This window comes from Aphis gossypii, chromosome 2, assembly GCF_020184175.1.
Source record: "Aphis gossypii isolate Hap1 chromosome 2, ASM2018417v2, whole genome shotgun sequence".
Lineage (NCBI taxonomy): Eukaryota > Metazoa > Arthropoda > Insecta > Hemiptera > Aphididae > Aphis > Aphis gossypii.
Genome location: NC_065531.1, coordinates 52155820 through 52426608, shown reverse-complemented (window position 1 = coordinate 52426608; position 270789 = coordinate 52155820). Strand labels below are relative to the sequence as shown.

The 270789-nt window shown below is 24.8% G+C and overlaps 14 protein-coding genes and 1 long non-coding RNA gene across 24 annotated transcripts; 7 read left to right on the top strand and 8 right to left on the bottom strand.

Annotated features, from left to right (window-relative positions):
• Positions 1 to 6379: 6379 nt before the first annotated feature.
• Positions 6380 to 55309, bottom strand: LOC114121801 (bromodomain-containing protein DDB_G0280777-like). The gene is made up of 6 exons (XM_027984273.2): positions 54953 to 55309; positions 30513 to 30647; positions 28035 to 28177; positions 21384 to 22091; positions 11825 to 12388; positions 6380 to 7433 (listed from the first exon to the last, which is right to left on the bottom strand). Exons 1-6 carry the CDS (start codon positions 54987 to 54989, stop codon positions 7032 to 7034), a joined length of 1989 nt encoding a protein of 662 aa, XP_027840074.2. The 5' UTR covers positions 54990 to 55309; the 3' UTR covers positions 6380 to 7031.
• Positions 55310 to 89678: 34369 nt separating this feature from the next.
• Positions 89679 to 191361, top strand: LOC114121782 (cyclic nucleotide-gated cation channel alpha-3). 3 transcript variants are annotated; one of them, XM_027984240.2, is made up of 13 exons: positions 89679 to 90087; positions 136791 to 137595; positions 174809 to 174993; positions 178413 to 178941; positions 180133 to 180780; positions 186547 to 186561; positions 188218 to 188358; positions 188693 to 188845; positions 188925 to 189062; positions 189123 to 189302; positions 189404 to 189575; positions 189668 to 189789; positions 189874 to 191361. In XM_027984240.2, the coding sequence occupies exons 2-13, from the start codon at positions 137394 to 137396 to the stop codon at positions 190101 to 190103; spliced, it is 2715 nt and encodes a 904-aa protein (XP_027840041.1). In that variant the 5' UTR covers positions 89679 to 90087; positions 136791 to 137393; the 3' UTR covers positions 190104 to 191361. The 3 variants fall into 3 exon arrangements, with proteins under 3 accessions (XP_027840041.1, XP_027840040.1, XP_027840042.1); XM_027984239.2 differs by having other exon boundaries at positions 89680 to 90087; positions 189868 to 191361; XM_027984241.2 differs by lacking the exon at positions 186547 to 186561 and having other exon boundaries at positions 89682 to 90087; positions 189868 to 191361.
• Positions 133185 to 134557, top strand: LOC114121783 (uncharacterized). 2 transcript variants are annotated; one of them, XM_027984242.2, is made up of 6 exons: positions 133185 to 133418; positions 133483 to 133540; positions 133784 to 133860; positions 133921 to 134018; positions 134090 to 134334; positions 134428 to 134557. In XM_027984242.2, the coding sequence occupies exons 1-6, from the start codon at positions 133344 to 133346 to the stop codon at positions 134505 to 134507; spliced, it is 633 nt and encodes a 210-aa protein (XP_027840043.1). In that variant the 5' UTR covers positions 133185 to 133343; the 3' UTR covers positions 134508 to 134557. The 2 variants fall into 2 exon arrangements, with proteins under 2 accessions (XP_027840043.1, XP_050055168.1); XM_050199211.1 differs by having other exon boundaries at positions 133191 to 133418; positions 134090 to 134270; positions 134428 to 134512.
• A 3744-nt stretch (positions 191362 to 195105) lies between the features above and the next one.
• On the bottom strand, positions 195106 to 209723 carry LOC114121824 (uncharacterized). Its single transcript, XM_027984304.2, has 12 exons — positions 208946 to 209723; positions 206402 to 207166; positions 206115 to 206205; positions 205811 to 205910; positions 204809 to 204928; positions 204537 to 204695; positions 203482 to 203523; positions 197579 to 198326; positions 197109 to 197175; positions 196773 to 196872; positions 196487 to 196606; positions 195106 to 195676 (listed from the first exon to the last, which is right to left on the bottom strand). The coding sequence occupies exons 2-12, from the start codon at positions 207132 to 207134 to the stop codon at positions 195455 to 195457; spliced, it is 2502 nt and encodes an 833-aa protein (XP_027840105.2). The 5' UTR covers positions 207135 to 207166; positions 208946 to 209723; the 3' UTR covers positions 195106 to 195454.
• A 3650-nt stretch (positions 209724 to 213373) lies between these two features.
• On the bottom strand, positions 213374 to 218044 carry LOC114121815 (neuroligin-like protein glit-1). The gene is made up of 13 exons (XM_027984291.2): positions 217495 to 218044; positions 217110 to 217382; positions 216886 to 217032; positions 216651 to 216804; positions 216381 to 216592; positions 215785 to 215949; positions 215516 to 215717; positions 215265 to 215440; positions 214991 to 215177; positions 214821 to 214926; positions 214342 to 214537; positions 213939 to 214054; positions 213374 to 213861 (listed from the first exon to the last, which is right to left on the bottom strand). The coding sequence occupies exons 1-13, from the start codon at positions 217783 to 217785 to the stop codon at positions 213609 to 213611; spliced, it is 2478 nt and encodes an 825-aa protein (XP_027840092.2). The 5' UTR covers positions 217786 to 218044; the 3' UTR covers positions 213374 to 213608.
• Positions 218045 to 220171: 2127 nt separating this feature from the next.
• On the bottom strand, positions 220172 to 222909 carry LOC114121832 (AP-3 complex subunit sigma-1). Its single transcript, XM_027984313.2, has 5 exons — positions 222361 to 222909; positions 222187 to 222278; positions 221919 to 222102; positions 220764 to 220871; positions 220172 to 220676 (listed from the first exon to the last, which is right to left on the bottom strand). The coding sequence occupies exons 1-5, from the start codon at positions 222427 to 222429 to the stop codon at positions 220554 to 220556; spliced, it is 576 nt and encodes a 191-aa protein (XP_027840114.1). The 5' UTR covers positions 222430 to 222909; the 3' UTR covers positions 220172 to 220553.
• A 1591-nt stretch (positions 222910 to 224500) lies between these two features.
• Positions 224501 to 226162, top strand: LOC126550041 (uncharacterized). 2 transcript variants are annotated; one of them, XM_050200826.1, is made up of 3 exons: positions 224501 to 225113; positions 225945 to 225962; positions 226041 to 226162. In XM_050200826.1, exons 1-3 carry the CDS (start codon positions 224705 to 224707, stop codon positions 226160 to 226162), a joined length of 549 nt encoding a protein of 182 aa, XP_050056783.1. In that variant the 5' UTR covers positions 224501 to 224704. The 2 variants fall into 2 exon arrangements, with proteins under 2 accessions (XP_050056783.1, XP_050056782.1); XM_050200825.1 differs by having other exon boundaries at positions 225945 to 226162.
• Positions 226163 to 226212: 50 nt separating this feature from the next.
• LOC126550042 (uncharacterized) lies at positions 226213 to 227052 on the top strand. Its single transcript, XM_050200827.1, has one exon. The coding sequence runs from the start codon at positions 226213 to 226215 to the stop codon at positions 226660 to 226662; it is 450 nt and encodes a 149-aa protein (XP_050056784.1). The 3' UTR covers positions 226663 to 227052.
• A 2874-nt stretch (positions 227053 to 229926) lies between these two features.
• Positions 229927 to 233501, top strand: LOC126549990 (uncharacterized). Its single transcript, XR_007604015.1, has 2 exons — positions 229927 to 230154; positions 232853 to 233501. It is a non-coding gene; the product is annotated as an uncharacterized LOC126549990 (long non-coding RNA).
• Positions 233502 to 233577: 76 nt separating this feature from the next.
• LOC114121807 (kynurenine formamidase) lies at positions 233578 to 238172 on the bottom strand. 2 transcript variants are annotated; one of them, XR_007604014.1, is made up of 8 exons: positions 237926 to 238172; positions 237750 to 237846; positions 237427 to 237666; positions 236440 to 236509; positions 236079 to 236246; positions 235584 to 235731; positions 234324 to 234995; positions 233578 to 234286 (listed from the first exon to the last, which is right to left on the bottom strand). XR_007604014.1 is itself a non-coding variant. In XM_027984281.2 (7 exons), exons 1-7 carry the CDS (start codon positions 237935 to 237937, stop codon positions 234864 to 234866), a joined length of 867 nt encoding a protein of 288 aa, XP_027840082.1. In that variant the 5' UTR covers positions 237938 to 238172; the 3' UTR covers positions 233578 to 234863. The 2 variants fall into 2 exon arrangements, 1 of the variants encoding a protein (XP_027840082.1); XM_027984281.2 differs by having other exon boundaries at positions 233578 to 234995.
• Positions 238173 to 238473: 301 nt separating this feature from the next.
• On the bottom strand, positions 238474 to 240118 carry LOC114121817 (vacuolar protein-sorting-associated protein 36). Its single transcript, XM_027984293.2, has one exon. It carries the CDS (start codon positions 239878 to 239880, stop codon positions 238762 to 238764), a length of 1119 nt encoding a protein of 372 aa, XP_027840094.1. The 5' UTR covers positions 239881 to 240118; the 3' UTR covers positions 238474 to 238761.
• On the top strand, positions 239130 to 243002 carry LOC114121818 (ADP-ribosylation factor-like protein 2). Of its 2 annotated transcripts, none has more exons than XM_027984296.2 (6): positions 239130 to 239265; positions 240508 to 240583; positions 241292 to 241402; positions 241577 to 241739; positions 242313 to 242393; positions 242503 to 243002. In XM_027984296.2, the coding sequence occupies exons 2-6, from the start codon at positions 240519 to 240521 to the stop codon at positions 242635 to 242637; spliced, it is 555 nt and encodes a 184-aa protein (XP_027840097.1). In that variant the 5' UTR covers positions 239130 to 239265; positions 240508 to 240518; the 3' UTR covers positions 242638 to 243002. The 2 variants fall into 2 exon arrangements, with proteins under 2 accessions (XP_027840097.1, XP_027840096.1); XM_027984295.2 differs by lacking the exon at positions 239130 to 239265 and adding an exon at positions 240264 to 240426.
• A 2716-nt stretch (positions 243003 to 245718) lies between these two features.
• LOC114121823 (ras-related C3 botulinum toxin substrate 1) lies at positions 245719 to 247461 on the top strand. Its single transcript, XM_027984303.2, has 4 exons — positions 245719 to 246103; positions 246180 to 246294; positions 246357 to 246635; positions 246721 to 247461. Exons 1-4 carry the CDS (start codon positions 245988 to 245990, stop codon positions 246796 to 246798), a joined length of 588 nt encoding a protein of 195 aa, XP_027840104.1. The 5' UTR covers positions 245719 to 245987; the 3' UTR covers positions 246799 to 247461.
• Positions 247462 to 248575: 1114 nt separating this feature from the next.
• LOC114121806 (glycine dehydrogenase (decarboxylating), mitochondrial) lies at positions 248576 to 260216 on the bottom strand. The gene is made up of 17 exons (XM_027984280.2): positions 260004 to 260216; positions 257641 to 257725; positions 255814 to 255949; positions 254962 to 255349; positions 253246 to 253442; positions 251535 to 251880; positions 251369 to 251455; positions 251092 to 251268; positions 250847 to 251031; positions 250568 to 250769; positions 250291 to 250407; positions 250075 to 250220; positions 249871 to 250003; positions 249603 to 249813; positions 249434 to 249541; positions 249215 to 249360; positions 248576 to 249148 (listed from the first exon to the last, which is right to left on the bottom strand). The coding sequence occupies exons 1-17, from the start codon at positions 260154 to 260156 to the stop codon at positions 249056 to 249058; spliced, it is 2910 nt and encodes a 969-aa protein (XP_027840081.2). The 5' UTR covers positions 260157 to 260216; the 3' UTR covers positions 248576 to 249055.
• Positions 260217 to 264388: 4172 nt separating this feature from the next.
• Positions 264389 to 269802, bottom strand: LOC114121826 (gastrula zinc finger protein xFG20-1-like). 4 transcript variants are annotated; one of them, XM_027984307.2, is made up of 5 exons: positions 269359 to 269802; positions 268947 to 269089; positions 267304 to 267978; positions 266910 to 267226; positions 264389 to 265738 (listed from the first exon to the last, which is right to left on the bottom strand). In XM_027984307.2, exons 2-5 carry the CDS (start codon positions 269079 to 269081, stop codon positions 265381 to 265383), a joined length of 1485 nt encoding a protein of 494 aa, XP_027840108.1. In that variant the 5' UTR covers positions 269082 to 269089; positions 269359 to 269802; the 3' UTR covers positions 264389 to 265380. The 4 variants fall into 4 exon arrangements, with proteins under 4 accessions (XP_027840108.1, XP_027840107.1, XP_050055715.1 ...); XM_027984306.2 differs by having other exon boundaries at positions 269296 to 269799; XM_050199758.1 differs by lacking the exon at positions 269359 to 269802 and adding an exon at positions 269150 to 269246.
• Positions 269803 to 270789: the final 987 nt, after the last annotated feature.

Sequence of the window (270789 nt, the reverse complement as noted above, 5' to 3'; positions counted from 1 at the left end):
AAAAATATATGATCACAATATGTGCCTTATTCACTTAATTCACATATATTACGCACTTTTCCAGTGCTATTCATTATAGTTATAAATTTATTATTATTAATATTACTCTTCCCAGTCTTAATTTATTTGTATAGACGTATTTTCCTTGTTGATAAGTGTTGATATATATGTATCACTATTAAACAGATGAGATACTTTCTTTTGTGTTGTACCAAAGACAGATTAAACTATTTTATGACTACAGGCGTTAAAAATTTACCACCCCTGTTTATACTTAAACAAGCTATATAGGTGCCCCCTTCAAAGTATTTTAAATATTACATTGATAGTTTCTAAATCCATTTAAATGTTCAGATTAGTTTTTTCTTGTTTTTAGTTATTTAGGCTACTTTGAATTTTCACCAAATTTTAATGAAAACCTACAATAATAATTTTTATGAAACATGATGCATTATTAATAAAACAAAATCAAACTATTGTTTGGAAAATGAAGAATTACATTACAATATTTTTTTATAATAATAGGAATATAAACCATATTATTACAATAAATATTTTTACTCAACAATTCTTAACTTAACCGTTTAAATTTTATAAATTGAAATCTTGATTTTTGATAAGTGAATGATTTATAATAATATCTTCATTCATATTCATTATCATTTATAAAACAAGTATATTTAATTCAATCTTTAGAATTGCCTTGCTTCGAACAAGTTAGTTCACGATAACGGTAATACAACCGGTATTATCGATTTAAATTTAAACACGAATTTATTCTCATATATTATACCCAACCACTGAACTAAATAAATAAATAGTATTTAGTTTAGTGTATCCAACACGGCTGACATTCAGAAGGTATCTTGGTTTAGTGGCTCAAAATATATTCTATTTTTATATTTATTTGTTATTGAAATAAATAGCCACTGATTATATTGAGAAAAATCACAATATACACTGCAGACTGTATGGTTTTGTATCTCAGATCATTAGGATTTGGAAATTGTACTTATTTCATGAGATAATGTTATATTTATTATGATACTAGAGATGTGACTACTGTGTCAGTTCTACACTGGAGTTTAATTTATTGTAGACCTTTTATCTTATACCACTAAATACCGATTTAGTTCAGTGCAATAAGCTAGTGTATTATACACATTTATTTTTATTTCTGGGTTCTCGGTCATTGAGACCATACTGCCAATTTCTCTCCATCTTTTTCTCTTATTCATCGTCCCTTTTTTCTTTATCCACGGTAAATCTGACTAAATCCTTTCTACGTCGGGTTTTATACTATATTCCCATTGACCTCTTATCGGCAGTGTTCTCTGAACATAATTAACTATTAAAACTATTTTGCGTCGCCTCCTATTTTTTTTTTTTTAAATTTCTCTTACAATATGTATTTTTTGAAAATATTTTAACGATTTATTGGTCTTTAATTTTGTAACAATTGATCAATATATTCGATAATACGAACAAAAAAACTAATTATAAATATACTACATGTTTATATTTATAGGCATTATACTTTAAATGGTTAGCACGTACACCTGCTTAATACAAAGCGGGCAGTGACTATTTATACAGCAGAACCTTTATTTAACGAATTTCAAGGTACTTTGAAAAAAAAAAATGTTAAATAGACATTTTTTTAAAAAGAAATAATATTTTTTTCACTTAAAAACTCATTTTAAGAAACTAAGTGTACGAAATGATGATAACCTAGCAAAAACTGATTTTTTATTAATAAATTGTAAAATATTGGTAGGTAACAATAACCTAAGGTACTAATCTAATCTATGATGCAAATTTATTGAACAAGTTATAATTTCGCTCGATCATGCATAATATATTCTCATATTATGTTTGAACGAAAAGTGTGTGCTTTATAACTATGTACCTACATAACAATACATTATAGTTTTTAAATGTTTTGTAAAAAAATTGTATACAATTAATTTGTTAAATTGAAACGTTTTAAAATGAAAATTGTATGGTTTCATAAAATATTTCACTATAAAGAGAGTTTACACTTTACATGATACTAAAACAATATTTAAACATAATCGAGACAAAATATAAATATACTATATTAATATTAGTATCAACATTTGTATTAATAAAACATAGATAATAATATTATATTATATTTTATATTTTATTTATTTTTATTATTTCGTATGTTGTTTTGTTTGTTTTTTCACTTGGAGGTTTTTCGATATACATGGCAAAACATATGGATAAAAAATAATGCATTTTAGTTTATAATAATATGCTACTTAACAGTTTCGACAAGATTTGAAGATTATTTATATAATAAAAATATATTTATATTACCTAATAGTTTAACTAGCGCTCATTAAAATCATTGGTTATTTGACAAATTACAAAACTATAGTGAATCTACTACATCAGTTACACCATATTAAAATTATTATTAAATCCTATAAGGTATATTTCATCAGAGTAGGTAATTTTTTATACACGGTGATTTTTACAGTTGTCATAAAATGAATATAATATTAGAAATGAAAATACTATAGCGCTATAATTTTGGGGAATCCTAATTTTTTTATTATTATCACTGAGTTAATATTTAATTTTACCTGTGCCTTTAAATTATGTTAATGATACCTAAGGCGTAGGTACCTATAAAAATGCATATTAAGCAGATTTTCAATTTGGTAATTTGTGACAGGTACTTATTATATCTAAAATTCTAGATAATATCCTAAACAAAAAATATGTATTAGTACTGTTAATATATAATATACTAGCCGTAACTAGGTACCTACGTTATTATTTTGTTTTAATTATTATAATGGAAAAGTAGTCCCAAGTTTTAATGGTTGTTTTAAAGTTTATCTCACGCACAGATAACTTTTTATGTGTAATATACATAAATACAAGGAGATTTTATAATTATTTTCAATATTATTTGGTTCTGAAAATTAAGATAAAAATATGGTATGAATAATATAATTTATTGTAGTATCATTAAACTTTATAAGCTTACTATTATTTAAGATGGTTAATGTTTATGATTATTTACATTTAGTATTGATTTTAAGACATCTATATATATAATATATATATTTATAATTCTTATAACTTGGCTTAACTTCTATTAAATATTTATTTTATTTTTGAGTATTATCTTATATTATCGTTGCTATTAAAAATGCAATATAGTTACAATGACCAATAATGTAGTATAAGATTTAAAATGCAATATAAATTTTAATAATACAGTTTAACAAAATATTTTTAAATATTATTGATATTACGAAATCTTTTGATATTGGTTAATATATTTTATAACTTATTCTCTATAAAATATATTACGTAACGCTCTTTGTATATTTTTAGTAATTTTTAGGTAGTATAATAGATAATATGGAGATGTTTAATTCTTATAACTTTTCAAAAATAACTTGAAATTGACAATATTTTACATAGTAAATTATACTTAACTATATAACTTCATTGAAATTTCAGTATCTTAATTGGTAAAAAGTCGAATCTAATATAATGAAATATCATTATATTTTGCTCGTAGTATTAACGAAGCAAAGTAAAATAAAAATTGTAACTAAACTAAGCTTTTTTTTAATGCCGTTTTAAACAATTATGATAGACTAGAATACAACAAACTTTAAAGGATAGATCGAATGTCATAAAAGCCGAACTTATCATAAATTTATTTATAACTCGGTATGACTTGTTTTCTTAGAAAAGTATATGATAATGATGGGTTTAAATAATACCCACAAAAATATACTGTTAAATTTAACATACATCAAGTTAACATACAAATTCTTTGATGTATGCAGTTTAACACGAGTATATTATTTTTCCGAAGAAAGTCTGTAAAGACGTTTTGTGGTAATAACCGAAGGCAATTTTATTTATTTAATGCTATGAGATTAAATATAGTTGTATTTGACGTGAACTAGAATATTATTATTGAAAGAAACTGTAATAGAATTAAATAAATATTTAACAAACTCTCAGAAAAAAGCGTATGAAAACTTTAAATGATTTTGTATTATATAAGTTCACGTAAAAATATATATTTTTATAACTAATCTAGGTCAAACTGTATTAATATAATAAACTTAAGTTAATACTATATATATATATATATATATATATACAATATACATGTTTAAAATAAGGATTGAATTAACACGATATGAAAATTTGTGTACAATTTAATCATTGATAATAAAATTGAATACTGTGATAACTAATTCAATAATATAATATAATTAATGATAATTAACGATATTTTTAATTGGTTACTGTGCAATAACTATACTCGAATAAAATGTTAAATAATAATTATAGCGAAATATATTGCATACAATTTTTAATTTAGTAAATACAAATAAATATTAAAGAAGGGGTATATAGTAGATAACCATGTAAGTAGACACTACATTTTATCGAAAACAGTATAATATATTTCAAAATCATGGTTGATTTTTAGTATTCTGGCCTTTATATTTTGTTCATTTCTATAAGCAAGTAATTGCTGTCAAATTTGGTAGTGATTCCTCAACCCTTTACGTGCCACACAGAGGTTGAAGAATTCCAAAATAGCGTCGATGTGTCAATTTTTATGTTTTATAAAATACATTTTATACTTATCAATAAATAGAATAAAAATAAATTATAGATATTTATATTATCAATAAAAATTACATTTACACAATTTCTCGATAATTTTTTTTTAAAGAAAATTTATAAAATACTAAATATATAATTTATTTTACAAAATTGGTGTTTATACTGTTCATTATATTATCGACAATCATCCTAATTTTACTTAATTATATTGATATTAATTGTTAGAGTAAGTTATTTTAATATTATTAATAACAAAATTAAAATTTTAAATAGGTAATAAATAACATGAAATTTATCTGTATTCATTAAAATTCATATTTTGTAAAATTTCAATTATATACGTTATAACAATTTAAAATTCATACGAAAAATATTTTTGAAAACAAAATGATCAATATTATTATTCTTCATTTATTTAAATTCGTTTGAAACACAGAATTATCTTTAATTGAATTTTTCGTTTCGAAGTCACGTAAATAGTAATGCTAATTGAACTTTTTGGTAATTTTAACAAAAATCGGAAAATTCTTAAACGTATTATTACATATAATATTATTATAAAGTACATTTTGTCAAACATTGTTTATCCATATTCTAACATAATCCTTCTAAATATAATCCAGTGATGTAACATCCCTTAAAAAACATATTATAATATAACTATAAATAGTACAAACACGTGAATCAGTAATCTAAATAACTACTATCGATTTAAACATAATTCTTCAGCATTATACTTATTGGACATATTAAATAATCAGCAGATTGAGGTTGCCCAAGCTATATTTTAACGTTTACAAAATAATCAAATGAGCTTTAAACTCAACTATTTGGAGTAGAATTTTCAATAAATGACAAAAATAGTTTTTTTTTTAAGTAGATTGATTGATACAACGCTTATTCAGTATTATTAATATAATGTATGGTTTTAAAATTTCATGAATTTTATTTTCTTGAATTATTTCATGAAATATTTCATTTCAATGAAAAAAAAGAGGTGTTCAAGTGAATAACACTCTGCTGTACAGTAGGTATCGAGTGGACCTCGGACAAAGAGTAGGTCATTGTAATGGATGTGTTAAATTTGAATGCAATAATAGGTGTCATTGTATACAAAAAACGATTCTGAACGGAGATGATTTGTCAGCCTAGGATATATTTTTCACTAAGTAGTGAAAGAGGGGGCTTATGTTTTATTGATCTGAATACCCTAAAACTAAATCATGTACAGATAATGCCAATTTTAACAACTGGTGTATGTTTCAAGTCTCTACGACTAGTAATTTTAAGTATAACAAAAATCTAAAATTATTTGATAGTAAATCGTTATTTTTTGCTTAAATTTTTGATTTTATAAATATATAGATTATTGATATCAAGCTTAACAGCCATAATAATGATTCACTTGATACCTAATGCACACCAGAGCGGTACACACTTTCTTACCTTTTTCTTGGTTAGTTTTAAAATTATTAGGAATATTAAATATTGATCTCTCAGACATAAAAAAAAGATCAGATTTTCTATTAGACATCACCCTAATATATGCTGTAAATTGGTACATAAAAAAATAAAAAACACTTAACTTTAAAATCAACATTCATATTCATCATTTTGCACAAAATATTATAATGAAATATATATCAATTTCACTCTATGTAGGCATGTTATATGAATTAACTTACAATGTGGAATTATGAAAAACATAAAAATAGATTTTATAAATTAAGTGCGAATATAATATAGTGTAATATATTATTTATTGTTTTATATCTCACATAATAGACAATAATTGTCCAATGCTGTATAAGTACAATATTGTTTTCTACATCATACTATTTGATTAAGCTTATTATTTTAATATGGGCATAAATACATTTAATCAATTATTATAGCTTTAAATGATGAGAAAGTTTATAATATGTAGTAAAATTATTTAATACTGTTTAGTAAAAAAAATATGCATGTATATATATAAATGTATAAAAGTTTTGTTACTACATAATAACATACAATTATAAAACATATTTTATATTAATATCTATAAAAAATGAGCAAATTGAAAACTATTTGACTATTTGAAGCGTCTAAAAAAACATTATGTGTATTATATAGGTAATATTACCATGTATATATCACCTATATATAATGTTCATATTTAATAATATTATTATATCACAAAAATAGTAAATATCTAAAATAACTAAAACCTATTTGTTACAACCGTATGAACGTTATACATAAATTAAATAATAAATAAAACAAAATAAAGTTATTAAATATTTGCGAAACGTCGTATACATAACAAACGTGTGCGCTTAAAAAAAAATAAAATAAAAAATTGGCCTTCTGTTTTTTGTTTATGGGTGTGATTAGGACAAAGTATCCATTCATCTTCGGAACGACACGTTATCGAGGACTTCGGTGGAGGTGGTAGTGGTGGTGGTTGAAATTGACGAACTTGCCACGGGCTCAAATTGCGATGAATTGGTGGTGAGATCGGACTTGTTCGACTCGTCTGATGTATCTCGTGAAACAGCAGCGGTGGCGGCGGCTACAGAAGCATCCATGGTTGGACCGGCTGAGTACGATGAGAAGAATGTTAGTGCTTTCATCAGCTGATAGCTTTTCGATATTGGAATGTTGCTATCATACAACTTCCTAGATGACTTGCAGTCAACATAAAACCACCAGTTGCACTTGAGTATGGTCTGGTCAAATAGTGTTGACTCGGGGCACAGGAAACTCTTTTGCGTTAGACCGTCATCGGTAAACGCGCACACGTGGAACACCTACAACCCAAAACATAATTCTAAATTATAATATCATTTCGTTTATATCATTTGCGTGCAGTAATGCTATTAAATTATAGACTCAAAATGTAACGATACTATCATAAACAATAATTCACTATTTATTTTATAATATAATTTACAGAATATACATGCACGATACGTATTAATTAGTTAAATGCAAATAATATAATATTATTATTTATGTTATGTAAAAACAATACTTAGAATTGAAAATTTGAAAATATTCAACTATAGAATTTTCACTTTACTCGAAAATCACAATTTTAATTTTGATTTACCAAAACAATATTATATGAACTTTAATAAGTGTGTCTACTAGATAATACTAATACTTAATATACAATAGATATAAATTTGAAAAAATATTATGTTTAAACGATCAACGTGGTATTTTAATGTAATTATTTCACTAAAAATAAAATAAAGGTGAATATTATGCACATTTATATCGTTATATATGTATGTTTAATATTATAGTACATTATATTAGGTTCATCATAAATAAGCCTTGTAACTGCATTAACGAAGTAACATAACCTATTATATCTATGCATGCTGTATAAAATATTAATATATTGATTTAATAATATGTATCGGTATCGAACGCAAAAAATAATAATATTATAATTTACAGGTTATTTTTACATAGAAAAATCTAACATAATACATTATCTATGTACATTTTAAATTATATTAAATCAAATTGTTTTGAATAATCCTATTAAAATATTATGCATTTTCAAAAAACATTATTGGGATCAAAATAAATCCAACTATTTATATTAGCAGGTCATAATAAATAAAATATTTTTACGTGTTTCCCATGATATTTAACTGTTGGGTGGGTGCTATAAAAAAACTTTATTTATGACCTTGTGAAAAAGCATATACCCGTATAGTCATCGTAAATACCGTTATCTCTTACTATACTTTGTTTGTAAGAAAATAATGAAAAACAAATCCGTGTTATGGTTTTCATATATTTGTTTTATTTGTTTAACCTTTCAAAATTCCTTTTAGATTTTCGTTTGAACTATTTTATGTTTAAAATAATACAAATATGTGTATAATATATATACATTGGTGTGAGCATTGGGTAAACACATATCTTGTTAAATACAATCGTATCGATAAAGGTCAAATAAAATCAATAAATAGTGCATAATATTTACCATACTCCTTAGAAATGTACACACAACTAAATTAATTAATTAGAATCTCGTAGGATCATACAATGGATGTAAGATAATATAAAAAATAATAATTTTAAATTAAAAAACATCCAGTCCTTATAACAAATCCGGAGTTATACATAGGCAATTCTAATACTTCTACGTCCACGACATGATAATAGTCTTTACTATTTGGATTTTAGCTGGTTCTGACAATTGAATTTGGAGAACATCGTAACCGCATGTGTTCTATGTTCTATCCGTTTTAATAATGCGTAACAAAGACAATTTTAAATCAAGAAAAATATTGTATTACTTTAATATTATTTTTTTTTTATAATACATCAATAATATTGACCTATCAAATAATTTATATGTACGAATAGTCTCTAGGGATCCATGTAAAACTTTTAAGATATTTTGAAAGAAGTTATCAGAATTTTAAAATTGCATTAGAATAATATTTATATAGTAAAATAGATTCTTCTGAGAGTTAATTAATATTCATTTAACGGAGGCAATTTATACGAGTAACGATATTCTTTTAACAACAATACCTACTAATTACCTATCCAAAATAAAAACAACCAATCACTATGAAATTAAAATGGATTAACTCAATCACAATATTAAATATCAATGTTCATTTTTAATGCATTTTGAATCAGTATAGTGACATAATATACTTTACTTTTACAGTTTTACTTATGTACAATTACTTAATGTATTTTTAGTTTTTATACTTAAATAAAATAACATATTAAGCTCTATGAGACTGCGCATTGTAAGAATAAAATAAACAATTGATACACAAGTTAATAGGATTAATCACATAATAGGATAACCTAATGTGTAAGTATTGGAATACTTTATAAAAGATAGGGAACGTGCATAAAATTAATAAATTAAATAATAACGATAAACTATTTTCTACATTTTAGAATTTCGATTATAGATATTCAATAAATACTATTTATATTATATTTATGTAAAGTTTTTATACATAAATAGCAGATGATAAAATGAAAAAAAAAAACAAGTTATGCTCGTAACAAAATAATAATATAATCTTTGGAACGAAACGATGGTAGCCGTTTTGTACTATTGTTATTATTATATAAAGCGAAGTGACGTTATGTACCAGTGTAGCCGTTCATAAGGCATGTGTGTGTGGATTTTCGTTATCTGTGCAAAACACACCGCTACCAAGAGTTTGGTGTGAATATTTCGTTGCAACAACGACCCTTGTCTAATTTTCCAGTACTGTTATCTAAAATTTCAGGTCGTATTCGTGTAGCTAGGTTTATTTAGTTGAATTTTCGTAAGTCTAACGAGAGTAGGTATAGGTACGAAAGATTTGAACGTCCAATCTTAATGACCAAGAAATGTCACTATTTTCCTGAAAATTATTTTATTTATCGATGTGTTTTTTTCTTTTCCAACAATAATTTCATAAAATTATGTATATGTTATAATTTGTTTTTAATAGAATGGGCATAATTTATTTGAATTTAAATTTTAGCAACTTAATAATAAGCTATTGTGATAAAAATTGGAAACGATATTCTACGTATTTAACCTTTTAATAGTTTTGGTTTAAACTTAGATTTTTTTTCGAAAAATATTATTTCTATGTTACACGTAAAACTGAAATTTATATTAAATATTTACACAACATAAATTATTTATAATATCATTTTAAAATTTAACTATTAAAAAATGAATTAGTTTAAAGATAATTAAAAGTAAAATACAATAATTCAAACATTTTTAAAAATCATTTTAGTATTGTTTTAATTATAAATACCAATTTCTTTGCTTATTTTAAACAATATTAGTTTTATTAGTATACTATAAATTTTTAATGTATTATAGATATAAAAATTAGATAATTTTTCATTTCTAAAAATTGTATGCTCATAATTATTTTCATGTTATACATTTTACGTAAATTTAAATTCAGGAGAAGGTTTAATATTTTACTCAATCCTAAAAGCATTACGTATTAAGCAGTTGAGAATTTAAATGTTATTTTTTTAAATTTTGGTACCATACCAAGTAGTACACAAAAAAAATGCAAATACATTATGTATTCAATTAATTAATTAAATTTTTTTGGTATTTAAATAAATTACAGTTACTTATAATTTATAAATTATAATACACCTTCAATATGTATAATATTTTAAAATCATAAAACTTATTTAAATTTTGAATGAATGTTAATCAAAAGGTGTAGTTGATAAAAACGTCTTCATAAAAGTGAATCTATTTCACCAAAATAAAATCGAATCAATCAATTTGTTAGTGAACGAGCACAAAACATGATTAGTTTTAGGAATGTTCAACTCAGTTACATTCTGTCATCAATTTTCATTATATACTATTGAATACTACTGAATAGATGCTCTATCTTTATGAACAGAATACATTCGTACATGTATTCATTTATTATTTTATTATAATGCACACAACAATACGTTATCGGTAGTGACAAATAAATGTCCATACATGATCTATTAATAGATTGTAGTATAAGAGTCTTTTAACAAATGAACTATCAAATGAGGAATAATGACTTGATATAATAATTTATTGTTACAATTTTGTCAATTAATATATAGGCACTGTTCGGATTTTTTATTTTCATACGATTTAAAAGCGAAAAATGATATCATAATATACTTAATATAAATAGTGAATACAACTCATTAATTTATATTCATTTTACACAATACTATGTATATATTAAACGATAAAAAATGTGTGGTGCTATAGATTTAAGCATAATAAATTTATTTATTTTTTTTTTATGCATTTATAAATTAAATCATAAATTGTAAAATATTATGAATAATAAATATAAAGGATTTACTATTTTTGAATTTTGAATTTTGTCTGAATTAGGCTATTTTGGAAAACAATTAAAAAAATATTTAGTCTTTCTTCAATCGTAAATTTGAAAATAATATGACAAACTACATAATATGGAGATCGTTAAAATTGTTATCAGATATACAATGTTACATATTATATATTTTTAAATTGTTTATCAAAGTTAATTTGAAAAATTCAATAACGTATACTAACAATTTATTAATGATACCTATATGAATTTATTTTTATGAAATACATATGCAATGCACCTGATATAAAATAGATTATTTAACTTATTATTACAAATCTATTACTCACCATGCAGCCCAAATCCTCGTCTCCATACAATCCGGGGAAATGTTTCTGCTCGCCGCAACTGAAGGTCGTGTCGGGAAGATCTACTTTGGATACAAAGTTGTCATCGAAATTCTTATCGTATCCTACAGGATAGTATTCTTTGGGTGCGTTCATAACCTTGTGGTTGCTCATGTATTTTGACTTGTACGGTTTAATAGGTATTTTCTTGGCGACCGTCTGTTGGTCATCCGGAACGTATGCTGAGGTAGGTGGTGGTGAAGTGGTAGTCGTGGTAGGCAACGTGGTAACAATCGTGGTCGTCGTAGGTGTGGTTACGTCGTCGATGGCCTTCGGGTAAAACGTTTGCTGCTGTCGATGTCGGAGAGCCATGGCTAGCTGTTCAACGCTCACGTTGTTGGCAGCTGCTACATTGAATAACGACATCATTGACGCCGGGTCTACTTCGTTTGATAGAGGTGAATTACTGTCAGTTTGCTTCTTTTGATTATTATCAGTCACCGGCAATGTTGGCATCACGATTATCGGTCGTACGTCAACTGAGTTTTGTGGACTTTGACCGAACGCCTATCAAAAAATGTGAAACATAAAATGTATAAGTATACGAGTAGATACAGTATTTATTAACATAATAATATTGTCACTCTCATTATAATATCATGTTAATACGTGTAAAATGTTAAAGTTTTGTCAGTTGCTTAAATTCAGGTGGGATCTGGCTGGAAAATGTAAAATTAAGAAATAACTGCATCTGAATTTGAGTTGGTAGGAACCTACATTGATAGCCATAACATAGTAATGCGCAAGTGGTTAGAAGGGGTAAAATGCAAGTATACAATTTACAGAGTTTTAACATAAAACGGGCGATATGTTACGGTTTTGGAACGACAATAAATTAAAGTACACGTGATACGGCCGATTAGAAACGACTTTATGGTTTATACATAAACCTAGATAAATTACTGTTATATAGTGATGCACTAATGGAGAATCACTGGCTAGATTATAACAAAATAATATAATATGCATAAAATATTATTGTAATATGGACTATGGTTTGTTGGTATGAGAAGAGGCACGGTAATACGAGTAGTAGAGAAAGGTTAGGGTCAACTTTATTAAGCATAGGTGTATATATTTTTTGGAGTAGGGTTACATCGTCACAAAGCTCATGTTAAAATAGATGACGCGTTATAATATGATCCCAGGCATGGAAGTTTTCAACCTCCTATTTTCATATAGGATTGTTAACTGTTGTACGCACTTCTGTTACGGTTATTACTTTTTAAACACTACACCTGATATCTGTATATATTGTACAGAATTTAATATTGTAGTTATAGTATTTTATCATACAATTATTATCTATAGTCTATAATATGTAGTTTGACTAGTTATATGTCAATAGAAATTATAATACAAATATATAGTTTTTATAAAAGATAGGTAGACTCTTAAATAAAAATCGTAAATAATATGTTTATGTCAATATTTATCTTATCATTTAAAATAGCCATTTTTCATATAACTTTATTTTTAGATTATAGGCAAAAAGGAAAATATTATATAAATAAATCTTGTATTTACAGATATTCAAAAATCAAATAAATATCTTAAGTAGTATTTGGTAATACAATGTATAAAAAAACACATAATTATATTGTAAATAATAATTGTGAGTAGGTATTAGATATTGGGAAATTGTAATGTACTAAATCATATTATGAATAATAATTATAATATGTTATTCACTTCACAAGTAAATAATACGATAATAATAAACTAAATCTCGTAGGTTGCTAACCGCAGATTGTGAAACGCTGATCTTTACTATTTTGAAATGCATTTCTATCAAAATTATATTATAATCATATGTATTTACTCAGGTAACGATGTAATATTCTAACGCTTCGGCCACATGACGGTTATAAGTATGAACAGTTTGATGTCCTATATACTCTATACATTAATCATAAATAGGTTTCTAAATTTTGAAAATTACCTATTATAAAATAAAATATGCAATCGTACTCATGTTATTTTACCATAAAATATGTTTATATTAAAAAAAATTTTAATATATTAAGCAACGTAATTATTTACTATAATTTACTAAAATCAAAAAATAATTTTATTTTATTATTTAAATAGAAACCCATTTTTGTTTTTACTATTCATTTTTTTCCATTTAACTTTTGTAGAATTATTGGCTAGGTACGTGGTACATATTATTTCTATTGGTGCATTTTCAGTAATTGACAAAATCGTTCGTTATTTTCCTGACGATTTAAATTATTGGTAATTATATTTATTATTTATTGTTATTTATTTATTTTAGACCATGATATACATACACAAAAAGAAAATAAGAATAATGGTAGTATTTAATTTTAATTGCTATTATAAAATATGCAAAATATTATACATATAACTTATTATTAAGCATCATAGACACTATATTATCAAATACCTATTAATTTATTTAAATCGTGTCAAAAATACTTGTATATTTCGTGTTATTTTAATATACTTCGTGGTACATATTGACTTATTTGGAAACACACTGGTTGGAAATATTATTTTGTACAAAAATTAATATCTATTCATTTAATTTGATCATTCTTAAATTGTTTTATAGTATTCCAAAATATATTGCAAGATTTATTTCTACATATTATTTTACGATTGTTAATATTTTAATTTAGATAATATTCAGGAAAAATAAAGTAAATACCTAATAACCATTATTGCTGAAGATCAAATAATAATAACAAACAGTTATTATAAATAAAAATATATTATATATTTTAAATTAAAAACATTTATTTAGCATTGTAAAATAAAAATATTTTTAAGTGATTTTGTGTAGTTGGTTTTAGATGCAAGTTTAATTAATTGGTTCAAATAATAAGAAAATAGCTATAACTATTACAGATCTAAAATTATAAGTATTATCCCATTAATATTTTTCAACACCGTATTATACTTAATATAATTACTATTCATTATAATAAATATAGTCATTTCGCGATGACTTATATAAATTATTGTAGTTAGTATCCGTTATAATATAATAATAATAATTACACAAACGATTTTATAACCTAAAATATTAAAATAATTATAACTCATCGCATAACTCTCTTTAAGACTTAAATTACTGTAAATTATTTCAACTTAATCGGGTCACAAAATTACATTAGATCTACCTACCATTCATATTATAAGTAATCATTAAAAATAATTCCACAATAATTTCATAAATATTAAATCACTCTTACAGTCTTATATTTAAACATTTAAATAAGTGGGTTAATATTCCCAAAACATAATTATTCAAAACCAATACTCAAGAAACATAATTAATACCTATTTTATTTAGTATTAATGTAATTATATTACATATATATTTATAATAATATACATTATATAATTCATATCTTCATAACGTCTTGTAATATTACGCCATATACATTGAGTGTTTTTTTGAATTTATTTTCAATCAAAATACATAAAAAATATTCGTTATAACCATGTACATTTTTACCATCTTATTAAATAAAAATAGTAAGTTATTATTATTTTTAAACATTTTGCGAATAACTAAAAATTTTGGCGATTTAAAAAAGTAAATATTTTGTTAAATTATAGTTTAGTAAAAACAATTTTTTAAGTATGATTCATCAGTAACACGTGTATCTATTTACATTTTTGTTTGGTTTCTTTTAATATTACAACTTATGCGTATCTTAAAACGGATTTTCAATAATTTGGAAGAATTTCGATGTCACATCATCAAAAATACAGCTTAAAAAAAGGCAATTAATCAAATTATCATTAAATTTATAGTATACTTCTAAACAGGATAAATAAGTAATTAATTAACAACTATTAGGTAGCTGGATAAATCTAATTTATATATGTATATATTATGATAAAATATGATGGTGGTTAGTTAAGTTACCATATACAACAATGCTGTGATTGTGTTAAAATGATTTCATTTAAAACAACTAAGCTAAAACAAAACTAGTATTACCATTGTGCTCAGTGACCTACTTGTTAATGTGTAGATTATATGTTTATTGTACATGACGTTTTATTATAAAATTATGCCCAACTACAAATTATTATAAATTTGAAATTTGAATACTTATAGGCTGTAATACAATGATTCATGACATAGCAATTTTAACAGTACAACTACTTACTTAATTACCTTCAAATGCTGTGGTCGTCTAAATCATATCTCGTAATATTATACAAAAATAATGAGGTGCAACTTCCTCTGTCTAACAATGTACATAAATTTAAATTTGAATTTTCACAGTCTATCACATATTATGCACATAATAAGTATATTAAGAGAAAAATGATTGATTTTATATTTATTTGATGTGTGAATATTGATAAAAAATCCTATATTTTGTACTACTATTAGTTCAAAAGTATTAACTTTGTTAATACAAGTATGTATTATATTCAGTATACAATATAATATTTAATTAAACATCAATAAATAAAAATATTAGTTTGAAATGTGTTTTTTAATATGAAATATTATTAATTATTATTATTATTATTATACTTAATTTTATATTTTTAAGTTATTACTAGATATTCAGAATAGCCTTTAATACATTTTTGTAAATGTTGATATTAATATAAAAATTCATTAATATGATACTTGGTTATATTTTATTCGGTCAATTCTTATAATGAGTGATAAAAGTTATTTAATTTCCTTCCAATGGGGATTTTCAATATTTTACATTTTATTTACATAATAAAATATATTCAAATAATATACCACGCAGCATTATTACGAATTGATTTATGACTAGCTCAAACTGAAAAATGATTGTATTTAAATAATGTAAATTTAATGATTTGCCAGAGGGGATTATATTTCAATAGAAAGCCACTGGCACACATGTCATTAGACATATAGGTATCCGTTGTATAATAAAGTATTTTTTTATTCACAATATACCGATATTATAAACTGTCAGTAATCACATATTCACATTTGTATCAATGTATACAATCGATGCTGTTAGATACGTTCACGCTGAGTATTAATACAAATAATAAGTATAATCATTACTAAAATAAAGTTGTTAGTCAAATGATAATGCGAATTAGTGTTTAAAATAGTGGAAAACATACAAGAATGGATGTATAAAAATCACTTAAATGGATAACGCCTTGATTCGACCTAATAGAACTTTAAATACAAGCAGTCATGCATAAATAAATATCAACATAAAGTGTTACTTTTGACTTAAACACTCAACAATTCATATTTTATCATTTTATGGTATATAACAATCATGCAAATTGTGTATTTTAATTATAGATATTAGGTACTAATCGTGTATACGGCATCCTGAAAATATTAATTAGACTTCATCTTACGAAAAATATTCATTCTACGAATCGGGGTCATATAATTTTTACTTTCTCGACGAAATTGCAATAATGAACTTACAAATAAATTATTACAATTTTTAGCAATCTTATAATTAATTTAAAAGTGACTGTCTGTATTTAAAAAAAAAACGAATTATACATAGGTATATTTGTTATTTCATACGAAAAAAATAATATAAAAGTATCATTAAATACACTAAATCTTAAAACCGTTTATATTTTTAAAGAATTATTTATATATTTATGTTTTTAATTTTACATAGACATCGTATACGATATTTTTGAGTTAATGTGTATATAAAATAATAACATTCATTTTTGAAACAATGACCTTTTTTTGATTTTATATCCTCTTAATGAATAATAACAAAAATAAAAGTTCTTTGGTTTTTTCAATTACTATATCAATTTTCAATAAACTTTTAATTATTTTTTTGAATTGTTTAACAATTAATGGGTGTATTAAAAAAAAAAAAAAAAAAAAAAAAAAAAAAAAATTGTGAAATTAATTATTATAAATGATAGGTAATACAGTCAGACAATATATTAAAAATATAATAGAAGCCCAACTTAAAAATTAAGTAATTTTTAGGATGTTTGTGATGTCATTGATATAATTTCAAGATAATTGTGAAATTGAATAAGTACCTAAGAACAATTATAATTTAAACTTTAATTGGTAAGTATGTATAATAATTTCAGTTAATCAAGCTCTTATCATAATTATAATGAGTTCAATACCTACATCTATATAAAATAAATTTTTTAACAAATTTATTTAAAAAGAGAAAAGAGAAAAAACATGAATCATTCATAAACATAAAGTTTTATACTTGTATATAGGTGATTAGTAAGCAACTATAATTTTTATATGAACAAAAAAATGTAAGGAATATTATTTCCATTTTCTCCAACTTACAATAAAATAATTCTGATTAAATTGCGAAGATATGTAACGATATAAAATATAATCGTTGTTATATAATATTATAATGGTGTATAAAAAAAATAATATTTTGAGAAGACGTCGTTTTTTAATATAAAGGTAGTATTGTAATATTGTAACTATTATGACTATATAATCTATAAAATTATATGTTTTAACAAATCTACTAATTTATTGATAACAGTTGTATTCAGAATTTTTATTATCAAGAATAATATTATATAAACCTATAAATTATATTCATACACTAAACATAAATGTAGAACTACAATACATTCTAAATAATGGTTGTAGAGACATACGAGAAATCTGTGAATAATGTACATAGATGACTAATCATGCACGTCTTACCTCGACTTTTAATCCTCAGGAAATGTGCGACGTGTTTCATCAGACTGGAAATGATGTGGCTCACAAATATAATATCATATTAATCATAAAATAGTGAATACTATATCATATATAAATATGATAATACGTACAGAATTTGTTCCACTAGAATTAATCGCACTACACACTGCTATTAATAATACGTGTTTGTGGAAGACTATATGAAAACGGTTTGATCGAGAATTGAAGGAAGAAGCACACTGACGATTGCGTTTTCCAAGTTAACACATTTTAGAATGGTAAAGTTAAATTGGTTCAAATAAAAATTATAAAGAATCAAACTAACGCGAAATAATTCAATGTTACCAGCTCGCTATTATTGGATTATTATGTATATTAAACGGTGTTCGTAGTATAAAGTTTGACAACTCAACCATGGTTTTAATTCAGTAACCCCATTTATCATTATTCTAATCTTCGAAACTTAAAGGTAATTTTTAAGTTAAAAAAAAAAAAAATTAATGAATAATAAAATATAAACAAAATTATTCAGAGTACATACTTTACAAGATTAAGTCATAATATGCCTCACAGATTCATTAAAAATATAAACAATTATTATTAATACGCTCTAAAACCGTCATATTAGTGTTAATTTTAATTTATTATGTTACACGATAATACAATAGGGTGATATACAAAGATAAATGAGGAAATTAAAAGTTGAATCATAGTTACATTAATTGTGTATGAGGATTTTTAAAATAATATTTAATTATTTTATATTATTGAGGTTCAATATAGATTTATTTAATATATTTATATATTATAGTATAAATTTAATAGGTTTGTAAAAATAGTGTTAAACCTCGCTCAAATTGTTTGCAACGTTATGTATTTTTAGTAAATATATCACACTGAATAGCATTTTATAAATGCATATTGTACAATTTAGAATATAAAAAGTATAAGTGTGCTTTAATAATAACCTCCTATTTATATAATAAAAAGTTAAAACTATTAGAACCTTGCAGATAGAGTACAAAAAAATGTATTTACTATCTATAATAGTAATCGAAAAAGTAGTATATATTTATATCATGAAAATTTATTTGGTACATTAAATTATATAATTGATTAATTAAGATAAGTTTAATGTAGGCAAATAAAATTTTGATATACAGATAATTGAAATAAACATTAGTAACATACCTTGAATTGCATATACTTAAATGAAATTATACACCGGTTTAACCTAGGCCTACATTATTAATAAATGAATAAATATTTATAAAAATATTTACAACGAATGACATAAAACCAATGTCTATACAATGTTAGGTAATATGAATTTAAATTTAATATTAACTGATTAAATGGTTTTATCATTTAAAAAAATTCCTATAGGATTATTCAGTGAGTACTTATTAAAAGGTTCATTATAAATAGTAATTAAACATTTTAAAATGCATTTAAGACTTATAATATAGTTTAGACTAAAAAAAAATCATGATATAGCTTACATTATGTAATATACTTTTAATATTAAATCCATAATGCAGATTAATTTATTATTATATGATAGGTACACTATATTGTATAAAATAACGGAACTTTATTTCGTGGTAACAAATTTTTAAGGGGCGTTTTATTAAAATACTTTTTTTTATTAATTTTACTTTAGTGATATATGTTTTATAGTTGATACCTAAGTACTCAATTTTTAATGCATTATGCTAGTATATACAAGACGTTTATAACGGAAAGTTAATGTCAAATGTAATATATCTTGGTAATTTTGGTAATGTAAACACATTACAAAGGAAGAAACGAAAACAATTGTAGAAAATGTACAAAATACAAGTAGGTACCTATAATAATATTATTTAATTATACGAATACATATATATGTATATATATATTTATATATTAATACATGTTATGCATGCGCCGTGCATCTATATAATTATCTTATTAAGTAGGTATTGTTTGGTAGAAAATAATTATTATAATAATAATTCACACATATTTTATTATGCTGTATGCGATTTTTGTTTCGTTTTTATAATACTGCAGTATAACAGATAGCGTAATCTTTATTCGATCGATTTGTGTACGTACGTAAAAGCTTGAAAAGCTTAAAAGTGACATTTTATTCATACCAATTGTCGAAAAATAAATGATATACGTATATATTTACGTTTTGAAATAAAAGTATTGTAAAAGGTTTAAAAAATAATAAAAAAAACTCAGTCGATCAAGTGTATGATATTGCAGCCGTCATTTTAACACGTCGTGTGACGTGCGTTCTTTGCATAAAATCGTGAAAACAAAATTATTTGTTCAATCAAGTGTTTAAACACACACATTCAACAGAGTCCAAGTCCCACCGAAGCCAACTGTTCAATAATTGTCTAACAAAAATTGGGATAAATACACACCTAATCTTATATTTTTATATTATATTGTTAGTTCGTTTACGTTGGTTTATAAGTTACCAAATAATAAATATTTGACGATGTATAAATACAATGTCAATCTACAAATAATTCGTCCATTTGCATCACAAGTAAAATAAACACCGACACAAGTCGATCTTAAATAACGCGATTTATAAGTCAATATATATAACCGCGTTCTAGTTTATGAACACTTCTAACAGTCATTGTCGATAATCGTATGTACCAACTACTGAAGTGGTAATAACGGTTAAAAATTGTAAATGATTATAGGACGTTTTTGAATAACTGTCTCGTCATTGCAAATCGTATCATATCTGAATGGTAAACGTACGTTTTGTCGTTTTGTCAATGACACGTGAAAATATTATTATTCTATAGGCCTCATACTCACATTGAAACGTCTGTTGGCCGCTTGCTGCATGGCGTTATGGTAGTACACCGGCGAAAGTTGCTGTTGCTGCGGTACGATAACCGACGGCTGTTGCTGCGGCGCGATCACTTTCGTCTGTTGCTGAGGCACGATCACCGTCTGCTGCTGTTGTTGCGGTTGTTGCGACAAGATCATCGCCGGCTGCTGTTGAGGTTGTTGAATAAACATCGGTGATAAGAGCTGCTGTTGCTGTTGCGGTGGAGATATGAATACCGTCGATGGTATCGTCTGACGTTGAGCTTGCACCAAAGCGACGGGCGCGACCGCGGGTTGCATCGTCTGCGGCCCTGTTAGTCGGCCGACGGTCGGCGTCGCCACCGGAGACATCGGCGATTGCCTTTGACCACCGACGAACGGCGAAGGTTTCGGTGGTTCCACTGCGACTTTGGCTATGGACTCGGGAAGGGCGGCGAACGCTGGCACGGGCAGTGGCTTCAATAACTGTTGTTGTTGTTGTTGCTGCTGCTGGTGCTGTTGTTGTTGTAGTTGTTGTAGTTGTTGTTGTTGTTGCTGCTGTTGGGCAGCCAATCTGACATTGCGTACCATGTTGTTGGCCGCAGCCATCAGTGGCCGGAAAGGCGGTACCGTGACCACGCCAACAGAATTCCTGCCGTTCATTTTGGCGTAAGCCGATCTGTCTTGATTGTCAATGTTGGCTATAGCGTTCGACTAAGAAAAAAAAAAAAGAGAAAAGTTTTTTGTGTTACAATTTGATGATAATAATATATTCTTATATAATATTATAATGAAGCTAAAAAGTAATTATCACGTACCCGCATGGGTCAGGTTATAAAATAGAGAAGGACTTTTTTTTTTTTTTTACGACCTAGGAAAATGTTTTAATTATACAATTATACACGCAAAGGCGCTACAGACATTTTTAACGACATTATTTTTTCACTGTGTTAATCACCGACAGTGTCGTCACCTGTTACCAAACGGGATTTTGTGAAAATTTAAATTTAAATTTAAAAAACGAAAATTATTCTGGACGTGCTTAGAATAAACAATCAGTGTTTGAAAATTTAATTTTTATTTTTTTTGTGCCGAATATCTGTGGCCATTATGAAATTGTAACCTCGGAGGTAATTCGACAGTGATATGACGTTCATAATTAAATTAGGTAGAAAATTGACAATATTCGTCCACGCATTGTCCATTTGTGCATATTTATTGTTTGGTTCGCACTATAGTAAAATCTAAAAAAATATAATTTTTTTAATATTAATGTAGGTATATCATATTATCAAGTCATAAAACTTTATTATGCTCTATTGAATAAAATAATATGTACCATCATATTAAACATTATTTTATGCTAGGTGTAAGTTAGTATTATATATCATAGTTTTAATTAAAAAAAAAACTACTCATACATATATCTATAATATGTAGTTGGATTTAATGAAAATATGGCATTAATCAATATTCTATAATATACGAAATTAATTTGTTGAAATATTATGATTTTCATTCATTTAAAATTATTTTTAGCAGTATAATATTTTCTTTACGTATTAGTTTTTTATTTATCTTACGTTTTACTATATTATATTATGAAGAATGAAATATCAAATTTTCTATAAGACGGATGAATCTGAAGTAAGTTTATACTTGGAAATGGTGAAATTATAATTCAATGTAAAATCATTTTCTGATCTCAGTTGAGTTTACACTGTATTCGATCATACATTTATACTTATTCCTGGTATTGTCATAATATAATATGTACTGTATACCGTATACGTCATAGTAGTAGCATAAGATCCGGGTTGCACAACAATCTTGAAAGTCCAACAGAATGAAATAAAAAGTAAAAACACGCACAGACAAGATTAAGATGATATTTTTTTATATAAGCGGTGGTTTACATGGAATGGAATCATCAATATTGCTAATACATTTGGGAATTTTCTATTATTTTCTTCTAGCGCAATAAACAATCGCAAATAGATACATGGATACGACACAAGAGATTCGATTAGGATCGATTTGAAATTCTCAGAAAATATTGTGCTGCACATCTCGATTATCCGTTTTTCAAGTTTAATTTATACCACAAAATTATTACACCTAGTCCTATATGAACCTGTATATTCGTTACGACTTAAAATGTACGAACCACGTTCGCTTCGAACATGGTTTCCCTTCCTATGTACCGTTACACAAATACTGTGTAATCGTGTATTTATAAATAAATGGTTTCAAATAGCTTTTATTCATTTACATATTATAAAACTAATATGATAATAGCTTAAAGTACAGTATAGGAACATATTTATTAACTTCTTTGGATGGTAATCAGATATGTCAAAAATTGAGTATATTATTTTATTTATTTAAAACGTGATACTTTTATACAAGGGAATCCATTTACATTTTACATGTATACTGCAGCTTACTGACTACATAAATAATTTCTGAACAATTTGAATTTATTTAAAATACATTTTTCCTCACAACTTGATATTATTACAAAACAACATTTTTGAAAATAAAAATTATAATTTTACTAATTTTATCGTTAAAATTTTATCAAGTTTATACATTTTAATTTGATATTTTTCGCATTAATGTTTACAAACCTAATTTTAAATAAGTACTTAGTTAATTATATTATAGAAGTATTTAAAGTTTATATGAGTGGTATAATGACACGTAGGTATCTCATATTGGTTCAATACTTAGTTCAATTAAATTTAAAACACCTGTAACTAACAAACTATTTGTTCTAAGTTCAATTTGTATGTATTGAGATACCTACACTGTAAAAACTAATCATTTAAGAATTAAATAAAAACAATATTTATGTTTTTATTAAAAAAAATTAAAAATATAAAACACAATAACAATATTATATTATAATTTTATTACACAGACATAAATATTTTTTCTTAAATTGTATTTCCCTATGACATCACATTTTGTAAGAATAATACTTTAAAAATGAAAAGCTTTGAAATTATGAGTGTTAGACACTTGTATAGATAATCTTGTCTTGACCACAAATCACTTATTATTAAATATTTCACCATAATAATATACCGTATTGTAAAATAGAAAGCATTTATGTTTCATGATTCATTTCGAGATTGTATTTCTTTCGATTTAAGTAAACTGATTTTGTTAGTCATAATTGAAGAAGCTATCATATTATATCATAATACAATCGCAATGGTATTCCCATCAGTGTCACATTATATAATATTATTTTTGTCTTACTCACATTTTTTATAATTAATGCAAGAATAGCTATAGTGGAAACTAGTATACTTGCATCACTTTAATTTAAATGGCTTTTAAAATGTACGAATTACATTAACTTAAAAAATAAACTCAAAACAATACGATATATTAATTGAAATTATCAGAAATGAACAAAAATATAATTATCTTAAAGACATACTCGGTTGTATTAATGAGATGTTCATAATAATTATAAAACTATTATATACTGTATTATGAATCGCTTTGTGACTAATTTTAGTGACTCTAAGAAAGCGATTCACAACTTGTGGGTAATACCTAACTCATTATACTAGCGGGATTTTCTTTAGAGTTAAATTAAGATAATTTTTTCTATTATTAACTTATAGATTGTAAAAAAAAAGTGTTTTAAATTAATACACTCAATAATTTTATTTTAGTAAATTAAAATTCTTATTTATTTATTATTTATTTTTTTTTTTTTTAACTCAACTTTTTTGGGGATATTTATTATAATTCTTACCCAATTTATGGGTAATAGTCTCAAAAAAAAAAAAAAAAAAACGAGGATCCACCGCTCTAAATATTATTTTATCAGTAGTTGGCAACCTTTTTAAGCTTTTGGGCTGCATTCAAGAGTTAAAAAATGTTTCATGAACCGTGTAGGACGAAAATATAAAATATTTAATTTAATTGTCATATTTTTGTAACGGATCGTATGGAATAGTCGTGAGGACCTAATACGGCCACAGGAGACCCGATTGCTGACCACTGATTTAGATTATTCTTTAGATAATATATATTTTTAAATTCTACAAACATTGTTGTATAAAATATATATTTTTTTATTTAGTCTTTTAAAAACATATGGGCCCCACTAAATAGTTTCTTACGTAGAGCCCATCATGGTATCTTACATCTAACCTTTTACATTAATTATTGTTCTATCTATACAATTTTTTTATTCATATAGCTACTTTATAATTAATTTATTAATTTATCATTGTATTATTTTTTATAAGTGGATAATTTAGGATATAATTAATATCTATTATTTAATAAATTAATTATTAGTAATTTATCATTGCATATGAGTAAACTAAATTTAAATTTCAATAGGATATTTAGGAGCTAAATTTTTGCTTCACTTTCATAACTTGTTAATTTCAATTTCTGAAATACATATATTTTAATGAAAATTGACTTTTATATACTATTTACGTTAAAAAAAAATTATATTTTATAAGTGTCTTAAAAATAATAAAGATAGCTTATAATGTTATTATGTATTCGTGTTAAACATACATATTTGTGATTTAAATATTATACAATAAGCACTATAATAATATATTACAACTTATAATCATACATTTTTTTACATTTTTTTGAATAATTAATCAAAAATAATAAAATACAGTTCTAGCCATTTGCATATCGTTGTATACATTAAATTGAATTCAGGTGGTAGAAGTTTCTCACGGATATTAGCTGATTACAATATTAAACGTACAAGTTATGTAAATCATGATTTCCATTTAATTTTTCTACTTGTGTCACAAATACTTTAATTAAATCATTATATTTAAATTCTAGGTATAAGATATGTATCAGGAATCAGTAAAATGATTTAATTATCAAAGAAAAATGAATGAAGCAGTAAAAAAAATATTTAAAAAACAAGATTTTTTTTAAAAAAAGGCAGGTCAGTGTGTACCACTCTGTTGTACTTTAAGTAACCAAAAGGTCAATATTATAGATCTATTAAATTTAAATTCAATAATAATACATCTATACACTCGTAAGTGTTTATGAAAAAAATTTCGGAGCGGAAACAGTCTATCAGCCTTTATTACCAAATGTTATCTTTTTTTTTTGTATATCGATGTAAGTCATTAATTTACTTTTATTATTATCATAAATTGATATAATTATTTTCCCGAAAATGATGCATTAATTATTACATTATTAATATTTAATTAAAAATACAAAAAAAAAAAAATTAAACATTTTTAATTAAAAAATAGTTTGAATTCTTTTGCGATTTTGACAAATGTTATTAAAATTCTAACTCCAAATGAATATAAAAAAAAAAAAAAATATGGAAATAAAAAAATTTCTTATGCCTATAAATATTTGAAAAACTATTCAAATTATTTTGAATATTTTTGTAAAACGATAATATAAACATTTGGTGAAAAATTTAAGTATTTATGGTTTTACGTAAGTTATATCAAAAAAACAAAATCGATTTTGTAAAAATTGGATTTACGTAAAAATTTCCGTTTTTCTTAATTTTCTGTTTGTTGTTCTCAATTCTAAGAATATGAAATGGAAATTTAAGTTTGACCTCTTTGAAATAAAAACTCGATTTAATTTTATATCCAAAACTAACCTAATTTCTGGAAATCGAATCACAAAAAAAAATAAAACAACAAGATAAAATCAATACATTCATCGCTCTGCTCAGAATCTAAAAAATATTCAATAGGTAGGTACCTACTTTAGGTTGAGAAGTTAATAAATATTTTTCTAAAATACTTGATGTTTCATTAAAATGTAATAATTCAAGTTCTTAAGTCATTTTGCAGTAAATTATATGAGTATTATTATCTGCCAGAAAATTACCCTTCTTTATATTTAAGATTGAAGCTATTGCTATACCTAAATTTAAAATGGGGGACTAAAAAAAAAAAATAATGATAATAATACCAAAATAGATTATTACACTCACTAATGTAAATTTTTATGTAGTATTAATCAAGTCTAAAACTTATGTTTTCACAATACCTACATTGTTAAATATATTATAACATGACATGTTTTATAAGATGATTAAAATATGTTTAAAAACAGAATTTTACAATTAGATGATATCAGTATTCAATATGATCAGTTGTTTTTTTATGGCATAAAATATAATATCACAATGAAAAGTATAATACCACTAAATTAAAGTGAAAATATTGCAAAACGTGTCAAATAATGTATTATGTTAAACATCGATTGGAGACGGTGTTTCCGTATTTCCGCGTACGGCGACAGTATAGCCAGTGATGGTAAAATATAGAACATGCACTAGTCGTATTTTTTTCATAGCTTGTGCCAACTGAATAATTTAAAACGTCCCGGAACTTCATAGCACCGTGACTGGAATATCGGATGAGACTATATTATATAAAGTATTAGAGAACTATAATAAAAAATGATAAAGAATTTGGCGAACGATCGCGAGGCGTAAACAACATGTGTATTATTATCATATGCGTAAATCTGTGTTTACATTTTCCTACCACAATAACCGTTAGGTAAAATAATATCCGACTTATAATGTACGAAGCAATATGATAATATTGCATACTTATGAGACAGAATTGTACGTATTGTTTTGTACATTTTAATACTTACTGCATGATTGTTTTTTTGCGATACGGCTTGTAGGGGTTCGAATGATCCCGGTACTGGAAACCCATTGACTGAACGACGCTTACTATTTTGTTCCAAAGACGACAGCGATTCCTTAAATCCGAGTTCGTCGGCCAATTGTATTCCTGTAAAACATACAACTTGAGTTTGATATTTTTGATAGGTAGGTATATGTGTCAAAATTCCAATACGGACGATCGAAGTTTTGATATTATTATAATATTTCAAAAACCATTTCCTACTTTAAGAGACACGGCAGCTTTAAGGCAATTGCTAAATTAATATAAAACATATTTCAAAGAATAATCTATATATATTATAGTATAATGAATGGTATGCGTTTAAATGACTTAATTAGCTATCTAGAATATTTCCTATACCAGTTTGATCCCATATAATATGATAATATTGGAAATGTCGGGAAAACTAACACTAAGTTAAAGAAAATTAAATTTAAAAAATTAAACCTTTCTCTTGAAGATGAATAATCATGGATATTTAAAAGAATAAACCAGACTTTATATCATTGTTTTCTATTTACGATAATATTTTCAAAATAATTCGACTAATTTTGAGCTATTTTTAGGCATAACATTTTTTTTTTTAAGTAGCAAAATTATTTGCTAGATTGAAATTCTTGAAAACGTAGTACAAAGATGCTTGTAATTTTTTTATTTCTCCAATTCAAAAATGCATCAAAAATCTATAGTCACGATATTTTTTAATGAGCGGTTAAATTCAAAATTTTAACAAAATTCACAAAAATCGTAAAAATTAGGTACCTAGTAAATTGTTTTATCGTTAAAAATTTTTAAACGTATTTGTTTTTATACATAAAATTTGAAAGCTTAATATGTCACGATTCTTTATTAGTTTTTCAAATTAATATATGGAAAAAAAACCTGAAAGCAAAATTAATTTTTTTAAACATTTCAATTTCAAATGTTTATAAGATTCGATATTCACCCATAAAATAATTATTTTTTGTTAGTAATATTATATTTTTAAGTAAAAATACTTTTTAACTTTTGATCTACTAAAGTACTAACAATAGATTCTCTCTCCTATGAGAAAAAATGTTTTGACAAAATGAATCTAAGAATTTTAACTGATTAAAAAAAAAAAAAAAAAAAAAAAAAAAACAACAACAACAAAACAAACACGTCATACTATTGTAAAATCAATACATTCATTGCTCTGCTCATAATCTAAAATACCTACTTTTAAATATTAAATTAAACATAATCATTATGAACATTCCCGTATAAGCTATATTTGATTTGAAATGCTGTCCATTAAATTACTTGGTAAATTTACCGGTATTTGAATTTCAGATCTACCTATACAGTTATTTTTAAATCTAAAATACACGTTAAATATTTTTCATTTAAATTGATGACCCAGTTATAATGGTTATTTATTTATTTATAAAACGTACTTATGTTTATTAAAATAATTAAAATATTAAATAAATATTACTTCATTCTAAGATATTATTATACACATTTATATTTTAAACTCAATATAATATGATAGAAATATTTTTATCCACTTTTAAATATTTTTGAAACTAATGTTTTAGAAATATTTAATAAGTAGCATATAATTTCAAGCTACAATTACTTTTATAATTGTGTATTGGTTATTCGAATATATGTATGTTTTTTATTCTGTATTGTGTTTTTGAGTAGTAAAAATATCGTATCCTTCAATTGTGGTGTGTTTTATGGTATATAGTTGGATCCATTTCATATGTTAGGGGTCAAAAAAAAAAATAAAGTACGTAATAACAATATCCAATAAAAACGATTTTATTATTTTCTGGAACTTAAAAATGAATAAAATACAAGATAATATATGCCTAAGTGGCTAAGTATTTGTATAACGATTTTCTAAACGTTCACATTATATACTATTAAAAATATTTAAGAACTTTTTGAGCAATTTATGTATATTTTCAATTTTCAATTTTTTTTTCCAAGTTTCTTTTGCTGAAATTAAGATAAACTCTCTACTATAAATTCAAATGAATGGGTTTTTATAAAATAAATGATAAAAAAAATTAAAATTTTTCTAAAATTGTTTTTATACTTCAATATTCATAACTCTAATTATTCTTAATAGATAAATACATTATGAAAACTTAAAAAAGATTGAATAATTAAATGTATCATATTAATTCAATTATTCAGATTAAAATAACTGTTGATTAATTTACCCGGGTTTTCGATATATTTTATTTCAATAAATTTTGTATCAGCGATCTCTATGGATATTATTTGCGATAAGTTTTTCATTATTTATTCGATGTCAATGAATTATTGGAAATGGATTAAACATTATACATTTATACATTTTTTTAGTTGCCCTCCCCTTTTAAATATAAACCTGTTATTTCTAAGAAAAAATTTATTTAAAAATTACTTAAAATATATTAATTATATAGAAATATACTCTTACCAAGTCCAACGTATCCTTTAAGGCCCCCGAGATTTCTCACGCGAAATAATCCAGATTTTTTTAGACCACAATTGATTGACAGCCCAAAATCTGTTTCGAAAACACATGTCGATTGTACACATCTCCATGTCATTCCTGCAAACAAATGATCATCAAATACAATATTAATATTGGATTCTATAGTGCTTACAACTATTGTAATAGTAACAAGATGGTATTCATAATTATGTTAATACTAAAAATGTTTGAAATTGACATTTCAAACATGATTAAACATTTACGTATCCAATTAATTTTAATTACACCGATAATGTAAATATGAAAGGATATAATATATTATATAGTTATTATGTTTTATGTGAGTGAAAGCTGCCATACTATAAGCCCATGACCAGTATGAATCGACAATTTATTATTTGATTTTCATACTGTGATCAATATATGTATATTATTATTACCTATATAGTTGTACAGTTTCGTAGAATTGTAATTAATGTGTTTTTACAATACTGTCAAAATACCATGCCACGCACAATGGATACACAATTATTATTATGACCTATACAAATTGTATTTGAGCATCTAACTTTCCACGCAAAACTTGTGATTATAATATACATGTATAAAAATACGATAATTTAAAATAAGTGAGTACCAATATTACCTGTCGTAATTACTATAATGTTTAGAAACTATCAAATAGTGTTTAATTGTATAGACTCATATAACTACAATAGAAACTATTATAATAACACATAGGATATGAACTGTTTACTTTGATAATAAAGTATAAACAGATGTTTCAATATCATTAATTAAATGTGTGCAAATAATGTAATTAATAAAATATTGATAAATAATGAAGTATATTTCACAGTTATGTTTTTGTATTCCAATACAATTTTTCATTTAAAATATCTATCATTAGTTTAAAATTAATTAAAAACCAATAAACAAAAAAAAAAAAATAAATAACGCTACAAAACATCAAAAATAACGACTAATATCGTACTATAATATTCTACTCTATCGTGATTCATTATTGGATGATATATGTATACTCTTGTATAATATAGGTTTTGAATCCAATATCATTTTGAATGAAATAATTTTTGTTAGCTTACATTATATTATATCCTTAAAAAAACAAAATAAATCGTCAAAGCAATACTACTAGGATAACCTATGCAAACACTACAAAAATAAAACGCCTTAATGTAATTCTTCAATAATTTATCACTTTTATCTAAACCTAGCATCCTGCAAATATACCTATACGTATAGGTAATTTAAAAATTGAGGCTAGTGTAAGATACATCATTACACAAAACAACTGTTTAAATTTATCATTCGTAGTAGCATCTATAGATATGAACATTATGTACCTCACTAGTGCCATATTCAATTCAAAAAGGAATGTATTAATTAATAAGTAATCATATCTAAAAACCCAATTAAGGTACACGTTTCGTGTAGATCCCGAAGCATAGTCCCACATTAAATAACGCAATGAGGAAGCTGACAAAGCAGTTTGAAGAGTGATAAACAACAACAATACATCTAATAATCTTTTTAATCATACAACGTTTATATACTCAGAAGTACAGTTTAAAAAAAATTTATATTAATCTTTAAAAAAACAAATGATATACAATGTTATAGAAAACAAATTTAACAATCTGGTTAAATCCAATAAATTCCAACCGTATGAAAGAAATTACACCAAATAGTCTCTGAATTTGTCACACTAAGATCTCATTTGTGGTATGTACATTAAATAAAGCAAAGATTAAACCATTATATGCATGCTGTTTATAAAATACAGCTAAACTTGTAGTTTTTCACTGTCTTAATTTCAAAAAGACCACAAAAAATTATATATATTCCAAAAAAGTGTATATAAAACGATCGAACCATTTTCAGATGTAAAAAATAACTTATTATAATTTAATGTAAACCAATTAACTTCTAGTTGATGCTCAAAGAATAATAATAATACTTTTAGGACTCAAAAATTAAAAAATAATAATAATAATAATAATAATATAATGTAGTTACAAACTTACAAATAATTAGGAGTGTTAATATCTAATAAAATCTATAATCCATCGCATTTAAGTTACATTTTTCAATTTAAAATAACCATTTGAAAAACTTGATAATTATTTAGTATGTGTAGAAATATATGATATTACTATATTCGAGATTAACGTCATTAATAAAAAGGCATACATTTAATGTTCTCACTTGCCTAGTCATCATTACAGTAAACATCAAAGTAGTTGATAATTATTATTAACCATACAATTACACATGCTGAAATGTGGATATATAAAAAATAATATAAAATAAAGTTCAAGTCTGATGCAAGTTGAAACTATTACATTATATTATGAGTGTTAATTTTTGGACGATTATTATAGTTGGTTTAGACGTATCATATGTGTTTGGCATAAAACATATTCAAAGTTTTATTATTATTCACTTTTTATATTGCTTGATATTAAATGATGACTCACGCACAAAACTTCTTCAATTAATTTTATTTTTTTAAATCTATATAGTATACAAGTCAAATAATCCCGCTAATATAATGTATAATATTTTAGTGCTTTACAACTGCTTTTAAAAAGCCATTTACACATTTATTTAAGAACCATTATACACGCTTGTTCGAATTTGTACACGACCTGACCCCAAGTATACATGTGAACCGTAAATGTGCAGTTTGACTTGTTCACACGCCTCGGGACAGGACACGTTCGTTGGTTGACTCGCGCACACATCAAACAAACATACATACAGTGTCATACACATTATATTATTGTAGTCGGATTTTAAAAAGTACAACGTGTAAAAGGTCATTCAATCTGAAACGATCGTATCTACGTATCTACATTATTTTGGTTCGGCCGTGTATTGAAACCTCGCGGTTAACGTCTATATAGGTGGTGTGTGGAAATTGTTCATAAAGAAACGTAAAATTATACGAATACATAAATAATATAATATATATTAGTTCACTATCCTGCATTGAATCTATTATTTAATATTACTATATTATGGTTATTAACCTTTGGAAATCGTTGATGTTTGAAAGTAGTTCGGTTAAAATTGTATTACGTTTCTTAATAATACCTACGTAGGTAATAGGTATATGTAGGTGAAGATTTTACTTTATATTATTTATAAACTATTATGTAGGTATGCGTGTTAGATATTCATACCTGTATGACGGTATTTAGAAATTGCAGTTTTTTTTTCTTTCATTAAGTATATAATTTTTTAAGTGTTTTAAGTGTTATTATGGTACGTGTTATTATTGTTTTAGGCATGCTAGATATGTTGTTTATTATATTTTTACGGTAAAGCCTCCGGTCACATCATAATCGAATGGGTACATTTTAGCGCATAAAACCATGGATCATTAAATAATAATAATAAACAATTTATTAAATTATTAAGATTTTATTAATAGCTAAGTGACTGTTTGAAAAAAATTTAGTACTAATAAACATGATGTAGGTTTACTACTTAGAAAGTACAAAAATATTATAATAATTCAGCTTAGCTGACAATGCTGTTAAATTACCTTGAATAAGTATTTCAATATGTTTTATCATAATAGGTACAATACACGTTAAAATATTTTTAAGATTATTAAACGATATGGAAATACAATATTAAGCTTTTTTGATGTACAAGTGCTAATCGAAAGTAATAATGTTGGTAAATATATACAAATATGACGAAACGTTTAAAATTATTTCGTTATATGTATTTTTATATAAAGAATAGAGTCGGGACAATCAACCAATATATAATAAAGTGTAAGTGCATTTAAGTCCTTATAATACAAATAGGTCGAATGAATATTACATAACTTAAACCGTTTATTATATTAGTTCATTATTGTGATTTAAGTTTAGGGTGTTTAATATAAAGTTAAGCCACAATTACATATTAAATTTATACATGGTATTACATTTTACAATGCAATAAAATGGAATTGCTTTTCGAGACAATGCTTATGCAATTAATGTAATATTTAAATAATACAATAATACATTTAATAAAACGTTTAGAAACTTACTTTTCTTGTTCGAGTTGAAACGAACCGGAGGACTATTCCGGTAATTGGCGTATGGAATACGTGGGCCAAGAAATTACAAAAACAAGATCGAATAATTATTCACAAATAAACACGATCAGTAGTAATGTGAACATGTTCTAACACTTAAAAATAACAATAGATATTTTTGAATTTAAATCTATATGTTTAACTAAAATATAGTTTAAAGCACTTCTGCGCTAAATTTTAATAAACTAATGTTACAAAGTTGAATTTGTCAAATAATAGCTACTGTCACACTAAGTCATACAGCAATAATTGTGCCAGATGTATTTATTAATATATAAAATTACAGCACTATAAGCTGATGAAAAGCTACGATACTCATGCCAAATGTCCCATCTACAATGGTAATTATTCATTATAGATGTATGATTGTTAAAGACTTACAATAACAATCTTAATAATAATAAAAAAAAATGTTGTACAAACAATATACCTACCGTACCAATAATATTAACAACGAAATTTTTCCAATATCTCAAATTTATATATTATTTTCGTATGAACTTATTATCAAGCTATCAAATCGAACACCAGGCACTCAAAAATAAAAATCAAGGTCAAAACTTAACTGTTTAATTAACATACTATTGATTTATATTAATAATTGTGAACACAATTAATATGCTATACGCATTGTAATTTCAACTATTATTTGGAAAACTAAAAATATATAATGTTTAAGACGACTCTTCTTATAAAAGATATACACATGATAGTTTTCACAAATAGTTTTTCTTTTATCCTGATAAGAATTCTAACCGCATGACATGGCATATAATTTCGCTCGTTTTAGTGGACGTCTCTCGCATGTACGTATTATCCAACTATGGTCACCACAATTGGTTTGTCGAAAGTCTTTTACCACACTTTAAAACTACATTTATAAAACGTGTCTTCGTATGTGTGCGTATGAGAGTGAGTTAAACACACGTGTAGTATGTAGAGAAAGTATGTATCAATGTTTATATAGTGGTTAAAATGCGGGTTTTAGTGAATTTTTTTTTCGACCCCTTTTATCCGACAACACTAAGTGTGAGGAAGACAAATTGAAGTCTGAAATTTGGTTCACTGGGATTAGTTAGCGGGTTGGGCGTGTTCGTGTACTGTATACTAGGGATCACGGTTCGTGCCTCGTAAGTTATAAGTACGGTGAACGTGAGTCATAAAGGAAAGTAAATGAAATGGGGCGAAGAAAAAACTACCTATAAAAATAACTTGGTATTAGTTAAAAGTATATTGAATTATATTGATTTAAATTGTATATATATTAATATATTATATAATATAATATTTTGAACACAATATACGCATAGGTACTGTATACACACTATACATTTGGTATAATCGCTCAGCCTATGTAGATATACCATGTAGGGCGTGACACAAAGACGGAATTACGGGCTTGATGGGTTCATATTATATGTTGTATTATTTTATATTTTTACTTTCCATAAAATTGTATCCTGATGCAAAGATGACGTTCACGGGAAACTCGTAAACTTCAAACCGATTTAATATAACTAGTTTACGTAAATTACGTTGAATGTTCAAACGTGGGTGATATATCAAGTCATTATTGTATTATAATCATACTGTAGCGACTAGATATTTAGAAAAGATCATATTTTAAGCTTATTTACCGTACTTAAAATGTTTCACCGACAAATCAACTGTATATTATTTTTAACTTTCCTTATTTAAACCTTGCATTAAGCTCCGTATAATTTAGGTAATGTAGATTTACTTTCTATTGCGAAGGTCTTAATATAAAATTGAACACTTTAAATTAATTTAAAAATTAAATATTAAACACACACATTGTTTGTATCTATAAGTTATGGACACTACAGTTTATTTTTCTTATGTAATTAGTCAAAAACCATTTAATATTGTAACGATTAAAAATAGAATTTTGTATACTTTTAGTGAATGTATCATTATTAGGTAAAGCTAAATTCTTAAATCATGTGTATAAGTAATTATAGCTATTAACCTAATAATTTAATTAGCTGTCCAAAATTGAAGGTCTAAAAACTGCTTTCACAAATTACGAATACTATTCAAAATAAGACAGTTAAAAAAAAACAACTGTCTCTACCAGGAAAATTGAATATTTGTATAATCGGCACTCCGCAGCGATAAAAAAATATCAGTTTTTATTATCAAATTAAAAACGTGACTGGATCAGTAATAGAAAGCTCTGAAACAATACCACAGTTTCAAATTATATATGTAACTACAATATATTATTATAATTTTTCATTCTACAAATACGTCAAAACATATCCCTTTAAATGCTGTTGACCTTAAAAATTTTATTTTGTAAATCTATATCATGAGAAAATATTATACATAAACATTCAGTTCTATTTTTGTAATATTACAAGTATATTTATTCATCAAATATATTAACATAATCAATATTAATTAAATCAATTATTATTGATCTTCAATAGAAAATAAGAAAATCATAATTTTTTCAAAATATAATAATATTTTATTATAAAATAACAAAATAATGTTTATGATTACTTATATAAACTTTTCTGATGTATTGTGATTTTTATTTATATTTAGATAAAACCATTAATTAATTTATATATATTTTACGAAAAATATTTAAATAAGTTTACATAGGTAATAATATTAACTGTTTTAGTTGTACTCTCACAAGGCAAACCAGTTTAAATCAATTCTTTGCAATGTATATGCGTAAGCCGCATTCCGGTTATAACGGTACACGTTCAATAACCCGAGTTCCAAATACCAATATTTAATAACACAGTATCTGACAATCGATATATTTCTTATATTCTAATATCATTATAAAATTAAATTAAAGTTATCTAATTTTATTTATAATATAAACTTTAGAATTATGATTTATAAAATATATGGTTTTTTGTTTTTTTAGAAATGCTATTTTGTACCATAATTTATTTCAAATAGAAGATGAATAGTATAAAAATATGATAGGCATTATAAACACGATTTAATAATTTGTTTAAATTATAATTTATAGTAACTTAATCAATTTGTCTTCTATGTGTCATACGTATTGTATTTAAATTGAATATGAATATGAAACTGGTTTTGAAGTGACTACAAAATTAAAATCAAAAATGTGATTATAATGTTATTTTATTTTTTCGAAACGCTATCTTTACCTATGCATTATTTCCATATACCTATTACAGTTGGTTTTGAACACTTAATTATTGCAAAGCCATGACTAGGTTACTATTTTGTAAGATGCATCTCAAGAAACTGTTAACCAAGTTATTGGAGTAGGACGGTGTACATCGAATTGTTTACAGACTTCAGTACTGCTTAGCATTCAAATAATACACTAGCACAGTAACACAGTTACACGTATATAATATATTCTATTATTTACGAATTACAAATAGCTAGTATACATTAGGTTTTTTAGCAGATAATATATACTTTCTAGATTATCAATTTATTAGAGATACTAAAAATCATAATGCTCGTAACTAAAGTTATCGAATAATATAAATCAATGTAAGTCAATAATTATTAAGATTATTATAAATTTTTATTTTTCAATATTTAAAGTAGAATACATAATATAATATACAGCATATCCAAGTCTTACATTACAAATATATAAAAATAATTAATTTAGTAACTTATAGTTTATAGTTACAAACAATTAAATAATATCATATAACATATAAAAATGTGTAAAATTTAAAGCAATGGTATTATCCTTATATTTTATTAATAGTTGTATAGAAAATTGTTCTATACAAAAAATAAAAATTATTTTTAATAATATATTGTATTGTATTTCATTATGTTTACAATATTGCAGTCTTAAATCAGAAATGCTATCGAGAAACTACAGTATAGAATTATATTACTCATAAATTGTGATAAGATGTTCAATGTATAGTTTTTTTCTAAAAGCGTATTAAAAACGACATGTATTCAATATTTATTTTCAGATTCATCGTATAAAATTCACTACCGGTATTCAAAATGTATTCTTACAGACGTTTTTATAGTACTCTGCTGTTTTAGTAATTTAAAAAAATATCTATATACTATATATTATATTACTAAAATCGTTTGATATCGTTGATTTAAAAATACATCATTATTTCTATCTATAAGAACAGTACAGTTTATTATTCTTATGTAACTAATCAAAAAGCATTTAAGAAGTACGACAAGGATTAAAAACAGATTGTGTATACTTTTAGTAAAATATATTATTATGAGATAAAGCTAAATTATTAAATTAATTAATAACTAACGCAATTATTTTATCATCAATATTGTAATTATTATTATATCTTTAATAAAATTAAGTAGGTAGGTATTATGTATTAATTGATTTTATAAAGTGTCTATATTAATTATCTATTTAACCAGGAAAATTTCTTATGCATTTAACTTAATATAAAACAGATACATTAGATATTAACAATAATAATTTGCACAAACACTTTATTCGTAGTCGAACTTTTTGAGATAAAATTCTATTAATATTTCCAAATGTCAAATTTATTATAAATGTGTTTCTTAATACTTGTGTAATATTGGAAGGCACTAAGCATATCAGTTATTATACGAGAGAAATACCAACACGATTATTAAATTAACAAGATTATATTATTAACATTGATTATTGACATTGGCAATAGTTGTTTGGCGAATTGGAAGTTTGGATAATCAAAATACCGGTAAAATGACCGTGATTATAATAATATATATTTTAATGCACCGAATAGATTGATAATAAAATTAATAGGTATACCTACCACGTGCGGATAACATCATATATTACGATACTTTCTCTTAGACTCCTACTAACTCTTGTAGAGACGCACACGCACATGGTAGGATGTGTTATATAGCTTATATAGTTATATATAACAATATACGTAGGTATATAGTTATAACACAACACGTGTGTGTGCGCTGTACGTGTTCACGAACGAGCGAAATGGATCCTTGGGATTTGCACCGATTTACTTCAAGGTTAGCGTTATGTCTATGTTTTTGTTTCGAAATTATAATAATAAATAACGACGACGACGAAGACGTACGTCATAATGGTGTATGTCCATTGACCGGACGTGCGATATGGGTCATATTTTGACAATCAATATCGTGTTGGACACACCACATTCATGTAAATATGGTTTGTAAATTGTAAATATGGTTAAGGAACGATATTGATTTCAAGTGACTTTAGCCAATTTTTCTACGAAATATTAGTATTCTGCCACGATTCGACTCGTATTTTATGTTTTATTATATAATTTACATTATTTAATACAAATGAGGAGAAACATTCTATACACGTGAAACACAATAGTACAATTATTATACACGTCATACTATATAATATCATTATGATATCGTATTATATTAGTATACACGTGTGTTTAGGAATTTAAAACGCTATTCAGTTTTTTGATCTAAATGTTGAAATTTAATATTTAACAGAAAGTACATGAATTAAGTTCGAATTTATATTTTTCTTTCGATCGTTTTTATCCTCCAAGAGAAAATTCACAATTTATTCGTAAATATAGATAATTATTAAATTTATAAGTTATTTTATAGGTATACAGTATGTAAATTGACGCGTAAGTCCGAAATCTTAGCACTATTTGCCTCATACGGTGAGCTAGTATATTGCCTAAGTATTTCTGACCCATCGGGAAATGACAAGAAATTATTTCGGTAAAATTGACTCGATTAATGTAGTCATGTTCAATCATTGATAGAAATGTGGAAATAATTGTGTCATTTTTCTTTCTTTCTTTTTTTTTTTTTTTTTTGGTGAATTTGTTATAAAGGTTTTTTTCTGTCATTATTGTCCCCGAATTGCTAAGACCAACATTTCATATATAGCTACGATCAATATGTGTGAAAAGTGATTCGGGTAGAACGTACAAATATGCACAATATTTTACTCTACATTTTCACTTGTCCATACGTGTAATGGAATACAAGTCATCCATATTATTATATCAGTATTATCTTAGTAATATAAGTGTTACTATAGCAGCAGCTTATTCATGAAAAAAAATATATAATAAAATATCTGGTCGGATAATGTTTAGTGTTTATCACACAGTTTAATTATTAATTATTATGTATGTCAAGTTTGTGTAGTATATGTATTTACTAAATTGATTGATTAAAAAAAAATACTAGTATCAACAGTTTTAAAAAATATAAAATTAAAATTATAATAGGACAATATTGTGTAAAACAAAAATAAATTCTGCAAACAACAGTTTTTTGGCTGTAATATAATTAATAGTTATTAATAGTTTTTTTTCATAAGTAAAACGTATATTATAAAAATGTATATTTACTTTTTGGGTATTTATGCTAATAAATGAATAAAAAATAAAATAGGTACTTATGTCTGGTTGCATAAACATTCACTTAACAATTAATGAGTCAATATCCAACCAATGGTCACTTAAATATGATTTAGTAGAAGCTTATGATTGGTCTGTTACATTTTGGTGAACCATTAAATTAATACATTTTTAATGCGGCACGGTATGAGTTTTGTAAACCAATTAAAATTATACATCCACCAAAATAATGAAGGTAATAATGGATTTGAATCTATATAAGGATTGGAGACTAAATATTTTCACTGATATTCTCATTATTTATTAATATTCAAAATTATTTTATTCTTTTTAATTACATTGAATTCATAAAATGACTAGTGTAATCAAACATGCACGAAGAAAGTATCTAGGAAAATTATTCTTTGGTAATTATATAAAAAATAAAAATCATTATCATAAATTATAACTCATATTATGTACTTTTAAGTCTAAACTAATGATTATATTATAATATTTTTAATTTAAAAATATTGTGGTGGTTTGATTTTTAACTAAGAATAAGTATTAAGTATGTAAATAATATATTACAGTTTTACAAAGTAAAAATTAATTTATGTGTGTAATAATTATTTATTTTACTCTCATTTTATATGAAACGATTTTCGAAATTTGTGTAAATAACCACCTTAATTCATTACAGTAAAATATATTATACAAGCCAGAAAATATTTGCACTATATAAGCAAAGAATACACATTTATGTATAAATATATAATATACTAATATTATTGATTTGATACGTACACTCGAGATAAAATATCTGTACATTTTTAACATATTTTAAGTTATTTGCATTGTTGAAAAGCATTTTCTTCATACAATAGTTCAAATATTATGTTATCGAGCAAAGGTTTGATTTATGTGTTGCTATGAAATTCGTAATTATTTATGAGGAAAATTACTTATAATGACAATTTTGTAACTTAAACTGAACCATTAAGCAGATAATGTTAGTTATACAATTATCATAATTTAAAACTACATCATGTTAATTGTTTAATATCATTATTCAAATAATTTTAATAGTTATTAACTTATAAATGTTTATACTATTAATTAGTAGGGTTTAACAACCATTACATTATATTATAGTATAATATGTATTTACCCAGTTAATGGATTTTATGATAAATTTTGATTTTTAAAAACTTGAAATGAAAAACGTAAATGATTAAAACATTAATACAGCTTTCACCCAAGGTGTATTCTAATGATTTGTATTTCTTTTTCCCTTTTTCTCCCCCTCGCCCCATCTGTAAATATTTGTATGTCATTTCTGTATTTCTCTGCCCCCTCTCACCTTCCATGTATATCACTCTCTCTCTCTCTTTACCCGTTAAATTGTCAAACATACATATTTTGGAATGCATGAATATAATATGGATGCCCATTCACTTTCTCCGATGTCTAATCGAACACTTCTGATCCTAATTATTATTAATCGTAGAATAGATGGATGGTCATTTACACACTTACACATTAACGTAGGGCCACCTACGCAATTGGTTAATTGCGTCACACAAAACTATTAAAGTTTTAATTGTATAAATTAAAACTAAAAATTTTGTATTATTTGAATTTAAAAGCTATTAATACAGTTTTTTTAAACAAAGTATGCATTTATCTAACTACATTTTCATGGTATCGTAGTTTTTATAGTTTCCTATAAACATATTATTTAATGGTAAGGCTTATTATTTTTAACATTCATGGGTTCAAGAATAAATCGAATAATCCTTAGATTCTACCTGTTCATGTATATAACTATATACAAATAATATAAATCTTTATGTTGTATGTAGTAATATTTTACACACTTCTAACGGAATTTTTACGATTGTTATTGGATACGTGTTAGTAACTTTCTATAAAATATGTATTATAAGTTATAACTATTCGATTACTATGATCTAATGATAATAGTAATATACATTTTAGTAAAATAAACAATATTATTAAACTAAAATAATAATAACAATCAACAAATAAATTTGTAGGATCAATTTTTTACCTACATTATTTAAACTAGGATATATTTGATATGTCTGATATGAACCACATCATTATCATATTAAACATAGGTATTATAAAACTATCATCACAAATTATATAATATTATCTATGAACTGTTTTAAATTATAACTGGTAATTTAAAGATTTAAATAAATTAAATCAATTTTAAGGGAATATAGTACCTACGATGAATAAATTGTATTTATTAGGTACTATTTGTAACTATTGACTTAGGTTATATTGATTAAACAACTAGTCTAATTAGTATTCAACAGTAAAATATTTAATTAATGTAACTTGATTTGCATTTTTTATTTATTTTTTTTTGTTTTATTTTTTATTTTTATACATATTTCACGGAAGTTAGGTACTTCTGAACCGTTTTAAAACCAGTGGACTAATTAGATATAATCAGAAAATATTTATAATGATGAAATTATCGTTTGTAAGTAGGTACGTCGTGCTACTTTCTATGTATAAAAGCATATAGGTACCATATACGAGTAAATAATCTATTACTTACTAAGTAACTATATATTCTACGCACATATATTTTACATTAGTTTTATTGACATTCTTGTACATATTTAACGAATTCATAGTATGTCATAATATCTATTCTACGTACGTTTAAGTACCTATATATTTTTTTTATAGAATTTCAATATAATTTATTTTTTATTATACTAAACTTGATTGAAACATTTTAGATTGTTATACAATTTTATAATTTTAGTGCTTCAAGTCAAATTTGATTGTAATTACTAGTTGTTTTTTCTAACCCTTAAAGTAAGTTACTAGAGTTAATTACTCATCATTAAAAACACATAAAATTAACAAAAATAAAAATAAATTAGAAAACTAAATAAATATAGGTATGTGTTCCAATGTATTATTTATTTTATTACCTGAAAATATAATAAATATATTAGCCATAAATTCTCTTATCACATATTATGTTTTCCAACAAAATTGAATTTATCAATCACGAATATTAAAAGTTGTTGTAATATGTAAAACTATTTTATATTTTAGTGATATATATTATTGGGTTTTCAGTAAATAAAATATTTTTGAACATTTGACTTGTTCACGATGTTCACAAATCTATGACAGTTTTATAATACTATTCACATTTAAACATTTTAGATAATACAATACAAAAGATAATCACTAGTGACTATATAAAACTTTGCATGTACATACCATTACAAAATCATTGAAACAGTAAATATTGTGATATTAACAACGACACAGCAGAAAGCACTTACTCCGTTAACTGTAATGGGTTGCTTATTCTTCACGTTACATACATTAAATGTGAACTGTATACTATGCATTTTCACATGAATTGTATTGTCGACCTTTAAATCTAAACTGATAACAATTTTGTAAACCTAGATTCTTTAAACTTTTTAAAGATATTCAGAGCTGGTCTTGAAATCACAATATATACGACCACATAACGAAAAGAGATTTAAGAGTAATAGTTGGTTTATACATTATGATTGTAACGAAAATTCAGAAACAATCAATCATTTTGTTTGTCGACGTATAATATATTTTCTCAACATATACAATTCCATTTAATCAATTCAAAAACCAAGTTATGTGAATTTTTATAAGTATTTTTTCTTTTTCTTTTATTAATGAGAGCTGTAAGAAAATCAAAAATCGAAACTAGGCAAACAATTATAAAACTTTGGTATAATAGGTGATATTTCGTATTATAAATCACTTTGGCAAGCTATATTCTTGGAACGCTCTTAATGATATTATATGTTGTAACTTACGTGTCTTTTTATATTTTTTATTTATTTATTTTTTTAAATGCAAAAAGTAATAAAACTAAAAAATAATTGAAATAATTAAATTGTTTTTTTAAGAAAAACGATAATTTTATTTTATATAAATGGGAAAAATCTTGTTAGGAACTAGTTGATAACGCATGAACGGCTTATGAAAATGTTTCTATAGGAGTTTCAACTTATTAATCACATTTTGTAGTAAAATAAAAAAAATATTTCAAGATTATATCTTTATTATAGTATTATTAATTTGAATACCATATTTGTATTAAATGACAAATTTAATAAAAAAATTCATGAAATAATTTTTAATAAGAAATAATAAATCTGTTACAGATTATCAATTTATCAACGGATATATGAATACGTTATCTATAAGCTTTATTAATATAATATTATTTTAAAAGCTTTTATCCGTCTAATTAAATTTAAACTATAAAATAATCATAATTATATATTTAGTATTGTAAGACAAATATAAAATAATTTTTGATCGACAATTATTATTAATATACACAATGATCCCAATTCTTTAGAATGAAAACTAAACACAATTAAGTATAATTACACCTAATAAAATTATTTATTATTGTTGTTGACTGGAATTATTTTATTAGTTGAAAATTGCTGTGTGTTGATATGTTTTCTATAAGACAATTTAAACAAATGATATTTCAACTTACAAATCATGGGTTTCAAAACTTTCAATTTAAACCAGTTCGTGTTTTAAAATGTATATGTATGTGAAAAATGTATGATTATTAATATTATGTTTATATACGTACAATATTGTACATACATATGTATTTATATTACTTATATTTTATGCCGTACGTTTTTTAATTTATATTTGAAGTAGTTTCCAAAAACAGAACGATATGGTAGAGTTTAAATAATATATAGAGCATTGTAAATTAATGCTGTAATAACGTTTCATATAGGCCACTGCTATATAAAATAACAATCAGTTATAATTCAGTCATCTCCCACTGTGCTTTTGCTGCGTTAGGTACGGTCATATACTCATATACGACATTAAATCTGTGGTGTATAAATCGTGTTTTATAAACAAATCTCAATTGTTTATATTTTTATGTAAACGAATATATGATATACCGACGGTTCCGCCTTTCACAATTTACTAATAAGCTTTTAACACTTTTTCATCATTACACACAGGAAAGTTCTACGTGATAGAGCGTTTTAGTATATGTATAACACGAATATTATTATAATTACGAATATTATTATCACAGCATGTTAGTAAACGACAAATCTGCGTACTCTACATTTATCATTACCCCACAGTTGTACATCGCTGCGACTGCCTATATAACTATAATCGACAAAACTTTCAGGTCCTTAAGTTTAATTAATGTATTAGGGCTGCAAAGTGGTTATTAATTGTCCCTCGCATAAGTCGTGTATCTATAGGTATAATATACCTGGTATATCTATATTTTATACGCGCATTGATGATTTCGGCGCAAAATGGTATTCACCGGAAAAACGTTGAATGGGTAGTATTTATGTAAAAAGAACGACCCTCGATATTGATAATCATCCAAGTTGACTGAACGTGCCCACAATAAGTCACAACAGCTATCGAATACCCGGATCAATACGATGTATTATATGTTCACACTCCAACTCTCACATTCCACAAAATGTAATACGTACATATTTTATATCTACGTTTTATTTTCTTATTTCCATCGACCTCTATGCGCATTCTTTTCGTGAAAAATAAAACGTGTATTTGTATAATATTATACAATATGCATTTAGTATAAACGTAACAGGTAAGTATCATGAGTTTTAATTGGTCCAAAATGTACTATACATATTTAAATTGCTTACATTTTGGTATGAATATATATATAATATATATATATTTTTAATTAAGACTTGGATTTGTCAATTTTAATAAGTTATAACTTAGAGAAAGATAATACAAATCACTTTAATTTTTAAACGTTTTATTTTGAGATAAAATATGTTGTTGAGACCTGAAGTATAAAGCCTCGTGATTATTGAACAAATATGATTTTCATCAATTTGTTAAAATTATAATAGTAATATTTTTAAATATATAGTATTGGATTTATGAAATTAAAAATTTTACCATTAATTTAAACCATTCAATTTGAATTCTTGTAAAGTTGGAAATTTAACCTATACACGAGTGAATTAATCACTATTTTCCTATTCTGCCTATTTATAATTTATTTAATTTTATTCATCATTCATCGATTAAAAGTCACAAAAATTGCCATTACCTCTAAGAAAAATTTTACTAAACATAGATCCTTCTATTTTTAGATAAGAGAACGTGTACCTGAAAAGCTCACGCTCTATTGCCCATGATATGAAAGCGTGTCAGTAACCATAGTTTTTTCAATAGGATGTGTGTCGCACACTATAAAAGTAAAATATGATATATATTGTCTGAGGACTGAGATGCTAAACGGACATTATATTATGTATACCGAAATTACTTAAGATGTACCTAATTTACTGACATAAACACGATTTTCATACAAAGAAATCGTGAAGTTTTTGACGCAGTCCTGTATCCTATAATAATTAATAATTCCATCCTATTATAGTGTTATAACTGCATAAAGACAGATACATAATGCATAGATCTATGCTATAAAGTGTTTTTGGTTTGTTTGTTTAATCTTTATGTATATGCTGTAGAAGCAGAAGTGACCATCGTTAAACAACTCTGAGTAATTTATTACAAACCTATTTTAGTTATACACTTATGACCAGTACGGCCAGTGTGACTAGAACAAAATATTATTGCCGATAACATCTCTACAGGTGCGGACAGAATACCGGTAAAATAAGGCCAAAGTCGACTGTTACCACGTGAGTAGGTATATTTTAAAAGAAAACTTATTTAAATTTGATGAATCAAAAATATTTTTCACACTAACGGAATAACTATACTAAATTTTATAGTTGTGACATTTTGGGTTATTCATTACACTTTTTAATTATAATATTATAATATAAAATAATATTCATATAGTAATATTATCACAAGATTAAAAACTTTTTTTCTCATATTTTATAAAACAGATTTCTTGTTCCTTCTCGTTTATCTTTCTATTGCCCACGTTGATTAGCTTTCTAATATAATTATACGGCAAAAACCAGTAATACATTATGTTTCCATATACTTGGTTAATTTTCTCTAATATTCTCAGAAATAATCTGTTTTAAAACATCAAAACGACATTAGTGACGATTATAGTATTTTTATTTATTTTTTTTTTTGTATTTACAAAGCATAAATTATTAAATATTATAATTTTTTTTTGTATAAATGAGCTTGAATTATGAAGGTATATTATAGATATTATAACATTAAAAATACACAACAGAATACAAGATTTTTTTTTAAAAAAATACTGATGCACTTTTTATAATACCGTTACATCGTAGTAAAATACTATTTGATAACAGCTTCCTATAAAAATTACAGTTGAATTTCTTTTTTTATAGAATAAACAAATTAAGTTAAAATAAAAATTATGATTTATTTATAAAACCAGTTAAATCTAGTAGGCTTGGTAAAATTTCATAAATGTTTAAATATAAATAATAAATAATTATCAGTGCAAATTGTAAAATATATTTTTCTAAAGCTATAATAATTGTAGATTCCTGTTATTTTTTCAATTTGTTTGACCCTGATAAAAGACAAATGAAATGTTCAAACTAAAGTTATTAAATAGATTTCTATGTGCAATAAAATGTACGTTTTATATGTATAATATATTATAATGTATTATTATAATTGTATAAGTAAAATTATAACCCGAAAATATAATTAGGTATAATTAAAAAACTGACACAGCTATATAGCATGAAGATGGTAACAAATAGATGTGTATATAAACTAATAATATTATACACTTTAAAATATTTAACATTTAAAAATTATATACTAAATATCTTTAGAATATAGGTATTAGTCCACTAGTACCTACTTATGTGTCTGTATTAATTTTTTCATATAACTGTGATGCTCTATTGGCAAAATTTAAAATTATTTTTTAGAATAATACGTATTCATCATATTATATTTCCGTATAAAATTTATATTAACAAACATAAAAACAATTCATAAAAACTGACAGAAAATCGACATTTTATTTTTAAACTATTTTTTGCGTATAAAAAAAAAGATATATGAATATATATATATTATGTTTTATTATAAAATGTTCAATTTTAAATCATATAATTATATCAACAATATTTTTTAAAGATAAGCTACACCATTATTGACTATTTTACCAAGCAATATTTTGCTAAGTTAAAATTTTTTAAAAATTTAAAGATTTTTCAGTTAACGATGTATTGCTGCATTTTAATATGATCAACTTAGTTGACCTATATTTTGAGTTAAACAGGTGAAAAAAAAACTGGTCTAAATAGGATAGTTGATAGTCTGCATTTTGTATATGTGACGCGCTTGTTGAACTGTAGTGAGCGAACCAGTTTTCAATTTACAGTTTGACCAGATAAAAATGTATACAAATTATCAGGTAAATGTAATATTATAAAATAAAAAAAATAATAAAATAATCAGTATAATTTTTTTATCTGTGAAACTAAAATAATAGTACAAGTATTTATAATATGTAAAATATATTAAATATTATGTATATTACATAATTAATATTATAAATTGTTTTGAAAGCCTAAATTATTAAATAAACTTAAAAATGAAATATTGTTTTTATAAGATATTGTATATATTATTGAAATAAAATAATTACTTTATTTTAATTTATTTTAGCATACGCATTTCTTATGTCGTAAAAGAGATTTACTCGATTTTGAAATATATCCACCAATGATGGTACATATTTTTCTCCGTATTTTTTAAGTATTTATAGGTGATAAATGACAAACTATTTATATTTTTAATATAATAGGTATCTCAAAATCCTTAGGGATTTATTTTCAGATAATTTGATACTCGCTATCTGGCCAAATAATATTGATATTTTATTTTATTATAATTACATTCAAACATATGATCAATACTATAATTAAGTTAATCTAAAACGGATATTTGAGTAAGTGCGCACTTCACCATACGAAAGTTATCTACATCAAGTTACAATTCCATTCAGCTTATATTATAATTTATATATTCGCTATACTTAAAAGTTTAAAACCTATTGATTAGTTTCAGTGTCTGTTATTATAAGTTACTAAATAAAATGAAACATTTTTTCACCAAGTTTTATTATATCAATTATTCAAAAAAAATATTGTATATTTTTGTCCTTAATTAAAAATTAGAATAAAGTATAAATTAATATAACTATACAAGCCATAATAATCATTAAAATTCAATTCACAAAAATGTTCGAAGTATACTCATAAAATGTAAATGTTATTGTTTAAATATTTATATATTTAATGACATGCTTGAGAAAATTTAAATTTATGGTTGTATTCTTAAAATGTGTATTATTATATCATTGAATATCAAGTATAAAATATGTGCTTATTAAGTAATGCTTATTACATCTGATGTAACTATAATATTGTACGGTATGCATTCCTTCAACAGAAATGTTATTATACGATATTACGATGTGAGACGTGCATTCAAACAATTATTTTACTCGACATATTGATATAGGTACTAGTAAGATTACAAATCAAACATAAATAAAACACATGGCATAATTCGTATGACATTTCTTTGACACATATTATAAATATTAAAAATAGTTTTAAATTATAACAAATATTTATAAAATAAGTAAGTTTCTAAGAACAAGACTATAAAAAGACTCAGCGCTGGATAAACAAGGTATTTGCTTACCAAGTTTTCAGATGCCTAACGTTGAATTACAACTACAGCTACTACGCGGTTTAATAGTTCGGTTAAAAAATTTTCTATTAATTTTTGTACTAATTTATTACTATCGTAAAAACAATTATAATATACGACAAAACACTCATAACCAGTCTATATATTGAGAAATCCCCGAGATTTCATCGGTAGTTTGCAGGTACAATTCGGTACTGTAGGTACATAATAGGTATATAATTAATTTACTATTGATAACACGCACAAATTCATAGGTTTATTTTGTAAAAAATAGTAAATAATTTAAAATAAATACAAGGAAAACCATATTATAAATAATATTATAGGACATAACACGAATAGTGTGAAAGTTTTTATATTATTTATCATATTTTTAAACGGGACTTTTTTTCATGTAAAAAATAGAATAAAATAACGAATAACCTGGTCAAAACAGTACTAATTTAGGGATAAAATTACTTGATATTTATAAAAAAAATAAGTTTAGAATAAATTACCATGTGAATATAAATTTCATAATATCAATTACTAAGATTATAACATAGTATATAAATACACTCTTTTATTATTCTTTATGCTCAGGTTAAAAGAGATAATATAAAATTGTAAATTTATCAAAAGTATACCTACCTACATTAAAAATACAATAAATACTAATTACAAATAAGTTAATTTATTTATTATATCTTATAATATGAAATATTAATTTTTAAATATAAAATTATTTATTTATGCTTATTAATTGTTCGTAGTTAAAATATCTAAGTGAAAAGTACTATTTTGTTTTTGTTAATTGTTAAAAGAAATTTATTACAGTTCAACCAATATTTAGACCAATAATATTTTACGACATGATTTGTGTATTATTCTTCAATCGCATTAGCACATAGTATACTAGTATTCAAGTTTCGAATAAGTAATTATTTTAGACACGCATTCAAATTATTATTATTATTATTTATCTTGAGATATGAAATATGAATACGAGTACTTCAAATATTTATTATACATAAATAATAATTGTTGTTTTCAAAGGGTCTATAGCAATGGTTCATTATATCACATAAATGAGTATTTTTATATATACCTACATATAAAATAAACTAACTTAGTCTCTCGTACTAATTATACTGCAAGTCAAGATTAGCTCGACAAAAACAAAGGCGATCATTACATCCAGGTCAGTTAATTCTTAGCAGGTACGCCACAAACACTGAATTTTTGAAGAAAAAAAAGCCTTGCCATTTTATTTTTTTACTTAGACATAAAAACTAACTGCACTAACTTGCTATGATGGTCAAAATAATTTTGAAATTTCATGTGTTTCAATTCACTTGTAAATAGACAAATTTTTAGGTGTATTTTTTTTTTTTTTTTACGTACACAATAAGCCGACAACCCGATAGTTAAACTATCCAAAAAAAGGTATTCAACATTATAGTTATGCCTGAATTTATCGTCATGATCAAAATATAATTCTACATGACTAGATTTTGTCAAAAATCAGTAGAGATGTTCGATTAAAATACTTTCACAATATTGGAAATCGTCTACGATATTATTTATCAATAGTAGCTTCAATATTATTAGGTTTGGTGATCATGTCGTGCATAGAGAGCACGTGATTCGGACATGCCCATCAACGGTTTTATTGCTTGTCGTGTGTCTATTTGTACTTTTATATGATTCTATTCAATTCGTTTTCAGTAGGTACCTATCTACTATTGTCGATTATAAGATTATTGTGTTAACTATTATTATTTAAATGTCTATTGTAAGAAATCAGTAGGTACTTGGTGTGCAAGAATCCTTGAAAACTGAAACAATATTTTCACGAATCTCCTAGACAACACCCTTCTGCTTATCGTAATTTTATAACAAGTGTCGAACTAGTTTTACGTTTGGCCGACTCTTCGAAACATTTATATCTGAGATCTATAGAACTTTGGTTTCTAATAATTTATTACGATCATTCATAATGTGCAATACATATAAATCGATTCGCAGTGAATAAAAGTCCGAACAATAGATTTTGATTTCGGCGGTTCCCTCGGGCAATAAGTACGGCAATACGCACGTGTAGGTAATAAAGGACAGCTATTATTTATCGGGGACATCAAACGGTAGTCGTTTTACCATTTCTCAAATCAATTGTTTTGAACACCATGGCTATTAAATACGTAATATGAATTGTTAAGATACCCTATTGAAAGTAAAAATAAAAGAAGCGATAAGAATTAATCCCACTTTGTTTACAAAAATTGTATAGAAAACCAATACACACATATATATATATATATATTATTAAAATATAGAGGTACATTTAAATAACTTTAATACCTATAAGTAAAGTCTAAAATAATTATACATTAAAATACCTATTATGCCTATATTAGAAGATTTAAATAAAAGTATACGAAAAGAATCAGAATATTATATTTCAAAATCTCCACAGTATTATAATATATAGATTAAACAATGTATTTAATATTTTAATGTGTTTAAGTATAATAATTAATAAGCTATAAATTATAGAAATATTAAAATATAGTATTAATTAAAATAGTAAAATTATCTGCTTTATTTTTAAACAATCTTTTTAGTTATAAAAAATTAAAAATAACTGTATAAGCTTTTGTATACTCAATCAATTTATAAATAACAACTACTCTATTTAAAATTAATATAATATCACAACGTCAGTGATATTACAACGCATTTTGTAATTTTCACTCAACAAGGTAGTACTATTTTTTTATTTAAATTAATTAACATCTTAATTTACTGTGTTATCATCATTACCCAACATTTTGGTTTTTATGTTAATAAACACGAAATATTGGCTAAAATAGTTAACTATATAACACTTAAATTATTAAAATTATATAGTCTTTCAAAATATACTCCTAACATGGTACATTAATATTTATTAGTTACAAATATATATATTAAGGTATACTTTAAACAAATATTGAAGTGTAAATATAATTTATTTCTTTTTCTTATTTACGAATACATAAATGAGTCATGTCATAAGACAGTATTATCGTATAATAATACTCAATAATTAGAAAATTTGTTATAAATTATAAATTTATAATCATTTAATTATTTTTATAGATATTTATTTCTGTATTTTATTGTAAATACAAATACAATCAGCATTGAGAAATAAATTAGCAAAATATAATATTATTAATTAACCTAATTACCTATCGACCGTTATTTAATAATCATTAATTGTATTTAACATAAATAATTACAATTATTCTTTGTTATTTTTAAATAAATTTAAATATGTTAAATAATACCTAATATATAGATATTAAGTTCTAGTTATACGGTCTAGGTATACGATCTGCACTAGTTAATTAAAAAAAAAAAAATATGTTTAAAATATGTGTTTTATCTTAATGGAAATGTATTTTCTATACAAACTTTTACTAACCAGAAAAATGTATAACTAAATTGAATCCAATATTGCACTTCGAAAATATTTATTCTTAATATAATATTTTGAAATAATGATACTTTTTTATTTAATAACATTTAAATTGTATTAAAAAAGAAAAGTTAATGCTGGTTATAAAATATTACAGTTAATGAGTTACTATTTATACAAATCATCCAGAATAATTTATGGTGACCGCAAATTTTTTCTTTCTTATAGATATCGTGTGCTTTGTTATTTTTTTTTTTTATTTTACTTATTTAATATTACTTGAATATTATTCAATTACACAAACATAAAAATATATTTTTTTTTTTTTTTTTTTGTTATATTAAATCAGTTTAATATTTGCTATTATATTACGAAATATCCAATTTTTCTAATCAATCATTAAAAAAAAAAAAAAAAATCAAAAATATGCATATAATGTCTTAATTCAATTAATGTTATAAGACGTTTTTACAAATATTATTATGTTCATTAAAATCAAATAAAAATACTAAATTTAATACAGAGGTTAAGTGTTAATGAGTATTTTATTTTATTTTCGATGAACCCTACAGCGCAGGATATATTTGTGTGGTGTAACTTTAAAACCTAAGATCATCAATTACTCATTAAATTAAAAATTATTTTTGAAACCATACTCATTGCTATTCGTTTAAAAACTATCGACTGTTGATGGTTGTAACAAGTCATATTCGTAAGGAATGACAATAATATTATTAGATGGTGAAAAACTTACCCATGAGCAGGAGGAAAACGAACGGCAAAATCCTCATGGTTATGATGTCTGATTGGTCTAGTCTATAAATCCTGTGATCGCACCAACAAAAATAGATCACTAAACAAAAAACGAAAATCTCATTCAAAACTAGAAACGAAAACCGTATACGAGAAAACAAATTTCAAAGCGGATGTCGTGAACGCGGCGATTGACATTCGAACGGTAACAGTTCCTTTAGTTTACGAGCTATTCGGACGCGGCACACACCACTGACCCACACGCGCACACACGGGTCGCGTAAAAACACGGAGGAGATCCGTCGAGATTCAAAGTTAGCATTCGACAGTCGAAGACCGGCTCTCGGGTCAGTGCAGTCTGTTCCAACCGGTAATTATTACCGTATGCTACGGCGGTGGCAATAATATGACACAGAGCGTCCTTTCACCGCTGCACCGCGTGTAGTACCTACGTATTAATATTATATTATAAGACATAGGTAGGTGAGTTTGGTTTTTATTATTAGTAAGCGTCGTTTTATTTTTTTTTTTTATCAGCGAATAGCGATGAGAATTTAATGTCGAACGAATACGGTTTCGGACGATAGGATTTTGATTGAGGGTTATATCTTAAAATTGAAAGATAAAAACTGGAGTTTTGATTGTAACAAACTTTCCTCTAAAACCAATGATAATATCGATTTATATTTCTCGGCATATAAAAATATATATACATATATTTTTTTGAATATTTAAAAGTTTAATTTTTGATTTTGGGATTAATAATAAACACATTTTAGTCATTACAAATATTATTTCATCATAAATATGAAATAAAATAAGGTTGCACGTTCAAAAAAAAACTTAAACTAGGTATGAGAATAATACCTACGCATGGTATAATAGATTATAATATATCAATAATAAAACCATTTAAATACTATTTAAGTAATTTATTACTTACTTGAATATTTCAAAAATTGTTATAACATTTTTATAATATATATTTTATATACATTATACATATTATATTTACATTGTACCTACAACAGTATTTGTAGTTCCCTAATTTACTTTACTATATATTATTACACTCTCAGGATATTTACCATCTGCAACTACTACATTAAAATATTATATACTTATACTTATAGTAATGTCCTGACAATAATAATAATAATAATAATAAAGTAATAGAGCAATATAATTAGTACAACTTTTGAGTTATAACTTATGAGTAATACTCAATACTACATAAAAATTAAAAGATTGGATTCTCGTTTTTGTTAAAAAAAAATAAAAATGTTGGAGAAACGCTTAGTTAGCGGTCCATATATATTTTAACAATAAATGTTCTACTTCGATAAAAGTTTCATAATTAATAAATTAATGTGCATTTAAGAAATATTTGACTTGTTCACAACGATTTATTTCATCTGAGAGTAAAATATACCGTGTATAACTCTATAGCTATAGTTTATAAATTATATAAATTATAACTTCTTATTATTAAAATGGAATTTAATTGTCAAAAGTAAAAATTGAAAAATATTATATTGAATTAATTTTTTTTTAATTTTAGTCAATTTTACAGTATATTTTTATATTTGGTTAATATGCTACTAAATATTATACGTTACTATTAATGGTTTTTACTTTTTTTATTCAATTTTTATTTGATTTTTTATAGTATATCGAATTTAAGTATATTTTTTTGTTGATTGGTGGTAGCTTGATATGGATAAAATAGTAGAGAGAAACAATTATCTTTATTTGACTATGGAGAACTTATGTAACATTTCTGACCAAAAAACCTCTTTATGTTTTAATTCATTTTTATACAGTTAATGGGTGTATAATTTACTTATTTGTACCAATAATAGTGAATAAGGTATATGATTACTACATGATATGATTTTGTACTATGTGATATGTTTGGAAATTAATATATATATTTTTTTAATAAACGATTATTTTTTGATAATATTCTTTAATTAAGTATGTGTTTAGTTTTTATTTCGTGAACAGAGAATTATCACAGAAATTATTTTGATGATATTAAAGATTAAATTATGTTGCAGAATAATAAATAATTTATTGATAAGAGTTTAAACGATTATTTGTGATTTCAGTAGCTGTGAAGAAGTAAAATTGTATGTAAAGGATTTTGATCATTTTATGTTTGGGTGGGAAGTAGTATCTATTTCTATCGAAAGTTCTCTATTTATTTTTAAAATTAAAAAGTATTTATATATATATATATATATATATATATTTAGTGTCTATAATAGGCTTTTTAAACCCAACTTAAGTAGAATTATTTTTTTAAAGTAGCTTCTGAATTAATTTAGCTAGATGTAGACCAGTCAAAAGTATTATCTTTGTCATTAATTAGCAATTCATAAGATATTTTGCTTAGTCGTTTTGCTGTGATTGACAGTATTCTGTTTGATTTATAATTTTAATCGGAAATACAAATGGTTTTTTTTTATTACATAATAAACTCTGTATAGAGGAGAGCCATGAATTTTTGCTAATTATAAATATCGAGTGATTTACATTAATTAAACATGTTTGTTTTTGGAGAGTGATGTAGTATAACTCATAAAAACTTGTATGACGTAGTTTCCTGAATTCATGGCAAAAGTATCACTAGGTAAAAAAAAAAAGATTACAAAAGATTACATTTATGTTAATTTTTTCCCTAAAAGGATAAGAGCATAGAAAAACCTTTATTGCGTAAATTTTTACAAATGTTCATGAGATTAGAAATAAAAACCCTTATTAAAAGTATTTGAAAACCTTAAATATCTGTAAAAAGTTTAACCTTTATCCAAATATTTTTAAAATGTCATTGTATATTGTATCTATAATTTATAACGTAAGTAATAGTGGAATGTTTTATGTTTTAAATTTCTAATAATTATTATTTATAATTAAATTATAACAAAATTTCAAAAACCGTTTTAGAAGAAATCCTTTTTTTTACATTTTAATTACTAATTTTCTCAAATTAAAATCTCAAATGCATAAAAAATGCAACTATATAATGTTGTATCACACTAAACTTTTTTTTTTAATTCTAATGATAAATACTTATGGTATATCTTGTATTCCATTTTAAGACTAGGTATTAAAATAAAAAACTGCCAAACTCTTGATTATTTTTTACAAAGATTTATGATTTGTATGCATTTCATCTAGAAATATATTATTTGTGTATTTTTAACATGAATGATAGAATTTCATACTCCGGAATAATAGTTAAATATTCTAAGGTGATGTATCAATGATTATTATTTTATTACAAATCTCAAACTATTCTCAATTTCATACATGACCTACTGCATAATATCACGCATCGTTGAGTCTCTCGAAATTTGTTCAGGCGGAAATAGAATTATTCATATGTGTGTGATATAATATGTAATTTATTATAAGCTCTGATCAATTTTATTTATTTATTAGTATCTTTTATTATTTAAAATAGTGAAATCAGTTTATCAACTTTCAAAGCTTTCTAATTTTATAATTAGGTAGGTGATTAATAATATTAATTACTGAAATTAATATTGTTATTTAGTATTTTATTCATATAAATAAAATCAATGTTTACTTTATTTACCTACGTCTGCAATAAACAGTGGTTAAGTATGCATGTAAGGTAAATAACCGTCTAAGTTTTTCTTAGTATTTTGATTTAAATTGTACAAAAATGAATAAAGAATAAAATAAATGTACACATTTTAATATTTTATTGTTCCTGTCAAAAATTGTACTTCCTTTTAACCCGTCTTTTATGTCTAAATAAATTACCTACCTACTTATATCCTATACTTATTGTAAATACATTAATAGATTATTTAACATTTCAAATAAATGCTCAAAAGATATACATATATTTACCTGATGCTATGTTTTAATAATTTATACTGTAAATATATAAAATATTTGCTATGTTAGAAATGTTTCTTGAGTTACTTTTGTAAAAAAATAACCATAATATTAGTTATGAGTATATAAGACGTAAGTCTATTTTTTTTTTATCATTCAGACTTATTCTATTATTTACATCGTAGTTTTTATTTGATTAATAGCAAATATGAATAAAATAAACATTGTATTTGAATTAAATATTTATTATAATAATATCATATTTATAAATCAATATATACATTCTAAGACTACCTATACAAATTAAATGAAAAATTCGTCATCAAAGATACCATTTAGACTTTGAATATCAATTTTCATATTTTATCATAAACGATATTATTTTAACATTTAATATAAATGTTATTTTGTAGTTCATATAGAGAATATTATGTTTGGCTCGTTTGCTAATAATTTAAAATTTCCTGTTTTCGATGACCTAACCTTAATAGAATTCATGAGGAATTCTCTGTAACGGAAATTAACGTATAACCATGTTTAACGACGTTGATTGTGAAAATAATATTCTGACAGTTCTTATATTAAACCATAAGTGTTTAAGTTCAGAAATCTAATTTTTAAAACAATTTTGTACTGACATAGGTATTCGATAATATATTTATGTACCTATTTGAATACAATTATTTGCAGTAAAAAGATTTTAAAAAAATAAGGTTAAATGTGAATTTCTAATAGTATTATGTATTTGTTTTTCTTTTACCCAAATATAATGTTTGTTCACTTTGCTGGTCTGAAAATAAGACAAAAACTAGTTAACTAGTTAGATTCCTTTCTAATATTATTATTAATTAATTATCTGAATTTTTTTAGTGTGATATTGAAGATACAATAATGTAAATTAGTAATATTATCACCAATTAATTTATAAAGTACTATTATTGATGTTTGATTTGGTAATAATCGATTACTTACTATTAGTGTACAATATACATCTAAAAAATGTATTTATTTAATGAATCACTAAATATTTTTAAATACGAATAAAAATATTTTACTTTTTAATACTTTTTAATCGGCCCATCATAATAGAACTAAAAGACTTTTATTAAATAACCATAATAATCTTTGTTAAAAACCCTATTATGCAAAAATAAACACACCTTCATGAGAATCAAACTTCTTGTGTACAAAACCTTAGTGAAATCAATATAAACATACGAACTGCAGTTGTGGGATAATGCGAAAAAGTCAAACATTGATAAAATTTAAACTTTTTAAAACATTGCCATGAGAAAGTTAACAAATTCACCTATCTACATCTCAAATTTTACTCGGCATTCGGATTTACAACTTAAAACAATAAATGATAAAATGTTTTTATAAAAGATTTCACAACAACCTAGTCACTCATATTAATCCTCTAATCAAAATTTTAGATTCCCAATTTTATACTGAGTAAACCCTCAAGACGATTAAGTCACAAATAATGTCATGATTTATTAAAAAAAATAATATTCATTAAAAAGTGTTGTACTCTTAGCATATTATCTTATTGTATCCAATGATACAAATAAAGAACTTATATTTTAGTTGTACATTTCCATATAATATAGTATAATATAGATTATATGTATATATTAGATAGGTATGTAATTTAAAGTAAATATCTTTTGGATTATATAAATTTAGATAAATTACTTTTGTAACTACCTACTGTATAAGAATAATGAACATTGCTGTATATTGTAATACATTATTTAGTTTTATTATAATTTTTTTTTTTCAAATACATTTGCTCTTAAATATAGTTATTAGACCAAGGACGAGATTGTTATTGCACAGTTAACTGTTCTGTTTTAATCGATAAGTGTTTAAATGACTTGGTGTCCTTGAACATTTACTTTCACCAAAGTTCTGAAGTTTTATTTCTGTGACCATTGTAAATCATTTTGTGTAATTGAATGAATCTATTTATGCATTAGTTTTTGTCAATAAATTAATTAATAAATAAAAAAAAAAAATAAGAAATTTACCTTTATGTATTGTAGATGTCCAATGTTTGTCGACATTAAGTAGGTCTGCACCTATAGTTGATGTACTAAAATTGAATTAAATGATAAATCATAGTATAAAAAAACAATTTTGAGTAGATAGTCTTTCAATTCATTCTTGTATTAATTTTTCAAGGATTTTGACAGTTTAATCTTTTAATTGACAAATGAAAAAAATAAATCATAATGATTATATCTATATGATTTCAATACTTTAATACAAGTTTAAATATTTTTTTTAATTGTCATTGTGCATAGAAAATGATAAATAAATAATAGTTAAATTTCTAAAGATCCTACAATATTAATATCTTTTGAGCAATAACAAAATGATGTAATTTAAGTATATGATATTAAAACAAAATTAAATTGAAATATCAAGCATTTTTATTCAACTTTATTCCAAAAATTAAAAATTAAAGTTATAAATAAAATTGCATCTACGATACTTTGAACTCTGGCTTGAAAATAAATAAAATTTATCCTGAAATTCAGCAGTTTCAATATGGTACTAAATTAGTTGGTTTTGATTTTAACACAATTAAATTAATAATCAGTTCGCTGTTTTAAATATTCCCACCAGTACTCGAAAAGTCAAAATGTACTCTTCAAACTGTCAATTAATACACAATTCATCAAAACTTAAAATTATTTTATCTGAAAAATCAGTAAATATGAAAATAAACAACTTAATTACAATTTTTTTTTAGACAGTTTTCTTTTATCTGATTGATCTACATGTGTATACATAGAATCTTGATATTGTATTAGAGAATTAGAAGAAATGATCATAAATATTTTTGATATACATTTATGTATCGATATACTTTAATAGGTGATGTACATATTATGTGGTTCATATGCAAAATATTGATTTTTTATAAATGATATATTTATCTCAAATAAAATCATATAAATATTAATCAAACAAAAAATCATTACAATTTTTTCAGAAGATAATGTTTGTATGTGAAAATGTGAATATTTTACAACTCACAAATTTTAATGGTAGGTATTAGTCTTTCTTCCCGAATCAAAATTTCCGAATGAACTTTTCCCCTAATTGTATTTTATCCGAAAATCAGTAAACCTGAAACCTTTTTTCTGAACGTTTTTTTTTCCGACGGTTATTGTTCTCAAAATAAAAAAAAATTAAATTATGCGATGTTATTATGAAGAGCTGCAGTAGAGTATTTTCTATATATTATATTTTATACCTATAACTAAAATACAACTACTAAAAAATAAACATGGTATTCATGAAAAAGTACCTTGTATTATCGCTGTATCTTACTTTATCTCACTTTGCCGTCATTACAACGACATATGTATTTTTAATATTTAATTATTATACTATATATTTTATACTTATTATAATTGATCAATTTAATTGTTGATTCGAGTAACAGATGTTCTGCAGTAATAAAGGTATTTCGGGTTTACGGACTTTCGGGTAAAATACCATTCGGGAATTTTGATTCGGAAAAAATACTGATAACCAAAATTTATACATATCTTCACATGCATAATGTGAGTTCACATCGTATATACTGAGGAAGTAATAAGTTTCAATTCAGTACAATAAAACATTAAGGAAATCAACATCATATTTCGATACATAATACGAGTATTATGTTGCTATAGAAGAACTAAAAATGTTCAAATGATTGATGACCTCAAGAAAAAACCAATTATAGCAAAAGAAAACAAATAAGTTTATTCGCATAAATATTCAGTATGTTACTATTTTAAGTTCCATTACTTAAATATTTTATAATGTGTAAACATTTTATTTATCATAATACTACTTTTATCGAATAAATAATATATTTTCTTTATAACTTTGAATAAATCATAATATTACATAAATATTAAATATTTATGCACGTTTCTTGTTTGAAATTGGTTGTGGAGTATTTGACCAACCGACAAAATTGACCTACTAGATTATTATAGTGTTGTGATCTACTATTTGATCTATTGATAATATTATTTTATTTAATAAATTCCTAACGATTGCAGACTACATTAGTATGAAGGTTAGTATCAGTTAGTGTGAGTCATTACGAATTGAAAGCTGTATAGATAAAATGGAAAAATATTGATTGAACACAGTTTAACCGTTCGTCAGTGTATATTAAATGTAAAGTAAATTGATATTGTAAATTTTCGTGTAAATTATTCAACAACATGTATTTTAAAATTATATTCACATATAATATAGAAACATTATTTATGGCAAAGTAGAGAGTTTAATTTTTTTTTTTTATCAAACAGACAATTATAACTTCAATCGGATAAAAAAAAATGCATTCAAAATTAAAATAAATAAAAACATAAGATGTGAAATTAAATTTAAAATTATTTAAATTTGAAAGTATGAAAAATAATTTATATTTAGTTGTTATTAATATTTTACTTAAATAATTGTTATCAAAATTATTTTAATATTCATTATAGTTGAAAGAAATCACATAGTTCATGTTAGAAAAAGCACACTTTTTTAATGAACTTAAATATATACTTTCTATACGAATAATATTTCAGATATTTCATATTTGAAAATCGGAATAACAAAAAAAAAAAAAAAACATTACATTGCATTATATATTTTCGTTTAAAACAGAGTACTGGTTCACGATTATACTACGTAAACTATTGAAAAAGAAAAAAATACATCTATTGTATAAATGTTACAAAAAGATATCTAATTAATGCAACAAAAAAAAATGGAATAAAGAATGTCGTAATACCTATGTTTGACTAAATTGTATATATTTTTCATTATAATATATTATTCGAATGTGGTATACACCTTTGTATTGAGAAGGATCGATTGGATTTACTACACAAAGAAATTTAACACATTTCTTGCGTCCTTTATATTTCTTCAGTAAATTATTTTTTATTCATCGGAAGATTTATGGAATTATGAAGTATAAACCCAAAATTCTTTTAATAGTACTGCAATGATTTAATGATTAATATATTTGTGTAAGATACCTATCTAAAATAAAATAAACCATTCATGTTAACTCATGATTGGAAATTATATCTACAACACCGGCTAACATTGCATTAATCAAGACCAATATTTTATTCGGAAACGAGTATTAATATACGTTTTTATTGAATTATTTCTATAATCTCAATAATTACTATTTATAATAAAATTAAAAAATATTTGATTTTTAATTATTATTAAATGTAAGCTTAAACATTAAACGTGACACAAGAATTTCGGCTAATTATTAGAGTGCGTTTTTATACATGATGTTTAATATTTATTCTCACAATTATAATGAATTAAAAATTGAAATAGATATTACTAAATAAGGTAAAAAAAAATAAATTTTTTAAATTTATTAATATTTTAATAATATATACATTATACATACATATTATATATTATTTTAAAAATTTAAAAATAGAAAATTAATTTTTATAAATAATTACATATTTTAATAAAATATTATATTTACTGTTATTATTTTTAATAAAACGATTATCGAACTATTTTTAAACATACATGAAAATAATATTCATCAATTTAATAGTTTGTTAAATTTGTTGTTCCATGGCCAAAAAGTATTTTATTGTATACGATAGGTATCAAATTCATTTTAGTAACGAAATATTGAAAGTTAATTTTTATTTTAAAGTTAAATTCAGCATAATATGACAAAGAGATGGTACTCCAAAAGATGAAAGTTTAGAAAATATTATTTTATTCAATAACAATAAAAGTCATTATATAACTGTTCAATGGGCCCGTTAAATATTACAACTACAATAAATAATTATCATAAAATTTTATATTCGTTATAATAATATGGTAATATCGATATCAAAGAGGAATATTGCGTACCCGTTAAAAGTGCTTATAATCGGCATACGGTAGGTACAGCTATAAAATTAAAATTGTATATCGGTAAATAAATGTATGGATATACGCCAATTTTACTGAAAATTTACTTATACTCAATATCTGTATGCAGTGCATCGTGAAGATCGAAGGAGTGACAACATTGATAAAATAAGAAAAGTTATTAAAACTGTGATGTTACGATCAATAATAATATTATAACATTATTTCTTTACATAGAATTTTTAAATCTTGCTAAAAAATTGATGTTAGGACATTTTAATTTTTAATTAACTATTATTTAGTGCTAAGTATGAATCTTACTGTCATATAATACTCAAAGCATAAACATATTCAGAAGTCATTATAATATAGTCTTAAATATAATATATCGTATATAAAACAGCAACCACTGACTGATTACATTACTTAGATTAAAATACAATTAAAAGCTATATACTAAACTTACTCGTGTGTATATTGTTTATAAGCAACATTTCTGATACAGCAAATACTATGTGTAAATATGAAACAATCATAGAAAAGGTAGGATAAAAAATAATTTAGATGATGTGTATAAATAAAATAATTTGCTAATTTGTTTAACAATAATCATACATTTTTTATAAAAATTAATAAATGTTTTTGGGTTCACGCTCAACTTTTGTATTTATATAATAAAAACTAACTTACAAAAAAGCTTTTACTAAATATTTCAAGCACAATATAACGAGTCAAAAAAATTGTAATTCACATTTATAGAAAAAAAAATTCAATTTCAATTGACTATAAATAGTTTAAAAAAGTTAAAAAATATTATTATTATACATAGAAAATTATAAGATAAAAAATTGGTAAAAATTTTAAGTTTCAGCAGTTATTTGTTTTTTAATAATAACAAAATAAAGAAACCAATCTTGTCAAAAAATATATTAGCTTAAAAAGTCTCTTTTTTTCTCAATTTATTTTTGTTTTCCCGATAATTAGTAAAAATACTATACAATTATTAGTTTTTAACTCTTTAATATTTAGATTCAATTAATACTATAAAACCACATCTTGAATTAAAAATTGAAGCATTTTCACTGCCTAGAAAATGATGGCAGATACCCATAACCATAAAATCAATACATTCATCCCTTTGCACAAAACTTAAAAATGTAGAAGTTGCTAGACCCCAAAACTATCTTTGATAAATTGAAACAGATGGTAAAACTGTTGTTTAAATTTCTCAGGATCATTATATTTTCAAACAATTATATTAGTTGTATTCTTATGACTTTTATCAAATAACCACATCCTTGAATATGGTTAAAAAGTGTTCAAAAACAAAATTATATAGGTTATTCTGTTTAAAAAATAAAAATATGTTTAACAAAACTCATAGTTATAAAAAATTTTTTAATACATTTAAATTTTAAATAGCATTTATTTTATTTTTGAACTGTCATTATAATCAAAGAAATGATCAAATCATGTAATAGTTTTAAATCACAACTATGAATATGATACTTTAAATAAGTGATGTCACAACTACTGTTTATCAATTAGGTCAACAACTATAAAATATTAATTAGAGAGAAAATAATATTATCCGAATCAATTAAATACAAAAAAAAAACTGTTGAACTGTTGAACTAGATAAATTAAGGAAATATGTGTTCAAATTATTTGTCTGATGCTTGTGGACCAATTATGTTTTAGGTTAAGGTTAGGTACATGGGTATTATTGTCAAACATCTAAAAACCTTGCGATAATTAAACAAGGAAATATCTTCTGTATTTTTATTAAAATAATATATAAGAGTATAGCTAAAAATAATTATTTTATTTAAACCACTCTAAAATAAATGTATGTTTAAAAGGGTGCAACACTCATGTGTTTTTTTCTGTTTTACAAAGTAACGGGATTGCAAAAAAAAAAAAAAAACAAGCAGGAAAAAACAAGCGGAAAAACTGGTATTTTATACAACATACTAGTTTTCGACAAAATTGGTTTTTTGTTTTAAATTGTAAATTAATAACTATAGACACTAGAAATTTTCTTGACAATTTTAAAAAAGCAGTTATGATAACAGCAGATATAATATAATTAAAAAAATATATTTTGGCTCGTTTCAAGTTATTTATAGTGGTTTTAAATTGATACTTTTTTCATTTAAATTAATGCAAACTTTACAAGTAATAAAAATCAACAATTTCATGAAAAGTACACTCAATGAATTTTGTTATAGAAATTAAAAATATGAAAAATACATAATCACAATTTTTCTTATTTTTCTTATAATTATATTATTATTATTAAGTTTACTTATTACTTGAATCATAACCCAAAAAAATATTAGTCATAATTATTTGAATATTTTTACTATTATTATCTTAAATGCGCATTACAAGTTTTTAAATTAAGTTTAAACTATTTTAATCGGTATTGAATTACCAATTTATAATAATTATACACACATAATATAATAATATTATAATAATTAATAATATTATATACCTATGCAATGTTTTTGACAAAAATTACCAATTCATTTAACCTACTGTATTAATAATAGAAAAATAAATTACCGATAGCATTAGAAATATATATATTAAAAAATACATGGAGTCTTACATATTGTATCTACTCAGAATCTTTTTTCGTATAAAATGATTTATCGATGAATTTAATTTCACTACAATATCCATTATGTTGGCGTAGCATTTAAATACGAATTACATTTGGAATGTACTATACAGCTGAAGCAGTTCACTGGTTTCTTAGTTTGAAGCTATTCATGTATTTAAACTTCACTTTCTTAAACTTTAAGTACTTTTCAATATATATACAATATTTTCAAATGAGCAGACTTTTTTACATTATTAGGTAAATAAGTGTCCTATGACGTTACAAATTCTTTTATTTTTAAAATAAAATGATCTTTTTTTACTATAAACTATTAAAATAGAAGACTTTGTTGAAAATGTCTACTGTATAAATTAAAATTCAAACGAGTAGTTTTTAAATTCTAAAGATCATGTGATCGCAGGTGCTATGTTGATTTTAATTTTTAAATCATAGAGATTTATATTGTTCTATTAGAATTATAATCGTGCAAGTATATAATAAGTAACAGACTAAATATTAAATATTTTAAGGTTATACTTAATATAAAACCATCATTTTCAATTTAAATAAATACTTTATTATAGTGAATAAAATGTTGTACGTGGTTACCTAGTGAATCATTACCCTATAGCCAATAAATATTTAACTATTTGTAAAATACTCATATTGATTTATACTTGTATTATGCAGGAGATCTTAAAATATAATTTTTATTTTTATTATAAGACTAATATAAGTTACAATGTGCATAAAATATCATAACTATTGTATTTTAATTCATGTATCCGATGTACCTATCGGTTTTTCTCGGATTATTATACAGGTTATTTGGTTCCTTGAATCACTGTACATAAATACAGGATAAGTACGAAATATGAACTCATACGTATACTTGTTTGATGCATATATACTCAATACAAAAAAACCTATTGAACGATTGTAAGCACGTAAGTTACATTCATTTCTATTGAATTCAATGCAAATATAAAAACTGTATTTATGAATAGACTCGTGGCTTCTGAAGAGTAAAATCTATATAATAAGAAGGAATGTGTTTAAAGTTAAAACGGAACAGATTTTTTTGTAAGATCATTACAATATGTTCTTTTTATTCAAATTTAAAATTGAGCTGTTATATTTATACTAATAGCATTCTTTAAAATACTAATGGGAGATAAAGGTACTTATTTCTTGATTATCTTGTTTTACATATTGATTATGATTACTTAAAAAAAAAACTATTAGTAAATATTATAATTTACCTCGTTAGTTACTTTTATAATTCTGTTATGTATATAAAAGTTGTATTTTTTTATACTTATAATACCAGTATTAAATCAGAACTTAATTTAAATTCAAAAACTTAAAATATGTATAAATGTATGGTGAAATTATTAAAAAAATTCAAATACCAATAAATTTGATACCTACATAATAAATTAATGACAACTGTAATTACAGTAACATATTGTCTCAGATATTATTTTGGTTAATTTCAGGCATACTACAATAGGTATTGTGTTTAGCTATTGGTAAGTTTTTCTTCATTATTTAAAATATATATATATATATATATATATGTATAATTAAATAATAATATTATAATAGTTAAAGTGGTCAAAATTATTTACTTGCTTACATAGCTAACGTTAGACAATTTAAATATATAATCAATGCATTTTATAATTTAAAATTAACAGAAACGGAGAAATATATGATGTAGATACTTATTTTAAAGTTAATCGGAGTATATAATGTTATAGTTCTAATATTTGAATCATGCAAACATCAATAATATGACATAATATTAAAAATACAATATTTTTGGATAATTTAATTAATTGATTTTTATTTTACCAGTAAGTTGTGAATTCCCAATGTTATGTTTTTATTATATTACTTATATATAATAAATATTGATGATTATTATCGAAAGTACACGAAATGTTAACGTATTATGAATATATTCATATTAATAAAAAAAAATAACGATACAATGTAACATATACGTATATAATATACACATAATACAAATTCAAACTGTTCAAAAAAATGCTTAATCAACAAATACCCTATTATTTTATTATTTTTTTCCTGAACCACTGTCACTTTTTTCTTCGGTTTTTCCTGATTATACCCTGGCAGCTTGCAGTTTAGCATATTTAAAATTCAAATCACATTCCATATTCAAGGCGTACATCTAAACGGTGTCAATGGTGGTCGTTTATTTGACGGTTTCTGTGGAATACTAAAATATGTAGTGGTCAGCGTAAACAACGATTCTGTTCGATGAAATTTCTGTTTTTATATTTTATAATACCTTATATCCAAGTGAACGGTCATGGTCTCTGGAGAACCAAGAAATCTCCTATATATTATGAAACTTTGTAACTCAAAGTAAGTTTGAAGCACACGGTATTTAATATAATTATATAATATACACGTGGCAATGTAGATTAATATATTTTAGCTGACAATACGTTTCTGTATTAAAGTGGTCGAATGTAGTTGGCCATTAGGTTAATTTCGTGTCACCGTAATATACGTTCTAGAGGTACATGATCAAGGACGATCAAATTGTTATTAATAATGTAATTCCATCCACAATCGATGTAAATATTTTAATTGCTTTCCCCGCACGCATTGAACATCAATAAATACAAGCCCGAATTAAGTAACGACTAATGGTTGAACCAATCCATGATTCACCATTCGCCTATAATCTAATAAAAGTAATGTCATTACAGAAATCGGTATCCCATGAAAAAAAAAAATTTATCGTGCTCCGTTTGGTAATATTATAGTAAATATAAGTAAAGTTATATCTGGAAAAATATCCAGAACTCTGATGTTTATTAGGTGTCGAGTGTAGGGTTAAGTTTCGTAATAAACTAAGGAGGCCTCTGTAATGAGTGTATTAAATTCAATGATATTATACATTTAATCATTTTCTAAGAAATACGAGTCCGAGGAAGAATTAAAAATTATCACCTTATTTTTCAAAAGATATTTTCTATTTTTCTATCAGTAATACTAAAGGTTGCACTAAGATTTTTAAAATACCACTTGGCTATAGATATATTAATTTTTTTAGTGGTTCTTTTTTCGTTACACATAACATAGCATATATGAAATTGTTTTGTGTTTTTCAATCTATCAGAAAAAAATAACATCAAAGAGTTGGCTCTAATAATAAACTTTTAATACAGTTATACTGAAAAGTAATATACCTATGGCAAATTAAGATATTTTAATAGAATTCGTATTTTTTTTTTTTTTGTTTAAATAATTGTTTTATTGTTTTTTTTCCAATCCTGATCATAATATTACAGTTTTCCCGGAAAACTATAAATTGTATTTGTGTTAGATGTAGAAGAAGTAACAGAAAACATCGTATACTCAGTTGTCTTTTACCTATTGGGTATTACATCTTAATTTTGTTTCACCTGGCACATATTTTATATTTTTGTTAGATTAATAACCTTGTAATTATTAAATAAAACCAATAAATTGTCTCTTTGGGCAGTAATTAATTTACTTTTTGACATATTTTGTTTAATATAAGAACTTTAATAGACATGGACGGAAGAACATTACGAATTTTTATGTTCGTCAGAGTATAGGTATCCGTACCTATATACTGACACATGGGGAATACTGTTTTCAGATAACTAAGATAAAATTATTTTTAAATTAAACGATGTATTAAACTTATATCTACAACTTTAGTAATCTCAACAAATGTCATCGTAACAGCTGTCAACGTATTTAATATGAGAAAGCCACATTGACGGAGTTTCCATGTACCATTGGACATTACAGGTAACTGGTAAGGTTGGTGGAGTACCTCGAAGTATATAATATCCCGAGTTTTTCTCTTTCCCCAGGTAATATCCCAAATAGTACACTATCCTGTGGTATATAGTATCTTGATAAATGCAGTATCCCGAAGTATATATAGTATCCCGAGAAATATTACATATAGGACCCAAGCATAATAAAAATATCAACACTATCGAGTTTTCGAAAATGTTAAGCTATAGAGTGCGCTGAATGTGGGCTAAATAATATGTTATATATTGTTATTATGTAATAGAAGATAAGTACTCCTTAAGGAGTTTCCAACTTAGAATCTAGAACTTAGAAACATACGTAAACATGTACGTATCCCGAGTTTTCCTTTTTCCCGAAGTATATAGTACCCTGAGTTTTTCTTTTGGCCAATAGCAGTTTAAAAAAGAAATTTTAAGTTTCAAGTCCTTTCAAACAATATTTTTTTTAATTACCACATAACAACTTGACTAATTATTTTTCGTTTAAATGTTAAATTTCGTTAAAATTTAAACTTCAAAATATGCTATCTACAAACTTTGTATTTGTATTCTTGATATTTTGACTGACAGTAAGAATAACTTAAGAGGACCATAATTTAAATTGAATTATAATATCAACAATACGATTTCACTATTCTTCAATAAATAGGATACTGATTATATTATTATAAAATATAAATGATATAAATGCTGATCCTGTAAACTACATTTTCATATACGCATAATATTTTAAAAATGGTTTATCTTTTTTTTATATATATATTTACTTTCCATGCACGTGGATATGGGTGATTAAACGTGATCGGATTGTCAATAAACACAGGAATTTAACGTTTGGTCGTACCACAGATTACTCGTCGTAGTGTTTTCTGAACCGTAAACTCGAAATTAAAATGCATACTCGGCCTCTGGACCCTGCACTAGAATGCCGAAATACCGTTGTATTATTTATTTTATGCTAGCTATATCTACCTTACAGACTATATTATAAAATACAGCATTTTGAATAAATCCGTCAAAACAAGTATAAATATGTAATGTGCGTGAAACCGAATGATTCGAATAAGTATGATTTAAAAATAAAGTTCACTTATAGATACAATATAATACATATATTTTAAAAACTAAAATCATTAAGACGTACTACCTTTATTTCAAAAATATGAAAAAAAATTGAATTTATTAAATAATAATATAATATACAGTGTCCATAAGTATTTACCAATTACAATATCCATTGAATTAATGGAGATATCATACTTTTTTTTTTTTTTTTTTTTTTTTTTTTTTTAAAGGACTACAAGTATTTTGTAATTTAATTAAATGTTTTAGTAAAAGAAGTTGAAAATTAAAGATAGACATTTTATAAAATTTATTTTTCTGAAAATGTTGACTTTTAACATTTTATTATCATAAATTTCATATTTTTTAACGTTTTTTCTAGTTTCGAGAAAAATTATGAAATATTTAATACCATAGTATCATTGATATAAATTATGTGGTCTCCGGCTCCTTATGAAAATAAAATGTTGAAACTTCAACATTTTCATCAACATAAACTTTAAAAAATGACTATTTTTGATTGTTTTAACTTTTTTTACTAAACATTAAATTAAATTAAAATATGAAAACATACTTGTCTCTTTGAGACTTATGAAAAAACAAAATTATGATAATATCTCAATTAGTTAAGAAGATATCATAATGTGTAAAATGTAAATACTCATAGGACATTCTGTAGAAAAACCTTTTTAGCATTTGAAAAAAACACAATGTATTTAATTAAATTAATAATATATTATTATACAGTTTAATTTAAATATTTATTAAATTAGTATTTAATGTTTAAACATTTAATATAGAACGTGTCAAAGTTATTATTATAATTACACTGTAAGAAAAACTAAACATTAATTATAACTTATTAATTATAAGTTTATAACATGAATAAATTATAAAATTATTTATATAAGAAAATATGCTAAACAATAAAATTATCCTAAGTTAAAAACTAGTAAATAATAATAAATTTAAATAAATAATACTTAACACGGTGAAATTATGTGGACACTAGTTGATGTAAAAATAAGTGTAAAATTAAAAATTAAATAACTGCTTAGAATTTATGTAACATACTTAAACTATATCGTAAATATTGTTTAACTAATTTTTATAATTACATTTTTTTTTAAATTATTATACATATAATATATAAATAGATTTAATACTCTTTTTTCTAGGTAAATATAAATACAGTTGTACCTACTATATAATTTTATAAATTTGACTTTGACATTATTTATATTTATTTATATAGTTTTACAATTTATGACTATATTATACAATCTATAGTTAAAGGTATAAACCATTAGCCCATACATAATATAATGACAAATAAACTATAGGTATAAATTATTTATTTAAAAATATATATTTGTAATGTTAATGTAATCTTAATAGCCTAATATTATAACTGTCAAGATTGAAAACATATAATATAATATAATGGATGTTTTATAGTTTAACTCTCTTCTTGTAATATAATGTATTAAAGCTTTAACAATTTATTTTTAATTATAGTGATATAATAATACAGTTAATTAAATTTTCAGTACCGTCATAACATCAGCAGTCTGTTATTGATCATTTAGATTGAGTTAAAATATCAGAATCTAGATAAAAATTAAAAAATTAATTATTTCTATATGAAAAAATCTTAAAATCAGACTAGTTACATTTATAATTTATATCATCATCATCATCAAAGAGACAAAAAAAATACATGATGCTTACCCTACACATAAATGGTCTGTTTTTATCCATTAAAATTTTATTATTCATAAATGTATCATTATTTTTCATTAAATAAAACGCTTTTATGATTTATTACTACTTTTTAAAAATAAAATTGTTAATTTTAAACAACATTTGATTTATCAATTTTTATGGGGTATTTATTACTCGACACATTATTTCAATTGATTTTCGAGCACCCAAACACCCATCTAAGTGGTTAGTGTGGTCAGTAATTATTAATAATGTGTAAAATCGTTTCATAATCTGGTACCTATTATTATTACTAGCCATGTACTAACTAAATAAATGCATAATTTTATTTCAGTTTTCTAAAATCATTTTTATATACTCAATATGATTGTCCAATAAATTCTTAATAATAATATAAAATAAATACTTCTCATTTTTTCTACAATAAATTATGTTTTCTCTTAATATACAATAAACTTAAGGAGAATAAAAAAATATTGAATATTATATGCTTATTTAAATGTCTCTTATTTAATAATATTCTATTCAGTAAAGTTGCATTTTGTTTTTCTTTAACGTATATAAGGATCCCAAGACCATATGATTTTGTTTAAGTAAACATCATCTGTAAAATAAATATTCAAGAAATAATAATACTCTCAGTTTACCAAAAGTCATATTTATTTACAAATCATTAACTGAAAATACTCATAAAAAGAGTTACAAAAAATAATAATTATTATTATTTATTTAAAATATGTTTATCAGTTATACAATATTTAGTAATAAAATTTAAAAAATAATACTAATAATATTTATTTTATATATGAATTATAAATTAATGATAAAAAATACAAATTGCTGGTTATATTTTAAAATGTATTTAAGTATTTAAATATTTTAGTTTCAAGCTCATTATAATACAAATGTACTAATACAAATGTTTAAATAATAAAATTAACTGGTATTGTTGTAATGTAATTGATCCTATGATTATCCTAAATGTTAGTATACTTATTTATTATTATCAATATATAATACAACAAAAGATATTCATATAAGCACATTTTACTATTTTAGGTATAATTACTTAATAAACAAAACAAGAAAAATTCACATGATTGTCCTTACCACTTATTGACTGAGCTCCCGATCATCATATTATTTATTAAAATATAAAACTATTTTATTTAGTATTTACACTGATCTATAATCAAAATATTATCTTTTAACGAAAAATAAATTGTAATATTTTACAATGGATAAAACCAATATTATATTAATTTAAACTAATTATTTTTTTTAAACAGATTTATTATTACTGATAAGTAACATATTAATACCTACACACATTACATTTTTTAAAAACAAAATAAGTTATTAATTAGCTATTTATGATTTTATAATATGCTATTTATAAATCTTTATTTATTTTTATTTTTATCACTATCAGAATATTAGATACTGTTTATAAATATTCTCTTAAATAGCATTCAAAAAGTTACGGCTATTTGGTGTGAACATTTATTTATTATAACTACAATTTTGTTATTTCTAGTTGAATATTCAAAAACAATATCCAATATTATGCTGATAGTGATAGTGATAAAAATATGTATAGATTAATATAATATATTATAAAATACTATCAGATTCAATGAAAAAAATAAATAGAAATCGATGAAGTGACTCTGCTATATAATAGGTTTTTTGTATATTTCATTCTTAGCCCATTTTAATGATTTAATAATTGAGTTAAATTAAAAATTTAATAATAAATATAAATAGGTACACTAAACATTATTTTAAGCTATGACTCAGTGTCAGATTAGATATTTTTAAATTTACTTATATAATTATAAGTAATTTATTAAAATACTAATTATTTATTGTAATCAATAACATAACTAATGTACGTTAAACTATTTTTTTCTTTTTACAAGAACTCATATAATATATAAAATTATACAATAAATTATATAATAAGCTAATGTTAACTTATAATATTTTTTGATATGCTAATAGTAATATGCTTATTTCACAAGCCAATCGAGTGAACCTTGCCCACAAAACTATACGAATAAGTTACCTAGTGATAAGTATGAAATAATCGTTAAATTGAAACAAATCTATATAATTTCAATATTAGATAATACACTAAATTATTTTATTATTTTTTTTTTTAATTCAAACACTTAAAACTGTTATCAGTATTTATATTAGCATGTCCTGTATAATATGGTATAATTTCAAAATATTTCGAAAATTTTTGAGCTACTTATGGACAAGAGAATTTTTTCAAAGAGAAATGTCGATTAAAATTTTTTGTTGTGTTGAAATACTTGAAAATCAAGTACAAAACTCTTCATAAGTTATTAATTTATCTTTTAAAAATAATGAAAATATATTATCACAGTATTTTTTTTGAGAAGAATAATTAATACAAATTGAGATCATTAATAAATTATTTTGTAGTTGAAAATTCATAGCATAGTAAGTTATTGTCATGTAATGGAAATAGTCTACAGATAAATGTATAGAAGTAATAATCGTACACTATGTAAATGTTTCTGTATTCTGTAAAAGGTATTTATAAAATTACCTACATAGGTTAATTAAAATATTTTTTAATTTGTGTCTATATTGTTTTAGAAAGTTTTATGGACAATATATATAATTAATTATATATTCTATCATTACGTACACGTTGACGATATTTTTATACAAATGTTTACCTACCTTATGTAAGTTGTAGTGAATCATTTATATATATAATTACTATAAAAATAATATTTGTTTTAAAGCATATCAAATTGTCTAATTATTTTCAATTGCTTTTAATTTACACAAGGTATAAATGTATAATTGAGGCATTATGATGCAATGGTAATTATTTTAACTACACATTAAATAAATCGTTAAAAAATAGCATATGACTTATAAACGTTAAGAATTTCTGGTTTCTATGCATAATTTATGATTCAATAAATGAACAACATATTTTAGGAATGTTTTATATAATGATTTATTACAATTATGTTTGATTAAATAATTGAAATATATAAATAAAGTTTTCTATAAAACACTTTCATTAAATATAGTGCTAATAGTCATACAAAGTATAGTATAGTCAGTGATGGTGACAGAATAGATTTAATCTATTCTGTAGTATGGTATTGATATTATGTGATTTATCGTACGTAATTTTTCTTATTATACAACTATAACTTGAACACTTACACGTAATAAAACCAATAACAAAAGTATTTTATAGTATTTTAATTAAATTAACCATGCCTATTTAAAAAATATATATATTATAATTTGTAATTTACAAATCTAAAAATAATTGTCACTGTTAATTAAATTATTTTGTTATTTCTTCAACTACGTTTGAAATATTAAATATTTAAACAATAAATGTCTTAAAGACATTTAAAATATATTTCAACTAAAATAGAATACCTTCAAACTGTATTAAAACCCACTTCAAAAACTTTCACTCCACACTTCAAACTTCCCAAAGACCCAGTTATTACAAATTAAACACCAAAACTAATAACAGACGCTTGAGACCTTAACGTCCTCAAGACAAACAACTCGCATACCTATTCCAAAACTGAAAGCTCATCGATTGAAATCTATAATCAAATTATTATATCACTCAACAACATCGTAATGTTAATGTATAAGCGTTTATAGCAGTATTACCCCAATTTGCCTCCCCCCCCAACAAAAAATAAATATGAATATTATAAAATACGGCACTTGATGTATTTCGGTTTAAGTGTTGTGAGTTTACCTTTGAACTCAGTTCACAGCTATGTCAGTGTATTTCACTTTACAGGATGCTTACTAAAAATGGGCAATTCGCTTGCAAAGGATTGAATAAAACACTTCGTATGCATATTTTAATTTAATTGTATAATAACTTAGTGAGAAAATCGGTTAAAATTTGATACCTTTATCCACTTAAATGAACAATAAATGTAAATGCAAGTAACACATATTTTTAACACAGTAAGGTAAGTAGGTCCATAAACATTATTTTTTTAAAGTCACTACAAAAACCAAGGCTGGGCATTAACGAGTTAATAAGTTAAAAGTTAAGTTAAAAGTTAAGTTAATTTTAACTTATTAACTTAACTTACTAGTTCGCTATTTTAATTAACTTAACTTTAACTTAACTCATTTATATCTACGTTAACTTAAAATCAACATCTACTTTTTTAATATTACCAATTAAGTTAATTTTGGATTTTTGTTTTATCTAGAATATACTTTAGTCTATAACGATTCGTCGATTTAAAATTCATAGAATATTATAAAATATTGTTGGAAAAAAAGAAAGATATTTTCGTAATTATTTCTATAAATAGCACGGAGGGCTAGTAATGCCTAGTATACTAATAAAATATTAAAATAATAAATAATAATATAAAGATAACATTGTAACAATGTGACATTTAAGTATTTAACCACCAGGATGACCATATTATATAAGATATGTCAATAGCTACGAGCTCACGAAGTCACATTTAAATATTTAATAATACCAGATTATTATTATTGTTATTATTACTTAATATTTATTTATATCTTATTCTATAATTTTTATGATTATCGATTATCATTTTGTTACAAAAATACTAATAATAATTTTCACTTATTTTATAACCTTTTTCAATGAATTTTTTTTTTTTATTATTAACTTAACTTATTAATTGAAGTTAATTTAGCAAAAATGTGTTAACTTAACTTTAAATTTAATTGATATATTAAAAAAATAAATTAACTTAACTTTCAATTTAATTGAACAAAAAATTTTTAACTTAACTTAACTGAGTTAAAAAAAATCATTAACTTGCCCAGCTATGACAAAAACCAAACAGATGGCGCCATGGGTGTATTACTATTTACTCGCTTAATTTGTCGGGGACAGAAATTGGGTCTATAAAACTACTTTAAACCTGCTCCGTAGTGTGTGTTCTATAAATTAAAAACAAACCGCTCGACGAAAATACTCGTTTAAACTTGAGAATAACAAACTTGAACAGAATGACATTTTTAAAATGGGACTTTCTTGCCTGCGATAACCAAACTATATAATAATAAGTAACTGTTTTTTCTGCTTCTTAACCAATGGCAACCAGAAATAAACAAAATTCAATTTTTGTTATTTAAAAATAACATGACTAAAATTCATGACGTGTAAACCACTTTAAAGGTATTGCATTTTTAAATAAAAATAAGTTTAAAAACATTCTCTCAAATCTTAGTCCTAGTATCTTTATATTGAAATAATTTTATGGAAATCAAATCGGTCCATTAGCTTCAAAGATTAGTTACAAAAATCAATTTCCCATGTATATACCTAGTTAGATTAATGAATTGATTTATTGTTATTATTATTACCTTAAAAAGTTATAAAGTTGCTAAATTGTTGTAAAATTTAGGTTAGCGACATGGGCGTATATCGTGTTAGATTAGGGACTAATCAGGAACTAGTATAAGATTTTATGCATGTCTGACTGTGCAATTTTTGATAGTTGCTATTGATTATTTTTTTTATAAGTATCGATATTATTCTTTTGTTTCATTATTTCCACTAGTATTATGTTTTATATATTATATACATATACGACACATATTGGCCACTCCTTGAAATGTTTTTGATTAACTAATTAGTAGCAGTGTATACGTTGTTAAATTATTATTAGGGATGTAATTTAGATAGGAGCCCAGAGGTATAGTAGGGTACTTTGGCTTCTCCATTTTTATCTATGTTTTATGCGCCTATCATACAGTCTACATACATATCAAACGCCAACTTACACACATAGAATTTTAAATATACTTTAAACACCATATAGTGTAATTAATATAATATGTAAACGGAGGAAGACTTAATGTGTATTAATATTATTGTGTGCATAAAAAAATATTTTCTATCCAACTTCTAATTCCGCAATGTTTAATTTGAAAAAAATTTACCATACAACCTAACCCTAAATAATCTTTAAAATTCATACATGCACTATATGTCTATATGTATATAATATATATATACATGTATTTACTACGATGAAGAAAAATAGGCTTGAGGATAAAAAAAATAGCTTGCTTACATTTTTGTTTTCTTGAAAAACCTTAATAGCACCATACTATATAGGTACTAGTACTATATATATAATCAATAGATTAGACCTATGTTTACTTTTTCATTTATTTTAGTATAGGTATTATTGTAATGCTTCTATATATTATATGTTTAATGTTTAATATACATTATTTGTAGATACTCAGTAGTTGGACCAACAATGTTGGTAATATTGTGGTATCGTATATTTTAGAAATTTAGTAAATTTATTTACTTCACTAATGAATTTTAATATATATTTTTATAATACTTTGATTGTGATAAAACATAATATCTCCGGGCGTTAAATATTAAGCTCTTAATGTATGTGTTATTATAAACTAAAATTGAAAAGAAATTGAATACTTATTTTAAAATATATGTATGTATGAACTATGAATAAAAAGGAACGAGTGAATTTTATAAAAAGTGTGTTAATTATTTGTCTCATTAGTAGTTACATTCATTTTGTTTATGTTTATTGTTCCTTATAATGTTTTCTTGTATAGTTTTGATAAAAAAAAAAAAAAATTGAAAGAAACAGATAAAGAAACAAATAAATAATACGGTGTACATCGTTCAGTTTACCCGTTTAAATGTAATATCATAATACTTTATAAATTTGAGATACACTTTATTACAATAAATAATATTAAACATTAAATATCATTTTATCTTTTGTATTTAAACATATTTTTAGACTTTAACATTGATTTATTTTTTCAATCATCACTATTCACTACAACCATATAAATCGATTGTTAATATTTCGAAATATAAAAAATATCAAATTTAATTTTCATAATATTTTACGATCATTAGAAACAAAATAATGTATTGAGGTGATATAAATTATAACATTTAATAACATCAAAATGAGCAAATCAACGAATTTACTTATATGACTATGATAAATTTAAACATATTTTTTCAGCATATTTTGAAGCAATTGGATCATTAATTATTAATAAAAAAAAATCGAATGACATTAAATTTTATTTTATGTCTTCTTTAAGCGTATGAAGACACTGAATGAAAAATAAGCAACATTATTATTGATTGAGCTACAGTCAAAATCATATATTGAACCAATAGTTTTTTTTCACTATTTATTTGAAACAAATGAGTCAAGTGACTGACTTCATCTTTCATTATATCCAGTATATATTTTTTTTTTACACCATTAATTTATATTATATTGTAATTTTTTTTAGTATAATATTGTAATATATAATATTGAATAATGACTTATATATTCGTTTAAAAATGGAAATAAAGAGCCTTAAACTCTCTAGTTACTATTACTCTAACTAAACATGCGTTGCTACAATATTAAACAAATTTAATTGTTTAGTACAAAAAATATCATTGCGTATAGTGAAATTAATAATAAAATAAATAGACATAAAAGTTAAATGTCCTTACACATAATGTTTTTGAGATATATCAAAATAAGTAATAACCAAAATCGTTATTCACCGTTAAATTACCTAATATAATTTAAATTTGAACCACAAATATATATATATAATTCTGTTTCTATATAACTATATATTAGCTGTAATACAAAATACTTATATGGAAAATTGTATACAATTTTCAAAACAAGAAAATCATAGTTTGTAAATTGTAATGTTCACAAATATATCTAACAAAATTGTACTACCTATGTATTTTTAATATTTATATACAAACCAAACATAAAAACACTCTATATGGGATATTGTATTATTTGTATTACATTTTCAAGGATTTTGACTTAACAAAATAATATTTTATCAAAACTTATAGAAAAAGAAAAAAATTGAAATTTATCATGCTAACAAATAGCTGAAAAAAGATCAAAATATTTTAAAAACTGTACCATACACAGAAAATAATATAAGATTTAGTGAACATTTTTTTAAATTCATTTTTGAATTATAACTAATTAAAGAAATTGATTTTGTACAGTTAAGACTTTTGAAATGATTATAGGGTTTCTTGTGAAAAAAATTATCAAAAAGTAAAACCCAAAAATCTAAAAAATGCCGTTCTAAGTTTTTTTTTCACACAATCTATTATCATCGCTAATTTTATAACTTGAGAATATCCAGATTGAAATTTCAGACAAGAAAAGTAAACCAAAAGACAAATATCTCCTTATTTGTAATTAATACTTTTAACTGCTTCAATCGATTGAAAGATGATCTTCTAAGTCCCAATAGTCCTAACATCTAATAGTAATATTGAAGATTGGCATAATAGGTTCACAGTAATCACGTGTTCACAGTTAATATTTCTGTTGAACTCTCTGACCGTTATTTTTAAGTAAATTATTTCGTTTAATTACAAAATTGATCACAAACCACATAAAAAAAATCAGGCCTTTCCAAATATAAAACTTATATTCAAGTCACGTATTTTTCTATGGAATTATTCCATTAGTAAAGGGACTTATTCCCATACTAGTAAGACCGTTACTTATTATCTACTGACAAAAAAGAAGCCAAACAATATTCTCGATCTGGTCGATGAATTCTAATAAATTAACCGCCTACTCGGCTGTGCGCTATTATCTTTTTATTAAATAACCAAAGTTCACCTATCTATCACCTCTCATTTTACGAATTCCAATTTCGTAGTATACATATTGTGTCAAAAATTGTTTCGTGTTCCAAGAGATGAAAACAGGTATTCTATAACCATCAAGAAGTCACACTTAGATACACGCTATCTCTCATCAACTTTACTGACTTAAGTTCAAATTAAACAAAATAATTTTTGTCTCCTTATATTATTTTTCCTTCCTAAATCAAGAAACTTTACAAGCCCATCAATGATTTTGATACTACATAACAAATTCCAATTTATCAAAACAAATTTCTCTTTCTTTACCCACTTTTGTTTGTGAATTCAATAATTTCTCTATCGTTATAATTGAGAATAAATTTAATTAAAAATATGGAAGTTTCTTCAATATATCAGCATAAAAATGCAAGTAAGAAAATAACAATCATACACGCCTTTATCCACTACTATGTAAGAATAACGCCAAATTATATGTTTATAAATCGCACACAAAAAAAAGCTTTCAATATAGTTATCCGTAACTTACACTCGATAATCAAAAATGCCAATATAACCGAAGATTTAAATAACAAAGATTTTTCAGTGAGACAAATAATTAATATTCATAACTGTCAAACCAAGATAAGTCTTCACTTGTTTTTGTTTACTTAGAACCATATCCGAATACTTCAACATATTTTACGTTATTTCAGTACCTATTACATAATATACTTTATAAAATAAAAAATTGAAAAATAACACAAACGCAAACACTTTTTAACTGAATGCATAAACTACCAAAATTAAAATCATTCAATCTCTCATATACAATACTAAAACTATTTTCTTATAATTTTCCTAACCTATGAATTAATACTATCGGTGGCGGATATTATTAAAACCACAAATCCATTTTTTATCATAATTTTAAAAATTATACAAAATATATATACCAATTTATTTATTTATTATTTATTTTATTAGTCATAACACTCACTGTTCTAGTCAAATTGCACATAGATGTATAAAAAAAATAAAAATATACTTTATAGAAAATTTAAAATATAAAAAATTATAAAAATATGTTTTGTTATAAATTAAATTTTTAAAATGAATGATGAAATGTTAATGTTCAAAAAATATCTTTTATTTTATTTTTTACTCCTGCTAATTGTTTTAGATTCTGTTTACTCCATACATTTCTGATTATCATCTTTATTTTTTTTTTGTTTAAGTTTACTTATTCATTATTTGATTGAACTCTATTTATGTAAATGTAATAGTTGATGTTATGAAATTTGCGTGTTATTGATTTACAATATTACTCTTCGTATCTTCTTTAGAATACAACCAAGGTATATGGACGTTGGATATAGAATGTTTAAGATATGATATAGACAAGTGATAGCAAATAAGGAATTTTGTAATAAATAAAATTGTTGAGCATTTCGCCGTCATGTAGTTTCAAATCATTTAATAAATCCAGTTTGATAGAATATTTCAGTGTCACGTTCTTTTTTTTTAATCGTATCCTATCTCTTTTTTTCTACTCTTCAAACATTAGATGTATTTAGTAACAAAATATTTCATGTACAAAGAACACAAGATAAAAATGTGTGCTGAAACAGTAAGAAGTTTTACGCTTTCACGCATTTCATAGAATGAAATATTTAAGTCCACAAAATTGTCTCTAAAGTTCTATCAAAAGTAATTTTATTGACAAACTATTTATTTGTGTTTCTAGAAACTGATTAATAATTTAGAAACTTAAAATATAAATATTAAAATTATTTATATTATTTTAAAGATTTAATTTTATATGATTACGAAGTTGTTATATTAATTCAAAATCTGATTCAACGCCCGTTGATATATTATACTATTTATTTAAATAATAAATAATAATTAAATTTCTCATGAATATATTATAAGTGTTTATTTTAAATAATTTCTTTTAAAAAAAAAAAAATAATAATAACAATAAAATATTATTTATACAGAGTATAAGTAACGTTTAATTATGAACACATTTTATTTATCCTTATATCATATATAACATATAATAATATAAATTATAATACACTTTTATAGTATATATTATATTTATTAAAATATAATTTATTCGAAAAAAATTTAGCAACATTTTTAATAGTATATTAAGAATTTAAAAATAAAATTATAAATATAAAATAAAATAATATTTGATAATTTTATGAAAAATAGGTTAGGTTAGGGGTATATTTATTCCTTTTTTTTAAAAAATACTTACGGTATCTATACTATACAAAATCATAACAATAATATTTCCAATCTAATAGTATTAAATTATATTAATTATATTAATTATATTAAATTTTAATTTATAAAACAAAAGTATTGGAAATATTAGATTTGCTTAAAAAGAAACTTAAATTAAAATCAATATTATAAATAATATTAAAAAATATGATATAACTTGATACGTCGCTGCATTATCATCTACTCACTCAAAATTCGATGTATGGAAGTAATCAAAAAATAATATGAAATATTATGTGTAGATTTAAATGGATCACCTTATATTGGCATTTTATACTGTCATTTGTGGGTAAATCGATCATTTTTGTGTAAATAACTGATAATAGTATCTAAACTTATTTATAATGACAATTCAATAACATTTGAAAATTCTATAAACATTGTATTTGAACCATGCGGTAATAGACTATCGATAATATAAAATACATCAGTTTGCGTTTGGTCTCGTTTATTTTTCGATTCTTTCTAAGATTATGGTCTATGTCATCTTGTCTATAATTAAATCTTTTTTGTTTCTTTAATAAGTTTTATCATCTTTATATTTTAATATGAAATTCCGTATTTATATCTATATATAAATCGTTTTACCATAAACAACTTGAATTTGTTTCAAAAATATTTTTCATTTCTAACTTGAAATATTTCCGTACTATGTATTATTATAGTTAATATTATACATAACTATTTTTTAGATAAATTGTATGTTGATTTCTATTTAAACCACGAATCGATTTACATCATAATTCATTTTTATTTATATTTTCATAATTGATTTACAATCAAATTCAAATTTTAATTTTAATATATGTCTCGTATTATAATGACTTTCTCAATTACGAAGTACACTTTTACGTTAAACTCCTACTGTACAGCAAAGTGGTGATTTATTTCCCACCTCTATCAAATTTCAAGAAAATCCATTGACATAACGAACATTTTCAAATTATTTAAATGTGAAAAATGCATGAAATTTTTAATTTTAAGACCCAAAGACTAAATATTTGCATGATAAAAGATTTTTTTAAGTTAGTTGTATAGCATATATATTATCGAAAATACATAGGCTCATTCATCTAATATAGACATTAAACATATTTTATAATCATATATCTTTGAAATAAAAAAAAATTTAAGATATTTAATTGTCGTTATATTGTATTACAAAAAAAAAAAAAAAATCATATGAAGTAGAAAATTTTTTCCATAACGTACATTATTATGCGCCATATACATTAAATTTATAAAATACTTAAACTAAATATGTATAATTAGATAACGTGTAAATAGACACAGTGAAGTCGTTTAATTTTCTTTTTAATATTTTCATCCAGGCCACAAATCTATTCATTTTTAGGCTAACAAATTTAAAAAATAGACCAAATTAGCAAACATTTAGTAAAACATATTTCATAGTCATAAAAATTGTTAACTTAATTTTATAGTTTGAAATATAATATTAATTTTGACCTTATAACTATTTCTGCATTATTACTATGAATAATTTATTATATTCTAAAAGTTAACGCACTTTGTACATACGTGTATTATAAAATATTAACGTATAATTAATTAATCACGCTGGTCCAATAACAAAACTTTTCACTTCAATGCCAAATATTGAAGTTATGACATCTGGAGCCAAGATCAAGGGCCTCCAAACTTTGATGGTTTTAACCTTCAGGAGCGGGAGCGGTGTTGTAAAAACTACAACATTTTTGTAATTTTATTTTTATTTTTTAATTATATTTAATGCTATCTTATTGATGAATATAAGTATTCATTGAAAATATTATTATATACGTTTTAGACTATTTTTGAAATGTTTTATAAATTTAAATAAAAACAATTTGGTAAAGGTATTTATTATATTTTATTGTTTATACTGTCTCTATTAATATGTAATTATATTAGTGAATTCAGGTATAAAACAATAAATGCAATAATAATTGATACATATATATGTACGATAATCACAATATATTAGGATTAGGACTGTTTTAAAATGTACAACACGTGACTACTATTTTAATAGATAATAGTGCGTCCACTTTAAGGATAACTAAGTCAGATAGCCCAATCAAGTTCGACGTGGTAAACAATATTTTCAAAAATTCACTACTTATACCTAGCGCTGCAAAGTCGACTTTTATTTATGACTACGCTTGAAGTCAAGGTAGTTGAGTCGTGTTTATCTATAGCTTCAACGCAGCAAAATAACTCAACCAATTTCGAAGTGGCGGTAGATTATTAATTGGGCCCAAAAATCATTTCTGGAAACCTGAATGTCGATCATTATGATTCTCGACGAAAATATTTGTAAGGTGATTTTTCGTTAAATAGTCCGAATGTTTGCTATTATTTTCGTACATTATAAAATATAATTACTGCATAATACTAAGTATATAATTAATTTTAATAAGTGTACTCACGTGACTTTTGTAGGTAATATCAACAATATAAGTTAAAATTAAATAAATAAATAATTTGATGTAAATTATATTGTTTTCGATAAATTATTTAATTGGTTTTTATTTTATATATTTTTATTATTAAATAAACATTGGAATCCTGTAGTAATTAATTAATGCCATCTAAAAATAAATTGTATCATTTTATCAAATTTTAAAATATTAATTGCAATGACGTATTCGATGATGAGATAAACGCTCGAAACCTAGTTTTTTTAATCTTTGAAAGAATGTCAAATGTTTTTTGCACAATAATATAATTTTAATGCGACCCAAACTCTCCATCAACTTTCGCCTTGCATACATAAATCATAAAAATGAGTAATGACCATAACAGACCACGAGTCTTGTGCAGACTACAATATTTTCAAACGTTTGTTTTTAACCTAAAAGCATTTTTTTTTATATATAGTGTTGAGTCCAATATGAAATAAATCATTGAATTTTATGATAGATTAGATATTAATTAATCATATGAATATCATATTTATAGTGTATACTGTTTATATTAAAAATTAATAACACATATTACTATTAATTTATTAATTATTAATTAATTAATTGTGTAAATGTAATTCTCTATAATAATATATATAACAATTAAAACTGCCTGTATTATAATCTTGTTATATACCTAGTTCAAATTAAAATCCATTAGTGTAATGTACATATTTTTCATTATAAAAATTAATAACATTAGATTCATAATTTATTTATGATTAACATATATTTTAAAATATAAGTTATTGTAGTAATGTGAAAATAAGACTAAGTAATACTTAATTTTCCAAAACTTCATAAGACAAGAAAGAGTTTCAAAAGAATTATTTTCTTATACTCAAATATTAATAATTTTTTATTTGTATGCAATAGTTCAATACATTCCCCCTGTGGATATTTCGTGTATAGTTTTATGTTAGTTTTTGTGTGAATGATGGTGAATGGTGTAAGCCCAAAGGGCTTTTATCGAGAACAAGCTTTTCGAGAACTTTTTAGACAATATAAGACCTAAACATGACATTAAATTGATAGGTATTTTAAAAGACATATGTGCTTAGTACTATGCATAATATTTTAAACTACAAATATGTTTACACTGCATAGTCCAGAGCCAAATATAACAACTTTCAAAAATAAATAAATCACCTTGTTTTAAGCGAAATCTAGTTGATTTTTTTCCATTAATTATTAACTGTACAGGTAAAAAAAATTGTTATTGCATAAAAACGTTGAATTTACAGTGAAAAATAACTTCATATAAGTGGTGACTGGTTTTTTTGTAAGCAGTCGTGTAAACGAGTTAAAATTTGCCCATACACCTGTCTAATATTTCAATTGGAGTAGCTTATGGTTCACGTTTAATCACTTGTGAAAAGGTTCTTAACAGTTAAGAGTAAAATTATTTTTTTTTTTTTAACGTTAACTTTCGCTTTAAGATGCCCCCATAAGAAATAATCACTGTGTGTTTAATGTTTATATATAAAAAAATATATATATAAACTCAATCCAACCATAATCTGCATTTTATAATATTTACCACATGCGTGATCATTTTGGAATGGCCATGTGATAAAATAATAAAATTACGATTACCTACTCAGTTAAAACCTATATGAACCTATATATATCTATATTGTTAATACCCAGTATGTCGTTTACAATAGATAGACGACTTGTCTTCATATTATAACGCGCATTATCACTGCGGTCGTCGTGACTGTTTTTGACCAGCGCTGGTGTATCGGGGCGATGATACGCGTTCATCACGTCATCACAAACCATCTCTGCAATAAGCCGCATTGTACCTACCTGCCCATTAATAGTAGTTTGTCCGTGCGAAAAATAATATAAATCCCGACCAGAGAGATACGAAATTCGCGACCGTGTAATACGACGATTATATTTTAATGTATGCGATTACATAATATTAAAGTGTGCGTGTAGAGTTGTTATGATGATGGAGGGGCTGAGAAAAAAAAACTAAAAATAAAATTGGGTGAAAGGGATTGATGAGAAAAATAAAAATAAAATATAAAAAAAAAAAAGCAAGAAAAATAAACTGGTAAAAAGAAACGAATCAGCGGGTTGGTTTCCGGGACGAGAACTTAAGCGTAGTTATACTATAGTGAATAGTGTAGGCGTTGGTGACGGTGGCGGTGTAGCGGTGGTGAATCGCGTTGCGCGCGCACCACATTATCCTCCCCTCGGAGTAAAGGGACCACCAAATAACCACTGCCGCCGCCGCCGACTATGACGCCGCCACCGCTCCCGGACCATCGGCGCCGCCGTAGTGTTCCCAGATCGTGTCCATTGTGATGTTGTGAACCGAACAGGGTTTTTAGCGGCTCGCATCGTAAAGAGCATAACATAAAAAAAAAAAATATACATAATATATTTATAACAGTGTGTCGGGAAAACGAGAACGATAAAAAACCATAATACAATAATTATTTTACAAGGAAGCGGTGAATAACTGCACCGTCGCCGTCGTGTCGGTAAAATAAATAATTATTGTAAGCCGGGAAGATTTGAGGGGAAAAAAATAGGAAAAAAAATTCACAGTCTGTCGTCTCCGTCCGTCACGTGTAGTGTCGTGTGCGCGAGTGCAAATAAGTTGTTGTCAGCGGGTCGTGTAGATCACCGGCACTGGAGACGGGCGTTCGAGCATATACTTCCGTGGTAAGTTTAACCATTATTCTTCGAGTGACACGATATCAAAAATCGTTACCGTGTTCAGTGTAACTTGGAAATAGGACTCGCACAGTGTGGCATACTCGCAACTCGACATATTCGAATAACCATTTGAAGTATAATACAATAACATGATAAGTATTTTAAGTAAATTAAAAAAAAAAAAATTTAATTTATCAATTTAAATTAATTCAACTAAAAATTATTAAAAATTGTGTTCCAAGCGTAAGAAAACGTTGAGGCTAGACTGGTGAGTGGCTTCGCTCCCCACATCACCTAAACATAAAATAGATAATTCTAATAGAATATGCTGATAACGATCGCAATTCAAATAAATATTATGACTTGATAATTTATTACAATCGACTTTGACCTAGTTACGCATTGACAAATATCATAATTTAATTAAATATAAATTATTTCCAATTTTATAAAACTATAATTAAAATAGTGAAATAATACAAAGACGAAAACAATCAACGATTGCAATAAATCTATTCGTGAATTAATAAGTGAAAAATTAGCTTGATGTGGTTATTATAATCGCAATTAGTTAATATCCATTTCAATAAAAATATAAAATGCCACTATACCTAGGAAACAAAAATTATGCATATTTATAAAAGCACATTTTGGTTGTTAAGATAAAAATTAAAAGTTTGAAGAACTCTTAAAAAGAATTAATTTAGTGAGTTTACTCCCCTCTACCTCCTCTTCACCAACAATTTGAGAAATATTTTTATTTATATATAATTATATAACGACGTGGTTGTAATAACCACCAAATTTTATATAGTTTTGTACAACGTAAAAACATTAGACCGAGCAATGCCGACAGGCGCTTCGATAACACCGATGACGTGCTGCGACGCGCCGACCAAGATGTCTATTGTGCACAATAAATAAATAAATAAATAAATAAATAAATTGTGCATGCGGGTGCTATGAAAACTACAAGTGCGTAAAAAATATCTCAACGATAATAATACTTTTGTTATTTTAACATGAGAAAATTCATAAATTACCTCCACAATTTTGTTTTGACCAGATTGGCACAATATCTATGGTGAACAAATATATTGTACGTAATTGTTACTGCATCACTAGTAAACGGATAAGAAAACGTTGAAAAAAGCTAGGTACTTTACGTATATTATATTGTACTTATACATTCATTTTAAATTGTATTCACTGAATTAGTACAAAATCCCTGATTATTATCTGCAGCAATGGTTTCGTCTTATCACACACGCTGATGTTAACAAGGTCCCAGTCTATACTTCGTGGATTTTATTTATTTTCTTATGGTTCATGACAGTGTCGTTGTCCGGTATAATGTGACAACAATATTAACACTCTAAACCGCACATTTGTCGTTTGCTCGATCATCAACAGGTAGTACATCGGATATAATTACTTTAATATTATTGAAACTATTTATTATAATATACAGTTATCGTGTACATATTGGATTCAGGATAATTATGAATATCAAGTATCGATTTTTTTTTTTTTTTTTGAAAACGGTGTCCAATCAGTGCTCTTGAGTATCAAATAACAATATACATTTATTGGAGAATAAGGTTATTATCTCATGAAAATATAAAAATTTAACTCCTATAAGTTGTTTTTCAATACCTAATTACTAAATTGGTAATTTATAATTAATATACAAATTAGTTCTGATGAACTCATTATTGTCATTAATTCGACTATAGTTTTACAGGTTAGCTCATTTGCAATTTTGTTAAACAGTCTCTTACTTTAATATAAAATAATATGATATTAATTAAAATAAATAATAATAAAGGTAATATATGTTCAAAACATATAATTCATACGAAAACTCGACTCTAAATTTGGTAGTCTTTCAATTTTTATTTTTTTTTTTATTCGCCAATTCACATTCCCTATTTTTCTAATTTTCATGACTTTAGGTGTGTTTCTTTTTTCTAAATGTGTTTCACATTAGATCTCTTTACGATTTATAACAAATATTTGGTTGGATATAATAAAGGGCTGAATTAAGTTTTCCGTCAAATAGTTCACAAAAATTTAGTTTGTTGTAAGATAAATGAAAATTCTTTGTAATATACCTATAAATTTTTGTTGAAAAATCAATCCTCAAATTTTAATAATATTACTTGTTTGTATGCCAAAATGTGTACACTTTGAATTATTGATTGTGAGTAACACAATAATATGACCATTTACTTAACTCGTCAACTGTTATGCGACCAGCAATCATATGGCTGTTTTTCTTACAAGGGCCATTTCTATTTTCAATGTCATTCATTATGATATAAATTATTTTATTAAATGTATAGTAATGTTTGATACATAATATTTAAATGTATATGAATAATGTGTTTTTGGCAACTAATATATTATTTGATGCCTATTTTTCTCCTCTACTCCATAATTGAAGAATGTTCATTTTAATTCATTCATACCATATACAATATTCACATTGAAAAATAAGTGTGGTTATGAAAGGCAACGGTCTTATGGTATATAGATAATAATAAGTGCAACAGCCAACATACGTAAACTACTTTTATGTTCTGAAACTGGGTGGTGGCAGGTGCTTTATATATTTTAATAATGATATATAAATTATCATATGTATAAAAATCAGCTGAATTTTTAAAATGCAACATAAGGTAAAATATGTATCTTTAATAGTTTGAATATTTAAACATTCCTTTTTCTAAATCATTATAATTTACTCAAATACAACATTCAAAAAAATAATTTTTAATTCTAATATTTTAAAATAATTTTAAAATGCATGTTAAGCTATTTTGTAATTCCTCTAGTTATTATTTTCTTAACAATGTTTTTCTAATTTAGTAAATAAATATACTAATATTATCAAACAAGTACACTAATTGTATAATTAGTAAATTGATTCAATTGTTAATAATATAAATATTTTGTTTAATAAACATTAATTATAAATTATTTTTTATAAACAAAAATTGGTACAACAATTATTATTATATTTTTTTTTATTTATTAATATACAATACATCCTCGAGTTAAACTTAATTTCTTTGATTTCATAAAAGCAGATACATATTATTACATAGCTTAATAAAAAAATACATACAAGTATGGAAAAAATAAATTATTGTTATACAATTCAGAATTTAATTAAATGGAATGATTAAACACCGTTCAAACAAATTGTTAAAAAAATAATATTCTCTAGAATTAATAAAAAAAAATGTATTGTTTTTCTTGAAATGATATACATTATATACTAAATGATTCTTTTATCAAACAATATTCATTATTTTAAAATCAATTAACGTTTTTTAAAATATTATTTTTACATGATTTCCAGTCAATATAATATAACAATATTTCAAAGTTGTTATTTTTACTTTTTTGAATGACAACAAACATTTTTTATTTCATACTCTAAAGCAAAACAATTTTCGAAGTTTTTCAGTACACATACAAAAATCATAATTTAAATGAGTTGTTTTTGAGTTATAAGTATATTTAAATTCAGGTGAGCGGAGTGGTGTGATAAGGAGACACCCCACAAAATGTTGGTCTACTACTCAGCTCACCAAAGCTTTAAATACTTACTATTCATAAACTACACTCCCGAATTTTATGTACTGAAATATTCCCAAAACTATTGTGCTTTCGAATATGAATTTAAAAATATGTATTATTAAAATTAAAAAACTTAAAAATCATAACGATAAAAATATTGTTTTATTATGAATGGCAATTATGTAGAAAAAGTATTTTCAAACACTTTTAAATAAAAATTGTTATTTAATGCAAGTATCACTCTGTATATATTATGCACACACACAAAATATTTATCTTATGTTATATAATAATATCTCATATTATATTTTGCATTCAAAAATTTAATTTATGTACATTTATACAAACAAAATATATTTTTTAAATTTTGTATTCAATAATATTTTCATTTGAAGAAATGTTTAAACAATCGAAAGAGGTATTTAAATTTGTTTTTTTTTTCAATATTGACTGATGACCACCTACGTATAATATATGTTGTTTAATTATATTGGACTAAAGTAGCTGTTCACTTATTTTTGTACGCAAATGGGTTAATATGTTTCTTATTTTTAATATGTAATTAAATTGGGGATAAGAGAATTTGGTTGATTTAGATGGCAGCATCGAATTTTCGTAATACCTAATCGGTTTATTAAAAATGGAAGATTAATGCATTTTTTTTTTTTTTTTTTTTGATATTCTTCAGTTATATCCTATTTGCGTTTATCACCCAACTGTATAATTTTTAATAGTGTATATTATGATAATTCTTGTATCTATTGGTATATTATATGTAGAATCAATGGAGTATACCATATTATAAGGGTTTGTGTGTATAATCCCTCAGTATTTTTTTTAACTATAATATATTTTATATATGTGTAATATTATACACACAATTATACTATCCCCAATCATACTAACCTCATTTTTTTTTTTAATAATGGCTTTATTTAAATTCTGATTTTTAGATTTTTTAAATATATTCAGATATTAATGATATTATTAATATATATTTTGAGTATACTTTTTTAGGTATTACATTTTCATCTTATTTAATGTAGGTTCCTACAATGGTAATAAAAACACCTTTTTCTAGATGAATACAAACCTTTTTTTCTATAAAATATAAACAGATGATTTTTCTTAACGTGTTGATATATCTAAATCATAATTTTAACAATTATATAGCTGCTATTTGTTATTAAAATATATTTAATATATACTAAGGATAATATATCATATAGTCTTTAAAAATAATTTTATAAAATATAAATTATATGTAATATTGGATCTAGTAATATATTTATAATATCTAAACAATTTTCACAAAAAATAAAATCTTGAAGAATGTTCCTAAAATCAAAATTTGAATAACTTCGTCATTCAATGAAAAAAATCGAAGCGAGTGAAAATCTGTGAATTTGTGAATCATCCTAAATATATATTTTTTTTAGTATTACTCATTCTCGCCCCATTATTAATGTCTAACATGTAAAGCAGAAAATGTGCCACTATGTAAATAAGTATAGTTTTGATAGCAAATTTACGTTTAGTTTTAACGTTATAGACTTAGTAAAACTTTTTACCTAAATGGGTACTTTAGTAGGTATCTTAAATCTATATGCAAATACATAAATACACACAGACGTACTTCAAATGCGCAATAGATATTTGAGAAAATGAATGTTCATTTAAATGCAATAAATAATATTTCAATACCATTACAGTTTCTTTGTATATAAACGTTTAACCGCAAATAAATTATAGAGAAAGGTATTATCTTAAGTTATAAAAAATATAATTCTAATTGGTTTTTGCTATAAGTTTATAGAAAACAAATATTTGAAAAATAAAATACGAAATTCCCAGCATAGGTATTTAATTATTTGTAATAATTGTATTTTGAGTATTGTTGTTTAATAATAAAATACGCCAACATGACTGTATAACTAACACCAATCAATAATAAATTGATTATTGAGTGAAAAGTATTTAAGTAATTGTTATAACTAATGTGTAAAATGTACATGAGTTGAAACGTTTTGATTATAGTGTATTACAGTTATTGTTAGGATATTTTTAAACAAAAATTCAAATTCGAAAATTCCCTTGGGGAAATATTTTGTAAATGAAAACGATTACACATATTCACGATACACTGAAATGGCTGTATAATGAAAATGAATTGCTAAAATAATATTATATGCATAATGAAATAATGAGCAATATCAATTTTGTAAATAATACCAACTATCATATAACACGTCACGGACGGTCCACGGTAATTTGCATTAATTAATCGACACTACACATAGTACTAGAATTTACCCACACATCAAATAATATTTCATCGTTTATGAAAAGATAAATAAAATGTATAATAACGTTTTACATCATATCGAAGGGTATTATTGTTTTTTGTTTTTTTATATATGAACCAAAGCGTAGATTACACTATCGTGCCTAAACATGTGTAATCTATTTACTATTCGTGTGTTGTAACTATTCACCATAAAAATTATATTCGATCACTCATCATCGGGCGTAAACCCAGAGTTACTCAACAATTTTGGGTTAGTTAACAGAAGACCATTCCATGAAACTTAATGAGCACTGCTCTGACTAATAGCCACAATGTTCACAGTGTTAAAGCAGTATTTTGAATAAATTACCATTGTCGTCCAAACCGTCCACTACCGTTAAATTATTATGCAACAGAACAGTACTTAATGATAAGGGGAGGGGTAAAAATTATCCGTAGGGGAGTTATTATTTACGATATAAATGGACATAAGTACCTAAGCACGTCATGCATACATTGTAAACAATATCAATATGGCAATATAATTATTGTTGCCATCATAACACCACGTTAGGTTACTATACTATACTATTTTCAGCATACGCAATTATAATGCAAATGTATTTTTTTTTTTTTTTTTAAATCGTTAATACCTAATTTTCAGGTTTATATTAATATAATATGCATACAATGGTACCTAGTAAATTTTTCTTTAGTACATTTAAAAATGAGTCACGTAGATACTAAAATTGAAATTTATATTTGAAGGTGAGATAATATAAATAAACAAATATTTTCATGATTACTTGGACAAAATAATTAAAAAAAATATTTTTCCCATAAATACTTAGATGTATACAAAATGTATATAAATATAATACAATTAATGTTTTGTGAAATATTAAAAATATTAGTATGTTTCGTCATATCATATGGTGATTGATCGACTGCAATAATTACAACTACTACAGGCGTCTTAGTAAATAACTTGTATATCAAAATGGTGCTGTAGAGTACTATCAACGTGTTGAATTATGTACCGCAGTAATATCTTTACGTTTTGATGTACAGCTCAATTCATCAATGTTGGATATTTCGATCAAGTTGAGAGGAGACTATTCTGAAAGTATAATATAGTGTATTATGTATGTTACAGTTAAAGCGTGTTGAATTTATGAAATAACTAAAAAGTGTAGGTAATGTTTATCATTTATGCTTTAACTAGTTATTTTATACATTATCTGGCATAACTTCGTTAATGTGTCAAATTTTACAAAATATTACCAACATTCGCTGATAACGCTTGGCCACCCGTGCGATGTCTTTCGTCTTGATTAGGTCTATTTGTATCAAATATAAGCTACTACCAATAGACAATGTATTCAATGAACACTGTTCATAAACGTTTATCGTGTTATTATAAGATTATCGTCCAGTAATAATTTTACAGTCATATATTGTGTTCACTGTGTTTGTAGGAAAAATAAGTTTTGTGCAACTATAAATTGCCACAATAGCTTTGTGTGTACAACTAAATAATAAATTCAATTTAAAATACGTAAATAAAATATTATATTCTATAAATATTCTATACTTAAACGGAAATCAAACTAAAACCTAATGGAATAACTAGATAGTCTATACAATTACTAGTGAAAGTATGATTTTCATGTATTGTTTCATACTTAAACTAACATTCGTAGGTAATTCTTAAAATAACAGAATTCAACACTTTAACTGTAATATACGTATACTATACATAGTTAGAATAATATTGAACGAATCATCGCTGACAAAACGGTTTTTTTTTTTTTTAGTTATAAATTGAGAATAACCATCGATGTAAAAATATTGCCATACTACATAATTGCTTGTATACGTACTACACTTATACTTAATGCCTGAAATGTATCTTTTATTTTTCTCCTTTATGGCCAAGCAATCAAATATTCGTATAGACAAATGCTTAGCATTTTCACCCAGATGCAAACGATTGACCCGTTAAACGGTTCGATGGTCAAATGGGTTAGAAACTAAAACGTCCACTATGTGCATACTATGCACCACTAGTATTATATTAGTTATACATAAAATAAACACTATATTCGTAATCGCAAATAGCATTACATAATCCGACGATTTCTGGTCTTTCTTTTATCGATCTCCGATAGTTAGATCTAAGTACAATCGATTTTACAAGCGTAATAATAATATAAATAATAAAATATTGTTCACGTCATCTAGAAAAATTTTCGTCGTCGGGCATATAATAAACTTTCATTTGTTATACTATAAATACACTCGCATGTTTCGAAAATGCCTATACGGAACGCCGTCCTATAAATTCAACTCCTTCGTCCTATTGAAAACAATATTTTACGTTTCCCGTCAATGACGTTGAAAAGACTACGGTCTTTAACATTTACACGTAGTTATTAAAATTACAATCAATGCATTATTATAAGATTATTTATAAAAAAAATATATTATTTACCACATAATATACCATATTACCATACAGTTTTAATATGTACAGTGAACACAATAAAATACTTTAGAACAATAAATAATTCATGCAGGATTTATATAAACGTATTATTTCACATTATTTAGTTTTTTCACATAGTTTAGTTTTATTTCACCAATAAACCTACGCCATATGAAAAAAAAAAAATTCACATTTATAAAATATGTAACGTTATAATTTTAACTTATTACTTTTAACATTAGAGCTTAACTCTATTCATTTAATTATCAAGACTAACTAATAAATAAATATTTTATTTCAATTATATTACCTTGCTGTTATCATAAAATAATAATAAATGTAGTTATAACTTATATAATTATAAATAGTTTATAATGCTTCAAAAGAAAAAATTTAAAAATAGTTATTATTATGCAAAAAAAGTTTTGTAATTTCAAGAGTTTCACAGCTGGTAGTATAATCAATATGTTAATGGTTAAATGGTTAGCGCAAACGTTTATTTAGGATATAATATTCCGTTTGAAAATTTGATCATGTATCGAGTATATAAAATAAAATTTACACACAGAAGTAAGTTATACAAGCCCGCCATTACTCATTTACTCATTTTTATTTAGTACTCATTAGTTTCGAAATTTTATTTCCAATTTATTTATTTTGAAATGAACAGTAAAAATCAATATTTTTATTTTATAAAAAGCCAAATTATAAGCTACAAGGTAGTTCTTTGCTTACAAATTTGATTTGTGGTTGATCATTCTAAAACAATATTATTACATTGCAAAATAAACTGTGTGTTTAAGAATTAATAGAAAAATGTACGCCATAATTTTAGTTTAATTAAACTAGATTTAATATAATATTTAATAAAAAAAATACAAGAAAACCAATTTAAAACAATCTTTAATTTTGATCTGTAACTTTTATATTTTTATATACTAAATATTATATACTAATATATAAGTAGGTTATGTTTAATGTACTTACAGTTTTAAAATGTGTTGATTTAAATAAAAATTAAAAAAAAATTAATGATCATTCCTATTAAATAGATAAAAAAAAACTGTTAACTAATAATATGTCCTTGATTTAAATCTGTTTAACCAACATAATGTACTTCTGCGTACGATTAAGCATAAACAGTATACCCATCGCATTATATTTTTTATTTTTATATAAATTATATTTATTTAATAATATTTTTTTTTTTTTTATTGTATCATAGGTTTAAAATGTTTTTATAAAAACTATAAATGAAAAAAAAGATATGATTAAATATTTTATAATTAATGTATTATAGTGTATTCTGGTCTAATATTATTTATCTACAACTTCAATGTTTATCGATCTATTTTACGACTTAAGGTGATTAGTGAACGGTGATCGCGTGATGATAATAAATCAATATTTAAGATTTTAACAGACCATACAATATTATAATTTTTCTTAAAATTATTGAAATTATTACGAATTACGTTCAAATTTAAATAAGATTACCAATCTACAACAATAATAATGAAAAATCAAAAAAAATCTGAGGATCAATAAGTTGAGAAGTTAAAATTAAGTCACATTTATAGGTATTACGTATCAAATTACTTTTTTTAAGTAGTTAATTTCAAATTTGACAAGTTCAATTTATTTTCGAGTTGTATAGTAACTAATTAGCTAATTAATTGTATATTTACATAAAATTAATTGATTTTTTTAAATATATTTTGTTTTGAACAATTATTTTTATATATAAAAACAAAAAAATAATAATTAAATATAGGTATTTTCTTTATGTTATAATAGGTACATTATATTTCAAATACTAAATTGTATAAGTATCTATATCTACGTAATATTTTGAATTTCAATATCAAAATGACATATAATAGATATTAAAAAAACTGTTTAAATTACGTAAATAATTAAAATCTTATCAAAACATGTTAATAAATTAAAAATCTTTTAACATTATTACATAATGTAAATGTTAAACCGATTTAATGTTAAACAGTTCGATATCATGTATGTGTACGACAGTTCCAAAAGTGTAAATTATAATATTAACCAACATGTAATCCAGATAGAATTGTATTAAGTAAACACTTTTTAGACAAGTAAAATTATTATCACACTAAATAAATGCCCAATTAGAATCACTTCCAATGTCAATATTTCTTTATTTGGAAAAATTATTTAGAACAAATTCTAAAGTTGTATTACCAAGATAAATATAGCAGCTCTTTTGGCGGTCAAAACTTACAAAGTTTATTTTGAATCATTAGATGAGCTTTACCTAATACTTGATAAACTCGGTTGTAATTGTCAGAAACAGAGCAATGAAATTACCGCTTGATAAAATCGAACAGAAATGAAATCGTCTGAACTAACACTAAACCATTTTAAACATTCTATTTAAAAAAATAAATAATTGTGACTGTATTATTTAACTAAGATATTCTTTTATCTTTTCTTTCAAGTTGAATTTAACTTATATTTTACAATGAATGTATCAACTTCACTAGTTTGTTAACGAGTTTAGTTACTTAGCCTCAAATCAATAATTAGTTAATCTAAACATATCATATCTATTATAATGTTTCTTATTTGAAAATTCCATTGTTCATTAGAATTTTGATTATATAGTTATAGTATGTTTCTAAATTAATGATTATTCATGATGATAAGTTATTTTATAAGTATTTAAGTTTTTTTAGTTTAATTTAGTTTTAGAAATATTTTGAGGTAAGTATACACTTTTAAAAAATATAATATTAAATTTATAAAAAAAAAATATACAATTATGAATCAAATCGTTATTATAACATATCTTTCTAAATTTTTATTTGTTTTATAACATGAAATAATTACAGACCATGTATAATATAAGATATTATATTTATTAACATTTAACAAATTATTATAGAGTAATTTGTTTGAAAAAAAATGGAGATGTAAAACTATTTTCAAAATCTAAAATTACGTTAATTGTTTTGTATATATATTTCAATTTTTATCTTACAAGTTACAATAATATCTCAGAGAAAATGTCTAATATTTTTTGGGAAATGTACATTACAAGTTTCCATACACCACAAATTGATTCTGACAACCTCTCTCTCGTATAGAATACGAAAAGAAAGGCGGTTGTGCATTCGAATTTAGTAAGTTATTGCTTGACTCTCGTGAGTTAGAAGCCAGATATCTGACATAATGGTTCTTTGCGATCTAATAAATGGTTTTATTGATCATGTGAAATTGTTTTGTATGGTGTAGGGTTTCTGATTAACATTTCCACAATACACACCATTAAAATAATCTATTATTTGTCGTCATAAGAACAAAATACATAAAAATATAAACAGTAAAATTTTTTCATACATATTTTCAATAATTATTTCATACATCCATCGAATTCATAAATGTATAACGTAATAAAATAAAGTTTAAAAATAAGTTAATTATTACTCAAACCACTTATTAGATTATTAATCTAAAGATTGAATGTCTACTTTTTAGTTTTACATGTCATCATTTTACATGGTATATAAAAATTAAGAAATATTACTAAAATTCAAGATAACTCGAATTATTTATAAAATTTGACCTACAAGATTTTATGTCTTAAAATATAAAAAAAAATCGAACGTTAAAATGACTATTATAATAACAATTATACTCTTTTAAACTTTTTATAATTTTCTATTTTTTAAGTCATGCTTAATCCATATTATATTATTATACGTTCACATAATGTACATAGAAATATATTGTGTCTCAAAACGTTTATAACAGTGGTCGGGTCATCAATCAAACAAAACTTACGCATTAATTCACGACCACATATGCAAATATATACCTAACCTATACCTATGGAATACTGCAGGTCTCGTACCACATCACACGGTAAACGAACGCTTCACCCGACAACGCCGTTGAAATTGTATACATATGAGAGTTTAAAACAAAACATTTAAAAAATAAAATAGACATCTATTCTTCTTCTACATGTGACATGCTATATTGTATTCATAAAATATTATGTACTTTATTATATTATAATATGCCTAATAATAATTTAATATAATGTATAATATAATATGTTTTATGGGCCTATGGCTGTGGACACTAACCGTCGCGTTCGAGCCAAACTCGAGTATTCACTCGGTGTCACGGCCAGTGAGTGTATAACGTCCATGTAACCCTTTTTATCGTCGTTTGGGAAATTAGGCCGGCGGGATTATGAGCGTGATGACGAAGGGGAAAGAGGGGGAGGGAGATTGATGCCGTATGAAAAAAAAAATAAGGACGATTTATGCGCATACAAATAATATTATGATAAACCTACGTTGAAGCGATGGTGGTAACCAGAGAGAAAAATCCTACCGTAGAAAGCAATACGTGTATTACAAAAAAAAAATGAACGTAATATTCCACGTAATTAAAATCTAACCACATCTCGTGTAATTCTGAATAATAATAATAACTAGCTGACGTTAGTTTAAACGTTTCATGTTTTAAGTTAAAACCTATTATCCAATATGTGGTACAAAAATAAAATTAAAGTGAAAATCAATAATTTATGTTGTAAAACAGACTATAATTAACCACATAATTCGATTTCTAAGTGTGATAATACTCTGTAACATTTTTTTTAATTCATTTTTTTTTTTATTTTTTAAATAAAAATTTTATTTTAAATATAATTTATGTCGCTTTATAAAGGTTATTTAAGTAGATCAAATCAATGATAACATTCAATACAATAAATCTATAATACATTTTTTTATTCGATACACAGTATTTAAATATACAAACTTTACCAAAAATAATACACATCGAAATATGAAATTAAAAATTTATTTTATACTAAAATGCGTGATAATTGATTTTCAGTGGGGTTTTTTTTTTGTATTACTCGAATATAATAATTTATGTATTAATTTAATTAATTTTAATTAATTAAAGTTATATTAATTATTTTAAAGAATGAATATTGAATAATTCAGTATTCACTAAAATGTATAAAACAATTCCATCACGCAACAGACCGCAACATCATCATATTGGTATTATTGAATTAAACATTATATATTTCTACATCGTTCTCTGACAAATGGGTATTGTGTGGATACATTTCAAGACTAGGGTTGTGTACAATGACCGAATGGTTTGAGAAATATTTTAACAAAATTCAATTTTCAATGTTTGTATTTGTTAACCAGGTTATTTTTCAAAAGGAATCGCCGATTTTTCTATACTTGACTAACATACCTACATTACAAAATAAGAGATGGATTTCTGTGGAACAAAAACTGTATTTGATTTATTTTCACGATTGATTTTCAAAAATTAGAAATTCAATTTCTTTAATTATTTTGCACATTAATGATTGGACAAAAATGTATAATTAACTGAAAAACAGTAGACTCAATAATGGTCATAAATAAAACTGTCTGTACACTGAATTAATTTTTAAGGAATGTCTTAAATGTATTTAATCGTCTCATGTATCATATATATTTAACAACAGATGTATTATGTATGATGCCATAAATTATATTACACCTGTTAAGAATTCTTATAAAATGTTAAATATTATAAATCGAATTTAATGCTGCTTGATAACATATTCAGTATCTACCTAATAAAAGATAAAAGATCCTTTAACTTTCATTTTACAAGTATAATCTTTGATTTTTCAAATATAACAAAAAAAACTTTGAGATAAAAATTTATCCAAAATGAACTATGTTATAAATTTAAATTTAAAAGTTATAAAAGACAAAAGGCAGTTAATAACAATAATAAAAAATAAAAACGTTTTTCTCATTTAAATTTTCATAGAGACATATTCAAATTTTTTTTATTTTTATTACTTATTGTTTCACTAAACAACAATATATTCAAAATTGTGTTTTAAATTATCATTATTTATTATACTTCAATAAAATATTTTTCTTATTTGTGAATTAGGTTAGGTTAAGACGTATTTACATAAACGTATGTTTACGTGTATATATATATATAACATAACGTTGGATACATTTTTACATACTCCCTAACATGGAAAACAATCATGATTTCTATATCTGCGAGTATACACCATAAAACGATCGGTCGACTTTAAGTTTATCATAATACAATAAGTATGCAGTCTGTCCTTCAATGAACTGATACCGATCTCGGACGTGGTGGTGTAGTCCAATGGTCCAATATGGATCATGCTTTATATATATATTATAAACCATGCTTAAATGTTTTTCATTACACAAAGACATCACAAAAGGATATCTAACCGTACATAATGTAATCGTCTTTCAACTAATCTTGATAATTAATGATGACATATATACACTTGGACTTAATGAAAAAAAAAACAGAAATTAACATTGTGTATGTGCCTACTTAATTTGTAGGAAACAGTTGTTGAATGGTGGATACGTGGTTAAGAAATTTACATCGTAAACACGATAAGCATAGGATTCGCGCGAACAAAACCATACATAACGCTACACAGAAATACACACAAAACGCGTACGAATCGTATTTGTTTTTAGATGCGAATTTTCCGTCAAACTATTTACACAGGTTCAAAAAGAAAAACAAATTAAACCTCTTCTTACACCACGAGCTCAGTCGTCCCGAGAGTAGGCAATCCATTATGGATGTGTGATATATATATTTATATATATATTATATATGTGTGTGTGTGTGGTGTGTGTGTGTGTGTGTGTGTGTGTGTGTGTGTGTGTGTGTATTTGGTTAGCGCACGTTTTTCAGTGAACAAACTTTAAGGTAAGGTTAGAATATCAATGGTATACATATTATACACATGAAATAACCTTTGCTGCAAGTGTGATTAAATACGTTGCATACGTGTATCTCTTTCTCGATCAGGTAAACTGCGGTGTATTATTATATATCCAGTGTGGCGTTTTTATTTGACTTTGACTTTGGCTTAATACATTTTTTCATATAATTATTTTTATTTTTGTTTTTTTTTCGGCTTGTAAAATTTGTTTTCGTTACGTCAGAACGTTTTCTCTTACATTACAAAGGTTTTACTGCTCTAACTAGGGCGTGATGACATAAATAATAGCAGTTTTGATACTTTTTTGATGACTAATGAAACAAAAATCACCACTAGTAATCTTTTTTTAGATACATTTTATTAATAATTATTTTTATTTCCATTTCTTGATCCTCCAAAAAATAAAGGACTGGGTCTCTTTTAAAAAAGTGTTACAGCAATAACTTACTTATATGAACTTAAGCAAAAATTCTAAAATTAGTATAATATAAAAACAATAGCATATTATTAAAAATGATCTTCGTACAGACTTTTTTACATTTTATATTGCAATTTTTTGGTAGTGCTCTTTGAATCGTCTCATTCGATTTCACTTAAATATTTATTACATAGAAAAACGGGCAAAAAAAAATGTTTATTCTATTTAAATATAAATTAATTGAAATATATTTTTGTAAAAGAATAATCTTTCTATAGCTGAAAAATGTACACTACTTATTACAATAAAGTCGTTGAAACAAAACTTTGTTTAATTTTGTCTTCTAAATGTATAAATTGTTTTAAGTTAAATTTTAACATAAACAAATTATAAAGATTTTAATTTTTAAGAAATATTGTTAGTCCAAATTTAAAATATATGTTTTAATCATTGAATGTGCTACTGTAAGTTATGTTTTTTCCACATCTTGTTGTTTTTAAATTATTTTACTTTATGCACCATGCATCCGTATACCTATTATAGTAATACGTAATATTTAAATACTTTAAAATGTACTTATAAAACCCATAATATCATACCAAGTACGTTGTATATTTTATTATTTCTCCATATGACATAAGGCCACTACCTACTAAAGAAAGGATCCAGTGGAGTTTATAATAATATTTTCATCGAGACTATTAAGAATTAAATTAATAACGATAAAAAATAATAGCGATGTATCAATGTTATTATTATTATATTAATTGGATCAATATACAGTGTTTTCAATTTCTAAGTAACAATAATATGTCATCCAGGATGAACTTGTATGCACTGTCCATAATGATGGTGTACGGCTTTACTCACCAATATCACTTATTGTGTACATACAGAAATAATCATATTATTAAAAGCGTGGAGAAAGCCGTTTCGTTGCTGTGTAAATCAGCTACTGAATTTTTAAGTCAATGAATAAAGCAATTTCGAACTGAATTCTCAAGTTGTACTCACTTCAGTGATAATAATGTATAACTCCCCTTAAACGTATTACCTACATCATTTTATTCCAGTAAATGAGCAGACGTAACATTTTACAGTAAGTGATATTACTTTTAATGATCGTGAGCATAACTTTAAATCTTAAAATTATATTATCTTGTAAAATATTTTATTTGGAAAATTTATAAAACAAATTTAATTGTATGAAAAAAAATATTCGTATGTTCACATCACTTTTCAACAGGAAGATTTTTAAAGTTGATGCAGAAATATCCTGTTCAAAGCTTATTTTTTCTGTATAACATAAATAACAGTGATTCTAAAAAATAACGTAATATACGTAATACGTTCACAGCACTTTTTAACTGGGTGAATTTTAGAGTTTAAGGGGGAATATCCCGCTCAACACCAAATTATTAAATAAAAAAAATATATTAAAATCTGTTGTTACATTTAATATATTTCTTTACTATTTAATCATACCATGTTCTTTTATAACTTGAAACAATTATTTAAAAATAATTTGAAAAAACGGTTTGAATGAGGATATAATTTCAGAGCTATTATGATTTTGTATTTCACAGAAAAAATATGGCTTTGAGCAGAATATTTCCCTTAAACTTTAAAAATCTCCCTGCTGAAAAGTGCTGTAAACATACAAATATATATTACTTATATACCACATGAATTCAGAATAAACACAAAAAAAAAATCAATGCTGTCAAAAAATAAAAATGATTGTTATTGCATGACTAAGACATAATTTTGATGTTGTATTTCTTTATAGACAATATTAAGACTTTATGATGTTTCTATTATAATACAAATTATGCCATAATATTTTATAATATTTTCAAACATATAGTTTCACAGTATACATGTACTATATGGTTATATAAGTACCTACATATGGATAATACATAATATTAAATATTTTCTAAATATTAATACCTAATACTCCTTATATATTTTTTACTTATGGTAAATATTATAATTCTATTTTAGCTCACTTGTAGGTAAATTTTAATAATTATTATCTTAAAAATAAGTAGATATTTGATTCATATTATTTTGAAAACTTATGTATTACGATGATGATATGAATTGAATAATAGATCTACATACGAACTACAATAATTTCAATTTAAAAATAATTTTATATATCTAAGTATTATAATTTAAGTAATTAAATTATATAGCTAAACGATATTTTTACATTTTACGAATAATTAATCAATACACTATTACTTATACTTTAACTTAAAGTTAAGACATAATTATTATCGTTTATGCCATTTTTGATACAATTATAACGATACATTTTAGTATTAATTAAAAACTGTTCAAGAGTAAAAAACAAAATATCATAACATAAATCACATTTTAAATCAATATAATATTACAAATCGCATTGTTTATTTTTATCGATTTAAACATGTTAATTATAACAATGATTTCTATTGTGAACGTTATACGCATATGTTATGTACTATTCATATCCTCCAACCTCGGTGTATTGTTAATAGGTTCGTTTTTATTGAAAACGGAAATCCGTTTTATGGGGTAGGAATTTCCAGGTAGGTTATTTTCCTATTATTCAGGAAACCGTTTGGCTACATGCCGGAGCTTAGATTATATATATACATGCATATTAAAATCAATTTGGTATCCATTTGTTCACCGTGCAAAAATGTTAAACAAACAAACACGACAGTGTTCGTCTGATATGGAATAGGTATTGAAAACTTTTTAATATAATTTATACCATGATCTTCAGTAAAGGTTCTAGCAGCTTATAACAATTTCATAAAATGAATGAAAAAAATTTAAAAACCCATTATGAAGATGATTATAAGTATAAATAGATTAGAGAGAAATAGAAATCTTTAATAATGAATGCGTTAAGATCAGAAGAAAGAAAGGAGATAAGAGAACTAATTATTGAATTCACATTTTAAACCAATTATTATAACTTATTAGAAATTATATCTAAATTTAAGTTTTATTTTTTTGCTGTTTCTGCGTATTTTGTAATTTTTATTTGAGTATGAGCTTTTGAAACCTTGGCTAGCGAATCATTTAGAGACGTTTTTGTCTCGGTTCTGAGATAGTTACTCAATTATTTACGAAAAAAGATATTATTATAATTATGTACTTATTTTATCACATACGATATTGATTGTAAAAAATAACTTATAATATTTAATATTTATAAAATATTGTTAATAAATATCACTTGTCATATCATATATTTAAATACTAAACAATAATCAAAATATTTTTTTTTATTAGATAGGACATTACCCATTGTGCAGAAAAGGTTAAGAACCTCTTAACTAGTTGGATAATTATTTGAAATTTTGGATTACGAAAATTTAAGAATAATAATTAAATATGATCACTAGATCAGATATGTCACCTTAATCCGCATACCTAGTAAGTAACAATCAATGTCAAATTACTTGCACTGAAAAATCCTAAAACTTCAAGTTATTATAGATGAAAAATTTTCAAATTATCTTGCTTTAGTAAATCTTGGTTTGAGTATACGGTGTTAAGTAAAGGTTAAAATAATTTAATTATTTAAGTCTTTGAAAACAAAAAAATAAAAAATAATAAAAATAAAAAGTTTAGTTAAAATGCCTATACAGTACGCCGTGTAATCTCAATTTTATAATTGAAACACGTAAAAAAAACATGTAGATACTGTAGCCTAGATACTGAAAACATACTAATTTGTTGTCCAAATTCCGGTTTTAAAGATAAAAAAGTTTTCATTTAAGTATAAAGTAAAAAAAGTGTATGCATAAAACCATTGGCATGGAATTAAAGGTTTTATTAAAAATACTAAATACAAATAATTATAATATAAAAAATAAAACAAACGTTAAAAAGAATTTACATATCTATTTTTTTATTTATTGTACTCAAAGAGCATATATGGTTGATTCTTTTTTTATAGAAGAGTTTTCATAGGATTGCATTGTACCATGTATTCATCAACTTGTATACTAATATAACCATGATACGTCCTAGGCATTAATCAATAAAAATATAAGACACAACTAATCGTTTGAAATAAATATTTATTTTGCACGTAAATTAAAAAGTGAAAAATATCGTAATAATAGAAGTTTAAATGGTATTTAATATTTTTAAATTACAACTATGTAACTCATACTTAAGATTTCTTTTAATATTTATTGACTCTATAAAAATGAATAAATGCTAACTACGTGGGGTCATTATCATAAAATAATATCGTCGGTGTTAACATAAAGAGTGTGTTAAGAATAATAATATCTAAATAAATAGTAATTAATGTGTGGGTAACAAATTCATCCCCTCGTTGTTTATTAATCTTAATATCAATAATATGAACGAAATCGTAATTATTTTTAGTGGTATTTTTTTACTTTTTTACTAATAAATATAAAAATATAAAATATATAACAATAATATTAAAGTAATATATAATTTAATAATAATAATAATAAATATTAACTCATACACTTTATTCAGAATAAGAAATGAACTCTGTGGTCATCTTGTGGACAAGGGCATTCATGGCTTTCTTAGCTTCACTACTCGACAGGCATAATAATCGGTGGTAGTAATAAACGATCGTTCTTCACCACCTCCGACCAAAATATGTCACTACGCAGTATGGTCCTTACCCTGAATAAAGTATAATAGATTTTATTGTATAATGTACAATGTATAATATTTAAAAATATTATAACCTTTTTTAGTTTAAATATATATAAATGAAACATTGAGAATACTATAAGATATAGAAAAAAATCGTATACCATACCATAGTAAAACCCATTGTGTTTCTAGAAGTATTAATTTAAAACATAAGAAAACCAACATTTTTGTAAATCAATAAATAGGTTTTAATAAATGTATGTAGATTTTATAAATAATGTATTATTATTATTATCTCTGTGCATTGTATATATCTTGTAAATTATGTTTAAGCTCTTAAGTACCTAAGTATTAAATTATTTAAACGTTATTTATTGCATAAAATATGACATAAAACTTTGGAAAAAATATGTTTTGTCATGTACATAAAATCCACAAATATTAAAACTGAAATATTTATGATTACTTTAGCTTTGTAGAATGGATTAATAATTTTAAATATTTCGTTATTAATATAGAAAAATATATTAGACAGCTTACAGGAAAATATTAATAATTATAGCCCGACACGGAGTACACATATCATCCATGTATCATAAATATATCTACTTTCTAATATAAGCCAATTAAGTACCGTGGATAAAATAAATGTTGATTGTATTATACATCAACGATACTTTGTTTTACCTTTAACAATGACAATGTAACTAAATAATATTATTGACTCTGCCACAGGTGTTCTTGACCAATTCAGCTGAGACACAACAGTATTAGTTAATCATAACGTATAGAGTTACCTTACCTATCAACTATTAAACGCATTCCAATAACATATTGGATAACATATGCATTTCAATTTAATATAAGTGTTATTCTGTTCTTAATAAAATATATATCTAGTGTAATGTTAATCAATTTAAATTAACTATGTACAGTATTATATGCGTCTAAATATTATATGTTATAGTTATATGACTATCTTCTATATAGGTAATAGTACATTATTTATTTGATTTTTTTTTTTTGTTACGACTTGCGAGTTATTACGTTATAGAAATGTTTAAGTTTCTGTCGGAGTCTTATCGATACTAATATACATTATTGCTTATTGGTAGTGCAAAAACAATAATCCGTATACAAAACACTTGCGTAATTGGATTTAAATCGCATTACGTACACACATAAGTATAAAAGTAATAATTCATATGAAATTAAATAAAAGTCGTACGTGATTTTTGTACATCAGTATCGCGAGTATACATCTACACGGAATTTGATACCCTTATTTTTTTTGAGTTTTTAGCTTGAGTTTTTTGAACACTTCACATCATTAATATTTTACCAGATAATAAAAAAAAAACAGTGCGCGAGAGGATATTACGCATAGTTAATGTGAAAAATCAATTTGGGGTTTTTTTCTCTTTTCCATTGTTTTTGTTGTTGTAACCGTCACCTCTTCTACTGACCTTTTCACTAACGACGTTGATTTATCGGATTATCTCATGTTTGGAGCGAAAAACGACACTCTTGTGCTGTCATAGGTATATGAGTTTTGTACCGATACCAGATATCTACTCATGATCGTATAATAATAGTACTCTCTACACCGTTTTCAAAGATACATTATTTTCGACGTATTCCTCTCAATCCTTGCCGTTAACGTGAACAAGTATGTTTTATTGTTACATTAAAAAAAACTCTAGATAGTTACAGAGAAGGATGTACCCACAAAAATATATTATCCACTAGCGTGTGTAGGCGATTGTGTCATTTCGTTTAAATATTTATTATAATATTATATTTTACTTCTTATATTCATTTGTATATTCATGTATACGATGTAATATCATATAATATATTATACATACTATTATTATTCATGTATGTGCATGTGTGCGTGGTTGCGTGTGTGTATTCATCAATCATTCTCGTAACGATGATCGAAAATATAATATTACTTCGAAAACTGACAGTTTAACGAGGACAAATCTATAACTCGTGATCAATAAACATACTACGTGAAATCTTTGCCAATACTGCATTGGAGTTTCGTTTTATATACAGTTAATAGTGATAAATATTAATTGTGATACGATTATAAATAACATCATATAGGTGTCATTTGGTTTATGAAAGAGTATAAATAATTGTTCATAGTTTTTAATCTTATTTTAAAAATTGAGTTTTCTTGTTTTTGCTAAGAGACAGTTAATGCGCTTCCGCATTCCTTTTATAAGCATAAATCAACATAATATTATACACGTTTGGATACCTTGAGTACGTGAATGTCATATTTTTTAAATAAATTCGCACGAAAACTTAATAAAAGTTCATTTAAGTAATTTCTAAGAAGGCTTAGATGGTGTAGTTTATTGGAATTATTGTAATAGCCATGCAAAACTTTGAATTGAAATTAATTTTGTGAATCAATGAATATTATTAAAAAAAAATAAACATTAAATATAAATGTATTAATAATACAATTGAGAAAGTTCGAAATAACATAAATTTATTTGTATACAACTATTAGAAAAACACTTATTTTTAACCATTATAAATAATGATAAAACAATTAAAAATAAATATTACTTAGTGCGTACATTAAATCACGATCATGCTGCAGTATGAATATAACAGTTGACGTTTATTTAAGTATTTACAAACATTAAGATCAAAATTTGTAGTTTATTCTTATTTAAAACTATCAAGCAACTACACCAAAAAAGTGTAACAACTTTTACCATGATTCGTCGAATACTCTTGTAATGTGTAGTCAGTCTAATCAGGCGTATGACTCATGCAATTAAATCGACTCCCTTTTCATATATACCTACACATCCACTGTTCAGTTTCTTTAGATAGTTTTCTACACTATTTGTATTATTATTACATTTATTATTTTACTGACTAAGAAATAACTTTTTTAATGACTAATGGACGCAATAATGAATAACAATTCATCAAAATCTTTACAAATTTAAGAAATTAATTTGTACATAATACTATACTGTTCTACTCGGTTAAATTATGATTTTATACACTATATTTTACTAAATATATAAAATATAACACATAATAAATAATAAAATGAAGATTGAATATTAAAATTATTTTCAATTTGTATAGTTTCAAACTTTTCTGCTATTACCATTACATTGAATTTGATATTATGTTCTAATTAAACTTTTGACAAGAATTAATAAGTGTTTTAGTGTATAACCATCAATATATTTAACAATAATTAAATATTGGCAGATAACCAAATTAAACCTTAATTTTAATTTAAAACACAGTATTTTATTTAATGTATTAATCATGTTATATAATTATTAAAAAAATGTATTGTTTTTTCCTTTAACCTTTAAGTATCTGTACATATGTAATAAATGCTATGTATGATTTTACTATTCAACTATGAGTTTAATTTTTGTCACAATAATACAAGCACTATTAATTTTAATTATGAACTCAATTATTAGTTAGAACTTGAAAATAAATGTTAAGATATTTAAAAAAAAAAAATTGTGTAATGATATTCAAATAATAATAAAATGTTTCAGCGATTAGTAGTTTTTAATTACAACAGAACAACAAACATCATTTTTGAAGAAATCGTTTTCTTACAGATGAATATCCAATATCGTTTAAATATTCAAATTTAATATATCTATTTGATTATTCAACTCGATTAAAAAGTACACTTGACACCTATACAGCAAAGCAATTTCCTTAGTTTTTTTTTTTTATGATTTAAACAAGACAAGTACAAGTACTTTTTTATCCTCATAGTGCCAATTAAATACGATACGATACCAGAAAACACCCTTAGAAGAAGAATGTAAAATGTTACTGATCTAAAAGACTAAAACTAGCATACAAAACATACACACACACATAATTGTAGAACTTATATATTATTCATCCTTCCATTCACAATACAAAATATATATGTTATTAATTAATATACAATATAATATATACATGTATATCTTATAGTTATTAAAAAGTTATAATAAGTAAAACTATTGAGAAAATAAAGGAAATGATGAATAAATCAAATTTAAATGGAATTTAATTTAGTATTAATCATGTTTATGTATTCATTACAGGTAGCTATTGATCTTTGTAAATATTTGTGTTTCCACATCTACCTACTATACGAGTATAGGTATAGTACGCTTACAATTATTATTACAAAGTTTGGATTATTTTTATTTATTTTTATTAAAAGCCACTTAAAGCGTCATAGTAATTAAATAAACGTAAATCGAATTTCGCATCTGATATTTTAATGAACACTCATCTATTCTATACACCCTTCTCGCATTATAACACGTTGATAATTTCCCATTTTTCTTGTTATACAATACGGCCTGGATTTTACATGAAGTGGAGTATTTTCTTTTTTTTTTTTTTTTTTGTTCCGGCCAACTTGACAGGTATTGTTGTCATATTTACACTTTACAGCCGTCATAGCCTCCGGGTGGTCGAACAAAACATATAATAATATATAGATATATAACATAAGAAATATGAATATATACACTCGCTATGGGAGTTTTTCGTATACAAACCTACTGTCCGCCATCAGCTCCTTCATGTTTTTTTTTCAATCTCACCATTGTGGTTTCCTGTCACTCATTACTCTCTCATACATTAAATTTACAATTTATTTAATCAAAAAACATTTTGTTTCCTCAATATCAGCATTAATAAAACCTTCAAAATCGTATTGATTTAATATTTTCAAAACAATAAATGACAAAACAAAAATCTGGCTGTTTTACAATGTCTATACTAAATATTCGGATTAATTCTTCTACTTCAATGTAGTATAGTCTATTATTTGTATTTGTATGGTTTTTATACGGCGATTATTGAATCCAAAAAACAATTCAAACAACTAGATTATTCAAATACTTGATAAAAATTTAGTTGCTTAATATTTTGTTAAATTTTTAATAGCATTTTAATTTCATAATAATATATATTTTGCAATAATCTGTTTACCCTATTAGCACAGTTTTTCCCAACCAGTAGTCTGGTCTACGATCAAATAGAGTTTTTAGAATAATAATAATAAAATGTTATGTCAAGTAATAAAAATACACATTTTTTAATTGTATGTATTCTTGTTAATGAGCAAAATAAGGTATTTCAAGTTGTCTTGAAATTTAGGTGGTCCGTGACCTGTAAAATATTATCAAAGTGGTTTGTGGTCCTAAAAAGGTTAGGGAACACTGATTTAGAATATTTGAAAACAATTCTATTTGATTAATTAATCTTTTGCTAAGTTAACAACACATACACACAGTCGATCCTATGTAACTAGAAGTTTAAAGGGGGAAGAAACTCAAGGTTATAACAATTTTGAGATATCAAACCCCAAATTAAGTGCTATAGTATTTGAAGGTGATTTATTGTATTCGAGATATCTGGAATTTAAAGTTTTTAAAATTCGAGTTACCTAGATTCAGTAATAGCATGTGCATAAAACTTTTAAATTGTTGTTTGCAACTGGTCTTGAATGTGCTATGCAAATAGTTGTTGTCCTCAAAAGTCAGAGCTGTAACTAAAATGTTTTGTACGTGATAATCGCACTTTATTGATAAATATATTATTATATCAAAATTAAATTCAAATGCGATACTTGGTTTTTGTTTTATGTATTTATAACAGTCAAAATTAGAATTAAAACACTGTGAAAAGTTATCCAATTCGAGAGGCTGTGATATAATCGGTACGCCAGAAGGTTTCATAATATGTAATTATGTCTAATTATATTGTTAGATACTTGTATCTTATATATAAATACATTATCTGATAAGTTTTGAAACTTCACATTAAATATTAACAATTAAACGCTATCAACTTTAAAGACACATTATTGGTGTAAAAACAATAATTTATAAATAATATAATACATTAATTTACATTCATACAAAAATCATTTGTTTAAAAATTACTAATCATTCTCCTAACTGTCTCATTTATTTTAACAGTATTTTCAGTCATAAATTTTCTTATAACATCGTGTAAATGCTTTCTGTAAGCATAATAATATACTTAACACATTAAGCGAGTATAATATACTATAATTATTATTTTTATTATTTCTAAGTTTCACGCTTATAGTATTTATTAATAATTGATAGAACACTTTCTAACTCTAATCATTAAATAACAAATCTATTGAATTTAACAATCTTAATTAGATAAAGATTTTCTACGTTATCTACAAATATTGCTAACCTTAACTTTGTTCACTTAATTTACAGAGTAATTTAAAAGAACTTCTAACTTAATATATAGGTCATTTAAGGTTGAAAATTCAATCTAATACAATAAATGACTTCTTCGCTAGATTAATTTCTAATATGAGTACTAACGTATATTTTATCACATAAATCTAACTTAACATAATATACCTAATTTATCCTTCCTTATCACTCTTGTTTAATATTTAATATTCTGGTACAACTCAAACTATAAAAATTCTATTTTTTATCAATCATTTGAGTTTTCTTCACAGTCCTATATTTTATTAACTTGTAAAAGTCAATTGGTTAGTACAAATTCCAAGATTGATTTTTTCGTCACTGCTATGGTATTTCAGCACGACTTCTAAAAAATGTTCACCATTATACCAATTCCGACGTCGATTCTCTGACTAAACTTAAACTGAATTCTTTTGAATTTGTGGTTTTCATACTCCTACGCATTGTTTTTGGTCTTATGTGTTAGCCTCAGCTATGTTTTCTTCGTTTGGTTGCTACTAACCCCCATTGGAATACTTTTTTTAAGTCACAAACTTTTTATTTTCATTTTTTATTCTCTTTCTTAATTCTATTTTTCTCGTCTGACACTTTACTCCATCTATCTTGTATTGTATTCCAATAATGTTCTCAACCATTTTATATTTATTTCAAATACTTTTTACTATAACCATACACTCAACGTTTATAACACTCGTAAGCTATTTTTCATTCACGACGTCAATAAAAAACAGAATATTTGATTCTGCTCAATTATTATTGCTAATCTACAATATTATGCTATATTTTCTCTTTATTATATTTAAATAGTTTTACTTTTTGAAATTTACAAAATTAATATTTTTTTGAATTTGTTATTTTAAAGTGAATGATCTTTTAATTTTAGAAATTTCAAAACTAATAACTTCAAGTATTATAAATATTATAAAACTATAGTTGTATGTAATATTTATAATAGTCTACTTAGTATAATGTAATCACTATTTTTATAATCGATTGTTTATAAAAACCGTAGTATAATATAAATTGTATTAAATATTGGTGGTTTTTTTATTTTTGAAAAAGATAATAAGTAATATGTCAACCATATATATTGTGCACCAACTAAATTATTTTACTTATAAAATAACATTATATTAAAGTAACGTTTCATAATAAGTAACTAAAAAAAAATGAATGTCTTCAAATATTTCTTTTTAAATAGCATAGATTATTACAAATATCTAAGTTACGTATTAGCATTAATGTTGACTAATTACTTAATAGACCAAGAAATTAAATTATTTAAAAACGTCATCTTTAAAAATACCATTAATTATAATATTTTAACTATTTTGTCTTTATTGCAAGATATAATATTTCAGTATTAGATGGGTCAATGTACTTATAAATTTATATAATAAACATCCATCACACCACACTTCAGTCAAGTGACTTAAAGAGTGTCAATTATTTTGCACCGTGTACAAAATAAGTATATTTTATAATTTTTATTAATAATAATGGGGGACGAGGTGGCCGTGTGGTCTAAGGCGTCGGTTGCGGCGCAGCCGGTCGCTGGTTCGATCCGCGGTCACCGGGTGGCATTTTTCTTCGGGCAAGTCACGGTGTCCGGAGAATAAGTGCCGCCATCCCCCACCCCGGGGCATGGCAGAAACCTACGGGTGCCCCATTAGAAATTCTGCCACAACACACACACGTGTTTCTCCCTACCGTTCCCAACCTTACAGTAATAACCGATTAAAAACCTAATCCATCCCCAATGGCCTAAGTTGCCGCGGGTGTATTAAAAAAAAAAAAAAAAAAAAAAATTAATAATAATGCATAACAGTACATACTTTAATATTATAACATTGCATAATATGTACTGTGCACATTTTTAATAATAAATCGCTTAAAAACGAGTTGGCGTAAGAATTTGTCAATATAATATAATTTAAACATATTGTAATAATTCTGTATATTATAAATAACAATTAAAAACTTATTAAAATCACTAGCAGACTAGTTTCTTTAAACGATATTAACTATCAATAAAAATCGAACTTTATCGAACAAATTAACTTTTATATATTTGTCGAAAAAAAACCCTGACAATAGATATGAAAAAAATATAACATTGATTTTTATAAAACAAAAAAAAATATAGTAAGCTAATTATTTTCTATCGATATTAATTAATGTACCCCATTAATAAAATATTATGTTAAATGTTTGCGTTAACCACATTTTATCGCTTTAAAATAATTATTTGTACATCAGATATAGCTCTACGTATATCGTACAAAAGGTATATCAATATCATTAATACAAACACGCTATATGGTACACACTCGTATATACAACTCATACTATACAATATTATACTACCATACGAGTAGAGCAGACACGGGGGATGAGGGTAAGTGTTATTAATTCAAAAGGAAAATACTAAGTGCTACCGACGACACTTAAAGCGTTGTATATATATTTATATAAACCAATACGGCGGCCGTCCATGCTATTATATAATTGTATTTTTTGTCGGGTAAATAACGTCAAGTGTGCTCATCACATTATTATTGCGTAGAAGAAATAATTCCACGTGGATTTTTTTTGGGGGGGAGGGTAATTACGCACAAGCGCGCACGCTCCACCACTGCACATTTATATACAGACATGATTAATTAGTCGCAATAAGGCCTCCGCTCCAGTGGTGATTGCGTGTGCACGTGTGAGCTGGACGGTGGTCCGTTTATTATTAGGGTGTGCGCGTGGTAGGTATACTACGCGGCGGGGGCGACGACGACGAAACGAAATCGATAATAACCCTTCAGACACACTGCGGTGTTGCGAAGACTCTCTCGGAAGACGACCCCGTTTACCCAAACTTCTCACCACGTACCTTTATAATGCACACACACACTTGGCCCAATCCTTTCGAGGACACTCGCTATATACGTATGAAACCGTTTTGTATTCAAAACATACGTATGTACTACTCGCGGTGCAGACTAAGGTGGTGTAGACGCGGTAGTGCGGTTTTGTGGTTTTTATCGTTTCAGACACGCGCGCGTGTCGTCGTATTTTCTTCTCTCTGGTGGTCGATTCAGACAGTAATAATAACAATAATAATAATAATAATAATACGAAGAAGAAGAAGAAACTAGGACCGGAAATGTTCATGTTCGCGCATGTTGTAGGAGAGTGATTCGTCGGGTACAGTCTCGCAATAATAAATGTAAATAAAACCAACGAACCGAAGAGCGTTGTGCGAGCCTGTAAAATTACTATTGCTCGCAAACTCGGATAAAGGTTAAAGGGTTTTTGCGCGTTGTACGAGCGCGTGTTTGTAGTATTAATGGAAGGTTACTTTTCGGTTTATAATTTGCACCGAGTGGAGAATTGTTAGCGAGGTTATCAAATGGTTTTAGAATTTACGAGAAAGGCGTACATATCGATATTCTTTTTCCCAACGCGTAAAATACCCGATTAAACATATTATTTTGTGTTTTGAGACTATATATTATCTAGCCGACATCTCTACATAACCATAATGTAAAATGACAGGTGATTGACGCTTGCAATTTATTTTACATCAATCTGTTTCTCTCCCCAAACATTTTTACTGAATATTTTAGGCATATTTGATAAAAAAAAAAAATAAAATAAGGTAGGTACAGCTCTTGACTGAACATAGTATTATAATGTAAATAAATTATACTCGTAATATACAAGTAGTTGACTTTATATGGTTCTTTTAATATATCTTTGTTAAATTTTGTTTTATTAGGATTTTTAAAGTTAAAGAAACTTTGGAAATTGTTAATGGACATGTCTCCAAACATTGCAGGAATTTAATTATTAAAATAATATATTAAATTTTGTAATCAAAAATAGTTTTATGACAAAAATGCATAATTTTATATTACCTATAAATTTAAGAGTGTGATAAAAATAAAGTTCTCAAACGAATCATTTATAAAGTTTGTAAGTAAATTGAGTGGTTTAATCACTATATACATTCTAATAGGCATTAAAATATTTATATTTTCATCTGAAACTTAACTATAATGAATAAACTCGTATAGACCAAACACGAATTAAATTATGTACACAATTTGAATTTGGATGATCATTTATTTTTACACTCGGTATTGGGTTAGGTATTTATGTGTTCACATGTATATTGTATGTGATGTTTAGATTGACGGAAATTTATAATATTCTTATATTACTCCAACGAGTCATAAAAATAAAAATATTATGTATTATGGTAAACGAAAGATTGACAGGTCAATGAAATCTTTTTACAGAACACTAATGCTGTTAACTCCAAAGCATTAAAAACGCGTTTAAACTATAAACACGTCAACTAAGTTTACTCGAGTTAAAGTTGGTGAAATAAAGTTGTTTTAAAAAAATTAAATAATAAATAGATATGATTATAACAATATATTATTAAAACATAATAAAATGACATTACAACGCAATGTCAATGTTTTTTTGTGGTGTAAAAAAAAAAAAAAAAGAAAAAAAAGAACTCTTCCTGAAACAAATTACTAATTATTATCATAGTGGTGTTTTAAATTAAACAAATTTTTAATAATGACCATTACATTGTATAGTAATGTAATAGTTAGCATATTACTATAAATATTACTATATATAATAATTTACATATTCTTGTGATAGAAGGTTTTAAAACAAAATTGAATTCAATAATACCCTCTCAAAAAAAAAAAAAAAAAATGTGAATTAATCTGCTCAGAATCTAAAAAAAAAGTTATTGCCTATTTTCTTAAAAATATCTTTCAATTTGTACCAAACATAAGCGTAAAATAACGTCAAACTGAGAATATATACAATAAACATATATTCTCAAAAGTCAAAATCTCACTGAACCTTTTCGTCGCTTCATCGGTCCGGATAAATATTTCAAAGGTTATAAATCCGAATATTCTGAAAAACAACATTGAAAAATTTAAAGACTCGCTTCGTGACATACCAAATTGTTCGTACAGCTTTGGAAAAGTGGATTTTTCTCTACAGTATTTATTGTCTTTAGGTTCGGATTTTTTTCCTTAGATTCGTTCATGTAAAATAAGTTAATAATATTACACAAGTACACGCGCTCCGGAGAGTAACACAAGGTGCGTACTACTGAATGAATAAATGATAACCATGGCCGTGTCTGTACTTTCTGCTGATGGAAAATCCATACACGATGCGCAGTAATATTACGATAATTTATGTAAAGATACGTGAGAACTCACTGAAATTGTTTCGTAGGACATACTTACTTTGTAATATTGATTATCTTTCTTCACGAAAGACTTATTTTGTTTCTTATTTTTTACTGATTTTTCCGTATCTTAGTGGAAATGTTATAATGAAAATTTTGAAGTGTTGTTACGATATTGAGTGTTATAAAAAATATTTGATGACCTAACCGTATCCTATAGCACTTCCGGTTCCGGTCCGTTGGATACTTAGTACCTAAATGATGAACTGAACTGGTCAAGTGACCTCTATTTCCTAAGACATGATAATATATCTAAAACAATATTTGGATTATAGTCATTATAAATCTATTTTCTTCTTTGAAAATTGAAATGACTACTTCTACTACCGATTGTTAATTTATGGTTGCGATCATAGACAAGAATACCTTTTGCTTAATATTGCATTAAAATTTGTGTGGAAGAATTTTATTAAATTCAAAGTAAAATATTTAATTACCTCACACAAAATAATATTTAAGTATACATAAATATCAACAAATTTTAAAATAACCTATAAATATTTACTAATCAATAGCTTATGTAGTCATATATATACCATTTTTCTCTATCCCCTTTTATTGTCTTTAATAGAGGGAATCGATTTTTAATAATATAAAGATCATGTTTGACGTCATTGGCAATTGACCTTTTATATAATATGATTATTATTGGCATATTTTAATATTATCAAAGGCCAATCATCAGATAATTCCCTAATAAAAATATTATAACAATATATTAAATGGGTATTGTATTACATTTTGTACTGCGAAAATAATAGTGCCATTGATTTTTTTTTATTTACTAATTTAGTGTTACAGAACTTAAATTATTGTAATATTGAATTAAAGTATTATATAATATAAAATATAACAGAATATACAGTACATTATACTATAAAAATGGAAAACTATAAATGAACACAAAATAGACATTATGTATATTTGAATTTGCACATTTTTTAATTTGCATAACGTTTGAAATTTATAGCAATTATATATTGACGCCGTTAACCGTTTATTATTATTATTACTCTATACCTCATGATGTATAGTATTAATTTGATTAATAAATTTAAAGCCAATTTGAAAGTCAGATATAGGTTTTAATTAGCTCAAAAAAATGTACTACATTAACTGAGGACGTTTATACACAACACACAAGTCGTAGCAGTAACAATAATAGGAAAATGTAAATAGGACTTTTATACAATAATTTGACTTAAATAATCTAATATATTATTTCATATTTAGGGATTGAAATGTAATGTCATAAACAACTACAAATATATCTGTATACAAAATTAATTGGTATAAAAATAGTTTTTGGTCCTCTTTTTTCTAATTAAAAGCATTAACCAAAAAATTTACGACACAGTTATAACAGTGGTACCTACTATCTAATATGTATCAAATACGTAGCTTTGATAATCGACGATACCTTAAAATTATAAACTAAGATATTACTATATATTAATATTTGTTATTGATTTTACAATGATATGTATTTTTTTTCCAACATTTTTTTATTATAATTTAAATTTTACAATAACATTTTCTAATTGTTTTAACCTTATTGAACTATTTATAGCACTAACAAAACACTATTGAAGTGAACTTAAAAACGTTTACGTATACTACTTATATTATTATGAAATTTACTTTAAATAATGATATTGTTGATTTAATGTACTTTGTCTATTTATACTATGAATCTATATTTACCATTTTATAGTATTTACAAAAAGATATTATTCATATTTTGTGAGTTAAATAAGTTGATATAATATGGTAAAAATAAACATTATCATTTTAATAATTAAATAATAAATTATATTATTAATATTTTCGTAAAAAAAAAATTTTATCAATTTATTGCAATACTATAAGTAAAATAAATTACTTTAATATCTATATAAAAAACCAATATTTCCGAATTGTATACGAAAATCATTATCTTAAAAGAATTAACGTTAGGTTATGAACCTTAAAAATAATTTTAAACATTTTACTATTTCTAATTTATTTTTAAAATGCTTACTTATTACAATTGAATTGATTTTTCTCCACATAATCTGAAATAAGTCACAACTAAAGCCTTTACATACTACTTCAGAAAACATTTCCTAGTATAGCTGTAATGTATATGATTGTAATATAGCTTGTTCTAAATCAGCGTAAATTATACCTACTTTGCGTGAATTCAAATCAAATTCATTAATTTTATATATTAAATGGGAAAATGCATTTTTATATATTTCTGTAGTTTTGCTTGTTAATAATAAAAATATAGGTACTACCAGTACAACAGTATTACATAATTATTGTATTTTTAGCTCCATGAATAATAAATAATTGATAAAATATTTTAGAACAACTTTTAAACATGCCATCGACATATAAAATTTCATATTCAGTTCAATATTTAAAATTAGTTTATATTGAAAATTTTACAATATTTTTTTCTGAATTATTTATAAACAAAAATATTTTATTTTAATTTGTTTTAATCTCACCTAAATTTATTAGAACTAAATTGTTTGGTAACTTTGAAATAATACCTAAACGTTTATAGTGAATATTTTTGCTTATGCGCATTGTATCAATAGTATAGTAGGTAGACAAACTATTAATATACCTTTCACGTAATTCTCGGAGTAAAATCTTACACAGATTTCCACATAGATCGTCTAGAGCCTTACGTTTTAATTTATTACTTACTTTTTGTAAGAATAGTTACATCATTCTTGTACGGTCATAGTTTAAAACACCAAAAAAAAAATTTACTCTTTTCATTTCATTTAAAATGTGATTTATACATTCGTTTTCAGCATCTTTGAATATTATTATTTTAAAATTAATTTAAATGAAATTTATAGATATTAATTATAAACTATTTTTTTTTTCACTTCCCATTAATAACTTCCATTTTTATATTTTGTCGTTTAACCAATTTGACTTTTTAAAAATTACAAATAATACACAGTTCTACAGATCGTTTTATACTTATCAAATTTTAGTCATAATCACCATTTACTTATCTAACGCCCAATTCCCTGGAGAAAACTTAAGATGCGGTAGCTTTTATTGTAGTTATATTTACAATAGCACTTATACGCTAAATGTGCAGGTCAACGAAAACTGGTCGTCTGCCTAACACAAAAAATGCTCTCAAGCAACTTAGCTCTGTCACAAAAAAAAACTTCGCACGCAATTAAGATGTTGGCCAAAATTACTCATTTTTTGCACGCAATTTTGATGTAGCCAAAAAAAAACATTTTATGAAATATACTTTTTAATATATTATATGCTGACAAACTCTCTCGAAATCGTCGAGGCAAATCGCTGTTTGTATACAAAAATATATTATTAAAATAAAATTTAATACACCCGTAATAATGTCCAACTGACACCTAATGTATAGTAGAATGGTACCCACTTACCTGCCTTTTTCTTTTAATATGTATTTAACCATTAGATTATTTGGAAAAAGAACAATATTCATCGTGGCCTTAATATTATATTGCAACCTTTTATTATAAATTATAATAGTATTTACATTAACGTAATATTAATTTAAAATCAATATAAAATTCAGTAATAATATTATATAAAATATATTTATATGCCAGCATACATTTGTATTAAATTTTATAGAACATTTTTTTCAAAATTGGTATATTTTACCTAAACCAGGATTTTTACTACAAAACAATTCCTATCTATTGATTCTAATAATATAACATTATATTATAAGACATAACAATTAATGCATAAAAAAAATATTATTATTCAATACACTACAAATATTGGAATATGTCTAATATGTCTATTAGCTATTTTATTTATAAATGATAAAAATTAAATTAAAATATTTAACTATATAAAAGTGTGAATTAATAGTAAATAAATTTTTTTTTTTAATTATGAAACTATTGTTGATTATTATTAAATTGTATGGTTCAGTAAAAATTTGTGAATTATTAATTCTTTTAAATTTCTATTTTGAAATTAATGTTTTACTTTTCATTATTCATTTCAATTTTAATTGTATTTTAATATTAAATTTGCAAAGTTTTAATCCCCGGATTCTAAATAGTCTATGCACAATATCGTAAGCAAAAACAAGAAGTAAGTATACAATTTACATTTTAAGCAGAAACCCTATATTGAAAATGTCATTGAAATGGATCTTGTAAAATTGTTTGTTTTAGTGTTTATATAAATGCAATAACAATTCATAAAAAAAAAAATTAAAAATGAATAAATACCTATTCTAAACTTAACTAAAAAATTATATTTTTTAAGCGTTCTAAAATCGTGAAGTACGTATCTTTTTTGAAATATAAGTTTCAATTGGTATTTTTATTATTATGGCTTTACTCAGATCGATGAACTCGAATACACTGTTCATAGCACATTCAAACTTCAAAATATATTATTATAATGAATAAAAGTTTTTTATTTTACATGTTTGGAAATGCATTATTGCTAAACTTATATACTAGGTACCTACAGGAAACGATAAACGAATAATATTATCTTGTTTGTATAGATTTTATGTAAAATATATCCCTAGAGGATAAAATTATTGTTAAAAAAAAATAAAAATAATAATTCAAAGAACTCCTATTATTGCGCGTATAATAGTGTACGGGTATTGATAGCATTAAATAATGTACTTACTACTTATACAGAATAGTGTCTTTATAACAATATAGTTTGTATTGTGCACTGTAAAGTATAATGATTACTTATCAACTTGCTGGTTGGCTGCTGTAACGGGTGTAATTATCTAACGAATTTATGATGGCATTTCTAAAATCCTGATACATGTTATAATATGTAATATATGGAACGATACAACTACAATATTATCAATATTATGTTTAATTAAATATGAAATAATAAATAAATACTGTAGGTACAAACTGTAAGTATAATTTTATAAAAAACAAATTTCAAAAAAATGTTTGTGATCTTTAATTTGATTACCCAATGCTTACATTTAAAAATTATTGCACTAGCGAAGTTTCGAGACTCGAAATAATAAATATAATGCAATTACCAAAATAAAAGTGTTGAAAATTTCAAACCACCTACTCACATATCATTGTTCGTTGCACGAATTAATTTATTTACAAAAAATAAAAATAAATACTTTATTTGTAACTGATAAGTTATTTTAGATTCTCGGCAGAGCAATAAATTAATTTTATATCTATGTGTTACAATAATTCTCAAACTAAATGATCAAAATCCTAAAATACATACTCTATACACTATTCATTAACATATAAATATATATTGTAAAAAAGTTTTAAAATTTTATAGCATAATAGTACAAGTATAGAGTAATGGTTAAATTTTAAAGAAACTTGATGATTTGGGAGTATGCATTAAGCACAAGACTGGTCAAAAAAGCCAATTTTTTTAACTCGTTTAGTAAAATTAAACTATAGTGTAAATAAAAAATAAATATAGATTATGTTTAAAATTAAAAAGAAAAATTAACTCTTCTTATAGTTAAAAAAAATCATGAAAAATCACTATTATTTTTACACACAGTTTAAGTTCATTAGTTATTCAGATATTAATTTCTACATTTTTTTATTCAATATATTAATATTGCATTGTTTAGTTACACAATAAAACATTATTAAGAATACAATTTAATAATTTATACTGTCACAGCAATTTTAAACTAATTATTTCATTCATATAAGCATTAATTTAAAAATAGTGTGACGGATACGAGAAAACCAAGTTAAAAACGGTAGTTTTTATGATAAATAAATAAATGTCCAGTTAAAATTATCAATACACAGGCTGAATCACCTTCATTTCAGTATCGGTAGTATATCTTTAGGATTATCGACGTAATTGATGACCTAGTCATTGCCATAAAATCTATGAATATCTATCTCTTTTTTATTTTTTTTTTTAGTAGATATATGATCTAAGTAATGCCGTCCATAATAATGAATTAGTCGAAATCAAATTAACAATCCATCTCATAGCCTTTTTATCATTATTATAGTACATAATTTAATATAAAATATATTATCAGAAGGTAATTTCATATTATATTGAACAACCAGAATATTTTTAGCTATCTACAATATGGAATTATTTAATTAATATTTTTATTTTGTTATTAGATAAATACCTATCTAATCTATCAATACCTTAAAATATATTATGGATCATATTGAATTTTGAAAATCTACATATAACCTAAACTAAAATAAATTCGGTATTTAATATAAACTTTATATAGATCGTTATAAATTTGTAAAGTTGGTTAAAGTATAATACAAACGAGTCGGTAAAAAACAATGATAACGACATTATTATCGTCCTTATGATTCCTGTGTATAATATAGTTATTTTGCCGTTTTATACTAATGTTCTGCTCCTGAAAAAAAAATGTAAAATATACAACTTAACAGACTTTTTGTCTGCTCGTCGACCTATATAAGGGTCGTAATGCGTTAACCTTTATACGCGTTTTTCCAATAATAATGATAGAAAAAACTCCAGAATCTCAGTTTTATAATAATATAATTTAACAGTTGCAATATTATAATATTATTAGAATACAATTCGCATAAGAACGGTTTTACCGAAATCCCATCGATATCGTTCACGAATTATTATTATTATTATTACATAACACTTCGATGAAGTATTTTTTCAACTATATAATATTGGATGTAACAATATTATAGGCAGGCATTATAGATGGTATTAATATCAACTCTCACGCATGACGTTTTCTAGTACCAAGAATATTGATCTATACAATATATATATAACACTATATTTTATTAAAACGACATTCTCTGCAGTCTGCGCACAAAAAATTATTCGGACCTTTAGTTTAATCCATTTCGCACGTGTCATCGTCGTTTTTTACGCCTGCAGAAATAAATTATTTTTTAGTCCGTGCGCGTAGTGTGACATAATTTTAAATTTTGCAATGTTACATACGTAAACATTTTATAGTAATATATATTTTATACATTGTTATAATATAATATGTAAAATATATTATATCTGCTAATGCGCAGGTTATGCTTATTTACTGACAATCTTAGATTGTACTATTAATCATTTCGTTACGTGTAAGTCATTCCAACATTTCAACGTTGATAAATGACCTAGATTTAACTAACTCCTATAAAGCTGTAATATACATAAATATTAAATTTGTATATTATAATAATATAATATACAGTCGGATGTTTGGATTACTATTCTTACGAGCTTTCAGCCTATATATGAGAGTTTTGAACTACAATATAATATGTCAATATCACAAAACCCAAATAGGATCACACTGTCGGCTATGTTAAAATAAGTAGGTATTATGATAATATAAATATCTATAGACGAATATTTTACGCAAAATAGTTTTAAATCATAACGCACAAACGATACGAAAATCAGATAAAAACCAAACTTATTTCCATAGTACTTCAATTTAAAGTTATTGTGGTAATTGGTTATTAATTTAACTTCATATTAGCATAACTAGAAATATATAACACATTTGTAAAAGTTAATAAGAAAAATTATAACCCATTTAAAAAAAAAAAAATAAGTTAGATTTAAGATACCTTCTATTAATACTGATATAGAATAAATATGGCTAAAAAAATATATTACAATATTACGTGATTAGATACTTACTATTAGTTCGAAATAACAAATCAATTGTAAATTGGTGTTTACCAATTTAAGAACTATTTAAATAATCATTTGAATAAAGTAAAATAAATCTTAAAAACAAATAAATTTGTACTTAATATACTACACACCTATGTATAATTTCAACAAATTAGAGCCCAGTTTATACAAAGATGAAATCATTTATATAATCGTGATTATTGAAAGAGGAAACTTTGGTTGATTATTTAACTAAGTGTTTTTATATATATACTAAACTGCTGTGGTAGAAGATAGTCATTTTGACGGTAGTAGACTAAAATAATCTTGAATGAAAAATGACCTACGCATCGAACGTTTAACTTTATCCAGAAAACGGTTCGGTCATTAGCCGTTTTGTCTACATCATTTACTCGAAGCCATTCGAGCTTTTGATTAATTTTCAAGTAGGTTCTGGTGGCTTTAAAAGGATCCCCGTCACCCATTTTGTCGTAGTCGTAGCCACCGCCACCATCGCAACCTCTAACGTTCACCTACACCGCAGAAGGTTTCATCCCGTTGACGTGATTTACGAATATAATAAGAGAAATCAATACGGACCCTCAAATGCGTGTGCGTTATTGCTTGCGTAATGTTGACAATCGGCAACAGTGGTCGACGATCATCTGTCATCATGCATTAGTGCACAGGATTGTAGTATATTATAATACCTACATGATTATTAATATTATGCATCCGGTCAGAATTGGAAAAAAAGTACTATATAATATTATATTTTCTTTTACTACAATCGACGAGTATTATTATTGAATATACGAACGGGATATGTTAAAAACTAGTCCTTTTTGGTGTTTCTCTTGATTTTTTCAATGCAATAACCTTATATTAATTCAACTTCGATTAAAACATTTTCCACGTATACATCAGAATATAATACTTACTAACACACATGTAAACCACATCCGATGTTGATCAATGCGTAACATCTTTTAATAATTTAATATACTAAAATCATATTATTATATCATTATTATTATTATTTAATATATATTCACCAAATAAATTGCAAATAAAATCAATAACATGGTTTTTATTAATGTTCAAATAGTTATTATAATTGATAGTATATTTTGACGTATGATCTAAAAGTATAATATTTATTTACTTTTATTATTAATAGAAATTACACATAAAATGTATATCAATCAATTTATTACATAAAATGGTCTTAAAATATATTTAAAATTTTTAAAAATCTAATTTTAAATAACTGCATTGTCGTAAAAAACAAGTGAACATGCCAATTGAATCACTGCATGTGTATATAATATGCTAATTTCAATAGTTTTATTATAGGTATGTATCATTTTATTAAATTAAAATTCAATAACATTTTATTTTTTTTATGCAACTTTTATTTATTATATCGAAAAAAGATGAACAATTTCTAGTTTAAATAATATTATTCTAAATTTGTATAAAGTAATAGATGATAAATGCAGTCTTGTAAAGTATTTGAGTAAATGTATTTAAATACTTCAAGAGTATTTAGAATACTTTTTAAATACTTTTTGAATCAAGTATTTGGAAAGTACTTTATGTTTTGGACATATTTTCATTTGAAAATAAAACACTCAACAAATACTTTTCAAAATTATAGTGAATTATTCATCAATCGTCAAATATTTTTTTGAAAGATTTAATATTTTATCTATAATATATTTATATTCATAAACAGAACAAAAATCTATTTAAGTATACATAACAATTATAAATTAGTAAATATAAAATTAATTTCAGTAAGCCAACTAGGTAGTAAAAATCAAAACAAATAAAGTATTTGAAGAGTATCTAAGTACAGGCTATGTATTTATATTTGTTCTTAAATACTTTCTGAATAGATGTATTTGTATCTGTGTTTAAATATAATTTTTAAAGTATATTCTACAAGACTGAATAAATGTATGATAAACAAGGCTGGGCATAAACGAGTTAAAAAGTTAAAGTTAAGTTAATTTTAACTTTTTAACTTAACTTTTTTGAATTTAATTTTCATTAACTTAATTTTTAACTTAATTGATGTTTATTAATATTAACTTAATAAATAACGAGTTATTTTTAATAAAATCTAAGTTACGTTATTTTATAAATAATTAAATTATAAATAAACCTAACCTAACGCTAACATATAAAAAAATATATGTATAAACTTTTAACTTAACTGAGTTAACCAAAAATTGTATTGACTTTTAACTGTTAACTTTTTCTTATTGATGCATATTAACTTAACTTAACTAAGTTAAAAAAAATCATTAACTTGCCCAGCCTTGATGATAAATAACAATAATATATTTTAAAGTAAAAATTACATAAAAGTTCTATATAGATATTATTAATTATTTTATAATTAAACTTCTCCCTATATCAATTACATAGAAAATCACTTTTAAACCACTTTACCAAAATCAAAAACAGTCTTGCCAAGTGTACTTTATTTGATGTTGCTCACACATCATACATCACTAGAACAAACAACAAATTTATTTTCAAATGCCGAAAACTAAACTACCATTATTCTAATAAAAAAAAATAAAAAAAACACATCATATATCCCATTTTAATTCTATGAACACATTATTAAGTATCCAAATTAATTATTTATTCAAGTTTAAAATTTCATAGCGTCAAAATTATTTTACACTATAATAAATATTATGTATAGTACCTATTATATGCATTTTAAAAATAATAACAAAAAAAAAAATGTTTAAAGTAAAATGAACATAAGTAACAATGATAAATTGTATATTGTATTTATTTTTAACAATCATATTATAAATAAAACAAACTTTTATGATTATTGACTTCATGTTTATACAAATTTGGTGAATTAATATCTAACTTTATTGATTGTAGAAAATTGTATTTTAAAATAATGAGACAACATTTTAATACACTTTTTATCATTGTCTAGTACACTTGAATGAGTTCCTTCGGTTTACGGACGAATTCAGTCATTCCGGATGAGTTAATCTTTTACATTTATTTTTGCGTGTACCAGTTTTTAATTTTCTACAAATATTTTAAAACACATAAACACAAAGCTTGTATCCTTTTTTTCGATCTAAAACTTATATTAATGATAATATTTATAAATACTTTAAATTATTACAATCTTCATTTTTAAACATTAACCTTATTTTGAATTATCTATAATATCAAGTTTACTTAATATATATTTAAATAATTTATTATGATAATAATATGATAGTATTAAAGAGCGGCAGTTTTGGGCAAACCACATTTAATTTATCATATGAATTCATCAATCAATTATATAGATCCATTTAATAATATTTATTTTTATAAAAGTCATTTCTATGTTAATGGTTTGAAATAAAAATTAATTTATCAATAAGACACCAATACAATCCCTTTTTATCGATCTAATCTACCAGAAAATAAATTAATATTTTATTTATTACGAATGATAATTTATTTTGTTATATTTTTTATCTGCTAGAACAGAAGTAATAAACATGTAACATAAAATACTATTTATGTTACATAGAAATGCAGATGTAATGAATTTTCAAAAATTACATTCGAATTTTATCAATTAAGTTGAAATGTAACACAATGTTTCCATAGCAATCATGAATATGCGTGTCTTATATTTTAGTTTTTATTGCATTTTTATAAAATAAAACCTATTGATGAATCCTTTGATTCACTTAAAATTTTATTTATTGTAAGTTAGAAAAATTTTATATCAACTTAATCAAGTTCTTTATATATTTTATTAGTTGAAATAATGTGGTTACTCAAAAATACCTTCGGAATTATTACACTTCAAGTTGGTATAATTTCCTTCAGTTCAGTTTTTATCGTAAGGAAAAATTTCTCAAAAAATTTTACAATGGCTTCCAATCATAATATTAATAACTTTTTAGACTTTGGCAGCATGTATTTTACTAGTTAACGTGTTGTCTCTAGATAAAGAAGAACCAAGTATGAAACATTTATTAATTTCAACTAAATCTCAAATAAAACTATATATTGACATTTTTTTAGATACTTCAGCTACATTTTTCTAGGTAGTTCAGTTATATATTTTTATGAATTTACTATTTATTATCAATTTTATTATTTTGTCTCTTAGACTAGCGTATTTTTCCTAAGATTGTCTGCTCAAATAATGCATTTTCTTCAGTAATACTTTTAATGAACACTGTTATTGTTATCTGTTAATAGTGGCCTGGATTATCATGTTTGCATTTATATTTACTATGATCATAATATGGTCGATTGCTTTTGTTGGTGCTTATCGAGTAAAATTATTTTATTTTAAAACTGTTTTTATCTGTTTAATAATTGAAAAATCCATTTAGGAAGAAAAAAATGTAATTTATACAGCTACGATATTTTGGGCAGTATATTTCATACTATGGAATGTATTAGTCATATTTTCATTTACTCAACAAAACAAGTAAACAGTTTTTAAGTTTGCATTAAACCTAAATCCATAAAATACACATTATAATATTTTATTATTTTAAGGAACGTTTGTATTGGAGCTAGATGTCCAAATGCGTTGTGGCTAATAAACAATTCATGGTATGAATACAGTGCGAATGAAAAAATTAAATTAAATAATTATAAAAGATTAGAATTGACTAAAGAAAAAAGGTTAATCGAACAAATGAAAACATATAATGAAGGAAATAGTAAATTAAATAAGGTGACATATGGAATATATCAACGAAATTTAATTGTATCCATAATATTAATAGTTTTGTATACAAGTATGTGTTTTTATTTAATTTTGATATTATTTATTTATCTTATGGTATTATGATAAAATACAAAAAAAATCTTTTATTTTTTCTACTTCACAGTTATATTACTATATTCATGGATGATTTTAATCAGTTATCCTAAAGAAATTCAGCGCAAGATAAATTCACAAACACAATAAATAACATTTTTTTTTTTAATTAATTTTTAATATTGTAATATATTATTTCATCAACTTAATAAATATTATTTATATTTATTATATATTATGTACTATAAAATTGTATATTTATTACTTTATATCAATATTTTTTATCAATAGAAAGTATTTTGAAAAAAAAAACCTGAGCAAAGATTTTACTTTTTCATACTTAATACTTTTTTAAAACTATTTAAATTTGGTATTTAAAAAAAATATTGCTATAATAATTTACTAGGAAACTTAAAAATTAACTTCACATTTAAAAGTAATGATTATGGGTGGTAACTACGACTATATATTAACCTACTTTAAATGTTCTAGTTGAACAAAATAGAATAAGAGTATCTCGGGTAAATAGTAGGTTTTTAATAAACCTCATTGAATAAGTAACTGCAATAGATTTATTAAATTTAAATTCAAAAATAAATTACTACTCTTTTTTACATAATATGAAAATATTACTATTATAAAAATATATATAACTCATTTACGTCGTTCAACTAGATACAAATGAAATTTCTATAATATTTTTTTGATCTCTAAACATATCATTAAGAAACACTCAATAAATTGTATACATTTGTAATAAATTATTGCAACTTGAATGTTCATAAAAGCACTATTTTCATGGAATTGTATCATAAAATCAGTAGCTATGTTTAGGTAATAAGTAAGTCATAGTAGTTCCAGGCTTGACATCTAACTTAGTGTAATCGGGATTCTATTTTCATCAAGTATAATGATCCAGTATAACAGATATTCCATTTTTAAATCCTATCACTAGGAGAGCTATCGGATAGTTCCAATCTACAGGTTCTTAAATTAAATTAAGAATGTTTTCAACAAATCTGTATGCATTTAAATTAAAACATTCGTATTTAGATCAATTGGACATAACGTTTTAAGTAGATAATTTAATTTACAACTAGAGAAAATAAATCAGATCATTTTTTACAAATCCATTTATCATAAAAGGTTTTTACGGCGTCTAATATTACAAAATGTATTTTCGTAAGCTTCGATGTGACAATAGAACATTCTCGACAAACCTTTTACATGTATACATTACAATACTTAGATGATAGAAATAATATTGCACAGTTCTTACATAACTGTTTAAGTCTACATGCCATATTAAGTGGATAAAACAAGTAGAGTTATAATTTCTAGTAGAAAGCTATACGATTTATGTAGTATTTAATAATACTTTGACCCAAAGCTCAGTTAGTTTTTAATTTTGAGTAGATTAATTAGAGTAGATTGTATTAAAAAAAAAAAATGATTTGAATCAATTCTAGAAAAATAAATATCAAATAATTATTACACAATACACAAGGTCCAATTGCTTAGCAGTAATTAAATACATATTTTTAACAAAAATCCTTATACAGTTCCCATTACAGTAATTAAAATAATTAAGTTTAGACGTCATGATTAGTTATTGATATTACATTGTATAATCTATTCAGTAACCTGCCATTTAACGACTCAACGGCTATCGATTCCTAACGTATAGGTAATATTTATAAGATAATGCTAACGACAGACACTATTGTTTAATTTCCTAAGCGACACAGTGGGAATATAAATATATAACAGTTATCCAACTGACATCGTACCAAATGATTGAAATTAAAAAGACCACGTAGCGTTTCTCATAGGTATCATCAAAATTGAGTCGTATTCGAATTAAAAATCTTTGCGCCGTATTTTTTGGTAATTATTAATAATACTACTTTGAAACAATTAAATAGATGAAATATGTGATAGCAATCATAATATGTGAGAAAGTAACTGTAAAGAAAAAGTTTATCATATTTTTGAATGAAGATTATATTTTATAATTAAAACCACCACCAAACATTTGCAATATAAAAAAATGTCACCACGTAGAAATTTGTTAATAATTATTTGTTTTAATTTCGCATTGTTTTTAATCCGTCGGCTGTAATCATAAATGCAACTCATCCGGTTATTGTGTTTTCATAAAAGCGTTTAAACTTTATCCATTAACGCGATATTAGCTGGGCTGGTATTCACCGAAATACCTGTTCGATGACATTAACGGCACTGATACTGGCGTTCGCTGTTTTGTTTATGCGTTTAGTCAATATTTAATAACAATAATAATATAAAATATGTCTAAAATTATCGTGACGACGTGTAACAACTTACTTTGCCCATAATATAGTCAGGATGTAACCTATATCTGTTCACGCTTGGCGTACGATTATTGACGTCATTTTATCGGTTTGTTCTCAGGTTAGGACCACAGCACACGATACCCGAGTCTTGGCCGGCAGCCGTGCGGTGACGTGTCCGCCGAACTGAAAGCGTCTGCCACCAGACCGGAAGTCGAGCGTCCCGGTGTCCGGCGAAGCGGGAGGGCCTGCGGACAACCCGGGAAAACGGAACGGGAGCGGGCGCGGGCGGCGTCGGTGATAATATATGACGGCTGTGACGACGCTCTCACGCCGGCCCGTCCGCGCCCAACGGTCGTGATCTCAACGTTTCCCCGGAAGCTGTGTCACGACGAGATGATCGCGCCCGGCCATGGCGGTGGTACAAACAATGGTTGGCGGTGGTGATACCGCCGTGCCGGGGCACCGGTCATCATGCGTTCCGAGCGGTCGGAGCGGCCATCGCCACTGTCGCAGCAGCTACCGCGGTCCTGCCACAGAATCCGCAACGGGATACCGCTACCGCGGTCGTCGTCGTCGTTGTTGTTTCTAGGAGGTGGTCGTCGTCTTCGCCACCACCTGCACTGCCGTCACCGGCACCAGCGCCGATCCCGGCTGACGTTCACCGTCGTCGCTGCTACCGCCTCCACCGCCGCCGCCGCCGCAACTTGGTGTTACCATCACCATGCGGCTGGTGCAGAGCATTGCGGGCCGACGAGAGTCCGCGGACGCGCAACCCGCCACGTCCACTAGCAGCACGCGATTGCTGCACCACGGCCAGTCGGCCGACCTAGAGCAAATCAGCATTGTGTCGTCGAATGCTACTCCGTCACAAGTGACGTATGGCACTGGTCTGGTCACGGCCAACGGGCCCAGAATAGTACCAGGTAAGGCATTTCGCATTTTATTGTAATTTTTAAGATCTCGTTTCTTCGAAATTTAACGTTACGAGTTATAAATAAAAGTATTTGACTTTAAGTGCCTTATAAAAATAACGATATACCCTAAACATATAGGGTTGGGTAGAATAGTTACCTAGCTAGTTAGTTCAGGCTAAACATCGGTGTATAACTAAATTAGCCGGCTAGACATTTGTGTTGCAGGTTTTTAACGTTACCTATGTAAAAATAGTAATATTAAATGAGGTAACAAATATGTCTCCATTAAATAATATATGCATCAATTATCAAACCAGTCTCACTAAATTCATATTGATTATTGAAGTATGATTTTATGTTAGTTTTGAAAATTATTATCCACTATTTTAACATGTTTTATCAAGTTAGAGGGTGGATGGGTTATAATGTAACATAAGCTTGAGATTAAATATTTACAAAATCAGCACATCAAAATATGTAAGTGATCTTAAAACTCTCAACCAAAAAATAAATATCGTTCAGTGTCACTATAATTTCTAGTCAACGTTAATATTCTAACGATTAAATTATCTTAAATCTTGCGAATTTGCACTTTGAAACTTAAATCACTAACCTAAAAAGATGACATAGCTTTCATAAATTGCGTGAGCTTTGTGATTGAAAATTGCAATTAAAATTAATACTTAAAGCCTTTTTATAAAACAACCATACTCAAAAATCCCACACAGCTTCTTTATATTATAATACATGAATATAGGATCTACCCTCTTCACCATAGCAAGAAAAATGATTCATCAAAACTTTTTCTTTAAAATATGTCTAACATATTTATGAGTCCTTGAATAATATATTTTTGTAATTTAATTATAATCTAATAAAATCAGTTTAATTGCAGTAATCACTAATTTCACCTCTACCTAATTTAGGTGTATATCAATTCAAATTTTCACAATACCGCATAAAATATTATTCAATTAAATTAAATTAATATAAAAATTAACAATAGCAAGGCGTAAGAATAATTTAAATATGAATCGTTTATTTTAAATTCACTTGGTTTGAAAATAATAAAAGTACAAACGTGTAAAATTGCTGGAAAATTTAACTCATCTTTAAAATTAATAAAATTTCACAAAGGAAAAACGATTTAATCAATAACAATGATGTTTTTAAACAAATGTCTTTAACAAGGAAGTACATTTTTTATTAAAACCTTTATAAGCATTTATTTTTATTTCTATTTATTTACGCATTTATTCAACATGACAATTTTTTCAGTTTGATGAATACAATTGAAGATTATATCATATTATTATGCATTTATAAAATGTAATAATCTAATAATTGTAATACAACATCGACCCCCATGGGGACGTGGACAACAGTTTAGGAACCATTGCATTTCGATATTATTACATAATAGAGCTATGTAATATAATAGCTATATTATTATTATATTTGTAAGTTTTTACAACATATAAATATATTAAATTTGGTATTATTGTGATTTATATTGATGAAGATGATTTTGGAACCCATTTATAAATAAAATATTTAGTTTGTTCACTAAAAATAAGTGCAATTATTTAAAAAATTACAATTTTTGTAGGATTATTAGGATTATTAGAATTTGAGTAGTTATTTTTGTTATAGTTTTGTAGGTTTTTGTTATTATTAGACTAAGACATTTAAAAACGTGTTTTTTTAATTTAATGGATTTTTAAGATGAAAAAAAAGATGATAATTATTATTAAAAGTATATAGTACGCTTATGAAATCTTTTAAATTAAACTTGAATATACCTATACAATATACATGCATTTTCTTCTAATTAAGTGCCTTTTTACTACTTTTCGTGTATCAAATTTTCATTAACTATTATTAAAGTAAAGTGCGAATTCGTGTACTTATATAAAATTGCTATGAAATACATACCTAATGAACATAATCATCTGCAGTTTTAAAAACATTAATTTCTTCTAGATTTTAATCATTAAAACCTTTACTGATTAACTTTTTGAATAAATGTAGTTTTTTATTAGTGAAGTATAGATACTATTTAAACATTCAGTGCTGTATCTGATCAATCTTTAAGTTAACGTTTAGTAGAAGAATATAATATTATAATTATTGGATTAAGTTGATATAGGGATTAGAATTAAAGATTCTTTATAACAAAAAGTACACAACAAACATAACATACTTACCGTCATTTTTATTTTTATTAATTAATTAATTTAAATTCCAATTTTTAGAAATCTTAAATGCATCTACTTATTAAGACCATATTTTCAATGATCTAGATTTTATACTATTTTAGGGAATATGTATTGTACTTCTATAACGATATAAAATTGTGTTTATAATAATCAAACTTATACCTAGTGAACACTTTTATACAAAAAATTCTTAATCATTAAAAAACTAATATTAATTTTTATGCATACCTACCTATAATTTCATAAAATAAAACTATTACTAAATCGTATTTTACATATTGTGGTTGAGTTTATTAATATACCTACGTGATTTTCATATGGGATACTCTACATGGATTGTTTTTGTATTAAATAGATTAAATTATAAAATAAACCATTGGACTCGTAGCTTTTAAAATGGATTGAAAGTTGTTTTTTTTTTACTTGTTTGCCATTGATATTTTAAGCCGATTACCGGACGTACATAAAACAGATATAGTAAAATCATATATTGTATTATTAGTATCTTTGTCTCGCAGAGACCGATGTAGACTATTGAAATAGTCGGATTCGTGTATAGTTTCTAACAAATGACATAAATGGCTACCCAGCTAAAAAGAACTCAAAAATTCTTTTATTATTATTTAGCAGGCGTATTTTTAATTGTGACTTGAAAATTTCATCTGAACTTGCTACGTGACGACTAAAAAATGCCATCTACACCTTTCATTTATAATCTAAAAATTATGCGAAAAAAAGGATTAATTTTTTACACGTTGTTAATCTAGTAACTATATAATGTTGTGCATCACGAATACGATAACAGATTAGTACCAAACGGGGAGATTTATATGTTTATAATTATATAAGACATTTTGCTATTCCGATTGTAATACATAATATTTAATACATTTTACTGTACTGATGGCATGGTAACAATACAAGGAACCGACACTATTTCGGTACGTGTATATGTGTAGGCCAATGGCTTATATACTTGGTTAAGTAATCAGCGATAGTTTAACCATATGGTGATATACCATGATAATGAGAATTATTTTACAATCTGGCCATGCGCTTTATGAACGAAACACCAAAAATACTTTTAACAAAAGTTATTGTAACAATTTACTTGATAGAGGCGTATCATTAATATTATTGAAAATATTTTATAATCATTTAAAACTGTAAATAAGAGAATTCGACTAGTTACGATAATATTTTAATACTTCTGGTAAGTTTTAATATTAGTTAAATTTTTTTCGGTTCCTGAGTAGGTAATTAAATAAATAATCATAATTGTATTTGCTTACATTTAAATAGTACCTACCAAACAAATATATTGTCTAAAAGTTACATAAAATGACAATTTAATTACATATTTCAATTACATACATAATATAATAACTGCATGCTATTAAACCAAAATCTCACGAAAGCCTACCTCTCCATTGTTAACATAATTAAATTAACAATACTAAACATAGTATTATTATATTAATTTTGATGTGCACTTAACCATTATATCTACTCATTATTGAACTATTTTTATTAAAGTAATAATAGTATAAAATTATTTTACAGTATAATACAAAATAATACTAAGCTTCTTGAATCAAACCATATAAACTATAATATCAATTTTGATAACTTTACTGCATATTTTTTGCTTTGTATTTTGAAGTATAAAAATTTTCAAAGCGGTAAAACGGTAAAAGGTCTGAATATGTTTCATAATATTATATTACTACTACACATAAAAATAGAACTATGGTTTATACCTACCTGCTTACGATATAATAATAGTATTATTTATATGTTTAGTATAATATGTATATGATCTTTTACTAAGCACACTTGTTACCTGCAACTTGTAACAAGGTCTAAATTAATATTGAGATATCCAAGGTTTCCTAGAATAATTTTTAATATGTTAGATAATATTATTTTATGGATCTTACAGATTATATAATGATAAAAAACTACACCATACTAAATCGATCGATCAAGACCAATGCTAGACAATCTTATATACATATTTGTTAAAGTTACATAAAAAATATATTGAGTTACTACTTTAATTTAACAAAAAAAAATTTTCGATCTACACTATAACTGTTTGCAGTAACAATAAATAATATTCGAGGTGGTTGAATAGTTTGTTTTTAAGCCGGTTATTGTGGTTTTTTTAGAGGTCCCTTCTCAATACGCACAAAAGCATGCAATTATTATGAACTATGCTTTTCGTTATTTCTGTTTAACAAACAACAACATTACAGTATTATATACTTCTGCTTTTGAATAATGAATCCATTAGCTGCAGAGTAAAATATTGATCAATACAATTTGTGTTACAAAATTTAGTTAATTATTGAAAAACCAAAGTGTTATTATTATATTAAATTCATATTTTATTAAAAGTAAATAAAATCAGAAATTATTATGCATGATCAATAAATATAAATGTTAATTTAACATCTATACCTATATTATATATTTCATAATGGCTGACATATTAATAATCGAATTAATTTTCGAACGTATTCACAAAACGTATTTTGTAGAATAGGTAACCTATATTTTGGTAAATGCCTATACCATATTTGAGATCTTATTAACAATTTTAATAATTTAAAATATTATTATGATTGAAAAGTAAAACAAAATGTTGAATCGTTTTTAATAAAAAATATAGATTTTTTTTTTTACTGACAATATTGCCAAATTTAGATTATACTTTATCATTAAGTAGAATAAAATATCAGTCATTAGTATTTAGTCTTAATGTTTATACTAAATATTATAAATTGATAGATCATTCAATAGTTTGAATCCATAATCTCAGAAGGCAAATAATATCATTGGTTAAATTGTGTAATACTAATAGATTGGAACCATTTGTTGGAAAAACAAATTTTTCTTTTTCTTTGTTTCTATGTTTGTGATTTAAAATATTTTGAATTATAATTTATTAAGTTATTTAAAATTAATTTAATAATATAAATTAATAATTATAACTAAATGGGTATATAGAAATAAAATAATTATTTGACAAATAGCACTACTAATTTCACTAAGTAGTTGACTTTAAAAATAAATTAACCTAATCATATGTTCACTTAAAAGATTAACAAACTATACTTTAATGTAGTCAGTACAAAACATTGAACAAAAGTAATTTCAATTTAGTTTAATTATAATAAACAAAAAAATATTAAATAATTAATTCTGCTCTGAATGGCCGAGGAGAATAAAATTATAAGAACTAAGTAACACGACAAAAAAAAATATTGTCTAAACTAAACAAATATGTACTTTTATATTTTAGCAAAGCTTGTAATTTTCATTAAATAACAAAATAAGCACAACAAAATGCGATTTTATCATAATTTAAAACGTTAAGCTTCCTCGGTACAATAATTTAAATTCATATAATTTGTATAATACTAAAAATAAAAATAATATATGTATACAATTATTTATATATTTTAAAAATTAGATATTTTATTTACATCAATCATTATTTACAATAAATAATATACTCCAAAAATAATTTGATCAATATATAAAAACTTAATATTCGAATAATAATTCAATTTAGAACTATTGACGTAATCATATTATATTCTGTTATTTTATTTTATAAAATTACCTTTTAATATTTAACTGTTAATAATAAAATACTTTTTCAATCGAGTAAATGGTTAAAAAAAAATGATATATTATCTATGTGCTTCTTTTGTTTGTACATAATTTTTTGAGCTAACTCATTATTTTTCAATTAGTCTAATAGATTACGCTGCCCTAGAATACTTTGTTCGTATTTTATTTTAAAATTTTATGATTCATAACACGACACGAATACGTTACATAGAATAGGTAATTAATTAAAACATAAAAATTAAACTATTTAAGAAAATACATTTCATAAAATAAGCACGTAATTTTATTTAAAAAATGATATTGTTAATATGTGATATAAAAAAATTAGGACGATAATCAAATTAGATATATTATAATATTATATAATTACTACATCTGAGATAATAATTAGAGAAGATATGACAATTTATACATTGATAGAATCCTTTTTATTGTGTTATAATTGTGTTTTTGAGAATATCCATATCAACAAAATCGATTAAATCGATGGATTTATAAATAGAAGGTATAGTGAGTTAAAAACTATAGGATGACCTTTAAGATTATTAAAGTACATAATTTGTTAATGAATTTTTAAAAGTTAAGTATTAAAAACATAGTTAGACATACATGTGATTATATGAGAATATAATTGGATATTTCATTTATGATGATTAATCCCAAAATTAAATTGAAATTCCATACGCCTATATGGGTCTTAGAAATGACTTAAACATACATTTTATTTTATTGCTTTAGAGAAATAAAATTGTTATGGATAAATTTAATACTTTACTAAATTTGTATTTGACTTTTATATGTTAACAAGTGAATTTCAAGTTAGTCATTTATTGAAAACTATATCAAGGTATTTGACTTCATTAGCTACTAGAATTGTTTAAGTTCTTCACTAAAACTTACCCAAAGGGATGTATGTTTTTTTTTTTGTAGCGTGAACGTTACTACGAATTTATTGTATCCCCATTTATTTTTATTCACCATTTTGAATATATCTTTTAAGTAAAACAAACTCAACAATGATATGCATATAGTATGTGCAGTCAGAATCTAAAATATATACTATAATTTACAGAAAATTAATGGAAAATATAAATCACATTTTACCCCAGTTGTTTGAAATTAAACGTATATATAGCGCAGAGTTTTAAATTCACTCGACTTCATAAAAATTATATTTATTAAATTAAATTATAAATCTGCTATCGAAAATTCACACTTCATGTGTTCATACAAATATTTGTATCCCAAACACTAATTTACATTTTATAACTCAAGTGTACAATTTTAAATTCACCTATATTTTATAAATGTTATAGTTTCACGAATAGTAAACTTAGTGAACTGTTTTTTTTTTTTTTTTTTTGTAAATAAATTAATAATATATTGTTTTGTACTTTTTCTAACTTTTAATTTTGAAAACTAAAAATAAACAAAACAATAAAGGTAGCTTCATTATTTTAAACGTAATAACTATAACAAAAGCGACCAATCAGAACGCTACTTTCGTTTCATTACATAATAATTATATAAATTTCAGCATAGTGCATAATATTATGTCGGTTGATCTACCCAGCTCAATAATTATATGACTTCCAACATTGTTGAGGCTATATAATTCGTTCAGTACTTAACCTGAATCGTGTCGTTCAGAAATTATCTTCTAGTCAATCACATTTGAATGATAGTCAATAATACAAGATTTCTGAAGCATTCACTCAACATTTGTGAAATTACCTATGTATTATACATATACATTTTCAATGGATTAGTCCAACGTCCAAGTTTTGTGTAAATAAAGCCGATATTAATTAATATTATTATTATTATAATTAAATATTATTAACAAATTTAAAAATTGAATAACACATTGTATATTAAATTTATACTATTGTCTAAAAAAATTTCGTCCATATTAATATTACCATTGTTAAATATTGGTACTAACTATTGAATACCAATAACTTGTTAATACATTTAATAAACATTACAACAAAGCATGTTTCAATAAAACATAATCTGGATTCTAGATCACCCACTACAACATTTACCAGTATATTTTAAGCTACCTAATAATTCTATAACTAATTTATAAAAATGCATAATAAACTGAAAACAATATTGTAGAACCTGAATTGTATTTTGCCTATTGTGATATAAAATATTTTGAATTATTAACTATTAGTATAATGTAGATTTTTTTTTATGATTCATCAATTTATAATACGAATAGATTATAATTATACATTTTATGTGTATTGATATTGGTGTTTACATAACTTGGTCGTAGGATTATTTCAAAAAAAATTTCGTTAAATTAAATTAAAATATCAAAATATACAATACATGATTTATTTTATTATCACTGCATTGTGTTTACATGAAAACTATTCATGGTTATGTGGTATTTTTTAATTTTAACAAATAAATTAGATTTAATTTCACTACCATATTATCATTTGAATATGATATTTTTAAGCTTGATTTTACTTAAATATAAAGTTTTATAGGTACCTAATGATTTCAGTTAATTATCATTTGTATTATTGATGATTTAATATAATTAATAATGATGTTAATAATATTGAAAGTATTTAAGATTTTAACTAATCAAATTTACATGATGTAATATTTCTACAATACTGTCCATAAATTAAGACAAAGCGTTAAAATCCATTCATTGGTATCCACAGATTTGGCAAAAATTATCCATTTTAGAACACTGATATTTTCATTACACAAGTAGAACCCGGATAAGGGACGGCAATTTTGTGTTCAGACTATTTTGGCGACCATCCAGTTAATAATAATCAATAGCTCTTTCGACACAAAACTATAATTTAAACAAAATGTTTCTCATTGTATCAAGTAAATAGTCAAATCTACTATATGTATTTATCATTAAGATTAAAATATTATGTCATTCTACCTTTAATACGTCAAATGAAAAATATTAGGGATTAAATCCAATAATATTGACAGATAATATTAAATTAAAAATACTAAAACAATATTATAAATTTATAACACTAATAAATGCACTAAAACTATAAACTCCATAATATACATTAATATATATATGACGTGTGTGTTTGTACATAAATCAATCACCTATAATACCTAAAATGTTTTTATTTAAATTATAATCTATGTTATCTTTAGTCGGCAATTATAAATCGCATTAATTAAACAGAACTATGTTACTTATTAGATATATATTATCACACAAAATACTATTTACATAACCACAATTAGAAATAAATCATACAAATAAAACAGAAAATGTATTTGTTTAGTATTTTGTAAACAAATAACAATAAATAATTGTCAATTTGGTAAACATCACGTATTTACCTGTATTGTTCGAATTTCATACTTACAAAAGCATTCAAAACAAAATAAATTTATGTGAAATAGCCAAAAATATTTAAATTTAACATTATATAATAACAACAAATTTTTGTTATAATTGGTTTTATTAAAGGACTTATTAATAGAGGGGAGTTATGTCGATTAGATAGATTTTTCATGCGTTATAAAGCTATAATGTATTGTGATATACCTTAATCAAAACAAACTGTTTGAAACTGTATATTTAGTGTACATATTACCATATCATTACAAAATAATAAAAATGTATGTTTATATTTAGGTTGTTCTCCAAGCGTTCTTAATCTTTTTTTAATAAATTTGAATAACGCTAAATTATTAAACGTACAATTTTCTAAAAAATATTAATGTATTAAAATTGTGAACAATTATTTTTTTGTTTCCTAATTTTATGTATTTAGGATAATTTTTCCATATTTATAGGTTTAGAAAATATAAAAGCTATAGATGTTAATATTTTATGGTAATTTTTAAATAATATATAGTTAGTACGTATACGTACCTTAATTTCATATTCTGTTTGATAATATTTTTCGGTATAATGTTATATGTAGAAGTTTGATTTTGAATAAACAATTCATTTGTACATATTTTAAGTTTATATGAATTAAGTTGAGTTTTGAATGAATTTCGTAAAATGATTGTCTACTTTTCGTACATTAATACTTCAAATACGTATTTATAACTAATTATTTACTATTTCGAAATTCGATATTTATATACGCTGAAATTGTTTTCTTCAAAATATAAAAATAAAATTTATGTTGACACTTAAAAAAATAAAAACCTAAAAAATGATAATCATAAAAAATACAATTTATATATTTTTAATTGGTTTTAAATGATTTTAAAAAACATATCAAAATAATTTTCAAATATTGAACTTCTAATTAAAAAAAAATAACATGTATACATCTTTTTTTCCTAAAGTGTATTACTATATAATGCAATGGTTATTGTACAAAACTGTACCATCTACCCACTGAGATATTTTTGTACTTATGAATTATATACTTATATAACACCCATTATTAAAGCAACTTACATAAAAAATTGATTTAGAAAAGGTGAAAACACTTTTACTTGAAAAATACTTTTTTGGTTTGTTTGTCACAAAACGCTGAAAATTTCTTTTTTATAATTCGATCATTATTATAATTTTAAATATTGTAATCCATATGCAATGCAATTTGTTGGATGTGAGCACTTGAACTTGTACATTTGCGAGAATGACAGCTTGTCGTTTACTGAGTGCTTATGAAACCGTCAGTGGCAGGAATGCTTCTAGATTGATCGACAATGGTTGGAACTTGGAAGTACTTATCAGTCATCGGTTTGTTGTGTTGGTGTAACTTTCAAAACTTTCCAACCGAATGGTACATTAGACGATTATAGGACAGGTAAAAACAAATATCAGCATGACCGTTGATCGTTCCAATCCTATACTTAGTCCAATAACTATTGGTCATTGCTTTATACAGTCATCAGATTTATGTAATTAAAACACATGAAGTTACATCATTATAATATGACACTAGGTGGACAATCGTTAAAAATATATGTGTACCTATTTGAGTCACGACAGAAAGCCTTTTTTAAAACTAGTAAATTGAATGTTTAAACGCATGTCTAATGTATATTTTTATTATCAAAAATAAGCTGGTCAATGATCGGAATGTATTGAGCACAGTATTATCCAGTGGTTGATAGCTACAGAATTGATTTAATGGAAGTTATTATTCTTTCAAGCAGAGTGTCAACGACTAATGAACGTTTAAAGTTGAAGATGATTGTGTACAAAAATGTATATCTTTATGTGATTTTCGATTTTATTATATATATTTTTTTTATCACTATGACAAATTATCTATATTTTTTTATACATTTACTTAAATCAAGTAAATTTGTTTACTTAAATAAACACATTTCATAAACACAATCTTTTTTCTTAAGCTTTGTTTTTTGTTTTTAAATAATTTTAAAAATGCTTTGGTCTCTATACATTTCTTGTAGTAATGTTGGCGTATGATTGACGTGTCGACTATATAGTGAATTTCTCGTTGAAACGGAAAAAGGCCTTATTTGTACGTCTCTGCATGGTATTATTCGCTCAAGACGATACTCAACGTTTCAACCGAAAACGACGATGGCTGTATTGTAGAAGTTATAAGAATAGGTACATGTATACGATGACGTTCATTCTCGTTTTTAATTGCAAATGTTTTTTTTTTTTTTAATTGAAAGAGAACTTTTCTGAAAAATTGTTCATATAAATTGTGATGTTGCATCTTGTTGTAAACTAAAAATGGTGCATTAGATAGGAATGTGAACGATGGAATTAAAGGGTGGGTAAAATCAAATCAGTGTATCAAAACTACTAGCCATCTGTAAAACAGGACATCAATTAAGTTAAGTTATTTCAAAGATTAAAATCGTTGAAAAAACTCTAGAAACGTTGACAACAGCCACAGTGGATGGCACATAGCCGAAAAGAATGAGATTTACACGATAAATCGTATACTGAAGACTTTCTTTTCTCTATCAACAATGTATCACAACAACTAAAATTATACACACGTCATGTACAATTTGATAGGGTACATTAATTCGATTTCAATTGTATAATAGAGTTTCCCAATTATCGAGTCAACTAAACTTTTCTAACATAAGGACACAGAAGTAATAGTAAAATTCTAGGATGTTATTTGAATTTTTAAATGAAATAAATTATAAATTTATTAAAATCCTATACCATAAACAGCTATTTTCGTGAATTTCTTTTTCAATTAAATTATAAAAATTATTTGGGTACTACGTATTGTTTGTATTTATATTGACTAATAAATCAAGCCCACAAATAATTATTCAAACATTTAAATTAAAAATTATCTTTTCCAATACTCATTAAATTGTATTAAAATGTTTACAATTTGTTTGATCACATGAATTATTTTGATTTTGGAATTATTTGCGCCAACTATTTATAGTATATCATCGAGGATATTATGAATTTATTTATTTATTAATTATCTTTACGACCTACGCAATCTTAAACCGGTGAGGTTTAGAAGAGAAACGATATTCTCTCATTATAGCATTTGCACATTGGCCGTTATCAGTTATCTGGCCGTTATCTGGCCACAAAACACGTCATTACAATGGTAATGATTATATAATTATGACACTTCTTCGGTCCGGTTGTGTTGGCGGGAGAGGCGTGTTCTTATTTGTTGACGCGACTCTCGTAAGACACGACAGATTATAATAATTATATATATAAAACGTATGCTGATAGTTTGTTGAAAGACGTGTAAAGGGCGAAAAATGAATTTTCGGGGGGAAAAAAGTACGTCTGGTGCTATTATTACGTGATGATATGTGGTGAATATATAGTTTATGTGTGTAAGTCTGTGTTTGTGTGACACTATAATATAGACCGAGCGGTGAGGTGTGTATGTGTATGTGTAAGCCGAAAGATAGGGCACGTTAACCCCGGCGGCGTGGGCGCGTATTGATCCGCGGGGTATTTGACCCGCTGCCGCCAACGCCATCGTGGCAAAGGTCGACAAACAGGCCCACGAAAGCGTCGTCGACAACGACGGCCGTACGTAAATAGTCTCATGGTCTGACCTGCCGAAGACGTATTATAATATTATACACTGTTGTCCGCGAGAAGACTGCAAGCGGGAGATCTATTATTTTTTTTAAATGAAAATATCAAACACGCACCGAGAACATAATATTGTGTCCGTAAAAAAGTCAGGTGTTTGAGCACGCCGCGTCCGCGAGGTTCCACGCAGAGATAACACAAAGGTTTCGTGACAGTTCCACAGACCACAATAATTTAGTCACCGTACGTATATTTATATCGTTTTTAGGTGTAACTGATCCGAATGAATCAGACTATAGAACGTCGTGCGTGAGCGCTGTGAAAACGAGCAACGATATCATGTTATAATTATGTCATTACGAGCGCCCGAAACGAACTTAAGCGCACACTTTGATAATCCCACTAGTGGACGTCACTTCGTCATCTGTAAAAAATAGTGTTAGTGTGTGTGTACAGATATCGTTTGATTCTACGAAATATTGTACATTATACTACACTGTTTTCAATACAATAATATTATAATCATTACAAAGTATAATACATAGGTAGTATAAGACGTATCCAAAGATTTTTAGATTAAAATCCTATCATTCTATATGAATAATATATTAAATGTACGAGTTGTATAAATGATTATTCGTTTCCGGAATAAACGTTTTCAGGGAAATAACGAATGACTCAATTGTGCTGCTATATAGGTACCTACTCGGCTTTTCATTTAGTTTTTCCTCTATCCTATATACCACTCTATTCTAAATACTGATCCGTCAACAATACACAATATGTACGTTTTTTTTTGATCAATAAAACTTATCGGTACTTCAAAATCGAATCTCGTTTACGAGGATTCTTGTTATTCGTGTTGTTACAGTTAAATTTTTAAAGTTGAGATCATTTAATTTTCAACTCATATTTTGTATTTATACTGTACTTTAAATACACAACTGCCAACTCGTATACAATTTCCTTGTGAAGCCTATGCCACTTTACTAATGTAGATTTATGTAAATATATGTTGATATAACCATTAGTAGCCGTACCTAAAGGCTAAAACCACTGAATGTATTAAATAAAACCATGTTTTCTGATCACTTACTCAAATAATTTTTTATTCGTTTTATCTTATTCTATCACAGCAGATTAAATATAGGTGATCAAAGTTTGTTTAATTTCAAATGTATTTGATAAATGAACTGAAAAATACCAAAATAGTCAAACATAACTGTTTGGCTTCGTGCAGTACACCCGTGGGCCAATTTATTGTAATACTTGCATTGCGCGCACATCAACCTTCTAAAACCCAAAACCGAAAAACTTGACTTCCAAGAAGCAGTGTAACATTATTTCTCCGTGTGTTTATCTAACAAAATTGTTTGATCCTATTACAACGTTAATCAGTTTTCCTCTTCGCGTTACTAAAACTCTTCACCTTAGTTTCATCCCAAATGCGAACAATATCATGTAATATTCGATATTAAAGACCATCTTAGTCAAACGCGAGTATATTTCACATAAATTGATTTGTAATCAAGTGGTATTTATATTTTATTTTAATGGCCTTTTAACTCCATACGTTTTTTTTTTTTTTGAATTCAGCCCGTGCTCTTTATTTTTTGACTATCCTTAAAAAGTAACATTGATTTACTGCCTCGGAAAATAAAACATTATGGTCCTTTTTAATGTGTGCAACAAAATCAACTTGCACTATTGATGTTTCATCATTTATTGCAAGTAACATAAACTTATATTGTCCGTCGAAATAAAAACGTTAGGAAACGACATGAATTTTAATTAATTTTCTTTTATAATATTATTAAATCTAATATTGAAATATCGTGACTTTATAAAAAAGACGAATATTTAAATACCATGAGGGGTTGAACTTAATTGTCAGAATTCGTTACACTTCAATTGTTTGCTTTTGTTACACTTATATTTAACAATCAAAAATAAAATGTTATTTTACACATTGTTGTTTATTTGAAGATTAAAATATTTTAAACTTAAAAATATTATAAATATCTACTATTTAAAATTGTATATAAGATATATCACTAATAAAAAAGTTTCTTTAAAACAATATTATTTACACAAATAACTATGCCGTTATTTTTTATTCCTAGCAGTACATAATATGTTAACTTTACACGATAACGTAATGTACCTGTGTACAATTTATATCATATTATACGAAGTATGTCCAGAAAGTAAGTTCCATTGGACAATAAAAACATTTAAAAGTCTAAATTTAAAATGAAATTTTATTTTAATATAAAGTAAATGTATCACGTTATTTTCCAACATAGTTACCACCATTATTTAGTCACTTATCATATCGGGGTACCTACTAGTTTTTGTACTCTTTCCTCGTAGAAAAATGCCACCTGCATTTGAACCATGTGTTAACAGCTTCTTTCACCTTATCATCTTCGTTAAAGTTGTAGCCACTCTTAAATTATATTTTCATGTATAAAAAAGGATGAAAATCCCTAGATGCCAAGTCTTAGCTAGGCCTACAGCCTACATCCAAGAAATAGTTTAGCTGTTCTCATGTAAAATCTACAAAAACTTGTAGTAGAAAATTGATCTTACTTTCTGGTTATAACTCGTAATAAATAAACGCAATGGCTGTACGTGGACTATATATAATAAGTATAGTTATAACAAGTATACAACAAAAAGTACAACAATTGGTGTAATATTTTATTGGAAATGATTTATTTATAATTAATAATAATTATAGATATTAAAAAATAAAATAACACTATTTATTTATTTCATTGTTTTGACATTTTGTGTAAAAAATTACAACGTTTATAAAACTGTTTGATCCTGTAATAGAATATTATATATAATATAATAAAACAAAAAAGTATACAAAATTCAACCTGTTCATTACGGAGTTTCAAAGGAAAAAATATATTTAAATATTCGTCTTAAGTATTGTCCGAAATAAAAGGCCTATTGAATATTTCAACGAGTGATGTTGGTGTATTCCGATTATTATCACCTGCATCGTCTTTGTCTTAAACATAAAACGTTTCATAATCAGTGTAACGTAAATATAAATATTTACAGTGTCTTTACTGTTGTTTTTGTCTTGCTATTACAAAAACATAATGCCATCGTCAAATTAAAAAAAAAAAATAAACTATTTGGTCCTTTTCACGTTGGTAAAGGATAAAATTCACAGTTAAAGTATCAAATATTTTTATAAATTCGAATGAGAAAATAATATTCTATTAGAGCGGAATGAGAAATTATTTTTTGCAAACGCAAAATTTCTGAACACACGATCAAATAAAAGCTTCCTACGTAATACGCTTTAAAAAACTATACCATATACAAATATACAACGTATACGTTATTTTTTATAAAAATGTAACGTGTATATAATATCACAGCAAAAAGTTTGGATAACGACAATCAAACATGCTCAGGAATATATTACATAATACGTAATTAATCAACTATATTATATATTATTATGTCTGTCACTACTACTTTTTTTTAAATTTGAAAAAGAACTCATAACGATCAAAACCAAAATATATTACAATTAAAGACCTAAAATTATGAAATTTCATCATTTATCAAAATAATAATATTTCAGAAATTAAACTGTTCTCATGTACACAACTACAAATATTTTATTTATTATACGATTCAGCTACCTAATATAATAATAAAATATATTGTAGGTTTAGTGTTTACACAAAATTGAATGCAAAGAAGTGAGCAATTAATAAACGGTTTTTATTTTAGTCTAACTCTCATATTTTGTTAAAATAACACATGTTCTCAATAGCTCAATATTTTAATATTTACCAATGTAATCATTAATCCATCATTATATTGTAATAACTTTTAATTCTAATAGCATCCATTTTTAAATTTGTTCCTCATATCTACGACCTACATGGTGTTTCTTTTATTTTTACTTATAAACTACTAATTATTTTCAAATCTATTACATTTTTTGAATTTATCTCTTTTACATAATTTTAATTAATAAAAATATAAAAATATATTTTAATCGTTATAATTATTTTTAAGTTTTTACTTTTTTATACAATAACATACATTTTTAATTTCATATTTCAAATCAGAATATTATTTGGAAAATTCAAATATATAATAGAAATTAAATTTTGAACTATCTAGTAGTTATGAGCATTTAAAATTTTGATTTTCGGAAAAGTGGACCAACATTTTTCGAAGTACTTCTGTGACACTTCATTCCGCTCATCAATATGTTGAATCAGTCACCTGTAATCCATAGCCCACACGCAGCCATCGCAACATTTATTTTTGACCCTCAAGGTATTTAAAAATTTTATTTGTATACCTCAAATTGTAAATATAAAAATAATATAATTTCGATTCGTGTCTATTATATTTTTAAAATTGATAATAAGAACCTTCAATAATTGATATCAAGTTTCTAATCTATTAATAATTTAGTAACATTAAATACGCTTAAATTACATCAATTACAACAAATGTGTTTTTGTTTGTCAATATTAAAAGTTTTTGTAACTATGTTTTTAGTACAGTTTGTTTTAAAACTTACCAACGTGCAGACATCGTTTAAAAATTTAAAGTTTAAATTAAATAACTTGAAGTGTATTATAATTATCAATACCATGTCAAAAAAAGAACGTAAAATATACGATAAACACCTATATTCAACAAATAATGAACGGATTCAAATTGTTTATAGAAAACAAAGATAAATTGTTATGTTTAATTTGCCAAAAATCTATATTACCTATAAAATAATATAATATTAAATATCATTATAAAATATACGCCATAAATTAATAAAAATATTTGAACTCAAAAATCATATTAGAAATTACATAGTTGTGAACTTTTTCATAGTTAAATTTTTTTTTAAAGCAATTATAATTGCATACCTTCTTATCTACTGATATATTATATTCGAAATTAGTTAATAAGTTAATTCCAGGTATTTTTATAACATTCATGTTAATTTTTAATGGGGTCCTTAATGAAAAAAAATTGCCAACACTTTCATTAAATACCTATTACTACTCATAAGCTGCTAGTCTGAAATTTCTTTTAAAATACACTGAACAATATTTTACTATAGGATATGAAATTAAAAATGTATGTTATCATAAAATAAATTTAAAAAAACAAAAAATGTATTAATAAAAAATAGCAAAAATAGATTTTTATTACTTACAATAATACCTATATGATATGAAGAAAAAATCAAAAAAGATTATTAACTAAAATAACGAATGGTTCACGATAAAAATAAAGTCAATCTTTATTAAATAATTTTTAATTTTTATAACGTATATTATGTAATTTATTTAATTTAACTACAATACATTTAAGAAACGGTATGCAGTAAGTATAAATAATTACTCGAAATACATAATATATATATTGATTATATACTAAAACTGACATAATCATTTAAACATCTTTAAACTAATTTATTCATTTTTAAACAATATTATAGTTTCGAATATTCATTTATAATATTATTGATAAACGAATATTTAACTTAATTTTATTTTTTATTAAGTTTCGTCCCAATAAAACGTGACATTGTTTGTAGGGATTTGTCTATTCTGCAGTTATATAATATACAATATTAAATTGGCAAACATTCGAAAAAACTTATTATAATAAGATAAAAATATACTTTTACGAAAACAATGTTCACAAATAAAATGATCTCAAAAATTACATAAAATATTAAGCTAACGAATAAAAGTACAAAATTATGATGTATAGTATAGTAATCAGCGAAGTGCAAAAAATGTAATTAAAATTAACTATACATGACTTTAAAAATCTCTTCTGAATAATAAACAAAATTCATCAAACATAATTTTCCATGCTTGACCTGTAAAAGTATAATGGGTAACTTCACATAAACTTATACATTGTTCGTTAGGTACCAAACATACAAGTAAATGATTTTTTTTTTTAATACATTTTCGTGCGAATAATCATATTACAACATAGGGTAATTAGATTTTCTGAAAAAAATTCATAAATTTGTAAGCATTCATTTCATAAAATTAATTAAATGTTGAGAGTTTTAAATTAGTGTTTTCATTTATCATAATATTATACTCGTATACCAAGAAATTGTATACCGGAGTTTAAATGATTTTTTTTTAATTTTAAATATCATGAAAATATTGAAAATATATTGTTAGCTTGTAACTACTATTTGAATACTTAATACCGTAGCGAAATAAAACTAATAAATAATAATGATATTTGTTTTAAATTATTTTATCTATTGATGTTTTCTTTGGTGACTTGAAAAAATGTATTAGGTAAGTAAAAAGTATTATCTGGGTTCCTTATATGATAATAATTAGATTTTATTTCAAATAAAAAATTAATTCATTTTTATTTTTTTAGTGTCAGTTTGATAGACATTTTGTATAAATTGATCATTGATTACTTTTATTTTGATGACTCAAAAGCGTGAATCTAATTTTCTTATTTTTTCAAACTTTTGATTAATATGTTAAATGGTTGAATGGCAAGTAATAATAATAATAATAATGGTAAATAGGGATTGAGGTAAATTGATTAAAACTGTGCAACAACGACTAAAATATATATTGCACACAATTGTGAATTCTCATTCTGCCTAAAAAATATCTCAATATTATAGTAGCCTGGAAACCAATTTATTCGCATCATTTAACCTGGTTTTCATATATTTTTTTTATTCATCGTATTAATTTACTGTTACAGATTTTCGCAATATAAACGTCCATGAAAATATATTTCAACATTTTAAATTGTCTTTATTATTGATCGTTATTTATAATATCCTAAGATATCATATATACTTAATATATTCATTGAAATTGTATTCATAAGACATAGCTTGCTTAAAGTATAGATCTAACTGCAGGGCTCCCACATACAATTTTAAGTCCCTGTAATAAATTTTTGTCCTGGCCGTTTATAAAACTTCCAAAAATACAATTTACCATTTATATAACAATTTTTGGAATAATATTTGTTTTTTAATTATACCACTTCAAATTCAATATTCATTGTTACTTATTTAAACTGTATTAGCTTTCTAGTTATAACTAATTATGTATTTTATTCTTATTACTGGTAATACTATAATATTAATATTAAATGTATTTCGAAACAGTGTACGGTAAACCATAATGTATTTGTTATGTATTTTAAATAGTTATTTATTGTTTTAAGAGCATTTCTTTATTAATTCACTTGATAAGAAATCAAATAAAAAATATATTTACTTATAAAATAGATAAATTTTAAAATTCGTGATTTTTTATTCAAACTTTAGTGTTTTTGGAGTACATAATAACTAATAAGTTATAATTAATCAACTGATCGTAATATTGGAGTTATGCATTCGCTTTTATTCTACATACCAAAATAGTGTATACTCAAATAATGTGTAATAAAATAAAAAGGTTAAATTATTATTGTCAATTCATTGTTTTATCAGTACTTAATTTACCCACATATTCATTTAATATAGTAATAAATTTAATGTTTTAATAAATAATTTTTAATACAATAAAACATTTACTTTAATAAATTTACAAAATAAATATATGGTTAAAACGTTTTTTTTTTTCAAAATTATAATAATTAACACATATATTTGAAAACAATGTTGGTATATTATAATAGTAATATACTTCTGATATATTTATGTATTCATTTTTCAATTTATTCAATTTATATTTAATAACACACGTATTGTAATAAAGCCTAATATATTTTTTGTTTCTTACTCGTTACCTATATATCGATAATGCGATTCTCTCTTTGTACCAAGTGAGCTATTATTATTAATACAATTTTTATTATTTATTAGGTATTTAAATATTTATTTACCCTATTTTATGGATTATAATCATGAATATAATAATGTGTAAGGACAACTTACTAGTAAATTTTTTAAATGACAAAAACTACTGTTGAGGCCTTAGGGCAATTGATCAACACCCCATTTTTCATAATTATTAGTTCATTATCTAGTCATACATTCAGTTGTGATATTATTCTTTATTGCGTTATTTGCAAAATCAACGTAATATAAATTAATAGATAGGTAACTGAATAAAACAAACAAACTAAATGCATAAAAACTTTGACATGTTGATGAAGAGTACGTTACTTTAGAGTTTTCTTGAAAATTATGAAATGGAGTCTCTGGAAAAGTAATATTTTCCCATTTCAGCAGTGAGCCAATTGATTTTTCGTTGTTGCTTACATAACGTTATTACTCCTATGTAGATTTAGTGATTTTCTGGATACGAATGCGATTTGTTTATTTCTTATAGATATAAATATATCTCAACCGTAGGTTTCAGTTTTTTTTTTCACTCTGCTCTTCACCAAAATTGAAATGCGTGATTTAAATTTTTTTTTTAAACGAATGAAATATTATATTCATATATCTTTTCAAAATCCATAACCCTTTATTATTATTATTGTTATTATTATTTATATGTCATGAATAATACGTTTTACGTTATTAACATATTATTATGTACACAAAGGTATAACAATATTATTTTGCATACAATGCATTGGATAAAAATTGGTTAAACCAAAAATCATATACCTAACCAGTTCATAAAATTTGATCGAACCTTTTTAAACAAAACGTTTACAATATGTACAATTTAACTGCTTTAATAAAAATCATAAACAAATAGACATATCTTCTAATAATGTATTATTGATAGATACGTCAGTGTTTATATAATGAACTGAATAATAAGATACGTATAAATATATTGTCACAGTTAACTATTTATATGAGTTTATTATTAAAAGACAAATATTTAAACACTGTAGTGTGCTTGGAAAAATAAACTACAGATGAAACTCATAACAAAAAATATTTACCTAACTTGGAAACACTTCAAAAAAATGAGATGGCATCGCACTATCACTTTACTTGAGAACATGTATTATACCGAACATCTGGTTGCTAGCACTGTATTACTGTGCTTTGAATATTATGACAAAAAGGGCTTTTATGCATAGATTTTTTATTTCTCTTTTGATTTATTATAGAACTAAATCTGAGTAAAATTATTTGGTTTCATCAATAAAAAATATAATTTTTTAATATAGCATATTGTTAACTTCGATAGCTAATGACATTGCCTACCTATCTATATGCGATGAATAAAATCATAATAACTAATTGTTTCTATTTAATATTTCTATTAGAAATGAATCATGATACACATTTTAAGTCTAGAAATATAGTGTATACACTCTTTTTTTTAGTAAGTTAGAAAACCTAGATATTACCTGTATTATTCTAATAGTATCTTCTAATAAAAACCAATATTTGAGTATTAAAATTATTCATTAAACCACATCACCTGTATTAAAATACTTTGTTAGATAATTGATAATAAAAATCTAAATAATAAGAATAATAGTATTATTATTATATAATATTGTTGTTATTATTATTAAGATTTAATACAATTGTATCATACCCTATATTGAAGGTAATATATTTGTTTCTAAATCATGATACTATTTAAAAATGTATAATAAATTAAAACTTTAGGGTGAGGCCATACGAAACCTGTGGTATAAAGTTAGAAATAATAAAATACATCCTAACCGAATTCCTACGGTTTTATCAGAGCACTAGAGACGGCTTAACCTCAACATATCCAACAACCTAAACTCGCATCCATCGGAATAAACTCAGACCAAAACAATTTAATTATTCAACTTTTAAAATTAAATGATTTAGGTATACAAGTATACAACAATAGATATTTAAAAATGCAATGTCTTTATCAAATGACAACTTTTCACTGTATTTTATTTATATGTATTAAATACCTATAGGTATCATTATTGTAATATATTTGATGTAATATTAAAATAACATTTAAATACAAGATAACTTGTCACCAAAGTTTCAAAAAATAATAATAATAAAAAAATTAGGATAGAGTTTATGATACTTAAATATGTTTATGTTTAAAAAATATTTAAAAGTACTATTTAAGAAGAAATAAATAACGCTGTAGTTGTATATTTAAAGAAATATCTATGTAGTTTAACAACATTAGTACAATTTAAAAACATAATAATTCGTATTTCTTTGTTCAATTCCATTTTTATGCAAGCAATGAAAATATACAATTTAAATTCTTGTAACAGCGTTAATGTCATAATTTTTCGTTTTATTTTTAGTATTATAAATATAAAATTAGCAGGTACATATAGTATGAATTAATTAAAATTGACAAGCATTGACACAGATTTAATTGAAAACATTTTAAACACCGTTCTGGAATTATTAATTATTAACGATACGCTTATCATTTTGAATACATTATACACCTAATATAAATTATATACATACTATGTAATACCATGCATAACATGTATATGTCTGACAGGGGAATAGAAAAACTTTAACATTTGTCAAAACTTGGGTTCCGACAGAATCAGTGATGGATCTACGGAGTCTTATCCTCGTCCGTAGACAAAAAAAATTCTAAAATAAATCCAAATTAATTTATAAGCATTTTAAGTTCAAATGTTTACAACATCGGATATTCGTCCGTACAATAACTATTTGATTCTAAACGATTTTAGTTTTTTGTTGTAATTCACAAACAAATAAAAATAGATAACAGACATTTAAAAAAAAAATTGTATTATTATCATTTTCATTATATAATAGAATTTATTTTTAACACATTTTAATATATTGAGAGATATGTCAAATTTTCAAATTTTTTTAGTTTTTTATTAAGTTTAATACAAGATTCCAGATGAGTGGCTCATACTGAAAATTTAAAATCTCAAATATATTATAAATAAATGCAGTTATTTTTTAAAGACAATTTAAATTCATATTTAGACGAAATAACTTATTTAAACAATAAATATATATTAATATATATATTAATTGTACAATTTTACGTATAGTATTATAATATAATTAAGACTATACTCAATGATCTTTTTGATTTATTTAAAAATATTATTCATTAATACTATAAATCTATTAATACTACTTTACAGAAAGATGACATTAAATTTTGAGTTATATAAGTTAGGTTAAAAGTGGCCTAAAGTATATCTAAAAAAAATATATGTATATTAGGTATATATTTCATATAGAAATATCTTAACGTGAATTTCCAATTTATTTTAAAAAATTTATAAATATCGAAATTTTTGTTGAAACAATTCTGGATATTTAAAAATACTTCATTTATGTTTAACGATTCACCATTAAAATTAGGTCACATTTTAATAATTATTAATTACCTATATGTACAGGCAATCAATGCGAATTTTATCAGTTTACCCCTGATCTCCTTACATTATTACGAAACCCTACAAATCCAGATTAAATATAATAGAACAATTAATTTAACATTAAAAATAATTGTATTTTTTAATTAATTATCATTCGTTTCTTATGCTATATGTTTTTCATCTAAACGAGATTTAAGATACACACATCATTATATTTTTATTTATAATAATATCATGCAATATTATAATATAATACATTCTCTTACATGATATCCCAAAATATAATACCTATGAGCATTAAAACTATTCATGTATCTATTTATATTTTCATTTATGGCGTTGCAAACACACTGTTTAAATATAATACTCATTTGTTTAATTAAATTGTTTATTGTAATTCGCTCATTGTAATATCGTTTTCTTAACGTTAGTTAACTTTTACTTCCTCCATTTACGTAGAAGCACTATACTGTTCCTCCTTGTTTAAATTGTTCCAGTGGTATCTTGGCTAGGTATTTTCATTGTAGTTTTTAGCTTTCTCATTATATTACGACAATCGCTTGTTTGAATTAATCCCCAAACTACTAACAGAAACATCATTCTCGAACTTTTATTATTTTATAATTGAATCCCCTTTGAGGAAAAGGGCTTTATTAATTAAAATACAAAAAATAAAGAACATCAAAAACTAATTTAAAATAAAAATTAAAGTAAATAAATAGCTTTAACGTAATAAATTATTGCTGAGATTTTTTTGATTTAGATTTACATAAAAATATTTAAATATATATACATATATTATATGTGTATGTATGTATAATGTATATAGTATATATATTAAATAGTGCAATAATTCTAAATGTTATGCTTTATAGAAACTATTTGTTTATTTTATATATCATAGTTAAATAGTTTGATGTAGGATATAGAGATATAAAATGTATTATATAAAGGACTGAGTTTTTATTTTTATTTTTTGTAAACATAACGTTAAACTAAAATATAGTTTTAAAAGAAAAGTCAGAAGTAAACATGTATTTGGCTATTCAAATAAATTATGCAAATAAAGTAGAAGACTTATTATTTTCTATATATTTGCCTAATTGCTCAATTATTCAAGTAAATTACATTACAATAACATATATACAAAACTTAATACATTAACATATAATATAAATGATACATATGAATCTATATAAACAGTATACATATAATTTGATATTAGTAATATTATAATTACTACTAAATGTGTAAAATAATTTTCTTAGCGAATTTTTTTTTCACCTAACGTAATTTATAAAATGTTATATTATTATTTTTAAATCATAGATCAGTTAATATACCTATTTGTATGCCACTACAAAAATTCATCATAGTGAAATTTTAAAAAAAAAGTTCACTATTGATTCTAATTTAATAAATTGTTATTCTTTATAAATATTCTAAAACTAATAATCAAAGCATGTGCAGTTGTTTTAACTTAATCAACAAAAATACACTGTTTTGATGTTCTAATGAATTATTAATTATGGAGTAAATATGTAACTGTTTTTTATACTTAATAGGATTAGTTAAATTAAATCATGAATAAAATGAATATAGAAATAACCAAAATTGGTCAAGCAAATTAGTTAATTATTTGGATCACGTGTTATTTGCGTAGGTAAGTACTTATAAAAATACAAGATAAACATCTACAAAAATATATTAAATTTATAAATAATGATAAGTGATGAATCCATAGAAATTTTTTGAATTTATAAAAGTATATTTTTGAAATACAACTTAAATATATCTATATGAAAAAAAAATTATATACAAATTTAAGTTAAATATAAATTCCTATTGTATTTTTATGAAGTTTAAAATTCAAATCTTGATAAAATCGAATATTTTTGGCGTAACAATATTTGAACATAAAGTTGTTAAGTTGTCTACAATATTTGAATCGTTGTCATCGTAGGAGAAGAGACGATAATGACATAGTTAACAGACTTCAGATACAAAGATATTGTATACGCGATAAACACATGAGCTTATGAACAAAATAAAACATGCCCAATGCTACGATACCTAACCTAATCGCATGGATAAGAGAGGAAGATTTGATTTTCAGAAGCTTAAACATGAAATAGTGAACATGGTAAAAAGTGATAGACAGGAGAGTTAAAATGTTGATTAATCATGTGTGTGTGTATGTGTGTGTATGTGTAACTTAAATATAAAACAGCGCCAAAGTTTCGGCAACGTGTTTTGACTTTGTATAATATAATATAAATAGCAGCAACAAAAACAACTAAATGTGTATTGGTCGTACGTAGTGTTCACGCCATTACAATATAATAAGTACAATATACATTTAACGTACAGTCGTTTATCCTAATAACTTTGAACGGACTACGCGGCATCATCGGAACACAAGTATACACACTGATGATTTCTTATTATTTTTTTTTATGTAAAAGAAAAATGTATTGGCTTCAGAAACTAAGGTTATTAGCCGAAATTTATTATTATTATTATTATTATTATTTTTTTTTTTTGAAAGTCAAACAAAAATTTGGTAGTACCTATTTACGACAAATAAATAATTATTTTGTGTTAAAATTATACTATTTTGTTGATAAATCTAGATTTTAGTAAAACAACACTTTGAGGTTAACTTAATTTTTGAAGTATGTTCTTTATTAAGAATCTCTTTGATGTAGATTGGAGGATTAAGAATTATTCATGTTGTTTCGCATGTATAAGGCATTTTTCAAATAATTATGTGTTTTATTGTGATGCGTGTTTGACGTTTATTGTATATTGTTGGATGATCTTTTCTCATTAGAAGAAAATGCATTGTAACATAGTAAGAGTATGTCTGATTCTTATTATAATAATAGTAATATTTTGACGTCGTCCAAGCTCAGGAGGCAGTTTCACCATAATAAGATATTCGTATTTTTAATTTATATGGTTATACTATTTAATTCATTACAGGATAATTTTTTCAATAATATGTTTTATTTTTGGTTGCTAGAAAAGCTGCTTCGTCGACCATTTCATTTTCTTTCATTTCTACAAAGGAAGGTATCTTTTCTTATTTTTGTTTTTTACGTGATTTAAATCTACATGCAAAACGTATCACTTCATTATCTTTCGCTAAGTCCACGAAAACATCAGAATGGCAAAGCAATCACCATTATGACCATTCTATCTTATAGACTATAGCATCGTCTATCGGATCTATTATCATAAAATGTATTAATATTCTATGTAAATTACTATACGTCTACACTCTACATACTCTATATCTACATATTATATAATATTATGTAAGTACATCCAAACGAAATTACAATTAAAGCATTGTAACTAAATATAGGTACAACTCTCGAATCGTCTGAAGTATAAAGTCGAATTTACTCTCTAATCATATTCAAACACAAACCACCCCCCGACGTAAGTACATCTTAATATATGTTCAATCAGAAGTGATGAAAAAGTAATGAGTGAGCTTTATTGTTAAAATAATATATTTAACTCACTGCATAATTTTTATTGGAATTAGGTACGATTTCAAAAATGATTTGCATTGCAACTAAAATGCTTTATTGTACAATGACATATAGATCAGTGACATTGAAATATCTAATACCGAACTGATGTAATATTTTTCATTCGTCGGGTTGACGTTTGAATAGTAGCCAATCGTGTTTTATATCATATGTACGACAATCGAAAGAGATATTACTATAATCAATCGTTTATAGTTTATACTATTGAATTGTTCTAAATTCTTTTTATTCTAATACCTATACTTTTTAGCACATGATTTTCAATAATAAATTATCATCTCCATTTTATAATATCAATTTCATATAATATGTGTAAAAAATAAAATATTATGCAATATACGAGACGGTATTGGGTAATTTTACAACTAGGTACTAGCTTACTATCAAAAAAAAAAAACAAAACCATATCATAATATTAAAGTAATTATATGATCTGAAATAAATAATTTAAAATTAAGTTTAGACTACTATACTAATTGTTATGCTATTGATATATTTTATTCAAATTTTTCAATAATAATCTATCAAGAGGGTGCCACACCTGCATATGTTATTTTCGTCTTTTATACGTATTATATAATTAAAAACTATTTCACGAGGGATGACTTTACTCCCTCGATATTTATATCAGAATTACAAAAATTATAAATTGCATTGAAAAGAATTTTATCTGTGTCGTAGTGTTTTATTTTTTTTAATAATATGAATATAATTAAAGTTATCGGTTTGAGAACATAAGGTTTTTTTCATTTAATTATTAAAAATGTTGGTTACTAACTATTAAAAAAATTTAAACGCTACAACACAGATAAAATTCTTTTCAACGCAATTTATAGTTTTAGTAATTCTTATATAAATATCGAGGAAGTAAAGTCATTCCGCGTAAAACAGTTTTTAAATGTTAAGCATCACGTGTGTAAAGGACAAAGACAATACCTGCAAGTATGGCGTCCTCTTAATGTTTATTACTATTAATTTTAAAATTGACATAGTAACAAATCACTATTTAAGTTTCTATATTTTATTTTGAAGATCATTTGTGTACCTACAACATTTTATAGTAATCTAAAATATTGATCATTCGTTGACAATATATTAATAATAATATTTTAAATTTCAATACTATTCTGTGCCACAATTTTTTATCATGATTATATACAATCGATCAAAGCACATCAGCAAGTGTAAAACTTAGAAAATAAAATATTTAATACAACATGTTTATTATTTTCTATTCTTCATAATACATATTATATATAATATGAGTATTGTATATATTAATTATATGCATTTTTAAAAACTGGTTGATTTTACTAAGAACCAAAACTATTTTTTTTTTTTTTTGTATTTTTAATCAAAACTGAAAATAATCATCAAGTTGGAATCAATATGTTAGAAAAATTTAAACCTATTGCATAAAAATAATAATAATAATATTCACTTCACGATACAATATTGGAAATAGACATTCTTGTGTGAAACTATTAAATCAAATCTACAATATGGTCAATATGTTGTTTTATTTATATCGTTGTTGTTTTATTATGATATATTGATAAATGTTAGTATTATGTGTAACTGATTCTGAAGTTGAAAATATATTGAGAAATAAGTTAAAAACAGATGCTCTTGAATTCGAACAAATAGTATCGATACCTATTTGTAGTAAGCAATTTATCTCAATTAAAAAAATATAAAAGTTACATTCTGAAATAGTTATAAAAATTAATTTATAACAAACCACACCAACAAGCAATTTGTTTGAAAAAAATAATATTAACAATTGTTATAGAATATAGATTATAATATTATGGGTTCAATTATTATTGATACTATTTGTGTTATGAAAATTGAATATAGTTAACGTTTTATATTATATACTAGATACTTGTATTCTTGTTATTAAAATATCTTATGATTAAACCATAAAAACTGCGAAAATGGCATTTCTACTTATACTTTAATATTATTTAGTGACCTAGTTATTACTTATATAACTGTATTAAAAAGTTATACGATTAATACAATTTACATGAGTACGACTAAACAGTTTTAAGTAGTGAAATAACTGTAACTACCATAACGAATATAATTTATCTGTAATAATTTTATAGTAATGAATATTTTATCATAATATAAGAAAGATTTTTAATTTTGTGAAATATTGCCAATGTCAGTCATTATTATTTTTTTTACCTACCTATAAAACAAATTTTCATAAAAAGATTTTAATGTTTTTTTTTTTTTTTTTGAAAAAGAAATATAAGAAATAAAGAAAAATTGTTTTCTACCTCTATTTGATAACGATCTATTCAACTCGTAATACAATAAATGTGTCATAATTATATTTTTATCTTAGATTTTAGCTAAAAAAAAAACAAAATTAAATAAGAATAGGTAAGTGGTAAAAATATTTAAATGTTTAACTGAGTATACTATTCAATAAACGTTTAAAAAATATCAAGACATGTTTTATTTATTTAATTATAGATTGGTATTTCTAAAAATAGTTAAAACACCACAACCTTACATTCATTGATATTTTATAAAATACAATTAAACAATAACAAATATTTTTTTGAAGCTTACAATTTCGCATGTAGGTATTTTAATTTTAATACATTTTAATCTGCAATATAATTGTTAAATGAGCATATTGAATATTTATAATAATCCACAGCATTATTGCAAAATACATCACTTTGTTAATTAATTCAAATTAAAGTATTTTTAAAAACGCCATGTTTTTAATACTATTTATTATACAATTATGGTTAATATTACTCTTTTTACATTCTGATTGTTTTTTATCAGTCACCGCGTGTTGGAGATTTATAGATACACAAATCTTCAATTTTTAAAGTATTTTCATATTATACAAAATTAAGCAAATTAAAAAAACCCTTTTACATTTTTTTAGTTAATTGAGAAAAACTAATAAAAACTACTGGAAAACGAGAATATTTTTAGAACGTTCACGTTTTATGTATTTATGCTTAAAAAAATTACCATAAGAACATGAAAATTCCACCAAACATTAATTGCTTGTGAAGCAATATTGAAGTGATTTGTATTTATCGATAAGTCTAAGGTTAAAATACTTAAAAATACAATACGATATTCTTCATTATAAGCTTATTTTACACTAATTTAAAAAATATAGAAAATAAATACATTCACAATTTTTTTTTATAGACATTTAAAATTCAAATTTTGACAAAATTGTATATTTTAATTAAAAATGATAATTTTTCGGAAATCAATTTTTGTTGTATTTTTATTATAATTTATAAAATATTGATTTTAGAAACTTACAACACTCCACTATTCCCTAAAAAAAAAATAATAAAATCTATTACTTCTCCTCCGAATAAATTAAAATATTCAGTTTAAACACATAACAATAATGATATTATATTCCATAATAACAATTTTTAAATATTATCTTCATAAATGTATTTTATCTAAAATCATAATGAGATTGGAATTCATTTAAGTTATAAATAGCAACTTAAAGAAGATGAATTTCATCATATAATCATGTAAATAATGAATCTCGACCTAGTTTAAATCACACTTCTACAACTATACTGTTGATAAAGTTTGTCTTAACACTCAACAACTTAAAACAAATTAAAATTACGGGTTGAAATTCACAAAAAATATCTGATATAAAACATTTTTAATTTAAATACTATTTTAAGCTATTTTTTTTATTTTTATTTTGGTTGCTATAAAAGTTAAGTTTTGTTTAAGAAACATCGTTTTATAAAATGTACTAATGCGTTCTTTCGAAAATGCTTGTATACAACAACTCATATTTTGACAGACGTCTAGCGTATCAAATCCGCTGTACGAATATTATTTGGAAATGCTTTTTACGTCGATGTTAACAACAGTAACTCGTTGTAAAGATAAATCCTCCAAATGCTTTCGAAACTTCATCGGGATATTACGCTACATCAAGTATGTGTACTGTGTGTGAAACTGTAAAAACTGAAATAATGTAATGTGATTTTACACAGTGATCGCGAGAATACACATTATGATATGAGTTTCTACATTTTTTATGATTTGAATATCATAATTTGAATAGTTTAGCTAAACAAAATAATGTCCTTACAACTTAGAACTCATCTAATACAATACTTACCATATCCCATAAAATCGTGAAAGTCATCATAATTATTGTACATTATAGCACCTTACTATACGTAACTTGAATTATATGACTTAACTATTTAAATCTATCAAATATTTTCAATAAAATTATTATACCTTCAATTATAATTAATATTATAATATTTCTCAAAATATAATAACGATGTCGATTACAATACATTATTAATTTTTAAGTGTAAACTGTTGACTTTTACTTAGCTTAATATTTAACTTTAGGTTGGTACCTATCACTGTTTATAGTTAAACTTATTATTAGTTAAAACTATATAACACAGAACACTATAGTCTATCAAATAAGAAAAATACAAATAAATAGTGCATAGGTATAGGTACTATGTATTATCCGATATGTTTTAATATTATAGTAAAAACAAAGTATTATGATAATCCTTGTAATACATTTTCAAATTTTTCGATCATTATTAACATAGGAAAAAAACAAAAATAAAAAATTATATTATATGCTATTAAGAATATTAGATGAAAATTGCAAGTATTGGTTATTCATTTTTTAATTGAAACATTATTCATTTTGTTAAAAACTGTTGTTATGTAAAATATATATTTTATTTTATTATTATTATTATTACTATTATATAATTTTTTCACCACTTTTACATTAAATGTATTAATTTTTTTGTTTTATTTTTGATATTACCAAAAACCAAACAGATCCAATTTTTTACAAGAGGTGAAGACCACCGTCAAATGGTTTAAATTTGAAGCATTTTTACTGCTACGACAAACAAATAATAATACATTTGTAAAACCAATATAATTCATTATTCCACAGAATCTAACATAAAAATTAGTTATTATGAAATTATTACAATTACTCTACTAACTGCATTTTTGAAGAATTCAGTAACATTGGGAATTACATCCAATGCGATTAAATTGTAAACGTACACCGTTCAAATTATATATATGAAAAAACCTGATTATAGAAAAGTCTTTTTTCCATCACTTTATATTATCAAAATAGTGGAGCACTATTATTTATAATTTGAAAATGTTGTGCAACAAAAAATTATTAGATTCTACTATTTTCAATAATACTCTTAGGGTGCATTAATACAATTTAAATTGCTATAGTTAAATATAATTTGAATCAATTTTCACGTAAAAAATTATCGTCGTCATCACCAGCGTTAACGGAAACATAACATAGTCTAATCCCAGTAACATTACGGCAACCATTTCAGCAGCTCAATCGCACTTTTCCCACTGGAAATCGAATTTCTCCAACACATGACCTGCAGGAACCATCTCCCACAATTCAGTGTCCCATTTTATGTGCCAGTTATACTCAAAACTATTACTTTTTCTGCTCCGTATTCTTTAACTTCGGGATCACCATCGATTCTACCAAAACTATTACATCGGCATTTATTAGTTAAAACAAACATCCGTCTTCAACACTGTCTATTTACCCAATGATAAATTTAAAAAATATATGATATGTGTATCTGCTAAACAAAAATTAAATACACCAAATGGAAAAATATTATATTCAACCAATATGCGTATAATATAACAATTGAATAAAATATGAACCTTATTTTTATTAATAAAAATTGTTGATCACGAATATCCCCAATCATATATAGCTTCTTACAATTGACGAAGACTTCGCTCATATTGTATATAATAAGCTAGTCGGAAGATTATTATAAAGTTGAAATTTTCTAGTTTTCACAGTGCACATAATATTATTATGGCGGTCCGACAACGAAATCAATGATAATGATGATGATGATGACGATGATGTTGACAATAAGTTGACAACACACGTAGCAATATGAAATCATATCTGATATCAGTAAGTTGTATATTTTGGAGTTTGGACGATGATGTCGAGTTATTGTTATTCCAAAATCTATATTCTCTCCCTATCATCCCTCCCTACCACCAAGACGAGTGACGACACAACTCTTGGATCACTTACTTACCCTGATTGCCTCTCGGCCGGATATATCAGGTATCGAATATCAGTATATATCATACCACTGCCAGTCCACTACGTATATTTAAATTTATTTCGCTCACCTATTGTATTCTTTTTTTTTGTTCACGATATCAAAACTTTGATACTATTTACAAAAAAAGGACGGACAATAATTGAATATGATATGTCACATGAATACGAAACATGTATATGAACAGTGAAATAAATATTTATCATCGAAACGGATAAAAATATTTTTTAAATAACCAAATGCAATAATATTTCAATGTTATTAATTGAAATCCATTTTAAAATACAAAAATCAATTCATAAATGACGGTTATTAACATTAAACTCAAAACTAAAATAATAAAGAAATAGTCATATTATTTAAACGCTTTTTAATACACAACCAAATTTAAATATGATTTTTAAATAAGAACAAAGTCACATCAATTTGATTTAATGGATTAATAAAACCGTCTATATTTGATTGAATGTTAGAGATAACGTCATAATCATAAGTTTTACGAATAATAAATACGAATGTTTTTATAATATTATATTCTTTATAATCTGTATTATAATTAAAGAGGTAATAATAGAGATATATCATCGTTTTGTTAAACTCTAAATTTTAGAATAACAACTCAATAATTAGATGTCTAACAGTTTTTAAATATACAACTTTTAAACGAATAATTTTCAACTTACAATTTACCCTATAGATTGCATAATATTTTAAAATAAAACTTTTTAAATTTTCAATCTGCCTAAAAAATTTCCCTTATAAAAATACAAAATAAAATGAATATAGCTCCTTTTATCAACTCAAAAATTTTAAAATATTTATTTTATAAACTTATTAAAAATGGTATTTACATTAATATATCAAATACTTCTAGATATATTTTGTTGTTAGATATAATCTTTAGTGATACTTCACTAAATGAGCGAGACTTAACTATTACTCATTAAAGTGTATTCTTATTGCTATATACTTGAACACATTTAAAGCGTGTTATCTTATGCAGTACATCGTCTTGGCAACGGTTTCTCATTTTGTTAACCGTAACGGATTTTCTCTTTATATGTAAGGATTTTGTTGGCAGAAGGTTGCGATAGGGACTTTGATATCTCTTGCATTTTCTGCATAATTCTTTTGGCAGTTTGTAAATGTCCTAAAGGCTAAAACGCAAAGATATACTTGGGCCGACTATCAATCTCAGTAATTCCAACCTGCCGCAGAAAATATAGCTCAGAAGGCTTCTTCTCATTTTCCCTTAATGCAAATTAATAAATGACTGCAGTGACTTACAATTTTGATAAAGTGTTCATTGTTTCTTGTTCTATTACTCCAATTCAAGTAAACGTTTAAATCCCAAATTAAACCCACAGCATTTTAAAATAATAATAACAGTCCTAAACATGATATAATATTTACCCATCAAGTATTTGACCATTAATCTATTGGTAAAATGTTCTTTATATTAAAGAAAACTATAAAAAAATATACACATTATACATGTAGTTATCATTTTTTTTTAAGTATCAATGGCTTTTTAGATTATCGGATCTATGGGTAACTCAAAATGACACTTAAGAAAACTTTCTACTACTCAAAAAAAATAGTAACAAACAACCAATGCATTTTTTTAACTATCTTAGTATCTACAATAATTTAAATCAGCAAGAATTCAAATTGTTCTTTGTTAGTAATAGTTTAAATAATTTAAGTGTTTAAAATAAATACAAAAATTTAATGAAAGTATTGAAATTATTGTATTCATTATACTGTATTTCGTTCCCAGTAAGACTTAAAATAATTTGGTTTTACAATGATATATTATAGCTTTTTAATGTCTATAATCACGTTTAAGAACAGTAAGTTAGCAGCAATCTTCTTCTTGGGGGTGGTTTCCAATACAAAATCAGATCTGGTTGATGCTAAATGAAAAAAAATTATAGCACATTTTTAAGAATAAAGGAAATTAACATAAAAAAAAAAAAAAAAAAAAGCATGAAAATGGAAATAAAACTACTTTTGTTATATTAGTATGTAAAAATCAATTATGTTTAATCCAAACTTGAAATATTCAATCAAAATGTGTGGCAATATAAATAATATATAAATAATTTTGTTGTACCTATACAAAAAATGTTAATCGTATAAAAAGGCACCTGTAATTTGCAGATGATAATTATTATGAATACTTACCTATTTTAATTAATTATAATTTTTTAAGTACCTATAATAACATTTAAAAAGGTGCATATTAATTTTAATCTACTTACCACAAGCATATTACACATACCATACTATGGTAAGCCAGTATATTAACTTGTAAGCTATTAATTATTATGTTTTTGGAGAAAATTAGTTCAACCCACTTAATTAATAAAATAATAATCATAATGTAATTATAATAGAACATAAAAATATATACTTCTACTGTGGCCTTAGTTAAGTATACAATAATATTTCATTGAATTCAATTTTACTACATACATTATTATAATGGCCTAATCGATGGCAAGAGAAACTTAAATGCTTCTATACAGCTGACAGTTGATGAGTGTTCCCGGTTTACATATTATTCAAAATAAATATTTTTTTTTATATTTATAATGAACTCAGTATTTATGAAACCTTTGGTTTAAAACAAGACTTATGCATTTTTCATTTCTGCTTTAGATCAATTTCCTTTTTTTACATTATTTGTTATACGATTCTCTTTCCACCGCCTTTACTACGAAAAAATCACATTACAAACTAGAATGAAGGGAAAAAACAACATAGGATCAAAGTTAAAAAAAAAAGTATGATAAATAGCAAAAAGCGCAAATAATAATGTTTGGCCGGAAGGGTCCAAAACGTTACGGTCATAAACCATATCCGTTTGTTTTTCCAGACCGTCAAAACGACTGGCAATAAATATGAATCCTTTCCATCTTTCTTCGGAATAAAAATAATTTTTTTCAATGAATTTCCTTTTTTCATACAAAATATAAATTGATAAATAATTTTAAAGTTTCTAAAATATTGTACAAAATAATTGAATATTTAGTATATGATTAAATATTGAAATATTGGTTTTTGTTTTACAACGCTACTTTAAATGCGTAATGTTTTATGTATAAAATAAATTATTGAAAGTACTGACTAAAAGAAAATTAATTACTCAGGCATTTCTTAATGAATAATTATTGAATGAAATAATAAACCTAATAATTTTTTTTTAATTTATACTTAAAAACTAATAATTTAATAAGATTTGCTCTAATACTATGTACAATTCTATAGTTAAACTTTTTCATGTCATTATTGAAAATTAATTATTCACTTTTTCAGGAACAATCACTAGCACAGGGCGGATTGGCGAACGATTAAGCATATCTGGCACAAGATTAGATACTGGAAGTCCAGTAAGATACGGTACTAAATCCAGTGTCGAATCACTTAGGCTTTCTGCTGGCCGACAAAGCTTACTCGACTTGGTAGGATGTAGATTCGGGGTTAATCGAAAACCACCTCAGGTCAGTTTAATTACTTTTTATGATTTTTCTTTTTATAATAAACAATTATAACTATAAAGCCAGCCACTCAAAATATTTATTTATAAATATATAGGTATAGATACTTACAAAAATGCACAGTAATGATTTAAAATCATTTTTTTTTTTTAAATATATAGTATTTATAAGTTTTATGAATATCTAAATACAAAATAAATCAATTAAATTCTTCAATATTAAAATTAGTCTTATAATAACTACGAGAAAATATTTATTCTTAAAATATATATATCAATCTATAAAAGTATATATATTATGTATTATATTTATAGTCCAATATTTATTTTTTTATAATATTTATATTAATTTATATCGGTTAATCATTATTGCTAATATTATTATTATTATTTTATCTACTATTTAATGGTTATAAAGTACATATTGAGTAATCTCAATCAATGCAAAACTTAACTATATATTTATATAACAGTAAATATATAAATAAAGATATTAGTACGATCAATAATTTTATCGTATTCAATTTATTTAAATTTTGAGTTTCATAATAATTGATTAATAAATAAAAATTAATGAAATTATGTTTTAAAAAATTTAATTTATGTTTCATTTTTCGATAAATTTAGTAGGTAACGCGTTGGATAGAGTTCGAAATGAATTTTCTAAATCACTTTTTTCATAAATATATTATTGAATTTTAAACAAAATTAAAATTCAAAATAAGAAGTGTATAAAAACGAAAAAAAATATAGATTGACGAACACCATTTAAGATTATTTATTACCTTATTACAAAAACATTAGCCAGAACATTATCTATAATTGTTTGTGATTTATAAGTTAATAACATTACGTCATTATTGACTCAAATTTCAGTTAATAACAAAATTAAATCATATAACAAACATTAATATTATCGTATATTATATTATGTTTTTAATATTGTTTTTGAAATATTTGATTGTTTCTGATCTTATTTTAAATTTTACGGAATTAAAAATTGTACAATTGTAAATAAATAAACTAATGGTGTTTATTTTATACCTACTTAGAAACAACATTATTTTATTCACAGTCGAATTGTATTTGACCAAAGACTATAGTGTTGGTGATTAAATCGAATCTAATCCAGAAATCTTCATTTTATAGAGGAAAAAGAGAACAATAGACGTATTTTATAAGTTACTAGACCACGTTTCCACCACAACTGAACACGATGCAGTATGTACGTGCCCGGATAACTTCTAGAATGAGTTGTGTAGGGAGTTGAAATAAATTTTCCCTGTGAACTCACTGTCTGGATACCATTAACCGTTGCTATTCTTGTTGACCACTCAAATAAAAACATAGATGCGTTATTATTTATTTTTTCAATACAATTATTTTTGTCTTCAAACATTTGTATTAGAAAAGATAAATTACTTAACAAAAATATCATATAAGAATCAACTCCAATGTGAATCCATACTATATCTACAAAAAAGAGTTTATTTTCTACAGTTTAATAGATTGAAAAAATTGCATCATACCAAACCATATTGGACCTATGATAGTTTAACAATTTGTATTCTTAGTAAAAATTAAATACCTATCATGATTCTTCTATATCCAACCAATTAACTAATTAGGATAACTAAAATATTGACGTCTTTCATACTATTATTATCTTTCAATAAATTATAGCTAAGTAATTTTTATTCATACAAAAATAATAATTATAGAAATGCATCTAAATATCTGTAGGTAATTACCTATCGTAAAATTATTTTTGAATGAAAATTTTATGTATCGATTGTATCGAAAGTTCAAAGTTGGTAAATAACCTGACTATGTTTCTATTTTTAATATTACTGTATTTAACCATTATACCATTAGGGTAAATTTACATATATCCCGTTTCAAATATTGAGTACACTAATTATTAATATTTAATAATAAAAGGTTATAAAGAGAAATTTAATCCATTATGCTGGAATTCAATTATGTATCAATATTCCGTATTCTGTAATATTTTTGGTTATTACTTATTATACACTAGTATTTTACTATGCATACAGTGAAAATTCGAATACTAAAAAATGTTAAATGTGTTGGCATATATTAAATAATTAATTCAAAAATAACTCTATCCTTCCGTTTTCTTTTTATGAAACTTTGAAGTATATAATTACAGTTTTCGTCATTAAGCATTGAGTTAAGACAACATTTTATTAAATTATTACTACAAGAAAAAAATTACTTACTTTTTACTATTCTCTTTGTATTAGAATACTGACATCGGAACCAACGTACTTTGAGAAGTGATCATGCTTTATCAAACTTTTTGTGTCAACAAAAGAAGTAAATTGGTTTGTCTTTGATAATTTTGTTCTGGTAACAAAAATTAATTCATATTCTTCTAAAGAGAGTAGGAAATCTAGTTTAATCTAAAATAGTCACTTTCAGTTATCAAACATAAAAAAAGAAATCTAAATAGGTCAACATTATATAAATGGATAGACAGTAGACACGTTTAATACTAAATTAGATCGCATGGTCTTAAAAATATAAAGCGGGCAGTCTAAAAAGGTTTTCCAAACACACGGTTATGAAAACTAAATTATTAAATAATTCACAAACAGTACCGATATTAAAGGAGGGCAAAAGGGACATATGTCTAGAGCTCTATGCTTAATAATATAACACATTGACGAATAATTAAAATATTATAATTCATTATATTCAACGATTTATTCATAAATTTCAATTATAAAATGATAGTACAATAGTACATATTATATTAATTTTTTCTATGATAAACATAACTAAAATATAGTTACTAGTAAATATTTGAAAAATAAATATTACTCATTTTTCATTTAAACTATTATTGTTAGAAATCGAGTGGAATAATATTTTATTTTTTAATACTTACATTTAATGCACCAATAATAAAATGTATAAATGTGCTAAGGCCAATGATTTGGAAAACGATATCTGAATTTATAGTCATTTGCACAAAATAAATCCATGTCGATACGACTATTCGAAAAATGTATTTGAATAAAACCCATTATAATATAATATAACTAACATATTATTATATATTTAACATAAATATTTCACATAACGTTAATCCTTGTGGTATTTTAATAAGTATCTCAAAAATATGGATTGTAAAAATTATAAAAATGCAAATCTGGTCGTGCAAATCCATACTAATTAATACCTAGCTTAGTTTATATTAAGTTCGATGTGATGTCCGGTGCATTTTTGGGGGGGAGAGCTCCTCATCTTAACAGTTTTCTCCAAGTGACTTTACGTCCAATCAGTCGCACATAAATGACATCACGTCCGGACAGCTACGTCTCTTTTTGGCTGAGTTTTTGCGTTTAAAGATGATATCATATTTGTTTTAATTACTGACCCGTTGTGTGTGCGCAGACATGTTTCTCCCAATCCCGAGACTCGTTGACGCCAGTTTACACGAACCAGACTAGCAGTTGTCTGCCGGGTGGCATAGCCAGCTCGGATTCGGACATCGCGGCCAAGGCGGGCGGCAAATCGTCCTCCGGACAACACCGTCCGAGCCGGGTCAACTTTGATGGCCCCGGTGCTGGGGTAGGTGACGGTGGTAGCGGTGGCGGTGATGGGGGTAACGCCGGAAGTGGAAGTGCCTCAGCCACGACTGCAGCGGCAACGTCAAGTGGCGGTGGTGGTGGCAGCACCACGACTGGTAGGGCGTCGTACAACAACGCTCGAGGTTCCATCTGTTTCGACGGAGGCAGGCAAAAGAACGGTGGTCCCCGACAGTACAGAGACCGGACGTCCGACCGAGTCAAGGGCATACGATGGTCGTTTGTGTTTGACCCCGCCGGACAGCTCTGCTACTACTGGAATATGGTCGTATCCATGGCGTTTCTCTACAATTTCTGGGTGATCATCTATCGGTTCGCGTTCAGCGAAATAAACCGTAAGTCTTTTTTATTCAATCAAGAGTGTTTAAAAAACAGGTTAAGATTAGGCTATCTAAACAAATTCAAACCTTATTTCCCATATTGAACATGTTTAGACAAGAGAAAAAATATCTATATAAAACTAATACGAGTACTCAATGAAGTTGTGTTCCAAAAATAGGTGGAATCGACGTTCGGATGCGTATACAAATTCGATACATAGATTGGTAATCAGAGCTCCCAAAAGACCCGGCTATTTAAAAAAAATGTTTAATGTACATAGGAGTTAGAAGATACCTTATCTAATTCATACTTGCGTAAATAAAAACACATCTGTAAAGGATATCGGTTATACATTACTATAACTCATGTCCATAAATAACATTTCAATTAAATAACCAATAAGATAATAAATAATGCAAACACAACTTTCACTTTTTTTAAGAAATATTAACTATTATGTGTTGATAAAATACAATACCTACCACATCACGACATACATATTATTATTTATATTAAATTATATACATCCAATTTCGCTACAAAATGTAATAATATATTAATTTAAAATTATATTTTTCTGTTTTGATTATTTTTTAAATTATATTTAATTTAATGTCAATACCTATAATATGTTTGATTTATTAAATTTAATATATTTTACATTAATGAACAACTCGGAAATCATTATAGTGTCTCTTTTGCATTATGATTGTATTGTAACTCACACATTCAAGTATATAACTTTTCAAGAAAAGTTTAAATAAAAAGGTATTATGATACCGAACTTCTTTAAACTAATTGAACCACTTGAATTTTGATTTAACATTTTCAAATGGCAAAAAGATCAAACTATTTATCTGTTCATTGTGAATTACTTTCAGAGCCAAATCATTTCTAGTGGCTTTGAATTTTGTTGAACCATCGATTTCATTTGACACAAATGTCATTATATACATGTTCTTATAATATAGTATAACGTTTCGATCCCTACTTTTCCAATTTATAAGTACCTATATTTTACACATGCATTTTAAACATTTCATGGATAACGGAATTTCGTGGTACAGATGACAGTAATCTGTTTCACTGTTCTTTTAGTATCTTATTTACTTCTGTCGTAGTCATAATATTATAAAGTTGGTACTTTATACATGCCTATAAAAATAATAGTAATAAAAATGATCATACAAATGTTTTTTTCACAGGTGACACGATCGTGGTTTGGTTTTGTTTGGACTATATATGTGATTTGCTTTATGTGATAGACATATTATTTCACTTTCGCACGGGTTACCTAGAGGACGGTGTGCTACAAACGGACGCTGCCAAACTGCGCAACCACTACATGAACTCGACTACGTTCTACATAGACTGTTTGTGCCTATTGCCGTTAGACTTCCTCTATCTGTCCATAGGGTTCAACTCCATACTCCGATCATTTCGGATAGTAAAGATCTACCGGTTCTGGGCGTTCATGGACAGGACCGAACGGCACACGAATTACCCGAATCTCATCCGATCCGGCAGCCTCATTCATTACTTGTTGGTGATTTTTCACTGGAACGGTTGTCTTTACCACATAATCTACAAAAACAACGGGTTCGGTAGCAGGAATTGGGTATATACGGATACAGATGCCGAGGAAACGGACACGGTTAAGCGGTACCTGCAAAGCTACTACTGGTGCACGCTAGCGTTGACCACCATCGGTGACTTGCCCAAACCCAGAAGTAATGGCGAGTACGCATTCGTCATATGCCAGTTGCTGTTCGGTCTTCTATTGTTCGCCACCGTTCTCGGCCACGTAGCGAGTATAGTGGTGAGCGTAAGCGCTGGTCGCAAAGAATTTCAAGGTAAGACGAAAACAGTAAAAAATAATAAATTATCCTACCTAAAATTTTGTATCTTTTACAGTATACATCAGTGGCATATTTAAGCTCAACCGTATTAGTTAACTTTTTGAATATTTTATTTTAACTAAAAAATATTAATTTTTTTAAACTTATTTAATAGTAGCTTGACGATTCTACTATATAGATATCATTATTCATTATAAATATCTACAATCTACATATCAAAAACCAATTCTCAACTCTTGAACCCTCATTAAAAGGGCTGTAATCTAACCTATAACCTCTCTTAAATATGCCATTGGTACTTTGGAATTAAATCTAAATTAACTATTGAATTTAAAAATCAAAAATCATATCATAGACCAGGGGTCAGCAACTTTTTTTGACAGAAGAGCCAAAAGTTACAATATACAAAAATTTTCAGATTTTAAAGAGCCACTAAAAATATTCGTAATTTTTTTAATATAATTTTATTTTTAAATTTTAATAGACATAATAATAATAATAATAAAATTAATTTATAATAATATACTATTATAATAATTTGTGTGTGTGTAGCTGGAGAGCCGCAACTTTAGACCGAAAGAGCCACATGTGGCTCGCGAGCCGCAGGTTGCCGACCCCTGTCATAGACCCTAAGTGTAAACTATATTATGTACCTAATTAATTAAAATCTTTTAACTGTACTTTAAACCAACAATTATACATACAAAATTTTAACGAAAATTATGCACATTACCATAAGTACTTGAAATAGAAATGAAAATATAATTAATAGATTTCAAGAAATGAAATGCATTATATAATTATTATACACGTGAAAAATGTTACAAAAAGTTTTGTAATTGCTTAAAATATATATTATACTTATTCGACAAAATTTTAATTTTAATTGTAATACCTAAGTAACTTCATCAAAGTATTTTTACATTTTACTTAATACTACGTTGATATGCCTTGATCTATTTAAGTACCTATAATTAGACCTTATTATGAGTTTATTATAGTGACTTAAGTTTTATGATTAAAAAAGTAATCTTCTATCTGAAAAAATTTTTATTTAAATGTATAAAACAATAAACGCAGCGTAATTACTCTACACGTATATACATTATATTATACCAATACAAAATTTAAAATATAATATAGAAATAAAGATTATAATAATTTAATTTAAAATTAAAATCATGTACTTTTTTCTTGATACTTATTGAATACAAAAAATAGGTTAGTTATCATCTTAAAAATGAATAAAACCTTTCATTTTTATTAAAAATATAAATTTCTTCAACAAATATTGTGAAACTGAAAATTGAATTTGTGTAATTAATTCTCATTACAAAGTATAGATACTCATCTCAAAAAACGATAAGTTTTCTGTATTAGAGTGCATTAATGTGAGGCTAAGTAATGATCATCGTCACAAAAACGCATTATAAAAGTTGAGGCTTAATGGTCCGCAAAAGGGTTTCCAAGAGCTTTTAATCATTTTCGTATTTTCAAGCACACTGATCATAAAATGATTTTTTTCCAAATGAAACGCTTGAAAAATTATAAAAACTAGAAAAGCTCACGTTATTATATTTACGATGAAATTGTTCATTTTTTCAGTTGCAAAATGTTGACGTTCACACAAATGTATATTTTATTTTAAATCGTGAATACATTTTAATAATAATATATAATTTATAGGCACACGTCATATATATCTCATACCATTTGTAATAATAGTTATATAAAACACAAAATAATTCGTAAGGTATAGACGCATTACCTAATATTATCTCTAATAATTTATTTGTCAGTCTATAGACTTAAAACAATTAAAATGAATAAAGATTACAAAAAGTAACTTAACTAACACACAATGTAAAATAATAATATAACTTATTAATGTATTCTTCTACTGAAAATATATCTTAAATTATTCTATAAGATGAATAAACACGCTAGGTGTTATACTCAATAAAAATATTGTGTAGGCACAACATTATTATCCTTTAGTGCTATACTGCAATTCAAATTATATTATCAATTATCTATATAATTCTAAATAATCAATTTATAATGTAAATACCATAATGTATGGTATCTAATAATTTATATTTTTTCAGTATTATACATTCATAATATGTATTTGTTATCGATTATTACCTGGTTTTTCAATTCTACGAACTTATCATTAGCGATTTATCTACTCAGATTTTAAATTTCCGTTAAATTGATACATTGTACATCAAAAAATAAAATTAAAATATAAAATTTTATAAAATAAACAGTTATAACAGTATATTATACCTACAACTGAAATTCTTATTTTTAATAATAATTTTATTTTTTTAAATTTAATTCTTAACCCTATACAAGTATACAATAAATCGTTAGAAACATTAGACGTATACATCGTAAAAAAAACGTTTTTAATTTTTTTTCTAAATCAGCGTAGATGAATTCAATAAATTTTAATGAAGTCATAAGAAACAAAAACATTCTGATCACATCCCATTAAATCAAGCTTAATATTCCCAACTGATTACAGTTGGGTTTCAATTATATACAGAATGGCTATAGGAAATTTAAAACGATTAAGCCTTCGTTGCTGATGTCTTATGTTATTTTAGTCTTTGATAAGAGCATAACAAATGTAAGTAAACACAAACTTTTTTTTAACTTTGATCCCTTGCATTACCTAAATCTTGGAATCAACTTATACTCGTGACGATATATAAACAACAGTTGTTTAATCGTGTGACACAAGACGTTATACATTTTTTTTTTTTTGGTCTAAAAAATAGATTGGTAATTATGCCATTAATACATAATGTAGCTTAGTAAAATATTTTTTTATGAATTTTTTTGTGTTGTACATAAACATAACATTCAATTTTTTTAAGAACTTCAAAGTACGTATTACTGTTAGATTGAAGGTCCAGACTTAATGTTTTTTTCCTGTTTTCTCGTGTTTACAAAATGCTATGATAATGAAATAATGTGTTAATAGTATATTTAAATCTACATATCAGTACATAATACATTCATGGTCTTTTCTTGTTTCTCCATCATGTAATTGTGAAACGTTTTATCGTAGATGGTTCATTGTTCTTTTAGATTCTGAACGAAATGATGAATGCATTGATTTTACAATGATGTGTGTGTTTTTTTGTGTGTCTGTGTACAGCATAACCTGTCAAAATAATGCTTCAATTTCTAACTTCAGGGGTAGTTTCCGATGGCAAAGTGAATATCCTTGGTACATTATAAAGGTCAAAAGTAAACATTTTCCAACAATTTACAAAAAAATCGAGAAAAACAAAAAAAAGTGACGGAAAAGTGGGAATTTTTACGCAAAACCAGTTTTCGACCAAATCGATTTTTTTATATGGTTGTAACTCAAAAACACTATAAATACTTGATACATCAATTATAGTGACCTACTATACAGCAGAGTGGTATCTACTTGACCGACTTTTTTCTTGTAAGACCTGGATTATACCATATTTTGTTTTTATTTTATTTAATTCAGTCTTTAATTTTCACCATTTTTTTTTTTTTTTTTTTTTGTTTGCTGTTAAGTATAATTTATTTAATTTTATTGCAAAACCATTTTTTTTTACAAAAATTAAGTACTGTTTTTCTTCACTATTCATTTTTCTCCGTAAAAAAGATTAGTTTCTACATTTCTATAAACTTTTTTTTTGGATAACATGTCTTTGTTTTCTTCAAATACTATAATTAATTTAATTGACATTTATAGATATTTTAGGAACCGATAGCTTCAACGGTTTTAGTGTTGTGTACTATACCATTATTATCAGAAAAAAAGCTTAAGACTGCAGTTGATATTCTCGTAACTCTGATTAAGCTTTATAAATTAAAACATACGTTTTTCAAATTGTTTATCGGATATAAGCTATAATGATTGTTCTTATGATTATACACAAACTATCAGACTTCTATTTAGACGTATACCTATTTATATTCTAGACTCCAAAATAAAAGTCTTTGTAGTTATATAAAAATTTATACAAATATACGATATCTGCGTGGGCTATTTTACTATATTTTTAATATGTATTTGACGTAGGTACGACAACCATTAATTATCGTGTTGGTCTTATTTAACAGTTCTTGAATTTTTCTTAAATTTTAATTTTTGAAGTATCTGAAAAAAAACGATATTTAAAAAAATTTCTCATGGAAAGAATCTAAAAATTATCAAAAATTTAAAATATTTTTTAACGTATATCCCCAAAATATCAAAATCTAGATTAACGCATTGACCATGTTGCTTAACTACTTGCCAAGTTGTAATGTACATTAATAAAACTACATTTTTTTTTCTTTTGATAATGGAATTAAATAGTGAAACAAAAGTTTTCTGATCAGTTTTTTCGTTTCTATAATCATACCACTGTGACCGGAACTTATAAAAATAAAATTACTATCTATTCCTAATAAATTAATTATCTAGGTTTTTGTGACCATATTATTTGGATTTGCAATGTACATTTGACAGAGATTAATAGGTACATTAACTGCAGTTCAAACGTACCCCAAATACTACTATAATTATTATATTATATCGTTGTTATTAGAAGGTATAATAATATTATATTATTCCAAACGCATCGTATCCAGAAGGCATAGTACGAGACGATTCGGTCGTGCAAGCAAAAGCAACGGCTCTAACTGCAGGAGAAGCTATAAATTTTGATTTTAATCCGTGCGTGCACCCGATGTTTATTTATATATAATATACTACAATATACATAATAAAACTAGATTAAGTCGCTTGTGTGACGACGGAGTTTATAGTTATTCGTGGCGACGGTGGTGGTAAGAAACGTTTCGCACGCAGCACGATTTTGAATTAAGGTAAACCTTTGCAGCAGAGTTTATTGATTTTGTGTTTGTATTTTGTTTCTTTTTATCCCCTCCGGTTTCTTATTTTTTATACACACACGTTTGCAATTTAAAATACTGCTATATGAGTGTAGGTACACAATCTCCTAGCAAGTGTAGAGCAAGAACATTGTTAATAACTATGTTATCCTCGGTATTCGTTAGCTTTGCGATCGCAATAACGGTTCATTTAGAGAGTTAAGATGATGTAGATGTATGATGTTCATAAAGTCAAATGCTTTTGTGTTATTATTAAGTATCCTGTTTCTGAGCTGAGAGAATTTATAATTTCTTACAGCTTCATTTAATTAAACAAGAATATTGCATTTATATAAACGGATATTAGAAAAATATTAAAATGTTTACGTCAATGCATGATTTTACAATTTTTTTTTAAATTTTGGGTTAATAATCACTATTTTATAATGGTCAACTCCACAAGTATATTAATTATTAAACCATTCATATAATCATCGCATAATTAATATAATTGTGACACAATTTTAAGATCTACAGGTATCTACAGTATGTATTAATAAATGAAAATTATATTGAATTTAAAATCTATTTATTAAAACACAAAGTCAAACATATTTGTAGATAGGTATTAAAATATAATAGTTATTGACTATGCAAATAATTCAAATTGTTTATATTCAAATAACAGTAAAATAAATATTTAAAAAATAGTTTAATTAACTTATGTAAATAACTTTAAATGAATATATTTTTCTCTAAAACTAAATTTATAGAATGTAAATAAAAATATAAATTATATTTCCATAAAAATATTGTTGTTTCAACTAAATCAATTATGTTTTTTTTTTTTTTTATCATTAATATGACTGTAATTTTATTTTGCAGATGGTACTGCTCAATGTAAGTAAAGACATGTAATGTTTACAAAACTATTAAATTATTATTTTAAACGTATTTCTTTCGATCTGTCGTCCAATATTCTACTTATCTACTCGTTATATTTTTTTCATAGTGTTTGCTATCTAGACTTTACTTTAATAATGTTACCTACCCACCTTATGTTGAAAAAAATTGACAGTTTCACTTATTTCTCTAAAATTACTAAAATATATGACCAGCTGGTTGAATATAATTTCCAGTTAATTTTTTTTTTTTTTTTTGTTTGCATTGTGTTGTATTCCAAAAATAAACAATAATATGCTTTTAGTGAATTTGTCTTATTTATTCGATTTAATAAGCGCCTCAAAACCTTATTATTTGTATGACTAATGGTTTTATGCTTTTCATTTTATCTATAAATTTCAAATTCATCTGTATTCTGGATGGTTAATAATATGTTCTAATTTTTATATTTGGTTAACAGATACGTAGGTACATATTGTTTTATTTTACTTTTAAATTACGTCATTCTAATGATTTCCATAAAAAATTAATTGACAAATTTAGAACACTATTTTAATACTTAATATTAATTATTTCTTAGATAATTAATTTGTAAGATGTTTTCATTTTTTTTTTTTTTTTTAATGAAAATTAAAAATGTATTTAATTGTATACAATGTCAATATTTTTCATTATTTTCTCTTATTTTTCACACATATAATGTTTCAACAAAAATGTTTTTATTTTTAAATAAAAACATAAACGTTTTATTTCATGTTACCTTGAAACAAAAAAAAAATTATGTTGTTAAACCAAATATTGAATAAATAATTTTTTTTTTTATTGTTATTAACCTTTAAAAAAAAAACTAATTTTTCTTAAAATAAAGAGTGTTTGTTATTAATAAAACACCATGTTTACCTTTAATTCATTAAAGATTTTTATTTAGTTGTATTCTTTATTGAATTAAATAAAGCATATAAAACACATAGATTGAGTACTAGATGTATAATGTATACCTATTGTTGAATATTATATTTTACATAATATAGGTATTATATATTTTTCATAAAAGTTATAAAAGGTATTTAACTAAATTGGATGACGGTCTTTATTTTGTTATCTTTTTATTTTTGTACAACAAGAAAGTTGCGATCATCATTATATATAAATTAATATTTTGAATGTAAATGTATAAGTCAATAATAATAGATATATACATACAATATCATACATACTATATTATTTATCTTCTCTTGTCTCATGTATGAACTATTCATATATTAGACATATGATATAATACCCAATTAGTTGTCAAGCATGATGCTCGTATCCCTGCATTAATGATGCTTAAAGTAAACAAAAATTACAAAAAATTATATGTCTTTACCTACTTGATGCATTCCGCTTATATTTATTGATTATATTCTTATATACTTTACTATATTACATTTTATTAATATTAGATTATAGGGTAGCTTTATTTTGTCGTAATAATTATCAAATTGCAGCTAACTCAGTTCTTTATGTAAAGTGTACAATAATATATGACAATATTATTAAATAGATAAATCAGTCAAATACAAATTTAATTATAAAATGCATAATTGTAAAAGCATTTTTTTATCTTTCAATTATATATTCTGATTACAATTGTAATTTTTTTTTTTTTAGCAAAATTGGACGGTGTTAAAACTTACATGCGAATGAGAAGAGTACCGAATCACTTGCAGACCAAAGTGATTAAATGGTTTGACTACCTCTGGTTAACGCAAAAATGTTCAGACGAAGAAAAAGCCATTAGCTGTTTACCGGGTAGTTATTAAAAGCATTATTTTGTTTTTAATTAAAATTCGTATGGTGTGAGAAAGTAACATCACGTTTTGTTATAACTTTTGAAATACAATACATAAACTGTTTTTATATTAAAATATACAACATTGAGGAACCTTGTAAACAATAATAACAAGAAAGGAAACGGCTTGAGAAAACAATAATATTTATTATTAAAAGATCTTATAGTTATAATCTCAATAAAATAACTTACACATACAGATATGATCATGTCTTAATTTTTAATTTTTATAATAATATAACAATTTATAATTTAATAAAATTAATAATTCTGTGTAATTTATCGTTTTTATAGATAAACTTAAAGCTGAGATCGCAATAAACGTACATTTAGATACGCTAAAAAGGGTAGAAATATTTCAAAACACAGAAGCAGGATTCCTTTGTGAACTGGTGCTGAAATTAAGACCCGTGTTGTTTTCTCCTGGGGATTATATATGTAGAAAAGGTATTTACCGTTATTTGCAATTAATTAATATTTAATGATGTTATTTTCATCATTGACGGATTGTTAAAATTCGTTGCAGGAGAAGTTGGCAAAGAAATGTATATAGTCAGCAGAGGGAAACTACAAGTGGTCACCGACGACGGCAAGTCGGTTTTAGCAGTACTTCGAGCAGGGTCATATTTTGGAGAAATTAGTATACTTAATATGGGGACAGCAGGTAAATGTTTTCATCTGTTCAGTACGTGTAAGTATGTAATAACACTTTCATGTTGTACAGGGAATAGACGGACTGCTTCAGTCCGGTCAGTAGGCTATAGCGATCTATTCGTTTTGTCAAAAAAAGATATGTGGGATGTGCTCAAGGAATACCCTACTGCCAGAATAAGACTAGAAGCAATAGCGACTAAACGACTGGAAAAGTACAAAACCGATCCTAGTCCAGACGATAAATTGGAAGGTGAGTTGAAAACCACAAATTGTTCGAATACATTAAATATTACTGCTTATATAACTACACGAATTATTCGCATAATACAATTATCTACTCTGTTTGTATAGGACTAGTCGGAAGGCGATGCAAGTCAACACCCGGAATCGTAGAAAGCCAAATCAAAGTAGAAGATGAAATGTGGTTACAATCTAGCGAAGGTATTTTAAGGCCAGCGGCTACATTTAATAGTAACATCAATAACAGGACTTCATTCAGTCCTACCGCAAGTCCAAGCTTCAGGTTAGTTACAAATGTTACGATTTGAAAACACTTTTGTTCGCACCAAATATAGGTACTTCCTCAATAAAAAAAATTATTTCATTATGATTTAGATCAAATGCAGCGGCTACTTTAGAATCTCCTCTATCTAGTAAATATTCTCTAGATCAAGAGCACCACCATCACCACCATCACCATGTTCAAGATGCTCAAAAACCGCAAGCAACAACTTCGGGTGAGTATAGAATTAATTATTTTTCTCTTACACAATTTTTTCGTGTATGTTATGATCATAATATATTTAAAATATTAGTTACAGGTAAAGATGCAACGATGGTGTCCGCATTGGAAGCAGAAATCAATAGACTTCAAGAACGTTTGATAGCCGTGGAAACAGAGAACTTATATCTCAACAAAAAAGTTACTCAACAACGATGGGATATGGACCACAGACTGGCTGAAATTGAAATGCAGATTTGTAAAGACGTTGGAAGTAGTGCAGATAGTAGTTGTGATGATAACGAAAGAAACAAAGAGTCAATCATTTAAGTGATTTTTCCAATTAATTTTTTTTTTAACAGATTCATCTGCGCTAAAGACTGACGTCAATATTATATCGAGTTATAAATTGTATTTATTTTTTTTTTCAATTACCAGGGTGGAATTTATAAAACCCAAGAAACTATGATTAATTTGGTTCACATAATATAAATAGATGAATTTATTAACAACGCATGTAAAATTCAGGCCCAATAAACATATTTTTAGAACCCAAAATAAAAATTTTCAATCTCCACCATATTAAATTAAGCAATTATTGATAAAGTGATTAAATACAAATTAAATATAAATTAAAAATGTCTCTACTTAATAAACTATTTGTGTATTGCATACCTATTAGAAAATCAATCATAAAATACTTGCATGTCATCCGCGAGTTATGATATATAGGTACTATAGGCGTATATCTAAAATCTAAATACATGATGTCATATAAATATATAGTATAAATAATTCATTTTGACGCTAATGCCGATTGTCTAAAATGTTAAAAAAATAAAGAAATGATTGTTTAAAACCCATCAATGTTTTTTAATACCAATTAGTTTTTTTTTTTTTGCAATAATAATAGGTAATTGTTAACTTGTCAAAATCATAATTATATATTATATAGTTGCAGTATTCCCTTCATTGTAACTGCAAGTAAGTTTCTATACAACGTTTACTTTATAGATAAACTTTTTAATTATGGGGACCAAATGATTAAATCGGTCAATAACTTTGTTATCTGCATAGAATCACAAAATCAATTATACATGTAATTCAAAATTTCTATTTCGAGTAATTATTTTCAAATTTTAGATTTCCTACAATTTCCTATAATTATGTATTTGTTTGTTTGATGATTACAGTTATTTAAATAGACACGATTTAATGGTAATACACATCTGGCTAGACAAATAATGTACCATGAGCTTTTTTATATTAATTTTTTTTTAAACATATACCATATATACCATATGCATATTAGTATTTATTATTTATTTAACACATGTTAATTTTCATTAGATTGCTATAATCCTTGTATCCTATAACACTCAAGCTACAGGTATACATGAGCTTGCCCTTTTTTTTCATTAATTTAACGTTAGGCCAGCAAATAATACTATGTAGAGATATACTGTACAAAATTTTTATGTGTGAAGAAATATATTGTACATAATATATAATAATATATTATATTATTGTCATTATAAAAAGTGTTGATTATCTTGTTGCTTTATTAATATTATTATTATTATTATTATTATTATTATTATTATTATTATACAGTTAAAATTCTTATGCAAAGTGTCCTCAAAATTGATTATGATTAAAAATTAATAACATTTAAAATAAAAAAATGAATGATTGAAATTGTTATGTTTAAATAAATTTAAGTAAACTTATTGAATAATAATTTTAAAAAAGTAGGTAAGTTTATTTAAAATGTCAAGTTATTTTTCTAGCGAAATAACATTTTTTTTATATAAATATATATATATTTAAATGGACGAAAAACATCACAATTTTAATATTAATTTTTCCTACATAAATATATACCTATAATGACAAATATACAAACAAAATTTAAGACACTTTGTATAATTTTATAACTATGAGTATTATATTAACTTATTTATAAAAATCAAAACTTTTATTCAATTTTTTTTTTTAATTAGGTATGTATATTAACCATTAAATTATTAAATTTATTTTCCATAATGTCATAGTATCATACATCGATTATACCTACAATTAAAATAAAGTTCTTAAAATATTATTTACGAATTACAAATTATAATATACCACAAACCACCTATTCACACTGTCCTACGTTACGTTAGTATTGACTTTTAAGTTAATAGCAATAATATATGATATTATAGACATAATGAAATATTTAAAAAATTATAATACAAGCAATATTTTTAGAAAAATTAATTTTCAAAAAGGTTAATCAAGTGGGGAACGCGTTGTTGTGCAGTAAGTATCGAATGGACTCCAGACAGATAATATTATGATAAATATTAATTACAGATAAATTTGAATGCAGCAATAGGTATCATTGTATACAAAAAATGATTCTGAAAAGAGATAATTTAATAGCTTAAGATATATTTTTCACTATAAATCGTTAGTTTAAGAGTGAATTTTTGATTTCGTGAAAATTAAAATTAAAGATAAAATTATTTTTATTAACCAAAGCTCAATTTCTTTATTGACGTTTTATGTATTTGCTTTGGCACACAATTATTATCATTATTATCACACCAATTATATATGATCGCAATATCAGCAAAGACATAAAATGTGGTACTTCATTGATGACTCGTATGCAATATGATTCCCACCATTTGCTCCCCAGCCCATTTTATTATTATATGCCAAACTTACAGAAAATCTTGTAATACATTTTCAATTCTATGGTACTTATACATAATTTTTTATAAATTTATAAACCTAACTACAAAATAATTTGCAAATATTCATGATTTTGACAAATTTCGTCAATATTCGAACTTCAAAAGTTAATAAAAAAAATTGTGCTAATTTATGCTTATAATTTTTAAAACACTATAAGACTAACTCATTAGGAATTTCGTTTTAAATTTTCAAGTATTTTGACTTAGCCAAAAAAATTTTGTCGACATTTATAAAAAAAAAAACTAAACAAAAACGAATATTTAAAATGCCTATAAATAGCCTTAAAATAAGCGAATTCATTTGTAAATTAATTTTTGTAAAGAAAATACTAATCTAAATAACTGGGAGAAATTTTCAAGTATCTACGATTTGTACTTTTTGAATAATAACAAATACTTAAAATCGTTTGAGGATAAATCGTTATTGTTATAGGTACGCGATTTCTTAAAAATTTTAAATTCAGACACACATAACATTACTTTTTTTTCTATAATGACGTTCGAGTTTTCTTTTAAGTTATTTGAAGAAAAACTTTTGAAAAATGTTGTGATGAATTTTTTAACCTTAGATGTAAATACTTAACATTTTATGAATTTTTAACAACAAAATTGCTTTCAAATTTTCGTGATTTTGACTTATTTCATAAAAATTTGAACTTTAAACGCTTCTTAAAAATCACACACACGCACACACATCATTGTAAAATCAATAGATTCCTCACTCCGTTCATAATCTAAAAAACAAAAAATAATAGTTAATACTAAAGATCTTAAACATTGAATAATAATACTTCGTAATTCGTATACTTATTATGTAATATGGTTATTATTGAATAGCACTTTTTTTACTCTCACGTATAGCCACTATAGTCTAAGATTAAAAATATCCGATAAATTATAAAAATATATCGTATACTAAAATAAATGCTGTTAAGTATAATTATATTGTTATTATTATTTATGTTCACTGATTACTTATCTATAGGATAAAAAAAAATTATACAACCATTCGAATATCTGGTAAAAATAAAATGTTTGTATATTATTCGTTCAAAATAAAAATTTGTTACTTCTGTTTCTAGATAAACGATAAAATATATAAGTACAACTGTGTAAATATCAATAATATAATATAATTATAGTCTATTAAAACAAACAGATAATTAAAGTTATATTATTAACTAAATGAAAAAATACGTAGCCAAAGTTTAATCTTTCATAACTATTAGAATGAAAAAAAAAAAATATTACAGAATAATTATTTTCACAACAAAACATTTGTAATAAAGCGTTACTACAATATTCTAGTTTGTTTTATTATAATTATAATTCACCATCATGGAAAATATGGAATAACAAAAACGTATCGTCTATATATAAAAACAAAAACATATCATAGTAAGTTAATATTAGTTTATTTTATTTTTAATAAGTACAGGCCTGAGCCTAAAACAAATGAAATATATTATAATAAGTAATAACAATGAAATAAATGATAATTTGGACTAAAGAGCAAAAGAGGATCTTTAATGACCAGTTCAACTCGAATTCAAAGGAGATGAGTTTAATAAATCCAAGTATTTTCAGAACTCTACAGCAGATATCCTGAATGTGTAGTCAAGGGGATAAATTTGAGAGTAAATGAAAGCCCAAGTCATTTACTGAGGTTTTGTTTGAGATTGGAATATCATGGAAAGTGTAATCGACACTAATGGGAAATTATGTACAGAAATAAGACATTGGAGCATTTGAAAATATTGAGTAACCGACCCAAGGATTCACCCCGAGTAATTAAACGGTTGAGGTCTGATCGGAAAAGTCTAACATAATTTTCAATGTGAATACGCATGAAGAATTCCAAGTCATCGGCAAATATAAAAAGGTATGCGTGACGGGAAACAGAGGCCGCACTATTTACAAATAGAGGAAACAATAACTAAGATTGTCGATAAAATCAATTTTACAAACTTAAAAAAAGTACGAGAAGAAGATAATTTATTGATTTAAAGATGGTGTGTGATTATAATACATTTCTAAGAAAAGTACTGTATTAAACATTAAAGTGTTAAAAATTAGTATAATTAATCTCTGTTCTCATTAATAACGAATAAAATTACGAAAGACTTACAAAGTGGGGAGCAGTGATACATGATATTTGCAGATGATTTTGAGTTATTGGAAAAATCCCCAAAAAAGATTGAAAAACAGCCCTTGACGGGAAGGGACTAAGGATAAGTAGGAGTAAAGCAAAAGCAATTGTATATGGCTCAGAAGTGAATCTAAGGAAGGGCCTAGAGGCCTCGGTTTGCAAGATCCCTTCAACAGTAAGATGCGAAGATAATCTTCAAAAACGATATTCTTCTTTTTTTTCATCTGATGAAAATGTTAAGGAGGATGTGTTGAGTGACTAAAAGAAATCGACTGAGGAATTATTTCATTAAGGGTAGTGTAAAAGTGGTACCAACTGTAGAGAAAACGAAAAAAAATAAATGTGTCTGTTAAATCATGAGGAGAAGTGACTCTGAGTCAGTAAGATTAGCTTTGGAAATAAATGTAGAATGAAAGAGACTGCAGGCTGTAATACAAATACGCACGATAAAAAAATCATATAACTTCCATATGGGGATGACCATAAAGACTCAAACATGTATAACTACTAACTACTAACACATTATATTATTACGAGTCTATTACCGATTAACATGTGCTAATATTTCTAATATCACAAGTTAGCTACGTTACCATGATATCTATAAAAAAATATGTGAAACACTATATACGTTGTCACGTTCTATCCTTTTTATCACATACTAGTATTATAGTTCATCGATCACTTATTAACAACCCCTTTGATATTCTTTCCATTCTTACATACCTGAAATTCTAACCACTACTCGTTTTTTTTTTAATTTTGAGTTTATTATTTTTATTCTACTACAAGTAATAGAACACATTCATTTTGTAATTCACCTTGTAAATATGTGATGTAATATTTACCTGTGTAAACATTTCCTTGTTAACGATTTTGGTATTTGTGAACTTCATTTTTAAATGATTCGCATTGTTCATTTCCATAGCCAATAAAATCATCTTTTTACATTTTATATCCATTTCAGTCCAATTACTACTATATAATGCAAAAATGATCGAATCTTTCTAAAAATAAAATAATAATTTGATGTATAATATGAAAATAATGATCTCGTATTTATAACATAAATATATTTAATATACTACTATTTACTTTAACTAGTTTAACTAATTATTATTGTTATTCAAATATACTTCAGGATCAATTTACTTTGAAAATAATACAATGTACCTATGTATATGAAATTTTAATAAAATCTATATTTGGTAAAAATTTCAAGAATCTACTATTTTTTGTTTTTATTTAGGTAATATCGAAAAACAAAATTGATTTTATCGAAAACTGTTTTTACGTAAAATATTCAGTTTTTCCTAGTTTTTATAGTTTTTTCCAATTATTTTTAAAAGTACTTGGAGTTTTTTTTCCCTCAATTAAAAATATATAAAATATAAATTATAATCAAGTTTCAATTTAACCGCCTACCAGAAACCACTCTCAAAGTTAAAAATCTAACTATTTTTACGTTTTTCAAAAAACAGTGCTTTTTTATTTAAATTTTCCCATTATATTGCACCATACACTTATTATTATATTTTCATTATTATTTATTAAATATTGTGGATAAAAGAAAATACCTGATACCTTTAATCGTAATATGAATAAAAATATTTATTTTAAAAGAAATTTAGATTTTGAAAAGATAACACTTGATATTTATACATCAAGATTTAATATTATTATCAGTAAATAAAAAATTAAATATTGAGTAAAAATGTCTTTAACATAAACTAACTATTAAAATTTAATAGTATTACCTATTTTACAAATTACAGTAAAATAAACTGAAAAAAAAAAATAAAACATTATATTATTACTTTTTCATTCATAGATCCAAATAAATAACACATCATATATAATTGAAAACTCAATAAAGGATGCACAGCAAACAACTTAATAGTGATTATAGAATTACCTTTGTCGCCTTCACCAAAATTCTAAAAAAATAAATGTTATTTGTTAGCATTAATTTATTTATATTGCTTTAAATGTATTATACTTCGACTACAGGAAGAAAAGATCTCCAAATTTATATTTTACTAAGGTAACGTAAACACGAATAATATAAATTCATAAAAAAAATTTTAATTTCATTTATCTTACCATTGCAACAACAAACCAAATAATTATGTGTGAACTTGATGTTATAAATATTTGAATAATAGTAACTGGCCGAAAAATTGTATAATATTCTTTTAACTTCCTATAAGAATCAATAATACAATTAATAATTTTTGAATTTGGGATTAAATGTTATTATATATAAAATTGTACATGTATATATTGTTGAATAATAATTTTTTATAATTGATAATTATAAATCCATATTGAGCAGTACAGTAAATTATCGATAACATATAAAAAGTAATAAGCAAACCACATAGCTACATTAAGCATAGAATTACTTGAATTAGGTACGAAAAGAAAAAACAGAATCACCTTATGACAGTTTTATGATCTGTAATTATAATTTTTAAATCATCATGTATTACATCGAATTTCTTCTCTGATTTTATTGGATTGGAACTGGTATCTGTAAGTGGGTATTTTATCACAATAACATGATCTTAAACGTATTGCTTAATATAGAAGTATTGCCTATGTTTAAATTATATTTTTTGTCATTTAATTATATATTTATGTTTCAGAATATAAAATACTTGCTATTTTTTTTATTTTTTTTTTTTGTTCTACTTAAATATATATTATAATACCTAGGTAGCGAAAATATTACGAATAATTATGTAAAAATACTAATAATTATTAAATTATATTACGAGTCTTGTTAAAAACACATTGAAATAATAAATTCACAGAAAACATTAAATTAAATTCTTAAAATCAGTTATATAGTAATGAAATCATTCATTTTTATTTAATATTAATCAAAACAAAATCAAGTAACTCACTTAACCCTTCTTTTGAACATATTATATTGTAGTTCAATGATCCACATGCAATACAAATTATTTCCATTCGAGAAATTATTTCAAAAGATATCAAAATCATAATAATGTCACAAACGATTGTGAAATATAAAAAGCAAATTTGCATTATTATTTCGATGACATAAAATACATAAAAATACATGTTATACGTTTCATCTGACACTATTAAATATAAATTAAAAATATTCAATCGGTATTTTCCGTATGAACCATCGATGTTTCTAATTGTAACTGTGGATTCATTTAGTATATGTGGACTAAAAAACCAAAAACAAAAACCAATAAACATTATTATAATATATAGGTACATAATTCGTGTAGATCTTGTTTGCCAGTTTTTTAAGACATTAGTGTTGTAGTGTTTATATAAAGTTAAGTAATATTTTGTAACATCAATAAATTTCCATATATCTTTGGAATAATATAAAATATTGAGTACTTTGAAACAGCATAACATGAAATTACTTATACATCCAACGTAGAACATTAACGCGATGATATCATTTCTTAAATAAATAAAACCCATTGGGAACAACATAGATACAACTAATGTGAACGATGCAAAAAACACAATAACGATGTGATATATATTACAATCATCAATTTTAGCAGTATTAGGATCTAAAATTTGATATAAGCCTGTAAGTCTTAAAATTTTCAATGCCTTTGAATCCATTATAATATTATTCTTAATATTTTCAAAAACCACCTGCAAATAAACAAGACAAAATTAAATCAATTTTGTTAAAAACCAATTCAGCATAAAAAAAATTTACATTTTCTTTAATTTGTTTGTTTGTTTATTTTATTTTTTCTGAATATTAAAGAAAGTACTGGACATTTTTTATCAAAGTACTAACAAGATCCAATTTACTATTAGAAAAAATCAACAAAGTTGAAAATTGAAACATTTTTACTGCATTAAATATTGATAACAGACAAAAAATACATCATTGTAAAATCAATACGTTTGTTACTCCACTCAGAATCTAAAATATTAAAATTAACTTTTGAAGCTATTATAAAATAAATTATACTTTACCTTCAGTTATAAGAAGTAAGTATATCTTAAGTATCAGACATTTACACGTTAATACGTGAGAAAATTATTCCTTATATACTTTTCTAAAGCGATACCTTTTATGTTTAAAATTTTATAATTAAATTATTTATTCTGAAATGCATTGTTAATTGCGTGTATTTAATTGCAGTTGTTAATAAAGTCATGCCAACATTTATAACTGGCTCATGTAACAACAGTATAAATCCCTTGTTTTATAGGTCAAATTATAAAAAAATAATGTGGGTGCATTTTAAAAATTTATTGTATATCTAAAATTATAAATAATTTATATCTTATATGTTGAAAATTATATGTTGCGTTTTATTAAAATGCCACAAACCATCCAGAAGTTGAATTTTTAAACAATATTTTCCCGGTAAAATGAACATAGGCGATAATCCTAATACAAAAAATTAACTCACTATAATCGTGTAATTAACTTATTTAATAACACAATAATAAGAATTCAGATTTCCAAGATAGTATAATATTCTATTAATCTACATAAAAAAAATTTAAAACCGATCGTAAAAATATTATTTAAAAAATAAATTAAAATTCTTATTTCTCTCCAAATTAATACTATGTATTAGATATATTATATTTAGTGTATGTACGAGATTTCTTTAATACTATATTTATAGCTCATTTTTTGGCCTCTCGAAATTAAAAATAAAATTACAAGAACATCAAGATGTCAGTGACAATATACAATAAGTCAATTTTAATTTCAATATGGATTATGATTTCAGATACAGCCAGATATAAGTAAAAATTAAAATTACATTTCGTATATTCTAGTCAATTTTTTTTTAAATTTAGGTCGAGTTTGATGCAGATTACTTTACCTAATTATCTATTAATAATACAAACAGACATCGTTGTTGCTATAAAATTAAATGAAACTAAACTTTTTACAAAATTATATCTATCAATTTGGTTGTCGTTATAAAATTTGATAATTATATTTATAAATTGCATAGGTATTAGTTTTTTTTTTTTTTTATTTCATTTTACAGTGGATCTGTTTAAGAATTTGAGAATTTTTTGTGATGGTGTCTGCGTCTGGTCCGAGTGCTGCGTCTAATATAGATATTTGATATTTTGAAGTTATTACGTTCATCTGCGTTTTGGAGGCATTCGATAATTAGGTGGTTAACTGTTAGTTAAGTTCCACAAGAAATGCACTGAGGTTTTTTTCCTTTCTTCATGAGGTACACCCATGTGTAAGACGGGTGTGGCCGATATGGAGTCTGTTTATAACTTATCCCTTTTATTCGGATTGGAATTTGGCCAGTCGAAGATTATGTTTTTTATTCTTCTTAGTTTGGTAGTTTGATTAAGCCAGTGCGTTTGCCATTTGAGTTTTATGCGTTCCTTGATTTGGTTTTTTAAAACTATTATTCACTCTTTCTGTGCTTTATTTTCCACCTTCCGTCGCCAAAATCGTCATTTACACCATCGATGCGCACTACATTGCGCGCTAGGTCCGTCGCCGTCAACCGTTAACCCACAACCGAAGAATTAATCTAGCCTCGCGGCTTTCCATCACGATGATCGACGCTTCACGTATCCGAGTAAACGCGCTAAACGACATTTGTTCGCTCGTAGGACCGGTCATGAAAATGTGCAAAAGTGACCAGTGGCCTCAGGATATCTTGCACCGACTACGCCATCTCCTATCAATCCTCTCTCCTATTTTTTGGTGTCGTCCTGTCCAAAGTTTTGTTTTTGTTCATTTTTTATTTGTTCTAAAAGCCACTTTGGCAACTTTTTTTCTCATTTATATAAGTTTCGTTTTATTTTCTTAAATAAGTTACTGGCAACTTTTTTACTCTACTTATTTTGCCCTACAACAAATTAAATATTGCTTATTTAATTTTTTTTTTCTAAATGTTGCCACACATATTTTTTGTTAATAAATGTTGATAAAAATTTACCATTCAATTAATTTATTATTTTATAATTATTGATTATCATGTGTTTATGACTATATGAGTGTGAAATCCATTACAAGTTACATTTTATAACAAAAAAAAAAACCGTCCTAAAAAAAATCCTGGCTACCCCACTGCATCCACCTATATGAGCTATAGGTAAATACTACATAGGTACGTATTACACTATTACAATATGTGTCAAGAAATAGTTGAAACATTATTCACCTATACGGAAGTGTATAAAAATAAATTTTATGCGATGAGGTAAGTAACAGCAAACGCACAAGTTCCGAATGTATTTTAAACCTCTTAAAAAATGACCAGTTCTTTACAGTTATTTTACACCAAAACAACAAGAATATCACAACAGAATAATCAGAACGTATCGACTATATAATACCTATATTGTGTACCTGCTAATTTGTACGAATATGTATATTTATGTGTAGGTTTAGTCGATCTATGACACTAAGTAGGTATCATTTGAAAGATCTAGGATATTACATTAAAAATCTCCTATGTTAGTTGGCTTGCAAAAAATATAAACTTTAATAAATAAACTTCAATGTTGGAAGAAGCATTACAGTGTATACAATATTTTTACAAGTATTGAATGTTTTTCAAAATAAAATTTGATATAGCTTTCAAATCTTAAAATATGTTTTTGTAGATCAATAATATTTATATTTTATATTTTGTTATTGATATTTATTTTAACTTTTTTTTATGTACCCTGAAAATTGAATTTTTACTTGATTTAGAACATAGGCTTTTTCGAGTATTTCGTATCAACGACGATATATTGTTCCTGTATTCTGCATTAGTACACATTTCAGTGGACTTTATTTAACTTTAAAAAGAAATATAAAATGTACAGGTATACTTAATTACTAAATTAATGGTAACTTCACTGATATTAAAAAAAAAAGTATGCATATAATCAATATTATACAATATTAAAAGTTTATTTTCTCTCAATGATTATGTTTATCAAAACGAAACGTCAACTTTACAAATGTATTAGGTACAAATATAATTAATCAATAATTAATTATACTTTGACATTGCTGTAATTTCGATGGATTCCATAAGTCTGAGATATTATTGATAAATGATTAAATGATCATTTTATTATTATACTGTAATCAAATATATAATATATAAATACATCAAGTGTTTTTTACTTTTACACAAAGAAAGAACAACTTAACAATTAAAAAATAACAATTTTTTTTTTAAACCTCAACCCCACTGTTCCACATAATATATTATTTAAGCAGTAAAGTTATTTTTCAACATTTTAATAACACTTCTAGATTTAGAGTTAGTCATGATTTGTTAATAAGATAGAAACTTTAAGTTTGACTGACAATAAAAATTGGTCAAGTGAAACGCCTTCTTTTATCTATCTATATATTCATCACGCTATAGGTATCATTAACAATTAATGATCCTACACTTTGAACTATTAATTAATAAGGTTTTTTTTTATTATTATAAAAGTTTAAGATAACTATTGTTTTGAAACTAGGACAAATAATTAAATCATCATTTAAAAAAAATAATAGTAATAAATCTTTTTAAACTATACTTAACGTGCCAATAGAAAAAAACAAATAAGTAACCACTCTGCTAAAAAATAAAGAAGTCGATAAATATTATTAGTCTTAAGAAGACGTCGCAACTGTATGTGTTGTCTCCGTCTTACACACGTATGATATAGACAAAACAAATTAATGCAGTCTTAGTAAAACTCGCTCAATTTTGATTCAAGAGTAAATATATCTATTATAAAGTTGAATTGTGTCATCTATCACCTGTACATTTTAATGGGTCTCCGATCTATATTTACTTAAAGCACTTATTTTATTACTATTTCAATCTTATTATTTTTCACTAATATTATATTTATAAACATTTAGTTATCTTAACGCTTAAGATGATATAAATGTTCAGCTATAATAACTACTTGTTGAAAGCTAGTAAAAATAAAAAAAAATAAAAATCAATATTTTCATGGCTCCAATAGAATCTAATATATATTTTTGCTTCTATAATCACATTTTTCCTAAAATTAGTTCTTCAGTATTTTTAATGTACAGAAGAAAATAACCAAGACAAGTTGGACACATATAATAAGACATAGATTATAGGTACCTGACATTATTAACAGTCATACAAGACAGTACTAGATTATGATTATAGAAATGATTAATCATTATAGAACTTAATAGATTAATTTAGTATCTTAATTACTATAATCTAACCTTTAATTTAGTTATCTCAAACAATAGTTTAAGACTTAAATTAATAATCCATTTTTATAAAATTATATTCTAGACTATAGTATTTGATTGGATAATTGAATGCTTGTATAAGGTCTATTTTATTGTAATAGAGTATCATATAATTATATGTTACTATTTAGTATTTGATAAGTTACAAAGGAACCAAGATCATTATTTTACGTATAAAAAGATTGTTGGAATTAATTTATTACTAATAATTCTAAATACATAATAGTAATATACCTATTATGTTTAGATAAAATAAAGTAAATAAAAACCATCAACATAAATAACATAATAAATAATAATATAATAATACACACAACAAATTATGTAACTATAAGATCCTATGCAAATTAATATAAATTAAATTATTTAATAGATATGTAATTTTAAAAATAATTATCTATGTATAAAAATTAAATTATAAACAATAAATAAATTATAACAATAATAAAATGTTATACTATAAATAATATTATAATATATTTTAACAAAATATAATTTGGTACTTACTTAAAAGTAAATTATCAAACAATTAAAATTCTAATTATTTTTTTTTTTATTATTATAATTAACCAACATTGAAAATATTGAATAACAAAAGCGCATCGTCTGTGAAAAAAATAAAAAAAATGATATAATAATTAAATGTATTCATTTATTAAATTAACTTGTTTAAGATTATACCTAACACAAACGTTATACCTCAATAACTAGAATCATATATTTAATCTTACATTTTTGATAAAATAATAATATGAATATATACATATATAGTATAGGTATTGGTATATGTTTATTATTTTTCTATGATATTTTTAATAATAAAATGTATGTAATTTATATTGGTAGATACCTGATATTAATGAATAAGTATATATTAGCAGTGAAATAAAATAATTTACAATATTTTGACTAAAAAATATATTTATTTTTTTAACACATTCTTCGCGTATAGAACATTTCGAATATATATCATCATTAAATAGACTGTAAATTGAAATGGATGTGTTGAGTTATAATTCAATGATAAACTATTGTATATCTATAAAAACACTATTCTGAACGATGGAAACTGAAAAATCAGCATATATTTCTAATTATTCTTTATGTAATACCTATTATATTCATATAATTACTATTAGCTTCTTTATTCGATGGTTTGAACTAATTTTTGTTAAAAAATAAAAAATATTTATAAACTTTAACTTATAAATCAATGACGATTTATCATAAAATAGTGTAATTAAGTGCTGAACATTAACAGCTTAATAATAACAAATAATTAATCTAAATATTTTGAATTTTAATTATGTGTTGAAAAAATTATGAACATATTATGATGGAAAGTTTTAAATCTAAGCAATTGATATTTTTATAATTACAAAAATATACCTAACCAAAATTATTTTAAAATTTTACCTTCAAACACTGCTTATATAGGTACAAAAAAAAATGATAACTATAGTATTTACGATATTTTGAACTACTATACGAACAACTTATTAGCTAATAATATGAAATATTTATAGCTTGAGCACTAATTTTTTAGTAACTCTTCATAATTATACAAATATAAGAAAAATAATATATTTTATTACATTTGTTCTTATTTTTATACTCACATGACTGAACATTTCCAAATTAACAATTTTGGTATTTGTAAACTTCATTTTTAACTGGTTTGCATTATTCATTGTCAACCCAAACAAAATAATTGTTTTGCTTTTTAAATCCATATCAGTCCAATTACTACTATATAATGCAAAAATAATAGAATCTTTCTAAATCAAAAAACATACATTTTATGTTAAATCAATTGTGATTCCATATATAATACATTTTTATAATAATATAGTAAATCAAACTTAAAAAAAAAAAACAACTTTATAATTACTTTTTCATTTATAGTTCCAAATAAACTACAAGTCATAAATAATTGAAAATTTATGAGAGGGAGTACAATGAATAATTTAAATGACAATATTGAATCTGCATTATCACCTTCATCAATACTCTAAAAATGTAAAGTATACAAATCAGCATTTTATTTACAATCATTTTGTATGATATCTGACGGTAGAGATTTTATTTACATAAAAAACGAATTTTCAACGGTTCAACAATAAAATATGGGAAGATTTGTTACGAATATTTGTCATAACAAAAAAGAATACCTCTAATCATTTAATTTCTCATCGATACACTTTGTAACTTTAACTACAAAAATAATATTCTAAATTTATCACTATCAAATCAAAATAATAAATACCTATTCAAAAGCAATGTAAATAGTGAACTATAATAATCTTCTTCTCAAATAACAAAATGGTCAATCTCAATTCATCCAATAACAATAACTTACAAAATATCTTTCATCATTTATCTCTAGTTTTAAATGTTTAAATGTCCACCCTCCCTTATGGTCAAATAAATACTACACTTAAAACGAACATTCACAAACTTATTCTATTGTAGTCTACATATAAAATAGTTGTAGGTTACACCGTAGTATTATATACGCTTAGAATATCTGTTTAAAAAAGAAAATAAGAAAATTGTAAAAGGATCTCTACTTCAATCAACCACTATCACTCTGACTATAGGTCAATTCTATGATTTCTCACACATAAACTTAATCACTCTACTTCATAAAATATTTTACTGTTCTTAAAACTTATTATTGTTCATTTGTACAACAATATTTTGAAATATTTTTAATTTCACAGGCATAATCTCTTTTAAAGGGGTTATAACAAATAACAAAAATACAAAGGAAATAATTTATGCATAGGTACATTTTTTTTTTTTTAGAAAAATTAAAGATTTAGCATAAAATATCTTAAAATATCATGTTAATATTTTTAAAGAATAATTGTAATTTAAATGACCATCTTACCATTGCACCTATAGACCAAATAAATACGTGTGAACTTGAAGCTATAAATATTTGAGTTAGCGTTACTAACCGAAACATGTTATAAAAATCGTTTAACTTTCTGTAAAAAATAAAAACAATACAAAAAATCGATAAAATATTTTTATGAAATTAACTAAATTTAAAATAAATATCGCTAAACGTCTTCCGAAGTCGTCATTTTTTTGTGGTAAAAAATCAAGTCTATAGTTTGATTTGGATTAATTGGAGTCATAAAATATAATATATACTTTTTTTTTTTATTATAATCGAAAATATCACTCACTTTATGACGTGTTGATGGTCTGTTATTATCGTTATTAAATCGTTATATATTATATCACATTTCTCTTTTAATTGTATTGAATTACTAATCCCTGTGAAGATTACACATTTACTATAAATACACTTGTAGATACCTTATTCAATATATAATCTTTATATCAATAATAAAAATCCCAACAAATATATTCGTAAAATATTATATGACTATATGAGCATACTTATTTGTATGATAATTATTGTCACAATTAATAGATAGGTAGTAAAAAAACAAACCACATAGGTACGCACCGATATTATCCTGTATAGATAAATTGTATCCGAGTGATTTGATTGTATTACTTATTGTTTCCAGTTGGTAAGATATCGCAAAACATATCAGAAGCATTAAAACATCAAATATTATAGTAAAGTATACATAGCAAACACTAACTATTATTTCAATAATATAAAATATGTAAAAATTCGTGTTATATGTTTCATGGGACGCTATTAAATATATATTAAAAATATTCATTCGGTATCTACTATATGAACCGTCAATGTTTCTAATAGTAATGATAGATTTATTCATAACGCATGGACTAAAGATCCAACAAAAAAAAGCGAATAATGCTATTACAATGTATATATATGTAATTCGTATGGACCGTGTTTGCCAGTTTTTAAATAAATTTCTATCGTAATGTTTGTATGAAATAAAGTAAAAATTTGTGACGTCAATGCATTTCCATATATCCTTGGAATAATAAAGAATATTACCCATTTTGTAACTGGATAAAATAAAATTGCTTATACAACCCATGTAATACATTAACGCAATCATATCGTTTCTTAAATATAGCAGACCAATTGGAAACAACATGGATATGATGAACATGAATGATCCAAAAAACACAATAACAATGTGATATATATTGTAGCCAAAAATTGAAGTTGAATCTGGAGTTAAAATTTGATATAGGCCCATAATTTTTGCCAACTTCATATTGAAAATATATTGTTTTTCGTGTTTTGAATCCATTTCGGTATTTTTTTTTTATGTATGAAAATCCCCTATTAAGAACAAAAATATACAAATCAAACAATATATTTTTACTCGACAGTAATAACCCGATTACAAATTAGTTTAAAAAAAATAAGTGACTTATGAAGATAAAATATTAAAGGGATATAGCCACTGGATAGGTTAATGTATGCATAATGCTTAATATGAGTTCAAATCTTTTTAATATGAGCTAAAAATAATACGATTATATTATCCGGTTACATTTAGTTAAATACTATAATTTAATCACGCAAATGATGTTATTTTAAATATATATTAGTGCTAAAGCATTTTATAAGTTATAACAATTAATTTATACCTAGGTGCATACAGTTATAATGACTTGTATAAACCTTAATTTTCTTCCATTTTATTTGTTGATGAAATTATTTAAACCTTTGATTAATAAATGGTCAATTTTTAACTTAAATTATTATTTATTATCAATAGTAGAATTATGATCACTATTTTGTAAGCTGAATCAGAATATTTTTTTAAATATCTTTCTACATAAAAATAAATACCTATCAAGTACCTATTAGAAAATAACTCTTTTTATTTATAGCTATTAAAGTTTTGGTTAAAATAGGTAAAATGGTAAAGAATGAACCCTTAATAATTAATTGTACACTATACTATTCATTTTTAACTACATTAATCACTTACAAAAATACAATGTACTGTCGGTAACTCGAAGTTCTAGGGGAAAAAACAAATTCAAATTACTAAAAATGTATAGTTTACATTTAAATTTTAAAGAAATAAAAAAATATACATACCAACATATTATTTTTAAAGAATTGATCCAAAGATTATTGTTTATTTTTATTTAAAACACTGTTCTCTATTCTATTTTCTAAATAATCGAATGATTTAAATAAATCTTCCATACCTTCATTATTTTCAATATATTTACGTAATTTTCCTAAAGCAAGTATCGCTTTTTTACTTGTGAAGGTACAGGGTTCTATTTGCGGGTCTTTGATATCTTCTTTATCATTGTCCAATACATCGGAAATAATATCGTCTTATACACAATACACATATTACTACATATTATATTAAGTTCTAAATTTGGATAAGAAAATTCGAAGTATCGAAATCTTGTTTATTTGAAGGGGAATTTTATTTATTTGAGATATCGAGAATTTCGAGTTATCAAGGTTCGAGTTACCGAGAGTCGACTGTATGTATATTAAATATAATATAATAGATCTAGAAAATAAAAAGTAAATATTTAAAAAAAATGTATTTGCGTCTATAGTTTTAAAATTTAAATAAGTACATAAAAAAGTATTTTATTACACTAATTTTATTAAATTAAAAAAATTAATACTTTTTTACTTATGAATGTTAAAGGAACGCAACATTTTTTTGCAATTCATCTTAAGTCATACGAAAACTTGCATCATATTTGAATTATATACTTTTCCAGTAATACAGATTTCTATTTTGGTTGTAATTTTATTATAATTATTGTTTTAATTCATGTATACAACAGCAAATACACGTTTTATCTCTGAAATGAATTGATCTGTACTTTGAATATATTTATAGCTAATATTATGATATACCTATGTAATATTAATTACTTTTAAGAAATTAAAAACTAATAAATCAAACAAGAAGAAAGCTCAAGAGCATCAATTTTTTACTAATTATGCCATTATAAGTAATAATATTGAAAATATTTGTATCATCGTTTGAGTACACAAATAACAACAGTATAACGAACAACAACGTGACTTGACTAAGTATGTTATAAAGCATAATATAAAATAACGTACCTACACTGAGACTACTATATGTAAAACAAAAAATATTATGTTCAACAGTTCGTTCTTCCACACAAATTCATCACAAAAAAATAAGAAATGTAAAATCACAGGCAACTATAGACTAAAGCTAGTCTAAAACTTGGCTAATATTCAACCGTTTCAATGTCCTGACCTATCCAAAGTCTGCTCGTAAACATAAAAGTAAGCTATGTGAAAAACTTTACCCTCCGTATTATGCGAAAAACAAATATAAATTATTTCGTCCTTGTCACTCAGCGTAAGTTCAACACAAATATAAAACACAAACAACTAAATAACGTACTTTTAGCGTGACCAAACTTATTTATAACTCTAATGAATAAACATCCAATTAAATATATACCTATTATATAACAATAAATCATAACCGATAATTAATTCATACCTACTGATAACTTATACGACACGTCCCTCAAGGTTCAACAATTTCACCTTTACTTTTTAACTCATACGTTTCGGATTTCCTTCTAACGAATAATACTGAATTATCACTATATGCCGACAACAGTGCTATATCCTCAAGCTCTACAAGGATGTCAAAATAATAATACAACATACTCAAACACGCCTGAATAAAATTTAAAAGTAAGGAGAAAATTAGAAAATTAAATTAAGCCCCCATCACAGAAGCACAGCGGTCCTCTTCGCCAATCATCATTTAAAACTTTACAATAATAGTATGTATTCCTTGGTCACCTAATTTCAAAGATCTTGGTGTAATTTTGAATAGAAAACTAGCATAGAATCCACATATCACCTCTAAATTACAACAAGGATACCAGAGGCTAAAAATTCTATACCAATTAATCAACCGATAAACCTCATTAATCTGGAGATTTTCCTTTTTGTTATAATTGTAAAATTATACAACCACTACTGTGTCTGTGTGAGAAAATTTATAGCTAAAACCCACTTGCACAGAATAATTTAAAATTATTTGATAGTAAATTTTTATTTTAAGCGTGACTTTTTTATGTAAAAATTTAAACTTAAGATAATTTTTTTTAATTAGAACTTTAAATGCTTATAAAAAAATTGTGACCACAATTTTTGATTTTGTTTTTAGCTGCAATATGAACAACTTAAAAGAAACCTTGTGTTAAATTTTCAAAATTTTTTATCAACTAACATTTCAAAAAAAAAAATACTTCGAAAAATCGAAAATTTCAGTTATGTATAAATAGCTCAAAAACGAGCCAGAATATTTTGAAATTATTCCATGTATAGAAAATAAGTTAATTAAAAATAATTATTAATTTTGAATTATAATTAAAATAAATAAAGAAATCAATTAAAAAAAAAAAACTGATTTGGAATAAAAATTCCTGTTTTTATTTTATTTTATTTCCTCAAATCATAGATATTTCCAATGAATTATAAAAAACTTCCAACAACAATTACCAAAAATGTATTAATTTATAATACATACCATGCTATAAAAAATATTTTAAAATTAACATTAAATGAATTCAAAAATGTGATATTTATTTGAAAATATATAAAAATAATTATTCTTTAATTAATTAGTTATAAAATAATGCATATAAAAAATATTTCTTTAATAAATGATTTACAATTACATTAATACTATAATTATTGAACACATTACAATCATTCTTTGTTCGGAAAATAATTTTTTTAACAAATTGGATCATACATATATTTCATAAACAAGACCTAGCACTGAAAAATAATTAAAATTTAAAAAAAAATATATTTTTACATAAATTATATAATTATAATAAAAATACATCAGATCATTTAAATAAAAAATTATTACATTATTAAATAGTACAAATTAAAAACAAACTTAATATCTAATTTGTGTTTGATTAAAATAAAAAAGCAATCCAAATCATGTTAAATAAAATAATATTAACCATAATAAAAACATATACTAGTTTTATGATAAAATTTAAATTTGCAGAAATAAAAAATCCAAGACTGTAGTTATTTTAACTGATATAATGTCCATATTTGATAACATACAACTTATATTTTACTGCCTATACTTACTTAATTATAATAGATGACATTAATTATACTACGTTAGTTGAAGTAAATAATTAGTTAAATAATAAATATATCATATAATTAAAGGACGGCCAAACAATTGATCGCGGACAATTTCAAAGTCTATCATGTTAGAATTTATTTTTAGGGCCGCGCCCTATATGTTTCTTTATAATTATAGTAATTCAATAATAAAAATATTTTCTATGGAAGTCGATCCTCAAAGGTGAAGTATATTTTAGTAGATCTTGACCAAAAAAAGTTTGGCCACCCCCAAAATAATTGTATCATAATGGGTGTTAAATAACTTTTCAATAAATATAATAATATAAGTGATAATAAAGTAAATTCTAATAAACACAATGGCTAAAAATTAAAATTAACTGTTTTTATACATCAACTTTTGTAAAATCTATTCGTTTTTTACAATAAACACTATTAATTTTTTCATTGTATAATCATGAATCATATTGACATAACTACAATAAGAAAAATCACTGTAATTATATAACATTAATTATTCCATATTAAAACAAGTAATTTAACATTGAATACTTATCTGAAAGATGCTAACTATTTTATTTTTATTATTTTATAAAAAACCAAGATACTAATAACTTATAATATTTTAATTTCATATGAGATCTTACTATCAACTTTAATATTTCTTTGTTTCAAATTTCTATACATATTTTTGGTAACAAATAATAATACAAATATTAGTCAATAGACTAAATATTAAAGCATTAAAGGTACAAACAGTTATTCAATTTACAGTATTATTTATAATTCTATAATTATTATCATTTTTTTTTTTAAATACTAAAATTTTAATATTATTTTAATCGTGTTTACCAATTATATTAATTAAATGTCTGAATTTAAAATTATTTATTTTATCATAAAATATAATTTAAAACTGTTTAAAAAAAAATAGTTCAAGATTAATCATACAAAAATATGTATTCAAGATTTTCACATTAATAAATATAAAGAAAATAAATATTTATACAACTAAAATATTTAATAAAAGTGTACATTAAAATAAAAACAAGAATTACATAATTTATACACACGCCTAATTAAAAAGGCTCAACAAATTTAACAGTGATGTATACATGAATTAAAAATATGTATGACTAATAACTTAAATGCTGTTTTTTTAAATTAAATTTATTTTTGGGAATCAGCCTGTAGGTTTGTAATTTATTTAAATCACATAAATTGTCATTTATTGCTATTGTTTTAATGATTGTATTTTTTACTCCTAAACCAATTTGAAAATTCTTATATTTGGTGAAAACTCAATTAATTGATTATGAACATAATATTTATGAAATTATTAATTTATTATTTATTTGAGTATAATTTACACATATTTTAATAAAAAGTTATACATAAAAATGTTAAATGTATTTTGGTTTAAGTTAAAAAAAACATAATTATGTAATATTTTAAGATATTGTCAAATGGTTTTTAAAAATTAATTTTTATGTAAAATGTTACTTATTATATTCACAATATGTCATAACTAAAAATTAATACTACTAAAAATAAACTTATTTAAGCTTAACACAATTAAATATAATACCTCGAACAAAATATTTGAATTTCCTGGACGGATAGTTTACTAATAAAAAATCTAATGTATACAATAAAATAAATGGACGGCATAATAGTATACATAAAATATAGCTACTTATGAGAAAAGGCACTTGTGGAAAACCTATATCTGCCATAACAAAAGAACTTATTTTTTCACTAACAAATAAATAAAATAATGGTACTCATTCAATTACTATCTATTGCACATTTGGCAGTTAATTATGCTATCTACCCTATTAACCTGAATAAACTTTATCATTTTGAAATTAAAATTATGTTTCATACAACAAATGAAATTAATCTGTGTTTATGAGTCATGTTTATATAATATGTGGTTTAACTAGGATTATATATGTAATTATACTATCATTATTTCTTAATTAATATGAATGTTTCACTATTGATTGTTTATATCAACATAAAAATCAAAGTAAAGAAATGAAAGGACATATTTAAAAAAAAACATGATTTATTACCTAATATTTAAACATGTATTAAAATTAAAAACCAACGATTTTTGTTGGTGAATTAATAATGTTTTAAAAATAGTAAAAACAAGATTCAGAAGCAAATATTTTAAAAACCATAATTTAGCAATATACTAAAAAGAGTGCCAAACATTTCACTAAATATGCAAAAAAAATACCTATTTTACATTTAAGGATAAAAATGGGAAATGTTATAATGATTTAAATCATTTTCTATCATTCCTCAGCGCTATAATGAATTACATTACATCCTATAAATAAAATAAATTGACGAAATAGAAATACCACAATGTAAAGGTAAGATAATTTTTATTAGTAGATAGCATATTAAACCAACATAAAATTACGGTAAATAAAATATTCATAGTAAATAGCTTACGAATGAGAACCAAAACAATGGACGGAGTCATAGATGCAAATATCCCAACATACATAAAAGAGCTGAAGTCTCAACAAATTTAGTTCAATAGAAATATTTAAAAATACAACATTAATAAATTATTATAAAATCAATAATAGTTTAAAATTTAAACCTGAGTTTGTGGTACTGGTTTTTCATTTATGGCCATAGGATGATCTCGCATAGAAGCTGCACTGTTTGTTCTTAAGGTGCTAGCAGATGCTGTCTTCTTGGGTGAAGCATGTAATGTCTTTATAGGGGCATCATGATATTCATAAATATTACTGGTCACACTACGATTATCAATGCCTTGATGGCTCATTGCCATTGGTTCTTCTCTAACAACTAACACATCACCATTATAATAACGTTCTTTAGTTCTAAAAAAAAAAAAAAATAATAAACATTTTATTCACATACTCATAGAAATTCAATAAAGTATAATTAGTAAACTTACTTCTTTGCATTACACCACAATATGCAAAGTATTACTGTCAAAGCAATTAAAATCATATTGAGACCAGATAGACCCCAGAATGCCACTTGAATTGGAGTTTTAGGTTCCCACCAAAACTAGATTTAAAAAAGTAATTTATTATAAGCAAAAAATAATCCTGTATACTATACTAAACAATTAATTAAATGGATAGTAAGGCAAGTCACTAAAAACATTAAAGAAGGAATTTAAATTAAAAGAAATATCAAATTATTAAATTTTAAAAGGTTTTAGATAAAACTAAGCAGATAAAAGATATTTAAATTTATCATCAAAAAAAGATCATGATTAGATTTCTTCAATCTTTAAAAAAAAAAATTAAAAACTAGAAATATGTGAAAAATGAAACATTAAAATCACTTACCTCTGTGGTTGGAGGATATGTTGGAACAATAATACCAATAACAGTAGGTAAATATTCTGACCAAAATGCTGATTCCATTTGTCTATAATTTTGTTTGATAGTTGTATTATATGTTGTATTTATATTGAGGTATTTTAGATCACTTTTCAATGCCATATCAAAATGTATACCTAAAATCTGAGATTGACTAGGATTTCTAAAACAGAATAATTTAAGTATTAATGATTAATACATACCAATTACAATACTAACACAAATTTAACTTCAAATTTAGAATATGTTACAGCTTAAGTTTATAACAAAATAAAATAATTATATGGCAAATAAAAAATTTATAAATTTATAATTTTTTTTCCAGTTAGCCGTACATTTTTAACTAAATTTTGAAATCTGTATAATTTAAGCATAAAATAAATTTATTTATTTCTGATCATAAATATATATAAAGAAAAAAATAGATCATTTAAATAATAACAAACCCATAAGTTGCAAAATTGGTATAAGCCTTCATGAAAAAATGACTCATATTACGATCGTTGTCAGACCATTTTCTTTTATCCACAACTGGAATACGAGGGAAAAACTCTAAAAATTAACATAAGTTAGTAATTTTTACTGAAATATAATAAAATAAATAAAAATAACATACCACTATCCATAAAAGGTGCACCTGTCAAGAAATAATATTCTGTGTCATGTGAGTACAGTCTCCATTCAGGTAAGGGAATACTTGTTACGGTGGTATTTAAAACATACATATATACTGGAACATCTTCAGCTACAAGTAATTTAGATATTTCATCATGTGGAGCAACAAACAAAAAATCTGACAACATCTAAAAATAAAATAAAAGTATAGGTATTTAAGATTATTTAAATCTATAAATTATTATTTAATTTGAAGTGAACTGAAATTATCTTACATTTATATACTGTGTTCTTATTGATTCTGGATTATTTGGATCAGGCCAATATGTATACAAATATTTTATAGCTTGATAAACTCCAGATGGATTTAATGTGTAATTATACTGAAGAACTAATTCTTTAACTTTGTTGTTGAAGAACTCTTCAGTTACTGTATAAGTTTTATTATTAACTGTCAATGAAAATAGTAGTATTATTGGTACAATAATGATTTATAATACAAGAGCAATTTAGTTTACAATCTTACATAATATGTATGCTGCTTCTTGAGTGGTGACACCACTCAAATATCTAAGATCCTTGTTAAAATGACCTGACTGAATAGCATTTTTTACTGATTCATTGATGAAATGCCAATCTGACTGTTGCCAACCATCATACCAATCACTTTTAGGCACCAAAAATTCGTTATCAATTATTGGTCCCCAGGCATTAAAACCAATCTGAGGCTAAACAAATAAAATAAAAGAATTTTAAATCTATTTATTTTTAAATATTTTTTGTTTAATATATTACCTTAAAATCTGATCCAAGTTCCAAAAAACTCCTGTGCTTCAGACAATCAACAATTCTCCACGTAGATTCAGTGCTGCAGCCGATATGAGCCGCATACACTTTAGTAGTATTTAAAGCCCTCCATCTATCTTTTATAAGTGCCCAATCTGCAAGAGCTGAACCACTCTAGAAAATTAAGAACATACTTGTATCATTAACTTTAATCACAAAAGTAAATACAACAAAATAAAAATTACATCATAAATTATGACTAATAAGTAATAACTAAGCAAATGTATATTTAAAATACTATTTATATATTAATATAATATAAAGGATTTCATATTAGTCATATTATGTATGACTCAAATACATAGTTTTTTATATGTATATTTTAAATTATCCAATATATTGCTAAGTATAATTTATGAATAATTATAAAAAAGTATTGCTACATACAAATTGAATTTTTTTTTCTAATACCTGAGCCATATTAATACATTTCAAAAAATTATTTTTAAGTATACCTATACATTAACAATATTGAACTATTCTTATATTTTATTTGCTATAGTGTGTAAGTAATCAAATAGAATTTAATTAACACATTTTGTTACCTGGGCAATAACTTTGGATACCATAAAACTAGTCTTTGGATTAACCATTAACAATCCTGCTGATGCAGCACCTGCATCTGGCCCGAACAAAGTAATTGATTTACGATCACCATTGAAAAATTCGATATTATCATACACCCAACGTAGAGCCATAGCTTGATCCATAAGCCCATAATTACCAGGAGAATTATCATCACACGTACTCAAAAAACCTTTAAAATTAAAATACTATTACAACAATTCTAATTCTTAATTTTATTTGTGTATTACCTAAGGCTCCTAATCTATAATTAATAGCTACAACAACAACATTATAAAATGCTGCCATCATATGTCCATGAAAAGAATTTGATGAGCCATGAAAAAAATCACCCCCATGTATGTAAAACATGACTGGATACGGTTTAGCTGGAGCCACACCTGTCTGTATAATCATATAGTTTAAAAAACAATAAATAATATAATAAACGTTGAATAAATTATTGTAATAACTGATTTTGTTTACCGATGGCATAAATATATTTAAAAACAAACAGTCTTCATCTACTTTTGGCACGCCTTTGGTAATACCAGTGTAAATAGCTGGCTGTGGGCAAGCAGCTCCAAAATCAACTGCTTGATGTAACTGCCAACCTTTATGAGGTCGTGGTGGCTAAATAGTAAAATTGCATAAATATACCATGAATAACTTTATTTCATAAGTATAAGAAAATTAATCAAAAAACATACACGAAATCTTCCTTCATTAATTGGCGGCGCTGCATATGGTATGCCTAAGAACACGGCTACTTCAGCTTGTTTTCGCTCAACAGGTGTTTGAAAAGGTCTATAACCATTCTCTGGTAAAGGGTTGTCATAGAGATGCACTTTAAATCCCTGAACTTGACCATATTTTGTGGATACAAATACGTCTCTATCCAATTGTTTTGAATCGGTTCTCTCTTTACCTTGTATATCTGGTCGCCACCGACCCAGTATCCCAGGGAGCAATATCTCATCACCCTAAAATTAATAATTAATTAATTAGTATGTCAAAAAAAAAAACTAACATTTATTTCAATAAAAAATGAACTAAGAAAATACAAATCATTTATTAAGGGCAAAACCAACTCACTGCATAATTATGTCCATTGGGTCGATATGATGGAGTTCCAGGACGACCGGGTTGATTATATGGCTGCCGATTCTGGTAACCATTCTGCTGGTAGTTATTCTGTTGACCGTATTGGTCTAGTAACGGGTTATAGGGATTGCCCGATTGTGGCAAAGACCGATCATATGCCGTCTGCGAAGCCGGATAGTTTTGGCTATTGTATATTTGGTACCTATAACCCTGGCCATTTGAAAGAGTGATCACAAATAATACGAGAGCGGTGGACAGGGCGTGACACTGAGCAAATAACATAACAAATTTTGTAAATTCAATCACCAGAAAAACACTACACCATCAACGGACATCTAAACTACAATAGACTGATTTAAATATTATACACATAACGGTCTCAAGCAATTAATAACTAAAGCGGTTTATATGAGAACACAGAAAGGTGCGTGAGAAAATATATTAATTAGGGTCTGTGAACGTTAAAAAACTCAAAACTATTACATATTCAGATATGAGATATTCTGCATTAATATTGTTATTGTTATTTTTTTTCATAGTAGGACTTGCCCATTTGCCATCTTCTTAACATTTTTTACCAGAGTAGCCAACAATTGGCTGATACTATCACGTCATTATATTTGGTATACACTGATAATACAATGAATGGAACTTTACTATGGAACCGCAAAACAATAGGAAAGGAAGGGAACTACTATAAAGCATGAACAAGATAAACCCAATACCCATTGATATCTTTTGTATTGTGGTTCAGTATAATAAATAATAGTTACGAATGCGGAAAAAAAAGGTCTCGACCCCACGTTAAAGAATAAAGATCTCACCTTCAATAATATAGACTTGATTTTAGGTGTTACTTTTTATTTGTTTAACAATTAGCTGTCGAACAGTTACTGATAATCGTTTCGAATGTTTCGACATAAATGATAAAATGTTATAATAAAACACATTATACAATAGTCAATAAAACATAATTATAAAATTTTTATAATAATATTATCACACATGCACACCTCTTTCTTATATTAGGTATGACTAAAAAATTTAACACGCCGAATGTATATTTTGTGTATATACATTTTGTAGACGTGTTTCTAAGGTCCGAGTTTGGTCTAGTTATCTAATAGTTCTTAAATAGTTAAATCTCTTACAGCATCTAGACCTATTATACAATACACTCTAAAATACAAAGTACAACTAAAGAACTATAATATAAGAAAAAGTGTTTCGGTAAATTTTTCACTTGAACTTTTTTCCTAACGTGGGACTTTTTTTCCATTTAATTATTATTTAATCATTCAAATTCCTGTTTTCCACTATCATAAAAACATAATATAATATAGTATTTTTACTATTTTTAAATATATATCTGTAGTACCTAATACTTGTCACCAATCACCACGATTTTTAAAAATGTATTAAACATATATACTTAATTTTTTATGTTTACTTTAAATTACCAGTGACGAGGGAGTATGCCCAAAGCAACAGGGCCTACTCTGCTTTTTAAACCCTTAAATTTAATCATAATATTAATGATGGCAAGATGATTAAACATTTGATACGATACGATACCCCTGAAACCTAATGAAATACTACTCAATGTACAAAGTTTTTTATTTCTTATATAAAGTACGAAAAACAATCACTTAACTGACTTAAATTTAAGTTTTTAACAGCTATGGTTACTCAACTTCACATACATATGAATTATACAACTTGAATGTTGTATACTTAGATTAAAATATTTTATATTTCATGGTAATATTAGTAAAATTAATATAAATGATGTAAATAAAAAATTTTTAAAACTAATGACGACTGTTGATCTTGAAACCGAATAAAATTGAAAATTGTTCTATGCCAGATTGAAAACGAAAATTTAGTAAATCATGAAAAACATGATAACCATAAACAGATTTTTTCTTACTTAAAAAAACCTTGTAAGTTCCACAAAACAATATACTTTATATAATAGGTCTTAATTTTTTACTATTAGTTTCTGTTTCTTTATATGTTCTGGAATTTACTTGATCTATAACACTCACTTGTTTACCATTCATAATATCCATAAAACCTTGTTCTCTTGATATTGATTTTAAGTACCAATTTGGACTATTTAAAGACAAATGTATTTAAAAGATGAATTAAAATTGTTATACTTTGTAAACTGTTTTATTATATATAACACTGGAACATAACTTAGTCCATTTATCTCAAACATTTGTCTATGCACTGTGGTGTTTTATAATAAAATCAAAACAATAGGTCAGCTGGCAATCATTACTCATTACCTTTCACTAATTTCACTACACTTAAGTTTTTAACCAACTTTTTTCCTCTTTCAATGTCATCAAAAATGTTAACGAACGATTAAAAAGATACTGGCCTAAAGACTAATTCTACATCTACATTGCATCCAAATTACCTCATATCCCTGTTATCAATCCAGTAGTTTTACTGAGTTCTTCCTTATCTTTTATTCTGCTATTGTAAATTCTTTACCACAAAAACTACTTAATATTATATGTAAACTTGTATAGCTATTAATTATTTTTAAAAAAAAATGTGTATATATTTTTTATGAAAAATATTTATATAATTATAAGTAATACATGTTAAATACATGTTAAATCGTCAATATTATTTGCGATTATATGCACATTAATTTGTAGTCATTGTATTTTATTTTGGATTATAAAAATATTAATTCAATAAATATAAAGAATTTCAAAACAAATTTACATTATAATAAATTAATAAATATGTTATAAACTTTATATGGATTCAGAAAAAAAAAATATTAACAGTATTTTTCACATACATTCAAATAATATTGACACGAGCAGCAGAGCATTTAAATTTTAAAATTGTACACTGTACCAAAATAACTTTAACAATATATAAGAACAAAAACAGTATTGAACAATAGTATTCTACATTTAAATTTTAATTCTTAATCAGCAGATAACAGATATTTGTTCATTCTTCCATACTCAATTAGTATAGTTATGATAGGCTTCAGAGCAAACCAATTTGTTCCTTGAATGTCAGAACTTCAACTCCTTAATGGCTTGCGGGAGATCTGGAAGTTTCATATCCTTCAACTGTTGTGGTATATTCATATTTTTCATAGCAGATACAGCTCTAGATGGAGCACCAGCAAGACCAGCCTAAAGAATATAATAATAAGTTAAATAATGATCTTATTTAGAAATTTAAACTATCATAAATTCTAAATTGATTAAAATTGTTCATACTTCTTGTTTTTCCAATTTATTTTGTTCTTCTATCCTTGAAAGTATTTCGGTCATATTAGTTTCTAAAACCATTCCACCCATCACAAGTTCATTTAAAATGTAATGAATCTAAAAATATATAAACATATATGTAAGTTGTTTATACATCAAATTAATTATAGCCAAATTCAAATAGGTCAAGGGATTTATAGGATAAAATTTGTATACCCTATTTCTCGCTATACCTGAATTATTTTATATGTATTATTAAAATTATAAATTTATTAGTTTGAAGATCATCATTTATTAAAGCATAATTGTAATAAACATTATTTGAACCTTATTAGTTACTACAATTTAATGATTTTTTTTTTTAATGAGTAAAACTTGTTGAAATTATTTTCAAATTTGTAAATTTATTCATTTTACATAAATATTATATAATGCATAACTTAGAAAAATTCAGTGGCATATTTAGGCTAAGGATTTAGCACAAGCAAGCCCAAGATACATCCAAGATAAGGATAACATACTTTTATAGTGACAATAATAAAAAATCACTGAAAAATTATTATTATTGTAGACAAGGCTCTAAAATGTAATATTCAAGTATACAATGATAATATTTTGAATACATTTATAAAAGGCTCTAGGGACACCAAATTGCAGACAACACTGCAAAAACATGAAGTGAATCTTATTAAAAAATAATCAGTAATACTGCTTTTTTTTGCAATTGAAATAAAATTAGCAATCAATTGCAATAAATCATGAGTTTGTTACAGATGAATGTAAGAACCAAATTTTGTTCAACTTTTCATTGAATACGACATTGTTTTTTCCTGATTATCATTGTAACAACATTAATAAGATAAACTGATAGAAAACCAATAGAATATATTAATAAATCATTATAATAATTGCAATATTGTTATTTTTATTGGTATTTTCATAAATGATTTTGAGTATATTTTAAACTTAAGTAAATAAAATAGGATAAAACATTCACTTAAACAAATATTCAAAACATGTTAACATAACTACCTACAGAAAAAATACTTAAAATGATTTTAACATAGAAACAATTGAGTTATAACTAGTTATAGTTATAATTGTTATTGTTTTTTGTATACCTACATAGGTAATATATAATTATATATTTATCAATAATATTACCTTGTCAACATGAAATATAAGATCAAGCTCACAAACATTTTCAAAACATTTATCAAGTGTTTCAACAAATACTTGAATTAAATCAAGAATACCAAGTTCTGATTCTGATGAGTCAACACAAAACACAAAGTACAGGGTAGCATAATGACGATAGATCAATTTATAATCTGATCCTCCAATAAGACTAAAAATAAAAATTAAATATTCTTAAAATAAACCATAATACAATTGATATGATGGTTATTCAAAAATTAAACTTCAAAATTACCTTCCACCTTCAAGAAAGTTGCAAACATTGTCATCTCGTTTGGAAACCAACTGAAATGTTTCCTTAATAATTTGCTGTTGCATATCTTCATTCTAATTTCAAATGTTTCAATGAATCAAAAAATGTATTATGCACTGATTATTATATAACAAATTTAATGAAATGGATACTTACAAAATATTGATAGAATTTAGAAAGTCTAGGCTTTCCGTAGTTATTGAACACCAATATTGCTTTGATCATAACTATTTCTTATTCTAAAAACTCTAAACTGATATTTATATTAATATTAATAAAATAATGAACCAAATTTGACCATGAACAAATTATTAAGCAATGTATGTTCATTTTAATTAAATAAATAATATTTAACTAAATATTCCATAGTAGAATTATACAATCCAATTCTAATCTGATAATCCAGATATTAAATCAAATAAAATGAGTAGGTAATAACAAGTTCAGAGTTCAAAATACACAGATTTCTCAGCTGTGTACTGAACTACACAAATAAGTAATCTAATGAGAATTTCAGTCTGGAAAAATGGTATACTTTTTATAACTTATAATGATATGATAAAGATTAAAGAACTCAGAACTTCCTAAGATCCAATACTATAGAGTATAGACCATAGAAAAGAGATAAACTATAGACAGTACACTAAACTACTAAAGTGTACTCGGTAGATTTGTGGATGTTATGAATTTATGATGTATTTGACATTTGTCATATTACATGTGTTATCACTTATCTATATTTATCAATTATTATTGAAACAGTATAACCACTTCTGTAAAATAATTTTTTTTTTACTATTTCAGTACATTTTTTTATGTGCTGACTGCATAAAATCCAAAAAACAAAAAGTTAATAGAATCTAAATATTAAATAATAATTATAAATAAAAATAAATCTTTCTTTCTTTTTTTGTCCTATTTAGAGTAGACTCAAAAACTACTGGGTCGTGCTCAATAAAAGTTATAACTTATAATAGTTTTTATGTTGAACTTAGTCTTATAAAATCAAAAAAATACTTGACCAATTTTAACAGTTCAAAGAAGATTTCGAAAAAAATGGATAAATATAATAGGCAAATACAAATTAATATGTACAGGTATATTATATTAATATCCTCATTAAATGCGTGCGTATAGGGAGTGACTATACTTGTTGTATTTAAACTTTATAGTTGATACTTGATACCCTTATATAGGTTAACTAAGTTAAGTCACCTGTTAAATACCCCGTTAAGGCGTTAAGTAAGCTTAAATCTAAACTCATTCAACATCCCCCCCTCCGATCGCAAAGTGGTTCTTCACCACTTCTAATTGAACTATTTTTACTCACAAAAATAACAAAATTCAAATTTTATAAAAAAAAAAGTAGTGTTTAAACAAATACTGAAATACATAAAGTAAAAATGTAAAATACAAAAGTTAAATATTTAATTTTGCATATATTATTGTATAAATTTAAAAAATAAGTACTTATATTACTCGTATTACGTAATTACTTAAATGATTATTGTATTTTTTAGCAAAACTTTTTCACCGATTTTTTTTTTCACCAGACTTATGTAGAATACCACCTAATTTAATATGTCAATGATATTATGTACATTAGTTGTATAAGCTTTTGATTTAATATTTTTTTATTTTAATAGTATATTAGTATGTGTACATAATAATACACAATGGTAGTCAGAAAAAAAAGCCACGGAAAAAAAATCCAGGGAAAAAAAAGCCAATAAAAAAAAGCCACGGGAAAAATAATCCACAAAAAAAAAAGCCATGGGAAAAATAAGCCACGGAAAATTACAATTAACAATTAAAATTAAAGTATAAATTAGGTATTATTTAAAAATTGTTTACACATTATTGGTCATATTGTATACATACATACATACATATATATTTATAATATATCAGTTATAAACGGTTTACATTGGTTTTCATTTTCACATTTATATATTAGATATTATATAATATTATTAATACACAGGTTATATGTTATTATTTATTATTTATTATTCTATATAGTACCTAATAAATATATTTTAGATTCTAAACAGTAATGAATGTATTGATTTTATTTATTTTACAACCTTTATTTTTATTTTTTTGGGTTTGTCATCACCTTTAGGGAAAATAAGTGTTTCGATTTCCTTAATTAAATATATTAAGGAAATTATGAAGTTCATACAATCATACTGCAATGTACATTTAAAAAAGAATCACCCTGTACAAATACATACATTATAGTTATACATATCTAGGGTGAAAGACATAAATCAATTGATTTCAAGATAATATCCACAAAATATCAAGTTATTTTTATTCAATGTTTAGCATTTTCTTTCATCTTGTTTTGAAGGAAATTCCCTTTCTTTTGTTAAGATATAACTGTTTTATAACAATACTTTCAGTCTCACACATCTATACTCTCAGTCTCACACATCTATATTCTCAGTCTTTTTCTCTAGTTTCTCTATTTTTGATTTTACATTTTTAACATACGATGGAAATCATTAACTCTAATAAAAATAAGCCCAAATTATGTTTCGAGGGCTACATGTACGTTCTCAAACATACCGGAAAAAGTAGTATTACATGGCGCTGTAGTAAAGCAACTATGCTCAAATGTCCGGGGACCATGTATACAGATCTTCAAATGTCAAAAATTGTCAAAAGTGGAACAACTCATATCATAACACATAGGCCAAACAAGAAAGAGGTTGAGGTAAGTAAGTGTTATAATGAAATGAAAAATCAAGCTAAGACTACCAAAAACAACCCATCACATATTTTTGGAGAATGCGTTGCAAAATTAGACGACAAAAGTCAAATGCCACCTGAAAACATAGTCAAGCGCACACTACGAAACCAAAGAACAAAAAATAATCCTTTAGACTCTGATGAAATCGTGGGTAAGTATCAATATAATATAATATATAGTTCTATTAAATATATATATAATATATAGGTATATTATTATAATAGTTATATTAAATAATATATACATATAGGTACTGGTCTGTTATCGCCCCGCCACGGGAACGAAAATTTTTATCGCACCGCCAATTACGAACGCGGCGATTACCTATCGCTTTGTTTTATTAGTTTAGGTAATTTTACGATACTTATCGGTTATCGCGACTACCTAACAAAAAATGTAACCGCCCAAAGAAATATTAAAAATTCAGAAAAAAGTCAAAAATGTGACTGTCGCTACGCTCCTCGGCGCCGTCGCTACGCTCCGCACAAATCGAAAATATCCCTCGACTTGCTATACAACGCCACCTTAAGTAGGTTACAGGGTAAATTATGTCATAGTATATGGGCAGTAATTACCCTGTAACCTACTTGAGGTGGCGTTGCATAGCAAGTCGAGGGATATTTTCGAGTTGTGGAGCGTAGCGACGAGTGCCGAAACACGCGCAGTCATATTTTTTGTTAGGTAGTCGCGATAACCGATAAGTACCGTAAAATTACTTAAACTAATAAATTAAAGCGATAGGTAATTGTTGTAGGTATAAATAAAATAATATGTTCGAAATCGCCGCATTCGTAATTGGCGAGGTGATAAAATTTTTCGTTCCTGTGGCGGGGCGATAACAGACCAGTACCTACATATATTATAATAAATAGTTATATAAATATATTTAATATCTATAATTGAAGACTTAGCACATTATTGATTTCCAGTCTTATTTTTTTTTAAATAAAAATGTAAATTAAAAAAAATACAATTTTTTTAGATGAATGGTGTACAACGGGTGAGCCCCATAATAAAAGATTTTTATTGTTTGACGATGGTGTGAATGAGGAAGACCGTATGGTAATTTTTGCTACAGATGAAGGTCTTCAACATCTATCGAATAGTTCAAGTTGGTACATGGACGGAAACTTTGGTTTGGCCCCAAAAGATTTTCTTCAACTGTATGTGGTAAGAGTTAAAATACAAAAAACATTATAACATCTATTTACTGTTTGTTGAAAAATAAAAATCAAAAAACTTATGAAAAAATGCTGACCAAAATTCTAGAAAAATGTTCTGAACGGCAATTATATCCAGATCCAACTAGCTTTCATGTAGATTTTGAAAAATCTGTAATCAACGCAGTGAAATCTGTGTTGGGAGAGCATGTGTGTATTAATGGCTGTTTTTATCATCTTACACAAAGTACACACAGAATGATTCAAAAACTTGGCCTAGAACAAATATACAGAGAAGATGAAAGTTTTAGTGAGTTTTGTAGAAAACTGGATGGGTTGGCATTTTTACCTTTAGAAATGGTTAAAGATGGGATGGCTCACTTAAAGAATATAATGCCAGATCATGCCAATGAGCTAGTTGATTATTTTGACAAAACTTACGTAAATGGGACTTATAGACAGATAGGTATTCCAGGAGAGACTAATATACGTTTTAGAAATTGTCCACCACTATTTCCACTTGAACAGTTATATATGTAATATTTATATATGTATACAATATGACCAATAATGTGTAAACAATTTTTAAATAATACCTAATTTATACTTTAATTTTAATTGTTATATATTTAATTATTTTAATTTGACTTTTTTTCCGTGGCTTATTTTTCCCATGGCTTTTTTTTTTGTGGATTATTTTTCCCGTGGCTTTTTTTTATTGGCTTTTTTTTCCCTAGATTTTTTTTCCGTGGCTTTTTTTTCCTACATTCATACACAATTATGCTTTACGCCTTCACCACAGTATGACAATCGACAATAATTATATTTTATACAATATATAAAAATATAGATTTAGCACCTTTACCTCGGTTATTTTAGATAAAAATTAAAAGGTAGGTACACTGTTTTAAACAAAACTTTTTCTTTTAGTTTATTTTATTTTATTTTTTTTGTTTTAAGTTTCTCATTCTATTAAATATTTAGATAATTATTATTACCTATATACCTAAATTAATATTAAAATTATAAATAATACAAAAATGTTGAATGATTTTTTGATCAACATCTAATAATCTAAATAATATAATGATATAAGTACCTAGTTTTACATAATGGTTTACAAGCTTAGGGATACATTTTAATTCATATTAAACCACTCAAATATTCAGTAGAATTCTGTAAGACTGTGAAGTTAAATAAAATGCGCAGTGAATAATAATTGTAAATTGTAATTATTAAGTAGTTAACATAATATAATAATACATTTTTTCACAAAATACAAAACATTAAATCATTTAAATTGTGTTATATTAAATTATCTCAATTTAACGGATGTACATAGAATATTTATAATGGATTACTTATAGGACCTATATAATTCATCATTATTAACTTTAAACGATACAATATATATATTAATACTGCATTTTAACGAATAACTATTAACTAAATAATGCATTATTAAATAGCTATTTAATGATCTGATTTTGAATTATCGGGCTTCCGGTCTCGTCAAAATAGGTACAATGCAAACAGTAATGTATAAATCGTATTGTTAGGTAGTAGCTGCAGCAGCATTTACAAGCACCTACCTATACAAGCTACCTTCTTAAATGCCACATTATTGTGAACGCCTTTTTAAATCGTTAATGGGCAACATCACCATACAAATACTAACAATTACACCGACGATCGACCTGACGGAAATGCTAACTGTCTAATAATATCTCTCACGGTTCGCATGCTAATATAGGTACTTAGGTAAAGAGGATCCAAGCGTGGGTTTGCGGTGGGGCGAAGTTAAAGTGAGCAAAGCTATTAGTACCTCATTAGCTTAGATCTGTAGTAACATTTTGCAGTACAATAATATAATATAATATATTTGTCATTTGATTTGACAAAAAGACATCTATCGATAGGTATACTATTTCCTGTGCGACGTGACTATTATACGGGTCTGTTGGTGGGCTTTGTGCGCTGCTGCTTCTACCTCGTCGGGTTCGGGCAACTCCAGTCTGAAGATTTTATATTATTGTTACATAGACATCGCTCGTGTGCAGTACTATAACATTCGTCTCCACTCGAATTTTCTTACGACAGTTATTACGCCAACTAATTTTTTTTTCCAACATTTTTTTTTTTGTTTTCACACCGTAATCTAATTGTACGTTTTTTTATCCATTACACCATGAACTCGTCGAAGAATTCGTCCAGTAATAACAACAATAATAGCATGCAAGACTACTACATAAAGCGTCAAAAAAACAACGAGGCAGCCAAGACTAGCAGATTAAAGAAAAAGGAACAGGAAATGGAAATTGCCAAGAAGAAGCAAAAACTCGAGATTACTTACGTAAAATTGCAAAAACAAATAAATCGTATGCAATCGGTCCGTGCTTAATAACGTGATTTATTAAAGGTAAGGAATTAGTTTAATTAAATTAATTTAGCTATTTCTCACTTAAATAACCTACACATATCATTTATATTATTTGTTGAGATGATTAAATACCTACCTAATTGTAGGTATATCATTTTCTTCAATATTTATAATTATTAGGAATACTTACCTAACTTACTACCTATACAAATTATATTATATTAATTACTATTTTCTATAGTAAACAATAAATTCATATCTAAAAAAATAAAAAATATTTTTAATATAGGTAATAGTAAAATTTGATTAACAGAAAGAGTACATACATGATATTCAAAAATATCCCCGAAATAAAATATTTCAATAAATTAAACAAAATATTAAAATTAAAACAATAATTTGTAATAACGCCATTTCCTTACATTATTATGATGATACCTAATATTAGAATTTCAAATTTCAATGACGCGTGTATCATGATGTGTTAAACTTTTATTAATATAATAGAAAGTAATAAATAATAATTTAATATAATATAATTAATCAATAAATATATGTTTTAATTTTAAATATTTCATATCTAAATATTCTAAATCATCCTAACGACGGAAAAAATATTTAAAATACTTAAGAATTGGACGTCCATCCCGTGCCTTTTCCCTTGAGTTTTATTAAACGTATCCCGTCCGGACTGAGACATTTCCTCCTTGAATCAATATGTAATATTTTTTTGGTACTTTACCAAAAATTTAATCATTATTCATTATTTACTATTAAAGTCCATTTATTCAAAAAGTTATGAGAAAGTTTTTTAAGCCGAGATAATTTGAATTATTTAGTATCAAAAAGTTATCTCATTAAAATAAACATTTTTGATTTTCTAATTACTATATTATTTATTTTTTTATTTGTATATTAAAACATTTTAAATTTTTAAAACGTTTTTATATTTTAAATATTAATAATGATAAAAAAATAACTTATTGATTTGTACCTATATAATATATTTATTTAATAATAAGTACATTTTTTATTTTATATATTATTTAATATTTGTATTTTGTACTAATAAAATTTTACCTAAGTGATGAGGGAAATGTATTATTTGGGAGTAAGTGGGTGGTATCTTACGAGTCAAAGGAAAAACGTGTAGAGGAAAACTTCCTAAATTCAAAAACTTTCCTGTACTAGATTAGTTAGTATAGAAAAACAAATAAAACCAATTTTTTTTACTTATTAGGTATCTGCAAATATAAAAAAAAAAGGTGTAATAAATAGTTCATTAACTATGTTTTTTAATAACTGTATTTTTTTAACCTTTTGTGTAATTTATCAAAATACTTTATTTATTATGAATATAATCTTTTTAAATGATAAAGTTATCTGTTAACTCTTTTATTAGAATTTACGTAGGTATTATTAATTATTATGGCACATTTATGTAATTTAATTTAAATGTCTTTTTATCTTACTGATAAAAATAATGATGTATATTTACGTAATTCATGAGTTGTGAATTGTGATATGAATGATGTGATACTTGAATACTTCGATAGTTAGTAATTGTACTTTTATGTACTTATAAAAATGTTATTTATTTCATTAACTAATGCCTTTCAAAACGTTAAGTACTCTGACGCACGGTGTAAGTAGTAAGTACCACACAATAATTCCAATTGTTGCACCATTAAGTTTAAGTTCGATAAGTTCAGTAAAAAATAATAAATTCATAAAAGGGTTAAGGTATTTAAGGTAGCTAATAATTTTGTTTTATAATCTTTTTATAATTTACCAAAATATTATATTTTTAAGATTTTACTTCATAGTCATACCTATAATGTTCTCTTAGCTGTAAACGACATTAATACATTATGTTATAGGTACTATACTAAATGACTAAATACTAAGAATTATAGTAACTAATGAGCCGTATAGATGTAAACCTATACATATAAGCGTATTTAATTGAAATTATAATTAAATAAAACTTAATCGTAGGTACCTCTATACCATTAGTCATTATAGGTGTCCATTGTACACTGGCGATGATATTCGTCTTTGCTCATGAACAATGTAAAATATCAATTAAATCAAAATATTCATTATATAATATAAAACCATTTCAAAGAATATAAAAAAAGAAATAATATTAGTATTTATATACTTATTTTAATTCATACAATATTTAAGACGGAATACGGATGATGGTAAATGGCAAATGCTAATAATGCTATGATAGATGAACATAGATACACCAGATACCTATACCTACATTATATCAGTGATGTAGACAAAAATTCCAATAGCGTAGGGTGGTTTATTATTATATTGTTTGTGATTAATAATAAAAATTTAAATTTTGGTGGAAAAATTCAAAGAAGGATGGTGGTGTTTTAGTGTTTGAACACTGTAATCTATTTATAGACAAAATTGATTTGATTTATTACAATATTTTATATACAATTGATAAATAGGAAGACGCTAATAAGATAAATTTAACTTTTAAATATGATCTGTGAATCTGTGATGATAAAATATATGTTCTCTTTATAAATTATAGAATAATGACGTGAAGATAGATACATTTTTTAAAGACATTTTTGAGGTGAAGAAATTTGTTGAATTAGGTAAAGCTGTTACTTAGCATTTTAGGTTCTTCGGAGAGATAAGCGATAAATGCTGAAATGATTTTACAATCGAGTCGGTACAATTTTTTTATTTTCTTATTAAATTTTAGATTGAGATGTGACTGTTCACACAAAATATGTTATGCTCATTTGGCCTATAACAGTTGCTACAATATAAGAAGTCCATATAATTAATTTATTTAACCTATATGGCTATAATACCTATTACCTACTTGAAACTTGTCCTACTTAAATATAAAAATAATCCTGTTATAATCAATAATTGAATAATATAATATATATTTACGAATAGTACAAAAACCATAAAATTAAAATCATTAATAATATAATCCCGTAATATCTCACGACTCGAGTCATCTGAAAACATTTATATAAGAATTTGATATGATCCTCGAAGTAATTTCAAATATTGTTGATTGATATTTTGACTGTTATTGAGTAGATAAACAATATTATTACCTAATGTCCTGTGTTCCTGTAATCACTATAGATACTTACTATTTACAATATACAATTAAAATTATAAATTTGTCATTTTTTTCCATTTCTCATTTTTAACACAAATAAAATACTATAATAACTATAATATTGTATAGTTATAACTATAATAAGTTATAACCTTATTATATAAGCTATATAACCTTTGATGTTTAATACTCATGAATTTTTATTTATAATCATTATTATGATATAATAATATAATTATTATATTACAATGTATAGTGTGTGATTAAGTGATTTTAAGTTTTAACTATTATTAAGTTAGTTAAAAAATCTATTTACTTTTAACTAAACATTTCTATACATATTTTTCTATAAGAATTTTGAACGCTTTTACGCCTATAATACACATTATTATACTTTTAAAGTTTTAATTATTATAAATTACTAGTCGCCATCCTAAAATACTAAAATAAATTTAATAAGGATTTCAAGTAGAATACCCTGCTTATATTTTTTATGAGAATACTATACCTATATTAATTATCAAAATATTAGATTAATATAATATCTACTGGGTAATTTTTTTTTGTCAGGCAAAACTCATTATTTAAAAATCTATTGTTTTATGAAAACATTTTTTTCACAACTCTAGTCGAAATAAAACGACATTTTTAAAAAATTTCCTTTTTTGAACGATAATATACTTATTTAATTTCATATTCTAAATTAGAATATTCATTAGAGTATTTTGATGCATATATAAATTGAAATTTGAAAGAGTAGTTTATTTTGTTATGAGTTACACTATTAATTATAAATAATATATTTATTAATTTATTATTGATGGTTATAACTTATAAGTACCTATTTAAACTTTAAAGTTTATGTAAGAGGAGTATATTAAACCAATATTTATTGGGGTTTTTAACTTCCAAGTAGGTAACTCTCCACTCTGCTCACCAAAACTTCTTAGAATGTTATATGTTATGCTTAACTCATTAACTACTCATGCGAATTTCAATTTTTATGTATAATAATATAGGTATTGAGTCTGAATGTTGTTCAATAAAAGAATCGTCCTGTATAATAATAAAAAATAATCTAAAATTTCTCTTGACTACCTGTATACAATTATTAATTGATTTTTCATTATTAGATTAAGGCTTATTCAATCACCTTGTTCATTAACCTACAAATTAAAATATCTTTAAACAATAATTTTGAATGTCCATTAATTTGATTATTTTATATATTTCAGAATATACGCAAATCCTCCAGAGTTATCGGCAATCTCAGATCACATTATTGGAAATATAAGAATAAGTAAAATGGCGTTCCCTAGTCATATGGTTTTTTTTATTATTAATTTAAAATTTTAATTAATTAGATATAAACAAATATTTATAATAATAAGTATGTAAGAAGCATGTGCACAAACTGTTATCTCTAAAACATTTTACGTTTATATAAAAACAATAATACCTACATAGGAGTTATAACTTACAAATGTACAATCATATACACATATAAACACTTAACATGTATAAATCCGTGTCCGGATCTACATACTATAGTTGCAGCGTAATACAATCGATAATAATATGCATTAATTTGTCGTAATAAATGTTTGATCATCTGCTAAATTTCTCAGCCTGTACACATTGCACTTCTTTTCTTTTCTTTTTTTATTTATAGTTATTACTTATAATATTATTAATTATTATTATTTAATCACTTCTTGCCATTTATTTTTCCTGCAATACTAAATTATAGTATATGATTTGTATTTTAATGTTGTAGAATTTAATTGAACAACACGCTTATGTTTAAATTATTTAATAATCTTGTAAACTGTAAGTTTTTATTTATTTTTTTATGCTTTAAATAAAATAACATTTTAATTTCTACCTAGTATATCTATTAATTATTTATTTTTATTATTATTTTTACAGTTAGTGGATTTGAAAATATAATACATGTTAAATAAGGGTTTAATAGATATTTTATAAGTGTTTTTCAAGTATTTTTACGAAGTTACACTCATTTCGTTGTGCATTAGAATCATTAGATATTAATATAATACATAATATTTCATATATGTCTTTGTCTTATGACGAAATTATTTGAACATTTATAGATATAGTTCGACTTTAATAGCAATGCTGACATGCTAAATGGTCAACATAAAATTAGTAACATACTGAATGACGATGACTATTACGTGTTGTATCGTTATTGTATATCGACAAAAAAATAAATGCATATAATAGGTATTTATAATATATATATATATATATATTTTACTACATTGGTTTTAAGTAGACAAAGGCTATAATTAAATCATTTTTTAATATTGTATTTTAATATTGATAGCAATAGCTACTGTAGCGCAACTAAGGGGGTGCAATACTACAACTAGGGTTGGGCAAGTTACTAAAAAAAAGTATCATAATACATGGTATACTACCAAAAAGTATAATATAATATAATAATAATTAACAATACACCTACACATTATACTACATTATAATATTGCTTATCTATACTTTTGATTTGATTTTATATTTTATATGGAAAGACTTTAGTTTAGTACTTATCTGTATGACTGTATGACTGTAATCTACAGATAGGTATACGGGCACCTTAGTTTAATTTTATGTATTTAAAATTATCTTAAAAGTTATAACATAACCTTAGATCATATACAGTATATGATCTAAGAACATAACAGTGTAATGAATTGTTACCTATCGTTCGTTTCGGCTCAATTGCATCTGGGCAATTATTTTTCGTAAAAATACAATCCACAATGTAATTATTTACAATACAATATTAATAATACATATACAAATAGCCAATAGGTATACAATAAAAATAGTATCTATTGTATCTTTTAACAAAAAAGTTAGGTACATCGTACTTGAGACTTGTATAAAATGTATCATGATACTTGACACAATTATATTTTTGATACTGCCCAACCCTGACTATAACTATTAAATAATAACCAAATATTAAACACAATTTAATATTATTAACAAATATGTAATTTAAAAATAAAATATCATAAGTATTATATAATCAAATATTGAAAGTTCTTTGTAGTTTGTCCTATAAAATTATATTATTTTAGATTATTGATAATATTATATAGCTTATAAATAGGTATAATATATTTTTATTTTTTAATAGATGTACATAAAAACATACTATCTTTATATAATATTAACAATTCACTTCATAGATGTAGATCATATGGCTATGATATATTAGTTTAAAATAAAATTAATAATTGTTTTTGTAAGAGAATAATCTTTATTTGAAAGATTCTCTACAATATCAAAATGATCTACTCCATTTATTCTTTCTTCTATTACTTCTAAACCAAGTTTGTCCAGTAACTATAAAACATAAAAAAAAATATAGATATAAAATATAAGTATATAATATTAATATACATATTACTTGTGTAATCGTGTTTACTTGTTAATGGACATACCTACAGTATCATACACTTTTTACTGATTTATTAATTTTAATAATGTATTAAAAACTCGAAAGTTGTTGGGTTAGTTTTTTTAAGTAGGTAGGTAGTAAAAATATTCATGTACCTATTGATCTTTATACAAGTATACTATTAATTATTATACCCAATATTTAAAAAGGTAATTAAATAGGAACCTATGTATACTAGTCGTTAATTGTTATAACTTATAATTAAGTAATGTCATCTGGTTAACTTGAAATATATTTTTTTTCATTTATATTCCTAATATAATTATATAAGTATCTACACTATATTATATTATGTATGCTTAATAAATTATAATTTTAACAGTACTATCAAGTTATAAAAATAATTATGTACTTCTAAGTACTTGAGTATTAATAATTCTGAAATATGATTTGATTAGTACTAAAATAAAAATATAATAATTATAATCATTGATAGTACCTATACTAACAAAGAGTAAAATAAAATAACTAACTTTTGCCAACTGTTTTGATTGAAAATGGAAAGCTGGAGAATCATTTTCTGCGTAAACTACAAGAACTTTTACACAGATTTGTGTCATAATATGTGTAAAATCAAGTCCATGTAGATTATTCAGTGGACTTAGTTGGAGACAAGTCTTCCTGAAAACAAATATATTTCTTAAACATGATTTTATACTTACAAAAAATTGATTATTATTGTACAAAGGATATTATTTTTTAGGATAGCCACAGCGCCTAAGTGCTGGATTAATGTATACTTTAAAAATAACTAATAATACAATAAGAACATTTTTTTTTCAAATAATCTCTATTTAATATAATAATTAACTTGTAAAAAATTACTCTATTATAGGTAATTTATAATAATATTAAAATTAAAATTATTTATTTTGTTATAATAAATTAGATATTATAATGATCTTTTAAATTAAAAATTAATTCACCAATAGGATTACAATAATTAGGTACTTATGTATAGTACCTACTTGTTCAGCCTCAGTGCTTTATTAATAGAGGTCTCCAATAATGGATTAAGATCAAATACACCACTGATGAGTATAAATCCTTTAACTCCAATACTTTCAATTAATTCAGGATGTATCATAGATGCAGCTAAATGAGCACCTGCTGAATGTCCTCCCAACCAAATATTTCTGGTTGCAAAAAATAATGTAGGTTCATTATACAGAGTACACTATACATAATTATATCATTACATTGAATCAATAGATATCTAATTTTAATTATTATTAGTAATTAATATCAATAATTATGTCAAATATTTAAATTACTGAATTGCATATAATTTTAAATGTAAATTAGTGCAATATCATTAGATTATCTTACTTGTATTTTAAACAATCCTTTAAATATGATAGCAGTTGATAGATTTCTTCAACTATATTACACAGAGTAACTAAAATAAAATATAATTTTCAGGTATGTTAGATAGTAACTGATTTTTAGATTCTGAGTTGGCTGATGTGATTTTACAATAGGTAAAGTGTTTTATATTATGCATAATCACATTTTGAAGCAGTAAAAATAGAAATACTTTGAAGGTGATTAATTGGCAAATTGGATGTAGTATATAGTTGGTAATTTAAGGAGAAAGGATCAAAAGTAAAAACTCGTAGTATTTTTCAAAATAACAAACAAAAATAAAATATAAAACATTGAAGAAAAACAAAATTGTTTATGTAAGACCAGTTTTCTACGAATCCAGAATATTCATATTTTAATTAATTATACAAGATTTTTTTTTAAAAACCTAACTATTTTAGTTCTTGTGCTATTTATTGATATTTTAAATTAACAAAATTATATAGTAATTTTTCAATTTTTGTTTTTACTTGAAAATTAAATATAGGTAGGTAATTTTCTTCATAAGTAGTGTTCTTACTGAAACCTAAAAAATAATATTGAATCTAAAAAAATATATTCTTCATACATCGATTTTTTAGGCTTATGAAGTTCAAATTTGGATAACATTAAGTAGATAAATTTGATGAAACATGGGAGTCTAGTAATTTTATGGTAATACAAAAATATTATTTATGGGGGCTTAATAACTTTTGCATATATTATTATATTCAATATTGACATCTAAAAAATATTTAGATTAATTTTAAGGTACCTATTTTATATCAAAAAACTATTCATAGTGTCTTAAAGTAAATTAGAATTTACTTATCCATTACCTATACTAACAGCTGACTTAATCAGTAGCAAGGTACTCTTAAACCTTACTTTATACCTAGTAGAGTAGTTATCTACTTGTTCATTATTATTATTTTTTAATTCTAACATAAATGAGAAGACAATAATATGTACCTTTTGGTGCAAGATCATAGCCAGGAATAACTACTCGAATTCCAGCATTAACTAATGGTTCTACACAGTAAGCAGAAATGTCTTTGTTTAAGTCTTGCCAATACCCTCCATGAATATAAACAAAAGTATAATCCAAAGAAGTCAGTTCATTTTCATAAACATCTAATAGCTGTTGATCACCCGGTCCATATCTAATATTTGCTGTTACACGATAACTAGATTTCTTAATTTGTTCACTAACTAAAAACATTTACATTAAGTTTTATAAACATCTGTTTTTACAAAAATATATTTGTTCATTAGTATTTAATAATATAACTTACTAAACTGAACTATTTCAATATGTTTATTAACCACCGTATCTGGATGCATTCGTTTACACCACAAGCTTGGTGAGTATAGAACTTCATTACTTTCAGTCTAGCAATAAAAATAAAATAAAACAAAATATAATATATTATATATTTGTAAATTATATTATGAAGTAAATTAAAAGTACTTTTCCTTCCATTTGGTTTTAGATTTTTAATTTTTTATTTTAATTATTCCAAAGTCCAAACAATGTTTTATATTCACTAGTTAATACTGTTACATAATGGTTATTGGTTACCAGTGTATAATGTAATACTATTGTACATTACTCTTTTAGGTACATGGTAAATTATTTTAGAAAAATTATATCATGAAGATGATATCAATTACTAGTTATAATATAAGGTTTCAGTAATATAATACTCAAATATAACATACAAATATCTATTTATACATAATATATTATATAATCAATTAAATAATTTTATAATTTATTATAAAAACAATCAAATTCTTTTAATTCGTGAGCAAGTAAATATTTTGAAATGCAATGAAATAAATCAACAATTTTACCTCCAAATGTGACCAAGTCAATAATATAATGTCAGTTATCAATTTATCATTATAATATTTAAAATTGTAATTACACGTATAAACACTAAAATAATTCAATAGTAATTAGTTTATTATTTACAAAAAAAAAAACATCAAGAAATATTTTTACTGTAAGTAATAGTTTTACTACAGGTATAGTGGTACACATATTTAACAATTCCATTAAATGAATAATTAATAAAATACTAAACATTGAATGTATTAACTACATCTATTCTCTAATAATTTTATATTTTAACAGTCTCATTTTTTTTCACATATAAGTTGTTCATATCAAAAATAAATATTTAATTTTAAACTAATTGTAAAAATATACATATATTAAAAAATATCTATGTATAATGTTAGGTTTTCATTAAAAATATATTATTATTTATCAACAACATTTGGAAATTATTTTACATGTATTTAATACACATCTAAAAATTTATTAAGATAAAATCTTAAACCTTCAATACTTTCATCTCGACATGACTTCCCATGTTTTTCAGCAGATAACAAATACTCTTTAGCTAATACAACTGGTATTCCAATTAATGTTGACAGTTCTTGAGCACTTAATGATCCATTTTTTTGCAATGCTTCGACAGTTTTTTTCAATATTACAGATTCATCACATAAAGATGTTTGTAAAGCTAATACTCCACTGTCAAATTTTCTTAGTTTTACAGGCGATGATTGGTCAGTATTCATCATATAACATGCATGCATTAAATCTTCAGGTGATAAAAGATCTAATCCTCTAGCCCTATTTACTCGACAATAAACTTCTGCAAGAGCCATTGTACCACCAACTTCGTCTAATGAAACTTGAATAACTTTGATTATTTCTTTACATAGTGTGGCATAATAAGTATTTGAATCAGTGAATGATGATCTAGTAACTGGGTCATCAACACCAAGACCTAAAAGGTAAGACTTGAAGCGCACTGTTTCATCATCACTAATAGCCCCTTGTTTTTCTTTAATTTTTTCAGAAATATTTTTACTTAATGTTACCATATCTTTAGCTGTAATCATAAGTTTGTCTAAGTCTTTAAAAGCTTCTGTTATACTAATATCAGATGCTTTTTGTTTTTCATAAATATTTTTTTCAATCCCTCCAATTCCTGTTCGAATCTGACGGGTAGTTTTGTTAACAGACCACTTTTTTTCACTTACAGTCTTCTGAAATATGTCAAAAAATCCATCAGGAATTTTGTCCTTAAAATCAAGTTTGATGTACTCGCCTTTGGCACAAGAAACAGGGCCTGGATTTTCATTATTTGAGGGTAGTAAATGAACAAGGATAGTTTTAGTTTTTGAACCAAATAAAGTGTCAGTAACTGTAGATTCAATGTATACTATATATCGAAGTTGTAAAGACAACCCTGCATCTCCAGACATCCAGAAAAGACGTGTAGGTGTTAAGATTATATTACCACGATGAAATGAAGTTTTGTAATCACCATCGTACAAAGTAACATTGTTGTGACGGCATAATACGGTCTCGTTTGGATCAGGCTTAGCATATTCGAATCGGTCCATATTAAATATATAAATCAAATAACTTCGAATATATAATTTAAAAAGTACCAAAGTAAATAAGATTATACTATATAATATTTTTGTGAACGAATTATAAAACACTTAAAACAATAATTTTATATTTTATCGATTTTAAAATTCATATTTCACTTAATGTTCACAGCACCACAATTCACACTTTCACAGTGCTAAACGAGTCAGCGTCCATCACTCCAGCGATCGATTCTTATTTTATTTTTGAAACAATAATAATTCTGAAATTGACATGATCTTATCATCTGATATCAATATATTTTATCAAACAAAAACTGAGTAACGTAAATACTACGAATTATGATAAGACCGATAAGCTGATCTCCCATACAGACACAGAATAAATATAAATAATTATTCTATGATTTGAGACAAACTACGAACGGTTACAAGACTATGATTTTAATCAGTTAATTCACCATAGTATATTCTATGAACATAGTATTGTAGACCTATTAACTATAAAAATACTCATTCTTTGGTTTAAAATAACTATTACAGCGGACGTACACGGTATACATGTTCAAATTAATATAGTTGTTAAGTAAAGATTGACATATAAACATAATATAAAACTTTAAACTTATTTCATAGTTTCATACAGAATGGGATTGATGACAGTTTTGAAGAAAATGAAGCAGAAAGAAAAAGAAATGAGAATCTTAATTTTGTATCCTTTTTTAAAAGTATGTGTATTATTAAAATTATTTATCATAACTATTTTTGCTAGTGTTTTGAATTAACCAATTTACTAATTTATCAAATGTTCTTATTACAAATGGGGTTGCCAACCGTCCAGTTTTTGCCTGGACAGTTCAGATTTTCTAGTTCCTGTCCAGTGTACAGTTATACCTTTCAACTAGATGCTATAAATTATTACATGTCTAAAATTTCAACTATAGTTTGTCATGTTAAGAATTTTGTGAATTTTAGGAAACTAAAAATGGTCATACACTTATAAAGGTGGCAAAAAGCGAGAAAAAAATACAACTTTAAAATAGCAAAGTAGCACTTAATTAATATACATGTTTTATATACTTTTATTTAGTTATTGTACTGTCAGAAGTATAGCAATAAACTTTAAAAAAATTAATTATTCATAATACTAAATATTTATATTATTTATTTTCATAAAATTATAATGACTAAAAAAGAAAAAAAATGGTTTTCAATTAGATGTCCAGTTTTTTAAATTAAAAGTTGGCAACCCTAATTACAATATAATTATTATAGGTAATTAATAATGTGTGAGAACTTTCCAAGTTTATTCATAAATTATAATAATTTATATAGTATTAATTATAAATGTTATAAACAATGTAGTGTTTAAAAATTAAATAGGAATTGTTTATTTATCTTAATATCCTTACTAAATCAGAGGTTTGGATAATGCTGGAAAAACAACTATATTAAAAAAATACAATGGAGAGCCAACTAATACAATTGAACCAACTTTGGGTTTTAACATTAAGACATTAGATCATAAAAGGTAACTAATCAAATAATTAATATCAAGCATTAAATTCTTTAGTCTATTCTTTTGGACACATTGAAATGTTGGTATATTTTTCATAGTATTCACTAAGAATAAATTCCAATTAGTATTAAGATAAATTGTACTTTTACTTTTTTTCTATCATCTTAATTATCACATTTTTTTCAGTTATAAACTAAATGTATGGGATGTCGGTGGCCAAAAGTCATTGCGATCATATTGGCGTAATTATTTTGAAAGTACTGATGGTCTTATATGGGTTGTTGACAGTGCTGACAAAAGAAGACTGGGTGATTGTACTAATGAATTGCATAGTTTAATTGAAGAAGAGGTATTTTAAAATATAATCAATAGGGTTGAACATGGATTTGGGGATTTTGATGGTTTTGTAAAATATCAAAAAAACAACAATTTAATGTAATGGATTAGGTTCCAAAATTTTTTGTCTCCCTCCCCATGTGTGGAATATAGTAAAAACTACCCATTTGTCTTCCTTCTAAATGATTAATGTAGTAAAGCAATAAATATCATAGTAACAGATTTTAAATCAATGTGAAGTGCACATAAGATTGGTTAGGCCATTTTTTTTTCAATTTAATTTTGATTATTTATCTTCCAATCTCAAGCTTTAAAACAGAATTTGATATTATTTGTAGAATTTTTATTTGTTCTATGCTAAATCAGTAGTTTTTAGTTTTACTATCTTGCGTGTATGAAAGGCAGAGACATCAAATATTGATACTTAAATCTGCCAAATCCCTTAATTACAATATAAAGATTGTAATATATTTTCAAAAACATCTTAATAAATACCATCCTAATTTTTTCATGTTTACCATTGATAACTATGTATAGATATGAATGAATTATTGATGTATCAGATCTATGTACAATATATTTTCAGAGATTGGCTGGAGCTACATTACTGATATTTGCTAATAAACAAGATTTACCAGGTGCATTATCATCAGAAGAAATAAAAGAGGTATATTTTAAAAATATAATTCAAAATTATTTATAAAAAAACTTATTTTCTATTGAACATTTAAAATAAATAATCAATTGATGTATTATATTTTATTATTGAAATTTAGGTGTTGCAATTAGATCGAATTAAAACTCATCATTGGAAAATAATACATTGTAGTGCATATACTGGGGAAAACTTGTTGGAAGGCATAAATTGGATGGTTAGCGATATCTCTGCTAGAATATTTACACTAGACTAAAAATGTTTTAAAAATTCAAATTAAAAACTTTTTATGTACACAAAATTGAGTTTTAACATTTCTTTATCAAGTGTTAGTATTATTTTCGTTACTTATAAAATAATCGTATATAATAATAATATAAGAATTAATAATTAATATGCATAATATAATGAATATTATTTTAATTTTATAGTGAGCTTATCGTGTTTTTATGACATTATTAATATTTATATTTTCATACTTGTTACTTAGCCTGTTATGTTTACTTAACATTTAAGCTCAAATTATAAATTGTGATGTATTTTATTTAATTTTTTTATAAATTATGAATGAATTAAATAATATGGTGATTTATGATATAATAAAACTACTATCTAATAATATAATATAGTTTTTTTTTTATATAAGTATAATAAAAACAAGAAAAATAATAATTTGGAAATTTATATATTTTTTTTTTAATAAAAATAAAATATTTGTATAATAGTGTGTATTTATATTATCCTGTACACTGTATACAAACATACGGTTTAATTTTTAAATTTGGTTAGACTTTAAGGTACGCCATAAGAAAATAAAGATGTATACATTAGTGATAGTATTATAGTACTTATTTATATAAGAATAATATTTTATTTTAAAGAATTGTTTGTTATGTCTAAATAGCTATTAGCTAACAGTTGTCGAGAAAAAAAAACTAAAGATTACTTTATCAGAGCTTACTCATAACTTTTTGTAAGGACTTCTTTTAAAATTTCTTATAACCTAATAGAAATTTGTATTATTACCGATTTTCTCATGATGAGAAAACAAATTTTAATATCAGATTTAAAGGTTCTTAAAATTTTTACTATTGTGGCGGATATCAAAAATAACGTATTTCTGTATGTTTAGTTGCATCTAAAATGCCTTGTAATCAAGTCCATTATAAATTATGATATTATTTCCAGTGCAATGTAAATTTTTGGGATATTTGAGTTATTATTTATTATTATTATTATTTAGATATTTATGACGTTGTGTACTTATACATTTAAAAACAACAAAACCTCAAGGCTCAAGACATAGAACTTAAAATGAACGAATTGTCATTAACATTGTCACTGCTACATCGGAAACATAATTTTAAATTACATTTTGTCATTAAATTAAAAGTAATCTTTACTTTATTACATCATTATTTATCGAAACAATATTGATTTCAATTATAAAGTTTAGTAAAAGACAAAATGTTAACATAAATCATTGAAGTACTAGGATAATTGGCCGTCAAAAATACTTAATTGGGAGTTGGGACAACAGGATTATGTTTTATTGATATTCAAAACTGGCAATGCATAATATTTTATTCTTAACAATTTAATAATAATAAAAAAAAATGGAAATCTGAAGTCTTTCTAGATAGGAGAAAAAAATTAAAAATGTTAAGTTCTTTTACAACATAAGGACCCAATGTCTTCAGTTTATTTTGAACAGTGTCGGCGCGACCGGATGAGCCCTTATTGCATGGCCCAGCGTGGGGTCTCGCGTCTAGACACCTGACATTTTTTTTATAGATTACTTAGTTTTTTAAAACCCAGTCAAGCCACACTTGCCAATAATAAATAATAATTCATGAAATTTTTAGCATAAACATTTTTATATTATTCATCAGAGACGGCCAACATGAACGTGTTCGCGAGTCATAAATGGAAAATTACAATTATGCTAAGAGCCAAACATTTTGGCCCAAAATGTTTATAAATAAATTTTATATAATTTGATAAATTTTAATAAACGCTTACCAAAAAATTAAAATTTATAACAATAGTAAGTAAATTTTGATTTTATAAATATTTTATATATGTAGGTAATATATATGTTTTATGTACAAAAAAAGTAGGTACTAAGACAACCATTTAACATAAATTTGTAGTATATTTTGACTGGGGGGCGGGGGCCTTAAAAATCTTGTAGCAGCCGAAACTAATCTTGAAGGAAGATTATTATAAGAATGTTTCACTGAAATTATATTTTATTCCATCGTAATAGAAATCTCTTGTATTTGTATTTATTTATTTATTTACATTTCTAAAGTGTATTTTATTAAGAGAGATCTGTAATGAGCTCAGCACATCTACAATCTATTGTTGACCTTTAGCCCTTTAAACTTGTTAGTTGTTTACGGCTTATTTCCTATTATAAAATATTTATTGACAAAGAATCGATTATTAAAAAATCTTAACACATACAGGGTGCCCAAGATGGTTACCTATTGATTCACCGAGCATACTCACCCTCTTTCGTTCTATTTCTTCTTCAATATTATCGATATCAGTATCAATATCAGTGATGAGCCGATTAATGTTTTTGAGGCGATTGCCCCAGCCTCTGCAGTCTCAAGTCTTAAATAAGTGGATGTGTGGTAATGGTAAATGTTAAAAATATTTAAATATAACTATTATTTTTTCGGAACCAAGAACATTTTTTCCCGATATATTTTTGATGAGGACATTTACCCCCCCCCCCCCTTTTTTAATAATAAATTATTTTATTTTATTTAGAAAATTTTTTTAGCTACCAAAATATGTGTTTAAAAGTATTAAAAATACTACTTTATATTTTTTTAAGTTATTTAAATAGCAATTTTTATTGTTTCAACGTTTTAAGTAGTTCAGTTAATTAATAATATATATCTATAATTTATTATATTTATGAAAATTAAAAAGTTTATACATTTTATTAAAACTTATAAGTAAGCTTTAAAAAAATGGGGGGGGTGAGATGAAAAAAAAATTATTTATAATAATCAATATTTTTAGTAAATGTTCTTGATTTTTGTTTTGCCCAAAGTTTAAAATTGTTCTGCATGCCATTAATTGGAGTTCTTCAAAATCTAATTTTTTAATATTTTTAAATTATCAATTTCATCTATTCTGTGATAGTAGTTATACCAAATTTTCAAATTAATATTAGGCGTGAAAGGGCCATAGTTGTATTTTATCTATTATTATTATTAAGTGATTATATCTGTGTAACCTCAAACACACAACCACAAAATAAAACAACCAATAACCAATTCTACAATGATAACTGTCTCCCAATGTTGATAAATAAAATAACAAATGATAATAGCTAGTAAATTTTTTAATTTCTTTTTATTTGCTAATCATTAAACTAATTAAAAGTAATTGACATGGGTCATGCCTATTATATTTAGTGGTTTTTAAACCGATAAAATATTATTAAGTGCTGGCTGTTATACGGCGAGTTCTCGGAATTGTAAATGTATATATTATATTCAAGTTTGAAATACAAACAGATTGTGAATTGGGATTTCAACAGACAACATAGAGAATTAATAAAATAATAATATTCAAGATCAAAATATGTCGGCAGGACGGCCAATCAAGTGTGTAGTGGTCGGCGATGGTACTGTGGGCAAGACTTGTATGTTAATATCGTATACTACTGACAGCTTTCCAGGAGAATACGTACCTACTGTGTAAGTGTTAAACCATCAAACAATTAAAAACAATAGAGCTAAACAATATTATTGAGTATTGATTGTCGTTTGATAGATTTGATAACTACTCTGCACCCATGGTGGTTGATAGTATTCCCGTCAGTCTTGGTTTATGGGATACGGCTGGTCAAGAAGATTATGATCGCCTGAGACCACTTTCCTATCCTCAGGTTAGTATTTGTTATTTGACTAATTGTTTTCACTTCAGTTGTTTTAATTTTATTTTTTTCAGACGGACGTATTTTTGGTCTGCTTTAGTGTTGCTAGTCCATCTTCTTTTGAAAATGTAGTTTCCAAATGGTATCCTGAAATTAAACACCACTGTCCAGATGCTCCTATGATTTTAGTTGGTACGAAAATAGATTTAAGAGAAGATAAAGAAACATTAAATGTCTTATCTGAACAAGGACTGTCCCCAATCAAACGTGAACAAGGACAAAAGTTGGCCAATAAAATAAGAGCTGTAAAATATCTTGAATGCTCTGCATTGACTCAAAGAGGATTAAAACTGGTAAGTTAGGAATTAGTAAAAATTTGTGATTTCTGATGAAGTTAATTATTTTATAATATTAAAATTATTATTGTGATTCCTCAAGGTATTTGATGAAGCTGTAAGAGCTGTTTTACGACCAGTACCACTTAAACACCAGCAAAGAAAATGCACTATAGCTTAGTATGACAGACTGAAGAAAACAGCTGTATTCCTACCTCTGTATAAAAATTTAAAAGGGTTGTTCAGACACTTCATTCTTAATTTTTTTTAATTTTCGAATCATTTATTCAAATCTACTTGGCATGATTTATATGTTAGCTTGAAAATCAAGACCAAAGTCAGTGCCATTTAGTTAAATATTGTTGTTTACCAAAGATATGTTTAAATGGTTAATTTTATACTTTTTAAAAAATAAGCATTTTACTTTTCCATTGCCACGCATGACTATATATAATATTATAAACAGTACAAAATTAATGAACAGTCTTCCTCGGTTGACATTGTAGTGCCTTTTTTATACTTTAAATTTTATTTTATTTTATTCATTGCACTATTAACATTAGGCTTATTATAGATTTTTTTTATCTATTATTTTGCTCAAAAATAATTTTTTGTAAAAAAAAAGTACATGAATCTCTATTATTTAGTTATTTACATCTAGTCATGCAACATTTTTGTAATTAATGCTACAGCAAATTGGCAGCTTAAATTAGAGGTTGTAAAAAAATTGACTGGTCAACATTATTGTCATACATTTAATTATAAAGATGTCATGTTTCATATTATAATTATTATAAATTGAATTTTTTAATTTAAATAAAATAAATTTGTGTTACTAAACGAATTACATTTTTTGTTCTTTATTATATAGGTAAGCAAGTGAAAAATTGTATTATAAATTGTTTATATTACTTAAAATTTTAAATTTAACAAGAAGCTAAAAACAATTTAGTTTTAGTTTTTTAAAAAATATAGTAGGTAATTGATATGGAAAATAGCAAATTATTTTAATGTCTTAGTTGTAAGAATTGATTGTAGGTACATAGGTATCAAGAAATATGAAACATTTATGTTTAAATGTAAGTGTATAATACACACACTTATTTATTGTTTATTCATCATTTTTATTAAAATATAATTTTATATCATATTAAATAAGAAAAAACTAATAAATTAATTTAAACATTTAAGTTTTATTATTTCAAAAATAACTCAATAGATAATTTTTATTAATAATATACATATTATTTAATAAGCCGAATAGTTTAAAACTAGTTAGTAGTTACATTATGGAGATAATGAATACAAACAGTGCCAAATTGAGTAATTTCAAACTACAGACATTTCAAATATGTAACACACTCCCAAGCCTAGCTTTTATTAAAATAAATTTTACAACCAATTTTTATATAATGAGGATTTCACTCATTTATTACATTTTTAAATTGTTTTACTATGTTTTTTATGTACCTATAACTATACATAACTGTAAATATGTTTATGTGTGTGTGGACCCATTTTGGAACAGTAAAAATGTTTTAATGTTCAACTTAAGTGGGTGATTTTTGGTAGCAAATAGGATTAAGTTGGTTTTTTATTGGATTTCAATATATTATGTATTTTCATCATTAGTTGTTTTCTATTCTATTGTATTTTTTCTTTTATTTGTTAAATATAATACATCATATATGATTTTACTTATAATTTATAATGTATACCTTTTCTAGAATTTTTATAAGCCCAAATTTTGAATGGCTCACCAATAATTTTCTGTTACTCATCGGGTCCATCCAGGACTGAATACAAATTATACATGTAGTACAGCTAATTGAAATATAGACAATAAAACTCTAGCACATTTTGTGATATTGTATTATTATGTATTAAAGATAAATTATAAAACTAAAACAAATTTTACTTAACTGGAGTATTGGAGTATACAATTATAATTTCATATATTCATCATTGATCAGTCATTATTAACTAAAAATATAATTATATTACAAGAAAATTATACAAATTGAGTAAAATGTTCATAGAATATATTATATCAATATGACACAACACAAATAAATGTAGGTAGGTATATAAATACCTGTGACAAAAATATCATTGAACATGACTATATTTTAATGTTACACAACTTAATCATTTGCTAATATCCGTTTGATTTTGTTTTTGCAAGTGTTTAACAATAAAAGGAAAGATTTTAATTACTTGTTTTATTTAAAATATGAATTAGCAATACTTAGCAATAGTTTATCATTATCACGGTTATCTACTTTAGATCGTTATACATAGATAGGCACTACCTACTAGTATTAGTTTTAATAATCATAGTTATTGTGTTTGAATTTAAAATAATGTACAAAATAAATGTTTTATTGTCATATTATTGGGTTTTAAAAAAAAATATATAATTGGTGTATTTATAAAGATTAAAATACTAATGGGCAACTGCAAACTATATTTTGATCTCCATATTTACTGTCGATGCGGCTAACACTTGGCCAAACTTTTTGCTCGTGTCCCTAATGAATAAATATTAGGTGAACATAATATTATAATTTATAATATAGATTTTAAATTTGTATTACCATTGGATAAGCTGCTAATGTTCTAGAATATGGTCTATTCCATTCGTCACTACAGATTTGTTTCAATGTATGTGGTGCCAATTTTAACACATTTTGTTCCCGGTCAGCAACACCATTCTCTATTTGTCTGATTTCTTCTCTTATGCCTTATATTTAAATTATAAAAACAAAACAAATGCTTAATTTTTAACAAACCATAAAATAAATTAAAGTACTCACTGATTAAAGCATTACAAAATCTATCTAATTCCACTTTACTTTCGGATTCTGTAGGTTCTATCATCAATGTACCAGCAACTGGCCAAGACATTGTAGGAGCATGAAATCCTAAAAAAAGAAACAATTTATTATATTAACAAGTAAATAAATCATATTATTATATATATACCGTAATCAATTAATCGCTTAGCAATATCGGTAGCTTCAATATTTGCAGTCTTTTTAAATTCTCTTGTGTCAATTATGAATTCATGAGCTACTAATCCACATTTAGTACCAACAAACAATGTTTTGTAATGAGTACTTAATTTTTTACTCATATAATTCGCATTTAATATAGCTATTTCAGTTGCTTTCTTGAGTCCTTGTGAGCCCATCAACTATAAATGTATTTTTATGAATATATGTTTAATAAAAGTAAAATATAAATTACCTACTTTTATATATGCCCAAGAAATGGGTATGATAGAAGCAGATCCGTATGGAGCAGCACTAACAGTACCCAAACTAAATTCATTACCATTGTGGATAATTGGGTGAGTTGGTAAATATGGAGCCAAGTGTGATTTACTGACAAAAAATATTGTATTAAATTATCCATTTATATTAACAAATATCAAGTAAATCATTTAAATCCTTACACAACTATTGGTCCCATTCCTGGACCTCCACCGCCATGTGGTATACAGAATGTCTTATGTAAATTCAAATGAGATACATCAGCTCCAACATCACCAGGTCGACACAATCCAACTTGTGCATTCATGTTAGCTCCATCTAAGTAAACCTTTATTTCGAAGTATAGGTAAGTTAAATTTTATATATTTTTCGACGCAAAACCATAATATTTTTATTACTTGTCCACCATTTGAATGTATTAATTCACATATGTCCATAACAGATTCTTCAAATACTCCATTAGTAGATGGATACGTTATCATTATACACGATAATTGATTTTTATATTTATCAACCTACGTAAATAATTAAAAAATAGATGAACAACTTAAATAAATAAACGCCTTAAGGTTACCTAGTATAATAGTAGGTAAGTATAAATAAAATATTTTATTGATATAGATATAATAGTTATAACAGTAATAATTCATAAAGCATATTAATGTAAGTAGGTACCTTGTCTTTGAGATGTTGTAGATCAATACAACCGTCTTTGGACACATTCACCAACTGAATATCCATTCCAGCCATTTGCGCTGATGCTGGATTGGTACCGTGTGCTGACGTGGGAATTAGACACACTTTTCTATCTTCATCTCCTCGATGTTGATGATATTTCATTATGGCGCATAGACCGGCGAATTCTCCTTGAGAGCCGCTAGTTTTACAATTCATAAGTGTTTACAATTAGGTATTTAAAATATATTTTTTTATTAAACTCGTACAGGTATATACCTATTGGGCTGAAAAGATATTTTGTCATAACCAGTTAGCTGACAGAGATCGAATTCTAATTCTTCTAAGATTTGATGGTATCCTGGAACTTGTTCAGGTGGTACAAATGGATGAATGTTAGTAAATCCAGGTTCTGAAAGCGGTAACAGTTCAATGGTAGCATTTAATTTCATCGTGCACGATCCCTAAAAAAATAAAATAAAATAAATGTCTGTATATATTTTACAATCGTAAACTTGACTCACTAACGGAATCATGGAGTGAACAAGTGAAACGTCTTTATTTTCCAATTGTTTCATGTATCGAACGATTTGTGTTTCTGATTGATGAGTGTTAAATACTGGATGTTGTAAATACTTTGATGTCCTCTTAAATATTGTTTTACTTACGCTTTTTTCTAAAATCTCGTCATCAGATATAATCTAAAATCAATTATTTTTAACAGATTATTGAATTACTTATATGGCTCCATAACATAACTACACACTACCACATACAAGTATTATATGTAAGTATACTTACATTATTTTTATTATTCTCGCCCCCAAAAATCCACAGTAAGTCGTCTAAGTCTTTATGTGTAACTGTTTCATCCAGCGATATGCCAATCTATAATATGAATTAAAATAAAATCTGTAGGATTTACATAGAACTGTAATAAAATATAGGTAGATAAACTTAAACTTACCGATTGGTCATCGAAAAACCTTAGATTGATCATTTTTTCTTTACACCTGTTGATTATCTCCTGTTGAGGAATCGTAGTCTTCAAGTACAAGGTATCGAAAAAACTAGCATCGCTCGTACTGCATCCGGGTATTTGGTCAAGCGCTGTCTTAAGTATCACGGTACTGTTATGTACTCTCTGGGCAATATTTCTCAGTCCTACGGGACCGTGGTAGATTGCATACATAGCTACTACATTTGCTAGTAGAGCTTGGGCAGTACAAATGTTGCTGGTCGCCCGTTCACGACGTATATGTTGTTCACGGGTTTGCAATGTCAATCTGTAAGCCTTGTCTCCATCTGCATCTCTTTACAAATAATATAAAATACTAGATGTAATTGAATAATAAAATAATTTATAGTTGAATATTAATTAACAAAATTTATTTTAAAATTATTAATTATTATATACAATATAATTTTTTTTAAATATTTAGAATAATTCTAAAATACTAATAGGTACCTACCTACATATATGATATATAAATACTATTAATACTAAATTATATTACACCCATTCATTTATATAGTTTGGGAAAATATAGCTAAACCGATTAGTAGAATTTCTCAACTTGACGACATATTATATATTATTCTAGTCTAGAACTGCTCAATTTATTAAGTTGTGTTTATTTTTGGACAGAAAACTAAAGTTTAACGAAACGTTTATGCTTTAAAAATGTTATACTTATGTTCATCGAAATTTCAAAGTATATGTGATGCAAAATATAAATAAATTCGTTTAACTATCAGATAACTAACACTTAACAGTATATACATTAAAAAAATCTAAAAAAAAAAATCTATATAAAATATAAAAATCTATCAAACATGACATCTATGATTGCTTTAGTTAAATTGTTTCAATTCACCCCGTCTTGTAAAAAAAAACATCTCTCCTAAAAATATTTATTTTTATTTTGTTTTTTTTTTTTTTGGGCGTCATGTGCTACATGTGATGCCGAACTCTGAAATGAAATTTCAATTTAGATGTCAATTTCCGAGTAAAATTTCTAATAAATCAAGAATATAAGGATGAGCTGCATAGAATATTACGATGATCGCATCTGTTGTATCGTGGACCTAATTCAAATACTATTAAATTATATGTAGAACAAACTCATCTATGCATGAAGGAATGAACAGAAGAATATTCCTCTTTATTTAATTGTATTTTATGTTATGATTATTGGTAATTTATGATTTGTAAGTAATGTAAAAGGCAAGTAAATTTATTATGTTAGTCAGTAGGCGCCCCAAATAGAATATAATACCAACAATTTGTAAATAAATATATATAAATGCTATAATAAAATATAGTAAGAGGTACCTACTGGTCATACTTTATTTGTATAAGTATAACGCTTTTTACGACTTACGAGGATTTAACCAGTTCTCGCTCAAAAAGATCTGAATACACCACTGGACTTATTAAATATATGTATTACGTATGAGTTATAACTATAACAAAATATATTCACAAAAGTTAACAGTTACGTATTTACGCCTGTAAGCTAACTATGAGTTGGAAGTAGATAGATAGTAATAGACTAAGTACAATATTAAAATAATATATGATTAAAAATAAAAATGCAATTAATTCATATATACATTTACAACCTATATAATATAGAAGGGAGACGGCTATATAATTGAATACTGATATTACTTACTTCGTAATACCGACCATCCTTCCAGGTATCAGTCGCATCAGAGATTTCTTGCATGCGATAAATGCGGCATGTGGTCCTCCGTATCCGAGTGGAGTGCCGAGTCGTTGACTACTTCCGACCACAATGTCCATGCCGTATTCACCGGGGGCTTTGATCAGAGTAAGCGACAACAAGTCGGTGGCACACACGACTAAAGTCTACGATATAAGATATTATAGAGCTGACGGTATACATGAAAATCACCCACCGGAATTCCGGTAGTGGTTAATAGTTATTCACAACTTAATTTGGGCACTAAACCGGTGAGTCGGTATTGAATAGTACAACTACTACCACGAAAGAATTAACTTAAGTTGAGTTTTCACTTTATTCTGTATATTGAAGTTCAATTGCATTTTTTTGGTTATTTTTCTAGTAAGTACGTAGGTATCTATCCTATCGTAGTATAGGTACTGGAAACTCAGATACGGTAATAAACACCGTCTATACTGGATAAATACCAAAGAATCGGCAACTATTTGCAGTAAACCGGTATGGCGAAATACATAATATTGACATATTAATACTTCATATTTAATAGATCTATGAAAAATTCAAATTTTATTTTAAGAATGAGTGGTATTTTCAGTTTAACGATTCAGACAAACCATATCAATAATATACTGCTGTCACGTTGTTTGCTAGTTTTAAATACTACCCCTTTTATTTTCATAAATATTACTACTGATTACCTATATCATCAAGACTATATAGCTAGTAATAGATAATAGTATGTAGGTAACCCATGACCTATTTTGTACATATTAAGCATTTAATAATATTACATAAGACTTATATGAATAATATAATTAGTTCTTAGTTATAGGAAGTAATAATTAAACACAATATTACTTGTGACAACAAAAATCAAAAATATGTTGAACTTATAAATTGTTATTGAATTCCTTTTATAAAAAATATTTTGATTCCCGGTAAGAAACAGATCATATAAAAACTTCAAACGAAAGTAAAATCCAATTTTTAAAAAATAACAAATTGTTCCATTATTATTACATACTATAAATTAATAATACTTCTTTTACTTAAAATAAACAGATAATTTTATAACCAATAAAATCATGCACCACTCAGAATTCAAAACATAAATAAAAATAGTTGCTGAAATGGATATTATATATACTATTATACTCGTATCAAAATGTTTTTGGATTATTTTTATTCTTATTATTTCAGTGAATTAACTGTGCTAGTAATCATATTTTTTTATAATTAAGTAATTTTTCATCTTTATTATTTTAAAAATTAACTAAATACGTGGGAAGTAGATGGAAGTAAAAACAACTCAGAAAAAATTTCCTAGTTATTATTAAAATTAAAATTTATGTGCAGAGTTGTGGACCTGATAATATAATGATGTGATAATGATATTAATTAAATAATATGTTTATCTAATCTTAGGAAAAATACGTAATTTAGTGGTCAATTGTATAAAGTAGGTATAACTACTAATTAGTATATTGTATTATATAATTATGCGTTTTAATTTTTTGTTTTCAATATTGAATAGTTTATTGAATAAAATTAAATTTTAACGTGGTCAATAAAAAACCTCCCCCTTGGACTTTTTAAAAAGATATTTTTTTTTCATTCAGAAGCTTTGAAATTTTAATTTTAATTATAGTGATATCCCATATTACATTGATATTGTACACGAACCTCGTCATTGTGAGCCTTATCCACGACTTCCCCATAATCCAATATATGACCATACGTATCTGGATACTGTAATAACACACCACTGTATGATTTGAAGTCGTTAACTTGGTTCGGATCACCAGAGCAGACTTCAATGCCAAGGGCTGAGGCTCTAGTGTGTATAACTGACAATGTCTGGGGGTGTACATTATCGGCAATGAACCACCGTTTGCGTTTGTTGTGCCGGTACGTCATCGCCAGTGCTTCGGACGCCGATGTGGCTTCGTCCAACAAAGACGCATTGGCTACGTCCATACACGTAAGGTCGACAACCAATGTTTGGAAATTTAGTAGACTCTCTAGCCGACCTTGACCGATTTCCTCTTGATAAGGGGTATAAGGCGTCAACCTACATTGTACAACAGGCGCATTATATAAAGTACTTAAGTAATTTTAATTTATATATAATGTAAATAATAACTTTGTACTGCACTTAAAAGGCCAACTAGGAGAGAAGGACGGACGAAGCTAATGTACTAAAGTGCGCCTATAATCTTATTGTGATTAGGGTATTGATAAATCAAAAGATAGATTTACATTGTTGTAGCAAATTTTTATTTTTATTTTAAATATTAGATTTAATTTTTTTGATAGAGTTTGTAGCCAGATAAAGTACCTTAAGTTATACATTTGTAAAATCTTATGACATCTTTAGATCATTAGATGTGTTTCATACGTTCGTATATTGCATAAGGTGCCTATAATGTAAATATTCCTGCAGAGTACCAATAATGACAGTAACTATAGTATAAGCACATTACACAATATTTCATCAAGGTACTGATAATAGAATATTAAAAAAATTAAGCATACCATCCCGGATTCTCCAGCATGTTTCTCACGATGACATGAGGCGTGTAGCAGTTGTAGTAACCCATCCCAATAAAACTTCTCCATGTTTGATTTTTACTGGCAATCGATTTAATCAAAGTGGCTAGAGACTGCTCGTCTGTGAAATATATTTATTTATTAGCGTCTTGATTTATATTCCATTATTTTTTTTTGTTAAGCTAATAATTAAATAATCAAATTTTATATTTAAACAGAAGGTATAATATGTGTGGGTAGGATCTGCATTTGATTTATTATATGAATAATGTGTTTACTGTTTATTTAATATACACTCTTTATATAATTTTTTATAAAAATAAACGTTTTATTGGATCCGATAAAAAGTTAAAATGCATTTTATACAAATCAATAAGTTTTAACCACGGGTTTTTAAAGATCGAGATTTCCGCGTTCCGTCCAATCATAACACCTAAATACGTAATGCAGTCCGACAGGTTAGGACAACTGTTTCAACCGAACGGCCAAAATGCAAAGTATGTAGTATTATTATTACTTTTTAATCTTACAGTTATAGCTTTGATATTATTTAATATTTGATTATATTTTTCATTTTTTTAGTTACATATGACTTGATGTTTGTATTGTTTATTATTGTAATTTATTCAAACAACCAAAAGAATTTTAAATGACGCCACTGATATAATACAGGTATCATAATATTATTATTTGTCTACAATACTATATTAAAACATATAAGATAAGAATTATTGTATTATGGTAAAAATCTGAATTGAAAATAGCTTTCGAGTGAATCGAGTGACTTTTTCAGATAAATGAACTGGTCAAAACTTTTGCCCCCTCCTATTAACTGAATTAATGTCACTATCTGTCAGCCTATATTTTAGAATATTTTATAATAAATTTCTATTTCTATTAGTAATACCTACGTTAGGTTGAACTAATTTTCTTCAAATGTATGTAGTATGTATGATAATTTTTTTATACATACACTTTATACATTTAAAAATATTATTGAGTCTTTTTAAGTTATTCTTATTTAAACATTTAAACATTTAAAATTTTCCATTTTTAAAATGTCTATAAAAAAATTATTTGTTTGTTAAAAAAACTTGAAAATTTAATACAAAGTTTTTCATTCCCCAATTTTAAAATATTGATAATTTATCGTCTCAATATTTTTTTAATAGGGTTTAAATTTAAAATTTCGAAGATATTCGTTAAGTATAGACTATATAGAAAGTATAGATAACGTTAATATAAAAATCAAGTGAAAATTTCAAGTATTTATACAATGATTCGTTTTTGAGTATCAACAATATAAAATATCGATTTTATCGAAAATTGGTTTTGCGTAAAAATTCCAGTTTTTCTGTTCCTCTTTTGTGGTTTTTTCCTGACACTTTTGAAAACTGCTGGAAACTTCTTAGTTTTAACCACCATAGTCGATAAGACACCAAGGATATTCAATTTGCTACAAGTTATCGTGTATACACGCACAAAAAAAAAAATACATCACTGTAAAATCAATACATTTATCACTCTGCTCAAAATTTAAAATAATAATTATAATAATAAAAGGTATTGTTATAATTAAATAATGTACAAATGCGTACAATATAATGTATTAATTTACTTTGTATTCAGGTCATTATATTTTTTATTATAAAACATATACACAAACTGTTTTAGTTTGTACCTATTTTATATATTCCGTTTAATGTGTGTAAATATGAATACATTAATATAAACGCATTATTTCATTAATAAAAATTGTAATTCCTGCATAAACAAAAGGTTATCAATTGTTTGATATAAAACATAACATACCTAGAATAACTGACGATTTTAAATTAGGCGTCTTCTGGAGATAAACGCTATCTGGGATCACGGCCTCGCTCAAGTCTTCTAAACTCTGAAAATACCAATTTATGGTCCATGTGAGTTTAACAATTTTATTTTCAAGGTAGGTAAATGATAAAAATCTTACTCATACCTACTCGAGTTAGAATAAAAAAATAAAATAGATAAGAATAATTATTTTATAGATAGCTCGATTTAAACAATCGAATTATTGTAACTACATAATAACTATAATCTATATATAACTACTAGCTATACATCATTTGTATTTCCGCAAAATAGTTGGTGTATTTAAGTGTTTAGACCGTTTAGTACACGTGTAACAGTTTAGCTGCGATGTACACGAGTAGTTATTAATTATTATACCTATGTTATTTTTGAGTTAAGTATTAATTTTAATAATTTTTAATAATTAACTCAAAAACTTAGTTAAATAGTTATGGTACCTCGTACCTTAACAAACATTTTTGATTCTATACAATTAGGCATGTAATAACTGTTAAATTAATATAATCCCATATTAATGTAGAATTTTTAATATTGTTCATAAATCCATTTGTTTTTAAAGAGATCTTTTTGTAAATACAATAAGTTAATTGATAGATATTGATCCATTTATCATCTTTTATACACACACATTTAAAGTACTATTTATAAGATTATAAAAAAAATTACTATAAGGTATAAAGCAAGATGATGAAACTACAATTTACATAATACTAGTGTGCCAGAACTGAATATCTAGCATTATTATTTTTATTTTTAATAATAAAATACTCCCAATTCTTAACAGGTACCTAACCCTCGGCATTTTCTAAAAAGAACCTATAGTTTCTTTATTCAACATAGGTACAATGAATTTATTATTAAATAAAGTACAAAATTAACTCATTACAATAACTCAAGTCTAGTACCCATCAATATATCTAATGGTTGGCTTTTTTACCACACTTGTCTATTTTTATCCATAACAAATCAGTGATTTAAATTATAAATATAAATAATAAAATAAAAATTAATAATATTAAATTACTACTAGTTTATTTCTCATTTATGATTAAATAAATATCAAAAAAGTGAAAAAAAATTAAATTTAGATTCATCATTTTTAAAAATTAATAAACCAATTATTTACTAAATATGTTTCAAAATAATTTTAAAATTGAATTGTACCTAATGTTAAACAATAATCTGTTATATGGTTGACCGTTGATCAAGTTCATAATGTACAATATTTAAAATATTGCCCTAAATCTTTTTTTATACACCTATAGTAAATAATGTTTAAAATATAACATTGAAAGTAAAAGTGATAAGTACTTTTTCAATAATTAAAAATTAAGAAACAACATGTCGTTTGTGATAAAAAAAAAAAAAGTACTTGCGGTAGAAACATTAGGTACTATACCTTAAGAAAAAAAGAAAGTTTTCTAATGTAAACTAACATTTTCCTTATTTATATTTAAAGAAATTTGTTTGGGAAGGTAAGCTATTCAATCAATAATTATATACAGGAGATGTCGTATAGAAAATTAATCTCTTTGCAAAAAAGACTAGAATTTTGGCGAACTAATATTATTTGTCAAAATAGCCGGCTGTTTTCAGGCTTATTGCAAATAAATAAATAATTCTCAGCTTTTAGGCTTTTTAAAAATTACAATTATTATACAGTAATTTTATTGTAATTTATTACAAAAACTAATACATTTTGTTATTTTTTTGTTAAATAAAAAAATATAAACAATAATTATTATAGTTATTTAAAAATATAAATCTGCAATAAGCCTGAAAAATAGATGGCCATTTGAAAAGATAATAGTAAGTAGATTTCAAACGGATTACCTCATCGCAAAGAACTTAATCCTTTTGTAAAAAAACTCATTTTTCGTTAGGATTATGAATAATAATGAAATTTAATAATTATCATACAGTAAAATATACATTTTACCTTCTGGGTTCATATTATTTAAATTATAGTCGAGTATTAAAAATAAAAATTATTATTATTGGAAAATAATAACCGTAGTAGTTGAAACCGTGTCACGAAAGACAAATAAATAAATAAAAATAATAATATATATACTTATTATATAACGTTATAAGGTTAAAAAAATTGTGAAAAAAATAATTTTTTTTTTTTTTTATTATTATTTAAAAGTTAGTTAATAAACGGTTAGTATCATCTGAACGTGCATCAAGTAATTACTAAGAAATAATAAAAGTAAACCATACAAAACAAAAAAATTATTTATTTCTTAAATTTATAACAAAAAGAATTTTCAATTTTATACCATACTATGCTAGACTTTTTATGGACATTCAAAACGCACCTGATATCCTAGTTCTTTTAACATCTGCTTTTGTTCGGATTCATTGGGTCCGATATGTCGCTGAATAAAACATTCACGACCGAACACGGAATTCGATACATTTAACGAGTAAAAGCGTTGCGTCTTGCGCAAACAATTTAGACGACGAAACATGACTGAATACTGTTTCCTAACGCAATAATATTATCGTGATCACTCATCACCACATTTAATCAACAGCGAATCAACTGGTATTACTATTTGTGCACTTATACAATACATTATTATTATTTATTTTTAATGAGTAATCACAACCGCTTACTTAAATTTACTATCCAATGATAAAATTATAAATAATAACGAAAATGACTACAATTAAATACATATAATATTATACAATACGGTTACGACCTATAATTTAATCATCTTTAATGTCGAGGTATGTCTATTATTAATTATACATACATTTCACTAATTTTTTTAATTATTCAATTTAAAATCGAACCATACACAGTAAATTGTAGCTTAATAATCGAACCATTATACGGAAAATTACAAGCAAATTACTATTATAAATAGTAATCACTTTTTGTGTAATTAGTATTAACTATGTAACCCTCATAGCAAAGACCTTAATTTAAATTTTAAAACAAGATAAAATATATAATATGATATATAGTTATAAGAAAATCTTAAGTCTAAATAAAGCTTTCTCTGCAGTAAAAACTGCAGTTGGCTATCCCCATAGGTTCAAATCATAATTATATCTTATATTATCAAGAATCTGTACGAAACAACTCAAAATACCCATTTTGCATTTGTATGTGTGGAAAGGACAAAATCAATACGAATAGCTAATTTTAACCATAAATTAAGACAATAAAATATAGTTTATAAATCTATTAAAACCATTTGACTAATGTCTAATACATAAAATATAATTGTATTTAAATTAATGTATATATATTACATACAGAATATGCAACAACAACAACAACAGGAGAATTAGCAATAAAAACTAACAACGTTTTTAAAAACTACAAGATTATGGAAAATACAAAAGTCATATTTAAAATGAAACACAATATTAAAGAAAATATATTATTAATTTATAATACATATTTTATTTAACTGACAAATTAGTAAGAGAACCCAATATTGTATAATGTAGGGGTCGGCAACTATTTTACCTACTCGGACCATAATTTGTTTCACTTTTTTATGGAGGGCTGCATACAAAATTAAAATATAATTTTAACATATAATACTAATGTATTAATTACAGATAGCAACAATCATAATATTATGTGTTTAACATTGCGGCTGTCCTTATTAACTAATTTTTAACTAAATACATTAGTAGTGAAAATTTAAAAGTTTTTGTTGTATAATAGTCATGATTAAATATTATTTATAACAATTTAAGCTATAAAATTGAAGTTTTAAACACCAAGAAGTATATTTGGAGGGCCGCATGCAGCCCGCGGACCGTGGGTTGTCGGTGCCTGAACTATAATGTATCATAGATAAATAAAATTTAATAATATAGAAAATAGGCAACCATAACCAGTTTGCTATATCAATAGGTGTCTATACCTTATTATTAAGTCACTGTAATGCATATGACGTGTTAAATATGAAAAACAATTCTGAGGGTAAACGGTCTGTCGATTTTTTTTCTAGTCTACGTTTCTAAGTATATTTTATAACATAATTATTTTGGTACTTTAATAATTTTTTTTACTATTATGTTAGTATAGATAGTACAATAAGTATTGAAATGATTGATTTTTTTATTTTTGCCTGTAATATCGTATTTATATTTATATAATATATTATATTTTTGATTAATTACCAAATTACTTTAAAGTGGTATGAATATAGGTTCGTAGTAAAGTACTAATGTATACCTATTGATATAAATAACAGCTTTAAATTAATTTAAATATTTTGAAACTATCCGCGTATAGAAAAATAAAACAATATATTATGTAAAATTTTAAACTTACTTAAACAACAAAAAAACTGAAATCGTACATTGTTTAAATATCTAATTTCGTCAACATCTGATCTTCATTGGTTATAAAAAAAAATATCGTCTTTGTATAATATGTAGATTGTAGGGTATAAAAAAAACCCATGTAGGTATTTTAAAATTTGTATGGGATAATGTATTTAATATATTTTCAAGCTTTTTCTAACTAAAAAGATTAGAATATCTCAAATGATTATAAATAGCTTAAAATTAGTCTAAGTATATTATAAAATTTACAAAGTACATAAAATGACAATTTAAGTTTTAAATTTCAAATTCCTTCGACTACATTTGGAATACAACAAAAAACTAGTTATTTTTTAAGGAATTACTAATTTACCTACACGTAATGTATGATTATCCAATTTTGTCAAAATTAAAACTTCAAAATACATACATATAAAAAAATAACAGAATTTTATAATGTTGTATTAAAATTTAAAAATTAAATTTTCAAGCTTTTTAACTAATCAATATTTTTATTGTATTTATTTTTCAATGTTTATAAAAAAATAAAAAACTTCAAATAAATAAGTTAATAAATAACTCAGTTAAAAAAAATCATTTCATGTATAGGAAAACATTTGATAACAATTTCAAGTATCTACGAATAAGTATTTTTTTTTATTCATCTTTACTGATTTTCCATAAAATTAATATTTCTTATCTCATTTTCTCTAATTACCATATTTTAACCTCCATTTTTAAAAATATATACTTGATAATTTATTTATATTACTATTGTTTAGAAAAACAATAAATTTAAAATGTATCTTAGATTAATTGAATTGTATCCGTGTTTTACTTAGATTAAAACAGCAGGAGTCAGGAAGTATAAATAATAAAAATAGATACTAATCTTTGAGAGAAAGGTATTAAGGAAAAATAAACATTTATAGTACCGTATCCATATAAATTCTGTCATTTAGTTGTATGAGAGAAAACCAAATTTACAGTTAAAGTGATTGTGTGGGAAACAATGTATAGTTTGAATATAACTAATAGATGCAACTGTGCTAAATTGGATTAAGGAGATCACGATTGACCAGACTAAGGGAGGTCAAAAGAAACATTAGAATCAAGACCAGATTGTATGAAGCATGTGATAACCTAAACCATGTGTATAACAAGGAAGAGTAGGTAAGAGGAATTAGAAGAATTAGAATAGGCAGAAAAGGACTTCAATAGATGGTGCAAAATCAAGATAGTCTTGAGGTAGGAGATAACAATTATTATTGCATGAATAATATAAATAATCATTATAGGTAAGCACATGTAATGAATCAACATATTGAGTTTTTTTTTCAATAAAAATAAGGAATGTTGAATTTATTTTTCTAAAAAAGTCCAACAGTAATGTAGGTACTTCATACGATTATTATATAATATATTTAACTAAAATTAAAACTTTAAATAAAAATACTGTATATATATTTTTGATATATTTTAATGTTTTAAGACCAATTTATAGATAACCGTTAAATGTTTAAACTAAATTGCTTAAAGCTATTACTATTAAAAATTTCATGATTTTTAAGCTCCAAAGTAATTTAAGAATGTTTTTGTGATTTAACTTAAAGCAATTATAATATATTTTAGATAAATTATATTCTTTTAATTCTGTAAAAACAACTTTGAAAATTTATACGTATAATATATTATATAATTATAGTTTAGGTATATGATGTGACACAATGTCATTTTCAAAATATTTAAATAAATTTTATACTATTGCCTATTTTTATCGAAAACCTAAAGGCACATACTACTCTACAGCAAGTCAGTATTGACTCAAAATTTAATAACAATAATATATACTATTTTAATAACTAAGTATAAAGAATATAATAAATGCAAAATTTTAGACAAAAATTAATTCAACTTCAAAAACAATCATCAAAAACCTATCCTTAGTAATATACTGATATTAGCTAACAAACCATAATCTTTCACTGATAATCATTTTGTGTGAGCATTCATTAGTTAATTTTAAATTTAACATATTATACACTACAAAGTGTAGTGGCTTACTCCTCAACAAGAAACTACACCCCACACTTACTGTACAGCAGACATTATCTCCATTTTTTTTTTTTTTTTTTGTTACAATTATTCTAATAAGTACTAAAAATTTGGAAATTTTTAATTTTGACCATTCAGTCTATTAATTAGATCCAATTTTCTATTAGAAACATGCAAAGAAAAAAATACATAGATCATTTAAAACTGTTACATTCATTGCTCAGAATAAAGGATATACGATAGAATATAAGGATACTTTCATAGCAAACTAGTAATATTTAACTGAAGCATATAAAAAATATGGATCTATCATCAATATAATTTTAAAAATAAAATAAAAACAGTAAAATCACATAATTAATGTGTAATTAATCGAAATAAAAAAGGTATCTAATACAAAATTAACATAATGTATACACATGACTTTACAGTATATATAAATGTTCTCATAGCAAGATAAATAAAATTAACTTAACAATCATAATATAAACTATAAACAATAAAAATTTGTTTATACCAATAATTGAATAATTCTTTACAATGATAAAATTATTGTATCATTTGTAATAATTACACAATATCATATAATTATAACAAGTTTTGTGTTAGTTATTAGTCAATAAACATTTTAACTGGTGTTTGATTTTGTGTACTTACCAACCTAACTATACAATATTATAACTATATTGTCCAATGTGAATTTTAAGTATTAACAAGCATTTAACTTAACTAAAACAATAAAAACATCTTTGTAATACTATCATCATTAAAAGTAATAGTGAATAATGAATATAAAAACACACATTTTGAATTGATTTATGATCATTCAAACTCAAACAAATATATATAAAACATCAAAAAATATGTTTTAAACCATTAAATAAAAATTTTTAAATATTCATTCTATACAAATGTTATACCATAAATCTTAATTTAAATTAATTGTATTTACAATTTAAAATAAAAATATATACCTCTTATAGTTTTGGGCATTTTACTTATGAATATTTATTATTTATATATATATGTACATTAACAATAGATATTCTATATTAATGATAAGTTTATGGTAGTTGCAATTTTGTAAATAACTCAAATTATTCTGTAGTGTGATTAAAACAATTTTTTAGAATTAATATATATATAATACTTATTTGTATTAATTTTTAAATAATAGGTATCAATAAAAATGTATACATATTGGTTACAAGTACAAAAAACTAAAAAATTTAAAATAGTTATATTCACTAAAATTTCTATAGGATAACTATTGTTAAGATTATATAAAATATACGGTAATAATAATATTTACATAGCTAACTATAAATTAAGTCATCATTACTATCTATCATTATTCTGTCCATTTTCTAAATGTGTGTGTACATGTACTTTAAGTTCATCATCAGTGTCAAAAGACATTTCACAAACATCACATAAGAATATTACATTATCTGGTTTATTCATCATATTATATACACACTCACTACATTTTGCTGCATATCTTAAATGCATTTTCATATGCTGGACATATTTATACCAAGTATCAGATTCCAATGAACATTCTTTGCAAATGAATGGTGGAGTTTCATTATGATTTTCAGTTTTATGTTTGTTTAATGTAGATTCATTTTTTATCATAAAGCAGCTAGAGCATGGTGGTTTAGATGGCAAAATATTACCTTCATTAGATCTTGGTAACCTAAAAATGATAAAACTAAATTATAATGATACATATTTTGAAAAGTTAATATATAAAGAATATTTGCAAATAATTAAAGGTTAACTGAGAAACCTTACTATGAAGAATTCATACTTTATTTAGATATTGAAAATAAATTCATCAAAAAGGCGTTTCAGCAGAAAAAAATGTTACATGCTAAATCTCAAAATCTTCTGTTAGTATTCCCTAAGGCACTGACTTTGATGGAACACTAAATCCATTAAGTTAAAGAGCATAATACTAATCATTAGAGTTTAAGAAATACAATAATAACTAATAAGTGAGACTGGAATTTCAATACAAAGTACATTATTTTTTGAGTGCTTAGTACAAAGCATTCCTAATATATAATAGTTCAACATGACAGTTACTTTTTAACATTTTAATAATTTATAGGGTATATATTAATATATTGTACCTACTAACATTTAGTATAAATTAGATAATTGAAAATATTAATCAAAAAAAGTTGTATCTATTTCTTGTTATTAATCGGATTTCTGGATATGATGTCTTAATAGGACTTAAATAAAAAACATTTAATTGAACAATTGGAGATACATTGTTGTTAGTGGTGTACCAAGGGGAGAAGGGTTATACCCCCCCCCCATTGACTTATTTTTGTCAATTTTCAGAAAACAACTAGTTAGATAGTAGAGTTATAATAAACTCATTACATAAGATAACTCAATAAACACATTTATAAGTTATTTTTGTCTTTGGATCACCACAATTAATTAAAATGTATTATTGCTTATAACATATATTCTCCCACATTGAAAATTTTTGGGTATATCATAGTGATCGTATTTAATTTATACTGTTTATTTATTGGGCATGCCTAAATTTGATTTGTATTGTTAGTTGAGTTATAAATAAAGTATTAAAAATACCAAAAGTTAAACTGTAGTTTTTATATCACTTGCATAGTTGCGTAGCAATAATAATAATAAAAAAAAAAAAAATGTTTTAAGAGCTTTTTTTGGTAATTTTAGAGCACTTAAATACAAACCCAATCAGCTAGCAATGACGTTCAAATTCAAATTAATAAGTTATATATTATTATATTAGTTGAAATTTAAAGATTCATAATTTTTTATTAATTCTATTTGAGAAAATAATTTTAAATATTAATTAAATAAGTCTTTACCTTGCAAAACATTTTCTACAAGACATACATTCAATAAGTCTTAGTTGACTTTGAAATTGCATAGGAAGTATATCTTCTTCTATAAGACCAGCTTTGACTAGAGCATTTTTCCAAAACAATGGACCAATGAATTTAGCTTCATTAATTTGACCAGTAGTATTTTTTTCTAATATTAAAGTTTCTAGAAGCTTTTGGTATTCTTCAGTATTATAATCGGTTAGTAGTTGTTTTCTTTTTCTAAGCATATTTTGTATATCTTGTCTTGAACTTTCAATAGCTTCCTGAACAGCATCTCTTTCACTTTTTTCTTCTTCAACCTAAAATAAATTATAAGTTACATTTAAGTTTTTAACTATTAATTTTAAATTTATTTTTTTTTTTCATTATATATTACATCTAAATTAAAATTTTCCAATTCTTGTTGTTTTTTTTCCCATGCTTTTTTAGCAAATAAAGGACCAAATGGTTCACTATCTTTTCTAAACTTTCGTGAATTAAGTTTTTTCTTTTTATAATATGAAACTTTGGGATTAAAATCTTCATCACTGTCAGATGAACTAGATTGATAAGGTCGAGGATTACGGATATTATTATGTACATCCATATAATGTATATAGTAATTTTTTTCGCCAACAATAGTTTTTTGACACAGAGAACAAATCAATGTTCTCACATTATTATGACTTTTTAAATGCGTTCGAAAATTTGCTATATGACGAAATTTACGATCACATACCCGACAATGATGTGGTTTTTCTCCCGTATGAGTTAACATGTGTTCATTGTATGACAGTTGACTTTTACAAATTTTTAGACATTCATTGCATCTGAAGTATTTTGATGGCTTTATTGAAGATTGAGGTAAAGGTTCACTTATACTATCAATATTACTATGATGAAAAGTCTCATCATCAATGTGAGTACGCAAATGTGCATCTAAGTCATATTGTGTATTGTATGACACATTGCACATAAAACATGAATAACATTCGTCATATGTTTCTTCTGTTTCACTTTCTGATTGCTGATTTTGAATTGGATATATCTGCTCCATTATTTTATCTTCCATCTACAAAAGAAATAATCATAATTTCTTACATAAAATATAGTCAAATAAACATTTTATTTACTCAACAAAGTAAGACAATATTCAATATTCACACTTCGTACCTTGTCAAACTTTATTAAATGTGAAAGATAAAACTTAAATTACGATATAATAAATACAAAAAGAAAATTTAAAGATTAATAGTTACTTCAGATTCGACTTTATAAGTTTATAATTTCACTAAATTATCATATTTTATTAAGTATTACAATAGTTTAAAGGTTTGTCCTTGTACAATATTAAGCCATCACCTACATATTATTCTAACCACTACTAGTACAAATATAATATTGACTTTAATCTAAGTGTATTTTGAGTAAATCAAATTTTGTTAACACATTGACTGCAATATGACTGCTGGCGACCATAAATGAATTTGGTTTTATATTATTAATTTTTCTATGGTGCTACAATAATGCACTAAAATAAAGACCGTAGCGTAGTGGGAATCATTACAATTTTTTTAATATAATACATTTTTTATCAAATATTTAGTATATACTAATTTGGAAGACATTGAAAAATGTGCTTGGCGTATAACAAATACCTATTGAATGACTGCCAAGTCAACATAATTAAAAATTATTTTTTCCACAATTTAAACTACATTCCTGATTACTGATTAGTGATTACACTCATAAGACAATTTATTTTTTGCTATTATTTGTGAAAAAAAAATGTATAAAGTAATTAACTTGGAATGAATAATACAATATTATACAGAAAAATTAATTACCAAAATTTAAAACATTGATAAATAAATTATTTTAATGTAAATGCATTGTTGAGGAATGCATTTAAAAGAATATTTCCAACCAAATTCTCATGACTAAGAATATAATTTAAAAAATATATAATGTTAATGTAACTATTTTTACATGCATATACTATTATATAAAATAAAATGGGTAGTGAACTAAATATTTTACCGAATCCTCAGTTTTTAAATTTTGAATTACGCCAACATCATAGTCACAAGAATTTTGAATATCGACATCTGGAAAGTCCATAGGCTCAGGCTTAATTTCTTTTAATTCTTCTTTGATAACCATATTAAAATCCATTGTGCAAGCTATAAAACGTTAAATCATTATTAATATATATAATTAAAAAACGTAATTACGATATTTACATGACATAAATATATTTAACTATAATACATATTATACAATACGATACATTAATGTGAAACCACGTAGGTGATAATTATCATGCTTATTGCTAGGTATGACGGTATTTTCAATTATAAGGTGTCTATAAATTATTATCAATACTTACCAGTTTATTTATGATATAATATGTTTTTTTTTTTAAACACTGGTGAATATTGAAAGAACTTACTTAACGACGAAAAGTTTAAATACTCGAATAATATTCACAAACACCGGGGATTCGTGTTTACTTGAATTTTGGATGTCGGATGTAGATTACGGGCAAATCCGGCAAAATGCTTTGGAGAAACAGCTTTATAAACTCTTTGGTTTACCAAGGAGAATATGAATACATTTAAACCATATTAATTTATTATTACCACGGCTATAGATTAACGAGAATTTCGATTTCTGTACTGCACAAGTCTTAGGTAGTTCTTTTTTGAAACATAATATTTTATATCTTTCAATTTAATTCAATAAACCGGACCACAAGTACCCGCGACCCACCTGTCCCACCTTTTCTACGCCCATAAGCTAGAAAGTAATGAACACCATGACAAAATAGATCTATAAATCTAAAATAAATCTATTTTGTCATGATGAACACTAAAAACTAAACTGAAAAAAGAATAGATTAATTTATTATTGCAAGGGCCGAGCCACACTAGTGATTTTGGCGCGCGATAAGCACACAACGACAACGGTGGAACTCGTGGAAGTGTGGAACCCGGTAAGGCGGTAACGCGCGTTTAAATGAAGAGCGATACTCGCGCGTTTTCAAAGCGCGTCAAAATCGCTCTAATGTATAACGAATAAAACTCGTTATTTTTATGTTTTTTTAATAAGAAAATATTTTAAATTTTATAATTAATAGCTGATCATTTTTTTGTGAATTTTATAAATATTTATTATCTGTTAATTATTAATATAATTGTAATATTGTATATAGGTAAAATATCTATTGAATATAGCATCGTAATATCATGCCATTAAAATGTACATAGAGTAATTGATTAAGTAGCCGCTCAATGAAAGTACTTGTCATGATTAAAGATAGTAATTGATGTAATTCCTATATCTAATAAGCTGACAATTTTCCCATTAATGTGCAAGATTAAATCAGAATCTAGAAAATGAAATATAATCAATTATTTATGAGGAAATCTTAAATTATATTGTTATATTATTATTTTATGAATAAAAACTATTATTTATTTTTTATATTATTTTTATTCAATTTGTTATTAATTATTATACTCAATAAGAAAAGGAAACAAGAACACTTAGGTAAGCATGATAAAAAACAAATGCACATGCCTTTGGTTAAAACAAGATGTTTTTCAATATATCTTGGTACATTTAACTTGAATCTACTTAATGTATGAAATGATACAGCTAAAATATAATCCTTGGTTTTATATTCCAAATTTGTGAACCAATTGTTCATCAAACTAATAGTCTTTATATTTTGCAATACCTGAATGAATAACATATCTATCTATTAAAACAAAAATATTTTTGTTAGTGTTTAGAACTGATTCTATTTAATATTTAATATTATAATTTAAAACCTATAGGTACCTTCCTTTTTTTTGGTGCTGAATGATGTTCTATCATT

Bases quoted from the DNA above. Each gene is read 5' to 3' on its own strand.
- LOC114121801 (XM_027984273.2), bottom strand. From the start codon at position 54,989: ATGAGGATTTTGCCGTTCGTTTTCCTCCTGCTCATGG. The intron at 28,178-30,512 runs GTAAGAGTATAT...TATGTTTTACAG, and splicing joins TAAAGGATACGTTGGACTTG to GAATACAATTGGCCGACGAA. The intron at 12,389-21,383 runs GTGAGTATGAGG...ATTTTTTGATAG, and splicing joins CGGCCAACAGACGTTTCAAT to GCGTTCGGTCAAAGTCCACA.
- LOC114121783 (XM_027984242.2), top strand. From the start codon at position 133,344: ATGTGGTTACTCAAAAATACCTTCGGAATTATTACACTTCAAGTTGGT. The intron at 133,419-133,482 runs GTAAGGAAAAAT...ATAACTTTTTAG, and splicing joins CCTTCAGTTCAGTTTTTATC to ACTTTGGCAGCATGTATTTT. The intron at 133,861-133,920 runs GTAAAATTATTT...AAATCCATTTAG, and splicing joins CTTTTGTTGGTGCTTATCGA to GAAGAAAAAAATGTAATTTA.
- LOC114121782 (XM_027984239.2), top strand. From the start codon at position 137,394: ATGCGGCTGGTGCAGAGCATTGCGGGCCGACGAGAGTCCGCGGACGCG. The intron at 178,942-180,132 runs GTAAGTCTTTTT...TTTTTTTCACAG, and splicing joins CGCGTTCAGCGAAATAAACC to GTGACACGATCGTGGTTTGG. The intron at 189,303-189,403 runs GTGAGTTGAAAA...CTGTTTGTATAG, and splicing joins TCCAGACGATAAATTGGAAG to GACTAGTCGGAAGGCGATGC.
- LOC114121823 (XM_027984303.2), top strand. From the start codon at position 245,988: ATGTCGGCAGGACGGCCAATCAAGTGTGTAGTGGTCGGCGATGGTACT. The intron at 246,295-246,356 runs GTTAGTATTTGT...TATTTTTTTCAG, and splicing joins GACCACTTTCCTATCCTCAG to ACGGACGTATTTTTGGTCTG. The intron at 246,636-246,720 runs GTAAGTTAGGAA...TGATTCCTCAAG, and splicing joins CTCAAAGAGGATTAAAACTG to GTATTTGATGAAGCTGTAAG.
- LOC114121815 (XM_027984291.2), bottom strand. From the start codon at position 217,785: ATGTTATTTGCTCAGTGTCACGCCCTGTCCACCGCTCTCGTATTATTT. The intron at 214,927-214,990 runs GTATGTTATTTT...GTTAATTTTTAG, and splicing joins TGCACCTTTTATGGATAGTG to AGTTTTTCCCTCGTATTCCA. The intron at 213,862-213,938 runs GTAAGTTTACTA...TTTTTTTTTTAG, and splicing joins TTGTGGTGTAATGCAAAGAA to AACTAAAGAACGTTATTATA.
- LOC126550042 (XM_050200827.1), top strand. From the start codon at position 226,213: ATGCTGACCAAAATTCTAGAAAAATGTTCTGAACGGCAATTATATCCA.
- LOC114121824 (XM_027984304.2), bottom strand. From the start codon at position 207,134: ATGGATTCAAAACACGAAAAACAATATATTTTCAATATGAAGTTGGCA. The intron at 204,696-204,808 runs GTAATTATAAAG...TTTTTGATTTAG, and splicing joins TTGGAACTATAAATGAAAAA to AAAGATTCTATTATTTTTGC. The intron at 203,524-204,536 runs GTGAGTATAAAA...TTTTTTTCACAG, and splicing joins ATTTGGAAATGTTCAGTCAT to ACGATGCGCTTTTGTTATTC.
- LOC114121817 (XM_027984293.2), bottom strand. From the start codon at position 239,880: ATGGACCGATTCGAATATGCTAAGCCTGATCCAAACGAGACCGTATTA.
- LOC114121832 (XM_027984313.2), bottom strand. From the start codon at position 222,429: ATGATCAAAGCAATATTGGTGTTCAATAACTACGGAAAGCCTAGACTT. The intron at 222,103-222,186 runs GTAATTTTGAAG...TTTTATTTTTAG, and splicing joins AACTTTCTTGAAGGTGGAAG to TCTTATTGGAGGATCAGATT. The intron at 220,677-220,763 runs GTATGAACAATT...TATATTCTTTAG, and splicing joins ATAAATTGGAAAAACAAGAA to GCTGGTCTTGCTGGTGCTCC.
- LOC114121818 (XM_027984296.2), top strand. From the start codon at position 240,519: ATGGGATTGATGACAGTTTTGAAGAAAATGAAGCAGAAAGAAAAAGAA. The intron at 241,740-242,312 runs GTATTTTAAAAT...ATATATTTTCAG, and splicing joins ATAGTTTAATTGAAGAAGAG to AGATTGGCTGGAGCTACATT. The intron at 242,394-242,502 runs GTATATTTTAAA...ATTGAAATTTAG, and splicing joins CATCAGAAGAAATAAAAGAG to GTGTTGCAATTAGATCGAAT.
- LOC114121806 (XM_027984280.2), bottom strand. From the start codon at position 260,156: ATGTTTCGTCGTCTAAATTGTTTGCGCAAGACGCAACGCTTTTACTCG. The intron at 251,032-251,091 runs GTGAGTCAAGTT...TTATTTTTTTAG, and splicing joins TTCACTCCATGATTCCGTTA to GGATCGTGCACGATGAAATT. The intron at 250,770-250,846 runs GTATATACCTGT...TTGTAAAACTAG, and splicing joins ATATCTTTTCAGCCCAATAG to CGGCTCTCAAGGAGAATTCG.
- LOC114121826 (XM_050199758.1), bottom strand. The intron at 267,979-268,946 runs GTAAAATATTTA...TTTCTTTTGTAG, and splicing joins ATTTAAAAACTGAGGATTCG to ATGGAAGATAAAATAATGGA. The intron at 267,227-267,303 runs GTAATATATAAT...AATTTATTTTAG, and splicing joins TGGAAAATTTTAATTTAGAT to GTTGAAGAAGAAAAAAGTGA.
- LOC126550041 (XM_050200825.1), top strand. From the start codon at position 224,705: ATGGAAATCATTAACTCTAATAAAAATAAGCCCAAATTATGTTTCGAG. The intron at 225,114-225,944 runs GTAAGTATCAAT...CAATTTTTTTAG, and splicing joins AGACTCTGATGAAATCGTGG to ATGAATGGTGTACAACGGGT.
- LOC114121807 (XM_027984281.2), bottom strand. The intron at 237,667-237,749 runs GTAAGTTATATT...AAATGTTTTTAG, and splicing joins TATTGAAATAGTTCAGTTTA to TTAGTGAACAAATTAAGAAA. The intron at 236,510-237,426 runs GTACATATTATT...ATTTTATTTTAG, and splicing joins CTATGATCTTGCACCAAAAG to TTACTCTGTGTAATATAGTT.